General features: G+C 45.7%; 1 protein-coding gene across 2 annotated transcripts; it reads left to right on the top strand.

Annotated features, from left to right (window-relative positions):
• The first annotated feature begins 66,005 nt into the window (after positions 1 to 66,005).
• Positions 66,006 to 182,834, top strand: MTHFS (methenyltetrahydrofolate synthetase). 2 transcript variants are annotated; one of them, XM_069222984.1, is made up of 4 exons: positions 66,006 to 66,149; positions 68,071 to 68,116; positions 133,021 to 133,282; positions 182,334 to 182,834. In XM_069222984.1, exons 3-4 carry the CDS (start codon positions 133,075 to 133,077, stop codon positions 182,576 to 182,578), a joined length of 453 nt encoding a protein of 150 aa, XP_069079085.1. In that variant the 5' UTR covers positions 66,006 to 66,149; positions 68,071 to 68,116; positions 133,021 to 133,074; the 3' UTR covers positions 182,579 to 182,834. The 2 variants fall into 2 exon arrangements, with proteins under 2 accessions (XP_069079085.1, XP_069079084.1); XM_069222983.1 differs by lacking the exon at positions 68,071 to 68,116.
• Positions 182,835 to 288,358: the final 105,524 nt, after the last annotated feature.

The raw sequence follows: 288,358 nt of genomic DNA, 5'->3' as shown, positions 1-288,358 counted from the left end.
GGAGGATGATCCCCAAGCAGGGATCCACCCATTAGACACCAGGGATGGTGGAACAGCCCCTGGGCAAGGGCTTTTGCTCCCCCTTAATTTTGTGGGCGTAATCAGTCTTTGGGGGTTATTCTAACTTTGGAGGAGTGTTAATCCGTCCCAAAAGTGACGGATATACCACCAGCCGTATTACGAGTTCCATAGGATATAATGGACTCGTAATACGGCTGGTGGTAAATCCGTCACTTTTCCGTCACTTTTGGGACGGATTAACACCTCCTCCAAAGTTAGAATAACCCCCTTTATGTCCCCCTGTGGGGAAGATGGGACTATAGCCCCCGATCTGTGCTTCTGGGGGGCAGAAAACCCACTAGGCACCGGGATTTTTTTTTTTATGAAAGAGGGGTGGAAACATCCCACTATGGGCATGGCCATGCCCCCACCCCATATAAAGAGGGACCAAAGTCTTTCTCCCCCCTCAAGGGGGCAGACAGGGTAATTACTCCCCATCTGCCCCCCCTGGGGGGTAGAAAGCCCACTAGATGCCAGGGAATATGTGTTTTAAAAAAAAAGGAAAAAAAAAAAGAGGGGTGGGGTATGGCCATGTCCCTACCCCAAATAAATGGGTACACAATCTTTCTGCTGGGCACAAATGGAGGTAATAAACCCTGATCAGCCCCCCCAGGGGCAGACAACTCACTGGAAAAAATAGAGGAATGTTGGCTGCCCACCTCCATGGGCACGGTTATGTCCCCACCTCAACTGTAGGGGGCAACAGTCTTTCACCCCCACGGCCGAAAGCATCTCATCCCAATGGCAAGCAAGAGGACATTTGACTCTTTTGGGCTTTGATTTTACATATGGCCCAAGAGAGTTTGGCTAACTCCCAATTTCTGATGGATACAACTACCTGGGGATTCCGCACCTTATGAATTCTCCCGATGCGCCAGCATTAGATGGAAACGTTCTTCCCAGCTCTTCACGTCGAGGAGGACGTCACAATTGCACGGCTCTGCATGCGACTCCGTCTGACGTCATTGTGGCAATAAGAAGTCCTCGCCGGCGTGCTGACGTCAGTTCCCTTTTTTCCATGCCTTCGACGCTAACTGTTTTCTCCTAGCTCTCGAGAAGCTACTGTTTCGAAGGTGTCTTATTGTATCTGATACAATGTCTCCTCCTAAGAAGTCAGGGTTTAAACCTTGTCTTGAGTGCGGGTTCGTATGTCTGTCATGGACCCTCACGATGATTGCTTATGGTGTCTCAGTTCGGACCACAATGTAGAAGAGTGCGTGTCCTGCCAAAGGATCAATCCGAAGGCGCTGAAGGAAAGAGAGGCTAAAATCTTTTTAGCTAAGGCGAAGAAAGGACACAAAACTCATCGAAGGTCTAAGACTAGAGACGCTTCATCCCATAAGTCACTTAAGAAGCGGCGCCGACACAACTCTCGACATCGTTCTTATAGAGGTCGGTCTCGATCTCAGTCTCCATCTGGACAGCGTCATACGGCGTGGGAGGTTAGTCCCACTGTAACTCCCCAGCTTTAAAGTCCTCAGGCTTCGCCGGTGCCATCGCTCATCGAGGTGGTTGAGTCCCCAGCGAGTCCTCACTTTTTGTCTGAGGTTCAAGAGTCGGTGGCACAGGTTCCGAATCCGACCCAAGCGCCGCATGAAGATCCAAGGTTTCCTTCCTTCCCGACTCCGGGAGCGGATCCGGCGACATTTCTGAATGCCATGTTCAATATCTTTGATAAGGCCATGGCCCCTGCTGGTGCACCGGCTGGTCCCACGGGTCCTTTGGCATTCTCCTTGAGCCCTCCGGCTCCATACAAGTCAACTCCGTTCGTACCTTTTTATCAGGCTGAGGGGGCCGGTTCGGCGCTGATGACATTGCCTCATAGGCCTGCGGCACCGATTACATGGCCTCATAGGCAGATGGCACCGATGACAGCACCTCATATGTCGACAGCGCTGATGGAGTCAACTCCTGCACCAGATAGATCCCGATTGGCACGGAGTGCATCTCCTTCTTCTCCCTTTACGCGCCCATCTGTTTTGAAACCGGCGTCGTCGGCTAACTCCATGTCGAAGCCGAGGTTGGAGGCCAGATTGTTGTCGTGGAGAAGAGCGCTGAGGCTGTACCAGAGTACCAGAGAAAACTGTTGGAGCAAGGAGAGATTGCTGAGCCCTTGGGAGAGTTTCAGGACCTAGACTCAGTTAGTGGGCTGGACACTTCCCCTAAGTAGGATCTTTCATCCCCAGGGGAATTTACGGAAGAGGCAGCTTCCTTCCATTCTGTTATCACGAAGGCTGCAGATTTTTTGGACCTTCTATTGCTAGCTGCTGAGGTTAAAACAAACATTTTGACTGAAGTTTTACATCCTTCCTCAACTTCAGCGGAGCCCTTGTTCCCTTTTAATGAAGCTTTTACAGAGCCTATTTTAGAGGTCTGGAGAAAGCCTGTTACATCACCAGCTGTGTCCAGAACTGTTGCAAGAAGGTGCAGGGTTGCTCCGGGGGATCCTGGGTTTTTGTCACAGCATCCGACTCCGGAGAGTTTGGTGGTCCACACTTCTTGTTCGGCCCGTTCTGCACCAGGCTTCTTTCCTGTTACTCCATCGGACAGGGAGTCCAAGAGGATTGAGCAGACGGCAGAAGACTTTCTCATCTTGCAGTATGGCTCTAAAATCGGTCAATGCTACCTGTGTGTTGGGTAGATATGTGCACACCCTGTTGGACACGGCTAGAGCTGTAGTGCCTAACTTGCCGTAGGATATGCAGGGGCAGTTCAATGAGCTCCTGTCCAACACCCAAGCTGCGGCCAAACAGATCATCCAGTCTGGTCTGGATACTACAGACTCAGTGGCCAGGGCGACGGGTACTTCAGTCGCCACCAGGAGACATGCGTGGCTAAGGTCTTCTGGGTTTTCAACAGATGTCCAGGCAACTTTAATGGATCTTCCTTTCGATGGAGAAAAGTTGTTCGGGGAGTGGACTCTGCCTTAGAGCGCTTCAAAAATAGTAGGGCCACGACAAAGTCTTTGGGACTACAAGCTTCCACATCTACTACTTTCAGGTCCTTTTGGAGGTTTAACGGATTTGGCCGTGGAGCTGCTTATCGTGGAAGACTTTAATCCACAACTCAACAGCCTGCCAACATTCCATATAGGTCTGTTAGAGGGCGGGGAGGGTTAGGACACAAGGAGCCACCCAGCAGCACCCTGCCTCATCCTCTTCCTCTGGGGGAGCACAACAAGGAAAGCAGCCCTAGTTTTCCATCCATTTCAAGTCATGCTTCTCCCATGGGGGAAGGTTATTTTGTTTTCTCCACGAGCGGGAGTTAGTCACATCAGACTCCTGGGTACTGAATATTGTGGGGAAAGGGTATACCCTTCCCTTTCGGGAGTTTCCCTCCCACCCCTCCCCGTCCTTCATTTTGTTCAGAGGATCATCTCCTGTTGCTTCAGCAGGAGGTTCAAGTCCTTTTATCAAAAGATGCAGTGGAGTTGGTTCCAGAGCAGGAAAGGGGTCAGGGATGGTATTCGAGAAATTTCCTGATTCTCAAGAAGAGTGGTGGATTGAGGCCTATCTTGGATCTGAGGATTTTCAAATTGGTTCCTCAAACAGGAGAAATTCAAGATGCTGACTCTAGCGTTGAACAAAGGATGGTGTTTGTAGACTTGCAGGATGCTTACTTTCATATCCCCATTCTCAAGTCACACAGGAAGTATCTCTGGTCTGCGGTGGGGTCGCAACACTACCAGTTTGCGGTTCTTCCTTTTGGTCTTACTTCGCATCTTCACAAAGGTGATAGCGGTGGTTGCAGCAAATCTCAGAAGGAAGGGAATATCGGTATTTCCTTACCTGGACGATTGGCTGATCAAAGCCAAGACACCGTAGCTTGTGCTGCATCACCTCCAAATGACAATGCAGTTGTTGTTCAGTCTGGGCTTTACGGTAAACGGGTCCAAGTCTCACCTGGCGCCCTCTCAACTCCTCCTGTTCATAGGAGCAGTACTGAATACAACATTGAATTGGGCCTATCCACCGCCTAAGCAGATCCAGGACATTCAGTTGTTGATTCCAATGTTTCAAAATGGAGCAATGGTTCCAGTCCTTAAGGTCCTGCGTCTGCCCGGTCTGTTTGCTTCTTGCATTTTGTTGGTCGCTCATGCACGTTGGCACATGAGGGCTCTCTAATGGTGCCTCCGCAAGCAGTGGTTTCAACACAAAGGGGATCGCGAAGAGCCGATAACGATCTGTAGAGACGCTGCAAAGGATCTAAGATGGTGGGCTGCGGGTGGCAACCTTTCCCAAAGAAGGCCGTTTGCTCTACCACCGCCAGTGACCATTGTCATAACTGATGCTCCCACTCTAGGGTGGGGATGCTCCCACTCTAGGGTGGGGAGCTCATCTGGGGGACCTGGAGATCAAAGGTCATTGGTCTCCAGTGGAACAGATGTTTCACATCAATCTGTTAGAATTGCGGGCGATACGTCTGGCTCTCAAGGCCTTCCTCCTGTCACTTTGCAGTCAGTCAGTTCAGCTTTTGACGGACAACACTACTGCGATGTGGTACCTCAACTAGCAGGGAGGAGTAGGGTTGTACCTTCTCTGCAGAGAGGCTCTGCGGCTCTGGTCCTGGGCTCAGGACCATCGGATTTGCTTAGTAGCAAACCATCTGGCAGGCGTCCTCAAAGTTCGTGCGGACAGTCTCAGTCGGCATTTCTCAGCCGATCACGAGTGGCATCTCCATCCAGACCTGGTCCTTCACGTCTTCCTTATGTGGGGTTTTCCTCAGATAGACCTGTTTGCCACTCGGGAGAATGCACACTGCCTGCCGTTCTGCAGCCTCCAGTATCCGGTGCAAGGAGCTTTGGGAAACGCGTTTCAGATATCTTGGTGCAACCAGCTACTTTACACATTTCCCCCATACCCTTGATTCCTCGGGTTCTGAGGAAGATTCGCCAAGACCGGGCTCAAGTTATTTTAGTAGCTCCAGATTGGCCAAGAAGAGTGTGGTACTCAGACCTTCTCTAACTCTCACTGTGCCCTCCGCTCCATCTTCCTGACATGGCAGACCTCCTCTCGCAGTCGCAGGGGCAGGTTTTACGCCCCACCTCCAGAACCTGCACCTACATATTCCATAGGATATAATGGACTCGTAATACGGCGGGCGGGATATCCCTCACATTTGGGATGGATTAACCCCCTCCGCCAAAGTTGTAATCAGGCCCTAAGTGTTTCAAGTCTTTATATATTACCCAGTGGCAGTCGCCACTAGGTAGTTATATTTAGGACCATGTTTCCATAGAAGAAGTATTTTTTGACTTGTCTGTATCTTTGGCACCATTTGACGAATATTCATGACATTTCCCCCAAAAAGTGGCCCAGTGATTCTTGGTGCGCATGGAAAGTTTCAGGGTAATCCATCAAGCGGGGACTGAAAAAAAGGGGGTTTAAAAATTTTTGCGTTTTCCCATGTTAATTCCCATGGAATCTGTCAACTCGTTTATAGCCCGAACCGCTGGACGGAATTACTCTAAATTTGGCAGAAAGCTAGCTGTCGGTACGCAGATTGTGCTTTTTTGTTAATTGTTGTAAATCCGTTCAGTAGTTTTTGACAAATTTAGGTAAATTGAAATATATATATCTCTGGCCCCGAAGTATTCGCGAACAAAGACAAGCTCATGCAGGGAAATGCACAGCTCTGATTTGCTGCTAACACTTCAAACCAGGAAGTGTTGGCAGCCATCTTGGGACTCTGTTTGAGCCGAGACCCAGAAATAAGTAAAAAAAAAAAAAGAAAGGGGCCAGGATAGAGACACCCTGATTCCTTAGGATTGGAGGTGGGAGTCCCAGAAGGACACCCCCAGTGCAAAAAAAAACATTTTTCAAATTATTGTTTTGCCCTGAGTTTGCGATATTCGTGAATTTGTGTAATTTTTTTTTTTTTAAACCAAGCGCAGGCTCCTTTAATTGGCCCCAGGGTGGGCATTAAACATGTTGTGGGCCCCCCACAGCTCTGTGGACCACCACCTCCCCATAGTTTTTATTTTGGTATGGGGGGTGGGGGCACAGTCCCCCACTGCCCTGGGGACCGCCACCTCCCCAGGGCTTTCCTTTTCAAATATGCAGGGGGCCTGTGGACTCCCGCTGCCCTGGGGACCACCCCCCCAGGGCTGTGTCCTAGTTGGAGGAGGCCCGCGTGGCCCCCCTCGAGGAGCCTCTGATGGCCGTGGGGAACTGCACCCCCTAGGGCCGTCTCCTGCATAGCTGATTGCTATGGCTTGGCTGCAGCTCTGCAGCAGCAGCCAAGCCACAGCAAACACTTTGGGTTTTGACAGCGACACCTGTGAAGCAGGTCCAGCTGTCAAAATCCAAAGTTTTATCCCTGTCCCCTGCATGTGTGCAGGGTACAGGGATGAAATGCTTCAGCAGGCAGGGAGCTTCTGTCAAAGCAGCTCCCTGCTTTCTGAAGCAATGGCACTGCGTGGAGTTTCTCCTGCAGTGCCAGGTAGCCTGCAAACTGCGTTTTATTATTTTTTTCAAATAAATGAATTAAAATATATACATGGACAGCAGGGGAGCCTTCAGGGTTCGAGTCCAGCTGGACTCGTTTTTTTTTTTAAATTATTATATTTAAAAAAATACTTTTTATATTTTAAATTCGAAACAAATATCTCATTCTAAGTATATCAGACATCATGACTAAAAACACTTGATCTCTCCCTCACTTTCTTTCGCTCTCTCTGTCTCTCTTTCAAACGATGCTCCCACTCATACACCCACTCAGACACTTGGGCACCCACTCACAGACCCACTCACACTCATGAACCAACTCACAGACCCATCCGGACACTCACACACCCATAAACCCACTCAGACCTTCCTGCATTCACTAACAGCCCCAGTAAGACCCTCAAGAACCCACTCAGACCGTTATGCACCCACTGACACACCCACTCAGACTATCGCACACCCACTCACAGACCCACTGACACTCTGATGCACCCACACACAGAACCGCGCACATGCTGATGCACCCACTAAAACACTGATGCATGCACTCTCACACCCAGACACTCTGACAGCCACTCTTACCCCGATACAGCCTCTCACACCTATTCTCACACCCAGAGAGGCTGCAGACAACCTCCGCCGTGCATGCGCAAAGGTCCGTGCACAGCATCAGGTTGAGTGGTTCGGGGGTGTGGCACTGTCTACAGGCCAGCTCTTGTGGGCAACCTCTATTGTACACAAGAGAAGGCCATGTACGGTGCAAGGTTGGGTGCTTATAGGGGTTTGGCCTCAGTGCTGAGTGGAAGGAAGTTTATGGCTCCCCTCAGATTCCAGAACCTTCCATCATAAAAATGTGAGGTAAATGTTTTTTCGACAAATTGTGAGGTTTTCAAGGGATTCTGGGTAAAAGAACCTGGTGGGAGCCACACATGTCACCCCATCCTGGATTCCCATAGGTGTCTAGTTGTTATAAAATGTACATGTTTGCTTGGTTTCCGTAGCTGTTGGCTGAGCTAGAGCCCAAACTCCACAGCGAGGCGCATTGCAAAAAAAGGGTCAGTTTTCATTGGAAAAATGTGATGTGTCCACGTTGCATTTTAGGCCGTTTCCTGTTGAGGGCACTAGGCCTACACACACAAGTGAGGTACCATTTTTATTGGGAGACTTAGGGGAACACAGAATAGTAGAACAAGTGTTATTACCATTGTCTTTCTCTGCATTTGCAACTTCAAAATGTGAGACAGCATGTAATAAAGAAGTCATTTTGGGAAATGCCCTCTAATTCACATGCTAGTTTGAGCACCCACAAATTCAGAGATGTGCAAATAACCACTACTTCTGAACTCCCTGTCTTGTGCCCATTTCACAAATACATAGGTTTCCTTGATATCTATTTTTCACTCTTTATATTTTACTAAATTAATTTCTGTTCACCTGGGACACAATGAAAAACCATTGCAAGGTGCAGCTGAGTTACTGGCTTTGGATACCTAAGGTTCTTGGTGAACCTATACTGGTTATAATGATATATTGTTTTTGAAAATCTGCCATAGTTAGAAGTTACTGATGAAAATGTAGACACAAATGGCTGTTTTTTAAACTCAATTTCAATATTTTTTTATTTCAACTGTTACTTTCCACAGGAAAACCTTGAAGGATCACAAAAGGATGATGGACAAAATGCTGAAACCTTTCAAACAATCACCCCCAGTCACAGATCTGGGTTTAATCCATTGTTCTTTTGCTCACCATGCCACCCCAGTTTGGATCCAGCATATGCAAATCAGCACTCGGTCCATCATCCTTTTGTGTTGCTAAATTTGCCCTTAATGGGAAGGGTATGCCCAGACGTGGCTCACTTGCTCCCCATGCCACTGTAGTCAAGTTAGCCTGGCTGATGAAGGGTGGTACCCTGATACCATCCCAGGATCTTGTTTCCAGTCCAGGGAGGACCTAGCTTGGCAGTTCCCGCTGGACTGTTCCCATGGGGAACAGGGTCAAAACTGATTTGCATGTGGCTGGGTCCAAACTGGAAAGGCATGGTGAGCAAAAAAACAATGGATTTAGGCCCAGATCTCTGTACTGGGGTGAATGTTTGACATTGTTCAGCATTCCGTCCATCACTTGTTCTTTTTGCACAAATTCTTTACACATTGTCTCAAAGTTAAGCCTTACTGCTCTGTGCCAAAATACCAGAGGGTTGAGCACAGGGTAATTTGGGGGTTCCTTGTGGCCCACCTTGACAAGGATTGTTGTTCCTGCTTCAGTAGCATTTCACCCCCACAGCCAGTAACCCAGTTACAGGGGGGTTCTCCATTTCGCACAGGGGGGTACTCCAGTTAATGTGTACTAGAGTATAAACTCACAAAGACCCTTGTGCGCTGTAGCAGGTGCAACAGTTTTATCCAGGACAGGATTTGCTCCTGTTCAGACCCGTGAGGAAGTATCATTACTAACAACTTAATACATAAAGAAACTCCTACTAGCCATTGATCCATGTTACTCCTTGAATGTATACACAAAGGCCCTCATTATGACATTGGCTTTAAATCGCGCCACGCTGACGGCCGCCAACTTACCACCGCAGTGGATATCTGTTCACTATATTATGACACACACATACCAATCCGACAGAATTCAGCCACAGGCAAAAATCCGCCAAACCAAAGGTCAGTGATAAACTGGCAGTATCAAAACCCACACTGTTATGCCAACAGAACAACGCACACCACATTATGACCCAAGAATCACCATGGCGGACATTCAAGCGCGGTAAACCATTGGCAGTACATACCGCCACGCTCACAATGGACACCCACAGACAAAACAACACTACATTGGACAATTCAAACAACACACACCTGACACTCATGCACACATCACACCCACACCACTATAAAACACACATGCAAAGGACCCACAACCCTTTACGATTACAACTCATTGGCATGAGACCGACACCAAGACCACTTTGACAACAAGAACCGCACACCACTCACACCCATACATCACTCATGCACTCCGCATCACACACCACACCACATCACCCAACACACCCTCACAAACACACCTCACACAACACCCATGGCACCACAAAGACACCCCCGTTTCACAGAGGAGGAGTTAAGGGTCATGGTGGAGGAAATTGTCAGGGTAGAGCCACAGCTCTTTGGAGCACAGGTGCAGCAAATATCTATAGCTAGGAAAATTGAGCTATTGCAGAGAATTGTGGACAGCGTCAATGCCGTGGGACAACACCCCAGAACAAGGGACGACATCAGGAAGAAGTGGAACGACCTACGGGGGAAGGTACGTTCCATTGCAGCAAGACACCAACTTGCAATCCAGAGGACTGGCGGTGGACCCCCACCTCCTCCTCCACAACTCACAGCATGGGAGGAGCAAGTCTTTGCAATACTGCATCCTGAGGGCCTGGCCGGAGTCGTAGGAGGACTGGACTTTGGTAAGTCAACTCTCTACTATTATCATCCCCCTACCTGCATGCCATAACATACCCTCTCCCTCACTCCCATCACTCCACTACATCCCACACACTCCACCATCACATCTCACTAATCCCAATGCCAAACCTTGCATGCTGTACCAATTCAGGGACACCCCTCACAGCCCTGCATGGACACCCTTCACTAAAGCATGCACAGCATAGGGAACTAACAATCCCACCATACACCAACATACACAAATAAAAGCTGGCAGGGCAACACCAACCATAGAGGGGAAGCCAGGGATGTACATTATGTCATACACAGAAACCATAACACATCATTTACATCCCCACAGGTACCCCAGCCAATGTCACCGGAGAGGATGTGCCAGCACTATCCAGTCCCCCAACTGACGAGGCCCACAGTGATGACAGTAACTCTGGTCTTCAGGATCTGGACGATCTACCTGGCCCATCAGGGACCACTGGACAGCCGGTTACCAAAGCCCAGTCATACACCATCACAGAGCCTCTCCATCAGGAAACACCACCACAGCACCCACCCAGCGTACCAACACCTCTGTCCCCAGTACACGTCAATCAGCAGTGTGTCACCCTGTACAAGAACCCCAAGCCACACCTCGCACACAGAACAATCAGGGACCTGGGGTCAGTGGCAGTGGGCACACGGTTCAGGGGACAGAGGCACAGGCCAACAGAGAAACTGGGAGGAGTGCTGTGCGCCAGGGGGAGGACAGGCCTAGGGAACCGACTCTCTAGGAGGCACTCTCCAAGATCCTGGGAACCTACCAGCATTCCCAGGACACGATGGGCCAGATTCTGGACAACGTGCAGAACAGGCGGCTGCAGGAGGGACAGTACCAGGGGATCAGGGAGGACTTGAAGACCATCAACAACACCCTGATCTCCATAACAGGGGTGCTGGCAGACATGGCCAACATTATGAAGGAGGCAGTTTCACACCAGCGGGCCCCTGCCACTAGCCAGACATCTGAACAGCCTTCCACTTCCGCTTCCGCTAGTGGCCAGGAGGCCCCGCCACAGGACTTACAGGCCACCAGCACCCCTCCCCCTGCAGAAGGTGAACCACCCCGCAAACGTTCCCTGCGATCCAGACAGAAGCCAAAGACACATGCCAAGACCCTCGCCAGGGAATGAGACTCTCCTGATTGTCCCCCTTGTGTCCCACTCAGTCACCCTGTCTACCTTGAACTGCCATTGCACCCCTTCCTATGTCCCCTTGGACAATGCACCAGTGCTGCAAACAGACTGGAACAATACCCTGGACTTTCCTCCATCATCATCTTCTGCCTCCTCATCCTCACTGTCCACAGGGTCTACTGCAGCCACAGGGGCATCTCCAGTGTCCTCATCCTGCAGAAAAGGTACATATCGTCTGAGGGCCAGGTTGTGCAACATGCAGCATGCCACTACTATCTGGCAGACCTGCTTGGGTGAGTAGCACAAGGATCCACCTGTTAGGTGGAGGCACTGGAACCTGGCCGTCAGGAGGCCAAAGATTTTCTCAATTATCCTTCTGGTTCACCCATGTGCCTCTTTATAACGTTCTTCTGCCCTTGTCTTGGCATTCCGCACAGGAGTCAGCAGCCATGATAGGTTTGAGTCACCTGCAAATATTGAGGGACATTTATCCACACACTACCCTATATGGCCAACAGCATAGGCATACACCATCATCTACTGGGTGGGAACAAGGGCTCACCTATTAGCCACACCCTGTGCCTCTGTAGTTGGCCCATCACATTTGGGATGCTGCTATTCCATAGGACAAAGACATCATGCACCGACCCAGGATACTTAGCATTGACGTGGGAGATGTACTGGTCCGCCAAGCACACCATCTGCACATTCATAGAGTGGAAACTCTTACGATTCCTGAACACCTGTTTATTCTGGCCGGGGGTGGACAAATGCAATATGTCTTCCATCAATCGCCCCAATTATATTGGGGATATGTCCCATTGCATAAAACTCAGCCTTCACTGTGGCCAAATCCTCAACCTGGGGGAAAGCATTGTAGCTGCACATGTGTTTTATCAGGGCAGACAAAACTCTTGTCAGAACTATTGAGAACATTGGCTGTGACATTCTTGTTGCCAAGCCCACTGTCACTTGGGAAGAACCAGTTGCTACGAAATGGAGTACAGATAGCACTTGCACAAGACCAGGGATCCCAGTGGGCTGATGGATAGCAGATAGCGGTCAGGTTCCAATTGAGCACACAGCTCTGTGACTGTAGCCCTGTCCAGTCTATAGGTGAGTATTATGTGCCTGTCCTCCAGTGTAGCCAAGTCCACCAGGGGTCTGTACACGGGGGTATGTCTCTATCTCCAATTCATCCACAGCAGTAGGAATTTATGGGACAAAAGAGTGAGAAGGCTGTCACAAACCAAACAATGGAGCCACAACAGTAATTTGCATTCTGTAAACATTTAATGGGTCAGTGTGATTTTTCCAGTATGTTCCTATTTCTCTTGTGACGCAGCATTATTCTATAAGGCTACCCCCCCCCCCGAAATGGCATCCGCCTGTCATGTGTGAAGGGACAGGTGGAAGTGAGCTAATTCCGCTGATGTTGTGCGCCGTGGTGGGAGGGAACAGCCGTGCAATTCCTCATTGGTTAAAATTGGGCCCTATGGGGTACAGTGGATATGGTGATCTATGCTGGCGGTGACGGTATGCACCGCCGTGGATGTGACTGCCATTTTCTATCTGATTCCTCACTTATTACCTGACCTTCCATAAGAGAGGACCTACACTTCATGTGCTGCTGTGACCTGTGTCTGGAACCTACTGTGGCCTGTGTGACCGGGGAAAGGGCCCAGCCTTCACTTCGGAGGAGTTGGAGAGACTGGTGGATGGGGTCCTACCCCAGTATGGACTGCTGTATGGGCCTCCAGACCAACATGTGAGTACAATGTGAGCAAGATGCATGTGGCATGCATGTATGGAGGTGTGTGTGTGATGGCTCTGTGTAAGGGGGGAGGGATGTCCTCCTGGCTGGGTATACATTGAGTGCTGGTCTATGTGTGTTCCAATAGGTCTATAAACGGGTATGGTAGGCCATATGTGTTACTGGCTGGACTGTTTGTCTAATGGTGTTTTTCTGTGTGTATTGCGTCTACAGGTCAGCGCCCATCAAAAGAAGGGTATATGGCGTGCCATCGCCAAGGAGGTGAGGACCCTGGGGGTCTATGGCAGGCAGAACACCCACTGTCGCAAACGGTGGGAGGACCTGAGACGCTGGGCACAGAGGACGGCGGAGGCCCAGCTGGGGGATGGCCTCCCAACGAGTAAGGGGTGCCCGTTGAACCCTGACCCCCCCCGATGGCCTGCATACTGGGGTGGCCTATCCAGAGCTGGATGGGCTCTTGAGGGCATCAAAGCAGCCACAAGGGGGTGAGTACAGTGGCTATCATTACCACTTACGCCTGGTGGGTTGTGTGTCCTTGGGTGCCCCTAAGCCAGGCCAGACATAGCAGAGTAGGTCCTCTGGTGGCTAGGGGTCTGAAGGGATAATACTGCCTACCTAACTTGTTAGTATCCACAACTGGCCAGTACTGCGTGGGTCCCAGGTGTGCTGCAGTTGGCGGTGTGTGCCCCTCCTCATGCCTTGGTGGCTAGCAATATCAGTGGTGGTGCAATGCATCGTGCGTAGGCCTGTTCCCTGTGTGTGAGGGTGCTGTGTACGCCAACGGTGGTGTTGGTGCAGTCATTGACCCAGTGTATCCTTTGTCTCTCTCTCCCCTTTCTTGTTCTGTCATCCTGTCCTTATGTGCATTAGCATTATCTGGCGGAGGGGCAGAGGCACCGGCGACAGAGGGAGCTGCATCCCACAGGACCCTGGAGGCAGAGTCCACCGACGCTGAGGGAACCAGTGGGATGGAGGGCGAGGGGAGCACCACGGTGGAGACTGAAGGGGACAATGCTGACTCAGATACCTCCTCCGATGGAAGATCCCTGGTGGTGGCAGACACTTCTGTGACCACCCTAGCTACAGGTACAGCCACCACCCCCGTCCCAGCACGGCTCTCCCAGCAGCCCCTCAGCGAGTTTCCCGTGCCCACTCACCCAGGGGGGTGGGCATCTCCTTCGCCCCAGGCACCTCAGGTCCTGCCCCAGTGAGCCCTGCTGCCCTGAGTGAGAATGCTATTGACCTCCTGAGATCCACTTCTGTAAGGCAGTCAACCATTGTGAATGCCATCCAGGGGCTGGCAGCCCAGATGCAACAATCTAATGCATTCCTGGAGGGCATTCACACTGGATTGGCGGGCCAACAGAGATCAATCCAGGCTCTGGCCTCCTCTCTGATGGCAGCCATTGTCCCTGTTTCTACCGTCCCCCTCCAACTTCCAATTCCCAGTCCCAATCTCCTCAACCCCAACCCATCCCAAGCACACAGCCAGACGAGCATGCACACAGGACAACACCCAAGAGTGTCACAGGCCAACACAGGCACTACACTTCATCCCACAGGTACTCATACAAACATCATCCAGTTGCAGACACAGCAACATCCACTATTTCACTGTCTCCCCCTCTTCCTCCTCCACCTCCCATTTAGTTATAGCCACACTCACACCTGCATGCACTACATCTACATCCACTACGTGCATCATCACCACACCAAGCCTAACACACACCTCACTGGCAGACACCTCCACAACATCCATGCACACGTCCCCTGTGTTCTCTCCCACTGTGTCTGCCCTCCTCCTAAAGTACACAAACGCAAGCATTCAGACCCCCAACAGCCATCCACCTCACAACAGCATACAGCCCCATGCGCCTGCACCCAAATGCAGCAGACAGACACCTCCAACAACCACTCCCTCAACCTCCACTCCCATTACTTCTCCCTCTTCCCACCCCAATGTCCCTAAAAAGCTTTTCCTTTCCACCACTGACCTCTTCCCTACCCTTACCCCCCTCCGTCCTGCACATATGGCTAGGTTATCAAGAACCCAGCCAAGCACCTCAGCCACACAGTCCACGAGCTCAGTTCCATCCGCACCTACTTGTGGTGGAAAGGATTCCATGCCACAAATACTGAAGGGGAAGGAGCCTGCACCAGCATGCCGAAAGGGGAGGGAGCCTGCACCTGCCAGCAAGAAGGGGAAGGAGCCTGCACCTGCCGGCAAGAAAGGGAAGGAGCTTGCACCAGCATGCAAGAAGGGGAAGGAGCCTGCACCTGCCTGCAAGAAGGTGGAGGAGCCTGCACCTGCCATCCGAAAGGGGAAGGAGCCTGCATTAGCAGGCAAGGAGGGGAAGGAGCCTGCACCTGCCATCCGAAATGGGAAGGAGCATGCACCAGAAGGCAAGAAGGGGAAGAAGCCTGCACCAGCAGCTGTCACAGAGCCCCCACCACCAACCGTGGTTGTGCAGACATCACAGGGTGCAGGGGCTGTGCAGGAGCCTCCCACTACCACCAACACCACCACAGTGCAGCCATCGGCCTTCCACTACCACCACCACAGTGCAGCCATCGGAGGGTGCATGGGCGGTGCAGGAGCCTCCCACTACCACCACAGTGCAACCATCGGAGGGTGCAGGGGCTGTGCAGGAGCCTCCCACCACCACCACCACAGTGCAGCCATCGGAGGGTGCAGGGGCTGTGCAGGAGCCTCCCACTACCACCACCACCACAGTCCAACCATCGGAGGGTGCAGGGGCTGTGCAGGAGCCTCCCACTACCACCACCACCACAGTGCAGCCATCGGAGGGTGGAGGGGGTGAGCAGGAGCCTCCCACTACCACCACCACCACCTCCACAGTGCTGCCGTCACCGCCAGCTGACGCAATGTGAACCTGCCTCCATGAGCTGCTGTGCGCCTGTCCCCTCCAGGACCAGTGGGAAAGACACCCACTCGAGAGACTGTGGCCTGTCACTCCCCAGGACAAAGCACAGGGCATGTTGCCCCCTCCAGAACCAGTGGGGAAGACACCCACTCGAGAGACTGTGGCCTATCAATCCCCAGGACCAAGCACAGAGCATGTTGCCCCCTCCAGAACCAGTGGGGAAGATACCCACTCGAGAGACTATGGCCTTTTACTCCCCAGGACAAAGCACAGGGCATGTTGCCCCTTCCAGAACCAGTGGGGAAGACACCCACTCGAGAGACTGTGGCCTATCAATCCCCAGGACCAAGCACAGGACATGTTGCCCCCTCCAGGACCAGTGGTCTTATTTCCACATCCGGCTGAGTTGCCCACCTGAGGTGCCTGCCTATTTGCCAACTGATGCCCCTGCAGTGTTCTCTCCGTATTGATGCAGGTAGCAAGTGGGGCCTTGGACTTTGCCCTGTGGCAATGTGGCCCACGCCAACTGAGGACTGGGCAGTGTCCCTTTTTTGTACATTTGTACATATCTGTAGCATTGGCAACAGTATTATTTATACTGTGTTGATCTTATTACAATCACTTTAGTAAATTCCTGTTGTCCTTGCATTATTAAGCCGGTTTACGGGGATTAACTTGTTTTCTTGGGCAGCTGGTTGTGTGTATGGTGTGTGTGTGTCTGGGGTGTGTATGGTGTATATGTAGGCGGCTGTACTCACCGTCGTCGTCTTCGCCGGCGTTGGTGTTCGTGGTGGAGCAGAACATAGAATATCATTGTGAACAATTGCAGTTCTGGTTCCATGGCAGCATGGTTCTTCCCTGTGCCTCCAATGGTGAGTCCTTCCATTTCTGTGCAGTGTTTCCGCCAGGCTTTTGATGTTGTTGGTACCTCCCCAGAAAAGGTGGCGGATTGTGTAGTCATAATATGGTGGGCGGAACTTTGACTTCCGCCTGGCTGTAGGCGGCTACCGCCATTGTGCCTGTTGTTTCCAACCTGGCAGTCGGTGTGGTACATTGGCTGTCTTTCAGAGATCTTTCCGCCATGGTCATAATTTGGCGGTAGTTACCGCCAGCATGTTGGAGATATTACTGCCACTTTATCACCGACCGCAAGGGTCGTAATGATGGCCAAAGTCATTAGTCATTGTGCACAAAGATATAAGCATATATATTGAATCAAACTGCACTTTATTGGCTCGCCACAAGAAATAAAATAAAAACATATGAAAGTAGGTACTGGACACTTGTAAATGTTGCTTAACTTTTCATTTTCATTATTGTAGTGTTTTATGCGTTAATGTATTTCTTTAGATGTTTTCATTTCACATAAACATTTTAATTTCATTGAAAATATTTAAATTAATTAAATATTTAATCTAAAACTAAGTTAATTGTGCAAAGTTACTAATAGTAACTTTTCACTTGTAGGCAAAATGTATTGAACTTGAAAATAAATTAGTAAAACTATTTTAGATTAATTATTAATGTAAATTAGTGTTATTTTTCATTTTAAATGTAGAATAAAATTAAAAAGGGCAGCACCAATAACTTAAATTTGAATTACATACTTTATTCATTTAAATATATTAAATTACATTGACATTATTTTTTAACGATTTGTTCAGAAACAATCCCACCTAAAGTAAGTATTAAAAATTGCAAATTGTTATGTACAGAATTAACTTTTTTTTATTTAAAGCTACATTTATTTTTCAATTAGAAATGTAATACAATATTGTATCATAACATATTATTTGCATAGATATGCATATATATGTATATGTACCATTAATTTACAGTTATGTATATTTTTAAATAGTCAAAATAAATAAATGGTAATATTATTTATTCTGGGGTTCTATGTCCAGTGCATATCTCCTTTATTTTTTATGGGAGAGTGTTGCAGTACCCGTTGTGACCATGTGTAGTGTTAGATGTACTCCAGGTCTGAGCTAGAGTACATGTTCTCCTGTTTGTGGTGTTTTATGGTTGTAGTAACTTTAGAAGTGCAGTTTCTGAATAGCAATGGGTTTACTCTTCAGTGTGTGAGTCTGAACCTGCCTAAACCACTCCTTAGCCCTCTTTAATCTCCTCCTTACTCTTCGATAAACGCCTCCCGTCTAGGAGTAAGTATTCCCCTTTTTTTCAGTCACTCCTCCCAGTTGTTCCTGCTTATAGTACTAAGTAGAACTTTTACGTGTGTGTGTGAGAATGTCCCCATTGAAAAGATTGGAGGGGTGCAGGTGGAGATTTTCACTCGTAGGATTGTGAGTTACATTTTGTAGTAAGTAGGTAGCACTACCTTATGCACTACAAAATGCAGTTTGTGAATTGGACCCATTATGTTAAATCATAGTAGTATTGGGAATCTTAGGAGTAGAAAAGAAAAGGATACATGTGGATGTGCAGAGGTCTGCATATATGTATATTGATTTATAATGAAAAGTAATGTACAAATATGTAAGTAATGTACAAATATGTTGAACAATTTAATACTGCTATTGTGACTGGATTAATAAAATGTTTTATAGTGACATATAAAATAATACCTTATGTGTCAAAAATATTCTCTCCAGTGATTGCCACCGCAAATCTTGGTTCCTCACCATTTACCGGCCTCTTTACAGCTTCCTTCATCAAATGGAAGCACTGCACCTCTAGGATCCATTGCTTACCTCCACAACCTCCCTAAAGCACTTAGGCTATGCCTTCAACTCCTGGCACCCACTGCAGCTCCTGAGCTCAGTAGTCCATTTAGCTCTGACCCTCCATGCAGTTGCTGGGATGAGTGCTACCTTTAACTCCCAGTGTCCTCGCAACTTTTGACCCCACCAATTCACCTACCGTATGAGTGGTATTCCTGTCCTTTCTTCAATGCCATGGTTTCTGTAGCTTTTGTTCTCCTCATACTTCCTGGCTTGCACATCTTGGATTGCCTGAAGCTCCTAAACTAATGCCCCTTCTATCTTATCCATACAGGACCTGTCCTTTCTTCATCTTGACAACTCTCTATTACCCAGCAGTTTCTAGCTCCCACTACAATTGTTTGTCTCCTAGTAACTCCTTGCCTTTCTAGTTCTCCTGCCCTACTTTTAGCTCATGGCTTTGCCTTCAGCTCCTTGCTCTCCTGGAGGCCTCTAGTGCACCTTTCTGTTTCAAATCTCCCTGCAGCACAAGACCTTGCAGCAGCTCCTGTGGTGGGGCTCCCTACAACTCCTGTCCTTTATTCAGTTCCTGGATTAGGAGCTAGCGACAACTCCTCTGCATCACGTGGGTGACTTTCTGACCTATTTTACCACTGCAGATCATGGCCTTCTTACAGCTCCTGGCTGCCACTGAAGATTTTGATCTGACATTCCTAGACTTAGTGGGCCATTTGCACATGGCAAGTTCAAGATCCTCACCTACTACTCATTTGTTTTACATCTGCCTTTCATCACCTTCCTTCAGGCTTTGTTTTCCCACTCCAGCTGTTGGCATTCCATCTGTTTCTAGCTTTCCCTGCAGCACCTGGTTCGCGCCACAGCTCCTGGCTCTCCTGGCAGTTCCAAATATCTCATTAGCTTGGCCATCCCATTGTTCCTGCGGCCTCTGGGCCAAAGTCTCCCTCCCTCCAGCTCCTGTCCTCACTATGGGTCCTCTTCTTACCTCTCCTCCCACGTCAGAATCTAGCATTCCTGTCTCTCCTGTCCTTATTGCTGCATGAGTCTCCTTAATGTTCCTGGGACTTCCTATCCTCCGTCTTTTAGCTGCCTCTGCAGAACCTGGTTATTCAGCAGGTCCTGGACTTTTTGCAGCTTCTGAGCTAGTGTTTTCCTTTCAGGTGCTAGGTGGGGCTAGATATATAGTATGATCCTAATTGGGATGCAACAATGCTGAACAGCTGACGAGAGACCAGGAATATGATTCAGGAATGTTAACATACATGCAAGTAATTGATGATTTCCTATTGTGTGGGTTGGTAGTGTTCTTAAAAAGATATGTTTTAGCTCCTTTCTGAATCACAGAAGGGTTGGACCATATCTAATGGTGGAGGTGCTGTTCCCTTAAGATTCCGGCTGCCCTGTGTCCATTGCTCATCTATACTGTACCTACAGTTCCTGTCCTCCTTTTACCTCTTTGCCTTTCTGAATATTCTGGCCTCCCTCCAAATTATGGTTTGTGTGATCTGTGCAGGTCCTGTGCTCCCTGAGTCCTGCCTTAAAGACTTATTATGTCACCCTATTCCAAACACGAGCAGCTTGTGAAGTGCTGCTGTTTGCTGCACACTATAGTAACTCGAGATTCCTCCCCCCCGCATTGTGAATGTATAACTATCATGTAGAGGAATGCAAAGTTAAAACTAAAAACACAAATAGATGAGGTATTGATGCCTGACATGAAGAAACTTGAGAGCACATGTTTTTTCCTGAAGTATTCAAGTCTTATTCTATTTGAAGGTTTTGTAAAGTGCTCAAGATACAAGTTGCCATCCCAGAGAGCTATCAAGGGGGTACGAATAAAAACAGAGACAGCGAATACTATTGAATTCTTAGAAATGTACCATACTGGCATCAGAGAGCAAAAACCCTGAGAGTACATTTGCATTACATGAAAGTCAAAAGGTTTCCCGGGCTATAAAAAACCTTTAAGTAAGCAGTTGGCACAACAATGTGCCAGTTTTAGGTTTATGACTAGCCGACAGGTGCAGATAGTCACGTAGAAGGGAGTTCCAAAATAAGCAACCGTGTACATTACGAGGTCTACTGTGTGGGCCCTAGCAGCTCCTTCCTGGACTCCCAGCAGAATCTAGATTCTATGGTGCTATGTCTCTCCTAGCATATTATAAACATCACAGCCCATGGCAGTGCTTCCCACTGACTGAAACTGAGATCTGCCAGCTATGCTGATATTAGACATCCTAGTTGGCTTGAGGAATAGTTCTTCCACTGACTGACTGAGGGTTGTATAGTGTAGGCACACTACTGAGAGTGAGTAATATCTGAGCTAGCTGAGCTGACTCACCACACAATATACAAATGGAACAAGCAGGGGTGTGGAATTTAATAAAGTATCTACTTGTCTATGGGACAGGTTGCTTCTTAAATCTAGTTTTCCTGTAAAAAACTCTACTTGTCCCTTTAGTGCCATGAAGTGTGGCGATAACTTATGGCAGCAATCTCATTATGTGAGAGCGCTGATAATAGCCTCTCTGATTATGCCAGGGCTACTACTATAGTAGGGCTTGAATGCTTGCAATTTCAATCCCTAATATAGCAATTTTCCTTATTTTGTCATCTTTCCGCAGATCTACATACTGAGGCTGACGGAAGCAGTAAGCAATAGTTTCTGATGGATACAACTGCCTGTGGATTCGTCACCTTATGAATTCTCCCAGTGCGCCAGCATTCAATGGAAAACTTTCTTCCCAGCTGTCCACGTCAATGAGGACGTCACAATTTCACAGCTCTGCACGCGACTCCATCTGACGTCACCGTGACAATAAGAGGTCCTCGCCGGCGTATTGACGTCAGTTCCATGCCTTCGACGCTAATGGTTTTCTCTTAGCTCTCGAGAAGTTAGTGTTTCAAAGGTGTTTAATTGTACTCTGTTACAATGTCTTCTCCTAAAAAGTCAGGGTTTAAACCTTGTCGGGAGTGTGGGGGTCGAATGTCTGTCACGGACCCTCACGAAGACTGCTTATGGTGTCTCAGTTCGGACCACGATGTAGGGGAGTGCGTGTCCTGCCAAAGGAGGAATTTGAAGGTGCTAAAGGAAAGAGAGGCTAAACTCTTTTTAGCTAAGGCAAAGAAGGAGCACAGAAGACATTGGAAGTCTAAGACTAGAGACTCGTCATCCCATAAGTCTCATAAGAAGAGGCCTCGACACGTCTTTCAGCGTCGTTCTTCTGGAGGTCGATCTTGGTCTCCATCCAGATGGCGTCGTATGACGTGGGAAGTTAGTCCCTCTGTATCTACCCAGACTCAAAGTCCTAAGGCTTCGTCGGCGCCGTCGCTCATTGAAATGGTTGAGTCTCCAGCGGGTCCTCACTTTTCACCTGGACCTCATGAATCTGCGCTACAGGTTCTGGATCTGGTCCAGCCACCGCATGAAGATCCAAGGTTTCCTGCCTTCCCGACTCTGGGAGCGGATCCGGCGGCATTTCTGAATGCCATGTTCAATATATCCAATAAGGCTATGGCCCCTGCTGGTGCACCGGCTGGTCCCACGGGTCCTTTGGCATTCTCCTTGGGCTCTCCAGCTCCATACAAGTCAGCTCCGTTTGTGCCTTTTATCAGTCTGAGGATGCAGTTTTGGCACGCATGACTTCGCCTCGTAGGCCTCCGGCACTGATGCAATCGCCTCATAGGCCTCCAGCGCCGATGACATAGTCGCTTGGACAGACGCCACCGATGATAGTGCCTCATATGCCAACGGTGCCGATGGAGTCAGCTCCGGTACCGGATGGATCGCGATCGGGAGGGAGTGCATCTCCTTCTTCTCCTGGACCACGCTCATCGCTTTTTAAACCGGCGTCATCGTCGGAAAACTCCATGTCGACGCCTAGATTGGAGGCCAGGTTGAGGTCGCGGAGGAGGGCGTTGAGGCAGAGCCCTTGGGAGAATTTCAGGGCCTGGACTCATCTAGTGGGCTGGACACCTCCCCTGAGTGGGATTTTTCATCTCCAGGGGAGTTTACTGAGGAGGCGGCTTCCTTTCACTCAGTTATCAAGAAGGCTGCAAAATTTGTAGACCTTCCATTGCCAGCTGCTGAAGTAAAAACGAATATTTTAACTGAAGTATTACATCCTTCTTCTACTTCAGCGGAGCCCTTGCCCTCATTCAACAATGCTCTTACGGAGCCTATCTTAGGGATCTGAAGAAAACCTGTAACATCACCAGCTGTATCCAGAACTGTTGAGAGAAGATACAGAGTTGCACCGGGTGATCTGGAATTTTTGTCACAACATCCAACTCTGGAGAGTTTGGTAGTCCAGGCTTCGTGTTCGGCTCGCTCTGGCCAAGGTGCTTTTCCTGTTACTCCATCGGACAGGGAGTCCAAGAGAATGGAGCAGACGGCTAAGAAGACTTTTTCACCCTGCGGTATGGCTCTGAAGTCAGTTAATGCTACCTGTGTGTTGGGCAGATATGCGCATGCCTTTATGGACACAGCTAGAGCTGTGATGCCTAACTTGCTGCAGGATATGCAGGATATGCAGGAACAGTTCCATTAACTCCTGTCGAACACACAGGCTGCGGCCAAGCAGATTATCCAGTCTGGTCTGGATACTACAGACTAAGTGGCCAGAGCGATGGGTACTTCTGTTGCCACTAGGAGACATGCGTGGCTGAAGTCTTCTGGGTTTTCATCTGATGTCCAAACAACTTTATTAGACCTGTCTTTTGATAGAGAAAAGTTGTTTGGGAACCAAAGCGGACTCTGCCTTAAAGCACCTTAAGGACAGTAGAGCTACAGAGAAATCTTTGGGGTGCAGGCTTCCACATCAACTTCTTTCAGGTCCTTTAGGAGGTTTAGGGGGTTTGGCCGTTGAGCCGCTTTTTGTGGGAGACCTCAATCCACGTCTCAACAGTCTGCCAGCCTTTCCTATAGGTACATTAGAGGGCGGGGAGGGTTAGAACGCGAGAAGCCACCCAGCAACACCCTGCCTCATCTTCTTCCTCTGGGGGAGCACAACAAGCAAAGCAGCCTTAGTTGTCCATCCATTTTAAGTCATGCTTCTCCCATAGGGGGAAGGTTATTTCATTTTCTCCATGAGTGGGAGTTAGTCATATCGGACTCCTGGGTACTGAATATTGCGGGGAAAGGGTATGCCCTTCCCTTTCAGAAGTTTCCCCCTCCCATCCCTCCCTGTCCTTTATTTTGTTCAGAGGATCATCTCCTGTTGCTGCAGCAGAAGGTTCCGGTCCTTTTATCAAAAGGCGCAGTGGAGTTGGTTCGGGCAGGAAAGGGGTCAGGGTTGCTATTCAAGATATTTCCTGATTCCCAAGAAGGAAAGTCGATTGAGGCCTATCCGGGATCTGAGGATTTTGAATTGGTTCCTCAAACAGGAGAAATTCAAGATGCTGACCCTAGCGCAGGTGCTTCTGGAGTTGAACAAAGAGGATTGGATGGTGTCGTAGACTTCCAGGATGCTTACTCTCATATCGCCAAAGCCATCCCACAGGGCTACAAGATCTCCCGCAGAGACCGCACCAACGGAGTGGGAGGAGGAATCGCCATCATCCACAAAGACTCCATCAAAATCTCAACGAACACCGATGACACCCTCACCACCGCCGAGCACATGCACTTCCAGATCCACACCGACCCCAACACCACCCTCAGAGGAACTCTCATCTACAGACCTCCCGGACCCCGCCCACAGTTCAGTGACACCATCACCGACCTCATCAGCACCCACGCCCTCGCTTCCACGGACTACATCCTCCTCGGGGACCTGAACTTCCACCTCGAGAACAACAACAACGCCAACTCCACCGCCCTGATCGACAACCTCGCCAACCTCGGACTCAAACAGCTCGTAACGACACCCACTCACGCCGCTGGACACACGCTCGACCCCATCTTCTCCGCAAGCCCCCACGTCTCCTTCAACCACACCACCGAACCACACTGGACCGACCACAGATGCGTCCACTTCACCTTCAGAAAACCCACCACACACCACCGCACCCAACAGCTACCACGCCGCTGCTGGGGCAAGGTCACTGAGGACCAACTGACTACCGCCCTCGCCCTGAGACCACCCACCGACCCCACCGACCCAGACACTGCCGCGACCAACCTCACACAGTGGATCAACGACTGCGCCAACACCCTCGTCCCTCTTAAGACCTTTACAACCAACCACACCAACAAGAAAGCCGCCTGGTTCACCGAGGACCTCCGGATCTCCAAGCACACCTGTCGGAAGCTGGAGAAGAAATGGCTCCACGACCGAACACCAGACAACCACACAGCCCTCAAGAGCGCCACCCGCAGACATCACCAACTCATCAGGACCGCCAAGAAGACCGCCTTCAAGGACCACCTAGACAACAACGCACACAACACCAAAGAGCTCTTCAGCATCGTGAAAGAACTCTCCAACCCCAGCTCCATCACCAACGACATCCCGCCATCTCAAGACCTGTGCGACTCCCTGGCCACCTTCTTCCACCGCAAGATCACCGACATCCACAACAGCTTCAACCCCGACCCCCCTGCACCCACCACCGAGTCCACCACCCCTGCGACTACCACTCGCACCAGTCGCCTGACCGTCTGGTCCAGCGTCAGCGACGAAGACACCATCAAAACCATGAACTCCATCCACTCCGGATCCCCATCGGACCCCTGCCCTCACCACGTCTTCAGCAAAGCCAGCGCAGCCATCGCGCCCCACCTCCGGAAAACAATCAACTGTTCCTTCGAGACAGCAACCTTCCCAGAAAGCTGGAAGCACGCCGAGATCAACGCCCTTCTGAAGAAGCCCAAGGCGGACCTCAAGAACTTCCGTCCCATCTCCCTGCTCCCTTTCCTGGCAAAAGTGACTGAGAAGATTGTCAACAAACAGCTGACCCGCTACCTCGAAGTCAACAACATCCTGGACCCGTCCCAATCCGGTTTTCGCAGTAACCACAGCACGAGACCGCCCTCATCGCCGCCACTGACGACATCCGGACCCTGATGGACAAAGGAGAATCAGCCGCCCTCATCCTCCTGGACCTATCAGCAGCCTTTGACACGGTCTGCCACAGCACCCTATCTGCACGCCTCCATGACGCCGGTATCCAAGAGAAGGCCCTGGCCTGGACCACATCCTTCCTCTCCGGCAGAACCCAGAGCGTCCGCCTCCCACCCTTCCGCTCCAAAACCACCGAGATCATCTGCGGCGTCCCACAGGTATCCTCCCTCAGCCCGACACTGTTCAATATCTACATGGCCCCCCTCGCCCACCTCGCACGACAACACAACCTCAACATCATCTCCTACGCCGACGACACCCAGCTGATCATATCCCTCACCGAAGATCCCCACACCGCCAAAGCTAACCTCCACCGAGGAATGAAGGCCGTAGCCGACTGGATGAAGGACAGCAGACTGAAGCTGAACTCAGACAAGACGGAGGTCCTCATTCTCGGACCCACCCCATCAGCCTGGGACGACTCTTGGTGGCCCACGTCAATAGGCACAGCTCCGGAACCCACGGACCACGCACGCAACCTGGGGGTCATCCTCGACTCCACTCTCTCCATGACCAGGCAAGTCAACGCCGTCTCCGCGTCCTGCTTCAACACCCTCCGTATGCTCCGCAGGATCTTCAAATGGATCCCCCTCGACACGAGAAAAAACGTTACCCAGGCCCTCATCACCAACAGACTCGACTACGGAAAGCACTCTACTCAGGAACTACAAACAAGCTCCTGAGACGACTCCAACGCATCCAGAACGCCTCGGCCCGACTCATCCTCGATGTCCCCCACCGCAGCCACATCACACTCCACCTGAGAGGCCTGCACTGGCTCCCCGTCAACAAAAGGATCACCTTCAAGCTCCTGATCCACGCACACAAAGCACTGCACAACACCAGACCCACCTACCTCAACAACCGACTCAGCTTCCACACCCCCACCCGAAGCCTCCGCTCAGCCATCCTCGCCACAGTCCCACGCATCCGAAAAACCACCGCCGGCGGCAGATCCTTCTCCTATCTCGCCGCCAAGACCTGGAACACTCTCCCCACCATCCTATGACAGACCCAGGACCTGCTGGCCTTCAGAAGACTCCTCGAGACCTGGCTCTTCGACCAGTAGCACCCCCCCTCCCCAGCGCCTTGAGACCCTCGCGGGTATGTAGCGCGCTTTACAAATGCAGTGATTGATTGATCCCCATTCTCAAGTCACACAGGAAGTATCTCTGGTTAGTGGTGGGGTCGCAACACTACTAGTTTGCGGTCCTCCCTTTTGGTCTTCCTTCCGCACCTTGAGTCTTTACGAAGGTATTGGTGGTGGTTGCAGCGCATCTCAGAAGGAAGGGAGTATTGGTATTCCCTTACCTGGACGACTGGCTGTTTAAAGCCAAGTCCCCAGAGCTTGTGCTGCATCATCTCCAAATTACAGCACAGTTGTTCAGTCTGGGTTTTACGGTAAACGTGCCCCCGTCTCACCTGGAGCCCTCTCAACGCCTCCTTTTCATAGGGGCATTACTGGATACAACATTGAATCGGGCCTATCCTCCGCCTCAGCGGATCCAGGACATTCAGTTGTTGATTCCTATGTTTCTAGAAGGAGCAGTTATTCCAGTCCTCAAGGTCCTACGTCTGCTCAGTCTGTTCGCTTCTTGCTATCTGTTGGTCACTCATGCACGTTGGCACATGAGGGCTCTCCAACGGTGCCTCCGCAAGCAGTAGTTTTAACACAAAGGGAATCTTGAAGAGTCGATAACGATCTCCAGAGACGCTGCAGTGGATCTACGATGGTGGACGGCAATCTTTCCCAAGGAAGGCCGTTTGCTCTACCACCTCCAGTGGCCACGGTCATAACGGATGCGTCCACTTTAGGGTGGGGTGCTCATCTTGGGAACCTAGAGATCAAAGGTCTTTGGTCTATAGTGGAACAGACATTTCATATCAATCCGTTGGAATTGCGGGCAATATGTCTGGCTCTGTTTTGCTTTACTTCAGACTGAGCCAAGATATACACACTGAAAAGAATCTAAAAGATTCTCTAGAATGCACTTCTTAATCTGAAGAAGGCATTTATTATAGCTTTTTGCAAGGTTTGTGAAGGAAGGTTTGAATAGTAAAAAGTGTACTTTCAAAATGTGCAACAACAACGTGAGACCATGAATATAAAAAATCTTCAATCTTTAAACAGCTAATATATACATGCAAGGATACAAACACTTATATTGATATATATTCATACGCAATGCAAAGCAAATAATTAATAAAAATTCATCACCGTAATCCTGCCAGATGCTTCATCTTTCTCATGCCAGCCAGAAGACGACCCAGTTCAACTGCGAGAAAGAGATCCTCACGGGAACAATGTCAAGCATTTGACATCCAATCCTGACGGAGGTCTCGGAATTTATCGCTACTGAGCAGGACTGTCTTTTTATAGCTTAAACAACCACGAAAGAGCCTTCTAGAAGGCCCTCCCTCTGTGATGGAAATATAAAAAAATGCTGGCTAGTTTAGGTAAACCTTGAAAGGAATGCGTCTGGAGCTGGCCACCGTCCCAAGGCACGCCTCCCAAAGTCAAACTGTTCTCTTGCCTATGATAAACTCTAGCTTGTTACGGCCTTATCATACTAACTGCTCACCTCCTACATGTCGTGTACCAACCCTAACTCTTCGGTGAGAAGGAAAAATACGTAGAAGTAGAAAAACACATTGCATAACATGTTTTCACTGAAAAATACTTTAACGTGGCGGCAAAGCTAAGCTGAACACAAAATGGAATCTAGGCTGAATATAAAATGGAGGCTGTAACCAGTGACCACTAAAGTGACAAAAGGCAGCTAAGCCAGGTGCAAAGAGGTGTGACACGACATCAGTGGTCAATACTCAAATAACATTACATTCCACCCTTTGACCAATGTGTCGTGTAGCCTACAGGTTTAAAATCAACTTTTTCGGTCTAAACATTGTAAGCAAATTAGGAATACATTCTACACAGCAGCATAATGATATAATAAGAACTAATGCTACAAAAATTCCACCAAAAACGTTGCACAATTGTCCAAAATCAGGTAACCATTGAAATAACCAGTCCCACAATCCCTGATTTATATCCTGCTTTACCCCTTTCACTATTGTAAGTAGTGTATCAATGTGGGCCTGGATTGATTTAGAATGGTCAAAAAGATTGAAGCAACACATGCCTTCAAACGCACTGCAGCCATGATTGTGTTTTAGCAAAAGATAGTCAATAGCAGCTCTGTTTTGTAATGCAGCTTTCCTGGTACCATGCACATCTAGTAAAAATTCAGATAAAGCAATAGAAGTATGGTTAAAATGTTTAACTATTAGACACGCTAACATTGATTAGCCTGGTGTTATATACAGTTAAACCAGGCACGCCTACTATGGAAAGACTTAAGCTTAGATACTCTGATTGGGATAATAGTTGAATATCCGAATCGCACTGTTCATCTAATTGCATAACATCTCCAGGAGAGCAATATGTATTGAGTTAGATGGAAACATCATGAGTCCCAGGCGTGTAAAAGTACACGGCCCGTCCGTTATGTTAGCTGGAATGTAAGTGAAAGTCAGGTTTCCACACGAAAACAGCCAGCCAACTGGCAACTTGACATGTTTAATGTGACTGGCGGCAGTCATTAGATGAGGCCAAACCATGTGATTTGACATATTTTTGCAATGTCTGTCCGTTTGGTAAAAGCACAAACTCTGTGTTCACCACGGTACGCTTTGAGAGATGGATGTTTTCTTTTCTAAGCGCAATTGAATGCATTTTCCGATGTCACGAGAATTACAGGACATCTAGTAACACACGTCACCGGGAGTAATGTTGTAGGTGATTATATGAGTGAGATTATCCCACTTTTCATTGGTTGTTTTCTGACAGTCCCTGCAATACTCATAGGTACTGAAGTGGGTTTCAACATCATGTTCTTGCACATCTTTGTCACAGTTAGTAGCATTGAAAATTTCTAACAAGATGCATGTTGGCGTTGGTAAGCCGATCATACATGTTGACAAAACATCCACAGTGCTTCGCATGGTGCCCATGCAAAAATTGGATCTGTTGAGCACGGTCTGCGCCAGATGAATCCTGAAGTTCTCATTCAGATGCAGTAAAGGTGTACAATGTGGTCCATCAATCAAATTGAGATTGGGGGTGTTGGGTCCATCCCGACCCCACACGCACACACCCAAAAGGAGACCACACGGACCACTTGCGGCAAAAACAAACTGTAGTATGACCTGTAAAAGAAACAAGTATGATTATTCTCGCAAATAACATTTACCAGCTGGAATATGTTCCCTTTTTTCCTGTCCTGGTTTCATGATCTACAGAACATTATTGGGGCCCTTTGCTATAATTTCTGAACGTTCTGGAGGGCCATTTGGGGATTCAACCCACATTTTGGCACCAGGGTTTTTATCAGTGGAACCAGAGCCTCCCTACCCACGTACAGTAAGAAGGGCTGGGGCGGTCCCTTTCCTTACCAATCCTCCATACACTGGAATTATGACAAGTTGGGCAATTCTATCTCCAATTTGAATGAATAAGTCAACTTCTCCACTATTTAACAGAATAACTTTAATTTCGCCTTGGTAATCTGCATCAATCACTCCCCCTAAAACCTGAATACCTTTAAGAGCCAACCCAGATCTGGGAGCAATCAGTCCAAAATGCTCTGGGGGAATCTGTACTCCAACACCTGTTTCACACAATGCTATGTCTTGGGGTTTCAGTCTGTAAGCTTGTAAAGCATGTAAGTCAAGACCTGCAGATTCAGGTGTAGCTCTGTAAGGAGCTAACGCTCATGGTTTTATTTCCCAATATGTGATGGTATTGGTGGCCACATGTGGTTGTATTTTGCAAAGCTGGAGTTAACATCCGCATCAAAGGTGTTTCAGCATTTGTTAATAATCTATTGTTCAGAATCGGGAGGGCTTCATTTAATTGCTCTCTCCAGTTTTTCAAAGTTTCATCAGATAATTTTCGCAATTGAGTTTTCAGTAAACCATTCATTCTCTCAATCAGTCCTGCGGCATGTGGATAATAAGGAATATGATATATCCACTCAATATTGTGCTGAGAACAGTAGTCCTGTACCAATTTGCCTTTGAAGTGTGACCCATTGTCACTCTGGATCTGGAGTGGTACTCCATAATATAACATTAACAAGTCCAGAGTTCTAATGGCATTGTGTTGAGTAGCACGTTTGCAAGGGACAGCAATCAAGTATCCAGAATAAGTGTCCACTATGGTGCAGGCGTATTGACACCTGCGACTAATCGGTAGTGGTCCAATGTAATAAATTTGCCATATCTGTCCTGGTAACTTTCCTCTCCCCAACTGACCTTTAACTGTTTGCAGGACAGATCTCTGTTGTGTGTGCTGACAAATAGGACATTGCAAAATTACAGTTTTTATCAAGTCTAGGGGAATGTGCATCCCTCTAATCTCTGCCCACCTGTAAGTGGCTTTTTCTCCCAGGTGTCCACATTTTTGGTGTGCCCTTTTAGCCATCCCCACCAAGTCAGAATCCGGTATTGCAACTTCTGTTTCTGAAATTGTGGCTTTATTGTCTGTAATGGAATTGAACCATTGTTCCAATGAGTCAATGGGACAATGAGCATCCACATGATAAACTGTGACTTTACTTTGTTCTAACATTTCCCAAATTTCCTCCACAACTCTTTGCCCCACACCTCCTTTGAGTGAATGAACCAGTTATGTGCATGCCATGTGGGAGCCAGGTGGCTAACCCATTGGCAGTAGACCAAGAATTAGTGTAAATAGGACAAGTTCCAGGCAGCTCTTGGTTTAAAGCCTGATACACAGCATACAATTCTGCATATTGGCTACTTTTTCCTTCTCCTGTGGTAGTCAGCAACTTTTTGGTAACTGGATTGTATGACACTGCTTTCAATGTCCTTTAGTACCCACATATGTGGATGAACCATCAGTGAACCACACATGTTTCTTATCCTCAGGGGCCAAGGATTCAAATGGCGCACCCCATCTTACTGGTGACTCTTTTACCTGTGGTACCTCCTGCAACCTTTCCTCATCCTGTAAAGGGGCTTGTGACACCTGTTCATGTAGGGCTGCAGTGCCTGCCACTCCTACTCGAGCCCTGCCGTGTATATACCATTTCCAGCATATGATGCTAGCCGCTTCTGCATGTCCTATACGACGAGATTGAGGAGAACTCATTACCCACTGCATGATTGATATCTCAGGTCTCAGAATTACATTATGACCTAGAGTTATTTGCTTAGTATCCACCAGAGCCTAATAACAGGCCAAAAGCTGTTTTTCAAAAGGAGATTTAGCGCTCCCTGGAGTCAGGTAGTTTTCTGGTCCAAAACCCCCGGGGCACCCTCATCCTTCCCTGATTTTGCCACATATGCCAATTTGCATATTGTCCCTGAACAGTTACATGTAACTCAATGTCTCCATCCTGCACTGGCCACAAATCTAAGGCCTGTTGAATTGTTTCCTTTGCCAAATCAAACGCATGCTGCTGCTCTTCACCCCATTCAAACTCATGTTTCTTCCTTATAACTTGTACAGAGGGGCCAAAATCTGACTCTAATGAGGAATGTGCTGTCTCCAAAAACCAAACAACCCAATGAATTTCTGTGTCTCCTGTTTAGTGCGGGTTGTGGAAAACTCAAGAATCTTTTGCTTTGCTTGTGGTAACACCTCTCTGTGACCCTGGTTCCACTGAATACCTAGAAACTTCACATTTTGAGATGGTCCTTGTGTCTTATTTGTGTTAATCATCCACCCCTTACTCTTAAAGAGTTCCACTACTCTCTCCAACTGAATTTGCACTTGCTCTTATGTCTCTCCCTGAATCATCACATCGTCAATGTAATGGGTCAGTTGCACACCTGGAATGACAGACACTTCATCCAGTTGCTCTGCCACCAGCCGGTGACAGATAGTGGGACTATGTAAGTACCCCATAGGTAAAGATAACATTTTAAATTGTCTGCCACCATGGGAAAATGAAAATTGCTCTTGACATTCTGAAGCCACTGGTATTGAGATGAACTCATTGGTGATATCGATGGTAGCGTACCATGTCCCTGCATGTTTCTGTATCTGTTCAATCAAGGTGATGGTGTCTGGGACCGCGGTTGTCAAAGGAGGTGCATATTTATTCAGCTTGCGGTAATCAATTGTCATTCTGTACCACCTGTAAGGTTTGCGCACAGGCCATAGAGGATTGTTCCACTCAGTGGTAGTTGGAGCTATTACACCAGCCTCAAGCATGTCTTTTATGGTTTCACTTATTTCATCATGCCCTCTAGGAATGCAGTACTGTTTCAAATGAATTACCTTAGTTGCCAAGGGCACCTTCACTGGGGTGAATTTTTAAAGAACCCACTTTCGTGGCAGCTACTGAAATGTATGTTTTTACTCCAAACTGAAAGCAACCATCATCCAAATACAAAGTCATTCCTTTCAAAATGTCAATTCCAAGTATGCATTTTAAAAGAGGCACAATCAGCACAGTATATTCTCTTTTTGCTGTTCTCCCTATTTTCATTTGTACTGTGGTTTGTACAGCGGGGGTCTGCCTTCTCCCCAAGCCTGTGATGGTATAATGCGGTCTGTTAAACTTCTTAGGGTTCCCATAAATCAAAGAGGCCTCTGCTCCGGTGTCAACTAAGGCTCAAACTTTTTGCACATTTTTGTGCTTCCAGTGTATTTCTAAATCAACATGTGGTCTGTTATCTCAACGAGCCCAACGTTGTACCGGAGCTTGGCCAGTTTCCTAGTCTGATTTAAACCTGTCAACTTTTGCCTAAGTGAGATCTGGATATATGCTTTCATATTTGCGAGCAGCCTCGCCCCTGTCTCTGTTCTCAGAAGTTAACCAGTCACTGTCCAGGTTTTCCTGACTCTCTCGTGAGGAAATAATTTTCTCCCTTTCTTGTCCTTCCCTTGATATCTGTGACTGACTCTGCGTTTCACACTTGTTATCTTGCTTGCTTATCTTTTTGCTGCCTTCCTTTCGATCTAAGCCCCGTTTACAGTACATTTCCCACAAGCTTTTGGTATCTATCCCATCAATCTGTTCCTTTTTGACACCATCTTTAAGTAGCGCCGTAAACATGTCTTTTCTGGGCACTCTGTTGTTATCTGTGCGACCCTCAGACCTTGAAGATCTCTCAGGTTTATCCCAAATTCCTAATTCACCTAACTCTCTGATGGCTTCAAGCACATCTTTCAAAGCCTGCCCTGTCTGGTTGATTAATAAAGTCATAATTACTTGCTTACAGGCAGGTGGAGCAAGGCAAATTATTTTGCTTCTTATTGACACAGTAAGCTGTCCATCCAACAATTGGTGTGCAGTGCCCAGGAAAACAGCAGATTTCATTGCCTCTTCCTTAATTCTCTGCATTGCATCACGTAATGTATACCATGGTTTCTCATTAGGAGGCCACTTTGCATCAGTAGGGTATTTCAAATTACATCCCTCAACCACTATTTGTAACAAAGTAGTCTGGTAGTTTCCTTGAAAACACCTGAACTGTTCCTGTATCACTGGATCAGAACTTAGAGTACAGAACTTGCGAGAGTCCCCAATATCTAACATAACACCAGAAGCATCAGTTTCAAACAGCCTCACAACCCAAGCAAGTAGGGACTCCCCTGTTGTCTGTTTAAAACGATCCATAGTGTCATTTACTTCTTGCTGAGTGTAACAGTTTTCGTCTAAATATAGGTTGTGCACTCACCACATTGTGTTCATGTAGGTCCCCTTGTCCCCCACCTCTTTCACTCTCCTCTCCACTAGAGTTTGACGACTCACTGCCTGTCCAAACACTATCCGTCCAAGTCAGATCTGGGCACCAATCCAAACCAGCATTAGCAATGACTAAATGAACCTTTTTCTGATGTATCCTTCCTCTACGTTTACGATATCTGTGTTGAGCTATTTTGATTGCAGCTCGTTCTGCATTGGTTTGATATGTGTCTGCCTTATCTTCTAATAATTTATTTTGACAAGACAACATAGTAACACTATTCTTTGAATCCACAAGCTGGTTTTCCAGCTGCTCATTTACCTTTTCTAACTGTTTATATTTATCATGCATTTTTCTGTAGGCAGACAAAAGTATCCACACTCGTCTGCCAAGAACTGAAAGATCATTCCCTTCAATTGGTACTTTTCTTAAGCAGGTCAGAACATCAACTGGTTCCGCTTCATTCAAACATTTGTCCCAGCTTTCTGACAAACCAGCTGAATGTGAAAATTCACTAGCTAACTCATCATAAGGTGCACGGCACCATCCAGGAATTTGAGAAACATTCTTTTCACACACGTTTTTAGAAGCAGATGCTTTAGTCTTCCTGCCAAACATATTTTCGCTTTTAAATGTACACTTTTGACCTACAAACCCTTCCCTTGCCGAAATCACGCCAAAGTGTTTTGCTTTACTTCTGACTGAGTCATGATATACACACTGAAAAGATTCAAAAAGATTCTCTGGAATGTACTTCTTAATCTGAAGAAGACATTTATTATAGCTTTTTGCAAGATTCGTGAAGGAAGGTTTGAATAGTAAAAAGTGTTCTTTCAAAATGTGCAACAACAACGTGAGACCATGAATAGAAAATCTTCAATCTATAAACAGCGAATATATACATGCAAGGATACAAACACTTATATTGATATATATAGATATATATTCATACGCAATGCAAAGCAAATAATTAATAAAAATTCATCACCGTAGGGCCTGCCAGATGCTTCATCTTTCTCATGCCAGCCAGAAGACGACCTCGTTCAACTGCGAGAAAGAGATCCTCACCCTCACGGGAACAATGTCAGGCATTTGATGTCCAGTCCTGACCGAGGTCTCGGAATTCATCGCTACTGAGCAGGGCCATCTTTTTATAGCTTAAACAACCATGAAAGAGCCTTCTAGAAGGCCCTCCCTCTCAGATGGAAATATTAAAAAATGCTGGTTAGTTTAGGTAAACTTTGAAAGGAATGCGTCGGGAGCTGGCCATCGTCCCAAGGCATGCCTCCCAAAGTCAAACTGTTCTCTTGCCAATGATAAACACTAGCTTGGAACTGCCTTATCTACTAACTGCTCACCTCCTACATGTTGTGTACCAGTCCTAGCTCTTCGGTGAGAAGGAAAAACACATAGAAGTAGAAAAACACATTGCATAACATATTTGCACGGAAAAATACTTTAACGTGGCGGCGAAGCTAAGCTGAACACAAAATGGAATCTAGGCTGAATACAAAATGGAGTCTGTAACCAGTGACCACTAAAGTGACAATAGACAGCTAAGCCAGGCGCAAAGCGGTGTGACACGACATCAGTGGTCAATACTCAAATAACATTACAGGCTCTCAAGGCCTTCCTTCCATCCCTTCGTGGTTAGTCAGTGCAGGTCTTCACGGACAACACTACCGCAATTTGGTATATCAACAAAGGGGGAGGAGTAGGGTCGTATCTTCTCTGCAGAGAGGCTCTGAGGCTGTGGTCCTGGGCTCAGGACTATCGGATTTGCTTCGTAGCAAATCATCTGGCCGGAGTCCTCAACGTACGTGCGGACAGTCTCAGTCAGCATTTCTTGGCCGATCACAAGTGGCGTCTCCATCCAGACCTGGTCTTTCACATCTTTTGGATGTGGGGTTTTCCACAGATAGACCTGTTTGCCACTCAGGAGAACGCGCACTGCCCGTCGTTCTGCAGCCTCCAGTATCTGGTGCAAGGAGCTTTAGGGGGGCACGTTTCAGATGTCTTGGTGCTACCAGTTACTTTATGTGTTTCGCCACTTACCCTTGATTCCTCGGTTTCTGAGCAAGATTCACCAAGATCGGGCTCAAGTCATTTTAATAGCTCCGGATTGGCCGAGAAGGGTGTGGTACACGGACCTTCTCCAACTCTCACTTTGCCCTCTGCTCCATCTCCCTCTCAGGGCAGATCTCCTCTCACAGTCGCAGGGGCAGGTTCTACACCCCCACCTCCAAGCCTGCACCTACATGCATGGAGATTGAATGGGGCAATCTGAGTTCTTTCTCTCTCCCACCAGAAGTAGTGGCTTTTATTTTATCGGCCAGGTGACACTCCACTAAGACTGTTTATTCCGGTAGGTGGGCAAAATTTGTGGCTTGGTGTGGAGAGAAACAAATTGATCCCTTCAAAGCCCATTTGTCTGTTGTTCTGTTGTTTGCTTTAACTTTAGCACAGAAGGGTTGTGCAGTTGCGACTGTCAATGGCTATTTGTCGGCACTGTCAGCCTTTCTTTGCCTTCCGACTCAGCCTTCTTTGTTTAAATCACCTATAGTTGTTAGGTTCTTGAAAGGTCTAACAAATACATTTCCTCCAAGCTCCATTTCTTATGCCTCAGTGGGATTTACACCTGGTTTTGACTTTCTTAATGGGTTCACCGTTTAAACCGATGCATTCTTATTTTTAAGGTTGTTTGTCTTTAAGACAGTTTTCCTTATAGCTATTACGTCTGCTAGGCATGTGAGCTTCAGGCTCATAGTGTCAAACCTCCATTTACATCATTCTATGCTGACAAAGTGGTGCTGAAAACCAGGGCGGCTTTCCTTCCTAAGGTTGTCACTCCTTTCCATATGGGGCATTCTATTACTCTTTCATCTTCCTATCCTCCTCCTCATCCTTCAAAAGAGGAAGAAAGACTCCATTGCTTAGACCCGAGAAGGGCTCTCAGTTTCTCTGTTGAAAGAACAAAAGACTTTCGCTTGGATGACCAACTCTTCGTTGGATATGTGGGCAAGATGAAAGGCAGAGCTGTCCATAAAACAACCATATCCAGGTGGGTCATTCTTTGCATTAGGATCTGTTATTCATTAGCAAAAAAGATTCCGCCTGAGGGTATTACAGCTCATTCTGCCAGGGCTAAGTCTGCCACTTCAGCTTTGGCTAGAGGTGTTCCGGTGGTAGATATTTGTAAAGCGGCAACTTGGGCTTTCCTCCATACTTTTGCGAAGCACTACTGCTTGGATTCGGAAATCAGGAGGGACGGACATTTTGCACCTTCTGTGTTGTAGGATTTCTTGGTGTGACTAGTCAGGCACCCACCTCCCAGTGCGGTACTGTTTTGGGACTCTATTCATAAGGTGAGGAATCCACAGGTAGTTGTAGCCATCAGAAGATCAAGTTACCTTCGGTAAGGCGTTTTCTGGTGGATACACTAGAGCCTGTTGATTCCTCACAGTCCCACCCGCCTCCCCGTTGCCTATCTGGTCATACCAAGACTTTTTTATTATAAATGTATATATGTTTTGTTTCCTTTATTATATAAATAAATGTTGTGCTTGTACTGCATCCATATGGCTATATCTATGTCGATATGTGCTATTGTGAGGTCCGTTTTCACCTTTTCGCCTCAAAGGCACATAAAAAGGGTGAAACTGATGTCAATACGCCGGCGAGGACCTCTTACTGTCATGGTGACATCAGACAGAGTCACATGCGGAGCCATGCAATTGTGATGTCCCCGTCAACGTGGAGAGCTGGGAGGAAAGTTTTCCGTTGAATGCTGGCGAAATGGGAGAATTCATAAGGTGAGGAATCCACAGGTAGCTAGTGTGTCCACCAGAAAAAGCATTACCAAAGGTAAGTAACTTGTTCTTCAGCGATGGAATACCTTTGAATCTGCAAACCTATTAACTCGCATATTTTAAGGATTTTCACCAGCTCTTCTCTAATCTTTTCCCATAATGAGAAAGGTTAGAAATTTAGTCCTGATAATGCAGAAGTAGAAGTTCTTTCAGGGTTGGGAAAAAAGTGGTTGGAGGGAATGTGAACTTGTAAACACTCAATAGATTGTCACATGAGTCAATCTACACACTCATATTTGCTTGTGCTAAAATACAATTCACAAATATTTTCTAGAAATACGATTTCATGGTCTATTTCTGTAAGTTCTTGTGAATTCATGAGAGCCACAAATGCAAAGACATTTATCAAATTAGGTCTGGCATTAACAAAGACATTTTGGCCCTCATTACAACCCTGGCGTTCAGTGTTAAAGCGGCGGTAATACCACCAACAGGTCGGCGGTAAAAAAAAATGGGATCACGACCATGGCGGAAACCGCCAACAACGACAGCCACTTTAACACTCCGACCGCCACGGCGGTAGCAACAAACACCGCGGCAGTCACCGCCAACAGACAGGCGGAAGACAATGTACCGCCCACCCCAGCACAACCCGCCAATCCAACAGCTTTTCCTGGGTGGTACCAACACCATCAAAAGCACGGCAGAAACAGGACTTGGAAGGGAAACCACTCACCGCTCGACACAAACGAAGAACCAGGACGCCATGGAGCCCGAGTTGTAGGTCCTGCCTATGCTGGTCTACCTCCTCATCTACCAGGAATACGAAAGGCGGCGGCGGCGACAACCATGGTAAGTACGGCACAGAGTACACAGGGGATGGGTGGAGGAAAAAGAGAGTGACACACACACGCAACATGCAGCACCCCCACCCTCACCCACAACACCATACACACAAAAACATGCATCAACATTACATTTACACCCCGTAACCCTCTTGAAGAATGCAAGGACAAAAGGAATAGAGTCAAATCAGTGATATATTAGAAATAGGCAGATATACGTAATAAATAGAAAAACAGTATTTACAAAAATATACAATATGTACATAAGGCGGTACATTGTCCATTCAAAATGTCCTTGGGCCACAGGCCCAAAAATCATGGGCCAAGCCCACACTTGACTCCTGCCTCAATACGGAGAGAACACTGCAGGGGCATCAGGTCGAAAACACATTGGGAAGGGGGGCACCTCAGCCGGAAGATGGAATAACGCCACTGCTCCTTGAGGGGGCTCCATGGCCACTGCTTGGTCCTGGGGAGTGCAAGGCCACAGTCTCTCAGGTGGGTGGTTTGCCCACTGTTTGGTCCTGGGGAGTGCAAAGCCACAGTCTCTCAAGTGGGTGGTTTGCCCACTGCTTGGTCCTGGGGAGTGCAAAGCCACAGTCTCTCAAGTGGGTGGTTTGCACACTGCTTGCTCTCTCAAGTGGGTGGTTTACCCACTGCTTGGTCCTGGGGAGTGCAAAGCCACAGTCTCTCAAGTGAGTGGTTTGCCCACTGCTTGGTCCTGGGGAGTGCAAGGCCACAGTCTCTCTAGTGGGTGCCTTTCTCCACTGGTTCTGGAGGGGGCTTTGTGCCCAGTCTGCTTCATCCTGCCAAGGATTGGGTGAGTGGATGCCTTTCTCCACTGGTTCTGGAGGGGCCTTTGTGCCCAGTGATGCAACACTTGGGGTGTGGCAGTTCACAGTCCCTCACCTGGGTGACTGAGGCACAAGAGTTGCAGGGACCAGGTTGCATGAAAGTCCATGGAGGCAGGGCTAGACTCCATCCTGCGGCGGCTAAGGCTGCATACTGGTTGTAGTGCCGGTGCTGGTGGGGGTGCTGCCAGTGGTGGTGGGAGGATCTAGCCCTTCTCCTGCAGCCTTGGACAGCTGTCCACTGGGGCTGCTGCTGGTAGTGGTGCTACAGTCAGCAGTGCTTGTGGCAGTGCAGGTGGCGGTGCTGGCCGTGGTGCAGGTGCTGCCAGTGGTGGGTGGAGGCCCCAGCCCTTCTCCTGCAGCCTCAGACGGCTGCCCACTGGGACTGCTGCTGCTGACAGTAGTGGTGCTTGCGGTGGTGCAGGTGGCGGTGCATGTGGCGGTGCTAGCGGCATGGCTGCTGGCGGTGCTGGCCGCAGTGCAGGTGGCGGTGCTGGTGGTTGTGCTATTAGCCACCAGGCCTTCACCTGCAGCCTCCGACGGCTGAAGTGCCTTGCCTGGTTTTGTCTGCCCCTTCCTCACCTTGGCAGATGGTGGTGTCACCTTGGGTCTGGCAGTTGGAGTCTTTGAGGTGGCCTTCCTGGGTGGTTGGTGCTCCTTCCCCTTGCTGCATGCTTTCCCCCTGTTCACCTTGGCAGGTGGTGGAATGGTTTTGTCCTTGGTAGGTGTTGGTGGCACACTTGCTGGGCTGATGGGTGCCCCCTTTGCGCCTCTGTGAGCTGCAGGAACCACAGCGGACGTCGACTTGGTGGCTGAGGTGCTGGGCTGTGTTCTGGACTCCCTGGTACAAGGGGAAGGATGGGGGTAGGCGTAGGGAAGAGGTCAATGTTTGCCAGGGAAAGCTTCTTAGAGACATTGGGACGGAAGAGGGAGAGGGAGAGTGTTTGGGAGTGGAGGAAGAGGGAGTGGTTGTAGGAGTTGTCTGTCTGCTGTGTTTGGGTGCAGGTGCATAGGCTGGATGCTGTTGTGAGGTGGATGGCTGTTGGGTGGGTGGGTGCTTGCGTTTGTGTACTTTGGGAGGAGGGGTCACAGACACACTGGGAGAGGACACAGGGGACATGTGCATGGATGTGGGGATAGTCATTGCCAGTGAGAGGTGTGTTGTGATGGGCGTGCTAGTGATGGAGGTAGTAGATGAGGATGTAATGCATGCAGGTGTGAGTGGAGATGCTACTGGGAGGGAGGTGGATGACGAGGAGGAGGGGGACATAGTGGAGGCAGTGGATGTTGGTGTGTCTGCATGGGGATGGTGCTTGTGGGAGTGCCTGTGAGATGAAGTGTGGTGCTTGTGTTTGCCTGAGCCACTTTTGTGTGGTGATTTGGGTGAATGCCGGTCTGAAGGTGTGCTTGGGATAGGATGGGGTTGAGGGGATTGGGACTAGGTAGAGGAAGTTGGAGGGGGGAGGCTAGAGACAGGGACAAGGGCTGCCATCAGTGCTGACGCCAGAGCCTGAAATGCTCTCTGTTGGGCCGCCACGCCAGTGTGAATGCCCTCCAGGTATGTATTTGTTTGTTGCAAATGCCTCTCAACACCCTGGATGGCATTCAGAATGGTTGACTGCCCAACAGTGAGGGATCTCAGGAGGTCAATAGCCTCCTCACTGAGGGCAGCAAGGCTTGGGGTGCCTGGGGCGAAGGAGATGCCCACCTTCCTGGGTGAGTGGGCACGGGAAACATGCTGAGGGGCTGCTGGGAGGGCGGTGCTGGTATGGGGGGTGACGGCTGTACCTGTTGTTGGGGTGGGCACAGAGGTGTCCGCCACCGCCAGGGAGCAGCCCTCAGAGGAGGATTCCCTGTCTGTGCGGTCCCCTCCTGTCCCCGTTGTTGTGCTTCCCTCACCCTCTGTCGCACTGGTGCCCTCACCGTCAGTGGATTCGGCCTCCAGGCCCATGTGGGATGCAGCTCCCTCTGTCGACGGTGCCTCTGCTCCTCCGCCAGATGATGCTAATGCACACAAGGACAGGATGACAAAACAAAATGGAGGGGGGAGACAGAGGATACACTTGGTCAATGCCAGCAACACCACCACCGTTGGCGTACACAACACACAGGGAGAAGCCCTATGCACTAGGCCATGCACTACCAGTTACTAAGATAGTCACTAGCCCATGGGGTACAATGCCTACCGCCAATCAGCTGCACACCTGAAACCCACAGGACCATGCCCAGTAGTAGATGCCCACTAACACCATTGGGGTAGGAGTGCTCCAGAGCCTGCCCAACAAGGGACCTACCCTGCCTTTTTTGCCCTGGCCTAGGGGCACCCACAGCCCACATCCCCCGCCCAGGTAACCCTTAATGCGTGCAAAGTCTGTACTCACCCCCTTGTGGCTGCTGTGATGCCTTCAAGCGCCCATCCAATTCCGGATAGGCCACCGCCAGGATGTGGAACATCAGGGGGGTCATGGTGCGACGGGCACCCCTTCCTCGTTGGGAGGCCAGCCCCAGCTGGGCTTCCACCGTCTTCTTTGCCCAGCGGCGCAGGTCCTTCCACCGTTTGCGGCAGTGGGTGCTCCGCCTGTCAAAGACCCCCAGGGTCTGCTTGTCCTTGGCGATGGCACGCCAAATACCCTTTTTCTGATGGGTGCTGACCTGCATGGAAAAGACAGCAGAAAAGGGAATTAGTCAACCGTCCGGACCGTCACACTCATGGCTCACCAGATCCCTCCCATCCCCTGATGCACATACATTGACCATCATACATGCAGCACTCTAGCCAGGACGCCTCTGCCCCCCCCACATGTGGCTTACACATACAGCAATCCCTACATTCATGGCCCTAGCATCATGCTCACAGTCTACTTACCTGTTTGTCTGGAGGACCGTAGAGTAACGTGAACTGTGGTAGGACCCTATCCACCAGTTTCTCCAACTCCTCCGCAGTGAAGGCAGGGGCCCTTTTCCCAGACACATGAGCCATTGTCGCTTCCAGACATAGGTCACAGCAGCACTTGCAGTGTAGGTCTTCTCCTGTTGAAGGTCAGGTAGCAAGTGAGTGAACAGATAGAAAATGGCGGTCATGTCCACGGCGGTGCGTGCAGGCACCGCCAGCTTACATCGCCATTGGCTCCTGGAACCCATAGGGCCCAATGATAACCAATGTGAAGTTGCGCGGCGGTCTTTGACCGCCTTCCGCAACGGCGCACAACGCCAGCAGAATTACCTCATTTCCACTTGTCCCTCCTCACAGGTCAGGGAGCCGCCATTTACAAGGCATGGCACCTAACTGCGTCACAGCAGACATTTGCACAGCAACTGATTTTCGGATTCACATACTGGTTCTGTAAAGGAAAAAATGCATCATTAGTGCAATAGATGTATGAATATGACCCACTGACCAACGTTTTCTTCCATAGGCTTCAACCGCTGAGGCTGAATATGAGATGGCGACATCTTCCGGTGTACAGACCCCTGGTGGACCTTGCGACAATAGAGGACAGACACATTGGGGGTCATTACAACATTGGCGGTAAAAGCCGCTTACCGCCGTGCAGAAGACCGCCAACACACCGCTGCGGCCGCGGAATTCCGCCACAGCTATTACGACCCACATCTCGAAATCCGACAAAATTCAGACACCCACACAAGTCCGCCACACCAAAGGTCAGTGATAAACTGGCGAAAACAAAACCTCCACCGTCACGCCAACAGAAATACGCCCATGCTATCACGACCCACGAATCCACGCGGCGGTCTTTCAACCGCGGTATTCCATTGGCGGTACACACCGCCGCGCTCAAAATACACACACACATACAAAACACCGCCACATTGGACAATTCCAAATACACACACCTGATACACATACACACACCACTCCCACACACTCAATACAATATAAAACACACACCCACATCACCCACAAACCCCTACTACCAAAAATTCCGAAAGAAGGACAGAGAGAGACACCACCATCGACAAACTAGCAGCCACAAGCACTCAACACCATCACCCACACAACTTCCACGCACAAAACACCACACACCACTACATATCACCACACTTATCACCACACACACCACATCACCCACACCACCCCATGGTACGGCAAAGACACCCCAGGTTCTCGGAGGAGGAGCTCAGGGTCATGGTGGAGGAAATCGTCCGGGTAGAGCCACAGCTATTCGGATCACAGGTGCAGCACACCTCCATAGCTAGAAAGATGGAGCTATGGCGAAGAATAGTCGACAGGGTCAACGCAGTGGGACAGCACCCAAGAAATCGGGATGACATCAGGAAGAGGTGGAACGACCTACGGGGGAAGGTGCATTCCGTGGTCTCAAGACACCACCTGGCGGTACAGCGGACTGGCGGCAGACCCCCAACTCCTCACCCACAACTAACAACATGGGAGGAGCAGGTCTTGGCGATTCTGCATCCTGAGGGCCTCGCAGGAGTCGGTGGAGGAATGGACTCTGGTAAGTCAAACCTTTAACTATCATATCCCCCACCCTACCTGCATGCTATCACAGACCCCCACCCTCACCCCCTCCCCTATCACTCCAACTCCTCACAAATGTACTAATAACACAAACCACACATCCCAACACCAAGCCCTGCATGACACAACAAAACATGGACACCCATCACTAAAGCCCCCACACAGGAATGCTAGCACTGGGGTACACGGTCACCCACCCATTGCAGACCGTGACACACACAGATGCAATAATCATGCTTTTACACCCCTGCAGGACCTCTACCCAACGTCACAAGACAGGAGGGTCCAGACATCTCCACCCCACCCACAGAAGAGGCCCACAGTGATGACAGCAGCTCTGTCCAACTGGATCCAGATGACCTGCCCGGACCATCGTGGGCCTCGGGACAGTCGGTTCCCCTCACACAGGCACAGCCCTTCCACCCCCTGGTGACACCAGCACAGCACCCACCCAGCGGGCCCATACCTCCGTCCCCAGGACACGTCAATCAGCTGTGTGTCCACCACTACAGGGAACCCAGGATAACCCACCACCCCAACAACAGGGACCTGGGGGCAGTGGGCACACGGTCCAGGGGACGGAGGCACAGGAACACAGGGGAACTGGGAGGGCTGGCGTGCGACGGGGCGGACAGGCCAAGGGAACCCACTCTCCACGAGGCCCTCTCCTCCATTATGGGAGCATACCACCACTCCCAGGAGACGATGGCAACGGTCCTGGCCAAGTTTCAGGAGACCCAGCGCCTGCAGGAGGAACAGTATTTGGGGTTCAGGGAGGAACTCAGAACCATCATCTCCGCCCTGGGCACCATCGTAGGGGTGCTGAAGGAAATACTTAACACCAGGAGGGACACTGTGGAACTACAAGGGGCCCCTGACACTAGCATGGACGATGAACTGCCCACCACCTCCGCCGGCGCTAGTGGACAGGAGCCACCGCCACAGGACCACCACACCAGCACCCCCCCCGCAGATGGAGAACCACCTCGCAAGCGGTCCCTGAGATCCAGGAACAAGACAGAGCACGATGCCAAGACCCCGCCAAGAAATGAGACCACCCTGATTGTCAAACCACTGTCCCACTTTGTAACCCTGTCCATATTGGAACTGCCCCAGCTCCACTTCCTATGCCCATATGGGCAATGCGCCTGTGAGACTAATAGACTGGACTCTGCCATAGACATTCCTCCACCATCACCCCTCACCATTTTACAACCCCCACCAATATTGAGCACTTCAATAAACACCCTTGAAGCACAAAACAATCTGGAGTCAGTCTGTGATTTCAAAATTGTGTATTAGCAATGACAGTGACAAAATGCTTTTTCTAATTTAATGTCAACATACCTATGTCACACATCTCAAGTCCATGAGGAATCTAAGCAGATGACACACGTTGGAAACCACACTTGTGAAACCGTAAGGGAAATGTACAACTCAGTGACCATATACTGGTTGAAATCGACAGACAGGATAGAGGTAGAAGTGTTAAAGTACTTGTAGTAGGCAGGAATGTTTTCTCACCTGTGTGTCACTGGAAATATTGCTGGATGACTGAGTCCCTGTTGTCAATGTCTTCTTCCTCTGCTTCCTCCTCATCACTGTCCACAGGCTCCACAGCTGCCACAACACCGCCATCTGGACCATCCTCCTGCAGAAAAGGCACCTGTCATCTCAAAGCCAAGTTGTGAAGCATACAGCAGGCGACGATGATCTGGCACACCTTCTTTGGTGAGTAGAATAGGGAACCACCTGTCATACGGAGGCCCCTGAACCTGGCCTTCAGGAGGCCGAAGGTGCGTTCGATCACCCTCCTAGTCCGCCCATGGGCCTCATTGTAGCGTTCCTCTGCCCTGGTCCTGGGATTCCTCACTGGGGTCAGTAGCCATGACAGGTTGGGGTAACCAGAGTCCCCTAATAGCCACACCCGGTGCCTCTGGAGTTGAGCCATCACATAAGGGATGCTGCTATTCCGCAGGATGTATGCGTCATGCACAGAGCCAGGAAACATAGCATTTACCTGGGAGGTGTACTGGTCTGCCAAACATACCATCTGTACATTCATCCAATGATAACTCTTCCGGTTCCTGTACACCTGTTCACTCCTGTGGGGGGGGACCAGAGCTACATGGGTCCCATCAATGGCACCTATGATGTTGGGGATATGTCCAAGGGCATAGAAGTCACCTTTCACTGTAGGCAAGTCCTCCACCTGAGGGAAAACGATATAGCTCCGCATGTGTTTCAGAAGGGCAGACAACACTCTGGACAACACATTAGAAAACATAGGCTGGGACATCCCTGATGCCATGGCCACTGTTGTTTGAAATGACCCACTTGCCAGGAAATGGAGCACTGATAGCACCTGCACTTGAGGGGGGATTCCTGTGGGATGGCGGATTGCTGACATCAGGTCAGGCTCCAACTGGGTACACAGTTCCTGGATTGTGGCACAGTCAAACCTGTAGGTGATGATCAAACTTCTTTCCTTCATTGTCGACAGGTCCACCAGCGGTCGGTACACCGGAGGATTCCGCCATCTCCTCACATGTCCCAGCGGACGGTGCCTATGAAGGACAACAGCGACCACAGAGTCAAACAACTCTGAGGTATGTACCCACAGTCTACACAGAACACCATTCATACACAAATTGTGGCCTGTATTTGTGTTGTGAGACAAGGCCTAGGTATGTGTGACGCAGTTGGTAATTAGGCCATGTGGGCCCCTGAAATGGCGGCTGCCTGACCTCTAAACTGGGACAATGGGATGTGAGGTAATTGCGCTGGTGTTGTACACTGTCGCGGTAGGCGGTTGAAGACCGCGGCGCAATGCTGCATTGGTTAACATTGGACCCTATGGGTCCCAGGAGCCAATGACGATGTACGCCGGCGGTGATAGTACGCACCGCCGCGGGCTTCACCGCCGCGGACGTGACCGCCATTTTCTATCTGTTGAATCACTCGATACCTGATCTTCGACAGGAGAGGACCTACACTGCAAGTGCTGCTGTGACCTCGGTCTGGAAGAGACAATGGCTCGTGCGTCTGGGGAAAGGGCCCCTGCCTTCACTGCAGAGGAGTTGGAGAAGCTCGTCGACGGGGTCCTCCCCCAGTACACGCTACTCTACGGTCCTCCAGACCAACAGGTAAGTACACAGGGAGCATGTTGTATGGGCTATGCCTGTGTGGAGCGGGCTGGTTGTAAGAAGGAAGGGGGCACAGTTCTGCATGCATGAAGGACTGTGAATGCATGTGCCACATGGCAAGGGTAGGGATGTGGGCCACTCACTTTGACGGTGCAGTTGGTAATGACTTCTCTTCTTCCCCTGTACGTCATGTAGGTCAGCGCCCACCAGAAGAAGGATATTTGGCGTGCCATCGCCAAGGACGTCCGGACCCTGGGGGTCCACCACAGACGGAGCACCCACTGCCGGAAAAGATGGGAGGACATTCGCCGCTGGAGCAAGAAGACAGCGGAGGCTCAGCTGGGGATGGCCTCCCAACGTGGGAGGGGTGTCCGTCGAACCATGACCCCCCTGATGTTCCGGATCCTGGTGGTGGCCTACCCTGAGTTGGATGGGCGCTTGAGCGCATCACAGCAGACACAAGGGGGTGAGTGCACTCTCATTCAGCGGACTTTGCGAGCAGTGAAGGTGTCTGGGTGGGGGAGGAGGGCTGTGGGTTTCCCTAGGCCAGGGCAAGTTCCGTAGGCTAGGCCCCTCCGTAATGCAGGCCATGTGGCACCCCACCTCTGTAGAGTGCCAAGTACAGGTATTCATGCCCCTGTGTCATCTCTGTGTGCAGATGTCGGCCATAGCCATGTAGGCCATTTCCTAGGAATTGCATCTGTAGAGCCCAACAGCGCGACGTAGTGCAGGGGGCTGCTGTGTCTGTATTGTCCGCCAACGGTAGCGGTAAGCCATGCACTCAACCTGTCTTTCTTTTGTCGTCCCCCCCCTTTTTGTGGTCTTCCTGTTCTTGTGTGCATTAGCATCATCAGGCGGAGGTACAGTGGCACCGGAGCACGAGGGAGCTGCATCCCACATGGCCATCGAGGGCCACACCACGGACTCAGAATACACCAGTGGGACGGTGGGCGAGGGGAGCACCACGGCGGTCACAGGATCTGCAACCAGCGACACGGACTCGTCCTCCGATGGGAGCTCCCTTGTGGTGGCGGCAACATCTGTGCCCCCTACTTCTACAGGTACAGCAGCCACCCCCCCTACCAGCACCGCCCTCCCAGCAGCCCCTCAGCCTTCGCCCGTGCCCGCTCACCCAGGAGGGTGGGCATCACTTCGCCCCAGGCACCTCAGCCCCTGCCCCTGTCACCTCCGTTGCCCTCAGTGAGGAGGCCATTGACCTCCTCAGGTCCCTCACTGTTGGGCAGTCTACCATTTTGAATGCCATCCAGGGTGTAGAAAGGGAGTTGCAACACACAAATGCATTCCTGGAGGGCATTCATTCTGGTCAGGCTGCCCTTCATCGAACCCTGCAAACTCTGGCCTCAGCACAGATGGCAGCCATTGTCCCTGTGTCTAGCCTCCCCCCTCCAACTTCCTCCACCCAGACCCAATCCCCTGTACCCCAGCCTATCCCAAGCACACCATCAGACCATCCTGCACACACCTCACCACACAAGGGAAGCTCAGGCAAACATAAGCACCACACATCCCACAGGCACTCACGCAAGCATCACACACATACAGACACACCAACATCCACTGCCTCCACTGTGTCCCCCTCCTCCTCGTCTCCCTCCCAGTCTCGTCTACACTCACACCTGCATGCACTACCACTACAGCCACTACGTCCCTCTCCAGCACACCCACCACCACACCCAGCTCACGTGCAGTCACCACCCCCACTACAATTTCCACGTCCCCTGTGTCCTCTCCCAGTGTGTCTGTGACGCTCCCTCCGAAGATACACAAACGCAGGCACACACCCACCCAACAGCCATCCACCTCACGACAGCCTCCAGCCCATGCACCTGCACCCAAATCCACAAAAGTTACACCTCCTACAACCACCACCTCTTCCTCCACTCCCAAACCCCCTCCAGCTACCCGTCTCAGTGTCTCCCAAAAACTTTTCCTGTCCACCCTTAACCTATTTACCCCCTCGTCCAACTCATAGGTCTCGTACTAGCACCTCAGCCAAAAATCTCCGGGACCTGTGGTGCCTGTTGTTACAGGTATGTAGAGTGCACCGGCCACCAGGCCAGCCATTGTGGCACGGAGCCACAGCACAGCCAGTCCCCCCCCCCCTGTGAAGCACCAGAAGTTGGACAGTGCCCGGCGGGAGAGGGGGAAGACTCCAGCCAGCAAAGCCGCTCACAGGGGTTCCGGGGGGGAGTGTCGACTCAGCTGTGACTCCTCCCAAGGTGGGGAAGGGGCAGAAGAAATCTCCAAAGTCTGGGAGGAGCAGCACGGCGGAGAAGACCGCCTTCATCCCCGCTGCCCAGGAGGCCACCGCCAGCCCCATCGTCACTGGCCAGGAGGCCACTGCCAGCCCCAACGTCACTGCCCAGGAGGCCACCGCCAACCCCAGAGTCACTGGCCAGGATGCCACCACCAGCCCCATCGTCACTGCCCAGGAGGCCACCGCCAGCCCCATCGTCACTGGTCAGGAGGCCACCGCCAGCCCCATCGTCACTGGCCAGGAGGCCACCGCCAGAGTCACTGGCCAGGAGGCCACCGCCAGAGTCACTGCCCAGGAGGCCACCGCCAGCCACAGCCCAGCTGGCCAGGAGGGCCCCGCAAGCCACAGCCCAGCTGACCCATGAAGGACCGGCAGCCACAGCCCTGCTGGGCATTGAAGGACTGCCTTGGCAAGGACCGCTGAACAGGGCAAGGACTGCCATGGAAAGCACCGCTGAACAGGTCTGACACTGGCAACTCAAGCACCGCTGAACAGGGCAAAGACCGCCATGGAAAGCACTGTTAGCCCATTAGCGGCAGGGGCAGTAACGCAACTGGGACCGTCACGGGGTGTGTGCTGCACTCTGGGCACCAGTCCCCCTCCAGAACCAGTGGAGAACAGCATCCACTCCGTCTGTCCTTGGCAGGATGAAGCACTCTGGGCACCAGTCCCCCTCCAGAACCAGTGGAGAACAGCATCCATTCCGTCTGTCCTTGGCAGGATGAAGCACTCTGGGCACCAGTCCCCCTCCACAACCATTGGAGAACAGCGTCCACTCACGCTGTCCTTGGCAGGATGAAGCACTCTGGGCACCAGTCCCCCTCCAGAACCAGTGGAGAACAGCATCCACTCCGTCTGTCCTTGGCAGGATGAAGCACTCTGGGCACCAGTCCCCCTCCAGAACCAGTGGAGAACAGCATCCACTCCGTCTGTCCTTGGCAGGATGAAGCACTCTGGGCACCAGTCCCCCTCCAGAACCAGTGGAGAACAGCATCCACTTGAGAGACTGTGGCTTTGCACTCCCCAGGATGTTACAGTGGGCAAACCACCCACTGTATAGACTTGACAGACTGTGGCTTTGCACTCCCCAGGATATGGCAGTGGGCAACCCACCCACTGGTGAGATTTGAGAGACTGTGGCTTTGCACTCCCCAGGATATGGCAGTGGGCAAGCCACCCACTGTAGAGACTTGAGAGACTGTGGCTTTGCACTCCCCAGGATTGAACAGTGGGCAACCCACCCACTTGTGAGACTTGAGAGACTGTGGCTTTGCACTCCCCAGGATATGGCAGTGGGCAACCCACCCACTTGTGAGACTTGAGAGACTGTGGCTTTGCACTCCCCAGGATACATCTATGGGCATGGAGCCCCCTCGTGGATCTGGCGTGGTGCACTCATCTGGCTGAGGTGCCCCCCCTTCCCTTCCCCCTGAGGTGCCTGTTGTATTTCGATCTGATGCCCCTGCAGTGTTCTCTCCGTTTGGATCGGGTATCTTGTGTGGGGCTCGCCCATGTATTTTGGGCCCAGTGGTCCACGGACTATGAATGGTGCAATACCTGCACTACTAATCGTGGTGTATATTTTGTTTATTGTGTATATATATATATGTATATATTTGCTTACTGTATTTTGAGATATTACAATGGTTCCACTCATTTCCTTTTGTCTTTGCATTCTTCCAGGGGGGTTGGGGGTTGTTAATGTAATGTATAGATATGCATTGGTGTGTGTGTTGTAGTGGGTGAGGGTCGGGGTGGGGGTTGGGATGTTGGTTGTGTGTGTCCCTGTGTTTTTGCCTCCCCCCCTCCCCTATGTCGTAGGTGCAGTACTCACCGTGGTCTTCGCCGCCGGCGTTGATGATCCTCGTAGAGGAGCAGGAAGACTAGCGCTGGCAGAATATGGAGTTCCGGCTCCATGGTGCCCTCCTTCCTCGTGGAGTGTGTAGAGGTGAGTGTTTTCCCTTTGAAATGGCTGTTCTCGCCGTGTTTTTATCTGCGGTGAATCCGCCCCGGAAAAGGTGGCGGATTGGTAGGTTGTGATACTGTGGATGGTACATTGTCTTCCGCCTGTCTGTTGGCGGTGACCGCCATGCTGTTTGTTTGTACCGCCGTGGCGGTCGGAGTGTTAAAGTGGCTGTCTTTGTTGGCGGTTTCCCCCACAGTCATAATTCCAATTTCTTTACCGCCGGCCTGTTGGCGGTCTTACTGCCGCTTTAACACTGTCCGCCAGGGTTGTAATGACCACCATCATCATAACTTACAGACTTCATCGGGCCACAATCCAAGAACCGTGTGCCCAATTGGAGCCAGACCTGATGTCAGCTATCCGCCAGCCCAAGGGTATCCCCCCTCTAGTGCAGGTCCTGTCAGTGCTCCATTTCCTGGCAAGTGGTTCCTTCCAAACTATAGTGGCCATGGCATCAGGGATGTCTTAGCCAATGTTCTCAAACGTGTTGACCAGAGTATTATCAGCCCTGCTGAAACACATGCACAGCTACATCGTATTCCCCCAGGTAGAGGATTTGGCCACAGTGAAAGCTGACTTTTATGCCCTGGGACATATCCCCAACATCATTGGTGCCATTGATGGTACACATGTGGCATTTGTCCCCACCCGGAGAAATGAACAAGTTTTCAGGAATAGAAAAAGCTATCACTCTATGAATGTGCAGATGGTGTGTTTGGCTGACCAGTACTTCTCCCATGTGAATGCCAAGTATCCTGGCTCTGTGCATCACGCCTTTATCTTGAGGAATAGCAGCATCCCATATGTGATGGGCCAACTCCAGAGGCACCAGGTGTAGTTAATAGGTGAGCCCAAGGTCCCCACCCAGTATAAGTAGGTGTCTGGGGATGGGGTTGTCCCTAAGGATTAGTGTGTGTTTAACAGTTGTCCCTCAATATTTGCAGGTGACTCTGGTTACCCCAACCTCTCATGGCTACTGACCCCAGTGAGGAATGCAAGGACAAGGGCAGAGGAACGTTACAATGAGGCACATGGGCGAACAAGGTGGATAATAGAACGAACTTTCGGCTTCCTGAAGGCCATGTTCAGGTGCCTCCATCTGACAGTTGGATCCCTGTACTACTCACCCAAGAAGGTGTGCCAGATTATCGTTGCATGTTGCACAACCTGGCCTTGAGTCGCCAGGTCCTTTTCTGCAGGGGGATGAGCCATGAAATGGTCTTGTGGCAGTGGTGGAGCCTGTGGACAGTGAGGAAGAGGAGGCAGAGAAAGAAGAAGATGTGGACAACAGAAGTAATATAATAAAGCAGTACTTCCAGTGACACACAGGTAAGACACTGTAACTTCACTTTACAGTTTTCTGTTGGACATTGTACATGGCAGCCTGATTTCCCTATGCCTATGGCCACTTACTGTACCCTTCGACATCTCTATTTTCAGATCTCTGTGGCCCACTCTGGCTCCTGGTGTGTTCACTGCTGACCACTAAAGGTAATTCCAATGAAAATTTAACTGTATATATGACTTTCTGTGCTTTGATAATGTTGTACTAATACATATTTGAATCATTTGGCAGACTCCAGATTTGTATTTGTTCCAAGGGTGTTTATTTAAGTGCTCATGCGTAGAGGGGGATGTGCAACGGGCTGGGGTGATGGTGGAGGAATGTCCAGTTAGAGTCCAATCTCTTGGTATCACAGGTGCATTGTCCAATGGGGCATAGGAAGGGGAGTAATGGCAGTTCAAGGTGGACAGGGTGACAGAGTGGGACAGAAGGGTGACAATCAGGAGAGTCCTATTTCCTGGTAGGGGTCTTGGCAATGTTCTCTGGCTTCTGCCTGGATCGCAGGGACCGTTTGCGGGGTGGTTCTCCTTCTGCAGGGGGTGGGGTGCTGGTAGCCTGTTGGTCCTGTGGCGGGGCCTCCTGTCCACTAGCACCAGCGGAGGTGGAGGGCTGTTCTTCGGTGTAGCTAGTGTCAGAGGCCCATTGTTGTGCCACTGCCTCCCTCATGGTCTTGCCCATGTCAGCCAGCACCCCTGCAATGGTGACCAGGATGGTGTAGATGTTTTTGAGGTAATCCCTGATCCCCAGGTACTGTCCCTCCTGCAGCTGCTGGGTCTCCTGCAACTTGTACAGTATCTGGCCCATGGTCTCCTGGGAATGGTGGTATGCTCCCAGGATGTTGGTGAGTGCTTCCTGGAGAGTGGGTTCCCTGGGCCTGTCCTCCCCCTGTCGCACAGCAGTCCTCCCAGCTTACCTGTTGTCCTGTGCCTCTGTCCCCTGAACCGTGTGCCCTCTGCCACTGACCCCAGGCCCCTGATCGTCCTGTGTTTGTGGGGTTGCCTGGGGTCCCTGTAGTGGTGGACACACTGCTGATTGACGTGTCCTGGGGACAGTAGCATGGGCCCACTTGGTCGGTGCTGTGCTGGTGTTTCCTGAGGGGGGAGGCTCTGTGGTCGGTAGGGACTGTGGCAGGGTAACCGAGTGTCCGGAGGTCTCTGATGGGCCAGGTTGGTCATCCTGATCCAGGCGTGCAGAGCTGCTGGCATCACTGTGGGCCTCTTCTGGGGGGGGGGGGGCAGGATATTGGTGGCAGCTCCTCTCCAGTGACGTTAAGTAGGGGTCCTGTGGGGATGAAAATGCAGTGTTATTGTATCTGCCTGTGCCATCTTGTGCATGGGTGTTGTAATAACGCGCAACACGTATGTGGTAAATACAAGGTTTATTGTCAGACTCCTTGCATAGCACCTCATCTGCTGACCATTCATTGCCTACTCCTAGCTCTCTTCACCAACATTCTAAGGTTCACTCCCGGTTGTTCCATTCTCCAACATTCTGAAGGAGAGCCTTGGAGCGCACCACTCTTACAAGGAAATGTAGTACATATAATTATACAAGGTTATAGCCTTATATTAGTTACGATTATAATGCTGGTAGAGCGGAATACTCTATACACTTTGAATAACGTTCCTATGTGAGTTTATAGCAATATTATAACACTATTATAACACTCCCCCCCCCACCAATACATATTACTACTGTATTACATAGTCCTTGTGCCATGTCGGACGAATTTTCTTCCTTGGGGGATCAGTTGGGCTTCTCCATGTCGAGGTATTACTTAGTTCCTTGCCGTTCTCCTGTTCAACTTCTGACTCGCTGCCTTGGCTGTGAGTTATACGGTCCATACTCCATGTACGACCGACCTCCAGGGTCACCACATTCTTATGTACCTTTGCTATTCTCAAAGGTTTCAAGAATTTGCTGCCTTCCCTCCGAGTGGGTCCTGGAAGTTTTACTCTGACCCATTGCCCAATGTCCAATTGTTTATTCCTTGTGCCATATTTGTTATTGTACCAGTCCTGGTACTTCCTCTGGTTCTTCCGTACTTTCGTTACCACCTCCTCCCGTCGTACCCAATAGGGTTCCCCTCCTGTCAACCAATTAGGGTTTGATTTAGTCCCTGGGTGCCTTCCTTTGAGGGACAGGAAAGGAATATCCCTGTGACCAAATTGGGTGTGGTGTGATATGACCACAACATTTGTTTAAGCGCCATTTCTCCAGGTTCTCGTGACATGGTTGCCAACTGCAAGCACTCCTTGATCATCCTGTTAACTCTTTCCACAAGACCATTAGCTTTGGGGTTATACAATGCTGTTCTAAAGTGCAGGACCCCACTTTTCCTCAAGAACTCCTCCATGGCCCCTGAGGTGAATTGTACCCCATTGTCTGTCACAGTGGTACTTGGAATGCCTTCTCTAGTGAATGCTTCCTTCAAGAAATCCTTGACATCTTGTGTTGTTACATTATACACAACTTTAGTCATCACCCAATGTGAGTGATAATCGACTAAAACTAACAGGAATCTTCCTCGTGCTCCAAAGCACGTAAGGGGTCCTAGGATGTCCAGACCCAGCTTGTCCCATGGTTTGGTGGGGACTTCGACAGGAGATAAAGGAGATTTGTGCGTAATTTTAGTTTTGTCACTCATTGCGCAATTAACACACTCGCGCACAGTGTTTTCTACTAACTTGTCCATAGTGGGGAACCAGTAAGAAGCTCTAAGTTTACTTTTAGTTAAAGTCCTCCCTAGGTGTCCCTCATGTGCCAGACCTATAAGCTTGTCCCAAAGCTCACGTGGGGGAATGATTCTCTCCCCTCTCATCACTAAGTCCTTGGCTATATGCAGCTCTGATCGCACCTCCCAATACCCCCTTAAGTCTTCCTCTATCTGTCAGGATCTTTCTGGCCAACCATTCCTTATCTTATCTTTTAGAGCCTGTATTGTCTAATCGTTGTTTGTAGCCGCAACCCACTCCTCCTTGGTGATGCCTGACAATTCAACATAAAGCACTGGTTCAGGGGTCTCCTTTAGCCTGTCTTGCTCTCCTTTCCGGGATAATCTTGAAAGGCAACCCGCTAATATGTTTCTTTTACCCGGGACATATTGCATTTCAAAATTGAAGCCTTCCAGCCCCAAGATCCATTTGGCTATGCGTGGGGTAGCATGGTCTCTGCTTTTAGTGGTGAACAAAGAAATAAGGGATTTGTGGTCTGTTCTGACAAGGAAGGGTAAGCCCCATAGGAAGAACTTAAAGTGGTTAATAGCCCAAAAGCATGCTAAAGCCTCTCTCTCTATTGTGGAGTAATTGACCTCAGCCTCTCTTAGTGACTTGGATGCAAACGCCAAAATCCTTTCCTGCCCCTCTACACATTGGGATAAGGTGGCGCCTAGACCTTTCCCGCTGGCATCCGTAGTTAGCCATGTTTTCCTGGTGGGGTCAAAATTTCCTAAGCTGGGACAATGTACTATGGCATCCTTCACCTTCTCAAAAGCAGTTTGACAATCAGCATTCCACTCAAACTGCATGTTTTTCTTCAACAATGTTCTCATGGGGGCAGTGACCTCTGCAAAGTTGTGGACAAATTTTGACATAAATTCAGACAAACCCAAAAACGATCTCAGTTCTTCCTTACTAGTGGGTGCCGGGACCTCCTTTACCGCCACTACCAAGTCGCACTTAGGTTCTACTCCGTCCCTACTTATTTTATGCCCCAGATACTCCACTGACTCTACTCCCAGTTGGCACTTATCCCTCCTAATGGTCATGCCAGCATCGCCAAGGGCCTTGAAAACCTCCCTCAAACTGGAATTGTGCTCACATTCTGTGCTCCCATACACTAATATATCATGCTTTGCTTGATCCTTTGAAATACTGCAGCTGCCGAAGCGAGACCAAAGGGCATTCTGCGATATCTAAAGGCCCCGAATGGAGTGATAAAGGACGTGAGTGAACACGATGCTGGGTGCAATTCCACTTGGTGGTATGCGGATGATAAATCTATTACGCTGACCCTAACATGCTCACCATTTCATTTATTTTAGGTAAGGGGACCCTGTCTACCCATATATTGGCATTTAAGTCCCTCAAATCTACACATAGGCGTATGCCTCTGCCATTAGGTTTCCTAGTGACCACTATGGGAGCTAGCCACAAGGAACTTTCTATGGGTTCTATGACTCCTGATTTAACCAACTTATCTAATTCTTCCTTCAGGGGTTCCCTCATTAGGTACGGAATGGATCTGACTTTGTGTACTACTTGTATTGCGTTTTCCTTAACTTTAATTTTGTGTTGATAGTTTTTCAACAGGGCCAGCCTATCCTCAAACAGTTTAGGGAATTCTTCACATATGCTTTCACTCATTTTTTGCATGTCCACTAGCAATACTTGTTCTTTGTTGTTAGGATCCAGTTTAACCCCTAGTTCCTTTTGGTGTCTCCATCCTAACAAGTTGGACCCTTTATCAGTGACATATACCATTCCTTCAGTGTGCCGATCGTTGAATGATATGCCTAGTTCTAACATTCCCTTTAGAGGTATGGGATCATTGTTGTACCCCCCAGGCTTTATATTGGCAGGACGCAATTTGTACCCTTGGTTTTGGAATTTGTCTACAAAGGTTTGGTAATTCATGAGAGTAAATGGTGAGCATGAATCCGCGTACGCCCTCACACTAATTCCATCTAGTTTAATATTGCACGTGTGATATGAATTATTGGGGGGTTCCGTTCCTTGTTTTTCCTTGACTTGGAGGATAAACTTGTTGCCTAAATCAGTGATCTCTTCCACTCTGTTTACCAATTTCTTATTATTTCTATCATTTTTACATACACGAGCATAATGCCCTTTAGCTCCACATTTCCTGCACAGGCAGTTGCGAGCTGGACAAAGGTGTTTGTGGTTCCCGCATCTAAAACATTTCCCTTTCATTGTTTCTTCAGTCGGGTTTTTCCTTATTGAAGTGGCTAGTAGTACAGAGTCTTCCTCCTTGTTAGCCGCCCCCCTCTTCCTGTTTACTATGACTGTTTATCACCTTCACCCCTTCTGTTTCTGGTGTGTTTTTGATCTCCCTCATGCACTCAACTGTGTGCTCAATGCTCTTCGCAATATCAACAGCTTCCTTCAGAGAGGGGTTATGTGTAAGAAGCTTCTCTTGCACCCGTGGACTATTTGTACACCTCACCAACTGGTCATGAATCAATGAATCCTCTAATTCCTCTAATTCACACGTATGGGCCAGCCCTCGCAGAGAGGGAATATAGGTGGCTACCTTTTGATCCTTACCCTGTATTCTACTAAAGAACCTATGTCTTTCAAGGACTCTATTAACTTTGTGGCCGAAATGACTTTCCAATTTGTTGAGTGTTTGCTGGAAACCATCTACATTTTCCCCCTCTTCTTCTCCTTCGTCTTCTAAATCTGTCAGGTTCTCATAAACCTTCCTTCCCTGTATTCCTAAATTATGTAAGAGTATGTGTTGTTTCCTCAGTGCTGTGAACTTTCCCCCCCCTATAGCAATCAAATAAGATTCAAACAATTTGACCACTCTTTCCAGGGCAAATTGGGTTCACCTATTTCATTTAGGAATGGGGGAGGTTGGGACATTCCTGCTGCTGCCATGCTCCTTATAAATAAATGTTACGCTACAATAATATTGACCTTACACTTTTGTCCTTTAACGTACAGCTTCTGTAGATCACAACTCATGTATATACCAATCTACCAGCAATATGCCTATACATTCACCCATCAAACAGTATTATACAATTATCTCTCAATTGTTTGTTGAGGGAGGGATACAATACCTAAAGGTTGAGATATGTCTAATCATTCACCAACATACAATATTATGCAATTACTTTTCAATTGTGTATTAAGGAATATGATACATAAAGATTGTGGATAATCTGCTTCCTTATTACCAGACACGTTCTTGCTACTGTTTTTACCAGTCACTACGAAGTAAAAATGAAAAGCCTCCTTCCGCCTTACATAACCAGGATGTGTTCGCCTGAAGCACCTTTTATTTTGAAGAATTTACACAGTTCCACAAGGTTAAGCCTCTTATTTTGGAAGCCTGCGAGGTTGTAAAGTTCCGCCTCCCTAGCTCGTGGAAGTTAGATGCAATCACCCTTCGTGAGGAAGGGACTGTGAGGAATGGACCCAATCCGGACCCGGCGCCAATCACCGTAGTCCCCTTGCTGCTTTCAGCAGTTCGCTGACGCCCGCTGGGATCCCGGCGAACGCGCACCCAGGTGAGACCCTGGGACTCTGCTGGAGCACGTTCGGTGTTTCCGCTCCAGGGATCGCGCTGCCACAGCTCTTTAGGATGCTCCCACGCCACGCCTTCCTCTATCGGTCAGTGGAGCGCGGTGCTCATCGCCACTATCGACCCTTACTTGTCACTCCAGGCGCGCACTGCTTCCAGCGCCTCGATATGTCATACAGCTGCCAGAGCGCTACGCTTCCCGCAACAGCCTCACAGCCATCCTTGTCAGGGGCAGCTTAGACGGATAATTCACTAGTATCATCACCGCATAGCGCTCGCTTGATTTTCTAAATAAGAGGCAGACCAGGTGATATCCAACTCCTCGCCTCTCTACTTTAAGGATGCTTCTTATGCTTCTTCTAGTACTCACGCTAGAGGTTCACATATGTCGCGAGCGCCTTCCCAGCTGTGATCACACGACAGGTAGTCACTTAAGGTGCTTCCCTCAGCCCTACCTTCCCTTGTTGTACACTTACAGTTCTATAATGTCTCGCTGAGATGCTGAATTGATCAGGGGCAAGGAGTCTTCACTGCCCCTGCGCAGATCCCATCCTCGTCGCCAAAGTGCTCTGTAATAACGCGCAACACGCATGTGGTAAATACAAGGTTTATTGTCAGACTCCTTGCATAGCACCTCATCTGCTGACCATTCACTGCCTACTCCTAGCTCTCTTCACCAACATTCTAAGGTGCTCTCCCGGTTGTTCCATTCTCCAACATTCTGAAGGAGAGCCTTGGAGCGCACCACTCTTACAAGGAAATGTAGTACATATAATTATACAAGGTTATAGCCTTATATTAGTTAAGATTATAATGCTGGTAGAGTGGAATACTCTATACACTTTGAATAATGTACCTATGTGAGTTTATAACAATATTATAATAGGTGTGTTTCCCTGTATGGTTGTGATTGCCCTGTCAGCTTTGCCTTGTGTGCTTGGTGATTTTGTGGGCTAGGTGATTCTCTCTAATGGAAATAATGTGGTGATGGGTGTCCATGCAGGTCTGTGATGGGGGTCCATGGATTGGTGTTACATGCAGGGCTTTGTATTGGGATGCGTGGGTTGTGATAGTGGAGTATATGTGAGGTGGTGGAGTGATGGGGGTGAGGGTAGGGTTAGGAGTTTGTGATGGCATGCAGGTAGGGTGGGGGATATAGTAGTAAAGATTTGACTTACCAGAGTCCAGTCCTCCTCCTACTCCTGCAAGGCCCTCAGGATGCATTATTGCCAAGACTTGCTCCTCTCATGTTGTTAGTTGTGGGGGAGGAGGTGTGGGTCCACCGCCAGTCCTCTGTACTGCTACCTGGTGTCTTGCAACCACGGAACGGACCTTCCCCCGTAGGTTGTTCCACCTCTTCCTGATGTCATCCCTTCTTCTTGGATGCTGTCCCACGGCATTGACCCTGTCCACGATTCTCCGCCACAGCTCCATCTTCCTAGCAATGGACGCCTGCGGCACCTGTGATCCGAATAGCTGTGGCTCTACCCAGATGATTTCCTCCACCATGACCCTTAGCTCCTCCTCTGAAAACCTGGGGTGTCTTTGGGGTGCCATGGATGTGGTGTGAGTGATATGTGTGCGGGTGTGCGGGGTGCTGTGTTGGGGTGTGTGGTGTGAGGTACGTGGAAGGTGTATGGGTGAGGTTGTTTTGTGGCTCTGATTGAGTGGGTGCTCCTGGCTTCTATCTCTCTCACTTGCCAAAATGTTTGGGTGTAAAGGGTTGTGGGTAATGTGGGTGTGTGTTTTATAGTGGTGTGAGTGTTTGGGTGTGGTGTGTGTATGTGTGTCAGGAGTGTGTAGTTTGAATTGTCCAATGTGGTGTAGTTTTGTTAGTGTGTGTGTGTTTTGAGCGCGGCGGTGTGTACCGCCAATGGTTTACCGCAGTTGAAAGACCGCCGCGGTGAGTCGTGGGCCGTGATACTGTGGGCGTATTCCTGTTGGCGTAACGGTGTGGGTTTTGGTACCGCCAGTTTATCACTCACCTTTGTTGTGGCAGACTTGGGTGGGTGTCTGTATAGTGGCGGATTTCTCAGTGTGGGTCATAATACCCGTAGCGGAATACCGCCGCGGTCACGGTATGTTGGCGGCCGTCAGCACAGCGGTAGGCAGAATTTACCGCCAATGTTGTAATGAGGGCCTTTGTTTTTATTAAACTTCAATTTCGCTCTCTATCTATCGGCTTACTTTACTGTGAGTGATCACGTTCTGCTCTTCCACAGGGAGCATATTGGCACACAAAGTAATTTAGTTCAGTGGCAGGAAATACTGTCGCAATCAGTGGCGTAACGAAACTGGAGGGGTGCCCCCTGTAAAGAACATGGAGGGTACCTCCTCCGGACTCGCTCAGGGCAGAACTTCTATTTCACAAAACTTCTATTTTGCTGGTTTATTTTCATGCTACCATTGATCTTGTTGGAAATGGTTACAGTGATTTTCCCTTAGGATTATTTCTTGGAAATAATGAGAAAAGAGATGGCACCTACATTTTCACAGTAGCGAAAAGTTTTTTTTTCCTACTTGCATTTTTTGTGAAATTTGATTTTGAAAGCAAAGAATCTTCACTCCTGCTTACAACAAGCTTCTGCAAATATTTGCATCTAATCAGAGAGCATTCTAGGAGCCTTATACTTAGCCTCATATTGTTAAACTTTTCAAACGTGTATACACTTTTTTTTTCCTTTTTTTACTGGAACCACTGTCAGTAGTGCAGTGTGACCTTAAAACGCGTATTTACGGGGCTCACCCTAATAATGAAGGCTTTTCAATATTGAACCATAAATATGAGTTCAAACAACATTAACATTTGGAGACACATATTACCTCAACTGCAGACAGTTCCTCTCTCTGTAAACAGCTAGCCAAAGGGTTTGTGCTGCAGGAGGTTGGGCCTACTTGTCCCAAGGACAAAATATACATGAAAACTTGTTGCCCTTGACCCTAAACTATATGTCCCGAGTGTCGGGCGATAGGAATTCCACATCCCTGAACAAGATAGAAACAATAAAGCACAAGTATGGATTACCCTTGTGAGGTTTTCCTTGAGTGTGACTGGAGTTATTCCATCCCTTGGCTCGAATTGGACCAGCTATTAAAGTCACTGTCTCTCCGTCACACCAGGATCTCCTCTGAAGCCTAGCAACCCAGTGTGAAGTGTGTGAAATGGCTGCAGAAAGATGTGCGTCACTTACTGGACAGATGAAAGCACATATTGCTCCCTTAACCAAGGGTTTGTCTAAATTGCTAACTTCAGCCTAGTGTACTGCATCCTACCTTTGTGCCTGGGTACTCAAATAGAGCCCTGGGCAACCCCACTCAGGAGCCCTGGAATTGGTCATGCTTATTTAGCTCGCTCGCTGAACTCATTAAGTCTTACTGCTGGAGTGGGCTGCAAACAGTCAAAAAGTCATATCTGAAGTGTGAAATCAAGGAACTGAAAACTTTTCATCAGATGCAAAGTGAGCATGTCAGACATCACACTGCAATGGTTTGCTTCTAAGAGGCACATGGCTGGTCATCGCTGCATTTTTGCTCTAGAAAGTTTTAGAGGTGAAACATGAGGACCATTGCAGTGTTTTAGCTACCAAAAAACTATTATGGCAGAATGCATGGTTTCCTTTCCTGACTTAGCTTGTTAAGAATATTGTTGTCACGTGTCATGTATGCCAGAGCATGGGCAGTATCAACTACACTGCCTTTTTGCTCTCAAACTATAAATTCTCCTCTGTGCTTGAGATCTTTACTACTACCCATACCTCTTCATCACTTGGTTCCACGCTACCAGCAAAAGCCCCCAAAAGTCTCATCAAAGTCATGGAGAAATTGCCACAGGTTGCCAGCCAAGTATGGGCAATATATAGCATCTTCATCTAGTGCATTCCCATGCAGTGGTACTGAAGCTGCTGTTTCATGCCTAAGCCAGCACTGAGCCCATCACCACATCAGACGTGTGGGGCAGAGCTTACAGAGATAGAGAGGAACTGCAGAGAAGAGCAGACTTGTGATATAATGGCTTCAGTTTCAGACTATTTTGTTACAATAAGCATGCATCTTCAACCATTGGTGTCGCCTTACCATCCACCAAAGAATTTGAGAACAGTCAACAGATGCCAAAGAAAGTGACATTTGGATGAAAGTTATTAAAAGGCCTGGGACCACTTCTCTGGAATGTTCTGCCACACACTCTGAGAAAGCAAGAGGACTTTTGCCAATTCAGGAAAGAGTTGAAACCATCTTATTCACATATGGATTTTATATCCCCCCTGCTGAACCCCCCCACCCCAAATAAAACTATTTTAATTCACTGTCTTTGATCTGCTTTTACAGCCTTATGATCTGCTAAGCCCTACCTTTTCTGGTTGTTATGCTATCCAGCATCGATCCCCTTCCTTCTGACCCTCCTTTTTATGTCAAAGCCTACCAGACAGCAGAGCTGCCTGATTGTAAAGACATAGGGGGAACATGCTGAAACCTTCCGCAGGAATGCATTCTGCCCATTGCTTATCATTGGCTTTCTCTGTGTTTTGTACCTCACATTTTCTTTCTTTCTGTTTGCTGGTTTTATTTGTTTTAGGCTGTCCACCATGTCTTTGTCCATTCTGTGAAGCATAGCCTGTTTACTACCTCTTTGACTGGCTCCTTGTGTTCCTTTGTGAGTGCTCACTTTCAGATAACTCTGTTTCCTTTTTTGTGAGGCATTCCATGAGTGTACTTGTTTTCAGTTGCCTCCCTTGTCTACTTGACGAAGCAGTAAACGTGCTGTATTTCTTTGAAAAGGTTTCCTGACTCCTGTCTTTCTGCTTGACTGATTCTACGTATCTCTGCCGCTAGCAGTTCATCAGATTTGGAGGCATGTAATGACCAATATTCTGTCTACAAACTTGTTTATTTTGGTCAGTGTTCTTTACTAATAGCATAACTTAACTCTCTCTCTCTCTCAGTTTCATGCCCATGCAATAGGCACTAGTAGTAGGGAAGTGGAAGGTTGCTGAAGCACCCACAAAATAACCGTGAAGGAGTTCCGAAGTGAATGAGCAGTAAACAGACCTTACCACTTTGCTTTTATCTTGTCCAATTTGCTGCGTATTGAAAGACTGAGGTCAAATGTTAGGCTCTGTCTTCTGATGAAGTTTGGTGTTTACTTTTTTTCTTGGACTGCAAAGTGAGAGGATTTATGTGACAATCTTCTGGGCACTGGGGATGTGAAAGGAAAGACTGCAGGATGTTATTTTTTCTATCCAACCACACAATTTAAATGTCATAAAATGAACTCCACTCCACACCACTCTTCACCACTCCACTACTGCACTCTACTCCACTCTACACAACTCCACTCCACTCTATTCAACTCCACTCTATGACACACTACTCCACGCCACTCTATGCCATGCCACTCTACAACACTCTACTCCACTCCACTGTACGGCGCTCTGCTACACTCCGCCTTACAACACTCCACTCTAGGCCATTCCACTCTGTACCACTCCACACCACTTTACTCTATTCTAGGTCACTTCACTCTATGCTACTCCACTCTACACCGCTTCACTCAGTTCTACTCCACTCTGCGACACTCCACTCCACTCTATGCCAGTCCAGTCCACTCTATTCTACTCCACTCTCCTCCACACTACATCATTCCACTCCACTGTACACCACTTAACTCTATGCAACTCCACTCTACGCCAGTACACTACACGTCACTCCAGTCTATGCCCTCCACTCTACTCCATTCTACTCCACTCTATTCCACTTTACACCAATCTATGCTCCTCCACTCTACAACACTCCACTCTACGCCACTCCACACCATTTTACTTCACTCTACACCACTCCACTCTACTTAATTTTACTCCACTTCACTCTGTGACACTTTACTCAGCTCTGCACCACTCCACTCTATACTATTCCACTCCACACCACTCCGCTCTACGCCAATCTACTCTACTCCATTCCACTCTAAGACACTTTACTCTACTCCATGACACTCTATGATAGTTCACTCTATTCCACTTGATGGCAGTCCAGGCTATGCCACACCACTCCACTCTGCTATACTCCACTTCATGACACTCTACTTTACAACACTCTGCTCCACTCTACACCACTCTTCTCCACTTTCTTCCACTACTCCACTCCCATCTATGCCATTAACTTTTAGCCATGTTGGGTGTTCAACCTAGCAAACACACTAGCAAACCCAATATCTCTTGAATAGGCAAGACCTATTGGCTTTGTCAATGCTTGTCATTCCTTCCTTTTTATTATGCTTTTAGTGCTCTGAAGTGACAGTTTGGTGACATGCCTCTTAATAAAACTCCTTAAATAAAATACATAATATAAATGAATATAGATTCTGGTGAATTAATCTCTTTTATATTATGTCATTCAGAGTCAGACTGGACATCAAAATCGACCCTGGCAAAAATGTTCAAACTCGCCCCTTATAGGAGGCGATTAGAACGGGTGGTGAGACCATCGAACTTTGAAAGCAGCCTTTATCCTTATGCGAAGTTGCAGAATAGCTCGTTTTGCCCCGATGTCAAGCACCATGCGTAAAGCTTGTAGGTTCTGATAGAACCAGAACTGAAGTTAAGTGTTTGTGGCAGGTGATACCTCTGAAGCTGCAGACGATACTGGATCACTGACAGCTCAGCTTTTCGTGAACTTCTTTCTACGTCAGCGGGGGTGTGCGTGGCTCTAAGAAGCACGTGCTTTGTCGGAGGCGTGTACTATGGAACCAAACATGGCTGCTGTTGGACCTTTGAAACGGGCTCTTCGTGCGGAGCTGAAGCGGCGGCTCTCGCAAATGAGCCCTGAAGAGAAAGAACGGCAGTGCCGAGAACTAAGCCGCAGGGTGAGGCACTAAGAGAAGAACGCAAACTGTTGTGGGGCGATCCCAGGGAGCACGAGCAGGTTAAAGGGGACAACCAGGAGCAGCACTGACGAAGACAGGGAGGGAGCAACGGGTGGACTGCTGGTACAACGGTGGTGGGACAGGGGTTAGCAGTAAGTGGGTACCTAAGTAGCGATTGACAAAATGCAGTGTTTGAGTAAGAACGTTATTGTCTCCAGAAAGTTTTGCTTGAAGCAAAATGTAGAGTTTAATCCCACAAGTAGACTGTAACCACAGTTGTTTTTTGTTTTTAATGCGTGCCACGTGTTCTCAAAATGTTTCGAGTTTAATGTGTCTTTTCATTACCTATCTTAGGGCCTGCTTCAAATGGCCCATTGGAGAGTAGCTGGGAGTGGAGTAATGTTTATCGCTCGAATTTGCTAATTACCCGCTGTAGTAAACTTTGCATCCTTTTTTAAATTTCAACACGTCAACCCAGCTAGAATACAACATTTGGTAAAAGCCCATTACTTACACGTACGTGCGGGTTAGGACTTCCCAAAATCTGCATTGTATTTTCCTATTCTGCGGGTGAGCTGGTGGTTAAGACAATCACTGTTGAGAAAAATGTGTGTCCAGCAGTGTTGAGGTCCTCATTTGAAAATTATTAGGCATTTAACGGTTTTGTTAATCATACATGTTCAACACATTTGGAATTACATGGTCAATGTTTCCACTTTTTTCAGCACTTAATTGTGTGAAGCTAGCATCATATTCTTGCTGATGCACAAACATTTCCTGTGATGTAGTATTACCACAATCAACGTGACCACTTTCTCTTCAACTTTAAGTGGTGAGAGAAAGACTGACCCTGAAAACTCTGAGACTACTGTTATTTATTCACCGCGACTGCTGTTATTTATTCACCATCCTTAGCAATCTGACATTGAAGTTGAGAGCTCACAGCTTCCAGTAACCAGATCGGGTTGCGTAATCAAAGTGCCAAGAAGATTGATCACAGAGATATCGTTGTACATATTTATTTATATATATATATATATTGGCATGTGTGTGTATATATATATATATATATATATATATGTCTACTTATTTTATAAAAAATAAAATGTTTAGACGGAAAACTCTGTCTGCCAAACTCCCGACAGGTTGGCTGCTGCATATGCAGTGACCTCCCCGCTGGAGCTAGTATAGGTTTCCCGCTAGGTCAGCGGGCAGAAACCTAAGTTTCCACTGCTGGCCTAGAGGGAAACAGACTACAGCATTGTCTCCGGCTCGTAATTGCGCCGGCGGCAATGCGGTCGCCTGCAGGGTGCACCAGCACCCTCGCAATGTTCACTGTCTGCCAAGCAGACAATGAACACTGTAATTGTGCTGGCCAGGGGGCCCCCTGCACTTGTTCTATGCCAGCTGCCATGAAACCACTGGCAGAAAACGAGGTTGTAATCTCTACCACCTCTAGACCGCTGGGATCCAAGATCCTGGTGGAGCTGACGGTTCGGGGTCTATAAACCGCCACACTCGTAATGACTCGTAATGAGGTCTGTAGTGTTTTGTACACTTATAACGGAACTGTTTTGGTGTTGAACGGACTCTGTAGCAGTGTGATGTAATCACTAGAATAGAATGTAATAAAAGCTTGGTTTATAATGTTGGAGTTCACAGGTACACGCAGAGGAATAATGACGTGATTTACAGCTCTGTGTGTGGCATAATAATTGACAGATACCTAGGCTGGGGACAACTTTGCAACCAAGAACATAGAGTCATTGTCACTCTAATTTGCTTGCTTTTTATTTGTGTCCCAGCTTTTCAATCTTATGTTTGGCCCACCCATGGAGCATTGACTCTTTACAGCCTGTTTGATTGACTGGTATTGCTGCTTCCACTACACACCTTTCATGCACTACTTTTTTTTTTTTAGTGTGGAGCATTCCATTAGAGTGTGTGTTTTGAGCTGTCTCCCTTGGGTAAGTCCACCCCCTAAACTCGATGTTACTCTCAGTTGCCCGACTGCTTCTCCCTGCCCCTCCCTTTTGTACTCGCCCATGTTGCTTTTATGTCCCCTACCAGCCCTCCCATTGTTGCTTTCAGGTCCCCTCCTTTGCTGCTTTCATTTTCCACCCCCCATCCACTCCATTCTCAACTGTGGTGCTACACTGTATGCCCCTCCTGGATATTTCTTCATGGTACACAGTGTTGCTTCTGGTGCCCCCCTCCCCCATACGCACATTTTAGAAAAAAACACTTTTGTTCATTTTATTTTTGGTTACCAACCCAACTCGAATCGACAACCAAAAAAAAACCAAAACGGTGCGTATTTGTTTTTCATGCGTGCATGCCTAGTGCGCACGTCTACAAAAGAACGTGCATTTGCGTCAGGTGGATTTAATTTGTTGTTTTGTGTGTTCTTTTTCTAACTTTAGCCATACTGCACAGTATCCTGGATGCTGTGCAGCATGGCTATGAAACATTTGCAAATCCAGTAGGTCACAAAGGCGCGACCTATTGACTTTGCCAGTGTTTGTTTCTGATATCATCACATGCATTGCCTTTAAATTTTTTTTTTTTTTTTTTTTTTTTTTTTTAGAGAGTATTGTTGTAATTTAGTTGCCCTTGATGGCAGTCCAGTAACAGTTTTCGCTGACTCTTGCTCACCCTTTACAATCATAAATGAACTGGATTTTAAAGGTATTGGTAAAGAAATGTCTGCCAGATTGTCAAAACCAGACATTAATCCCAAGGGTTATAACAAAGACCCCATCCCTCTTAAAGGGATGTTCAAGGCTTTAATATAATTTAAGGGTCGTACCACTGTAGGGAACGTTTATGTAGTTGAAAAAGGATCCAGTTTACTGGGTTGGCAGCATCAGAAGGAGTTGGGAATCAAACTGGACCCTAATAATCCGGAACAAGTGCTGCTAATGGACAAAAATAACTCTAATGAGTTGATTTTCCAGGAATTTCCTGAGATTTTTACTGAAAAGTTAGGTCTACTGGCAGGCTTCCAACATAAAATTAAATTAAAACCTAAGGCTAAACCTATAGTACATAAAACTAGACAAATTCCACACTTACTTAGAGACCCTCTTAAAAAGGAACTTAAGAGACTAGAATCTCTAGGAATTATTCAACCAATTAAGAGTTCAGAATGGTTATCTCCCATCGTAATTGCCAAGAAACATAATTGTGACGACATTAGGGTGTGCATTGATTTGAGAGATTTGAACAGAAACATTTGGGTGGAAAGACATCCACTTCCTGTTATTCATGAAATATTAAGCACCATGGGGGAGGCAGCATGTTTTTCCGTGCTGGATCTCTCCAGCGCATACCACCAGGTTGAACTTCACCCAGATTCCAAATGGCTCACAGCTTTCACTACACCCCTAGGATCGTATATGTTCAATAGAATGCCATTCGGGCTTGCATCAGCTGCGGCCGTATTTCAAAAAATCATGCAACGTGTTTTGGAAGATACCCCTAAGACTCTATATTTTCAGGATGACATTTTAATATATGGAGCAAATGTAGAGGAACATGATACAAACTTAAAAAAGGTACTTAGTAAACTAAAAATGGCGGGTTTGACATTGAGAAAGGATAAGTGTCAAATTAGAGTAGATTCAGTTGATTATTTAGGGCACACTATTTCTAAAGATGGGTTCAAACCTAAAACTTCACTAGTGGAAGCTGTTAAGAAGGCAGAGGCACCAAAAAACAAGGAAGAATTAAAATCTTTTCTAGGCCTTACTGAGTATATGACAAAATATGTCAAGGGATTCTCAGAGATATCATATGACCTAAGAGAGTTACTAAAAAACCACACACCTTACAAATGGATAGAATGTCATGAATCTGCATTTCAAAGGATTAAACAAGCTATTGTAACAGCACCATTCCTGGGTACTTTCAATCATGAAAGGAAGACTATACTTACTACTGACGCGAGCAAAAAAGGTTTGGGAGCCACTTTATCCCAAGTGGTTGATGGTAAAGAGAGAATTGTAGCATTTGCTTCTAGGGCTTTAAATAAGGCAGAATCCAATTACTCAGTAATTGAAAGAGAAGCTCTGGCTTGTTTCTGGGCTATAAAACATTTAAAATTCTTCCTTTGGGGTACACAATTTACTTTACGTACAGACCACAAACCACTAGTTTATGTTTTCTCTACAAAAAGTTTCTACAACTGTACACCTAGAATTGCTAGATGGATTTTAGGCCTGGAGAGCTTTTGTTTTAAGATTGAGTACCTACCGGGTAATAATAATTGTGCTGCGGATTTTCTATCTAGAGTACCGTTGACTATAAATGAAGACTATGAGACCCCGGAATACCCAGTAATGGTTGTTTGTACTCTGGCTATCAGTGAAGAAGAATGGAAGTTGGCTGACCATAAGGATGAATCCCTATCCTTATTGAGAACATTAGCGAAGGAGGGATGGCCGGAATTTAGGAGGGATCTGGACGAAACACTAAAAAACTATTGGGAGGTTAGACATGAAATAAATGAAAACGGAAATTTTGTTTTAAGAAATGATAAGATAATACCACCGGCAGGATTGATACACAAAATTATCAATCTGGCTCATGAAGGTCATTTAGGCAGGAGCCTCACAAAAGCTCGTGTTAGAGAAAGATATTGGTTTCCTAATATGGACTCTATGATAGAAAATGAAGTTAAAAATTGCATTAAATGTGCGTGCAGTGACAAAACTAAAATTATTCGTAAAACTCCTATATATCCTGTGGCTGTACCAGACAAGCCTTGGACAAAATTGGCATTAGACATCATAGGGCCTATCAACATGAAAGGTGTTGTGAAACGTTTTGCTTTAGTACTGATTGATTATTACTCGCATTGGATTAATGTCAAAATGGTAAGCCAAATCACCACTGAATCAGTTATAAATTTCCTTAAAGATGCTTTTGTTATGGAAGGAATACCCGCCACCTTGATCACTGACAATGGAGTTCAATTAACTTCATCAAAAATGAAAGATTTTCTTAACTCTTTAAACATACACCACCTCACTACAGCACTATATTGTCCCAGGGCAAACGGTTTAGTCGAAAGGACCAACCGCATGATTAAAGAGTGCATCCAGTTAGCTAGTGTAAACCAAATAATCATTGAAAATGCTATTCGAGACATGTTATGGGCGTACCATTCTACTCCAAATTCAGTTACAAAAATGTCTCCATTTTCTGCTCTAAAGGGCAGGAAACCAAGTACCAAATTCTTCCCTTCATGGTTAGGTGGAGGAGGAAAAAGTGATGCCATAACTCCACAATTCAGAATTAGAAGAGAAAATCATCAAAACAATTACAAAAAAAGATACAATACTAAACATGGTACTAAACAACAACAGTGGAAAGTGGGGGATAAGGTTTATGTTAAAAATCCTGTAAGGGGTTTTTGTCCGAATATGCGAGGCACTAAATTTTCCGGTCCTTTTGATATTGCCAAAGTGAAAAACAATGTGGTTACGTTAACAAATGGTCAGTGTTGGAGTATGGACAGGATTGTCCAACAGCCATCATCCCTCGTGAGGAGTGAAGGAAATTCCATGGAGAATGGCGAGAGTGAGGAGATTCAGCAGAGACGTGACGTCGGTACAGAGAGTACCAATAGAACTTCTTTTAAAACATCGATGTAGTGTATGTCCAATTATCTATTGAATGTATATATTTAAGACATCAATGTAGGTATGTCAAATTATTATTGAATGTATATATTTTTGATCACTTTGCATATATTGTGTGTGGAAGGGAAGATGTGTTGTAATTTAGTTGTAATATTTTAAGGTAGCAACATGTAATTACATGTAGGCAGATTTTGTTAGATTAGAGGTTATGACATATTTAAATATAAGTGGTACGTTCCCCCCCCCACCTTCCCTTTAGAATGGAATGTTCTGACTGTTAGGTAGAGGAGTTCACAATAGAATGTTGGGAGAGAGAGCTGAGAGAAGAGGAGATGTGAAGAGCTGATGAGGAGAAGTGGAGATGAAAATAAAGCGTGATTCTAAAGAACCATTGATCTTTTTTCATTATAACAAGCATGTAAAAGTAGAACCCTTTAAAATTGGGTTGTACAATATCCAGCTTAAGAGCACTGTGTACTTTCCTCTCATTCAGCCTCCCTCCATTCACTGCAAGAGGGAAGGTGTGAGTTTTCAGCCATGTTGACTCTTCACAGCCACCCCGGACTAACACTTGACTAAAGGCTTTACTGGTTGCCCATCTAATTGCATCCAGTTGGAGTGACTTGTGTGCTCTTCTTTCTTGTGTTTTTTTATTGATTTGCAGTGAAGGTTGTTTGGCTAAAAGCCAGACCAAAGAGCTGTAATTCTGAGAACTGTAATTAACAAATTTAAACACGGACACTCCAGTAGAATCCAGATGGGTGGCAACTCTGTTTAGAAAGAGGTTTTAGTGGAGGTCTCAGCTAAAACAGCCGGGGTGAAAAGGAATGTCAGGATATATGCAAGTGTGTGTATGTTAGAAATTGGCTCTTAGTTGGAAGAGGTTTGCACTCTGTCCATGTAGGGACTATAATCATAGTCAGGGGAAGAAAGATATACACTAAAAGTTTACCTGTTCTCACCCTCTGGAGAGGTAATGTGTAAACTATCCATGCACACATACAGTAACACAGTGAAAACACCATAAAAGGACTCCAGATCAGTTTAGAAAAATAGCCAATATTTATCTGAGTCAAACAAGACAACAATGAAAAAAATCCAACATGCACAAGTCGAGTTTACATTTTGAAAGATTAAATCAAAATGCAGTGCTTACAAGACAATAGCTCCAAATAGGGCAATCTGGTTGTGCAGGACCTGGCCAAATCCAAAAGTTAAGTCTGACCGCGATGGAGCGCTAGGCCGGATACAGGAGTCCCGCAGGCCCACTGACAGTACCTTGGTTGTGTCAATCCTCTGTGACAGTGCATTGATCCAAGCCGGAGATGCGTTGCGTCTGAAGGTGTTGCATAATTTCCTGATTGGGCAATGTTGTTGATGTCCAGAAGCAATGTGTGCTGGTTCCGATGTGTTGGTGCTGCATCGGCCAAGTCAGGGCTGCGTTTAAAGTCGGGTTGTTGCGTCGCAGAGTCGGCGAGGGATGTCTGTCGCTTGGGCGCAGGCAGTGGCAAAGCCTTGTTTCTGCAGTGGGATGCGTCGGTTCCAAGTAATGCGCCAGTGTCTGTGTCATTTCTTGTGTTGCAGCGCCACACTCACCTTCAAGGGCTGAGGACTGGATTTGGCACCACTTGGAAGAACAGGACCCCAGCACAGGAGCTGGTAGCAAGATGCATATGGAGTCTTAGATATCCCTGAGACTTCAGAAACTGGAGGTAAGCTCAGTCAGGCCCTCGGAGGAAACTTTAGATTTCAGGATGTAGAGAGTTAAGTCCAGTCCTCTCACTCCCAGGTGACCAGCAGCAGGACAACACAGCAGAGCAAACAGCGGTTCCTCCTGATAGCACAACAGTCCTTCTTCCTGGTAGAATGTCTTCAGTCAAAAAGTGTTGAGTACATTGCATCAGAGGCCGTATACTTACACCCAAAAAGGCCTTTGATTTAGGGGTAATTTCAAAAGAATTTGCTGAAGTGCACAAGGATCCCTTTCAACCCAACCCTGGCTCCAGACTGCCAGTAGAGGGTAATGAGCTTTTTGTGTAAGGGCAGGACACAGCCTATTCAGATATGTGTTAACTGCCTCTCTCTGCCCAGGACGAGATGTCAGTATGGAGATGGATGCAGATGTGTCTCCTGTCACATCCAGCCCTTCCTGTTTGTGGCTGTCTAGAAATAATGCACAAATGTAGCTGTCACCTTAACCCAGACGTGTGTTCAGAGGCAAGCTAAGGCTCAGAATGGTTAAAGTAAGAAAATGGCAATTTTCTAAAAGTGGCATTTTCAGACCTGCAGTTTAAAATCCACCTTCACCGAAAGATGTATTTTTAAATTGCGAGCACAGAGACCCCACACTCCATATTTTCTATGTTTTCCCAATTGGAAATTACACTTAAAACATGCTTTAAGGCAACCCCAATGATAGCCTATGGGAGAGACACTCCTTGCAATAGTGAAAAACAAATGTAAGAGTTTTACGCTATCTGGGTATGTTAAATTTATAAGTACATGTCTAACTTTTTAATTACACTGTAGCCTGCTCTTAGGGCTAACTAGGGCCTACCTTAGGGGTGACTTGCATGTAATAAAAAGGAAGGTTTGGGCCTGGCTAACAGGTACACTTCCCAGGTCGAAATGGCAGTTTAAACTGCGCACACAGGCTCTGAGACGTGTGAAAGGCTATGCTAGTGGGTGGCACAATTAGTGCTGCAGCCCCACTAGCAGCATTTGATTTACAGGCCTTGGACACACCTAGTGCACTTTACTGGGGACCTATCAGTCATTCAAATATGCCAGTCATGGAGAAGCCAATGTTAGCATGTTTTAGACACAGGGCACGTGTACTTTAGCACTGGTGAGCTGTGAAAAAATGCACAGAGTCTTAATGCCACCAAAAACTAAGTTCAGCACATAGTCAAAACAGGAGGTCAGAAAGCAAAAAGTCAGGGGAAACCACACCAAAAGATGCCAGGTCTAACAGTGTATTATTATAGTATGTATATTTATTTCTAGCAAACAGTAACTTCGACCCCCATAAAGCATCTGGTCCCACGGCAGGGGCGGCGGAGAAGCCACAAAAAACTGCAGGAGCGTACAGTTGAACAAATAGTAAACCAAGAAGAAAAAAAGATGGGTCAAAGCATGCAAGAAGAATCAGAAGTTTATTTCATGCAACCTCTCCCATGTTTGGCTACAAACTGGCCTTGATCACACAGTGACTTCCACTTCCTTTAAAAACAGTTATAAACATAGAGAACAGACACAACCAAGCTAATTGTAACAGGCATCACCTTGGAATGGAGTTAAACTGACAATTAATACATGTTTTGCAAAACTAAAGATAAAATTAACATTACAGAAAAACATCCAATAAAGTAGATAGTTGCATGTAAATGAAAATAACGCCCTAGAGGACTAACTTATAAAATGAACCAAAAAAATCAATCAGTGTTAAAAGATTATGTGATAGGCATCCACACAGTTAAGTGTATACGAATCCACATGAGAAAAAATCATCATTGAGGATATGAACGTGATAAATCCAAATATGTCAGAATTGGATGACTTGTATATGAAAACAAAACTCAGAAGCAAAATACAGGAGTATATTGATTTCCAAAACCTAAATGTATATAGCTTTAGGACAAATAAACCAAATTGAATTTGTACAGGGAACAAATTCCTGCAGGTAGGCCAAAGAAAAAACCTGTTTCACAAGTATACTTCCTCTATCCCCAAGGAGTATAATACAAGATAAAAATCAAAAACTAAGATGGACCTACCCATTAAAGAGAAAGGTCACTATAAAGGGTAGTAATATAATAACGAACTATAATACTAAGTATACGCATGGCCTGAAGCAATAACATGAAATACAGCCCAAGTAGGGATATATAAGGACAGCAAAGGTAAAGAAAAGCAGTCTTATCTGTCTCCAAGTGTCAAACTTTACAGTGTAAAGAAGAAGAAAAATGTAGAGGGCTTCTGCCCAGCAGGGCAACACCACAACTCACAGGAGAGTCCCCTCCTTTCCTCCTAAAAAGAAAGAAGACAAAATGAAATGTAATCACCTGAAAGAATAAAAAGTTATTATTTACAATCCTACCAACATGACCAAAGCAGAGTAAAACGTTTTCAATTTTCTCCCATATGTACCTTGAGTTCCTCCTCTGTATTCCACCCATTTGGCATTTTAGGGCCAGATGTACAGAAAGTAGGAATTGTGACTTACAAATTCTGATTCTTACTAAATCACAATACGTTATGTAAGAAAACGTACAACTTCAAACTAATGATTCCTAATGGGTCACAAATCAACCTACCTCATTAATATTAGAGGTAGGTCACAATTCGCGGCCCACTAGGAATTGCAGACATCACAGGGATAGTGCCCTGATGAGGTCAGCTGACCACAGTGTCTGTAATTGCTTTTTAATAAGATTTTTTTTTTTTTTTTTTTTTTTTTTTTTTAAATGGAGCCCATTTTCCCCAAAGGAAAACAGTATGCATTTAAAACGAGAAAAACGTTGAAGTTTTTTTTTTTTTTAGGCAGTGCGACCACTGCCTCCTCTTCAAAAATATTTTCTCAATGATTCTGGAATGAGAAGGGGTCTAATGGTTACCATTCCTGTTTGTGAGTGGGTTACCAACATTTTTAAAATGGTGGTAAAGTATTACTGTTTTTCAACCGGAATTCAATTGCAAAACAGTAATACATACCATACCGATTCCGTATTTAGAAAGGACTCCCAAAACATGCTCCTTCCAAATACCGATCGCAAATGCAAATACACGATTTGGTTACAAGTTACTAAATCACATTTTGTACATTTGAAAAAGCACTGTTCCGTCCTCAAACAGCCTGATTCTGCAAATTGGCCATTTGCCACTAGAAAAATGCTTTGTACATCTGGCACTTATTTTCCGAATCAATAATACATTCAGATTTTTAAGTTGTAGTGTTCTGTTTTCTAGTATCGTGTGGGATGTGTTAGTTGGCAAAATATGAAAGTTTAAATATGTCACTAAAGCCTGCTTCCTGGAAATGTTGTGCCATAGGGAAATGTGGGTCCCCATGATCAGTGGCACGCAAGAGGTTAAAAGGAAGCATATATTTATAACTGCCGTTCCTTCTTGGAGTTATGAAATCTGTCATTCAAAGTTTCAAAAATAAAGGAATCTGATTGGACAAGACAATTGTTTTCCCTTGATCCAATTTGTATCTGCCTTATGCGGTTTCAACTGAAAATAACAATTTTGATGTGGTTTCTGTTACATTAAGTGATTCATGTAATTGAAAGGAAGTCATGGCATGTATGTGAATAAAGGTATACAGGTAGGATTCTCTGACCCTACAAAGCATGTAGAATTGGGGTCTTGGAGAGACAGATCTCCCCCCCCCACACACAGATCCCAAAAGCCTCCATTTTCTTTTGAATTCAAGTGTGTGGCGTCTTAGGAAAAAGTGAGCACTATAGAAATGAGGTGAGTTAAGGGCACAGCTTGGTTGGGTGCGACTCCTGAACATAAGTACCTTTGGTTTGGATGGAATTAAATCTGGTACAGTGCTTACAGATAGGAGTGCATGTCCAAAGGCTGTTCACATGGATGGTGTACTGGGGATCGGCACAAGGTCTGGGCTGGTCACAGTTCTTGGTCCACAACTACCCAGAGCCTAGCATGACACAGGCTGTGCACAGCTGGATTAGGAATGACAGGACCGGATGCACTATATCATAAAAAAAGCACTCGCACAAATTTACTAATGCCAAGTTATGGTTACCCTTGTTCACTCGCAACAGGTTACTGTTGATTAAGTCCTCGTTAATGTCCTTAAATACAGTTAAACTGATGTTATGGTTGCAATGCTTAATCCAATAACATCTGAATTAAGTGTCTTATGATAGGCCGAACTATAACTTTTTCTACTGTCATGCTCTATTCATGACACCACTGGTGACCTCTCAAATGACATAACTAATCAGATAACCTATGACATCAGCAGTGACCAGTGCATGGAAGAAACGGGGGCTGGCATAAGCCATGACGTAAAACCACTTCTGATTATCTCCCACAGTGTACAGCTGAAGGCTTGACACAGTGGGTATGTGGACTAACAATTATGGAGAATGTTGGGGTAAAAAAAAAAACCTAGGCAGTTGCATATGCCCAACTGCCCTATAATTGTGAACCTCCCAAACTTCTGGTCACTATTTGGGGAAACGTGGAGGCTGAGCTCAGGCACGGCTTGTGTGCAGTCCCACGTCCAGTAAGTTCTGTGGACTACCAGTTGTACATCAGTGGTCCCTCGAGCACTCTTCTCTTCCAGTCATCCAAAGACTCAAGTTATCAGTCTCTGAAGGTATTCTTAAAATCTTCTTTTATTATTTATCCATTCTAGCCAACACATGTTTTGTCATTGCTGACTTAATTAGGGCTTCTCTTTAAAGATATAGTCCAATTTGAAAGCAACACACTGTGTAATTACAGACTGTGTATATATGATATCGTACATTAGTATCTCAAATAACCAATATTCCATAGAATTGTGGTGAGCACGTATCATGCTGCCCTAGCACGCCACATACACACATTCTTACAGGAGGGTTGGACCATGAATATCCCAAAGATTTGTTTCTGGTTGCATCATAGTATGTGCTCACATAATCTCTGCTTTTCCGCTGTGCTTCCTAAATGTGGTCGTCTATTTCTCCAACAGGAGCCTTTAATGGCAAGCATATTACATCGAGAGACCTACTTTCTTGACTCCCAGCTCCTTCCTGCTTCCTACTAGGGTCTGGGCTGAAATGGAAAACATCTCAGAACAATGTCTCTCGCGCATGCCAGCATGTACATTGGCTGGAAAGGAGTGATGTCAGGACCATAATCTACAAGAAAAATAATGAAGATTACTAGTAATCCTGTTATGCATTACCTACATGTCCTAATCCCCACTAAAGCAGTTACATTAAATCTTTTGGAAGACAACCATTAAAGAGATAGCACGTGCTGGAGGGAACATACTACTTCTTGAAACAACCTGATGCCCCTCTCAAATCGAACGTCAAGGCTTTTAGTTTCTGTTCTGTTGACCTCTAATACATAAATGTATGTAGCGTTGACCAGGTAGCATCTCTGTGTGATTACCAGTGAAACACCCTTAATTTTTGACCGAAAGGCTTACTTTACCCTAGTACACATTCCTTAAATTCCCGCGCAGCTTTGCAATGTAATGATCTGAATCAATTTGCAGCTATTTTATGAAAGGCCAAATATCAGTTACAATGATGTAATTTGTGAAATGCCTGTCGTATCCATGTATGCCAGGACTGTGATCTAGACATCCAAGGATTATATCTTCTCTACTGTCGAGAAGGGATAAAAATCCTGTGAGACTGCTCTTTGACATGTGTGGAAGCTTTGAGCATAAAGACAGAATCTGAATGTTACATTAAAGTCTCTTCCAAAATAGGGGAGCAACCATTCTCTACATCCTCTTGCTCATCAAACATTACAGGCTCGCACTCTTTGACAGACCCAGTGGTTCTAATGGTGATCCTGTTCCACTTTAAACACCAGATGAAGATCCCACACTGTAACCAAACTGCCCTTTTGTGATGGTCAAGACTAAACGTTTTAGTGGCCAGAAAATTCTGCAAAACATCCTGGTGCTCCAAAGGTATTGAGTTCACTATAAATTCTCAGATACGAGATTGCATGATCTGTATACCACCACTGCTAGCACTCTAGACAGCCTGTCTTTGTAGGCTCTCTGTCTCAACCTTCAACCAAAATGTCAGCTCTCTGGTGTCTCCGTTTGATGCAGTCCAGCCCAACTGGCAAAGAGTAAAGAGAAAAATGCTATGTCATGGCCACTGGCATCTGCACCAAAAGTGGGAATGAACACCATCTTTGTCAACACAGAACTACATGCAGCTCTGGTGAAGCAGGTACTAAATCAAAGTGTAAGGAGAGGTGGCATGCAACCGGCATACAAAGGCATATTGGAAGTTATGACTATCTGGTGCAAAAGGGAAAGGGTTGAGCTTCCTCCCAGCTTGTTAGGAGAGTCAGAATATCTGGCTCAACTCATTTGCGTAGATATTATACATGTGTTGGATGTGAAATGATGTTAAGGATGACAGTTGTTCTTTTGTTCACCTCAATATGGTTAAAGCCAGAGGAGCCAGAGATCTGTGCCAGTTATTGCCCTGTTTATTTGTGTGTGTGTACTTGGGCCAGCATGCTGTGTGGTCTCTCCATTGTTTTTCAATGGGAAAACTTTTTGTCAAAAATACCTGGAAGGTTTAAAACATTTCTGCAATCAGTGTGACCTTGGGTAGTTGGATACCACCTACTGAATTTGACTAGGTTGTTCCCATTCTAATGTCACCATTGGGTCTTTGGGACCCTCCCCTGGAAATCCTGCAAGATGGGAACAGGGTGCGTGTTGAGGTTACCGATCTGTCACAGACCGGATGCTGTTAAGAACTGTTAAGAACTCGAATGTCCTTAATTGTCAGATGAATGAACAACTTAATCTGGTAGCTACGGTGGTATGCTACATGTAGTATAGTTGAAAGGTAGCAAGTGCCTCCTTAAGAGGGTCCCAGATAGGAGGAGAAAAAGCAAAAAGACTAGAAGAAAACACTTTGGCAATATGGATAATTATTGAATGACGAAGATGAATAATTATAAACAATGCACTAATAGCTCCCAGAAACAGGTTTTAGCAAAAGTCCAGTATAGATTCTGCAGTACTAGAATTTCCAGGCAAAAAATGAGCTTGAAGGCAGAGCACAAATCGGTGACCTACAAGTGGACAAAGAATGTGACTAAAACTAAGGGAACAAATGCGTTTTGAAAATTAGCATCATCTTGGTTTGGGAACTTAAGACAACAAACACTGGGAAGGATATCCATCTTGGGAAGGAGTATGTGTAAGGCTCCTTCCTCAGAGGAATGATGCCTTTCAAGTATGCAAATAGGAACCCCTTTAGGCATCATTCTTCTCCTCCATGTTGTCATGCCAGTCTTCAAACATTTTACACAAATGTGTACTCTTTAAAATGGGCAGGATACAGACACCAACATGCATAAAATGTAATATAGATGATGGCACCTTTTTACAGACTTGTTTGGGAATGTGGTGAGATACAGGCCTTCTGGCAAGAGTTGATACGGAATTGTCCTCTTTCGTAGAATTACTGATGATTCCCCAGTTTGTTACAGTAGGGTTACCAAATGATGTATACTTACCTGGGAGTAAATTATTGTTTTGTGCACTGGGATTTATCATAGGGGAAAGATATAGCTAGAGAGTAGGGGGATCAACAAAGAAAACATTGTAAGAGGGTATGGATATGTGTACATATTCAGGTGTAAGAAAACAATCACATGGGATCTTGACTAAGCAATTAGAAGAGAACAAATTGTCTAATGGACAATTAAGGTTGTTCTAGTAACAACAACAAATACTTTGAGAATAGGGGAGCAGATCACCTACACATGTGGTAAATGCAGACCCACCAAAATTCTGTGAGAGAAGGTATCTGTCTGTGCTTGAGTGCTGTTTTTGTACAGAAAAAAAAATGTTAAAGGTTAAAATAAAGTACAAGGACATTTCTACATTTTACCTTGATAATAGTACATCTCAATATGAGCCTTACCAGAGGCAGCAGTGCATTAGCTGGACTTAGAGCACCGGGAACATAAAGCAGCCAACCTTTGATCTTCATTGTTAGCACACAGTGAGATAACTTCTTCTGCACTGCTTCTATAGGGTCGGCATTTCCACAGTTCCGTTTAACCTCAGGAGTGTTTGTGGCTTGCTTAGATTGTTATCTGAGGAAGGAGGAGGGCAGGGCATGGGAGTATGGAGGAGAAGGGGGCCATCTAACAGGGGTTCTTATTTGCTTGTTTGAAAAACCTAATTCCTTGGAAACAGAGACCTTCAGCTTACTCATATTAAATATGGTAGCCTTCTGAGTTTTTGTTGCAACACCCACAGATCCGTCTGCCCAGGTGGGATATATAATTCGTTTTCTTACTAGACCTTTTAAGAAAATGTTTGAATGCCATGGTTTAGTGCCTTCTGCTTTTGGAGCACTATGATATCCAGTAAGATGGAATGGATATACTGACTTAACATGACACTCTTTTGTCAGTTGGCAGCAAAGACTACTTGTGTTTAGAGAACCCAAATGATATTCTTTTCACCGCGGGTTAAAAGAAGAGATTAAGGATGAGCTTCTTCCTTCTCTTCGTTCTACATTTTCTTCTGAACTGATTGATTTAGCTTTGATGATAGATTATATATCACAGAAGAGAATTGTTGAAAGACAAAATACGTGGGTAATACACTTCGATGCATCTGCACCAACCAGGAACAACTTAGGTCTTTTAACTGAGGATGAAAAGAAGCGCCAGTGTAGGTTGGTATGTTTCTACATTGTGGTGATTTTGGACATGATTCATGTCTGCTCTATACATCCTCAAAAAGACCTAAGTAATCTTCAAACATCTAAAAAAGAAAAGACGGAAATTGCACTCTGTGCCCCTTGTTTTTGATCTTCAATGAGTGGTTTGAATAGACAGATGTTTGCCTTGTCTATTGTTTTGAAGATTGAAGAGTGAAAGACTATTGATGTTTTAGCACTGTTGGCTCGTGGTGCAAATCGATTTTTTTTATAGATCATGAGTGGGCCCGAAAAAAGCAATTTTTCGAAAAAGGGCTAAAAGGAAGCTTAATATAGTTCAAACTACTGATGTTGCACCATTAACGTCACATCTAGTAAGAAAGGCTTCTTTACGTTTGTAGATTTCTTTTTAACATCATATTAAGTTGTTTTTATGAACTATCCTCTTCTATTTTATGCTATGGCTTTTGACATTCCCTAGCTAAGGAGGCCTAATCCACATGTCAGTTTGGCTACTATGCCCATCTGTCATGATCATTCTGGAGACTAAGAGCCAGATGTATCAAAGGTTTTTACCCATTCTGTGTCTATAGGGAAAAAGTGTTCGTACATATGGCCCTAAGTGAGGAGACTAAAGATTTCATGGTAACTTCTACTTTTATTGTGGCTAATCTCTCTTCTGTGTTACCTCAGTTCTGTGTATAGTCTTAGCTAAATCTGACAACTGCTTCAGTCTGCTACATAGGGAATATACTTGCAAGCTATCAATTGAGACTGTCACTGTTGAACCTTTTGGGTGCATCTATTGTGTGGCAGAACATGAGATAGAACATGAGAAAGAGAAAATCTGCAGAATGGTTAATTGTATACTCTTCCTCTAAAGCAAGAGCACCTCTATTCTTTCTTCAAAATTAACATAATATCTTCAAACCTGCACTGACTATAGAGTTTTAAATCAGATTACAATCATGAGTTGATACCCTTTGTCTCTGATTCAAGAGATTTTGGAAGCTGTTAAAGGAGCACAAATATTTACCAAACCTGATTTGCGAGGTGCTCATCTCTTGTCTATAAAGGAGGAGATTGAGCATCTTTGATTCATAATGAAACATTTTGGTCTTTCTGTGGAACCAAAGACAATATTTGCTATTCCTGAATGGCCTTCTCCTACCAGTTTTAATGGAACTCGACATTTTCTTGGATTTATAAGCTTATATCATCAATTTATCAAATATTATGCAAAGATTACTAATGCCATTGCCTGGGACTTCAGTAAAATAAACTATGAAAACATGGGTTTTGCTGAGTTGCTCAAGCTGAAAAGGCATTTAATGTACTAATGTGTTTAAAAGAATGTTCACTAAATGTCCAATTATGTGTCCTCAAATGCTTCAGAGAAGTTAATTGTAGAGTCTGATGCTTTTGAATGTGCAGTGGGAGCTGTGTTGTCATGGTTGCAAGAAAGTGATGGAAGGGAATATTTTTTTTTCTCTGTCTCATGTTTTGTCAGAGTGAACAGTTCCTGGGTTACTTGCTTTGAAGAAGCCTGCACTAAATGGATCCATATATTAATTGATACCAGGGAACATTCTGAAATTTGAATTTATAATCTGAATTTACAATGTTTACAGAATGTAGAAATAGTAGCCAAGCCATATGAGCATTTTTCTTTGCTCAGTATATTTTCACTATAAAGTATATCCCTGGTTCAAAGAATATTTTGGATGATTCATTAGCTCGTTGCCATCCAGAGTCTTCATCTAGTTATGAGCAATCTTTATTTTTTTCTCATTGTGTGGTTGTAATGGTTTAGCCTTTTCTGAATACAGTAAAGGAGGCTCAAGGGTAAATGGATGGACTGAACTGGATTTCAGTCAACAGTCTTTTATCTTATGCCTAGGAAGAACTTACAGTTTGATGCAATGTGATTTCAACCATTACTGGTTAGAGTGGAGTCAATCGGATATCAGATCTAGCTCTGTAATCTTTTTGGTAGGCCTATAGTTCATTCAGAATTACAAGGATATGCTCTTTCTTGTCCTATTTGTGCTAAAAAGAAAAAGTGGTCACATTCCAAACCATTCAGACATTTGCAGCCCTCAAGTAGTGGCTTCGGAACAATCGCATAGACTCACTACAGACATCATAACAGATCATCTACTTTTAGAGCCTCAGATGGGTTTCAAATGGGTTAAAGTGGATATTTTTTTCTCCTTTGTCCAAGTTACCAAAAAAAAGAGGAACTGGCTCGGTGTTGTCTGAGATATATGTTTTCTCTTGATGGTCTACCACATACAATTATTTTGAGCAGAGGAACTTAATATTGTTCAGGTTTCTTAAAAGCGGTTTGCTTTGGGTTTTGAACAAGCTCTCACTTCAGATTACCACTCTCCATCTAATGGTCAAAAAGAACTAATTAATCAAAGTCTGGAACAGTGCATCTGATGTTATTGTATTGCTACTCAAGATGACAGGGCATCCAATTTACATATTACATAATATACATAATAATGCAAATAACAGTGCTAAGGTGTTGGGGTGGAAAAGTCCCTCCCTTGTGACGGATGTATACCCCTGCCAAAAGTGTCCCATCTGCAAAGATATCTGAATCGCTGGTGCTAATTTTTGTTGCCCTACTTTAACATGGATCATGCATGTGTGCCATGACACAGGCCTGTCTCAAGGATTATGGTCTTGTTGGAGCAGGAGGGGCACTCAAAGCACTATCTTCTTAGTGGTGAAAGGCTACTGCTTAACCAGGAATCAAGCAGCACAAGCGCAGTAGTGGCAGCATACCGTGTAGTGATCAGTAGGAGTAAACCGGACTTTCTACCTGTGTCACTGGAGTGAGGTGTACAGGCTCACTCATGTAAAGTTTTGCTGCTATGTGCTTAATTTACCCTTGGCCTACATCAAGTTAGTATGAAGCGCTATGCAGCGCATGTGCGGTTGTATGCATGTGCAGGGTATAAGTGTGCCTGTGAGTAGTACAGCATATGGAAGGTCCTGGGTTCCATTTGGGAGACCCATGGCTGACGGGAAGAACATGAGGAGATAGAGGATTTCCCTTGCAGATTTGTGGATTGCAGCATTCTTGAGAACTGGGTGGGGCAGATGCTGGAGGAAGAGCCATGTTCTTCAGTATGCTTCAAAGGGTGCTTGCTCTGATTTGGAAAGAGGTCACTGGGAAGGGGCCTGGGCACATCTTGCAGCAGAGATGGGGCTGGTAAGGGAGTCATAAGGAGTAGGGTTGGAGCTGTTGAATAACCCTCTGATGTCCATATCACTGTGGTTGACATTCAGCTGTGAACCTCTAGGCAGTCCCATGCCCGTGTTTGGAGTTATCGTATTTGGAGTCAATCCTACTGTGACAGACTGCTTTCTGGAGAAAGAGCAGGGCAGAGGTATGGGCACTTTAAATGAAAGCAGACCCCGAACACAAATGTCAAAGACTCAGACACTAAATCACATTTTGTGTCTGGAAATGGACTATGAGAAGAGGAGCTTGAGGCCCCCAAAATGTTCAACTGCCAAGTAGTCAGTCTGGCAGAATGTTGAGAAGGAGAAGCTCTGCAAGACTTCTACCTGTGACTGGGACTGGGGGCAAAGGTCTGCCAATGTCCCAGCTGGGTGAAGGGACATCACCCAGAGAAATCCAAGAGCACCTCCCCTGGAGTTCCAGTGCCTGCCTGCTTGTGGAGACCAGTGTGCTCTGTGAAGAAGAGGTGAGGACTTCAATGGGGCAAGGTCCAGTGGGGGACCCTGGCATATGTGGCTCCCCATTGTGGGGTGTGAGGAAGTGGCTGCAGCACTAATCGGTCCGTTGCCCATTTGCATACTTAAGTCGGCGACCCCTGTATTCCAGAAGGGGGGCACTGTAAAGATAGCCATTGCTGCACCAATTGGACTTCACCCATATGCAGAGTAAAGTCTGCAACCCAGTTTGCCAGAGGGTGCTGTTGTGAAGAGGGCATTACTGTTGTGCTGATTGGACCATAGTCTTGTATGCAAAGTAAACTTGGTGACCCCGTATGCCAGAGGGAATGCCATGAAGAATGCAGTACAGTTTCACCTTTTTTCAGTTTGAAAGGTTTCCATCCAAGAATTGTCCTTAGTTCTTGTTGCTTTGGCCCTGTGGTTCCAGTGGCTTCTGAATAATTGTCTCATTTACAGAAGCAAAGGCAATAAGTGTTGGAAAGCGTTTACCATTCTAAAATCAAGGCGAAATAATATGCTGAAAATTCCAGATTAGCTGCTCTAATTTTGCTCCTGGTATTAAGTAGCGGTTGTATTCCTGTTTTCTTCCTGTCCAGTCTTTACCAGTTATGTTTCAGCCACAATAGTTTGGCCCCTTTCTTATCACTTGTTATATTAATCCTGCATCCTTTTATCTGAATTTGCCTTGCAATCTGGAAAATTCATACTGTTTCTCATTATTCAAAGCTGAACCATATGTATGAGATCCCTCCCATCGATTACCTTTGGAAACACCACCGACTATCATGCAAGGTCAATGGGAATGAGTTTAAAAAAGTCTGTGACTCCCAATACTTTTTGAAGTTACATTTTATTCATTAGAAGGTTTTGGGAGAATGTTTCTTTGCTGCATGTTTTTTTTGTTTTTCTTCCAGCAACACCTTCATAAACCAGGAGCTTCAGGAGGGGGTTATATTGTTACATCTGCACAGGAGACTTACAAGAGGCAGCAGCATTTTAGCAGGACTTCAGATCCCTGAAACCAAAGGCGGCACTTACCTGGGCTTTGTCTGGCAAGACCTATTGTCTACACTGCTCCTGTAGGCTCAGCAAGTTGATTGGGGATGTTTTCCGTACCTTGTCTGCTGGTTTACTTGTGTGCAGTATTTTGAGCTGTACCAATCATAGTCCTGCTGTCATTACCACTTCTTATGGGTGCATAAGCACTGCTTCCCAGTCTGTTATCTTCCAGTGGGCTAAATTATTTTTGGTTAAGACATATAGCCCCTTTTTATGTTTCGTATGCGCTGGGCTTGCAAAGTCTTTTGTAGGTAAAAAACAATAATAATCATCTTCAAAGGGACTTAGAACTCTCCCCTTACTTACCTAGACTTACCATTGGTTTAGTCCAATGTCGCTCTAAATTAACATGCTTCTTATTAGCCAGCATGTCCTCTGCACATCATCCACTTGAACTTCTGCTGTTGCTTTGCTGTCCTTGCTTGGCATGGATTGTGGACCAAGTACAGCTTCTGGGCACTGGTCATTGGTTACTGACCAGTGTCCTTCCACTGTCTACACAAACTGAAGTTTTTTATTTTTTACTTTACTATTGAGCACTCCATGTGAGTGAATCTGTAGGCTATCTTCTTTCCACCCCAGCGCTCTTGCCAGACCTGATGTCCTTGTCAATTAGTGTCTAAAAATGTGCATATATCAGAGCACAACCCTGCAATGACCTGTTGGACTACACTTTTCAGTGTGCCTTAAAGCTAATTCTGCACATTGTCTGTAAATGCTCCATCTGCGCTGAGTGGGAGAGACTGGTTTACATGAGGAAGGAACTCTTACGTAATAGTTAAGATTTGTTGTAAGAACTTTCACTACAGCTGTCTGGGGTGTGGTAATGAAGAAAGAGTGAAAGCTATTGAGATCTTAAATACTGCACACACCCGGCAAAAAATGCACTGGCCGGTTATAGAGTCCTCACGTCCCTTTAATCCCTTGTGATATTACTGTAGTGCCAATTCACAGGAACTCTTGTATTTTTTTTCGCTTGTGCTGTAATTGTGCTCCTATGCAGTTCACCCAGGGGGTTTAGGTCAGTTAGTCTGCAAAAAAATGTAAAGCGACTATATACGATCCTTAAACCAGTGTGTTGAAGTGTCTTGTGTTGTAGGCACTCTGACTCCCCCTTGATTGCCTGCAGCAAATGGCAATGTGCTACCCTTCCCCCTTTGCATTTGCCCTTTTCTCGCTGTCTGGAAACATGCGAGGACCTGCCTTCATTAATTAAATATTTATTGTTAACACTTCAGCGAAAGGGGAAGAAGGGTTTTTGTTCGTGTATTTCCTTGTCTTGGTGCGGTCATCTCTCTGTTTCTGTCTGATCAATGCTTGTGAAAGTCTGTACCCATTATATGACAGTGCGGAAGTGATGCTTGTGCTCTGGAAATTGCTGGGGCCGGGGACAACCTTTTTTGTGAGCAGTGTTTGTCAGGTGATGCATGTTGAGTGGCTCAGCAAGCTGAAATTCGCTGATGACTAATACAGTTAAATTAAGGCTGTTAATCCCAATCCCAGCAGGGCATGCTCAGCCCTCCATCTTCTGGAGATTAGTGAACTGAGTAGTACGCAGGGCATTCCGCTTTGAAAACACGTTGGGTGGCTCAATGAGCTGAACTTTGCCGCTGACTAATAGGGTTAAATTAAGGTCTCCAATCCCAGCAGGACATGCTCAGCCTTCCATCTTTTGGAGATTGGTAAACTCAGTAGCAAGCAGGGCATCCTACTTTCAAAACACTTTGGGTAGCTCAGTGAGCTGAACTTTGCTGCTGACTACTAGGGTTAAGGCAAGGTTGTAAATCCCAATCCTGGTAGGACATGCATAACCTTTCAACTTCTGGAGATTGGTTAACCGAGTACCATGCAGGGCATCCTGCTTTCAAAAAATCTTAGGTGGCTCAGTGAGTTGAACTTCACTGCTGACTAATAGGGTTAAGTTAAGGTCACAAATCCCAGTCCCAACAGGGTATGCACAACCTTCCATCTTCTGGAAACCGGTAAACTAAGTAGTATGCAGGGCACCCCGCTTGCACCGCTGCCCTGAGTGGTGTAGTGGAGAGGCCGGCGGTATGGCCGTGGCTATTGAGACCCATAGTCCATTGAACAGTTTTACTCTATTTTTATAGTTCTAGGGAAAGTCCAGAACTGTTCCAGCAGTGCAAAGGACTTGATAAAGCGCTGGTGTTTGAGAAAATTGGCAAAAGTCTGTGATTTCTTATCATGTCCAGAGAAATTTTCATTAGAATAAAGTGGCTATTATTCCGTCCTAATGCACCTAACACTATAAACGCAATCATCTCTAATAATAATACCAGTACTGGTCCAACAATACCAGAAGTTCGGTAAAGTGCAAATATTTGTTCAAACTAACAAAGGCAGATTACTCACAGTGTCCAAGAGAAGTTCCATTATAATACAGTAACTGTTGTTCAGGTCTAATACACCTATAAGAATGGACTCGATCAACAATTAATTTGTTGCTACAATACTATAGTGATTATTACAGGTTTCCAGTGTGTGTTTAACGAATGGCCAATCCTGGTAGGATGCTTTCCATAGATAATAGGTTACAGAATTAAAATGTACTTTGTCATATGAGAGAATACTATAACGCTTGTAGTTAATCTTATTCCTTAGGACCTAAACAAGGGCAAAAGCCATGTTTTGTGAGCGTTTAAAAATTCTGCGCAAAATACCAAAAAATCGATGAAATCTTTTTCCCCACAAGGGCAGTTTCAAAGTTCACTTCTCTTGGTGAACCATGCATATTTCACAAGATATTCACTGTTAGGGACGATCCCTATTCTAAACATAAGGTGTGTTTATGCTGATGTGGATCTGATCCAAGTAATACTTAGACCCCAGTTCCATCTCATTCTAAAGATAGTCTGCTGTCACCTTGACTGATCTTATCTTGGCAAGCTCTAATTTCCACTTTAGTGTCTGATAATGCTTTTTTTACCATCTCCAATGTGTCTGGCCGATGGTGCTTGGATCAGTCCAGAGAAACCCCAGTTTCAGGACAGTAGCCTTTATATATATATGCCAACCAGTTAGTGCCCCCCAGGCTGTCATAACTTTCCACTTCTATTAGTGATTGTAAATATATGGTAGCTTTTGTATTTCTAACCCTCCTAATCTATTACAACAAAAGTTTTATTTCAGCCAGGTCTGAAATTGTAGTGAGACAGAGTTCGGCATTCAACACTAGTAATGGACTGCCTTATCACACTCTTAACAAGGCTCTTAGGAAAATATTTTCAACCACTTGCAGCACAAGTAGTTTGTCACATCTCCAAAACTGAGCCCTTTCTGAGCAGCAGCTGTTGCTGCTTTTTGAAATGCATATGTGCTTCTCCTGTTTGAAGCTATCTAGTCTGCCTATTTTCTTCAAATGGTTTTCTTTCCACAATGCAGTCACTCAGTGATCTTGTCGGTCTATCCCACGTACTCATCACTGTTTGAGTTGATGTTGTGAGATTTGTTTGCCACAGTGCCACCCTGCATGTGTGAAAGGTGTCAAGGGCCTCCTTAAGGGAGTGCCAGATAGCAGGGTCTAGCTACAAGGGCACAAGAAACCTCCTTGACAGTTTTAGTAGTTCTCAATTAAAGATGAAGAAATAATACAAGCTTTTGAAAGCAAACAACCAAAACACCCCTGAACCAGTGTTGTGAAAGAGCCTAGCATATATCTTATAGAACAAGTATCCGGGTAGAAATCCAGCTACAAAGTAGAACAAATAATCCAGGACAAGAATGGTAACCAGTGGATGACAAACATGATAAAAAAAACTAAGGGAATCAGATGATTTTAAATGCGTCCATCTCTTATGGAATCCTTCTTTTGTGTGCTTTTAGAAATTGATTAACTCCAACCTGGATTGGGAATATCTGGTGACAATCAGTAGAAAAATCAAAACCTGTGGAAGGGGCATATATAAGCCTTGCCATATCTACGCATTCTCCTTCATCAGCCAACTTCTATAGCCTGACTGACACCCCTTAGGGTTGGTGCTTTGCGCAAGCCGAGGAACACTGCTCCGGCTGACTTCACGGAATAAATGCCATTGTGGTTTGAGCTGTGAAGGTAGCAATGCCTTCCTGTTCGTTGAGTATGAAGACCAAAGATCTGCTGCCTTATCACATTTTGAGCATGGATTCCTGTAACGTGCTGCCTTCTCTTATTTGTTCACCATTGCTTCTGATAGGTCCCTGACAGAGATGTAACAAGACATGGCATCCATATTTGCATGTGATCGTATGTGTCATGCCAGCTAGTCATCCTGAGAAGTCTGAGGATGGTCCTTTGAAAGGCTTCCATCTTGAAGAAAAATGTTATAATGTTAGGGTTCCTAGTCTTTAAATTGGAAACCATGTGATGTCTCACAGAAGTATTGGGAATTATTAAGATGATTGCCTGATTTATTGGCCCCTGTTCTTCTCCCATTACTTTTATGGATTAGATTTCTGGTAAAAAACAAATACCCAAGATCTCTTTCACAATTCTTTTTTTTGCAGTGTTGTGGAAACTGCTCCATTACTCAAGGGCAGACACACAAATCGAACGTGTGTTATCATTTTATTTGTAAGATTTTTTTTTAATGTTTATATAGTGTGGAAGTAGCCACCCGGACAGCACAGTGCTTTACATTTAACAGTCAAAAAGACATAAAGTATAATTAGTAAAGACTAGGTCTTGGTGTAATTTAATTAAGCCGGAGTAATTGGCATAATTTTTAGCAAATTTTGCATAATGAACGTATGCCACATCTCATAATTTTGTGGAGAAATCTGAGCATGAGATGTACTGTTCAGGTAATTTAAGAACATGAGCAGCATTTCAGGTAGAATTTTTACCTCCGGGGACCATTCAAGTAGTTTCCTAGTCCAAAACCAAAACTACAAATCCCAACGAAAGCAGCAGTGTTTTTGAACTTGAGTGACTGGAAATCAAATCAATTTAATTTTTACCTGAACACACCATTCGGGTACTTTTTTGAGCGCACTATACATTTTGCACAATTAAACATAATTTCCTGTAATGTTGCTTAATTACGCAACAGAAAATTACACGGGTTTCGCACACCCTTAGCAAAGACTTTGATGTTGGTTATGGCAAAAGCATCACAAATAAGAGACCAAGTTGGTCAAGGTGATACTAAAGTGAAGGGTCACTGATTGCGATTATAGTCTTTGGTCTTTTTAGATAGGTTTTGAATAGATGAGTCTTATTTTTTTTTTTTTTTATAAGTAGGGATTTGTGATAAGAGATCCAAGTAGATTAGTTTTTGCTACAGATGGTTCCTTTTATCCAGTTCGAATGCTTTGGTCCGAGCAACAAAGCAGGTGTATAATGCTATTTTTCTTCTTGTGTATTTTTCCGTGAGCATGGTTTGAGTGGAAAGGTCGTCTGTGGTATTTGATACTGTCCCTAAAGCCTGTTTGGTTTAAAGGACTAAGATTATTTTTCATTGCCCAGGATTCCAATTCAGCGAGTAGCAAACCTAAAAAAATATTTGCGTCATTCAACGAGTAGCACACTTAAATTGTATTCTGGCTTTAAGCAGGAGTCATTGAAGGTCTGTTTGACCTCTAAGTTGGAAATAGATATGGGACAAGCTTCCTGAAAGAACTGTAGCATGCCTCTGATTGTGTCTTGGTTGATGATTGATGTAGCTGTTCATTTGCTGAATTGGACCTTGAGGCAAGCTTATTATCTTAAATAAAATCCAGGTTCCGTGCTTGCTGAAAAGGTGGGAACTGTGAGCTTCCCTGAGCAAATTGTTTTGATGTCTGGCCCTCTCCCAAAACTTCAAGCCTACATTTAGGGGAGTGGGTGGGGCAGGGCTGATCAAGAGGAGGTTGGGCTTAGGAGGTCATTTCTGGGGTACTTTTTCTTTAGCTCATAATGTACACTAAAGTTTGGACACAAATTAACCAAAAACAGTGATCCTCATAAGTGGGGTGTTCTGAGCCCCTCACACTGGGGTCACAATGCAGCTTCACCTACTGGGCTAATAATAGCTGCAGCTGTGAGTAGCAGGCTGTCTCATCTGCCTCTTTCACCTCTTACCCTCCATGCCTGACCACCACTCCAACCCTGAAACAGACTTTGTCCCTTTTAGTAAAATAAAGAGTCTCCCATGTGTTGTCTGCCTCTGCAGCAAGGGTGCCCTCAGGCCTAATGCTAGTAGGGAAAATGAGCCCCCATGCCTCTTTTGCATAGTGAGAGAGTCATAATTGTGATGCAGTGGTCCCCTCACACTTCTGGACCCCAGTGCCACTGCACCTGCTTCACTAATGAGAAAATGCCCTTTTAATTAACTTAAAAATGTTTTCAACTATGTAGGCCATGCACTTTAAACCAAAGGAATGTATCAGTTCTGCCAAAGGCTGGACATACATTTTTAAGGGTGACTGGCCCAGGGCTGAGACCTGCATAACTCCTGTTGTGGAGAGGACAAAGTCTGACTTGAAAGGTGCTAAATATATTGCATGCAACCGGTTGCTTAAATTGTCTTTGATCCATGCCAAGGCCGAACCCCTGATACCAGTCGCCTCCAGGCAATCAATTAATCGTGAGTGGGAGATGGTGTGGATAGCGGCCAACAAGTCAAGCAGAACCAAGTTAGAGAATTTCCTTGTGTTTTACAATCTACTGAGATAGTCCAGGAACAGTTTCCATGATGTAGGAGGAGCAAAAGCCTGACTGAAAACTGTTCAGCAAAGCATTTATTTCTAAAAATTGGAAAGCTGAGTATTGACAAATATTTTAACAATTAGAGCAGAAAAGGGAGCAGGGACATAGGTCTGAAGGTCTCTGGGACCCTGGGATTAGCCAAAGGTGAAGGCAGTCAGTATGTCTGGTATGGCTGATGAGGGCCACATATTTGTTTTTAAAACTCATTTTGTTAACATCAGGGCATTCTCAGCATACATCAATGCATATCTAGTGAGGACTTTTGTATCAATACATAAGGTGTAGCAGGTATGGCAACAACTTACAGGCGGAAGCTCATTTTTACCCCCTACCCCGGAGACATGCAGCTGGTTAAACAGAGAGAGCTTCTCAGGTCAGCCATCATATACAATAGCGGGAGTGTCACATAGGTTTCCTCTATAGTTATTCCAGGACCCCCAAACTTTAGTCCATTTTTGTGGGCTTTGCCGGCCCTCGTACATCACCTTATCTGCTGGCATGCCCCAATCCACAAATCCATGTTTTTATCTTATTCTTGCAATAGGGGTGGTTGTGGGGCACCCCAAAGTCTTACAATGTTTCTTTTGACGACTACCATCCTAAGGGTCATCCATAGTATCTCAGTACTTCGGAGGTCTGAGTTGTCCCAAATGTTTAGCATGCACCGTTTCGCTGAGACCTCCATCGCACTGCTATATACCCCATTCACACTTGCCATTATGGAGTTTCAATAAGCTTGAATCACTGGGCCATCCTATATTATGTGTAGAAAGGTGCCCTCCAGTCCGCATCCCTGAGACAGCAGCCGTCGGAATACCTACCTATCTTATCCTTGACTGTACATGTGAGGTACGAATGGTGGAGAATTCTCAATTGAATTAAATAAAATCTGGACCTAATTCCCACTTCCCGTGGGGAAGCTAGGACTTTGCACCATTCATCTTCTTCAAAAATAGGATGAACCAGTTCCTATTGTGCCTTTAGGTGTTTTAACAGGTCTGAGGAGTTATTGCTCAGTTTCTGACAGGTTAGGCAGATAGGTTTTTTGGGTAAATACTCTGCAAGCAGTCTGCCCTCTCTAGGGGGGGAGGCTTTGGGAAGAACTGTCCCCTTGGGAATCACGGACGGAAGGGCATGTTATATTTGCAGGTAACAGTGGTATTCAGAGGGAGCCAATGCAAATTCTTTCTGTAGGTGCGGGAAGGGGAGGACTTGACCTTGTGCCCATAGTTCCCCCACTTTTGAAATGTAGATAAGGTCCCACTTATCAAATCCGGGAAGGGTCCCAAGGGTGCCCAGTCTAATGGAGTCCCAAAGAGGAATGGCCTGGGTTATCTTTTTTTCCCCACCCTAATGAGCAAAGTGCAGTGTGCTAGAGACTAATCGTCACTGCTGTGGGTCCGCAAACCTGCTGCTGTCTAGGGGGAGCACATAAATAGCTCTCAGACAGCTTACCTTTTGCATTTGACGTCTGTCCATGTGGTAAGCTGGCTCATCTGGTAGGGTGTGCATCCAGTAGTTTATGGTGGTGAGTTGTGATGCCCAGTGGTATTTGTGGACGTCTGGTAGGGCAATCCCCCTATCGTACTAACCCCTAGTTAGTTTGGTCAATGCTATTATCACCGAGCCCCCCTGCCATAGTAGAGTCCTGAGCTTGCTGTCTGTGGCTTGGTAGTAGCTTGGGGGGGACGGGGTAGGGTGTATAGCAGGACATATAAAAGTGCAGGAGGGTCATCATCTTGAAAAGAGCAGCTCTCCCCAGTAGAGACAATGGGAGAGTCCTCCAGTGTTGAATGCCTAGCTTAAATTGGGCCAAGAGAGGGAGCAGGTTACTAGAATAAAAACGTGCCTGGTCGGTGGTTATGAATATGCCTAGGTACATGAAGCAGTCAGTCACTATTTGTGCCCCACAATCACAAGGCAGTTGGGGCACTTTTCACCTGAGGACATAGATGGTGGATTTTGGCCCTTTTATTTTGTACCCAAAATATTGCCCGAATTGGTTCAGTAGATGTATCATTCGGTCGAGTATATGGGGGTGGTCCGCCATGTATAGTAAGATGTCGTCAGCTCATAGCGATATTCTGTCCTCCCACTGTGGTGTCCGATGAAGACCCTGTACAGGGGGTCCAGTCTCACTCAAGATGCCAGAGGCTCCAGAACTAGGGCAAATTGGGAGGGGGGAGAGAGTGGACATCCCTGTACCCCTTCAAAGGGTGATTGATCGGGATCTATTATCATTCACCACTATTTGAGCCAGTGAAGATGAGTAGAGGAGGCGTACCCAAGCTATAAATTGTGGACTGAAACTCATCCTTTCCAGTACTGCAATAGATATGGCTATTTCACAGTGACGAAAGCCATGCCAGCATCAAGTGATTTTAGACCACTGCTGAGGACAGACGCAGGTCTAGCGGGAGTACCCCTTGCTTTTGCCTTTCATATACATCTGTTGTAGGTGGGGGGCTAACCTTGTGGGATCCCATTGGGGCCTATTGCTTTGCCAGACCTCAAATCCTTGATCGCTCCAACTATCTCCTCTGTAATCTCCCGCTCTGGGGATTCCATGTCTTCTGTTGGTAGGGTCAGAATGGGGACATCTGCCAGAAGGTCGGCTGAGTCGCCTTCAGTTGCAGCGACCCGTGGGGAGTAGTCTTGCGTAATGTTGTGCAAAGGCCTCTGAAATTCCTGCTGTGTCACTGATGGATTCCCCTGATTCAATCTGGATAGCCTCCACCCATCTCTTTGCTACATCCCTTCTGTCCAGCCAGGCCAGGAGCTTCTCAATTTTGTCGCCTGTTTCATAAAGGTGATGTTGAACTACCCTATGGTGGGCTTTGACAGCCTCCTGTGCTACATCATGGTATTTTTGTTGCTTAAGGGCTAGGGCATGAGTGGTGCCTGAATCTTTCTACTCTACTACTTCGGCCTCTAGTGTTTGTATTTCTCTTTCGAGTGTCTCCAGCCTGGCTTTTTTTTTTTTTTGCCTCACTGTCTGGGAGAATCCCACCCCTGTGACCACTGCTTTGTAGTCTACACATAGAGTTAGCGCGCAGTCCACTGTGGAAGTATTTTCCTTAAAATACTGCTCCGTAGCTTCTATCATGGCCTCCTGGACCTTAGGTATCTTATGATCCATAGACCATCCACACAGGGAAATTATCTGAAATGCCCCTGGCCAGATGGCAAATTTCTTGCATTTGTGAGTGTTGTTGGGTAGGGATAATAAAATAGTCAATGCAGGAGATACTACCATGTACACCAGAATGAAATGTATAGTTGCATAAGGTCGGATTGAGGGCACGCAACATGTCTTTGCGCCCGGGAGCTGAGAGGAATTCGGCAAAAGGCCTGCGGGATGGGTTGGCATGTTTGGGGGTGTTGAGATCTATGTTTGTCATTTAGGATCGCGTCAAAGTCTTACCCAATAATTAGGTCTCCTTGTGGGAGTCTGTATAATTGGGAGGTCAAAGACGGGAGTGTGGAGTCATGCAGTCAAGGTGGAATATATATTGAGAATATGTTGATGGGTGTCCCTTCCCAGCGCCCCGAGAGAGCCACATAGTGTCCCTGCTTGTCTAGTTCTATCTGTTGGACAGACAACGGGAGGGATTTTCTCCCCAGGATGCCCACTCCCCTGGAGGTTGTGGTAAACCCTGCATGTTCAATCATTTTGTACCCCCATCGATGGAGAGCTCGGCTTGAGTTGCCAAGGAGGTGTCTCCTGAGGGAGGACCATGTCTGGGGAGAGTCTCTTTATGTATTGAAGAGTCATACCTCGTTTAATTCTATTTCCTAGACCATTAACGTTCCCGGAGAGTATGCGTAGTGTTGCAGCATTTACTTGGGCAGGCGTAGAGAGATACGGACTTTCCGCGTTACGTCGGGAGGGGATCACGTGTAACTGCCTGCAGGAGGGGCCCACTTGGCTGTGATGCAAAAGCTTTGTGCCTGTGCATTTACTTGAAGTGGAATGTGTCCTGCCTTGGGATAAATTGTAGTACAACACAAATAACAGTCCCTAATAAAAAAATCCCCCCCATCCTGCATCGTGGCTTTAAAACTACCCACCGCCCCAACTGTGCAGAGTGCCTGTCACCCAAACAAAACATTAAACTAATAGAGAAGCGTGACAGTGCCGAAGGCCCCAATCTGACCTCCAAAACAAGAGTGATTTTACCAAGTTACTTTGCCCAGTATATGCCGTCACAGAGAACCTGTGCTGGTGTGAGTGAAGCAGTCAATCAGGTTAATCTGGAATTCTACAAGCTGGAATGCCACTGGGGCTACAACATGCTTAGGTTTTCAGTCAATGGGTTCAAACCAGTCCTGCCATGTCTAGTTTCATTACTGGTGGGGAAGGCTGTGGTCTGGACTTGGTGAAGCTTTCTTCATTCTGTGTTTGATCCTCTGGAGTCATGTGGGCCCTCCCCTCAGGGTTTCTTAAGTCGGGCATGACGTTACGTGTCATCAACTTTCCGCTAGCCTTCCAGCTGGCCGCAGACTGCTTCTGGAGTGGAAAAGAAGTGTGCTTTGCCACTGGCCACTACTCGGAGTTGTGCCGGAAACAGCATCAAATATTTAAAGTCTCTTTCTCTGAGGGCTTTCTTAACCTCGAGAAAACTGCGTTTTAGTCTTTGTGTACACAGATTGAAATCCGGAAAGACATTCTTCTCAATGCGGAGTGGCGTAGCACTACAGGCTGCCTGAAGAACAACATTGCAGTCTGTAAAGTTGAAGATTCTCGCTATTGTGTGCTGGGGTAGAGCATCTGGTTTCGTCGGGGTGCCTGGTATACATTGTGCTTGCTCCACTGAGAAATATTTAGAGAGTACACGCGGTTGTAGCTGCTTTAAGATCAGGTCTGCTACGAACAGAACAACCACCGGTCCCTCTATTTTTTTGCGGAATGCCAAGAATGCGGATGTTATTCCTTCTAGAGCGTCCCTCTAGGTCTTCAAGTTACTCCCCCAGAGTTTCTGCGGTGGCTTTGAACACTTTAACCTGCTCCTTGAGAGTGGCATATTCTTCCTTCAGTGTTGTCAAGGTAGACTCTGCCTCTTTGACTCTGTCCCCCAAAATACAGAGGTCCGTTCTCATGAGGGTTACTTCTGTCGCAACTCTGATTTTCGTTTCAAAGACATTTTGCATAGCTGCAAGTATGTCTTTTAGAGTGAGATTTTCACCATCTGAGAGTGCTGGCAGGCACTTCTGTTACTGCAGGGTACCCCACGTTGTCTTTGGCCTGGGTGAACCTGTCCAATTTTGTCTGGTGCCGAACTTTTGCACTTTTAGCTCCTGTCATGGCTGCTTTTTAGAGAGTTTGTTTGCTGGTGGCACAAGAAGAGGACAGGAGGGTACTCCCTGCTGGGTGGCTTTTGATGAGGGTCTCCGGAGTGTGTTGTTGGTAGTGAATATTGTCTTCTGTGCTGGCAGCATATACTGTGCGTGGCCCCGTGGCAGGCTCGAGGAATACTGGAGGCGATCCCATTGGTGAAGGGGGGTGGACAGCTTCCCCCAGCTCCATAGTCTTTTGTGGTGCATCTTGCCCCGGCTCCCTAGTCCTTTGTGGTACCTTTTATTCAGAGAGAGGTTCCCCCAGCTGGGTGGAGAAGGACAAGACCAGCTACCTCCTCTCTCACCACACGCTCCCTAGAGTATCTGGTAAATCACACATGCATCTGTCCCCTTCGCTGGCCCTAATGAAGTTGAGCAGGCTTCATGGGAGATGCAGAGGCCTCTAGGCAGCAGAAATCTTGCAGCTGGAGGTAGTTTTGTGGTATGGCTAGCCCTCTTATGGCCATGGAGCAGCTGGAACCTGGTCTTGCTTGCACTTCTGATGGCCCAAGGATGGCAGCCTCACTCCTCTCCCAGGCCTCGTTGTTAGGTTCTTTTTGTGCCCTCCCCCTGAGTGCATCACGCCTGTTATCGGGAAACATCCTGAACAACTAGGTCTAAACCACTACTTGCCTGAACCACTACTGCTAAACAACTAAAAAGTCTCTACAACTAAGTACTGAACAACTACTGTCTAAACAACAATTGTGCCTGAATAACAATTGCCTGAACAACTCATTTTAAGGTAAGGTTTTCTTTTTGGTTTTTATGGTTTATTAGTTGTTTAGAATATATATATATATATATATATATATATATATATATATATATATATATATTAGTTGTTCAATACTTAGTTGTAGAGACTTTTTAGTTGTTTAGCAGTAGTGGTTTAGGCTATAGTTGTTTAGGACCTAGTTGTTCTGTCACATATTCCTGTTATCTCCTACCTTAGGGGAGGGGTGGTAACTGAGCCTCCAGCTTCAGCCCTCCCTGGCTGACGAGTGCACAGATGGGGGGCACCCTCCGATGGTTTTGCGGCACCACCTTCTGCACCGAGAATACCGCTGGCCAGGGCGGGTGGGGGGAACCAACCAGCAACTCCCCAGTCCGGGAGTCACCCTGCACCCCACAAGCTCGGCAGAACCGATCAGTGCTTTGTCACTGAGCAGGAGACAGACGCATCAGCCAAGGTCGGTCGGGCAAGGCCCTGGCAGGCCTCGCCACGCCGTGCGGCCAGTGAAACGTTGTCCGGCAGGACATTTTTGCAACTTGGTGTCCCCGTTGTCTGTCGTCATATAGGGATGCTGTGCCTAGCTGCGGGGCAGATTATGAGGTGGATGTAGGGGGGATTCAGTCAGGTGGCCGCCAAAGCTCGTTTCTTAGGCGGCTATTACACTCTGCAGCTATCCACGCCCCCCCCCGAGTGACACATAATTGAGAAACATCAGACACTTGTATACACAAATTACGGAAGTATCTCCTTCAACCATGGCTCCAAGAAGGGGTCCAAGAAGAAATCCCTTGGTTTCCACCATAGTCTCCATTCCCTTAACCAACAGAGACAGGAGAAGGATGCAGCTGAGAATCCTGGGATCAGGCGCTGTGTGAGTTCACCTTCAAGTTCCTGTTTTGAAGAGACAAAACATTATCCAGGAAATTTATTGGGGCAGAAGTCTTTTTAAGCCCAGTGCCATAGGTGGAGTGTTGAAAAAGACAAATGTACTTCTGCAGGAGATTATCTGATTGGGGAGGTGGGCCATCTCATTTCATAATGAATGTGAAGAAGAAAATGCACATAAAGGTAATGGACCCTGTCAGGAACAAAATGTGGTTCATGTGGTAGTGCTTTTTGAGGGGAGCTGAAATTTAGAGATGGCTGTCTTTCAGTAGTGAACACCAATATAACTGTGGTGCAGTCAATAAGTGAGTTCTGGAAAGTTGATGTGGCTCGAATCACTATGGTGCACAGTCATCATAGCCAGAACCATGTTTCTGCATTCTTATAGAGGCATGCTGATGCACTCTGGGCGTGCAGAAATATCAGCATGCTTGCTGCTTGTGCCAACATCGGGGTGCTCCTCAGAGGATCTGCTAGTATTGTTGAGAGTTGACTTGAACCTCCATGTCGATAAAATGGATTGTTTGGCGGCAGCCACTTTGGTAGCTGATTTGTAAGCACTTCAATTGGTGCAACTGGTTCACGCCCCAACTCATAGGATGGGTTTTCCAATCTTGACTCTCCTATACCGCTTCCATGGACAGATCATTTTTTGGTATCTTTTTGGATGTCTTTATGCTTACTGTTGCTATTAGCTGCTTCTGGTAAGGTAATTATGGCTTGAAGATGGGTTGATGTGACCTAGGATGCATTTACCCTAGCTTTGAAAGATAGCTGTCCACTTTTAAAGCACTGTATTGATACAGCTGATTCCCAAGTTGCAGAGTGGATTGCACTGGATCAGGATGCACCAGTTGTTGAGCGTATTGTCAAGAGAATGAAGCCTTAGTGGAATGGTTTAGTGAAGAATTGCACATCTTGAAGAAACGTTGTAATCATCTAAAACATATCTGGTGCAAAAACGTTGATCCTACTGATAAGATAAATTATCGCATAGCCCTGAAGGACTATGATAGACAAATTAAGATTGCCCAGCACAATTTGTGTGCAGGCAAAATAGAGACAGTGCAGAAATTGTCCCATGAGCTATTCTCAATAGTTAAGTCTCTCTCTTCTCTTGATCACCTTCTTGCCAGCTATTCCTCCATCCGAAGGCCGCTGCCCAGTATTATTTTATTTTTTTACAAGGTTGCCTCTATTTATTCCACCTTGCCTGAGGCTGTCAGAACTGCTCCTTGTCTTCAAGCTTGGTTTGAGCCCCTAGAGGATAAGGAAGCTCTTTCGAGATTTAAATCTATAACAACTGAGGATTTAATTCTGGTTATGGCATCTGAGAAGTCAGGGGCCCCTTCTGATCCTGTATCCCGGCCATTCTGGAATGTGGTGCAACTTGCATAGCTCCAGTGCTATATAATCTCTTTAATAGCTCCTTTAGGAATGGACAGGTACCTCAATTCTGGAAACATGGCACAATAGTGCCTTTGTTGAAGAAGTCTCTGCTCGTTGCTACTAAGCATTTTTACCCATCTCGTTGCTCCCCTTTGTTGAAGGTAGTGGAAAAATACATAATCAGCAACTCGCATTATTCATCGAAACTAGAGATCTCTTACTTAACTCAGTCGGGCTTTCGCCCTCAGTACAACACAAATTCAGCTTTACTGCATGCCACTGGATCCATCCGACAAGCTAGGGACAGAGGAGACACTACTTAGCTGCCCCTGTTGGATCTCAGTGCAGCATTTGACACTGTGTCCCATATTCTGCTTCTTGAATGGTTGGGTAACCTTGGAATCTGGGACCTGGCCCTACGGTGGCTGGCCTCCCTTTTACAGAACCATACTTTTCAGGTGAGTGAAAGACCTTTTGCTTCGAAGGGTTTTCCTCTGCAGCAGGGAGTGCCTCAGGACTCCTTCTTTTTTTTGTTTTTTTTGTTTTTAATTTTTTTTTTAGCTCAACATTGTTCAGTCTGCATATGCGCCCTCTGACTTATATCGTCGAGCGTTACGACTTTAACGTCGTGTCTTACACTGACGATACGCTTTCTTAAAATTCACCCAGCACAGCGGTGCTGCTTCACTCCTGCTTGGCAGAGGTGGTGGAATGCATGAGCCTCAGTTGTCTCAAGCTAAATGCTGGAAAGACTGAGGTTCTCATTCTGGGCAAGCGGCCCTCAATCTGGTTAGCTGCTTGATGGCCTGACTATATCAGCTATTTACCTGTACCTAACCCCAGACTCAAAACGTTAGGCGTCTGGTTTGAAGCAAAGCTGTCATTTGAGAGTCACATTACGAGCCTAGTGGGGCAATGTTTTGGGATCTTAAAATCCCAGAAAAAAATCCTCAATTTCCTGCCAGAGGCAGCTAAGAAGACAGTGGTCCAGTCTCTGATTATGTCTAGATTGGACGCCTACAATGTACCTTTATCTGGGGGTATCCCAGTGGTGACTAATGAGACTCCAACGGGTGCAGAAGAAAGCAGCTCGGCTTCTACTAAATCTGCCTAGATGTTTACCTTCAGTACCCCTCTCTTACAGAGCTGCATTGGCTCTCTTTGAAGCAGTGGGTTTCCTTTAAAGCTTTGTGCTACTGTCACAATATTCTAAAGAGCAAAGGCCCTAGGTATTTACATCCGCTGATTGCTGCCTACTCACCTAAGAGAAACTTGAGATCAGCAGTTGCTGCCTTAGCGAGTATCCGTAGCTTTAAAAGAGCTTGCATCAGAGGATGCGTTTTTTAGCTTTCTGGCAGCCAAGCTGTGGAACTCACTGTCTCTGTTGCTTAGGCAGGAAAAACCAGAGTTATCTTTTCTTAAGAAACTAAAAACTTGTCTCTTTAGATCTATAGAAGATTAGCCATTCTGACATCTTATGCTATGGACCACGGAAAGGAAACTCCTGCGTTGGGGCACATCAGCCGACGTAACTACGTGCTTTGGTGCTGTCCTTTAATATAGGTGTGCTGCTCAGTTTGTCTCCCATTAACATGAGGATCTGCTCATTTGGATCACCTCTGCTGGAGGATATTGCTGGAAATTTGAGGCTGAGGTATTGGCTAAGAGTTTGTTGATCGATGAGAGGAGGGGTGCAAGGAAGAGAGTTGTGTATGCTAACAGGAGTAAAGATGGGAATGACTTAAAAGACCCAGTGGAAAAGTGAGCTGAGTGTCATGAGGCACAGGTGAAGATGTGGTATAATGAGTGATGGACATAACAAGGTTTGGCATATGTGAAAAATTAGGTTACTGGTTGAGGGAGGATGAAACTCTACTCAAGCAGCAACCACAATCCTTTTCATGGTGAGGCACACGCAAACCCCAAATTAATCTGCACTCAACCTCTGGTAGCTTGGCACAGAGAAGGCAGGCTTAACTTGGAGGCTGTGTGTAAAGTATCTGTGCAGCACTTCAAACAGTAATAAAGTGAAAACGCAACAGTAAAGATCCCACACCAATTTAGAAAAATAGAGTACATTTTAACAAATTGAGACCAAAATGACAAAAATCCAATACGTCGAACCAGAGTAATGCTGTTTTACACATTTCAGAGAAAATAGTGCCAAAAAGCACAAAGCGCCAACTGTGAATAGCTGATCGCACTGGACTGGGACAAAATCATAAGGGTCTGCTACCGGGATAAAATTTGGCCTGCTATACAAGAGTCACTTAAGTCCAGGTAGCGTAGCATTATCAGGTCCTATGCCAAGGATGTGTTGCCAGCCGAAGCAGTACATTGGATCCGAGGAGCTGTGAGGCTGCAGTGCAAGTTACTGCATCGTCGATGATGATCCCATCAACAAGAGCTTGCAATGCGAAGTCTGACATCAAGGATGCCCCGTGCAAGCGAGGAGATGCATCTGTTCTGAAAAGCTGCAATGCAAGATCCTGTGTCTTCGTCAAATTGCCATCGATGAGAGATTTGAAATGTGAGGACCTGCGTCACTGAAGCTTCGCACAGAGGTAGTTCCACCGCAGGCTGCGAGGTCCATGAGGAGCTCTTACGATGAGAAAATCCTCTCAGCAGAGGTGATGCATTGATTCTTCTCGGGTTTGCATGGCACAGCAGAAGAGATGCATCAGTTCTGCTGGATAAACAGATGGACTGATAGAGCACCTTCAGACCCATCTCCAAGGGTCCAGGACTGGGGTGGCACCACTTGACAGGGCGGGACTCACAGACGGCAGAGTCCAGGTGCTGTGCTCAAAGTTGTTGAAGCCTTGTGTGAGACTCTAGTCAGGAGGCCAGCCAACTGGCCCTTGGAGTCACACTGGTGACCTGGGTTCAACAGTTGCAGGTCCAGTCCTTCTCACCCAGGTAAGAGGGCAGCAGTCAACACAGCAGGGCAGCAGTTTTTCAGAGCAGCAGTGGTAGTCCTTCTTCCTGGTACGGTATCCACAGGACCAGAAGTGTACTGATGAGTTGGTGTCTGGGTCCAATATTTATAGCTGAGCCTTCATTTGAAGTGGGGGAAGTGTCCAGAGATTTCCCTTTGCAGTCCACAGGCATCCTGCCTTCCTTGTCCTGGCTTCCGATAACTGCATGGAGGTATGGAGCCCTTGTGTGGCAGCAAGACACAGCTTATTCAAGTGTAAGTAGAGCTGTGCCCAGCTCTGTCCTCCCAGTCTGCCAGTGACGGCCCATCCAGGCACACCTAAGCTTTCTGTTGTGTGGCTGTGTAGGAAGCCCAACTGTCAGCTACACCCAGTCATGTGACCCAGAGACAGGCTGTAGGCATTAAATAACTAAGGCAGGAAAATGCCAACTTTCTAAAAGTGGCATTCTCAAAATTGTAATTTAAAACCCGACTTTACCATGAGAGTGTTTTTCATTACAATTAAAAAAACACCAAACATGAACTGGTTTCCTGCTCCCATTTGGAAATTATCACTCATTAAAGGTAATAATGCAACTCCAATGTTATCCTATGGGAGAGGCAGGCCTTGCAGTGCTGAAAATTTAATTTGAGTTTTTCACTACCAGGACATGTAAAACTAAAATGTACATGTCTAGCTTTTTAAATGCCCTGCTCCCTGGCCTCTGGGCTGTCCATGGCCTACACTAGGGGCGGCATATATGGATTAAAACAGAAGGTTTGGGCCTGGCAAAAGGCTTACGTGATAGTTGCCCTGCCACACACTTAAAGCTTGTATTTTAGTGAATGAGTACCTAACAAGTTCCTTCCCAAACTGGCAGGGTACAAATGTTTGAGGAAAGTGATCACAATGAGGTTGCTCAATTGTTTTCCCAGGTCTGGTCTACCGGGATCAGCGTTGTTTCATCACAGGATGGAACATGTAAATGATCATCAGATGACGTTTACTATGACCATTTGTGATACCAGTAGATTTAGAAAAGGCATTTGACATGCTCAGTTGGTTTTATTTATCTGCAGTTTTAAAACACCTAGGCATGGCACAGTAGTTATGAGCTAGAAAGCAATGTTGTACACACAGCCAATGTCAAGGATCTGAAATGTAATTCAACATGGACAGTGGGCAGAATTAAGACATGCCCAGGTTTGGCTAGAGACACCATCACAGCCTCTGTGGTTGAGTGGGGTAGTTTGCTCTTGAGCTTTGCAGCTGGGTCTGTATGCCAATTTCAGGCTAGTAATTTCCTGCATCTTGTGTAAAACTTGACTAGAAGTTTGGCTGGTCTGGGAGACTTGAACACCATTTCTTTTGTAGTCCTTTTAATCTATTGGGTTGTTAATGGGGCCTAAGGTTTCTCTCTCTTCTGTCAAGATCATCACCTCATTTTGCTTTATGTAGTTTATCATCCTGTTGTCCCTTAAGTTTTTTTTTTTTCTTTTTTTTTTGTATTGCATATACTTAGGAGTAGTATCTGGTGGAAAGCAGATGGTCTTCCTGTGAATGTACTGCTTTCCTGTTCCATCCTGTATACTTCCTTACGAGAGAGCCTGTCACAGGTGCCATGAAAAAAATGCATCTGTCTTGGTTGTTGGATGGTACCATCCGGTTGGTTAGTCTGTTTGCGGAAGTAGCATGGACCGACTCTCCGTAGTACCCACTCCGTCTTCACCAAAATTTCTGTGCAGTGAGATTGGTATAAACACAAGGGGAAGGGGTCTGGAACAAACAAACTAAAATAATAAGTTAAAACCAATAGATAAAACAGTGAGCTAGAAAAACAAACGTTTTGTGACTGCTAAGAAGAGCAGTCCTTGCAACAATCCTCAGGTTGCCCCTCAGTCTGACGGTCAAGAAATGGGGTTGTTGTTACATCACAAATAATCCCTACTGTCATTGTTTAACATCCTACCATGATTTTGGTTCCGCTAAAAATGAGAGCCTTTGTAACCAGGAATCCAGGCAGCAGGTTACACCACCATGATCCAGTACATGCAAATAAGGGTACAACAGCACAATGTTTTTTAGGAGGGGAGTAAGGGGCCTCTGCCAACCCGCCACATCCCCACTTGTACCACCAGGGCAGTCGGACCCACTGAGCCGGAGATGAGCATCTCCGACCCGGCGGTCAACAGAAGACCACTGGTGTTATTATGAGCCACCTTTCCACCAGGGTTTCCGTGGCGGTAGCACTGCCACAAAAAGACTGCCGGAAAGGCTACTGGTGACAGGGAATTACTTCCCTGTCACCGTTAGACAACCGCCTCCCGCCCCCCCAGCAAGCACAATCACCCCCCACTAGGTACAGCACCACCCATCCCGCGCATACATGCACACAGACACCCACACGCACCGCGCATACACTCATTTACCAACACTGACATACACGTATTCACTCTCACGCATCCATACACACATTCACTTCGGTACTCATACTCGCATTCAACACACCATACACCACAGCACTCATACTCGCATTCACCACACCATACACACATGCATACACCACAACACTCATACTCTCATTCACCACACCATACACACACGCATACACCACAACACTAATACTCACATTCACCACAACATACACATACGCATACACACTTACACTCATACATGCATTCAACCACGCATACCCACATTCATGCACACACGCAGACAACATCCACTCACACATGCACACACAACACCCACCACCCTCCTACCCACCTAACCCCCCCTCCCCTGTCGGACGGTCGACTTACCTGATCTAGTGAGGAGGTCATCCAGCAGGGAACAGGAAGGGGCGCTTCCACCACTGGGAGCGCCCCGCCATCAGGACACTGCCACACCATATTACTACATATAATACGGCGGGCGGTGTCCTACTGGCAGGGCGGTGCCGGTGGTAGAACCGCCCCAGTGTCTCTGCCCGCCAACACGACTAATGCTGGTTTTCTGCCCAAAATGTGGCAGAAATCCTGCAGTACCCGTAATATGGTGGGCGGAAGACTGCCAGCACTGGCGGTCTTCTGGCACCCATGGCTTTGGCGATCATTGAAAAAACTGCCAAAGTCATGATGAGGGCCGGAATCTCAATCTTGTGCAGTTTGCTAAACTGGTGACCTAGTCAACAGAGTATGCAACCTGCCCAAATCAACGTCAAGTACACATTTGAAATCTCCCCCTGTGTAATGCTCTTTGTATTAACCACCAGCTCCATCTTGACCACTGACTCTATTTTGTGCTTAGCTTACCTTCACACATCGTCACATTGGTGGCGCAGGTATTTTTCTGCGAACAGCTTGTGCCACGTGTTTTTGCTCTTTCTCACAGAAGGATGGGTTCAGAACACGGGGGAGTGAGGAGCAGCAAGGATGATAAGATGTACTAGGCTGAGAATGTTTATGTTAAGGCAGGGAACAGCTCAGTCTTGGAAAAACACAGTGAGGTTTGGCTTGACTCTAGCATGTTCTTTTCAACGCTGACCTCGTACTGCCAGCGTTTGAACAACAACTTATGGATGGGAGGGGGAGTTTCTAGAATTTCCCTCTCCAGTTTGTTTAAAGTATTTAAGGTAGTGGGAGCTTGACAGCTGGATAGACAGAGCTCCTGGATAGACAGAGCTCATCTGAGGAGGTATGCCTTGCTCAGAACCTAATCCCATTGCCGGTAGTTCTCTCTTTCTGGTCATCTGAGTTCCACGGCCTGATGCTGGCGAACAAAGGGATGATGTTGATGTCCAGCCCCATGGTGGTGCATTTTTAATTCTTATTTATAGCTTTGTGTTGAGCATGCGTGAATACGTAATATATAATAACAATGGTTGAATTCTGTGATCAGTACTATTTCACTGCTGTGATCATTTTCAGAGTTGCACGTTTCTGCATCTGAAATAAAAGCTCATGTTATTTTTGTCTGTGCATGAGACTCCGAAAGTGCCTTAATAAATTAATTACTCAGACTGAGTGCTACATTCTTGGCATTCCTTTTATTTTGTCTCCTCTCAGTCTGAAGCGGAGCAATCAGGCATAGTCGGTTAGTACGAGGGAATAGTTGAAAAGTGTAAGTTTAAAAGTGAAAAATGTTTGGCAAGAAGTCAAAAGCAGCTTCACAAGCCGTTTCTCAAGTCTCATGAGATTCCAGGGTGGATCAAAGAGCCTTATGTCTTGGCGAATGAATGGTCTTGTTGTTTGGGACTTTTAGAGTCACGGTGAAGCTGAACCCCAGAATGTGCTTTTATGTTTTAAAAATGTACCTCTTGAGCGGGTCGGTGATTTATCTATTTTAGGTCAAAGGGGATGGATTTGTTTGTCTGCTTATAGAAAAATGTAAGCAATTGGAACTTGAAAACCAGCAATTAGAGAGGCAGCTTGCTGAAACTAATAATACTGTAACCATGCAATCTTGTCAGAATAAGTTATTGCAAGATAAGGCCGATACCTATCAGTCTGTTGCAGGAAAGACAGCTGTCAAAGTTGCTCAGAACAGATTTCGAAAACACAGAGGTAAAATAAATCAAAAGAAAGTTAATTGAGCAGTTGCCAAAGCAGGATTAGATTGATATCCTGAAGAATGGGATATGAATATTTGGGACAGCACTGATTTTTCAAATTCGAGTGATGAGGAGGTTAAAAAAGGTGGGAGCCAGTTTGTGACAGATGAGCCACAATTGGTTCGTGCACAGCCAATACTTAGACGTAAAATACAGGGCATCACATAAAACTCGTGAAGAGTTCAAATGCATTCTCTAGAAGATTACACTCAGCGAGATGTTAATGATGATATGGGCAGATTTAACCCTGTCGCTGCCAGGCCTTTTCCTCCTCGGGTGCCAGGCCTTTTTTTGGCTATTTGGGGCAGTTCGTGCTTAGGCCCTCATAACTTTTTGTCCACATAGCTACCCACGCGAAATTTGTGTAATTTTTGCCCAACATCCTAGGGATTCTAGAGGTACCCAGAGTTTGTGGGTTCCCTTGGAGGAGACCAAGATATTAGGCAAAATACAGTGAAAATTTTGTTTTTAAAAAAAGAAACGGGGAAAAAAGAGATGCAGAAGAAAGCTTGTGGTTTTTTCCCTAACTATGGCATCAACAAAGGGTTTGCAGTGCTAAAATCACCATCTTCCCAGCTTCCAGGAACAGGCAGACTTGAATCAGAAAACTACATTTATCAACACAATTTTGGCATTTTACATATGCCCCATTTTTACTATTTTTTGTGTGCTTGCAGCCTCCTTCCAGTTAGTGACAGAAATAAGTGTGGAACCAATGCTGGATCCTGGACAGCTGAACATTTCTGGACTGTGGACAAAATTCTGAATTCAGCAAGGGGTAATTTGTGTAGATCCTACAAGGTTTTCCTACAAGAGTAACAGCTAAAATAAAATAAATTGAAATTGAGGTAAAAAAAAAAAAAGCCATTTCTGTCCACGTTTTCTTCTATAACTTTTTCCAGCTTTGGCAAATTTTTCTAAGCAATATACTGTTATGTCTGGTGGACGATTCTAGTTGCGGGGATCTATAGGGCTTGTAGGTTCATCAAGAACCGTAGGTCCCCAGAGCCAATAAAGGAGCTGCACCTTGCAATGGGTTTTCATTGTATACCAGGTGTACAGCAATTCATTTGATGAAATATAAAGAGTGAAAAATAGGTACCAGGGAAACCTTAGTATTTCCAAAATGGGCACAAGATAAGGTGTTGAGAAGAAGTGTTATTTGCACATCTCTGAATTCCGGCATCCCCATACTAGCATGTGAATTACAGGGCATTTCTCAAATAGCTGTTTTTTTTACACACTGTCTTACATTTGGAAGGACAAAATGTAGAGAAAGACAAGGGGGCAACAACACTTGTTCTGCTATTATGTTTTCCCCCAAGTCTCGCGATAAAAATGGTACCTCACTTGTGTGGGTAGGCCTAGTGCCTGCAACAGGAAAGGCAACATGGACACATCACATTTCCCAAAGAAAACTGACGTGTTTTTTGCAAAGTGCCTAGCTGTGCATTTTGGCCTCTAGCTCAGCCGGCACCTAGGGAAACCTAGCAAACCTATACATTTTTGAAAAATAGACACCTAGGGGAATTCAGAATGAGGTGACTTGTGGGGCTCTCACCCGGTTCTGTTACCCAGAATCCTTTGCAAATCCAAAAATTTGGCAAAAAAACACTTTTTTCCTCACATTTCGGTGACAGAAGGTTCTGGAATCTGAGAGGAGACACTAATTTCCTCCCTCCCCCCCCCCCCCCCCCCCCAAGTCTCCCGATAAAAATGGTACCACACTTGTGTGGGTAGGCCTAGTGCCCACGACAGGCAACGCCCCAAAACAAAACATGGGCACATCACATTTTTACATTGACAACTGCTGTGTTTTTGGGAAAGTGCCTAGCTGTGGATTTTGGCCTCTAGCTCATCCGGGAACTTGAAAAACCCAGCAAACCTGGATATTTCCCTGCGTTTTTGATTCTTGGCTCAGCAGCCATATTGGGAAACCTACCAAACCCAGACATTTCTAAAAACTAGACACTCGAGGGAGTCCAGGGAGGTGTGACTTGTGAGGATCCCCCAGTGTTTTTCCACCCAGAATCCTCAGCAAACCTCAAATTTAGCTTTAAAAAAAAATCACGTTTCCCACATTTCTGTGTGGGATCACTGCACCAGCACAAATTTCCTACCACCCAATGTTCCGCTCAGTCTCCCGATAAAAATGATACCTCACTTGTGTAGGTGGGCCAAGTGCCTGTGACAGGGAAGAGCCAAAATATTTCTAAATTGACTGGGAACCGAAGTGGGTCCGAAAGGGCAGTTTGAAAGAAAAAAAGAAGTACATTTTAGGCTTACAAGTGGGGCAGAATTTCTATTGGTATAGATGCGACAATGCTGGGTGGTAGGAATTTTGTGGATTCATGCAGATTCTGCAAGGTTCCATCACAAAAAAATGTGGGGAAAATGTGTGATTTCAAGCAAAGTTGGAGGTTTGCAGGGCTCGTAGATTTTTCTACACGGCAGTGCCCCAAAGTCCAAAAAGTGCAGCCCTCACCATTCCAAGTGGGACGATTTTGAGAGTTGTCCTCTTGCTTGCCGTGGGATAAGATGTTTTAGTGTGCGGGGAGAGCTGAAAGACTGTTACCCCTGTGAGTTGGGGTGGGGGCATAACCATGACCATACTGGTTGGTAACCATCACCCCACTTTTTATTTTATTTTTATTCCCTGGCATCTTGTAGGCTTTCTGCGCCCCCCCCCCCTCCTCAAACAGGTAGTGGATCGAGGGTAATTGCCCCATCTGCCCACCGGTGGGCAGATAAACTTTGTCCCCATTTATTTGGGGTGGGGGTATGGCCATAATCCCACTCTTTAAAAAAAAAAAAAAAAAAAAAAATCTTCCCTGGTCTGTGCTAGGCTTTCTGCTCCCCTTGGGGGCAGATGCTCCTTACAAAAATAGGACAATCTGCCCCCAAAGGGGGCAAAAATGGCCAACAGTAATGTGCCCCCATTGAGTGTCCCTTGCCCAAGGGGCTGCCCTCCAACCCAAACAAAACACACATACACACCAATCCATGGTGCCTAAATGGTTTCTGACCCCCCCCCCCGGGCAGTTAGGCCTAGTAGAAATAGGCCATTGTGCCCCAAAGGGCCTAAAATAAAATTGCCCCCCAGGGGAGCGACCCTTGCCTAAGGGGTTGCCCCCCTTACATGAAATTGTAGTGTCTAGTGGCTTCTTCCCCCCCTTGGGGGGCAGATTGGCCTAAGAAAAATAGGCTGATCTGCCCCCAAGGATGGCAGAACTGGTTTAAAATAAACTTCCCCCCCCCCCCGCCAGGAGAGCGACTCTTGCCTAATGGGTTGCTCCCCTCACGTAACATTAGCAGGGGAAAAAAACCCTGGTCCCTAGTGGTTTCTGCCCCCTTTGGGGCAGATCGGCCTAATTAAAATAGGCTGATCTGCCCCCAAGGGAGGCAGAAATGACCTAAAAAAAATGCCCCCAGGGGAGCGACCCTTGCTCACGGGGTCGCTCCCCTTCATCATATATTAAAAAATAACAAACTCCCTGGTGTGTAGTGGGCATATCTGCAGCCCGATCGCTTCACGCTTTCATGCCTCTGCCTGCCTGCATTTTTAATGCTTATTAAAAGCATTGCGTTGGTTGTGCATGCACGGCCGTGAGCAAGACTTGTTAGAAGTCAAAACGCATTGGTGGTTGCTTGAACAATAAACTAGTGTTCAAAAACGTCCTGGAGTGCGGTGAATAATTTCGATATATATATATATATATCTCAATTGTTGAATTCTGTGATCAGTCTGATTTCACTGACGTGATCGTCAGAGTTGCACATGTGTTTTTGCATCTGAAATGAAAGCTCACGTTATTTTTGTCTGTGCGTGAGACTTGAGAAGTGCCTTAATAAATTAATTTCTAAGAGTACTGCATTCTTGGCATTACTTTTATTTCGTCTACTCTTAGTCTGATGTAAAGCAGAACACCCTGTAATCATAGGATGGGTTGCTAGGAGAACCATCTATACAGAAACCCTTGCTGATGTGCATTTGATGAATAAACACTTAGCAAAAATACTTTTGTCCTGTCTAAGCGGTGCTCTGCCAGCACAAATCTTCCTTCATGAGTTACAAGCACCTTGCCCGGTCTCATCCAGATCAATGCTCCTCTAGCATATGATGAAACACTCAAAGCAAATATCTGACCCTCCAATGTTTCTTCAGTCTGTTCCCCTTTTACCTTGTAAGATAAGGGTCTTGTAAAAAAGTTATCAGGAATCCTGTTCCTTTCAAATAAGCATGTGCATTGTATCACTTAGTGACTTAGGGAAATTAACAATCATTCACAGTAAGAGACGTGAATACACAGAACATAGTCAATCCCCTGTTTGGTGACTCGTTCACACCCAGCATTGTGTTGTCCCACAGCCCATCCATTGTAGATATCATAGTGGCTGCCGACTTACACCTAAGTGCATCTAATCTTGTATGTAAGATGAAGGCAGCCCATCTGTAACATCCCCTTCTGTCAAGTGTTCCCCTAAAACCACCCCAGACAGATAGGCAACTACCTCTCTCCAGAAACAAAACCACTTCATCCATCTCACTATGTTTCTCCCTATCTTGGTGGAAGGAACATTGGGAGTGTGTGAATAGCTAACTGCTCCTGTCGACCATTCCCTCTTTCATCGAACTGCCCTTGGTATTTGGAAACATTGTACATCATGTGATGAAAATTCTTCATATTTGATACCTTATCCAGGTCTTACCTTGTGATCAGTCACTGTGGTTAGGCATCAGATAAGGTCTGACGACTGTGGGGTGACCCTCGGGCGTTGTTATCTCTCTGGATGTTGAGCTAGCATTCAACTTTTCTTCTATTGAGTCTCGAAATATCCCAGTGCCATCTTTGATTGTTGTTGTGTTGGTCTCTTGGAAAGCCAAGTCTCCTGTATACTCTTCTGACTTTTCCAGTGGCTATTTGGTGTGTCCTTTGGGCTATTATAGTGTTGATTCACCTACTCCAAAGCTTCTTTAGAATCTGTGAAGAATAGAACTATATGCTTGGTGGTCACTTTGCATTTTTCGGTAACAGCAGCATATATTACACACCCGTGTCTCTCAGCTATCTCTTCAACCTCATGAATGATAACACTTGTTGCTGAATGTGTAGTCTTTGGACACCATAACTTTGCTACGGTCACCTGTGAAGTGGCTGACTTTGGGGCCCTCAGCAGGCACATATTACAATCCCGGGAATTTAAGTTTTGAATGGACGAGGACGAGGCAGGCAACTGTGGAGGAGAAGCCTCATCTGTACCCTCTGTACTCTTTCGACTACAAAGAATATCGAGAATCTATGTGGTGCCACAGTGTGAGAGGTCATTTTTCCGTTCTATGGAACCACATGGACAGGGAGGGGGTTATATTTTTCGGGGAGGGCAACTACACGTACGTTACTCCTCCTCTACATGCCATCCATATCTTCGGTCCTGTAGTTGAGGAAGCATATTTTTTGCAGGAGGTTTTTGACATTTCCTTGTTGGTGGTGTGAAGTTCATTCAGTGCATTCTTTTTTTCTCTTGATCCTGTAAGCCTGTTGTTTTTCTGATTGTGTCGTCCAAGGCTTACATTGATTGTCACAGAATCTATTTTGTTTTCCAGCTCGTCTCATACTTTTTTTTTGTCCAGTTTGTCAGGTGCATGGTTTCCCCCACTTTCCCCTGTCATCATTGATAGGCCTGTGTTTGCTCCTTCTGGAAGGCTCATCCTCTTGGTCTTTTGGTTTAGGTGCTGTTGGTGCGTTTTGGTTATGATCCCCCTCTATAGTCTCATGGCTCAGACTGCAGCTAGAGGCTGCCATCTTAGTTCCTGCCAGGACCCTTGACCTGACACTGTCACGTGCTGTGCCGCTCTTCCAGATCTTTCTGTGCACCTACCAGTCCATATACCATGATCATCACAACACACTCTGACACCAACTGTGGTGGGTGTAGTAATGATTCCAGTACCACTCTTTTGTGGGACAGCCAGTGAAGTGCATCATTCAATGCGTCTTACTAGAATGCACTCATGTCACACAGCCGACTCCACTCCATATCATGTATCAACACAACCAAATCCTTACATTCTGATGGATGGTTTGAACCACATATTCCTCCCCCTCAGAATATCTACTGAGGCCTAGATCTGGGGAACTTTACTGCAGTGCTTCTGCGTGCCAATAGGTGGTGCTGTGTCTTCGTAGTGGTTCCTCATTACCATATAATTGATGGAGCAGAGCCTCAGATGAGTGCCATCTCTGCACAGATGATCGGTTCTATCTTTTCACCAACTTAGATTTGGATCTGGAGCAATTCTCCCAACTTTATTGGTTTAACGACAACTTCAGAATTTACGTTGAGCAGTGTGCTAGGGATAATGTCTATTCTTAGTCTATGGTGCAGAAAGTGCACCCAGGAACTGGACGTTAAATGTCATTAGTGGATTGCGGCACCTTTTGTGTTTATCCACTACAGCGGCTGGGCAAAAGTGAATTCTGACCAACCCTTGTAGTGTGACTGCTGCAGTGCGCGAACCCTGCAGTATGACTTATCGAAATAAACCTTTTTGACAGGAGAAAACCTTCCTTTTAAATATTAATCACCCATATGTAACCCCTGTGCCTGCAAGGTAGGGTGCATTGTATTTAAAAAGTGACATGTAGGAAATTAATTATTTACCTACAATGACAAGACCCAAAAAACATTTTCACTGTGGCAGGCCTAGCTCTTCTATGTAGAAAACCAGAGTACAGACTAGAATACTAATACTGTATTTAGTTAATGGGACCAATTAGAAGAACATTTGTAGGAGGCTGGCCTGGCTTATAGTGGGTACCTAATGGTACTTACACCTTGTGCCAGGTCCAGTTATCCCTTTTTAGTACATTAGTAGTGTTCTAGCAGCTTAGGCTGATAGAGGTAGCTACAGGAGAGCAGCTTAGGCTGAACTAGTAGGCATGCAAAGCTCCTACTATACCACTTACATCATATAGCACTATAGCATAAGAATCACAATACTCAGAGTTACTAAAAAATAAAGGTACTTGATTTTAGTGACAATGTGGCAAAAATATCTCAGAGGATATATGCCCTTAGGAGGTAAGTAAAATACAGAAAATATACACACAAACCAAAATCAGGTAAGTAAACAGTTAGAAAAGTAGTGCAAAAACATACAATAGGATGCAATTGGCCTAGGGGCAACACAAACCATATACTAAGAAAGTGGAATGCGAACCACTTAGGGACCCCAGGCTTAGTGTAGTGTGTAGATGGTCGCTGGGAGTGTAATAAAACACAAAGGGCCAGATGTAGGTAGGTGGCAAATTGCAACTCGCAATTCGTGATGCAGAAATGTGTCTCAGTTTGCGACCCCATAGCGAGTCTAAGCACTCACAGGGATGGTGGCCTGCTGGAGACAGCAGACCACCATGTCCGTGACTGCTCTTAAATAAAGCCGTTTTTTTTTTTCTATTTGCAGCCCATTTTCCTTAAAAGAAAACGAGCTGCAAATAGAAAAAATACCGAAACCTTTTTGTTTCGTTTTTTTTTCAGAGCAGTCAGTGGTCCATAGGACCACTGCCTGCTCTGAAAAAATAATTTTGTGAGCATTCACAAAGGGGAAGGGGTCTCATGGGGACCCCTTCCTGTTTGCGAATGAGTTACCATCCACTTCAAGTGCTTTTGCGGTCACAAATCAACTGTACATCGCAGTGCAAATCGCAAATAGAAAGGGAACACCCCTTCCTATTTGCGAGTCTGAAACACATTTTGCGAGTCGGTACCGACTCGCAATATGTGTTTCTGCATCACGTGAGGTCATTAGCGCCTCGGGAACTGCGTTTTTTGCCGTTTGCGAGGCGCTAATGCCTTTCTACATCTGGCCCTAAGGGTGTCCAGGATACCCCACCCCAAGACCCTGAAAAGTAGGAGTAAAGTTACCCTACTTCCCCAGAAACACACCAAAGTCGTGATTGGAGATTCTGCAAAGCCAACAACTGACTGCAAAGCACTGAAGACGGATTCCTGGACCTGAGGACCTGCAAAGGAAGGGGACCCAAGTCCAAGAGTCACAAAAGTGTCCGGGGGGAGGGTGGGGGGGGACAAGAGCCCACTAAACCCCGGATGAAGGTGCAAAATGGCTGCCTCTGGTTGGAAGAAGCTGAAGTTTCTGCAACAACAGAAGATACCAGGAAATTCTCCTTTGTACAGAAGATGTCCCACGGCGTCCTGGAGGATGCAGAGTTGTTTCCACGCAGAAAGACCGCAAACAAGCCTTGCTAGCTGCAAAGGTCGCGGTTGAAGAAAATGGGTGCTGCCCGGGCCCAGGAAGGACCAGGAGGTTGCCCCTTGGAGGAGGAGACAGAGGGGGCGCTCAGCAACACAGAGAGTCCACGCAGAGCAGGCAGTACCCGCTGAAGCACTTGAACAGGGGTTCAAGAAATCTGAGCACGGCGGTCGTCTCAACACTACAAAGGAGGGTCCCACTAAGCCGGTGGTCAACTCAGCGAGTTGAGCAATGCAGGACGGAGTGCTGGGGATCTGGGCTATTCTGTGCACGAAGGATTCCTTGCAAAAGTGCACAGAAGCCCTAGCAGCTGCAGTTCATGCAGTTCACAGGATTACTGTCTGGCGTGAGGAGGCAAGGACTTACCTCCACCAAATTTGGACAGATGGACCACTGGACTGTCGGGGTCACTTGGATCCAGCTCCTGTGTTCCAAGGACCATGCTAGTCAAGATGAGAGGTGACCCAGAGGACCAGTGATGTAGAAGTTTGTTTCCTGCGTTAGCAGGGGGAAGATTCCGTCGACCCACTGGATATTTCTTCTTGGCGTCCAGTGCAGGGTGAAGGCAGACAGCCCTCCGAGCATGCACCACCAGGAAACAGTCGAGAAAGCTGACAGGATTAGGCGCTACAATGTTGCTGGTAGTCTTCTTGCTACTTTGTTGCGGTCTTGCAGGCGTCCTGGAGCAGTCCGCAGTCGATCCTTGGCAGAAGTCGAAGAGGGAGATACAGAGAAACTCGGCCGAGCTCTTGCATTCGTTATCTGACAAGAAACCCACAGGAGAGACCCTAAATAGACCTCAGAGGAGGATTGGCCACCTAACCAGGTAAGCACCTATCAGTAGTGGTCTCTGACGTCACCTGCTGGCACTGACCACTCGGAGGCCTCCACTGTGCCCTCACACCTCTGCATTCAAGATAGCAGAGGTCTGGGACACACTGGAAGAGCTCCGGGCACCACCCCTGGGGTTGTGATGGACAGGGGAGTGGTCACTCCCCTTTCCTTTGTCCAGTATCGCGCCAGAGCAGGGTCTGGGAGATCCCTGAACCGGTGTAGACTGGCTTATGCAAGGAGGGCACCATCTGTGCCCTTCAAAGCATTCCCAGAGGCCAGGAGAGGCTACTCTTCTCAGGCCCTTAACACCTATTTCCAAAGGGAGAGGGTGTAACACCCTCTCACAGAGGAAATCCTTTGTTCTGCCTTCCTGGGACTGGGCTGCCCAGACCCCATGAGGGCAGAATCCTGTCTGTGGGTTGGCAGCAGCGGTAGCTGCAATGAAAACCCCAGAGAGCTAGTTTGGCAGTACTCGGGGTCCATGCAGGAGCCCCAGGGATTCATGGGATTGGCACCCCAATACCAGATTTGGCATGGAGGGACAATTCCATGATCTTAGACATGTTACATGGCCATATTCGGAGTTACCATTGTGACGCTACATATAGATATTGACCTATATGTAGTGCACACGTCTAATGGTGTCCCCGCACTCACAAAGTCCGGGGAAATTGCCCTGAACTATGTGGGGGCACCTTGGCTAGTGCCAGGGTGCCCTCACACTTAGTAACTTTGCACCTAAACTTCACTAGGTAAGGGTTATACATATAGGTGACTTATAAGTTACTTAAGTGCAGTGTAAAACGGCTGTGAAATAACGTGGAAATTATTTCACTCAGGCTGCAGTGGCAGTCCTGTGTAAGAGTTGTCTGAGCTCCCTATGGGTCGCAAAAGAAATGCTGCAGCCCATAGGGATCTCCTGAACCCCAATACCCTGGGTACCTAGGTACCATATACTAGGGAATTATAAGGGTGTTCCAGTGTGCCAATCAGAATTGGTAAAAATGGTCACTAGCCTGCAGTGACAATTTTAAAGACAGAGAGAGCATAAGCAATGAGGTTCTGGTTAGCAGAGCCTCAGTGACACAGTTAGGCACCACACAGGGAACACATTCAGGCCACAAAATATGAGCACTGGGGTCCTGGCTAGCAGGATCCTAGTGAGACAGGCAAAAACAAACTGACACACAAGTAAAAATGGGGGTAACATGTCAGGCAAGATGGTACTTTCCTACAACATTCAACTGTTTTTAATAGTTATTAAAAATCCAGGTCGGTGGTGAAGTAGTATTTTTAATGAATATTAAGGAAGTGTAATGCCTAGAAAATTTACATTTTATGTGCCTGAACTATCAGAAGGCTAATTACCATGAGCCATTACTAGCTCTCAGCCTTCATTAGGCATGATACTGGTGTTAAATGCCTCCCAGGAGCAAACAGTAGGCTGACCAAATTGGACACAGATGATACCTCAGAATTTTCAAAGTGGTGGCTGTGAGTATCTTGTGACATCACACTGTCAAATGCTGCTTGACAGGTCTGTTGAACCAAATGTAATACTTGGGGCCCACTAGAAATGGAGAGAACAGGATGCCAAGACAGTTGTTATGGATACCCTATCTGACTGCTGAAGGACCCTGCTTTGGTCTTACCAGGCTTCTGTCTGCGAGTTTGGTGTGGGTACAGTACCTGCTTCAAACTTGATTTTAATGTTAGATGCGGGAGGACACTGAGATTACCATAGTACACTCTACAAACATACCCCCAGCTCCCAAAACCCAGGGATAGTTTTTCCAAAATCTTGGATTTGCATCTTGGATTTGCCCTGATACATTGTATTTTGGACTTGTTTTCAGTGAGGCAAATAGGAACTACTGCAAAAGTAGGCAGTCCTGCCTGGGAATTTTTACCCCATTGGTTATGGAGGGACTAGGAGTCACTAGCATCCACTAGCTCCTGCCAGACATAAATGTGTCATCCCCAGACACCCTCTTAAGAACCCATTCTGCCTGTGGGAGAACAGAAAAGATCTGGACCTGCTGTCCGTGACCTGAGAGGAGCCCTGCAGGACTGGACCTGCATCCTCTTGTACCCGGTACAAAGAAATGGATTCCAAGCGTCAGCCACTCCTAGTAGGTTTCCAACCAGTCCTCAGATAGATAATGGAAATGTAGTGATGTCTTCGGAAAGAGAATGTTCTCTTCAGCTACTTCTGTCTGAAGATCTTGAAATGCAGTGTGCCTCCTTGACAGGTCACCCACGCTTTTTGGGACATGGCCAGCGAGATCTACCTGGAAGATCTCACTGGCTCATATGATACATAATGGCCAGGGCGCTGTAAAGTATATCCTGCCTTCTGGCTTGGACACCACAGACTCTGATGGCAGAAGCAGCGGCACCAGTGTGATGCTTTAAAGGCATTCCTTCATGAGACCAACTGGGTCATTCCCTGATGAGACCAACTGGGTTTTCTGAACATGCTCAAGCATCCTTGATAGGTATGCCTTTTGAAGGGTCCAGATTGCTCAAAGGCGAGATTGATTCAGCACTTAAATAATTTAAAGGACAATCAAGCCAGATCCTTGGGACTCTGGTCTCCTGTCAAGCACTTTTACCAGCAGTAGAGGATGGTTAGAGGTTTTGTTTTGGGGATGGCTGGTGACTTACAGCACCAGCCATCCCAACCTGTGCAGTAACCACAAACCTAGCCCTTTCTTAGCCGCTGACAAGACCATTTGCACCAGCAGGGGCAACTCTCTTCTCTGTGGCTGTCGGACTGCTTCAGCTTGCCCTCACAGTTCCATTCTCAGCCTGCAGAGGGTAGAATATGACTTTTCCTCTCCGAATAGAGCTCTGTCATATTGGACAGATGGTCTTGCAAATCATTCACACAGGCAATGTTCTGCCGTTCATTTCCTCCTCACCTTTTTTCCCCAGTCTCGGAGCAAATCATTGCACAATCTTGCTGCAAGAAGTCAACATTCTGCTGACCGAAGTGCTGGATTGTTGGGGAGGGGTGGTGTTCATGTTACTTTTTCTTACTGAAGACGGTAGAAGCCTCAGGCCTATACGGGACATCTGCCTACTAATTGCCTTTTTGAGGAAAGACAAATTCAAATTCCTTATTCTGTCTCAATTTTTTTCTGCTGTCAACAGAGGAGACTGAAAGGTATAACTGAACTTTCAAAGATGTTCATCATTTCCCAATGAGGCTTGAACTTGGTGTTGACGTTTGTTTTGTGTATATCTTTTGAGTCAATTGCACAGCTACTCACTGTGGCTACTGCTGTTTAAACCATGAATACACAAACGTTGTGGGGTGTAGCTGGAGGGAAGTGGACTATTAGGCCCTGTTCAGGAAGCGCTAGTTGGACGTGTATTCTCCAGGTAGGGAATGGGTGTGGAGAGTGGCTGTGCCTTAGAGGGAGTTCCCTTTACGGACTAGGTGGTCTCACACACATTATAGTGTCATGCTTCATCATTTGACCACCTAGCACCACCCAGGTAAGATGATACTACCTTGCCGGACTCAACATCATTGTTACAAGAACTGCTGAGGGAGTGCTGAAATTAGGTCTAGCTGGATAGTACAAGGGATCCAGATAAAGAATTGGTGAATAATAATAAGATTACCTTACAAATCACCTGTTCCACTTGGGGATTTTTTAATGTAGGTGTTCGTAGGTAAGAATAAAAACCAGGGTAGGGACTCTGTTGAGAATGATGACTCAAGGAGTCTAAAAGTAAGGGACCAACATGTTCCTGCCTGCGCTAAGAGCTGGAAGGTCTGGGGCATACATCAGGGTCGGGATCCCTATAGGACAAGGAGCATGGTTACATGCTCGATAATATGGAAAGTGCTCAAATTGAATAAATATATGTAGGGCCTACCTGAATATATTGTTTTGGGAGAGGCCTAAAGGAAAAATAAGGTAAACAGTGGTGAAATTAAAGTGCCACTTCAATCAAAAACACAGCACACAGGGGTGTCAGACACATGCAGTGGATGTCACACTCAAACACATGCAGGAGAAACTGGGGACCAAAAGGCAGGGGAGCCTAAAGAATTGGACTTACCCTGCGAGAAAAGGCGGTTAGCCTCTGATCTGGAATATAACGGAGGGGGGTTGCCCCTTATAGTCCCACTCTGTGGGAAAGACGGAGCATTAAACCTAAAAGGGCGAAGAGCTAAAGGAAGGCCATAGCAGGTAAGTGAATATTAAAGAAGGAACCAGTATCAGTAGAGCAGTTAAGTCTCTTTGCGTAATGCTGGGATGATGCAGATAATAAATATTCAATAAAAACGATTAGAAAACAGATAAGCTTGTTGTGGAGCTAATCTCCAGTCAGAGAATGCTGTTCTAGGGTAAGAAAAACAATTCTGTAATGTGAAAGTCAAAGGGGGCAACTTCAAAGGATGCAACCGGTAGAAGCACTTACGGTCTGTATTCCAGCCTCTTGAATATTGCATTGAGGGAGCGCTGGGTATTTAAGGACCTGGTAGGTGCCAATTAGTCAAATTCATACCAGCTGATAGGGTTTTCAGGTGCACATCCACTCGCCACTGAGGGCCGAGGCACCGGAAATGACTACGAGACGCCGTGCGTCTAGTCTGGCCTCGGAGTGCCGGGAAACATAGTCCCTGCCCTCCGAGGATCGTTTGTATTGGCAGTTGCCATAGCAACCGGGCCGATTGTGCGCTCTGCTTCGATTCAGCGGAGTCGCACGGTCTGGCACACGTTTGAGCTCCGTGAAACGGAGCGAGCAGAGGGGGTGGAGGGGGGCAAGAAAAAAGGGGGTGTGGTTTGATGTGGGAGGAAAAGACAAAGAAGACCCATCACAGGAGAGCAACGGGATTGGGGTGGGGAGGTAAATTAAAAGGGGGAGTGAGAGGGAAAAGTTTCTAAAAGCCAGAATGAAGATGGCGGGGGAGGGGGGGTTCAGTTGAGGGGGGTTTGTTGGAGGTTGCTTTGGGGGAAGAGGGGAAGGAAGAAGGGGGAGAAAAAAAGAGAGAGGAGAGGGAAAAAGAGAAGAAGAGGAAAAATGAAAGAACAGAAGGAACAAAAGATAAGATGGGATAAAAGGAAATGGGGGCAAAACAAAGGGGGGTTACTTGGGACGAAGGGTGGTAGGAGAAGGAGAGAGTAGGGAAAAGAAACTGGTGGAGAATGGGGGAATAGAAAAAGAAAGGGAAGAAAGACGAGGGGGGAGGGAAAGAGGGAGAAGGGAAAGGAGAGTCTAGGTGATGGTGGAGGTGATGTTGTTTTTACAAAGCTGACCATTGGATATTGTCGTTCAGTCCCAGTCGCTTCTTTCTTTGTGCCTTTCCAAATCAGGAGGATGTCGTCGATGTAACGCTTCCATATCCTGATTTGGTCATAGTATGGGTTTTCTTCAGTTAAAACGAATTCTCTCTCGAAATGATCTACATACAAACAAGCTGGACACGGGGCAAAGGTACTGCCCATCGAGGTCCCATGTACCTGGAGGTAGAAACTTTTGTTGAATTCAAAAAGGTTTCTTGTGAGTGCTGTATGTGCAAGATCTAAGACAAACTCTGGGATTGTCATATAGTCCCACGTGCTGTTATTCAAAAGATTGCAAATGACTTCAAGAGTAGCTTCCTGCGGAATGTTCTTGTTCAAGGACTCGACATCTAGAGTTATCAAATATTCATTTTCTTTGTCAAATTCTAGACCGTCTAGTAAAACAAGAACGTCTTTGGTATCTTTTAGGTATTTTGGTATTTGTTTTACGTATGGTTGCAGAAACAAATCGCAGAATTGTGAGAGAGGTTCGAGGATAGATCTGATCCCGGATACTATAGGCCTCCCTGGAGGCGGGTGCTTCTTCTTATGTATTTTCGGTAGAATATCGAAATATGGTATTTTAGGATTCTCTTGGTTAAGGAAGGCTGCCTCATGCTTAGTGATCCATCCATTGTCTAAGCCTTTAGTTATTAAGAAGGCTATTTCTTCTTTGATCTCCGGTGTTGGGTCTCTAGACAGTTTTTTGTAGTGCAGTGTTCCCTAGTAGACGTAGGCACTCTTCATTATACGTGACCGTTGGGATTATTACTGTGGCACCTCCCTTGTCTGCTGGTTTGACTGTTATCGAGGTGTCATTAGTAAGTTCTCGCAGGGCTACTGTTTCCTGGGTACTTATATTATGGAATACCTCAGTGGGATTCTGTCGTAAGTTGTCTATTTTTCGACTCTCTGATTTCTCAAAGGCAAGCACCTCCAGCGGCATTTGGTGACTCTGAGGAGTAAATCTCGATTTTGGTCGTAGCCCAGTATTCCTGTCTTGTCCTGTGTTCGTATCAGGACAGTCCAGGAAGAAGGTCTTAAGTCTTATTTTTCAAAAGAATTCCGCTATTTCGATTCTCAGCTTAAAGATATCTAGTTTTGGTGTAGGAACAAAACCAAGGCCCTTCTCCAGGGCTTTTAGTTCAGTGTCTTTTGACTAAGGTTGATCACCGTGGTTGATCTAACTGCTATATTTTGCTTGTGCTCGGTATCTTGCTGTCTGATTGTTCCTCTCTTGGTTTCCAGCTTACTTCCTTCTTCTTCTTCCTCCCTCTTCCTGTAACTCTTCCTAAAAAAGGGGCATTAGGGTAGGCCCAGGGTACGGGTGGTGCCGGGTATAGTGGGGGTTGGAATTGGGTGGGAGGCTCATAGTGGGGAGGCCATCCCCATGATTGCATATTTAATGGGGGAAACTGGGAAACTACGTGTGGATGATTCCATCCATTCCTAAGGGTGCCCCGTCGTCCTCGTCTGGGGTCTGTGTCTGAATCAGAACTCGTGTACCCTCCTAAGGAGGTATCGGACAGTAGGGAAGATTTGGCGACATAATCCTCCTTCGAGTATGGGTATACTTTCTTTAAAGCACATTTTTGCATGTCTTTCTGTAATTTTGTGATTTTTCGTTGGGTTAGATAATCTTTAAATTCGTTGATGGTCTTATTAGTTTCTTCGAACTTATTTTTGAAGGATGCTGTTGCCAAACCAGTTTTTAGATTGTTTTCCGCTGTCTTTATTTGTATTACTAGAGCTTCAGATAGTCTGGTTGCTGTTTTTATAATCAAGGTAAGCCAATCTCGTGTACACTTCCAGGCTATCAAGGAACAATCTTTTCTGAATTCCCTATCTTCTAAGAAGATTCAGGGCTCAGTGGTCACGAGTAGTCCATTCGGTGCCGCATTGTTATGCAGGTATTCCGTCAGGACAGCACCGTGGAGAATAGTTTTTATCTGTGTCCTCTTCAATTCTATTAAGGTGTCTCAGTCTCCCATTTGTGCTATTTTAGTTAGTGAGGAGTCCCCTAGTAAAGATGGTGCAGAGAGGATGGCCTGGAGTTCCTCCTCATCGTAAACTATTCCTTCTGCCATGGCTTGAAGCCTGTATAACTGATGCTCTTATTGGTTGCAATAATTATTGATTTAAATGTTATCTCGGTCTTTTCACAAAGGTATTATTGGTACAGATTATAAAGTCTCACAGCTAGCCGCTGTACTATACTGTTGAAACACAAGAGGAGAGAGTCAGGAGTGACTCAACCCCACACATGCTCCCGTTTTAACTAGAAAACCGTAAATACACAAAAGGTGTGGGGTGTAGCTGGAGGGAACTGGACTATTAGGCCCTGTTCAGGAAGTGCTAGTTGGACACGTATTCTCCAGGTAGGGAATGGGTGTGGAGAGTGGCTGTGCCTTAGAGGGAGTTCCCTTTATGGACTAGGTGGTCCCACACCTATTATAGTGTCATGCTTCATCATTTGACCACCTAGCCCCACCCAGGTAAGATGATGCTACCTGGCCGGACTCAACCTCGTTGTTAAAAGAACTGCCAAGGGAGTGCTGAAATTAGGTCTAGCTGGATAGTACAAGGGATCCAGATAAAGAATTGGTGAATAATAATAAGATTACTTTACAAATCACCTGTTTCGCTTGGGGATTTTTTAATATAGGTGTTCGTAGGTAAGAATAAAAACCAGGGTAGGGACTCTGTTGAGAATGATGACTCAAGGAGACTAAAAGTAAGGGACCAACATGTTTCTGCCAGCGCTAAGAGCTGGAAGGTCTGGGGCATTCATCAGGGTCGGGGATCCCTATAGGACAAGGAGCATGGTTACATGCTCGATAATATGCAAAGTGCTCAAATTGACTATATATATATGTAGGGCCTACCTGAATATATTGTTTTGAGGGAGGCCTAAAGGGAAAATAAGGTAAACAGTGGTAAATTGAAAGCGCCACTTCAATCAAAAACACAGCACACAGGGGTGTCGGAAACATGCTGTGGATGTCACATACAAACACATGCAGGAGAAACTGGGGACCAAAAGGCAGGGGAGCCTAAAGAATTGGACTGACCCTGCGAGAAAAGGCGGTTAGCCTCTAGTCTGGAATATAATGGAGGGGGGTTGCCCCTTATAGTCACACTCTGTGGGAAAGACGGAGCCTTTACCTTATTTTCCCTTTAGCCCCCTCCCCCCAAAAAAAAATATATATTCAGGTAGGCCCTACATATATTTATTCAATTTGAGCACTTTCCATATTATCAAGCATGTAACCATGCTCCTTGTCCTATAGGGATCCCCGACCCTGATGAAGGCCCCAGTCCTTCCAGCTCTTAGCGCTGGCAGAAACATGTTGGTCCCTTACTTTTAGGCTCCTTGAGCCATCATTCTCAACAGAGTCCCTACCCTGGTTTTTATTCTTACCTACGAACACCTATATTGAAAAATCCCAAAGCGAAACGGGTGACTTGTAAGGTAATCTTATTATTATTCACCAATACTTTATCTGGATCCCTTGTACTATCCAGCTAGATCTAATTTCAGCACTCCCTCTGCAGTTCTTTTAACAACGAGGTTGAGTCCGCCCAGGTAGTATCATCTTAACCTGGGTGGGGCTAGGTGGTCAAATGATGAAGCATGACACTATAATGTGTGTGAGACCACCTAGTCTGTAAAGGGAACTCCCTCTAAGGCACAGCCACTCTCCACACCCATTCCCTACCTGGAGAATACGCGCCCAACTAGCGCTTCCTGAACAGGGCCTAATAGTCCAGTTCCCTCCAGCTACACCCCACACCTTTTGTGTATTTACGGTTTTCTAGTTAAAACGGGAGCATGTGTGGGGTTGAGTCACTCCTGACACTCTCCTCTTGTGTTTCAATACTGCTGTTTAAAACCATTTTCCTGGTCGCCATCACCTCTGCACTCTGAGAGTGAAGTGTAAGCACTCTCGGGTCAGCTGCCCTACACCACTTTCTTCCCAGACAAATCAGTGCTGCACACCCGGGCTGCGCCTTACCCAAAGTTGACTCATTTTCACTTCAGCTAATCTGTCAGCATGCCAATGTTTTTTTATTTTATTTTGCCGCCTCACCCTTGTAGGGATGAAGAGAATCTCTATAGGCTGGACTTAAGATGGCTGTGAGTTTCTACACTGTCCGCACCAAGGACCGTTTGTTGGAAGATCAGCTCTTTGTGGGATTCTCTGGAGCAAAGAAAGGGATAGTGGTGCAGAAATGGATCCTGGCAAGATGGATAGTCCTCTGCATCCAAATCTGCTATACACTGTCCAAGAAGCAAACTCGTGGGGGCCTGCAGACTCATTCCCACAAGGCCAAGGCTGCTACGGTGTCAATAGAGGTTCCTGTTATAGATATCTGCATGTTGTGGCGTGGGTGTTGCTGCATATGTTCATGAAACACTACTGTCTTGACAGTTGGACTAAGCGGGAAGGCCATTTTGCCCACTCAGTCCTGCAAGACTTTCTGATCTGAGAACTCTTTGCAGACTCTTTCCTCCTGTAGTATGTATTCTAAAGGTGAGGATTCTGTGGTTAGAAGTATCCATCAAAACAAGTTACTTACCTTTGGTACTCTTGCTATTGGATAATTGTAGATTTCTCAATGCCCTCTCAACTCCCTATTCTGTGGAGTAGATTCCCAAACATCATCAAAAGATTTCAAGTTAGAATATGGTACACTGCCACCTTCAATTTTTTCAAAGTGCTTCCCTTTCGAGGGCTGAAAGGAGAAAGATTAAGAAACTGGCTTAAGTGTGCAGTAGTAGCTTTCATATGCGGCTCTGCTTTGTCACTTCTGGGACCGTACGGAATCACTACAGAGCCACGTGGCACCACTTATTGCAGTAGGGGTTAATCGTGGTAAAAAGTCTCCAGGTCCAGTCTAACGCCAGGGGAGATTCAGTATCCACCAAAAGGAGTGTTACTGAAAGCAAGTAGCTTACTAGTTTTGGAGATCCGACCAGATCTGACCAACTATTTAGTCACACTGCAGTATAGCCCTCTTGCAAATTTATCACGCTAGGCATTGTCACAGTGCAACACCTGCCACAAGTGCACAACCACATGCTTGATATGTTGTGTGAGAGTGATACCATTGCTTATTTTATGAAAAACCAGCGGCACAGAATCTTCTTTAGGAGGCCGCAGCTGGCATCGCATGAGCCATCTTCACTTTTACAGCGGTCTCTGCCACGTCACAGCGGGGCTGGCCTACAGCCTCCAATGGCAGCTTTAGAGCATAATAACAAACAAACTAAAGGGCCATCCAGTACATTATGTTAACAAAATTTACAGTTGATATGACCCAATAATGCAGAGTTTTTGGCAGTTATTTTAGTATTTCTGACCTCCACAAAGTTTAGGCGAGCAGTTAATTATACAGAAATATTTAGGCGGCCCTGTGGGTTAAACATCTATTCAGTTGAAGAGCGCATCGTATCTTGGAAGCTGGCAGGAATACAGAAGTCTCATTCCTGAATTTTGTTCCCTCTTTCAAAGAGCAACGTGCAAACCAAAAACACTAGCTGCCATACGACCATGAACAACAGTGTGAACGTGTCCTTGAGCCATGACATAGAGGTAACTGAATCTATTACATCTGATATTCAATGTACGTCGGTAGAATGAGCATTCAATTAAAGCCTGCAGGTTTTGGGCCCCATGGATTTCAGATTATATTCTGCATGAAAGTGCTGCGCAAGAAAGAGTCCCCCATGATTGGCAAGCAAAATTGCACCTTTGCATGCATTGAATGCAGCACAGGAAATCGGAGATACAAGGTGGCTGGAAGGAGCAGATCATAATCCAGCTGTAAATGAATCAAATAGTTTGTGCCGTGGAAACATTGCCTAGCAACATATCAGACACAGTACTGCAGTTATAATCTCTTCTGTGGTTACAAGCAAAAGAGCAGAATGGTGTCAAACCAAAGTGATACTTGCAAAATGGACTGTCAGCCTAAACGAAATCACAGAATTGTTTAGACTTTATTGGGTTCTGTGCAGTACAGAAGCAAGCGAAATACAGCTGACCAGGGATGTGGTGCAGAATGAGGATGCATGTGGGACGGCTCCATTAATTAGAAGGATTTATGGTCTATTTAGGCAGCGAAGCTACCACTAGAGAATGTGTCTCCTTGGACACATATTGCCTGAATGCCAGAGACGCCCTAACCATTAAATTAAAACAAGCCTAGCACTGAGGTGTGGACGAAACAATGGAATGAGGTGGGGGACAGAGGTACGAAGACGCAAGTAGCCCACTGAGAGAGTGCAAACAACAAATTTACTCTAATAGAGTGCTAAAAGCAAAAGAAAAACAAGCACTTGCAATGAAATGGGTCTCACATTTGTTTGAGTTAGAGCTATTGGCGTTGTAAATTCATAAGTGAACTTTTCTTGCAACATAAACAAAGTAATGGCAAGTAACTAACAGTTACTTGTCATTGTTTGTTTTTCAGTACTGGGGTGCTTTATGTAAATCGCCCCAATACTGTTGATCCAGAGAAGGTCGACCTAACTACAAAAAAGTAGTCCAGAAACCATCCATAAAACATGGATGCTGTGAATGTTCGCAGTAGTTGGCCGGTGCGCTCGAGGAGGGCTAAACCCTGGAAAAAGCATGACGTATACATGCCTTTGACAAATTAAATCGAGGGAATTTTTAAAGGCAAGCCTACGAATGAATGAAAGTAATTGGCGTGAGATGGGCGTGGTTACAGCCCACAGAATCGATGACAATAGGTCTGAAGCACTTGTGTGCTCGACTTAAAAATAGTGTCTTTAATGTAAGCAGTGAAAGGATACAAGTTAGGCAATCAAAGCTATGCTCCAAGGGAGTAACAAGTACAAGAAGAGGAAGGGAAGTTACTGAATAAGAAGCAAACAAATTAGCTTGACAAGAAAGCCAACCACTATTGAGCGATGGACTTACCCAAAGCCCACTGTAAGATGCTGTTGGCCCCCATACGTCTTTTGGAAACAGCAGTGAGACCTAAAATGTTTCTTAAGCGAGTTGTTAAGCACACCTTCTGTGCCATACCGCTCTTTCACAGGCACTATTCAGTGAAACGCTGGTTCCTCACTTGCAGCTCTGGACACCTCATGTTCACAGTATGCATGGGGGTACATTCTGTTTGGCTTCTCTAAGTGTCCCAGTGTGCCACTGAGCAATGCATTGCATTCTTGCTGTTCTTTTCGCCACCAGCATGAAACTTGCCCTTAATAGCATCTCAACATCACTGCAGGAACATCCACAGATGCAAATCACTTAATCACACAGCAAGCTCTGAAGCAGAACACAGGGCTAGCATCGCATAGAGCAGAAAATCATCGGAATGGGCCCGGTGAGGAGAAGGCACATGGAAGTGTGTCTGGTATTGCAGGACAGTGAGTTGCTGTTCCACAGCCCGTGGCGCCTGCACCCACAAGCCCCACACCATGCTGACTGCACTGTTTGGGTCAGAGAACCTTTCTCTTGCCTCTGTTGCTGGGATTGCTGAACAGGGGCATGTTACTTTGGAAGATGTAGACTTTGTCAGTGTTCATTGATTTCGGATGGTTATGAGGTGTGAGAAGGAGCTAAATAATGTTTGAGGATGTAAGTACATGGAACAAATCGGTGTCTAAAATTGGTGAGCTGGTTTGCATTGCGAAAGTACTCTATTGCTTACTTTATTTGGTTTTAGTGTTTTTATAAGGGGGCTAATGTAATGGATGTTGAGTTTAGTTAGGTGTGGACATGGGTATAGATGCTTCCTTCATGTGCTACAGATTGGTGGAACCTTTCCAACTGTTGGTGTAGATTCATTTTGCTGCAAGACTCAATGGCTTTGATGCCCAAAAATTTAGGTGGCGGTCCGTAGTTTGAGGAGCACCCAATTACAGATAAATAGAAATTGGAGCAAGTGTTTTAATCATTTTATACATAAAGCAAGATCATTTTAAATATCTAAAAACTGAAACACATCTTTGCGTAGTTTTCTTTATGTGTAGTTTTCTTCACTGAACTTACAAGACTGGCTCACTGACTCTTTGTTCCTGTTGGCATCCCCATACCTGCATCAGACTCGGCTCAAATCTGTTTTCTCCCCCGTTTTGCTAGACCACTCTCTCCCTTTCCTCCTTGCTCAGCCACATACTGACGTAAGGTCCAAGTGCTTTTAATACCTATCCACAATTTTTTTTACTCCATTCTCACTATTAATCCCCCGTTTCTTTTACCCACCGTGTATCCTCTAACCTCCAACTACTCAACATCTACACTTGCCCGCTCTGTTGCTCTGCATTGACTCGCATGCTTTCCGTTCTCCCATTTTCACTAATCTCACTATCAAAAGAAAGAGTCCATCAATTTTCTTTAAATTAAACAACAATATTAAGCTTTAAGGATCGAATCATTTTAGAATTGCTAAATTTCTTTGCATTTGTCTTGTTGTTCAGTTACATCAAAGCAGTTAAATAAGATTTAAAAAACCCATGCTTCCGATTTGGAGACGGTTTCTTCTCATTCCAGCTGTCTCTATGGGACAGCTTTACAGGTGCCTTTCATGCAGCCTGAGATCACTGCGCTTCGTGTGCTGATTGTATGATATAGACAAAGTTTGATTATTGGTGCAAAATAAGTACTCCCAATCTGAATTTGACAGCAAAAATAAATTTCTATTGTATGCAGATTGTTTTAAATTAAGTACACAAAAATGAGTTCCCTTTTAAAAAGTTTGGACGCTAGGTTGCTAGGTCCCTATTCTAGGTCCCTATTTTCTGGCACCTGTTCACTTCATCTTTCTTCAGAACAGTAAGCAATCTCCTACCCACGGTCGCCTTGCAGCACAGTCGAGGACTGTTGGCTCTCTAGATGCTATCTTCCTCTTCCTTGAATGCTTTGCTAGAGGGATCTCTGTCATTGACAATCCCATTCCCTCCATGCAGCTATGCTGTCCTCCCTTCGAGCTGTCTTGCTCAAAGCATGAACTTTCCTTAACGACCGTCCTTTTCTGCTTTGTCTAGCTGAACTCCCTTGCTGACCAGTTGATGATCTGTAACGCTGCACTTCTTTTTCCCTTGCAGCTCCTTTCACATAGTAGGTACAGAGAGTCTCAACGTGTTGCCATCTATCTCAGTATGCCCGATGAAGTGCAGACAGGAGAGATTATCCGTGACTTGTTCAGGTGCGGTAAGGAGTGCTTCATCCCAAGGTATCGTCCACGAAGCAATCACATGGACATGGTGAAGCTGATGTCAGTGGAGGAGATTACCAGACTTCCCGTCACCTCTTGGAATATTGCTCAGCCGGCCGATGATGAGACACGAGAAGAAGCCTTGTCAACTAGTGAGTGTATCCGCCTTTTCTATATGTTCTCACACTGTGAACTACCTCTTTATTCACCCAGGGAAAGCACATGCTAGCTTGAGTGTCTGTGTGGTATTGTTTGTGTGCCAACATGGACTCATGTTTTCGGAGTGTGTCAGCACATAAACTTTATTGTTATCCAAAATGCACATGTTGTCTATGTTTTCAAACTGTACATTGCGTTTATGTAGTGATTATAGCGTGTCTACCTTCTTTTTTCAGTCATGGTGTATATTTTGTTTGGCTTAATTGGATGTCCTATTTGTAGGCATTCAACTTGTGGAAATACTTTCCAAGCATAACCTGCTGCCACTTTATGTTCACATGTCAGGGATGTTCTTTTGGTGGTACTAAAGAAATTTAAGACAGTCTGATTATGAAACTCGACACGTTCAGGACTACAAAATGTTTCCCAGTGGGTCTTGTTTAATCCAGTGACAATTGTAATTCCAAGTGAAGTAGACAGCAAGTAGCCTGTTGGCCCATGATTTGGGAACACTTACTAGAGTTGCTCCGACAATTCATTCACCTGCTTAAAGTGTTTCTTTTTTCCGTTATTGTGTGTATATTGGCGCTGCCTTTTGTCTGCAGGAGCAGCTTAAGGGAACTATAAACCTAGGACATCTGAATTTTTTTTATAGAAATATATTACCTAATGGCAGTAGCCAGGTTGTAGTTTTAGTTTGGACCAAATTCCCATAGACAAATCGTTCTTTGTTTTGCCAGTAACTTTGGCAGCACCATTTGATGAATCTTCCCGATATTTTCAAAACTCATACGCTGATTACTTCAGCTGCTGTCTTGAAAGTTTTGGGGGTGACAAGCCAGGGCTCGAGAAAAAAGGGTAGTCCGAAAACACTTTTCCCCCAAGCAGTTTCCCATAGGGATTTTGATTATGATTACAACCCAGACCGCTGAATGAAATGATACCGAATTTGGCAGAAAGCTAGATCTTGGTCCAGAAAGATCTCTTTTCGTGATTTGTTGTAAATTCATTCAGTAGATTTTGTGTTTTTAGAGAAAAAATAAATCTATCTATGGACGTGGATCGGAAAGTTGTCATGCTGAGGTCTGATTGACTGTCAACACTTCAACCAGGAAGTGTTGGCAGCTGTCTTGGGACTCTGACTCAGCTGAGTCCCAAACAAAAAGTAAAGTAAAAAGAGAAGGGGGCAGGGTAGAAATACTCTGACCACCTAGGATGTGGTGGTGGGGTCCCCCATGGACCTCTCTGGGGCCAAAAAGCATTTTTAAAATGTTTCCTGTGAAAATCAGAGGATCCGCAAATCTTTGCAAAAAAAAAAAAAAGAAAAAGTACGCCCACCCGCACTTGTTTAAACTTTAGCCACTTGGTGGGCCAGGTCCTGGGGGCATATCAATATTCATATATTAGAGAGGGGGCCGTGCAACCCCATTCCCCCCTCCCAAGGCTGTTTACTGCCCCTGGGACCACCACCTCCCCGAGGCACGGTGTATCTTTACAAGGGGGGGGGAGGGTCACGCAAGGTGGTGGTCTTGGGCCCTTTTCGGCCCTGGGACCACCACCTACCTGGGGCCACGCTGATTTTTGCGAGGGGGAGGCAGGTCAACCCCGCCACAAAAGTCAGATGGCCAACCCCTCCTGTGCACCACTCAAGGCCATGTTTGGTGCAGGGTTGGGTGCCTACGGGGGGTTGGCCACTGCAGCCAGGACCTACAGCAAAACACTGTTGCGCACAGCCAAAGGGTGTGTGTGGTGTGGGGTTGGGTGCCTATAGGGGGGTTGACCGCACACGTCCAAAGTCCAACCCCCCCATTGTGCACAGCCGTAGGGTGTGTGTGGGGTGGGGTTGAGTGCCTTCAGGGTGTTGGCCACAGGGCCTGCAGCTAACCCCCGCCATGACGGTTGGGTGCCTATAGGGGTTTGCCGCAGGTTTGGATTAACATTAGGTAATTAAATATTTAATTAGAGATTTACTGACAAAAACAAAGGTTATAGGGACTTTATAGATAGGAAATATAATTTTTTTTAAACTTAGAAATTCACCCCAAAAAAACCCAAAGTTTACAGGGACGTTATAGTTAATTTCAGATTTTACACACACAAAACAATAGAAATTAAACAGTTATCGTTTCTTGAGACAAGTATAACTATAACTCGTGCCCTAAGGTAACTATAACTTGCACCCTCGCCTTGCACTGCTACTTACCCTCACATATTACAGCAGTAATGACTTCTATAATGACATCATTTATAACATAACTGCAACATTTGCATTAAAATATTGATGAGAAAACTGCATGACGGGGGAGTGAGTTATCTTAGGGCATGAGTTAAAGTTTCTTGGGATGAATATAACTAACTGTTGAATTTCTATGGTTTTGTAAAATGTGAACCTAACTAGAACATCCCTTTAACCTTTTTTTTTTTTTTGTGTGAATTGATAAGGTTTTTTTTAAATTCTATTTCCTAACTATAAGGTCCCTGTAACCTTTGGTTTTATATATATATATATATATATATATATATATATATATATATATAATATATATACTATTTTTTTGAGTTAGGATCGTGTTTCCGTTAGGAAATGCATTTTTTGTGTTGCTAATAAGTTTCAGGGTGGTCTGTCAAGCAGGGATTGGGGAAAAAAGGGGGTCCCAAAACAAGCTTTACCCATTCATTTTTCTATAGGAACTTTAGACACAGCTACAGTCTAAACCTCTGAACGGGTTTACACCAAATTTGGCAGAAAGCTGGATCTTGGTCCAGAAAGAGTGCTTTTTGTGATTTGGTGTGATTCCATTCTGTAGTTTTTGAGCAATTAATCCTCAAAATCTTTATATATCTAGGGACATGGAGCCTCCACTGATCCCAACTGATTTCCTGTTGAGATCTCGTTGGCCTCTACCACTCAACCAGTAAGTGGTGGCATGCATCTTGGGACTTGGTACTCAGTCTCAAGTCCTTAAAAAAAAAAGTCTGTTCCTGGAGCCGAAACTTTTTTTTTTTCCCTTTTAATTTTGCTGCAAATTTGCAGAGGATTTGCAAATCTGCAGCACAATTCAAATCATAAACTAGCGGGGCTGCCATGACTGATTATTAAAAATAATACCCTGGAGGCTGACATCTTTGTTAGTGGGAAGGGGCTTCCGGCCCCTCTCCAAGCTGTTTTTGGCCCAGGGGACCCCATTCCCAGGGCCCGAATTATGTTCTGTGGGGGGTGGTGGGAATGTGTCCCCTCTCCCTAAGCCTCATGCAGCCCAGGGGTGTGTTGCCCTTCTCCCCAGACCTCCTTAGGCCATGGGGACCCCATCACCCAGGGCCCACTGTATTTTAAAGAGGAGGAGAGTTGCATAGCCTCCCTTCCCGAGCCTTTAAAGGCTACGGGGACCCCATCTCCCAGGCTGGCTGATTAGCTGTTGTTCTGCTTTACTTCAGATTGAGACGAAATGGAAGGAATACCAAGAATGCAGCACTCTTTGTCTGAATAATGAATTTATTAAGATGCTTCTTAAGTGTCATGCACAGACAAAAATAATGTGAGCTTTTATTTCAAAGGCAGTAATGTAAGTGCAATTCTGAAAATAATCACGGCAGTGAAATAATAATGATCATAGAACTCAACATTGGTTATTACATGTATAAATATATATACTACGTATTCACATGCATTTTTAGTTCTTATTCTTAGCTTTGCGTTGTGCATCACCATGGGGCTTGACAGTGACATCATCCTTTTTGCCAGCATCAAGCTGTTGAACCCAAACGACTGGAAAGAGATAACTACCCACAGTAGGATCTGGTTCTGAGCAAGGCGTCCCTCCTCAGATGAGCTCCGTCTATCCAGCCGTCAAGCTCCCACTACCTTATATACTCTAAACAAACTGGAGAGAGAATTCTAGAAACTCTCCCTCCCATTCGGTAAGTTTTTGTTCAAACGTTGGCCGTACCAGGTCATTCTTGAAAAGAACAATCTAGAGACAGGCCAAATCTCACTGTGTTTTTCCAAGACAGAGCTGTTCCCTGCCTTACCATAAACATTCTCAGCCTGGTACATATTATCGTCCATGCTCTTCACTCCTCCCATGTTATGTATCCATCCTTCAGTGAGAAAGAGCAAAAACACATTGCACAAGCTGTGTGTGTGGAAAAATACCTGTCGGTGTGTGAAGCTAGGCTAAGCACAAAATGAAGTCAGTGGTCAAGATGGAGCTGGTGGCTAAGTACTAATAGCATTACAGCCATTTCCCAGGGAGCCCACCACCCTGGAAATAGCAGTTTCACTGCCAAAATCAGGGTGGCTATGGAAACCTGTGTTTGCTTCCGCTTGGTGGGAGCATTTTCAAAACGCCTGCCACAAGGGAGCAAAAACAGTCTACTTCCAAGGAGGAGTGAGCTTCGAAAATGGCCCTGTGGCCAACCACCCATTGCATAGAGCCAAAGGCTGTGTGCAGTATGGCGTTGGTTGCATGCGTGTGGTTTGGATTTATGTATAATTAAATATTACTTTCTGATGAAAAAATCCTTGAAGTTCACTGAAAAAACACAAAGGTTAAAATAGCAATATAGTTGGATAAAATGTTCAGTAACAACATAACTTTTCACTCTACTCTAAAAGTACTGAAATTCATCAGTTATAGTTCTCAAGTAACTATAACTCGTGCCCTAAGGTAACTATAACTCGCGCCCTTGCCATGCACTTCTAATTTCCCCACGTTTTGCATCACTCATTACATCATCTCTGACATCATTGATAATATCACTGAAACATTTGCAGTAAAATCTTTGACGAGAAAACTGGGCATGCGGGTGCGCAAGTTATAGTTACCTTAGGGCACAAGTTATAGTTACTTGAGATAACTGGAAGTGATGAATTTCAGTAGTTTTCAGAGTTTAAAACGTTACTGAACATTTCATCTAACCTACAATGTTACTTTCTTTGTTGTTTTCAGTGTATATATATCTATATCTTCATGCTTTGGCTTTGAACAGGCTATTCCACAACACACTTAACTGTTTGTGAACCTTAAGTGCTTTGCTATCAATGCCCTATACTCCTTGTCATTTCTGAAGATTTCATGTTCAGACCCATCCTTAAATATCTACATGGCCAAAGTCTTGACCCACTGGAAATCTGCTTTTTTGTGGATCCATGTTTGTGCCTGTATATCCTTCGAGTTTGAGCTTTAGTAATGCCTGTACTTGATGGCTAGCAGAATAATGGATGGTACTTTTTCCCAAAATTCAGTTGTTTCTCACCTTATGACTTTGAGGTGCCGTTGCAGATCCTGGGTACATAAATGGAGAAGGTGTTCTTGTGTGCTGAGAACAATTAGAGCTTGTGAGCTTGTCAGCCATATAGACTGATGGCTTTGTAGAGTATACGGGCAGGCAAGGGAAGCCATTGGGTACCATCAGGGAGGGGGTTGATTTGTCATATTCCTTCAGACCCTTGATAAGTTGTGCTACAGTGTGTAGAATGCCCGAGGAGGGCGCGCTAATGTGCAAAGACGAATTAAAACAAATGAATTGCCACCATTCAGATACAAGAGTATGACAGCTTGAATAGAAGTGCTAAAGTCACTTTCTGATAGGGATGAGTTCACTTTCTCCATTAGAAATAATTGGCACCAGGCTTTTTTGGTTTTCTTAGAAATATGTTTGTGAGGGTGAGTATGGGGTCTCACCTCTAGGTGAGGCGAGATCCACCAAGCTTCATGTCATTAAGCCAGGCTTGGACTATGTTATTCTTGGTAAATATTAGGAATTTTATCCTACTTAATTTTGTTGGTGAGGTTGAGCTTCATTAAGTTACCATGAAAAGTGTAGCTGGAACACTTAAAAAAGAAATAAATGAGAAAATCAAGAAATGAATCGAGATCATACGACCTTGATGCAAAACAAACAACAGGGGCAAACAGGTGGATCACAATAAAGCCCAAAAATGTCTACAAAAAAATTATAAAAAATAAATTGGATTTGGAATGGAATTGCTTGTCATTTATTACTATTAAGAGTTGTATAAAAAGAGATAAATGTGTTCAACCTGAAGATAAACCATTTTTGTTTGAATCATTTAGTGAGAAATTTAATGTAAAGAGTTAAATATAAACCATACAATACGCCAATTTAGTTTACATCATCCATTTGCCTCTAACATCCTCAGCTAACTTCCTCAAATGGGTCATTCTTTTAATAGGCAGTGTCCAAAAATCTTTTAACATTAGTATAATAATATACGACTTTGCTAAGGGCCAGATGTAGCAATTTCTGATTTTGCGATTTGGAAATTGCGAGTCGGTGCGACTCGCAATTTCCGAATCGCAAAATCTGATGCAGAACGGTGTCTCAGACACCGTCTGCAAATCGCAATGGGGTCGCAAAGACCCACCTCATTCATATGAATGAGGTGGGTCGCATTTTGCTACCCTATTGCGATTTCCTGCACTCCCAGGGATGGTGGCCTGCTGGAGACAGCAGACCTCTATGTCTGTGACTGCTTTTTAAATAAAGCAGTTTTTTTTTTTTTGGTATTGCAGCCCGTTTTCCTTTAAAGGAAAACGAGTTGCAATACAAAAAAATAACGAAACCATTTGGTTTCGTTTTTTCAGAGTAGGCAGTGGTCCATTGGACCACTGCTTGCTCTGAAAAAACATTTCTGGCAACATTCACAAAGGGGAAGGGATCCGATGGGGACCCCTTCCCTTTTGCGAATGGGTTACCACCAGTGTGACACTGGTGGTAACTGCGAATTGCTTTGCGACCGCGTTCGCGGTTACAAAGCAATTTAGCATTGCAGTGCGAGTCGCAAATAGGAAGGGGACACCACTTCCTATTTGCGAGTCGCATTTCCATTTTGCGAGTCGGTACCGACTCGCAAAATGGGAATGAGCATCGCGATGCGCGATTCGCATGGCGCAAACTGCCATTTTCGCTGTTTGCGCCATGCAAAACGCTACCTACATCTGGCCCTAAGTTACTAGGTTTTCAGAATCTGTTCAGCAATGGTGTGCATGCCTGTAGTTGGAGTGCACATACTCCTGGTGTGCTTAACGGGCCCTAACTCCTTACCCATATATTCTAAAATGACCACCAAGTCCAGTTGAACCCGGCAGCAAATAGGTCATGTGTTCCAAAGGGAACATATTCCATAGTTTCTGTCCACTTCATTTTTGTGGTTTCTTTTTGCCCCACATGTTCGTCACACAAATTTGATTGAGGTAATTAGTTGACTACACAGTTTCAAATAACTCATGTGGGGCCCCTCACTCCCTCTTTCCCCTAGAATCCTGTGAAAGAATAACAAAGTGATCTTGGGTGTGGCTTGAGTAGTTTCTTGCTTCTTCCCTCAGATGGGGATCAACTTAGGACAGCCACACCTTTTGTCACACAGCTCCTCCAGTACTCTTGAGGGGAATTGAGAAAAGTTTATTTTGTACATGTATCATTTGTATATTTAAGCTTCATCTCCCTAAAGTGGACACGTTCAACATACAGTCCAAGTTGAGCATGCTTTCCCTCGCTCTCTCGCAGAGATTTCTCCCATTAATCTTCTGCCTAAACTTTCCCATTTCCATGTGGTATGGTGACTAAGAGCAGTTGTCTGTAGATGACAGACATGATGCCCTGGAACCACGTCAGTTGTCTCCTAAACTGTGATAACCCTGGTTGTCCTTTTCCAGGCATGTGTTTTTTTAAATCAAAATCTTAGCTGCTAGTATTGTATTCTGTAAGCTATGATAGGTGAAAGCACTTCATCCTTCCTATTTCGAACAAATCTTCAGTTAGTCTACTGACTCCAGGCCTTGATTCTTGTTCCGTCTGTTGCTGATGTGAACAATGAATTCATAGGAATGGGCTGGAAAAAATGCAGGATAGTCTTTCAAGGATTTTGTGGTCACTTTATTTGCCCCTTGTGTTATTTAACACTTGGGGCCACATGTACGAACCTTTGGAACTGTGATTTCCTAAATGCGATTCCATGTGAATCGCAGTTAGGAAAACGCAATTCCAAATGTATAAAACTCCATTGAGTTTTTTTTTCCGATTCCCAGTGAGTCGCAAATAGACCAACCTCATTAATAATAATGAAGTAGGTCACGATTTGCGACCCATTGGGAATCACAAAAGTCACAGGGATGGTGGCCTGCTGGTGTCATCACACCAACGTGTCTGTGAATGCTTTTGAATAAAGCATTTTTTTTAACTCACTCCGTTTTCCTCCGAGGAAAACGGGATGTGTTTAAAAAGCACAAAATGAAAGTTTCAGTCTCATTTTTAAGAGTGGGCAGTGGTACACGGGACCACTGCCTGCCCCTAAAAAACGTTTTCACATTCATTCTCAAAGGGGAAAGGGTCCCTTAGGGACTCCTTCTCGTTTGCAAATGGGTTAAAACCAGTTTGAACTTGTTGTTAACTGCAATTGTTTTGCGACCGCATTTACGGTCACAAAACAGTCATACATATCACTGCAACTCGCAATTAGGAAGGGACGCCTTTGACACACCCGTTCCTAATTGCGACTCGCAGACCTATTTTGCAATTCGGTAAATAGATCACTGAATTGCAAAATAGCATTTGTAGATACCAAAATGCTTTTTTCAGTGCACAAACGGCCCGATGCTGCAAATTGGGCCGTTTGCTCACAGGAAAAAAGCTTTGTACGTCTGGCCCTTGCTTTGTAAAGTTAATGTTGAAAAGATTTTGTCTATAATGCTTGGGTAACTAGCGCTGGCCTTACTAATAGCCTCTTACATAAATGTACAATATTTTTCTAAGGATCACTCCACCAAATTGTCCTGGGCAGCATTACATTCACTACAACGCCTCCAACACATCCTCTCAAACTACGATTTCAGATCAGCCATACAGGGAGTGCAGAATTATTAGGCAAGTTGTATTTTTGAGGATTAATTTTATTATTGAACAACAACCATGTTCTCAATGAACCCAAAAAACTCATTAATATCAAAGCTGAATATTTTTGGAAGTAGTTTTTAGTTTGTTTTTAGTTTTAGCTATGTTAGGGGGATATCTGTGTGTGCAGGTGACTATTACTGTGCATAATTATTAGGCAACTTAACAAACAAAAAATATATACCCATTTCAATTATTTATTATTACCAGTGAAACCAATATAACATCTCAACATTCACAAATATACATTTCTGACATTCAAAAACAAAACAAAAACAAATCAGTGACCAATATAGCCACCTTTCTTTGCAAGGACACTCAAAAGCCTGCCATCCATGGATTCGGTCAGTGTTTTGATCTGTTCACCATCAACATTGCGTGCAGCAGCAACCACAGCCTCCCAGACACTGTTCAGAGAGGTGTACTGTTTTCCCTCCTTGTAAACCTCACATTTGATGATGGACCACAGGTTCTCAATGGGGTTCAGATCAGGTGAACAAGGAGGCCATGTCATTAGATTTCCTTCTTTTATACCCTTTCTTGCCAGCCACGCTGTGGAGTACTTGGACGTGTGTGATGGAGCATTGTCCTGCATGAAAATCATGTTTTTCTTGAAGGATGCAGACTTCTTCCTGTACCACTGCTTGAAGAAGGTGTCTTCCAGGAACTGGCAGTAGGACTGGGAGTTGAGCTTGACTCCATCCTCAACCCGAAAAGGCCCCACAAGCTCATCTTTGATGATACCAGCCCAAACCAGTACTCCACCTCCACCTTGCTGGCGTCTGAGTCGGACTGGAGCTCTCTGCCCTTTACCAATCCAGCCACGGGCCCATCCATCTGGCCCATCAAGACTCACTCTCATTTCATCAGTCCATAAAACCTTAGAAAAATCAGTCTTGAGATATTTCTTGGCCCAGTCTTGACGTTTCAGCTTGTGTGTCTTGTTCAGTGGTGGTCGTCTTTCAGCCTTTCTTACCTTGGCCATGTCTCTGAGTATTGCACACCTTGTGCTTTTGGGCACTCCAGTGATGTTGCAGCTCTGAAATATGGCCAAACTGGTGGCAAGTGGCATCGTGGCAGCTGCACGCTTGACTTTTCTCAGTTCATGGGCAGTTATTTTGCGCCTTGGTTTTTCCACACGCTTCTTGCGACCCTGTTGACTATTTTGAATGAAACGCTTGATTGTTCGATGATCACGCTTCAGAAGCTTTGCAATTTTAAGAGTGCTGCATCCCTCTGCAAGATATCTCACTATTTTTGACTTTTCTGAGCCTGTCAAGTCCTTCTTTTGACCCATTTTGCCAAAGGAAAGGAAGTTGCCTAATAATTATGCACACCTGATATAGGGTGTTGATGTCATTAGACCACACCCCTTCTCATTACAGAGATGCACATCACCTAATATGCTTAATTGGTAGTAGGCTTTCGAGCCTATACAGCTTGGAGTAAGACAACATGCATAAAGAGGATGATGTGGTCAAAATACTAATTTGCCTAAAAATTCTGCACTCCCTGTACAAGACACTGTCATGTTCAAGACTGACTAAGGAGATGCCCCTTAGAAGAGCTGCAAAGTCGTCATCAAAACCCCTAAAAGATATCTCTCATTCTTCAGCTGCTCACCTAGCAATGTACTCCAAGAAATGTGACCCTTAGCTTGAGAGAGCTGTATTGACTACCCCTGGAGACTAGGGTAAAACATTTTCAAAGCCATCAAGTTAGGTCTTCCATCCTACCTACATTCCTTACTACATTACTCTGGTGAAAGAGAACGAAGAAGCAAAAGATCTATCTGGCCTGAAAGAAAGACATTTAAATCAAACCAAGCTGCACAAAAATTATTTGCAGATTCCGCTCCCTCTCTTTCGAACTCTGTACCAGAAGACATCAGATGTAAAGAAAGTCTGACCATTTTCAGGAACAAAAATTAAAATATTTCTTTTTTGAGCAACACCTAAGTGCATAGATTCTACTATTTGGACCTCTTTTTTCTGAATGATTAGTTCTTCATCTCTCTTTAACTCTCCATACTCCCTACCTGACATGTTTTGCCGTAGGATAACATACTTTGGGGGTTATTCTAACTTTGGAGGAGGTGTTAATCCGTCCCAAAAGTGACGGAAAAGTGACGGATTTAGCACCAGCGTATTACGAGTCCATTATATCCTATGGAACTCGTAATACGGCTGGTGGTATATCCGTCACTTTACCGTCACTTTTGAGACGGATTAACACTCCTCCAAAGTTAGAATAACCCCCTTTGTTTTGATGTGTATTTCTTGATTCATTCTGCTAATTGTACATCTGATTCTTCTGGTAATGTTATCTGTAAAGTACTCCAGCACCCATTGTGTGTAAAGTAGTGCTGTAAAATAACTGCAGTAAATAATAATAATATATTCTCAAGGAAAGACCATACTACTCGATCAAAGTACATTTCGTCATCCAGTGAAACCAGTGAGGCAGCCTCCTCAAGTGACAAACTTTATCTATATGGTGTGAGATCCGTATGGTGTTGCCTCAACCTTGTCTATTTTGGATAATATCTAGTCGGTCTGGGCCTGCTACATAATAGAGTACTGCTTCTGAATGCATTGTTACAACATTAGTAATGATGTTTGTGTCCATGTTGATTAATGCTACCAGCCTGTAAGAGGAGCACAACTCAGGAACCCTGTCTAGTGTGTAGATTATCTTGATAATCATTCTAGATCAAATGGCCCAATTCCTAAACCCTTTCAAAGAGACAGGCTATACAGTCTCTCCAAGGAGCCCAGCAGTACCAGTGCAATTGTTTTGTAGACGAGGGCCGAAAGGCAGTCTGGTCGAAACCACCTTATTTACCTTCATGGCCATATTTCCTTTCTATATTTTCTCTTTAGTAATAGACCTTAGGCATTCAGCCCTTTACTGGGGTGTAACCTTTGGCACCCAGACATACCCAGGGATTTGCATCGTTCTGCAGCTATGGGCGTGTCATAATTATACAACTTATAAATATCCTGAGAGCATCCAAGCTTCCTGCCTTCCGTGTATTCCTTAATTTCCCCCCGTTCAGTAGGCCGCCGCATACACCAACCACAGCTGTTTGTCTATAACTTTGGAGGCCAGAATTCAGCTGGTCCTGTTACTCTTTTCAGAGAAAGTTTGCTTGGCTCCTAACAGGGTGTCTTTTAACCATGTTTTTGAAAAGGAACAAGTGTACTCTGATTGCTCTCAAACTGATAAATTATAAGTGACATTAATTCATTGTACGTGGTCTCCAGCCTCTTCAATTCCCCTTTTTAGGTCCCACACTCCTCACATAAACGTTCAACTACCTTCAAAGCTAGCAGTGTGGATAGGATTCTCCCCTTACGTACCACCTTTAAAGCATATAACCCCCCCTCTTTGTAGCTACTTCTCTAAATCATTTGCCTCCAATTATTAAGGTATACATTCTTGTGTTTTCGTGAAATTCACTGATTCCTTAGGAAGTGACGTTAAAGCAACATCCACCGTGGATTCTTTCACACATCTAGAGCAGCAGTAGCAATAACCAGTGCATATTGTTATCCTTCCCTTGCCAGCATCCTGCATGCCTGCTGCAAAGACAACTGTTAAGTGACCCATTTAACTACTTGACTTAAGTAAATACTCCCCTTACTTTGGCTTGCGTCAGAGATTCAGTGTCCTAAAAGTGCTTTGTTATCCGAATTGGGCTGAATCTTCCTCCCTGCCTGCTTCTTGCTACCCGACACCCAGGCTAGCTGCAATGCTTTCTTCCCAGAGGTACCTCCATTCAGGTCTCCTCATATTATTTTTTATTTTTTTCATAGAGGCCTGAAGTAACTCTAGCAAAGTCTCTTGTTACTTATGGTGACCCGTCTCCAGGTGGACTAGCTTTTATGTCCCTAAATTAATGCTAACTCATCATTTTTATTTTGAGCGTGTCCTTTAAAAGATGCAGTAAAGGCAAAAGCTATTTTGACTTTCAACTCCTAGTTCCACTCCATTTATGTAAAATGACCACCTTAGGTGCTTCACATATTGATTGTAAACATGGAGTAGATGTTTACTTAAGGTGAGGTGTTCTTTTCCTGCCAAGCGGAATAGTATTTTTTGAGCAAGCCTGTGGTGTATTATTTTACTTTTTCTCTCACTCTTCCTGTAGGATAGAACATCTTTTGTTGAGGCTGGAGGAAGGGAACTCGATGCAGGTGTAGGTAGAATACTCCTTCATCTGATCTGCGATATTCAGAAACCGTGGAAAATCTCAGTGCATGTGCAGGATTCCACCATGAATTTAATATACATAAATTTTCCTGTCTGGACATAATTTGTTAAATAAAACAAGTTCCTAGATGCCAACATTCTGTCTTTATTTTTAATCCATTTGTAAATACGCCTGTCCTCTGTAAAGTGCATTTGGCTGAAACGCCACTATAATTCTTAAAGATAAATTGAGGAACAGTGTTCTTTTCTGTGAGAGCTCACTTTTTCATATTAGAAATCTTACGCTGCCTCTTTAGGATTTCCAGAAGCTGCACTATCCAAGCATGTATAACCAGAGAAGCAAGCACCACTGAACAGTGCTCCCCTTTTCTAGGTGTAGCTATGGATGTAATGCGATTGCCTCCTCCAGGAAGAAGGAAAATGTCAGTCTTCAAGACTCTCTCATAATAGTGGAGTGTATGGCACATACCATAGATTAAAGCATAGAATGGGAATTAACCTTGTGGCCAAACTAGAGAGCTTGGGAAGTGAAAGCACATAGTGTTGCAGAGTCCGAGTGTAAGGTTCAGGAAAGAAGACTCCTTTGATGCAAGCAAACATCACTGCTGCTACCGGGAGTGTTGAGACATTTGTTGCATCCTTCAGAGTCTTTGGTAACTGTCAATTTTTGTACACATTCACCTATTCCTCATCTTTTAGTACAACTACACCTTGAGTGTTGGAACATGTGAGCGTTGTCTGTAGTGGAGCACTGGATGAAGAAAACTCCGGTTTGTTACCAGCAAGTATCTCTCCTTGGGATATTTTGCTGATTTATTCCTAAGAAGATAAACCTCTAGGTTTGCTTTAAGCACAGCTAGGGTTTGTCCCACCGTTGGATCCACAACTAGTGCTCAAGGCAAGTCTCTTTCCTGAAGAAACTTCAAGTGAAGAAAGGTCCAGGGCATAAGAACAGTCCAGTATAAGCAAAGAGAAGAGAGGCTAGGAGAAGTCAGACCTAGAGAATCACACCTTGGAAAACATGTCATTGCATACAGCTTCTCCGATTTTGCATTAGGGTCCATATTCTCTTTCTTTATCGTAAACTTTACTACTTGTATATCTCAAATCTATGATATTGTTTAGTTCCATGAGATGATCATCAGCAATGCTCAAAGGCTGAATACTGATACAACTACATTTCGAGTTAACTTAAGAGAGGCAACACCTGATGGCCTGTTATTAGTCCGAGTTGTACTTAATTTGTCTTTTAAAAAAACAGACCGACCTTGAGGCCTGTCAACTATTCTATTGAGACAACCAAAACTGGCGATATCTACTGGCTCTGCTAGCATTGCCCACTGCATCACACCTGTTTGTATATATATATATTTTTTATTTAATAACAATATATGCACTGTTTAGGTCCTAGGGTGGTAAAGAAAATGTGCACTCGCTTGTGTGCTTTTTAATTGGCTGGTCTTGAAGTTTTCGTCTCACAGCTTCCATATTGTAATTGAAAAATTGAGGTGACCAATTCCATGACATGCTCAGCATACAGTGTGAGACTCTTTTTATATTACTCAGAGACTTTAACTCTTAGACAGATTTGAAGAGCATCCAGAGAGCTAAGTTTCAAGTCTATTGCTCTCTGCTGTATCCCACTACCATCCTAAATCCATCTACTGCCCCAGTCCTCCTCCTCCCAGTAGCCATAACCATTCCCACCTCATGACTCGGTGGCCAGGGTGCCTTGCAGACTTTTTCCATGCCTCCCCTTACCATTACTGACTACAGTCCCAGAAGTCAGGAGTTCGGCATGGGTGCAGTGTCCAGCAGTTCCTGCTGCAGTTTGGATGACGGTCTGCCTGTCCTCAGAGGATAGGAGCCAGGAAGTGCAGGACATGGAGTAGATTTTTGGTGAATTCTAGAATTTGTCACCGGCAGAAAATCCCAAAATTCTATGCAAAACCCTTATTTGTGCTTCTCTATGTCGGAGAACTCCCACATTATTCCACCCGCACCCCCCTTATCACTTCTATTCAGGGTATTGAAATGAAAAGATATTTCTGATCTACAGGTCGTAGACTAGACATTTCTCGTTGCCTTCTGCCTTTATTCTGTCACTTCACTTTGACGTGAAACACATAATGATGGTCTACACTTTTAGAAGTTCCATGGAACGCTCCGCAAGCTTATCACCTTACAGCATCCTTCCTTTAGACCCTTGAAATTTTTTATAGTTGCCCCAAATTTCTCAGTGTGGATGTCTCCATTCCTGCCTCCCGCAACTTGCAGATCTTCCCTGACCTCTCGTTTTCACGACCATGTCCAGGCTTTTCACCGGAGGGCGCTTTGGACTTCTTCCTTTGCCCAGTCTGGTCCGAGTCTGTATTTATTCGTTTTGATATGTCTGGAAAGGGTGTGCTGCTTCTCATTCCAGACTGCTTTCCAGTGCCACTTCCCTGGTGTTTTAGAAAGCATATTTGGTACTATCAGGTCAGCTTCAAGTGCTCACAATCAGTGAATAGCCTGGTGCCATCCCTCACAGAGTTGCAGAGCTGCTGTTTCTCAGTTTTGCAGAAACACTGAGTTGTCACATCAATCTTGTATTGCATGTATGGTGTGGCTAGGGAAGTGGTGGTGGCAGTTTGTACCAGTGCCAGAGCAGTTCTTGCTCTGGATGCACCACGTTTGTGTTCCTGACAAGGCTTTGTGATGCATGAATGGGTTTGGTGTTGCATTACTTCTCTCTGACAGTAAGGTTTGCTTTTGTTTATGATGAATCAAGGTGAAGACGTTGCTGTAGTATATGCTAGACGAGTAGTAAGGCTTGGGACATTTAAAGGCATGAGGAGATGATGGTATTCTTCATTTTGGTAGTTCCACATCCTTCCTACGCAAATTTATATTCCTTCTTTCACTCTTGAAGGTGGTTCATGCGTCGTCCTCAGTGAAGCTTAGATTCATGCTGGTGGATTATTGGTTGGACTCTTTAACTATTCCTTTTGCAGCAGCAGGGAGAAAGAGAATAAGAGGTATAAGGACAACTGTACCAAGTGCTTCCCCATTCTCTCCTCTAGATCTTCCATTCCTGCTCACATTATTCAATAACCCGCCCATGTTGATCCATTAGCAAACCCCACAGTGCCTTGGTTCAATGCTGGTAGGAAGGGGTAGTCGTTTCCTACTGCTCCAGACCTTGAAGAGCTGCTTAGATTACCCAGCTGTAACTAGTTTTGGAGTCTGCTTTCAGTGCTATTATGGACAGACGTTTTGTTGATGAGTCCAAAAGTTCAACCACATGACTGTGCTAACTTTGGTAAGTGTGTTCTTGTCCAGAAGGAACTTCACCAGGAAAGAATTACTGGTGGTGGTGGTGCACATCCATGAGAAAATGGAGGCTGCCGGATACCACTTCACCTTGCCTGAGGATCCAAGAACTGTTATGTTTCAATGCTACTGGTATTTATATTCCGCCCTGCAGCACTTGTATCGGTACACTAGAGATTTCATCCTTCAGAAATTAAAGCATCCTGAGATTTCCCGCAAGTTTCACCAAAGACTTAAGACCGAGGCATTTTACTTCAACTTCTCTGATGTCTTAATGAGGCTTCCTCTTGGATGACTTTACAAGTTGGAAGAATGTAGCCTTTGAGGATGAATTACCCACTCATCAGAGGGACAAACAAGTTAAATAATCTGTCGAATTAACTTATGCCCTCCTTTTTGAGAACCATATTGCTTATACAGCTGCTTTCCTATGAGACATTACACTGCTCTTTTAGAACTCATGAAGGTTGAGAATTGACTGGTAACCTTCTCGGCCACAGTCGACAGTGAATACCTATATTTCAGGAATTGCATTTGATGGACAGAAGGCTACATCCATCGCATTTGTTTCAGCTGTGTATGCCACTTACCATGTTTCGATGGGGACCTCGACTGGAAAGTTTAAACAAAAATCCATGCTATGTGTCCGAAGTTGCTTATTCTTGGGTAGTAGTTGGTGTGTCCTGCCTTGGAAAACTAGTGAAGCAGACTACATAAGATGCCAAATTGTTATTTTTGGCGTCATGCTGCCTTTGCAACAGTGGTGACAGGCAGTTCCAGTTCCCTAGCTGAAACCACCTACATACCCAGGATCCAGACTAAATCAGCTTAGCGGTAGGGTCCTTTGGATAAACCAAAGTCTGATCTGCATCCCCCATCAAAACAGTCCTGACTCTGCTACTGCTTTCCTGTTTGTAGTCTCTTGTTATTTTATTCTGTTGCAGCAGATGATACCCCTTGGATACTTGGATGCAACATGTGGTGTGAATTGATGTCCAATCGAATTCCCTTGCCTTTCCTTACACTGGGATTCTCCATACACTGTAGCCAGATTAGCCCAGAAAGCCCTTGCTGGCCCCGCATTTGCTTCTTTTTGCCAGGTGGGGGATTGCCTCAGATCCACCACTGGAATGAGGGAAAGGAGTGTCCTTGATTCTGTATTTGCTGAAGATATATTGTAGATACTGGGTCCAATAATTGACCTAAAAAGGTAAGCCTGTTTGTGAAGGAAATTCTAGTCTGCATGAAAAACAGTCCATGGAATTCAGAGGGATATTTCTGACTTCAGATTCCTCTTTTTTCGAATATTTCCAGGCACCATACTAGATCCAGAAATTTTTCTGCAATAGCTCATGCATGCTAGCGCCACAGGACACCATGTTGGCTCTGTCCCACCTCCAGATGTGATGTTATTGAGCCACATATAGACGCCTTCCCTGCATGCTGATGCAGTTTCTCTTTTTCACACCATTCCATGTGGATCCGAAGTACTACTCCCAACTTTTTTGATTTTCTTTTACTGATTCACTAAAATGCAGGGATATCAGTCTTTAAAACAATGGTTAAAGCTGTGCTGCGCTTTTAGGGAACACGTCGGTCACAGACCTGCCTTAATCATGCATGCTTTTACCTCGCAGGTAAATTTTTGTGCCTTTACCACTGAAGTCTTTACCACAAGTGGAAAGTATTATTAAGGCAAGTGTTATGATGCATGTGTGTATGTATGCATAGGTTTAAGAGTGATTAGTGGTAAAGGGTGGTAAGGGTAATTTTGGAGTCTAGGGTGGGTACTGGTAAAGAGTGGTAAGTGTAATTTTAGGGATTGGGGTGAATAATGGTAAAGGATGATAAGGGTAATTTTCGGGGTTAGGAATAGGTAGTAAAGGAACAGTGCATCATGCACCCAATTATTTTTTCTCTGCCATATCCCTCTTAGGAAAGGGGAGGGCTACATCAGTTTGATCCAAGGCTGGCCCTTAGTTTTTACATTGACAGGACTAAGGAGTTGTGGGTAGGCAATCAGCTTTTTGTTGGGTTTGTTGATGCTAAGAAAGAAGGTTCAGAAACTGACTTCATCGAGGTGGATTGCCATGTGTATTAAGCTATTCTATGCTCTGTCCAAAAAGGATCCTCCGGAGGGCTGTTAAGCTTATTCCACCAGGGGGAAGCTACATATCAAACTCATGTCTGCAGGTCCTTTCACTCACCTGGTCTAGCAGGACTTCCTGTTGTAAAATCTAGTCCTCAGACCCACCCCCCCTTTCCATTGATCCCCAGCCAGCCCCCCCCCCCCAACCCCCCCACCCAAAATTGCCCAACCCTCCCTCCATCACAACACCTATACCTTTGGGAGTTAAATCTTTGCTCCGTATTCAAAATGTGAGGAATCTGTGGTTGGACATATCTGTCAGAAAAACAAGTTAACTTCGGTAACAATCTTTCTGGTGGATACTGTGTCTAACTACTTAGAAGCCCCATTATCCCAAGGTCTGTGTATGCCAGAGGAAACTGCCTGCTACTCTAATTGGAGGGAAAGCTTTTTATAGAGCAGTGATCAGGGCCAAGGACTGTCCTTGTAAGGACAAGTAGCCTGGTGTCTGTGGCTTATGATAGCTGCTTGTGGGTAACAATGTTTAGGGCCCAGGACAATGTCACTGTGCCATAGGTACACTGGCAGAGAACAATTTGCATTCACTTGTGCCTCCCGTCTGATCTGCCAGAGTAATAAGGCCTCATACATGGTCCTCTTTGAATCTTGTACTGATGCCCTTTTACCTATGTATGGCTTCAGGAATGCAGACCAGGAGGCGTAGGGGGTAGCTGTTGTGTCCTTATCATTGCTAGTGGGCCATCTGTTTGAGTGTCTAACCTTTCCATGAAGCAGAGGGTTTAGCTACCAAATTAAGAGAGGGGGATTCAAGTGATTGGGATTGTTCTTTGGCTGACTTAGTAGACTTTTTATAGTAGCTGGCAATTTTCTTAGAATTATTTCTACCACTAGAATCCTCACAGTAGTCCTGCTGGTCATTGCTGCTGATGTAGTTCATAGCCTGGCTTCTAAACTGTTTTGGTTGTAGAGTCCTAGAATTTTTTTTTAATTATCTTTTTATGACATCCCCCCCACCCCCCCCCAAGACTTCAGGCTGGCTGCATTATTGACTGCAGCTACTTTGCTTCAAAGCTTGGAATTGTCTAGCTGTGTGTCTGGTGGGTCCCAGCTTGGGCTCACCCATTTGTTCTAAGGCCCATCTATCAGTCTCCCTCCAAGCCTCTTTGGAGTGTGTCCATGAATCTCCTTTCCTTCAATGTTCTTTGTGAGGTAGTGATCACCTTCCCACACCACTTGTGTGAACATAGAGGTGATTCTGGCTGCATCTGGCCCTAAATCTCTGGTCCATCACACTGATTTCCATACCCTTCTTCATAGTTGATCAGTCAGGCTTTATCTGTTATGCACTACTTAATTCATATCTGGTGATGCTGTGTCATGTTTGGGATGGCAGGCAGGTGTAAGAAGCCATCCACCACTATTTAATGAGTATGTGAAATCATTTCCACGGCTTACTCTCATGCAGCTGTCCCTTAACGTACCTCAAGATGAGGGTAGATTAATAGGAGGGATAATGGCGCCTTAGCAGTGTCCTTGACTGACCCTTGCCAGGAGTACACTTGGGCCTCTACTGACCTTTTCATTTCCTTTGATAAGCTAGAGGGGGTCTTTCTGATGATTGCGTTGGTCAAACTGTGATAAATGTATAAATAATATGTATAAGAGCATATTGTTTGGGTGCAATAAATTCTACGTATAAGGACTGTGAAGAAAGATGAAAAGTGATTAGGCACAATACCTGGCTTGCTCATCATAATCCTCATCAAACAGACCAATTTTTGCTCTGCTTTACTTTTGCATGTTAAAATTCTGTTTCCACCCTGTCTGTGTTTTCTCGCAATCTTTGATCCAGAACCAGTGTTCCAGAACTGTGCTGCAGAAGGATAGAGCAAAGCAATGAAGCTTCCTGGGAAGTAATCAGAATGTTCAGTGTTGGCTCAAAAGGTATTTGCAGTCCCTTTAGTAGAGGTAGGCAGGTTAATGAAGGATAGAGTGGGTGGAATGTAAGCCAGAATTCTGGATTTTTTCATGGGAAAAGCCAAGGTGTTATGTACGGAGTGGTACAAATGTTACAGACTAATAGAGAGACCGGTCTGGCGTCCTTAATTTATCAATTGCCTCCTTGCAAGGTGTTAAAAACTTGTTGCATTTTACACTGAGGTGGCCACATGATCAATCTGAACATTGCCATACTTCCATCTTTACAGACGTTTAGCTTACTGTCTGGGCCATTGCATACAAGGCTTCTTTGTAATTATTGGTCCCTTCTCACACTTCCCAGAGGGCAGATGCTCACAATATAATCATTTTTATTTGTGTAAGATATGTTCAGTTTTTGGCATCGCATTCAGCCGAATTTTTTTCATGGTCTGGCTTGACAGTGCAGCTGTCACAACAATTATGTGAGCATCAATATAGAGGGACTGTGGCTTCGCCCCACATGTTGAGAGTCAGGAGTACATGTTTTGATTGGGCAGATGTTGTGTGCCTCCACAAAAAAGTGCTTGTTCTCCAGTCAGCTGCAACCATTTTGTTTATGTATCCAGTTGCTAATCTTTAGCTTTTAGGGGCACACACAAAATCAGAATCCTATTAATTTGTCTCAGATATGGCAGCAGCACAGATGGAAGAAGGGTAGTAATTAACTTACATGGATTTTTAGGTTTGGGTTGACCATTCAACTGTTTCCTGACCTTTTAAACTACACTGATATTACTCTACAGTTTACTTCCACACAAATACATATATATTCCCATGCTGTTTACTTATAATATGTTGCATTATCATACAACATCCCTTTTAATCCAGACCTATTGGCATTGCCAGTGCTTGTTTTTCCTGGCACTGACTCATTTCTGCACCCGTATTGTAAACCTTTGACTTGGGATAGGCATAATGGGGGTTGTCCTAGGGAGTCTGGGCACTTTCTGTAGCCATTCATCCTTTAGTCCAGTTTCTCTCCAACTTAAATTCTAATAGAGAGTCGGACAGCATTTAAAATGTGAGCCCCCAGTTGAATATCTACATTGCATATCCTCTCATCTCAGGCCAGAGTTGCTCAAGGCAAGTGGGAACCTCCCATTATGCAGCTGTCACCAGACGTAATGTGATCACCCTAAAAAAGAGCTTTCCGGAGTACTACAGAGGGGTGTTTAACTCTACATACATGTTGGCAGCCAGGAGTACATATTTTGATTGGGCAGAAGTGTGTGCTTCCACCCAAAAAAATGTGCTTCACCTCTACGCAGCTGTGATTATTTTACTTACATATTTGGTTTGTTTTGGCAGTTGCCTGAGCCAGTAGCAGTATGGCTGCCTGAGCCTTACCTTTCAGGGTAACTCAAAGCTGTAATGTTGTTAAAGTGCTTTATATAACTAGATAATTTATGGCGCTTGTATTTTCCCTGGAAGCAGACCAGTAGGAAGGAGGGCAGCCATGAGGAATATATTGCAGTCCCAGCACCCTCATCTTCCATCATTAACTTTAGACTTCAGAGTGCAGTTTTGTGTTTGATGGAACTGGTGGATGCACTAGGATTGGATTTGACAATGCAACTGTTGCCTGACCTTAACTGATGAACAACAAAGCGCTTTCAGAGCACTATTGAGAGAGGGCTTAGGCTCCACCCATGTTAGTTCTCCTGAATACTGGATTTGTTTGAAGCATATTTGTGTGCTTCCTGTAAGGAGCCTGGTTGTATTGCACTTTTTGGCTTGTGGCAAAGCTTTACTTGATACACGCAGGATTGAGTTAGTTATGGTGATCATTGTTATCGGACTGATCTGTTAATTATGAAGTGCTATAAAAAAAAGATCAAGGCCTAACATATTTATTGTAAGAATCATATGTTAAAGTCAAGAAATATTTAGTTTGTATTGTTATTGCACTGTATTAAAGCCTACAGATAGGGATTTGTTACATCTCAAATTACCATAGTAGGTAAAGTTTTTGGTGTTTGTGGTCTAGTGTGAAAAATCGTGGATGTAGAAGATTCGCTCTCTAAGAATCCTTGTTAGGTGCTCTTAGGAGGAATATTATTTGCGTTGCCAACTGATTTTATGTTCCTTTCTAATGAGTTTCACTTTTAATCAACTCAGAACTGTAGGCCTGAGTTGGTTATGGTGGCAAGTTATAGGCCTGATTGGTGCACTAGGAAACATTAATTCTGATGCTGTATGTCTAATCTGCTTATAATGAAATGTTGTGGCAAAGGCAGTTGGTCTAGCATATCAATTCAGAAAATAACTTGTTAAAGCCAGTAAGTCTTTAACAGTTAGTTGGTTATTAAATTTTTATTGGAGATTATAGACGGGTATTTTGGTACATGTAATCTCACAGATTACCGTAGTAAGCGAAGGTTTTGGCATTGGCCAACCACTCTGGCAAACCCTGGGAGGTTTTCACTGTGATTAATTTTGTTAGACCCTGTTGAGAGGGGTTGTATATTGTTTTTCAAGTTGAATGTTTCAACATAGTTGTAAAGTAATATCTGTATGCACGATGGTTGTCAGTTTATGTGCACTTCAATAGGCCGGGGTTGGGTAAGGTGTAAGGCCAATGGTAAAGGCTTCACCAGTTCTTTGGGAAAAGTCATGGCAGATTTCATGGGTTTGATCTGTTTATTATGAACTATGCCAAAGCCAGTAGACCATACCTACTTTTTATTAAAAGTATGTGTTAAAGACAGCAGGCTTTTAAGGATGGATTTTCATACCACTGTGCTAAAGCCTGTAAGCAGGCATTTTGTTACATGTAATTTAACAGGTTTCCGAAGTAGGTAAGGATTTTGGTGTTGGTGACCTCCCTAAGATATGCACTTTAGTAATCCTTGTTTGGCTGTGTTAAGGAGGGATGCTATTTTCCTTTGCAAAATGTAAGTTTATGTATACTTGTACGTTTATGACTTTATGCCAAATGGTTGCCCTGTGGAAAGCTTACGCTCAGTACAATAGGCTTGAGGTGTTATGGTGACTAGTCAGTGATCAGTTATAAGCCTGATTGTTTATAATAACAGTTATGATAAAAGCAGTAGGCCTGACATATTGATTGTGAAAAGCATATGCTAAATGCAATAGGCATTTAAGGGTTGATTGTTACTACTCTATGTAAGCCTACGGATAGGTATTCTGGTAAATCTCACAGGGTACCGCGGTAGGCAGGGGTTTTGGTGCTGACTGCCCCCTTTGACCAATCATGGTTATAAAAGATAAGCACATCAGAATCTTTGTTAGACCCTGTTAGGAAAGATAGTATTATGTCTTGCCAACTGTAATTTTGTACACTATGTATTTTATGATAGTGTGGTCAATAGCTCTGCCTTGTGGGAAAGCTTAAGTTCAGTACAGGAGGTCTCAGTTGGTTAAGGTGACAAGTCAATGAAAACAGCTAGGGCCTAATTGATTCACGAGGAACAGAATAGCTCTCCAGGCAGTGCTAATGGGTTACTTGTTTGCCGCTATCTGCAGTAAGCTGTGTCCCTCAAGGCCACTTCCTCTAAACCAGGAGACCATTATGGAATGCTGTTTTCGATATCGTGTCATTGTTGTACCATTCCGAGACAGCAAAAATGCTGGTTCAAAAAAATGTCCGCCATGCTGGAACTTTAAAACAACAATAGAGTATTTAAAGTATCTCTGCAAGACTTGACACCTGCTGCTATGTTGTTTTGCTCTTGCAAGCACGTTTTTTATACTTGTGTTCTTTTAATGTATCCCACATATGTTGAGTTTGTTGAGGATGAAAGGAAGAATGACTCAATGGATGGATGAATAGATGCCTGTACGGAAAGATCAGTGATGGTGCATGCATGATGAGGTATAGAGTGAAGAAACCCATCTGTGACACAAAAGGCACTTTCATTCATAAGCCAGACCTGTTGGCATTGCCAATGCTTGTAGTTTCTCTGAACGTGCCAGACCTCCCTCTGTACATACTTGTTGGTGAGGCTGGACAACAAACACTGCAGATCTGATAAGAACTCTGCATTTTCAGTGTGCAAAACTCCTTACCACTATCATAAATCTGACACTGAAGATGTTAATGGGGGGGGGGGGGGGAAATACAATCGGCCTGAGACATTTTAAATAATTTAATTGAGCAAGACGGCTCTGAGCTTGGCCTGTGTAAAAGGCTGCTTTAATGAAACAGATCTTACTTGCATACTGCCGTAACACCTTACAGACTCACAAACCCAGCCTCCGAAAAATATCAAACTAACTTCAAACTGTCCTTAGAGCCCCCCACCATGGGACACAACTTAATGTTAAGTGTGTAATGTGCAGCTTCCATAAGATCGGTCCACGCTATATATATTTGCATAAACAAGTTTAAATCCTTACTGCCTATGAGCCCAGAATTCTCTAGTACATCAGAGAAACGCCTAATGGCCTAATAAAATCTTAAAGACCTTTCTGCCTCTACCCTCTCCCCCAGGTTTCTCACAGCCTTCTGTCATTACTACTAGAACACCCTATTCACTTTTGGATCCCCATGAAGCTGTTCCACCTCCCTCTCCCATGCATCCACATAGAGCCCAGGAAACACTTCTCTCTTCCTCTGCCTGGACGAAAGTTTGCTCTTAGACGTCTTCAAACATTTTAAGGCCGGGACCCCCTCCCTAAAACTTTTTAGGTGTAAGGACCCCCCTCCTGAAAAAAACTTCTAGAACCTGGTACTCCTCTTCATCGACAATCCTAAATGTCCCCAATTCCCACTGCAAACCATTTGTGCGGTGAAGAAATAATATTAAACAGTGTTTAGCAAACCAAAGGTCAGTGAATGTGGTGGAGTGGTCAAAGGTGTGGCTAAAAACAAAGGTCCTCATTTATGATAAATTAGCATTGGGCAGCACCGCAAGTCTTCTTGCTACACCGCCCTACGCCAATATAAAAGGGCAGGAATGGACCTTATTTATGAAATACACTGCATTCCTGTCCTTTCCCCCTGTGCTAGCTCACAGATTGCTGCCTAGCTCCAATGTAGGTAGGATTGTTTTTGTGCAGGAAGGGGGACCTTATCTGCACAGAAAACAGGCCCGAGAGGCATTTTTCTCTTTCTGTTTGTGCTGCAGAATACACACATGCACAGCATTCAATGTTTGTATGGGCAACCATACTTCCGAGCGTACTCCTGCAACACTGCACGCTATTTTCTACATGCAGTACCAGCTCACGGACCCACATATGGCCCTGTGCGTACACATAACCACACATGCAATTTCCTGTTACACTATACTTTCTAAGAGGCACATATTTATCCCAACACACACAACTATGCTATATTTCTTGAATCACTGTACCTTCTCGCAGACACACATGTAATCATGCTTGTTATCGTCTGATGCACTATATCCTCCCATAGGCACATCTACACCTCAATGCTTCACATAATCCAATGTAGCCCAAGGGTGAGTTAAGCACAAAGCAGCGTAACTTTACTAGAGTGGTCGAGGAGAAGCCTCTCTTGTGACACATGTAAAAAGGCCTGTTTACCAAGGATCCAGTTATCACCGTAGCTGTGGCACTTAAGGCAGGGGTACAAGCCTTTCCCCATTCAAGAGACATTTCCATCCCAACAGTGCAATATTTGTTTGGTTCGTAGACTTTAAAAAAAAAAAATAGAACTTCATTTTTGCATTATGATAAATGCTGGAAACAACTTATTCTAGGCCCTGATCCCACCTTCTTAAACATCTAGACACTACATCGGTGGAAGACAAGCTCAGTAAAAAAACAGGTTCAAAACTTTAGGAAGCCATCAAAATGGTTGTTTGGACTAAAAAGAAAAGATGGAATACACAGGGTAGAATGAGAGGGACAATGAGAAGGAAAGGAAGTAGAGAGAAAAGGGAGCATGTGTTTCGAGAGAAGCGATTGAATATGACGTAAGACGTACAAATAGAGCATAGAAGGAAAGGGAGAAAAGTGAAAGGCAACGTGAAGGGATGGAAAGAGGAGTCCAGTGAGAGAAGGGACGTTAAGGAAGGAGGGGTAAGCAGAGGTAGAGGTATGGTGCATATAAACTAAAGAGTAGTGAGGGAAGACATGGAGACAGAAGAGCTAGACGTGGGCAGAAAGTGACAGACATAAGTTATATAATAAAGGAGCCAGTCTGGTTCCTAGAAAGCTGTGGCTGTTTGGTACATTGAGTATTATATTTCAGCAGCACTTCAGAATATTTGAGCAGCCTGCTAGAACAGTGGTTCCCAACCTTTTGACTTCTGTGGACCCCCAATTTATCATTACTGGAACCCAGGGACCCCCACTGAATCGTCACTGCATCTGAGGACCTCCACTGAGTCATTACAGGAAGCTTGGGACCCTGGCCTTAACATTGTTGATGATTTGAGCTATAAAACAATACACAAAAAATGCAGAACCAAGCATTCCGTGAAACACATACATTTTATTTAATTTGCAAACAGGTAAAATAAAAATAAACACTTTAATAGGAAGTTTGGAGCTTTTCTAAATTCAACTGAAGCCCATACTATGTTTTATGCTCTTGCATTGCTTCCACAAAGCAGTCTGAGGATACTCATTTAATTTTTAGCCTCCAGTTTCAAATTCCTTGACATTTAGCCACTTCATTTATATGCACTTTATTATTCTGTTAATATTAGTTAATTTTTCAAGCAGTCACGGACCCCCTGAGGAGGCTTCCGGACCCCCAGGGGTCCCTGGACCACAGGTTGGGAACCACTATGCTAGAATATTCGTGTTCCATGCACATGAAGTGGAGGTACTCTGATGCGTGACAGCTGCAACATTTTATGCAATAAAATAGAAAAATCAGATTTGCTACTTTTATATCTGTGAGGATGGCTCAATGAAGAGTACAATTGTGGATAAATACAATGGTCTGAGCATCAAAAGTTTAAATTCTGGCAAGGGAGGCTCAACCGTCTTTCCTTACAACGTCATTGGTGTTAATAAATTGGGTAACAATAACATCTATAGTACAGTTTTCCAAACTGTGAGTCCCGACCCACTGGTGGGTCGAAAGCCGATTTTTGATGGTAGCAAAAGTCAAAGCAGTATAAAAAGAAGACTTTCATATCTGTTTTTATCTTTTCACATTTGCTGGACATCAAAGACAGAGGTCAAATGTCTGGGTATGTATTCTGCTGCCTATGTTTTTTAACATGGGGACTGGTGTTTACAAACTCCTCTCACTTTGCAGTCAGAGAAAGGAAGGTAAAGTGCATTATGTGACAATGTTGCTGAAGTACATGAAGTGTGAAAGGAAAGGCTGGAGGATGTCATTTTTCGTGATGCAACAAAAAGTAAGTCTCTGTAAGTGAACTGGTCACATTCAACAGTTAGGAAAGCAAAAATTGAGCACATCCTTTTTGCAATTCGGAAGTGTGATGGAAACAAACATTTTAATAGGCTCAAAAGAAATCAAGGCACTTGGATCAGTGTAACTGCATGTCTCTGCAAATTTAGTGATCATTTCAATTGACAATATGATGTCTGTAAATCACAATGCGCTACCACATGATGCTCTTGTTACATTAGAAAATCGCCCGTATCAGGTCCATTAAAACTAGGTGGTTTGAGAAAGTTTGTTTCACTAAAAAGTGGGTTGTGGTTCTAAAATGTCTAAAAAGCACTGATATAACATTTAGAAATGGCAGAACTGCTATATAAAATAACATTTATTATGGGACTAAATGATCAACTTCTGATATTTAATATTATAACCCCTACTTTTTAATGGCCTAATAACTTGTAAGGGGACGGTAATGGGCACAGTAACAGTCACTGCATTTCCTGCTGCACAAAGATTCGTCTTTTGTACATCAAGTGCATAGGCAGCACAGTGTTCTAAAAGTTACATGCAAGATTTTTTGGCATATCCTCAAGTATTGGAATGTTCCATAGGTTCCCCTTCTGCAACCAGGTAAAAGCTAATTACTAGGCAATTGCTATGTAAGATGTGGCACATCTGCTCTACGTTCTCTAGAAAGAGTTTGACTTGACATTCATTGCAATATATGTGTAGTATTTATGCCTAACAGCAAACTGAATTACCTCTAGGAATACTCACTTCTGGCAGATAAGGAAAACAAGGTACAGGGGGTTTGATAACTAGCTTACGATCACACGGTTTAGTGAATAACTGCAAATGGATTCAAAAAGAGTTCTCCTGAGTGTTATGGCCACTAGGCAATCCATCATCCAACTGAAGCAGTCTATTCAATGAATGTGTTTCTGTAAATACACATGCTCTGCATAATCCTGTCATCTTGTGTTGGGCTTGAACGCTTGCAAGTTATTTTTCTAAGAAAAGGCTTTTGAGTCACAGATTATTATGACTCCACCCTTAATGGGCAATGCTCATGAGCACCAACTCTATGATAAATTGTTATTCCACCATCTTGCTCAAATGTGGCTTGGCTGGACTCTGAGACTCGATGTGTTCGTGTTTTTTCATGCCCGTATGGTGAACCCTCAACATCCAGAGTAGAAAAAAACTTCAACATCCGTGTTTCTCTCAATAATACACCATCCACAGACTGATGGTCACCCATAGAGTCCCCGAACGCCAGGGCCGTTGTGCCCTTCCTGGGCACATATTACATTTTCCATTGACCTAAGATAATGGAAAATTAAGATACTCAAATTGTAATGGAACAGTAACCTAGTACTACCCCTGGTACCACTGCATGTACCCATGGTCAGATCGTAATGAGGTTTGTAAACTTTGCCTCTTCCCAGACCAACAAGACACCTCATGAGAAGCTTCCCTTATCTTTCTGACAAAGAAAACCCATGCCCTACTGAAGGTAGAGGCATTGACACACTACAAGCTACATCAGCAGTCTGTAGTTGACACACCTGACATCTTTGTTAAACAATACCCCCTTTTTTGTGTTTTTTTTTATAGCGGGAACTCGACCCAAAGGTATTGGAGCTCGTGAGCACCAGTTACGTTACACAAGGGGACACCCATTTTTGATAGGTACTGGCCTAAATCAGATTGGCCAGAATCACAGGATGTTGAGCAGACGCCAAGACTCAAACCTGGTTCTCCAGCTTCAAAGTCAGCATCTCTGGATGTTACGCCACATCCTCTCCCTTTTGGCGCTAATAAAGGTGGCAGTGCCTGCCCTTCCGGCATTGCGCAACACCAGGCTACTCCTAGACGCGAGGCCATATTCCTCAGCGCTTCTGAAGCTGAGGAAGAATAGGAAGCTACATTGACCTCCGGGACTAGTGGCCCTCGATTCAAGACCTTACACAGCGTCATAAGTACAGTTGGCTCCAATACTCATGCCAAGCCTTCCATGAGGCCTAATGGAAAAACAAAGTACCGCTCCTGAGGGAGTCATGCATTGAGTTCCATACACGAGAGATTGTTGCCTTCCGTGTCCTTAATCGCCTTCAAGCTCCTGACCTCATCTGAAGACGGATCCATCCAACAGAGCCAACCCCTCTCTGCACTCAAGGCCCACGGCCACTGAGAAGCCTTGACCGCACACTAAGCCAAGGTTTCCAGAGATACTGCTGCGTAAGTCCTCATTGACTTCAAAGCTAGTGCTGAGATGAGAGCACCTTCAACCAGCTCAGAGAATTCAGAGCAGCCAATTCTCTAAAGATTCCAGCAGGATTTTAATACACAGCAGAAGCACCTTTTTATCTATCTCCCTCAAAGGGAAGATTTCAGCTAAGACTCTGCCTTTGAAGAGAAGGCTTGTATTTGAGGAGACCTGTGCATTGCAAGCCCTTTCGTGTCCCATGCCAAAAAAGCACAGAGATGGGGGCCCCTGGGCTCCTCCACCACCTGGCTCCATATTTTGGGGTTTAAGCTGGAGGTTCCACAGCATCTCCTTAACCTACGCTTCGATGGAGAACACCTATGAAGGCCACAGGTTGATGAGATGATGGAGAAAGGCACTACAGAATCAATGGGTGCCCCTCAAACCCTGGCTTCCAAGGGCTCCTTTTGCAGCCAACAACTTCAATGAAGGGCCAAGGGTACTTCCCCTGAACCCTTGCTGTCTTATCAGAGACAACAGCTTTCCCCGAGCAGGCAGGCAGAGGGATAACATCAGCGGTACCTGCTCGGGCAACAACCACAAAAGTAGGGGAGGAGCACCACCCGCAAAGGGACCTCCGTCTCTAAATACTGGCATACCCCACTTCCCCACCAATCACATGTCACCTGTCGGGGGAGAATGCATGATTTCCTCTCTCTGGAACAAAATCACATCTGATCAGTGCATTCTTGTGGTGGTTTACCACCGCTACTGCCTACTCGCAACCACTCACAACCTTTTACCCCTCTCACATACTCTCAGAAGGAAAAATATCAGCCTTCTAGAGGGAAGGTCCAGTTGCTCCTTCACATAGGAGCCACAGAAAGTGACCCCTCACCCTGGGACTATGGTCACCTACTCTTTAGTTCCTCATCTCCAAGAAGGACTGCTCCCTCATTTCAGCCCTGGACCTTAAGCCCCTCAATCAATATATCCTATCAGCAGGATGTCATCCCTCTGCTCCGATAAGGTGGCTATATGACAGCATTATTGTAAAGGACACCTACTTTGACATCCCAGTTCATCCCTCCGGCATTACCTCCGCTTTTTGATAAGTGATCCCCTTTGGGGGTTACCACTTTTCCAAAGGGCTTCATAAAGTGCCTAGCAGTGTTAGTTGCTTATTTGGAGGTGGAGGCAGACACTTTTGATTGGCTGATCAAAAGCGTAGACAAGCAACAATGCCTAGCTCACACTCAAGTTGTGATCGCCTCACTCCACTACCTGGGTTGCACTGTAAATTACGCTAAATCTCGCCCACAACCCCTACAAATAGAACCCTTCCTGGGCTCCTTACTTCTGGCACAATTTTAAAACATTGGCGGTCGGGCTGTCTTCTGCCAGAGTGACTAAGTAAATTACTCCATCTCCCGGTGTGCCTTGCTCTCAAGGCCTTCCTTCAGGTAATTCAGGGCAAATTAGTCCTTATTAAGAAGCCATCTTCACTGCCATGTACGTTCAGCCTGTACAGGGAGTGCAGAATTATTAGGCAAATGAGTATTTTGACCACATCATCCTCTTTATGCATGTTGTCTTACTCCAAGCTGTATAGGCTCGAAAGCCTACTACCAATTAAGCATATTAGGTGATGTGCATCTCTGTAATGAGAAGGGGTGTGGTCTAATGACATCAACACCCTATACCAGGTGTGCATAATTATTAGGCAACTTCCTTTCCTTTGGCAAAATGGGTCAAAAGAAGGACTTGACAGGCTCCGAAAAGTCAAAAATAGTGAGATATCTTGCAGAGGGATGCAGCACTCTTAAAATTGCAAAGCTTCTGAAGCGTGATCATCGAACAATCAAGCGTTTCATTCAAAATAGTCAACAGGGTCGCAAGAAGCGTGTGGAAAAACCAAGGCGCAAAATAACTGCCCATGAACTGAGAAAAGTCAAGCGTGCAGCTGCCACGATGCCACTTGCCACCAGTTTGGCCATATTTCAGAGCTGCAACATCACTGGAGTGCCCAAGAGCACAAGGTGTGCAATACTCAGAGACATGGCCAAGGTAAGAAAGGCTGAAAGACGACCACCACTGAACAAGACACACAAGCTGAAACGTCAAGACTGGGCCAAGAAATATCTCAAGACTGATTTTTCTAAGGTTTTATGGACTGATGAAATGAGAGTGAGTCTTGATGGGCCAGATGGATGGGCCCGTGGCTGGATTGGTAAAGGGCAGAGAGCTCCAGTCCGACTCAGACGCCAGCAAGGTGGAGGTGGAGTACTGGTTTGGGCTGGTATCATCAAAGATGAGCTTGTGGGGCCTTTTCGGGTTGAGGATGGAGTCAAGCTCAACTCCCAGTCCTACTGCCAGTTCCTGGAAGACACCTTCTTCAAGCAGTGGTACAGGAAGAAGTCTGCATCCTTCAAGAAAAACATGATTTTCATGCAGGACAATGCTCCATCACACGCGTCCAAGTACTCCACAGCGTGGCTGGCAAGAAAGGGTATAAAAGAAGGAAATCTAATGACATGGCCTCCTTGTTCACCTGATCTGAACCCCATTGAGAACCTGTGGTCCATCATCAAATGTGAGATTTACAAGGAGGGAAAACAGTACACCTCTCTGAACAGTGTCTTGGAGGCTGTGGTTGCTGCTGCACGCAATGTTGATGGTGAACAGATCAAAACACTGACCGAATCCATGGATGGCAGGCTTTTGAGTGTCCTTGCAAAGAAAGGTGGCTATATTGGTCACTGATTTGTTTTTTTTTTGTTTTTGAATGTCAGAAATGTATATTTGTGAATGTTGAGATGTTATATTGGTTTCACTGGTAATAATAAATAATTGAAATGGGTATATATTTTTTTTTGTTAAGTTGCCTAATAATTATGCACAGTAATAGTCACCTGCACACACAGATATCCCCCTAACATAGCTAAAACTAAAAACAAACTAAAAACTACTTCCAAAAATATTCAGCTTTGATATTAATGAGTTTTTTGGGTTCATTGAGAACATGGTTGTTGTTCAATAATAAAATTAATCCTCAAAAATACAACTTGCCTAATAATTCTGCACTCCCTGTATTCTTGTCTTCAGCTTAAGCTGCAACAACCAAGATGAGAGGCGCATTCTTAAGAGAAAGGGGCAGGTTCAGCTACATGTTACAAAACTGAAAGCACATACAGTGCAGAAGAGGAAATGAAGAGAGCAGCGAGCTGCACTGATCCTTCAGGCTACCCTCCTCGTGATGAGCATTAAATTGTTGCCACCCACTACCTCATTCTTGCTATCGACTTGCCCCACCTCCAGCCTTTGAAATGAATGAACCTCTATGAACTCCTCCCAGGGCCAGTGTGAAAGCACCCGAAAAGCAACCTTTGTTCGTGGTTTCACAATTTGGCACACCCTCTTATTGTGATGTCACAGCAGTAGCCTGTGCCTACTGGGGAAGAGAACCTCTGGCTGGCAGTGGCACATGCGCAGCAGGATATCTGATAAGTTAATCACAGTTGCCTCGTTAAAAAAATAAAAGAAATTCAGCACATTTATTATCAGCGATTATCAAGTATAATTTCTTTGCAGCTGCTCGATGTTTTTTTTTCCGTCCACTTAGCTCTCCACTCAGACTTGTAGGGCAATGTCCATTTCGACCATTTTTCTAAACATTTGTATTGCTTTTAGTCACATGTGATGAAATAATAAAACATCCCACGTTGGTTTAACCAATATTACATATCTATAAGCAGTAGTCCAAAATAAAGAGTGTCATGTCCATTTCGACCATGAACGCCACCCGTCCCGGGTGCACCATGCTATGTTCACTCACCACTCCATACATACTCTCTCCCACTGAGCAGAAACATAGCCTGTCATGGTGTCGGCCACTGAGGGTGGAGTCAAAGTGCGTCCAGTGAATCCAAAGCCCTCTTCAAAGAAAAACAACTTGCAAACGCGCAAGACCAGTACTAGATGCCAGGAGTATGCAGATTATGTCAATCTGCAGCCATAAACGCTGTGAATAGATGTTTACGGGGTAAGTAACATTTTCCATGGGTAGGACACCAGGTGAACTATTCTGTATTTTAATTGAAGGATGAAGTAGTGATGGCAACAGTTCGGTCTTCGTGTCTTCTTCAATGGATTTCATTTCCAGCTACATGTCCCTTACAAAGTTATTCTACGAAAACCCTTTTCAAGTTGTGTGAGGTCAAATACAGACACGTCCTCTCGATCCCTACTTTGTGAATTCAATTTTGGTCTTAGCTGCTGTCACAACAGCATATTTTTTAAGCTAATTATATCACTGAAACATGAAACGCCTGCTGCCTGGCTGCAGGGTGGGCGGGTCTACCCTCGCTTTACCTTGCATGGGAAGCTCCTAACGTTTTCTATTGCCACTGCCCTCCAGCCTTCCATTTACACGAAGTGCAGGCGATTACATATAGTAAGGTGAACTGTAGTCTAATGTGGAAGAAATACTACACCAATGCGCAGTCCAAGAAAGAATTAGCACCAACTAGTTTGTGCACTGGCGCTCCCAGAAGCACCAGGGAGGGAGCAGACCTTGCACTGCGCTTAAATGGACCTGACCGAGAAATGATCCACAGTAATAATCCAAGTAAAACGCGTCGTGATAGGTTTCTGCCAGCAGAGGGCAGCTTGAGACAAAAGAACAGTTGTACAGCGGCATTAGCATGCATGGAAAGTCCAAATTGAGAAAAATGAAGCGTACACACAGGCATTCAGAAAGCAGGGGTTCACAGTTATTTATCATCGCAGATAGGCAAGCGGGCGCCTGAACACATACTACGCACAGGCAGGCACACAGGGAATGAATCAAAAATAGACGTGTAAAGAGGATTAAGACAGCGTAGTCAGCAGTGGCGTAAGGAAGGTAACATGAGCCTTGTGCAAGGAAAATGGCACGTTTTCTACGCTTGGAGAAAAGAAGGCTATCTGTGGTCTTTGGTGCAGAAGGCCGCACATACCTGGCCCTGGTGCCACTGCACATGCTGCACTAGCGTGGGATACACTTCACACATGGCCACAACCTCTTGCACGGGCATCTAGAAGAACATAAGCAGACGGGCTGTAGAAGTAAGTTACACACAAACACACTGCAGTTTGCCAATTAACATACACTGGGCACATACACTGGTTGGCAGGCACTCAAATTAACATGGCGGCAGTGAGATGGTGTTCATTTTCTCCTCTCAAAGGATGTCGGAATTTCGATGGTCCCAACTGTGCCTGGGCTGTTGACCTTGTGGCCTGGAAGTCATTGGCATTATTTTATGTGGGGTTTTCCGGGGATTGCATTTTTTTCGGCGAGCAATCTTTGTCTGACTTGTGTACTCCTTCCCGCTTCTTAATTTGGACTCTGGTGTATATAAAGTAGTGCACTGCTCTTCCTAATTCTTATTTGGTCATTTGTAACCAAGAGACCACCTGATTGTGCAGATCCTTGTCCCTATGGTAATGTGGTTAAATGATAGTCAAGCATTTACACGGGGAGGTCGGTGTCGAGTTAGAAGAGTCTAAGGCAGTGATATTGGTTAATCAATATTTTTCTTTTCTTTAAAAGACCGAGCATTTTAGTGACTCTAAAAACAACACATAGTTATAAGGTGGGTGAAAAAATCCGCTCCGCCGGCAGAGTATTGTCTGATCCGCTTCTGGCCTGGAGGGCAGACTTCTGGCAAAACGCCAACCACCATGTGGCAGAGTTTTTTCTCACGAGCAGCTCCTCAATGTTAAGCTGGGGAGCGAGAATCTGCATTCTCTAGGTAATCCTCGGTGCTAGAACGCCTTCTGGTGAGATTCCTCAATGTGCCCGTCGCGGTAGGTCACGACTGTTTGCGTTGAGAAAGCTGCCACTGGAGTAGAAGATCTACTCGAGGCAGAAAGAAGCATCTCCTTCTGGCACGCTACATGCTGCAGTTCACGCTGATTTTACAGCTCAGAAGAAGCTCCCAGCGCTAAAAATCAGCACAACATGTCTGAATTCCACCCGCTCGTGGACCTCCACTTAATCTCACCAGGTTTTTATGCAACTCCTTGGAATTCCACTGAGTGAAACTCTGCAAGTTCTGCCCACCCCTGGTTAACAAATGTAAAGGGCGGATACCATGTTATCTTTCACCTCACCTTTCTTAAGGTGTGGCCTCTTACCGAAAATACATTATTCAAAAGTGTGGGCTTTCTCAATACACAGAAAACACAATACCAATGCTATCCTAGGCAGTAATGTGGTTGGATTGGATTTCAACATCTGAACACTTAATGTACTGCCAGGAAATGAAAATGTTTTGAGTGAAGATTAAGTAGTTAGATGTGTCGACCTCAAACAGTTGATAAACACAACCCCCTTCAGCTTCCACTTTTGTTGCAACAGCAACACTGGAAGCAGCATAGCATCCTCCTCCGCAGGACCTACAGAGTCCTCAAGGAATTTTTGCGTGAGAAGCAGTTAGTGCTCACGGTTTCAAGGTGTCCATTAACTGGCATCTTCGCACTACCGTATGTGATTGAGCTACCCCGGAAAATAGAAACTTAAAGCTGGGTTATTGCAGATTCTTTGTCCAGAACCAGAAGTAATGGATGATGTTGGAGGTGAACTCAGTGCAACCAGATAGGCAGCTTAGTAACGCTCTGCAAAGCAAAACGTTTAAAAAGAGTTGTTGGCAAAGTAAAGACTTCTGACACAAATGCGTCTGACTTGCACTAAATGAAAGTTACCAGAGGGGAGTTGCTTTGCTTTCAGCGGTAGAAGGCTGGGGAATTGCAGGCAGCAGGGCAGCGAACCTCTAGTGTTATACCCTCCTGTACTGTAGAAGCTTCTTCTTCTGCTGATGGATTTGCACTGGCTATTTTTGCAGTCATGCACTATTTTGCTGCATAGCAATAGCCATAATGTAAAGTCAGTGACACTTTGTGACCCTCTGCAGAATAATGTGGTCCTGTATTGACCACATGAGTGTTTCAAGAGACAGTTAAAGTTATCTGCAGGCAGTAGCTAATAAATGGAAAGCGTTCACTCAAGCAGCCACCTAGGCAGTAGAGCAATTTTCAGGGACAGGTTGGCCACTTGTCTCCGTCAAGATACTGTTAGCGCATCAGACCTTAATATGTAAACTTACAAGGGTACGCGAATAGGTCGATGAACCTTTTGACTCGGATTTAAGATGTTCCACCATAGCTCCAGTACGTGCAGATCAATAATCAAAAACGTCACCAATCAGTGATAATCAATAGCATTAGTAATCAATTGGAGTCAGTAATTGTCACACACCATGATCTTTCAGTCATGAATAACCACACCTTTAGTAAACGTTAGAATATTTATTTCCTTATATTAACAATGCTAATGTCATGTAAGATAATCTCAAAAGCAAATAATATACATACAGAAACATCACTGGCTGTCCAAAGCAGCGAAAGAAGCGTAATCTAATCAAAGCTTGAGCCACTTCACATTCTAAAGTTACAGTGCAAGTTAATAACAAGAACTGTTGTGCAAAAGATATCACATATATTTGAATTCAGCAAAGAAAGAACATCAAACTTTACTCCATATAGTGAACTTCATTGGTAAGTGTTAGAAATGGGGTCCTTGGTTGACAGTCAGGTTACCCCCTGTTCAAGCAAAGACCCTCACTCTAGTCAGGGTAAAAGAGAATCACCCTCAGCTAACCCCTGCTTACCCCCTTGGTAGCTTGGCAGAGCAGTAGGCTTAACCTCAGAGTGCTAGGCGTAAAGTATTTGTACCAACACACACAGTAACTCAATGAAAACACTACAAAATGACACAACACAGGTTTAGAAAAATAGGAAATATTTATCTAAACAAAACAAGACCAAAACAACAAAAATCCACCATACACAAGTCAAGTTATTAATTAAAAATCAAAAAGAGTCTTTAAGTAGTTTTAAAAACACACTAGCGCTGCTAGAGTGAAAATGTACCTGGTGTGCGTCAAAAATAACCCCGCACGGGCGGGCGTGCGTCGAAAATAACTCCGCACGGCGGTACTCGAGTCAAAAATCCAGCCGCACGATGAGTTGACGATCCAGCCGCGCAGGTTGCGATCTCCCAGCCTCCGTCAGCGATGCTGCGCGTCGTTTCTCCTGCTCCGTGCGTCGATTCTTCGGTCGCGTTTCCTGCGAGCGTCGTTTCTCAGCCGCGGAGCTGGCGGCGCGTCGTTTTTCAGCCGCCGATCGGATTCGCGTCTATCTTTTCCCCGCACGGTGCTCTGTGCGTGGATTTTCTTGTCTTTAGGCTGCCAGCTTCTCCTTTCAGGGTCCCAGGAACTGGATGGGCACCACAGGGCAGAGTAGGAGTCTCTCCAGAGGCTCCAGGTGCTGGCAGAGAGAAGTCTTTGCTGTCCCTGAGACTTCAAACAACAGGAGGCAAGCTCTAGATCAAGCCCTTGGAGATTTCTTCTCAAGATGGAAGGCACACAAAGTCCAGTCTTTGCCCTCTTACTCTGGCAGAAGCAGCACTGCAGGAAAGCTCCACAAAGCACAGTCACAGGCAGGGCAGCACTTCCTCCTCAGCTAACAGCTCTTCTCCAGGCAGAGGTTCCTCTTGATTCCAGAAGTGTTTCTGAAGTCTGTAGATTTGGGTGCCCTTCTTATACCCATTTTAGTCTTTGAAGTCACCTTTCTTCAAAGGGGACTCTCACCTACTTGTGAAATCCTGCCTTGCCCAGGCAAGGCCTCAGACACACACCAGGGGGTTGGAGCCGGCATTGTTAGAGGCAGGCACAGTCCTTTCAGATGAGAGTGACCACTCCACCCCTCCCTCCTAGCAGAGATGGCTAATCAGGAAATGCAGGTTACACCCCAGCTCCCTTTGTGTCACTGTCTGGTGTGAGGTGAAAAACAACCCAACTGTCAAACTGACCCAGACAGGGAATCCACAAACAAGGCAGAGTCACAGAATGGTTTAAGCAAGAAAATGCTCACTTTCTAAAAGTGGCATTTTCAAACGCACAATCTTAAAATCAACTTTACTAAAAGATGTATTTTTAAATTGTGAGTTCAGGGACCCCAAACTCCACATGTCCATCTACTCTCTAGGGGAATCTACGCTTTAATCATATTTAAAGGTAGCCCCCATATTATCCTATGAGAGAGACAGTCCTTGCAACAGTGAAAAACGAATTTAGCAGTATTTCACTGTCAGGACATATAAACCACATTACTATATGTCCTACCTTATCCATACACTGCACCCTGCCCTTGGGGCTACCTAGGGCCTACCTTAGGGGTGCCTTACATGTAAGAAAAGGGAAGGTTTAGGCCTGGCAAGTGGGTACACTTGCCAAGTCGAATTTACAGTGTAAAAATACACACACAGACACTGCAGTGGTAGGTCTGAGACATGATTACAGAGCTACTTATGTGGGTGGCACAACCAGTGCTGCAGGCCCACTAGTAGCATTTGATTTACAGGCCCTGGGCACCTCTAGTGCACTTTACTAGGGGCTTAACAGTAAAACAAATATGCCAATCATGGAGAACCAATTACGTACACATTTTAAACAGGAGCACTTGCACTTTAGCACTGGTTAGCAGTGGTAAAGTGCCCAGAGTAACAAACACAATAAAATCAGAGTCCAGCACACATCAACAACCTGGGGAACAGAGGCAAAAAGTTAAGGGAGACCACGCCAAGGATAAAAAGTCTAACACGTGTCCCCCCCAGCTAAAAGTGGGGAGCAACTACCCAACCTCATGGGAGTTCTCATCACTAAGGCGGAAGAACCTGGACAGACCATCAGCATTGGCGTGCTCTGTACCAGGACGATGTTCCACCGTAAAGTCCATCCCCTGTAGGGAAATGGACCACCTCAACAGTTTTGGATTCTCACCCCTCATCTGCATTAACCATCTGAGGGGCCTGTGGTCGGTCTGAACTCGGAAGTGAGTCCCAAACAAGTAGGGTCTTAGCTTCTTCAGTGCCCAGACCACAGCAAACGCTTCGCGTTCTATGGCACTCCACCTACGTTCCCTGGGTAGTAACCTCCTGCTAATGAAGGCTACGGGTTGATCTAGGCCCTCTTCATTAAGCTGTGAGAGTACTGCTCCAATACCATGCTCTGAGGCGTCTGTTTGCACAACAAACTCCTTGGAGTAGTCAGGTGCCTGCAGCACAGGTGCTGTGCACATGGCAGCCTTCAGGGCATCAAAAGCGTTCTGGCAAGCCTCTGTCCAGATCACTTTCTTGGGTTGCTTCTTGGAAGTCAACTCAGTTAAGGGGGTAACAATGGTACCATATCCCTTAACAAACCTTCGGTAATATCCTGTGAGACCTAAAAAGACTCTCACTTCAGTCTGGGTCTTGGGAGGCTCCCAAGCCAGAATCGTATCAATTTTAGGCTGTAGGGGTGCCACCTGGCCACTCCCCACCTGGTGTCCTAAGTACACCACAGAACCCTGCCCTATTTGGCACTTGCTCGCCTTAATAGTGAGGCCTGCCTTCTGCAGGGCCTCTAACACTCTCCAGAGGTGTTGCAGGTGTTCCTCCCATGTGGAACTAAACACAGCAATGTCATCCAGGTAGGCGGCACTGAACTCATCCAGTCCTGCCAACACCTGGTTGACCAACCTCTGAAAGGTGGCAGGGGCGTTCTTCATCCCAAAGGGCATCACATTGAAGTGGAAGTGCCCATCTGGGGTAGAGAATGCTGACCTCTCCTTTGCCCCCTCAGTTAAGGCAATCTGCCAGTACCCAGATGTTAAATCAAACGTACTGAGGTACTTGGCAGCTCCTAACCGATCAATGAGCTCATCAGCTCGGGGGATGGGGTGTGCGTCAGTCTTGCTGACCGCATTGAGACCCCGGTAGTCCACACAGAACCTAAGTTCTGGAGTGGCACCAGGAGCAGCAGCCTTTGGGACCAAGACCACTGGGCTGGCCCAAGGACTGCTGGAGCGCTCAATAACCCCTAGGGTTAACATTTTGGAGACTTCCTCCTTAATGCAAGCCCTGACCCTGTCAGTCACCCTGTAAACCTTATGTTTAACAGGTGTACTGTCCCCAGTGTCCACATCATGTGTGCACAGGTGTGTGACTCCTGGGATCAGGGAAAACAGCGAGGCGAACTGTCCCAGCACGTGGCAACAGTCCCTCTGCTGTTCCTCAGTCAGGGAGGGGGAGAGGATCACTCCCTCCACAGACCCATCTTTCTCTCCTGCAGACAGGAGGTCAGGAAGAGGCTCACTCTCTTCCTCCACCCCGTCATCTGTCGCTAGGAGCATGGATAGCTCAGTTCGCTCAAAGTGTGGTTTGAGGCGGTTGACATGTAGGACCCTCAAAGGGTTCCTGGGGGATTGTAAGTCTACCAGATAGGTGACCTCGCTCTTTCTTTCCACCACCTCAAAAGGCCCAGTCCACTTATCTTGGAGAGCCCTAGGCTCCACTGGTGCCATGACCCACACTTTTTGTCCAGGCTGAAACTCAACCAGAGTGGCATTCTGGTCGTACCACCGTTTCATATCCTCCTGGCTTGCTTCCAGGTTCTCCTGAGCGAGACTCCTGAAGCGGGCAGTCTGGTTTCTTAGTGCCAGCATGTAGCTAAATACATCCTGGGGTGGTTTACTAGGAGCTTTCTCCAAAGCCTCCTTCACCAGACTAAGCGGTCCCCTCACAGGGTGGCCATAGATGAGCTCAAAGGGGCTAAAGCCAAGTCCCTTTTGAGGCACCTCCCTGTAAGCGAACAGAAGGCATGGCAAGAGGACGTCCCACTTACGCCTCAAGGGCTCTGACAGGCCCTGAATCATGCCTTTCAAGGTGCGGTTGAATCTCTCAACCAGACCATTACTTTGGGGGTGGTAAGGGGTGGTGAACTTGTAGGTTACCCCACACACCTTCCAAAGAGACTTCATATAAGTGGATATGAAGTTTGGACCTCTATCAGATACCACCTCTTTGGGGAACCCCATGCGGGTAAAAACCCCCATCAAGGCACGTCCCACCACGGGGGCAGTGACCGTCCTTAGAGGAATGACTTCTGGGTACCGCGTGGCATGGTCCACCAAGACCAGGATGAACCTGTTGCCCATGGCTGTCTTGGGATCCAGAGGCCCCACAATGTCAATTCCTACCCTTTCAAAGGGAGTACTGACTACAGGTAAAGGTTGGAGGGGAGCTTTGCATTTCCCCCCACTCTTGCCACTTGCCTGACAAGTCTGACAAGACCTACAATAAGCAGCTGACTGCTTGTGCATCAAGGGCCAGTAAAAGTGGGAGACAAGCCTCTTATAGGTCTTGTCCTGCCCTAGATGTCCTGCCAAAGGCACATCATGAGCCAAACCCAGTAGGAAGGCCCTGAAGCACTGGGGTACCACCAGCATGCGAGCTGACCCAGGCTCAGGAACCTTAGGCTCACTATACAGGAGGCCATCCTCCCAGTAAATCAGGTGAGTACCTGGCGCCTCGCCAGCCGCCTGGGCTGCAGCCTGCTGCCGCAGCCCCTCAAGAGTAGGGCACTCCTGCGCTGTGCAGAATGCTTCCCTGGTGGGTCCCCCTTCCTGCTGCCACTGTGACAGCTCAGGGACCTCCCCCAGTTCAGCCACCTGTTCCCCTGTAGGCTCCGGGGCATCACCCTCAGGCTCTGCCTCCTCCCGGACCGTGGGAACTTCTGGGGCCGGTTTCCCGTGCCCCCTGCCCTTCCTCTTCTTGGCGGTCCCCTGGGCCACTGTTTCAGGCTCCAGGGGCTCTTGACTACCCTGATTGGCTGCCATAGACCGGGTGGATACGCATACCCACCCAGGCAGACCCAACATCTCCAAGTGAGACCTGTGTTCCACCTCCTGCCAAGGGGAATCCTCCAGGTCGTTACCTAGCAAGCAATCAACAGGCATGGTTGGACTCTCAGCTACTTTCCAGGAACCTGAGACCCCCCCCCATTCAAAGGGAACCTGCGCCACTCTGCAGAGGCGCTCAGAGTTGTCTACCGCAACTACTTGGTGAAGTACCCGGGGATCAATCTGCTCTTCAGACACCAGGTGACTCCTCACTGTAGTCACACTGGCTCCTGTGTCTCTCAGAGCCTCCACCCTCTGTCCATTGATGGTCACCCATTGCCTGTACTTCTTAGTGTTATCAGGCAGTAGGTTTCTCTGGACCATCTCACTGTCCCCTAGTGAGACAAGGGTCATTTCTGCTGGTTCCCACCCACCTGAAACCAACTCCTCCCCAAGTGCTACACTGGCCAAACCCTGGGACGGTGCACCAGTGGGTGCCGGTGTACTTCTGGGGCATTTGGGGTCCCCCCTCACATGACCCACCTGGTCACATGCATAGCACTTACGTGGGGGACCACCTGCCACTGGCTTCCCTTTGGACAACCATGGCTTCTTTTCACTGGGGGGTTGGGAATCCTTGCCCTGGGGATCAGTTTGGGGCCCTTTAGAGAACTCCCCCTGTTTGCCCTTACCCCCCCCCCTTTCTTCTGAGAGGGACCCTGCCCACCCTTGGCGTGGTCTCCCCCATACCTCTTTTGGACCCTGGTGCTCTCCCAGCAGTCCGCTTCCTGTGCAAGCTTCCTGGGGTCAGTCAGCTTGCTGTCAATGAGGTGCTGGCGCAGCTCTGGAAAACATAAACTGTACAAGTGCTCCCAAGCAATTAAATTGTAAAGCCCCTCATACGTGTTTACCTTACTGCCCTTCACCCAACCATCCAGTGACCTGCAAAAAGAATCAACACATTCCAACCATGTTTGGGATTCCTTTCTCTTGTAGGATCTAAACTTCTCCTTGTACTGCTCAGGGGTGAGACCATACCTGGTAAGTAAGGCCTCCTTCATGACAGGGTAGGTGAGATCCTGAGCATCCCCTAAGGCTGTCAGTGTGTCCCTCCCCTCTGCCTCAAAATGCTTCCACAGGGCTGCCCCCCAATGAGCTTCAGGGACCAGGTTCATGTGGAGAGCTGACTCATAACCCTTGAACCACAAGCAGATATCATCATCCCTCTTATAATCCCTCACAAGGTCTTTTGGGATGTGTACCCTTCTCTCAGGCTGCACTGTAGGATTGCTGCCACCATCTCTACTGGACTGACTCCTCTGATCTATCTCTTTTAAACTGAGCTCATGAGCCATGGCTAACTTCCTTTCCTCAATGGCCAGCTTTCTCTGTTCCACCTCTAGACTGAGCTTTTTCAACTCCAATTGGTACTCCCTCTGTGCCTGTCTGTCCTGTAACTCTTCAGGTGTCAGACCCTTGGAGGATACACTGCTACTTGCCCTAGAGACTCCTTCCCTGGGAATAACAGGCCCCCCCAATATACCATTCTGTACTGATTGCTCTCTCTCCTCATCCTCATCCTCAGTGTGCCCTCCAGTGCTTCTGGTTGTCACCCAGGCCCTCAGCGCCTTTTTCAGCTCATCCTTCTTGGAAGAGCTCTTAATGGGACAACCAAAATTTTTACAAAACTGCTTTAGCTGAGCCTTGTTATAACTATCCAATTGCTTCAGGTCAAAAACAGCTTCAACTGGTGCATCTCCAAGTAGAGACATGATAAAAGGTTAAAAGAGTGCAAAGTTCCAAATGCAGAAAAGCAAGTTCTCAAATGAAGTTCCAGAAAAGTCAATCACCGGATCAGCGTAAAAAGAAACTGAATGCAGAGCAAAAACAGTCCAAATAGAAAAAAACTAAAATCACAAGACTAGTAGTATGTGGTCACGTAGTGGTCTGAACTCAAACAGTAGTGTACACTTAATCACTGTATGTCAGGCACAAATACAAGTCCAAATCCCGACCGCTGATCACCAATGTTAGAAATGGGGTCCTTGGTTGACAGTCAGGTTACCCCCTGTTCAAGCAAAGACCCTCACTCTAGTCAGGGTAAAAGAGAATCACCCTCAGCTAACCCCTGCTTATCCCCTTGGTAGCTTGGCAGAGCAGTAGGCTTAACCTCAGAGTGCTAGGCGTAAAGTATTTGTACCAACACACACAGTAACTCAATGAAAACACTACAAAATGACACAACACAGGTTTAGAAAAATAGGAAATATTTATCTAAACAAAACAAGACCAAAACGACAAAAATCCACCATACACAAGTCAAGTTATTAATTAAAAATCAAAAAGAGTCTTTAAGTAGTTTTAAAAACACACTAGCGCTGCTAGAGTGAAAATGTACCTGGTGTGCGTCAAAAATAACCCCGCACGGGCGGGCGTGCGTCGAAAATAACTCCGCACGGCGGTACTCGAGTCAAAAATCCAGCCGCACGATGAGTTGACGATCCAGCCGCGCAGGTTGCGATCTCCCAGCCTCCGTCAGCGATGCTGCGCGTCGTTTCTCCTGCTCCGTGCGTCGATTCTTCGGTCGCGTTTCCTGCGAGCGTCGTTTCTCAGCTGCGGAGCTGGCGGCGCGTCGTTTTTCAGCCGCCGATCGGATTCGCGTCGATCTTTTCCCCGCACGGCGCTCTGTGCGTGGATTTTCTTGTCTTTAGGCTGCCAGCTTCTCCTTTCAGGGTCCCAGGAACTGGATGGGCACCACAGGGCAGAGTAGGAGTCTCTCCAGAGGCTCCAGGTGCTGGCAGAGAGAAGTCTTTGCTGTCCCTGAGACTTCAAACAACAGGAGGCAAGCTCTAGATCAAGCCCTTGGAGATTTCTTCTCAAGATGGAAGGCACACAAAGTCCAGTCTTTGCCCTCTTACTCTGGCAGAAGCAGCACTGCAGGAAAGCTCCACAAAGCACAGTCACAGGCAGGGCAGCACTTCCTCCTCAGCTAACAGCTCTTCTCCAGGCAGAGGTTCCTCTTGATTCCAGAAGTGTTTCTGAAGTCTGTAGATTTGGGTGCCCTTCTTATACCCATTTTAGTCTTTGAAGTCACCTTTCTTCAAAGGGGACTCACACCTACTTGTGAAATCCTGCCTTGCCCAGGCAAGGCCTCAGACACACACCAGGGGGTTGGAGCCGGCATTGTTAGAGGCAGGCACAGTCCTTTCAGATGAGAGTGACCACTCCACCCCTCCCTCCTAGCAGAGATGGCTAATCAGGAAATGCAGGTTACACCCCAGCTCCCTTTGTGTCACTGTCTGGTGTGAGGTGAAAAACAACCCAACTGTCAAACTGACCCAGACAGGGAATCCACAAACAAGGCAGAGTCACAGAATGGTTCAAGCAAGAAAATGCTCACTTTCTAAAAGTGGCATTTTCAAACGCACAATCTTAAAATCAACTTTACTTAAAGATGTATTTTTAAATTGTGAGTTCAGGGACCCCAAACTCCACATGTCCATCTACTCTCTAGGGGAATCTACGCTTTAATCATATTTAAAGGTAGCCCCCATATTATCCTATGAGAGAGACAGTCCTTGCAACAGTGAAAAACGAATTTAGCAGTATTTCACTGTCAGGACATATAAACCACATTACTATATGTCCTACCTTATCCATACACTGCACCCTGCCCTTGGGGCTACCTAGGGCCTACCTTAGGGGTGCCTTACATGTAAGAAAAGGGAAGGTTTAGGCCTGGCAAGTGGGTACACTTGCCAAGTCGAATTTACAGTGTAAAAATACACACACAGACACTGCAGTGGCAGGTCTGAGACATGATTACAGAGCTACTTATGTGGGTGGCACAACCAGTGCTGCAGGCCCACTAGTAGCATTTGATTTACAGGCCCTGGGCACCTCTAGTGCACTTTACTAGGGGCTTAACAGTAAAACAAATATGCCAATCATGGAGAACCAATTACGTACACATTTTAAACAGGAGCACTTGCACTTTAGCACTGGTTAGCAGTGGTAAAGTGCCCAGAGTAACAAACACAATAAAATCAAAGTCCAGCACACATCAACAACCTGGGGAACAGAGGCAAAAAGTTAAGGGAGACCACGCCAAGGATAAAAAGTCTGACAGTAAGGAATCCTTATCTAACACCAGATTAGCATCAGCATGTTGAGCTTCATGCAAAATTAATTAGTAAACACAAATTTAGAAAACATCTAACTCAGGCTCTATCAAAATAGTGCGGTTGGTACCAGAAAGAAAAAGCAAATAGTGTTAAGAAACACATCAGTAGTAATATACCTCTCCCCAAATGGATTGGCAAGCTAAGATAATCTTCATCATCAGGACATCAGTTCAGTCAGCAAGACATCAGGATTCAGCATCAAAGTTCAGAAAGCGCAAAGCCTTTAAGGAATTCGAAAGAATAGAGGTAAACCCTCAAGAAGAATGGGGAGAATGGAGCATCTCCTCTTGTTGCAGTTCGGCTAAGTTAGATTTCCTAAAACTACTTTCCAAGTCCCTATTGCTCAGGGGCTCGCATGTTCACACTTTGTCCAGTAAAACTAAAACATCAAATCCATACTTTCTACTAGTACTCTGTTCACATGTCGCTGATTGGCTCCTCTTGTAATGTCCTCGTCATCCGGCTTGTCAGGTAACAATATTGTTGCAGTTTATACTCCAGTCAGTGTCTCCATTGTTCTTCTCCTGAGAAAGTCAGTCTTACACATATTACACTCATAATGTTACATTTTGCAAGAACAGCATCTTAAAGCAATCGATTCTCATGAGAAAAGACTTTTAGCTACGAATATATTTGATCAGCACAGTGGACTATAACAATTTAATTTTCTAAGAAAACGTTTTATTAATCAGATTAGAAATACAGCTTGACATGAGGCCGTGCAACTAGGCTAAGACTTCCTGCTAAATTAAAGCCTACAATTAATAAAGCTAATACATAATGCATAACCCTTAATATGATGTATTACTACATTAATCAAACATAAGCTCCATGTTTCATATTGATAAGTCATTAATAAGAATACTTTGTGAACATTGGCGGCCACTCACGTGGACACATTTTCAAATGCGTGCATTATTTTTCTCTGTATTACATTTTCTACTCAAATCCATTACTCAGAATACATGAATACTCATCAATCAATATTTTTATTAAAACACCTGCTTTAGCAATACCGACACTGAAAGACACAAGTACTCAAATTCTTATGTCTCTAAGGATGTAGGTCCATATGGCCCACAGAATGGATTCAAATACTGGCTATAAACCAGGGAAATTCATATCTACCAAGGGAGCATTCAAAGATATACATGTCGCAAAATAAAACTGTTATCAATCCTCCTTTGCCTGTAGCGATAGAGTGCAAAACTGTAACTGAAGAGCATAATGGTTGGTGACTGTAGTCCGGAATGAATGACCATGACATACCGTACTTTTCCCACTCCCAGCCACCCATTATTGCAACTTTACTTTCAAACTCGTATATATGTGGAAAGTATGAAATGCTGGCAGTCTGCATGAAGGCATCAATCCTCATCACTATACCACCAAGACATGCAAGTCATCTGCACAGTGTGAGTACAATACTGTAGTGGGAGTATGATTAAATGTGCTTTGTCTTAGCTGTGTAAATATTATGTGATCCCTTCTCATGTGGTAGACTCAAGTAGTCGATGCCGCTCAATTTGCGTCCTGTTCTACAGGAATCTTAGGAGTATTTAATAGTCTCTGGCATAATCATTACTTATAACAACCTGATACAGAAAAACACACTCCTACTTGTAGAGGATGCGAGCAGTACAGACAGTCGGTGGAGTGTCAGTGGTAGGACATACAGTTAAAGGGCTCGTCTTGTGGTACAATTCATTTGTACACTTCATCTCGCTGCAAGCCTCCTAAACATTGTATTTATTAAACAGAATGTTCTGGGGAGCCAAAACATACCTTTCAACGGTGTAAAATCACACAAGAGGATTTCACTCTCTGGTGTAGGAATTGCCTGGTAATGAAAGTGAGAAAAGGCTTTAATGTTGCATCCCTCTTATTTTCCTGTTGACGCCTTCAGTATGTTAATATGATTCCCAGCATGACACTATTAATAGGCAATTTATACAAATCACAGGTGGGAATAGGTGCAGTCACATACACACTCTGAAACAATAAAAGGGATGTAGATTCATGGTGTATTTGTTTTTCATTGACTTGCTTTCTGCTATTGTTGCAGATGGTCTGGATCTCATTCTGATGCCGGGGCTCGGATTTGACAGGAAGGGTCGGCGCTTGGGAAGAGGCAAGGGGTACTATGACACATACCTACAACGCTGCTTATCCCACCCCAGAGGAAAGCCTTACACCATCGCACTGGCCTTCAAGGAGCAGATATGCGACAATGTGCCAGTGTCAGACCATGATATTCCAGTGGATGAAATTCTTTATGAATGTGAGGATGGTGCTTCAGAGGGCAGGTGACTGTCCTGCTGGAGCAAAATGGAGCGTCTGCTGTGGCTGCATCACAGTGATACCTGTGCTGATGGTCTCTCCTGGTGTACTCCTATAAGAAAACCCCTACTGCGACTTTCAATATGTTTGCATCCTTCATCTGCTGTGGACCATCCAAATGTGCTGAGGATGGTGCTTCATCTAACTGAGATCTTTTCATCTTGTACTGAAATTAGTGTAAATTTGCACGTTGACCAATGTTTGGTAAATAAAATGGCAGTAATAACTTTTTTGTGCATTATAGTAAGAAGAAGCACCTATGGTCTTTCCTTTAAATATAAGATGAGGTTTATCTGAGCTCTTTATGTTAACTGGTGATAGATGGCAGTGAAGATCTGCAGACATTTTTATATATTTTGTGTCATGGCTATGTTTTAGAAATCCCAGTACGAGATAATTTCTCAGGTTCTGGCATGCCTACTTTTACCTTTTCTTTATCAAAGCCACATTTAACATCATTGTGGGTTGGTGCTTTTTTAAGACAAGTTCCTGAGGGTAGGTTAAATGTACATTGCCAGTTGCAGAGGGCCCCTGACTGTTGGCCAACTCTACCCCCTTTGAAGTGTTAGTTTTTCCCCACCAAAGAGTGTCGGAGACCATTTCCACTTCAGCGTGACGTGTCCCGCCCACCTTGAATGTTAGTCATACCTCCTGACTGTCTCGTGATATCCTGAATGTATAAGTCCCCTTCTGAGTAATGGAAGTCACCCTCTTCTACAAGTGTGATAAACCATTGAATTTTCATATTTGTTTCCTAGATGTTGGCATTCGGTCCCTCCTTCAACAAAGTATCGTACTTCTGGGCTTCCGAGTCCTCCCGTATCTCGCAGGGTGTCAGAATCGTGCTACTCTTTCCCTACCCTCTTTCCAAGTGTCACAATCCTCCATGTACCTCACACTTGCTGAGTGTCAGAAGCGCCCATGTACCACCACCCCTGTGGCAGGACAACACAAACCCAAGAAGCACAGGGGGTGTATGTGGAAAAGGCTGCATGAGATGGGTGTGCATCACAATCTGCCAATCCACGGCCAAATCTTACAGACTAAATACAACCTCACTAAACACATAATGTGCCTATCCACACTAAAATATCCCATGAACCTTTAAGTTTACCTTTTCCCATCTTGAACCCACTCCCCCCCCCATTTCAAAAACTGCTCCCAGTACCTTTGTGTCCTGCCCCCTGTCATTACCTCTTTTGCCAACCTTATTTCTTTCAAGTTCTGATTCCTTCCATCTCGGATTACTCAGACTTGTCACCATGTGACTCCGCGAGCTAGTCCGCCCGAGCTGTGGCGAGACCGAACGTCACTTCAGCCTGTTCAGCACCAAAAACCTGCCAACACAATGTACAAAAGCACACGTGTGCGTCAGAGACAGAAGTACCCTTATACCCCAACCTTGCACATCTGTCCACTGAGCAGACCCTTTTCCCGCTTGCCCTACTACTAAGGACCTGACAAGGCCTCGGCCATGAAACTGAGGCTCTTCAAAAGAAGAAAATGTGACTCTTTAAATACCAAAAATTACGGTGACGGTTAGGAAAATATCCTGCCGAGCTGAAGTGACATATGCTGGCAGCTAAAACAAATTTAATGAGACATCTGCTAGTCACAAACTACATAGTCTTGCAGACTAAATACAACTCACCAAATTAATAATATGCCTAACCGTGGCCTGTCATCAATCTTAAAGATCCCATGAAACTGATAGTTTGAAATGTCCTGTTTTGAACCGCCAATCCACAACATAAAAAACGGCCCGCCTCTACCTATCCAGGCTCCCCCACCACTAGCCCTTGTACTAATCCTGTTCTTTCAAGTTTTTATTCCTTCCAACTCATATTTCTCATTCTCCACCTCGTATCGCCTCTTCCTACCTATGAGCTGGCCCACCCGAACAGTAGTGAAACCTACTGCCACTGCAGCCTAACGAGCCCCAAACACTTGCAACCCAGGAAAACACTTCCTTCAAGCAAATTTTCCACCTGCTTTCTATGAAAAGGTGAAGTCCCTGCACCTAACACCAAATCCTTTTTCGCAGCGTGTCTTGTCTCTCCCTCGATTCCAAAAGATAAAGCTCCGTCCCCATAAAACACAGAGACACTCCGTTCTCTCGAAAATAGTGGTACTCTGCAAAATGAAGCTTACCGTGCCTATTCCTCTCAGACCCCCCTGCAATAATATTGCATCTCTCTATTGAATGTCCTGATATATGCCCAGGTCCCAGACTGAATTAGGAGAATTTTCCAGTAATGCTCCAGTACTCTGGTAGTTTGCGTCCTGCAGTTTTTTTCTGCCGCCATACTCAACTGGAAGTGACAGAGAAGAGCCGCTTATCAGTACTACTGCTCACTGAGCATCCACGCTGTTGGACAGTTTCTTTCTTTCCCCACGTTCCATGGTGGATCCTGACCTCCACACCCAACTTTCAGTCCTCTGATGATCCTAGAAAATTCTTCACATTGAGCTAGGGAACAATGTCCTTACTGAATACAACAGGATTCATGGCGTGCCGAGACTGCAGGAAGCAGTTGTCTGTCACGGACGCACATAAGGTGTGACTTTGGAGTCTGGGCTCTGCCCACAACTAAAGTCGTGTGACTGAAGCGCTCTAATGCACCCAAAGGCAAATCAAGACCAGGAAGTGAAGCTTCAAATCGTTAAGCATAAGAATTTGCAGTTTTCACACGTCCCGCTTCCACCCCAAGTCATGGGCCTGATCCGCAAACACTACACTTCCTGTGCTCAATTTTAGGACAAGTAGAAATCAAATTCCAAATGCAAGCACAAAAAACAGCCCTAACCCGCAACTGTGGCTCCAAAGAGGAGTTATGATGGCATTAAGGTTTAAGTCCCGCTCCTTTTAGGTCAGTGGCTCCAAAACTGTTAATGCAGCTGTTAGCATGTAGCCCAAGTTTCCCATGTTCCCACTGTCACCACAGTAAATTGCAGTCTTCAGAGTGGCCATGCTGCAGATGGTTAGCGTGTTTCTGGCACACTTGGAATCATTTTTGGCCACATGGAACTCCAGGGGTATGTATCCAGTCGGTTGGTTACTGCCAGTGGCCCTCCACCAATGCTGACTTTTCACACAGTGCCCAAGACTGTAGGGCAGCTGAGGTACTAAATATCCCCTCAGAGGGTAGCTGGGGTACTAAATATGCCTTTGCCTATGATTGCGACTAAGGCAAATGTTCTGACAGAGAATCTCCAAACTAAGCCAGCAACACTGGAGCCCTTGCTCCCATTCAGTGATGCCCTCATGGATGCTTTGATGGCTACATGTTCAAAAGCATGTTCTTGTCCACCTGTTAGTCAACAAATAGCCAGATAACACAGGCCTGCTCCTGGTGATCAATATTTCCTCACCAAGCACCCCTACTGTGGAGAATCTCATTGTACAGGCTTCAACCAGTAAGGTTAACCCTAACTCCTTACCGATCAATCCCCGGGGAGAGAATTCAAGAAGATTGATGCTTTTTGCAAGCATATGTCTTTGTCAGCCAGTTTGGCAATTCGGTACATAAACGCATTTTGTCTTTTGGGTGCTATACACATGCCTTATGGAGCTTGGCCAGCAAGATCTTATCTGTGATCCTGGAGGAACTTAGGGCCTCCTTGGCTCTGACAATTGATGATAAGCAGGATGCAGCAAAATATGTAATCCGCAGAGGCTTAGACACCACAGATTGCATTGGCGGAGCCGTTGGTACCAGTATTATACTTCCAGGGTCACCTGAATGTGGTCGACCAGATTTTCTGGCGATGTCCCTCTCCTCCCACCAACCACATTCCTCATCCAGCACATAGTATTTCTTTGTATCATCTGTCTATCCTGCAGGAGGTATTCCTCTTAATTTCCAAGGGTGCCATCAAACAAGTATCAGACTTGTTACTTCCCTTTCCCTTAAAAGGACAAAGGCAGCATGCCTTTCCTAGAACTTCGATCCCTGAATGCCGTCCTCCTGATGAACAAATTAAAAATGCTCTGATCCTATCTGCTTTGGACCTGGGTGACTGGATGGGGTCATTGGACTTTCAGGATACATATTTTCATTTACCTGTTCTGCAGTCCCCCAGACAATACCTGAAGTTCAATGTGGGCCAGGAAAATTTTCAATTTTCCATGCTCGTCTACGCCATTACCTCTGGCCCTTGGGTGTTCAAGAGTTCCTGTAGTGCTGTTTTTCAATAACTGACTGACTGAAAGTGGCTTACTGCAGTCATTCATAGACAACCTTAGTATGCAGTAGAATTAACATCGCTGAGGTTCACCATCAATGAACCAAAGTCCCACCTACTTAATCACAGAGGCTTCTATTCATTTGGGTGCTTCTGGATACAGCAAGGATCGAGGCTTTTCTAGACTACAGTGAGTCCTGAGACATTCGGCTATCCTGATATTTCACACTCAATCCCGGATCCCTGTGGGGGTAACTCTGAAGCTTCTTGGCGTATTAACCTGTGCATCTTCCTTGTTAACTATGCTAGGTGGCACGTGCAAGCCCTACAGTGAAACCTGTAATTCCAGTGGGCCCAGCATCAGATCTACCATCTTGAGGGCGACGGACCAACATCTGCAGTGGTGGCTGACCAATTACAACTCATTCTGTGGCAGACCAATCTCCCCTCCCTAACCAGAGCTGGCAGTAGTGATTGATGCGCTCCAGCAGAGAACCAGCTCCACATCAACCTACTGAAGCTATGGGCCATTCATTTGGTTCCATAGGCTGTCCTCCCTTACATTGGAGGTATGGGAAGGGGTGCTGGACCAGGTTCTCACAGAGAGCTGTACTACCATCTGGTACTACAACAAGCAAGGCAGAATGGAGCCTTGGAACCTGTGTCAAGAGGCTTTGCATCCCTGGAGAAGACTGGAGTAGAAGAAGATCTTTCAGGTTGCCAACCACCTGGGGGGGATCCCTGAATGCCTGAGCAGAACAATTGAGCAGACATTGCTTGGCAGATCAAAAGTGGTGTCTGCATCCTGTGGTGGCTTGGGCATATTTGATCAGAGGGGAGAATCCTGGCTAGATTTATTCACCACTGCTGAACGTGCAGTGTCAGCGGTTTTGTGCTGTGCAGTTTGTGAGAACGCTTGCTAAGAGACACATTCTGGCTGAAATGGAAAAAGGGACTCCTGTATCCCTTCCTGCCACTTCCTTTTCTTGCCCAGAGTTCTGAAGAAGATAAAGAACGATTGGGAGCAAGTCATCCTAATGGCCCAAATGGGGCCAGGAGAGTGTGGTACCTGAAAGTCCTGATCTTGAGCATCTGTCCTCCAATCAGACAATCACTGTCGTATGGCTTCCTGTCTTTAGCAACATAGTAAGTCTGCACAACAACAGGGGAACCCTATAACTCTACCCTGCCCTGTGGATGTTAGCAACATAGTAAGGTCCTTTTTCTGAACCTTTGCAACTTAATCTTCTGTATGTGGCGATGGAGTGGCAGCTCACACAAGCAGGCTGTATGTTGCCTCTTTTGGAAAGGCTGTGCAGAAGAGGTCCTGCTGAGGTGATTAGTTCTCTGCATCAAGATCTGCTATACACTGGCCAGGAACAGGGCCCTAGGAGTCTGAGAGCCCATTCTACCACGGCAAAGGCTGCTAAAATGGTATTGATACAAGAGGGGTCTCTCTGTTTATCTGCCAGGTAGCGACATAGGCATTGGTGAATACATTCACAAAGCACTACTGCCTTGACAAGCAGAAGGTCACTTTGTTTGCTCAGTCTTGCTGGTTCATTCCACAGAACTTCCAACTTTTGGAGATAATGCTTTGGTATATTATAAAGAGGAGGAATGTACAATTAAAAGTATCCATCAGAAGATACCGTTACTTACATTAGGTAACACTCTTTCTGGAGGATGTTCTCCCCACCACCCTTTCTGTGGAATGGTTCCTTTTGACATCTAAATAGGTCCTAAAATAGAGGTCATCCTGTTTTCACCAAAATATTTTGAGCTCCGCTTCTGAAGGTTTGCAAAGGGAAAAGATAAGAAACTGATATCAGCATGCAACGATGGTGCTTTTATCTGTCTCCACTCTGACACTTCTAAGAGTATGGAGTCAGCAAAGAGCTGCATGATGCTACCTAATGGCACATAGAAGCATTCCTTGAAAATTCTTCAGATCCAGTCTGGTGCCTGAGGGATATTTTAAAGGTGAGGAATCCATCAACAAAGGATTACCAAAGGTAAGTAACTTGTTCATCAAGCTTTATGAATGGCAGACGGATTAATCACCCCACGCTGTTAGTACCTGCCCGCAATTGTTTTAACCTCATGTCCCTTTTTGTTCCTTACAACAAAACAATATCCACTCAGCAAACCAAATAATTTTCTCCCAAGTGAAACACTAATACATCAGGATATTCCCTCCCTCAAAATAAATATGCTAGTGTTGGAAAAAGCTGGCTCCGCTGCACCCCCACCACACCATTTAATCTGAAAAAGAGCCTCTGCAAAAGCCAGCTGCTTCCAAAAAATGCATTGTCCTGACTGCTTGGAAGCCTATTTCACAAACAAGTGGCCGCATACCTACACTGTAATAAACTCCTCTGCAGGATCAAGAGCACAACCAACAAATAACCAGCAATAAAACAAGTCAGTGAAAACATTCTTCAACATCCAACTCCCACTAGGGTGCTCTAAATGACCTCCGTGTTCCCAATCTAGTAATCTGCACTTCCAGCACCCCACTCGTGTCTGCCTCCGTCACTGCCCAAGTCCTAAAGGAGTGAGTTCCAAATTCCTTCTCAACCCCACAAGCAAGATCAGTTTATTCACAAATTGATATAAAATCCTCAAAACCTGAAAGCTGGACACTGGGATACTATTGGCATGTATAAAAACACATGTATCGTGCCCTAAACCTGCCTCTTGAAAATGGTGCCACATCTCGGACAAATCAATCCTACCAGTTATCTCGTAACTATACAACATTCTCCTTTTCTCACCAATATTTCTGATTTTGTTTTCAACCACACTTAAATAACCTCCCCTTTATTCACAGCATACTGCAACTGAAACCAACTCGCCCCTTATTGAATAGTAAATTAAAAATCCTGAAGGACCCAAAGTACAGGTCTGTAGGCAAAACGTGCCTGGTCCTCAGTGCTGAAACATCACCTTGTGCCTCGCCTGTTGCCTGTAAACTTTCATTTTCCAGTCCAATCTTTCAGAGTCCTGCACCCCCATCTCCCCGCTGAAGTTTCATAACCCTAAAATAACATAAAATGCTATGACAGGCATCTTGCATGCTCATTGATGACAACCCTTGTCCATCAATTACATTATAAAAGCTAGAGGCTCTTCCCTTCTCCTTTCAACTGCCCCAGGCTTCCCATCCTTCTCTTTGCTAGGCATGAATTCCAGCCATGAATGTCTATAATAGCATCTAATAGATGGTGTAAAAAAAATCTCAGCTGCAACTCTCTCATATGCATATCTCTCACAGTTCCAGTGGCATCCCCATCTTGCAAAGACACACTCATGATGCCAGCACAGGGAATCTCCTCCACTAACCAAGACAACACAACTGTAATGTCGTTAAGTCCCGGTAGATGGCACACCTGAAGCACAGTAATGTAATGCAGGAAGACGAACACAAAAAAACCTCAGTAACTGCAAATCCCCGAGGTCTTCTTCACAGGCTCTCTGTTCACAAAATTCACCACTACTGTACTCCGCATTTAAAGGTAACACTCCAATTCCTTAAATTAATTCCCCAGCTACACAGGAAAGTCCTCCATAAATGCAGTGCTACTTCCATCATCCAAGCCTTTGGACAATGTTCTGTGCTCAATTTTTCCATGAGAAAACAAACAAAAACCACATCCTCCAGCAGCATTCGAACAGATGTGTACCATCTTTTCTGCCTTGTCTCCATGGTTCCACAAAGTAACACCACCGAAATTCTACACAAAGGCTACATATATATGTAAATCCCACTCTCACCCCAACAGCCTTACCCTATGATGGGGTAGCTTTGTCCCCGATGGAAACAAACCAAGCCTCCTACAGCTCTATAACTGCTCAGTGCATGGTTAAGATACCCCCCAAAAAACCTGTATGGCCTTGCTTCTATCGTGTTGTGTGCCAACGTGCCCTCAGTCAGTGTACTACAAGCTCTAACTTCTTTTGTGGCAATTTGACCTTCATCACCAATCCAACTCACCCCATAAAAGGTAAGTGATGTAGATGGAACACATGCTTGAAATTTCTCCAGTCAACCTGCAGCAGAAGTTATAATAAGAGCCAAGTCCAGAGAAGGTAAGAGTCCGCATTGAACATTGTATTGAACCTGTCAGACAGAATGTAGACATACATTGAAATGAAAATATTGAATTAAGATTTATCTTTTTGTCCAGGTCTCTTTGATTCCTTATCCGGTTTATTAAATCATTGAGAAAACTCAAACTTAAAGAAATCTTTGAAGTTACTTCCATTAAATCTAGGTCAACCCAGTGGGAAAGTGGCGGCAGCTTTGTCGCCGGCTTGTAATAGAGCTGGCTGCAGTGCTGCCGCACGCAGGGGGCCCCAGCACCCTCAAAATGCAAGGGTGCTGGGCAGGGGGCAGGGCCCCGTGGCCCCCTGCTCTTGTTCTCAGCCTACCTTTTCATGGCAGTGAAATCGTCATGAAAAGGCTGGCGGACAACAAGATTGTAATCAGCAGGGTGGCGCTGAGTTCAGTGCCACCCTGGCTGATTGCAACCTGCACCGCCGTCTGCCCGTCTGGATCTAGGATCCTGCGGGGACGACAGTAGGCTGGTGGGTCTGCCCGCAAACCACGTAATGTGGTGGTCAGACCGCCACAACCTCAGTGCTCCGACATCCACCACAGCATTGGCCGTCTGTTGTAATCTGTCCCTAAATGTTTTTGATGCTAGAGAAAATGGAATAGTCTGGAAATTATATCTGATGAGGAGTATATATTTTGAAATAGATCATCCAGTAATATCTCTGATTTATTTTCTACTCAAGCAACATGACAATAAGATGCCTCCCCGTAAGACCTATTGTGGCAGGGACAGTTTTTTGTTTGTTTTTTAACTGAACATCTTTCTGAGTTAATCGGTGTCTTTTGGAAACCATTAAAAAGAGCATTCAATTCCTAATGACAGGGTGGAAATACTGTTCATCACCCTTGATATAAAATAGGTTGGAAGGAAAATGATTAATTTCAGGAGCAAGAGCCCTTACCCACCTAACTAGGTGGCATGCTTCATCATTGGGCAGTTCCTGGTTAGGCTGGCGCCGCAATGCCAAACGGGCACCCACAAGGGGGTTCTTTGCCAGATATCTTTTGTGAAGAGTGCTGTATGAAGGATCATGGAAAAAAAAGGCTAGATATGTAGATAAGAAAAAATCAGAGTTAGAAATGGCTAAGGGACACTTAAATGCTATTTATTCTACAGGTGGGCCTCGTCATGGTTAAAAACAAAGATCAAACAATAAGGGAAAATAATATTCCTTCGTGTTTGTGCTAAATCAAGGTCGACGTGTTTCTTGCCTAAATGTCACTAAGAACAGTGGCAATTCGTCAGAACCAAACCACAAAATCCTAATCTACTACGGTAATGGGCCAATTTAATGTGAAGAAAGGGGCCCAGACTAAAATCTTACCAGCTAGGTGCTCTAAAACAAATAATATATACCCAGAATTGGGCGAAGACCATCCTACCTCAAGAAGTCGGTACCATGCCCTTAGGTCTTACAGATGCATCCACGAAGTAAAGAGGTCCACAAAGAGGAGTACCGGCGATCTACCCCCATCAGTGATATAACTGAGAGGAACTGCAGCCTCGTTAAGGAGCACGCATGCTGGACCTTGAACGCTCCTAGTCACCCCTGTCTGTGAGTTTTTTTTAGACCATTAGTCTGTACATTGCCATCATATATTGGAAACACCAATAATAATCTGAATAGAATTTGACTTTCCACAGGAGCCAAACTACATCTTGGTCTCCACAGACGGAATATCGATGAGGTTTTTGTTGAGGGGTTACATTGAGAACACAATAAATAAGGCACTAAATAGGGTGCATATACAAAAAAATGGGTGCGCCAATGAAATCTAAATTGATAAAGGATACCCGTAGTGAGGATAAAGTGTATTTTATCTTGAAGTATACTGCTGAGAATGTCAATTTTTGTGGTATTATCAGGAGACATACTACAAAGGGATTCCCGTGTGTTAAAATACACAAGTAGAATGCCTCTAATAACATTCAAACTAAATGTGACATAAAGACGTGTTACCCCAAGTGATACACTTGCATATACAAAACCAAAGCCTCGCATTGGAATTTTATCCACAGAAAAAAGTTTCTTTAAATGTCGGCAATGTGGCTGCTGCCCTTTCCCTAATGAAAGGCAAACAGATTTTCCAGCTACCACAGGAAGCCATCCATGTGAAATACATGACTTTATAAACTGTAACACTACATTCCAAACACATGTACATGATTACATGTGTTTGGCGTTATAAATGTCACCTGTACATCTAGAATTTAAAGGTCGGGGGCTTCCTTCAATTGACTTGTGTGTGCATCAAACTAGCCCTGTTTTGTGTGGGGGTGCTAGAGTGTCTGGGGAAGGTGTTGGTGTTGATGCTGCCCCGGGACCCCGAATTGATTCTCCACACAACAGAAGAACTAGAGGCTGCCAGATATTAAAATGCTCTGTTGGGGTTGAGACTGGTAATAGCAAAATGGGTCATAGCTAGGGCCTGGAAGGATAGAGAACCAGCCCACCCCCACTAGAACGGTAGAAACAAACTACATCGCAGCATGAGTTCGGAAATTGCTATGTATAAGGCCAGAGTTTGCCCCCCTAAACACTATAAAATATGGGCATCATATTACCAGAATCTGAGCATCAAACTGGAGACCAAAGAAACCTGGCTGCTCTCAGGAGGAGGAAATTTTGTCATCTTGTGGAGGTAGCTGAAGGAGAATTTCAAAGATCAGGATTGAGGACAATGGGGCCATCGCTTCTGCTGCTAGGAGGGTAAAAGGAGGGGTGGAACGTGTGCTTGCCTTTATGCATATTTTTGCTACCATGCTCAGCTTATCATCGATGTTCAGTGTGGTCTCTGGTGTGCAATGGTGGAAGATTAACGTAAAGATGAATAAATTCTGTCATACAAAAGAATTAAAGGTTAGATTGCAGGAACATATAAGGAAGATGAAGAATAATGATGTTAGGTATCCGATGTGGTGCATTTTGAAAATGTACATAAGAAAACGGATATTGCAGAGATTAGATTTTGTGGAACTCTTTAACAGTCTGTCCGCAGAGAGGTGGTGGTGATAAAGCTGAAACTAAGGACACTGGAAACCTTCTGGCTTTACACATTGAAATCAGTAGGAACAGGACTAAACACAGATGATGTTCTAAAATGTTTACTGGAGTATAATTAACTTTTTAAAGTTGTACCTAGACTAGAAGTCAGTCACTGTAATAACAGTGAACAGTGATATAATTAAGTGTACTTTTTAGAAGGTTTTGAGATGCAAATTTAGTGGGTGCTAAAACGACTATTTAAACTATATCACTATATAAATCTAAACAGAACTGAAGAAAATAGATTGAGCCATAAGATATATTGCATCCATTTACTTTGCTGTAGTAAAGTGGGGAAACGCCCTTAACCACAATTTGTAAACAACACGGACAGTTACCAAGCAAGCGTGACAACGGCTGCCTTTTTCTGTGCCTTAACCACGCATGCCCGAAACTACGCATATGCTTGGATAAGGCACAGAAAAAGGCAGACAGCTCCTGAGAGGACACAGTGAGGTAAGTGGGGCTGGGGCAGGGTTGGTGGGTATTTTTTAGGGGTTGGGGAGGCTTAAAGTCTTGGGGTGGGTGGGGGGGTTTGGGGAAATTTAGTTTTTAGGGCTTGGAGTGGGTGGGGGACTGAGTAGTTTATTTTTTAGGGGCAGGTAGTTTTTTTTTTTTTCAGGACTTAAGCTGGGGGCGGAGTAGTTTATTAGGGGTGGGGAAGGTTTAAGGAAAGGAGAGAGGAGAAAGGATCAGGAGTGGACGTGGTGAGGTAAGTGGGGTTGGATTTAGTGCTTAGGGTTGGTGGGGGTCAGATAGTTTATTTTTTTTTAGGGTTAGAGCCTAGAGTGGGTGGGGTTGTCGGAGTAATTTAGTTATTAGGGGTGGGGAAGCGGGGTAGTTTATTTTTTAGGGGCAGGGGTGGGGGTAGTTTTATTTTTTTTAGGGGTTATGGTGGGTGGTTGGGTCGGGATAGTTTACTTATTAGGGGTGGGGGAAGGATTTAGGGCTCAGGGTGGGTGGGGGGTGTCTGGGTAGTTTAGTTTTTAGGGATGGTGGGGTGTCAGTGGTTTTGTTTGGGGCTTACGGTGGGTGGGATGTCAGGGTAGGTTAGCTATTAGGGGTGGGGGTAGTTTTAAACTGTAAACTTAAAAACTGTAAACTTTGTACTTGTATAGCGCACTACTCACCCGTTAGAGTCTCAAGGCGCTGTACGCATACCGCTATGGAACCCCTCCCAGCTTTTCCCTGTGAAGTGCCCACTCCTGGGCACACCCAGGGTGAAACCAGGCATCCAAGCACTGTCGGGCCGTTGTGGAGATTAAGCAAGCTATTGCCCAGAGTTAGAGTAGGACCCATTAATTAGATTAGGCACCGAGGCGAGAATGATCTGGTCCAAGGGAATTGAGCCCAAGACCTGCTGAGGTTGGACTTGAACCCTGGTCCTGGGCCAGATCTCTGCATCAGGGTCTGCTGCTCTAACCATTGTGCCACACTTCTCCAGTTTTGGGCCTCTGAGAGGGTGGCAGGGCTTTTATATGACAGAACCACGCATGCCGTTTCCACATGTGCCTTTACTAGGCATGCTTTTACAATGAAATTTGTTGTAAAGGCATGCATGGTAAAGGCATGCATGGAAATGGTGTAGTCGTGGTTCCGAATGTGGTGTTAAGGCATGCGTTGTTCCGGCATGCGTGGTTCTGTCATACAATTAGTAAATTGTTTTTTAGAGATTTGAGACTTTGAGAAATTGACAGGGTAGACAGTATATTCAGAGGTTTAAAATATAATGTGATTTTCCTAATGGTTTAAATACATTGTTTTTGTAGTTTTTTCTGGAATTAGGGAATATATAGCACTTTGTGTCTTTCATTCTAATGCATTCATAGCTTGCAACCCAGGGATAACTATGAAACATGTAAGATGAAACCAAATAACATGCCAATAGAGTGTTCAATGTTTTGATTGTCATGTTTGTGTAATTTTCTTTCTCAAAAATAATTTCATTTCTAAGTATCAAAACTTAAAAATACTTTAGAATTAAATTTAAAGTTTTGAAAAGATACTTGGGATAAGCTGCTCAGTAACTCCCACTTTAATGCGGGCAGATCTGATAGCTCAGCAGTAAACAAGTAGAATGTAGTTAAATAACACGCTTTTTGGGTGTTTGACACTACATTGTGTGATGCAAATTTATATATATATATATATATATATTTTTTTTTTTTAAAAACATTTTTTAGTTAGCAAGAGGTATTTCTACAATACAAATGAGGGCGGTCAGTAAACCTCAAGAGGTGCAATGCAGCTGTTGTAAACAAACAAGCCAAGGAATGTACAGTCAGTGAGCCATGAATAACAGTACCAGATGGGAACAGCTGCCACTTATAGGGGCAGTCTGAATTTTTGGCAAGAATGGCAGAAACATACAGCTTGTAAACATGATCCCAGTGGCACACTGTGTACCAATCACTATACCGTCCCAGGAGTAGGGAGTAGGGAGGTGTTTTCTTTTCTTATTCTAAAGACTTATTAATTTACCTATAGAGAGGATCTCTTAAAATTATTTAAGTGTGACAATTAAAAAAAAAAAAAACGAAGAATTGTGAAAGTCTGTGGAGGTTATTTTAATTATGACGAGCTAAGGAGAATTGTTACCATTTTAATAAATCAACGGCGCTTCAATGGTGAATATGCACATAGGGCATTGCCTGTGACTAGCAAATTAAGGTTGTATGGTAATGAAGTAGGAAAACAGACTTTTGAAAAGACAAAAGATATGCATTCTACACAATGGCAGGCATTTTAGAATGAAAATGACAATCGTGAGTTAAAAAGGCAAAGGATCATTGAGACTTTGATCAAGTCTTCCGCATGGCAGCTGCCAGCTTAGAATTGCAAATTAAATATGGTGGTGATTTTCATGCAAATTTGTGCCTGTACCAGAAAATGGATAGAGAGGCTGATGCACTATGCCACATACCTTCAGGGTAAGAAATGGATGTACATTTTCTTCCTTTTAGCCCGTTTAGACTAGTCCTTTTAGACCCAATCAATAGGTAGTTGCTGCCATTCTAATATATTTTCGTTCATTTCTAATTACTCTAGTGACTTTCCTGGAGTGAATGAAGTGTGCTAAAGTGATAGAATATGGAAGTTATAATATGCTTTACAATTTATCAAAGTAGGAGCAAGACAGATTGAGGTAAAACAATTTCTTCTGTGGGGATAGCCAAATAATGAAGTATGGGAATCAACATTAGGATTCTGTGCATGGGATTGCTTTATGATTGAATTCAAAAGGTTCTGTCGTGGATACTTATAGGATGGCTAGTGCAGGAGCTTAGCATATGCAGATGTAAGTTAAAACTTAGGGTGCATGCAGGCAACATTAGTTAAACCTAGGACTCCTAGACTGTGTTTGTAATAAAAAAAACTGAAGTTAATGCAGAGACATGTATTTCAACTACCTCAGGATCCTGTATGTGGTAGCTTCTATGCCTTACCTTCAGGTTTATCATCAGCTTGATCTTTCCCATCCCCAGTCTCTTCCTTGGTTTACCTCTTCTACCACATATTTTTTCTTATCCCCGTGTTTCATTGATAAAAGCTCGGTCCCAACACAGGTCATGCTTACCACCCTTCAAATGCCCTTTCTCCTCCACACACACATTGATGGACCTTCAAGACCCCACTTTCAAACATGTTCATTTTTTGTCTCAATTGTTCTTGTCCTTTTTCCCATATCTGGCTTGAATGTAGACAGGCCTTTATTCAGTGGCCCTCTTTACAGCAGTAATTGTCCTGCCCACATTACAACTTCTCTCCATAGTGGGTTCTTTTTTCCATCTGTACCCTGTTGGACAGTAGACCCCTTCCTGTTATCAGTTCATGTCCCTTTTCGCCACATCAGATTCGCCTCCCATCATTGTCTTTCATCCTTCCTTCCTTTGCTTGCACCTACTGGTGCCTCTACAATCTCCCCATCCTCAACCCTATCTTCATCTGTGGTGTCATGATCTAGCAATATATCCTCCTCTATCTCTGTCATACAATCCCTTCTCAAACCGCTCATACTTTGCCTCTGACTATCACCTACGCTACTCCCAGAGAAATAAGGAAAATGATAACATCCTGAATCCTTCATGAGGACATCTCTGCACCAACCTGCATATGCTCTGCGATAAATTGTGACATTGACCGAGTGCATTGTGGTAGTTTGTGCATGTGGAATATTGTGGCATCATGAATTATAGTGCGTGAGCTTTTTGGTTATGCAATTTTCAATTTCAGCTTACTAGGAGTCTAATTTATTGTGAGTTTGATGATTTTGTCAGGACTGTGAGTTAGATTGATGGTGTTCACTACTGTGAAATTCTTTGGGAATTTTAGGGATTAAATTAATCAAAAATATTGAATTTTTGTGATGATGTTGTTGGAGTTTCGTTTGGTTGAAATCCAAAATCTCAAGATAAAGTCATATGTTAAAATTGTCTGCTAGATGGAGGTGTGCATTGTGAGGCTCCCCATTCAAACCACAATAGGATATATTTTCCTTAGTTACTAAAGGTCCATTTGTCAATGTGTTCAAATGTAGATTGATGATTATTTATTCTTTGGTATATAAGAGTAAATGTGCTGATGAAGGGTGGGTCACTGCTGGCTGAGAACCTGCCTTAGTGTGATTATTTGTGCTGTAAAAGTATAATTGTCTTCCTGTAGTAAGATTTGAAATTGACCTCCCTTTTCTTTCTTTAAAGTAAATCAGGCAAGAAATGTTATATTTAAGGTTGTTTGCTCATTTTGTTTCAGTTCTGAAGGCATTACGCCACAGTGAGCTTGCTGTGATTGGTAAATTGTCATATTGAACTGCACTGCAATTGTTTGGTTATTTGTGTGGGTCATGCCCGCATTGTGATTGGTTGGTCTTCACCATTGCTGCGTTATGACTGGTTATTGATCATTGTTTACAGTGCAATACGCAGACGACCTAATGGTCGCATCTAAAACAAAGGAAAATTGCAAGTTGGCTGCTTTTAAACCATCTTGCAAAAAATGGACATACAGTATCACGCACAAAAATGCAGTTTTGTGTGAAAGAAGGTGTCTATTTGTGACACCATATTGAAAAAGTGGCAAGGAAAGAAAGTGTTGCTGCAGTTCTGAGACTGAATCCACCAAATACGCCAAGAGAAGTAAGAATGTTTCTGGGAATGGTTGGCTACCATTCACAGTGGATTCCAAATATTTCCTTGATTGCAAAACCTTTACTTATTCTAACTCCGTGATGAAGGGGGCCAAAATGGCGGCCGAGTCGGACGCCTAAAAGTGAGCTCCGATCCAGGCCCACGGAAATCATCCTGAAGGGCGCTCCCGGAGAGGGGCTTGGTGCCTGAAAACACAGTAAATCAGCCCAGGAGGCCGTCCTCCCGCCGCGGAGCCGAGCAGCATTGTGAGAGGGGCTGCGGCGATCGGGACTCGGCGAGGGCCGTGGGGGTGCCGGCGACCGCGGCCTCTAGTGTTCCCCGGCGGCTGCGGAGGCTGGGACGGCGTTGGGCTGGCTGCTTGCCCAACCGAGAGGTGGCGACGCAAGGTGAGGGGGACGAATTGAAGGGGGGCCAGATCTGGACTCTGCTTCTCCGCTTCCTCCCTTTTCCCCCCTCACCCTCCCTCTTATCTCATTAAGCAGCGGCGGCCGCCGCGTTTCCACCGTTCTCAGCCGGCGATCAGGGCGCCCTTGAGGCCAGGGAAGAGGCGCGGAGGTGTTCGCATGCTGAGGCCGGGGTCCGCGCGCTGCTCCTCTCTGCGGACCCGCTGCCTGAGGTAATAATCGCACGCAGAGAGGAAGGACGAGGTGGCTGCGGCGCGGGTGAGAGAGAGCCGCTCCGAGTCTGTGAAGACACACCCGGGCCCGGCGGTGATGCCCATGGGTCTGAGGGAATGTTCCCTTAACACTGCCTGCAGCTGATCTCCTTCCCCCTTCTTTAACGGGGGCAACAGTCTTACAGGACCGACGAGGAGGTCGGGCTGGCGGGAGAGACCGGAGTCACCCCCACACCCCCACCATCTTTTCTCCTTCATCTTTGCCTTCTGGCCCCCTCCCCCTCCGTTCCCTGCCAGCGGTCATATTCCTATGCATGAACAATGTTTGTGGCGGGCCGCCTGGAGAGACTCAGGCTGCCCAGAACGCTGCCCTACTAGTGGTAACTGGGCAAGCCGGTGGAGGGGGCGTGCTCCGGACCCTGTACATTTAATTATCAGCGGCAGTGTTGAATAATCATTTGCTCGCGACCTGCACTGTTGGTGGCCGGCCCGCCCAAGGGGAATCGCAGGTGGACTCGGCTGCACCTCGGCAAGGAACCACATACCGAAGGGCGGATACGCACCAACAGTATAATCAGACGCCCAAGCAGCGCATAGCTACGCTGCTATACACCACGAAAGTTAACCAACAGAGACGTAACATGGCCGGGAAATCCAAATCCGCGAAAAGCCAAGATCGAAATACACCTGGACCGGCACCGTGTGATCAACAGCTAATACCAACCCTACAGTCGCTGGAAAGCACACTCCAAGCCCACTCTACACAATTTGAAAAAGTATTGCAGGCGATCATGGATACTAAATCCTCTCTGGAGCTTAGAATAGACACAGTATCACAAGATTTAAATCTGCTTAGAGTGGATCACCGCAACCTGGCAGAGAGAGTGAAGTCAACTGAAGATGTGTTAAAAGTGGTGAATCCCACGGTCTCGGACAATCAAAAACAAATTCAACGACTGAATGCAGAGGTGAAGACACTATGGCGACGCGCTGAAGAAGTAGAAGGCAGATCCCAGCGCAATAATGTACGTTTCCTAGGGTTCCCTGAGAAACTACCAGAACAGAGTACGGAATTATTTTTAGAGCAATGGCTCATTAAAGAAGTGCTAAATGGGGCCTCATCTAAGTTCTTCTCTGTGGAAAGGGCGCACAGAGTTCTGGGGAGGACGCCGGCCCCGGGCCAACCACCCAGACCGCTAAAAGCAAGATTCTTAAATTATAGAGACCGCAATTTAATACTACAGCAGTTCCGCAGCAAAGGCCCATTCCGTCACAAAGCCTCGGTTGTCAATGCCTACACAGACTTTACACAAGAGGTACAGAAACAACATAACTCTTACGCAAAAATCAAACAATGCCTTCGCGAGCACAATATTAAATATGCCTTACTCTTCCTGGCTAAACTGAGAGTGATATCAGAGGATCGCACCCATATATTCACCTCTCCTGAAGATGCCTGGACGTGGTTGCATGCCAAAGGCTTCGCATAATCCCAAAAGGGAATGAACGAGGGAGAGGAATGGCTTACCTCTCCATCGCGGAAGCGCACCAAGAAACGATCCAAGGGACAACCCACGGAAAAACAGGCAGCAGAAGAAAGGGCAAAAGTATTGAAAGAAACTCCTTGCACACGCAGAATTCCTTTGAGGCTCTTCGGTTGGTCCCGGCAGCCAGCTCGGACTCCGACTCGGCTGGCTCAGACTCTACGATAACAGAAGTGTTCAAGGGCCCGAAACTCACCCCCAGATCCGCGGACACACTTTGAAATGCAAGCTTCCAGACCGCTTCTCCACCTGAACGAAGGGACAAGCCGAATGGCGGCGAAGGATAACTGTATGGGAATCAAGGTGGAGGACGCAGTTGCCACCTATGAGTATCTTTTGAACAATTTATTCCTCTTCATTGTGAACATTGATAATGTCATTACACATGTGTTCCGGGAGGGACTAACTCTCCGGGAGCGCCCATACGTATGTGCAGACCAGGTCTGTGGAAGGATGTGCGCCCCATATAAGAGCCACATCCAGTTGCCAAAATAGCTCCCCTCCAGGTATTCAGATGGATACAGGTTTTCTTAAGCAGTAGTGTGTTGTGTAGTTTAGCACAAGTTCATAGTTGTGTGAGGGAATTAGTTGTGGTGGGTGGAGGGGGGGGAGATAGTTAAGTTGAACACAATAGGTCAACGCGGTACACAGAAAACATTGCTGCGGCTGCTAGCCTTAATTACATATTCGGTGAGGGTGGTTGGGGCCCGGACTGGTACTGTAACCTGGTGTGTGCCATATGCAGGTTCATCATATAATGTAACATGGCCCAAAATGTAAATCACATCACACATAAATATGAAATAGTCACGTGGAATGTGAGAGGACTGGGGGCACCAAGCAAAAGAGCTTGAGTATATGCACACCTCAGATGCCAGCAAGTATAGATCACCATTCTACAAGAAACACACCTACGGGAGCCTGATTTACAGGAGATCTGTGGGAAATGGGGCAGACAGATTATAGGCACAGCATACTCAGTCTATGCTAGAGGAATATTGATATGGATAGCGGGTGGCGTCCCGTTTGCCCAAACCTCGCATAGGATAGATTATGGGGGCAGATACGTGGCAGTAGAAGGGCAATTAGACGGGAAACAATTATCACTAATCGGGGTCTATGCTCCCAACATTGCGATAGCGGAATTCCTGGGCACACTTACTCCAGCATTATTGGTAAGCCCTGCTGCCCCGGCCATCTGGGGTGGTGACTTTAACAGCACACCGAACGCAGTGCTAGACAGGTCAAAACCCCCCCCCCCCCCCCAAGGGATCAATAAATAGAAATGCCAGGTACCCCCTGCTGACGTGGGCGGGTGACATGAGACTATATGACTTATGGCGCATGAAACATCCACAACAGAGGGAATACTCATTCTACTCAATACCCCACAAAGTGCACATCAGAATAGATATAATATGGGGGACCATGGACATATGCGCACTGATTAATAGGACAGAATACCTGGCCAAGACACTGTTGGGCCATTCGCCGCTCAGATTAATACTGAATTGGGGCAGGAGATGCTCAGCAGTCCCTACCTGGCGATTGCAAGTGGAAGCTCTCCAGGACCAGCCATTCCTAGATGGATTGAACACAACACTGAAACAGTATTGGGAAATTAACAAAAACTCCACAGACACAAGAGCAGTAGAGTGGGAGGCACACATGGCGGTAGTCAGAGTACATTGTATCTCGTCCACTTGGGGAGTGAGACGGACTCTCCATGTGGAGATCAGTAAATTGGAAAAGGACCTGAGAGAAATGGAAATTGCAGTGGCACGAAATGAGATACCCTACACAGCTCTAAAAGAGGCGCGCACAAAATATAATGAAGCAGATTCTCATCTCTGCCGACACAACCATAAATATTATCTAATGCGCCTACAAACGGAGGGAGACAGATCGGGCAGGCTGCTGGCATGGCTTCTTCGCGAAAACCGTCAGCAGTCCCCCATAGGGACCATAAAGTTAGATGGAGGCAAAATGGCCACCACGCAAGAAGATATCATTGGGGCGTTTAGGCAATACTACACGAACCTCTATATCAAACGCACAGTGTGCACGGCCGAAAAACTTGAATTCTTTCTTGCAGGATCACCTTTGGCGCACTATCGCAGGCAGATAGGGAAGTGCTGGAGGCTCCTTTGAGAATGGAGGAATTGGACTTAGCTCTAGCACAGATGCCAAGGAACAAGGCACCAGGTATAGATGCCTCCCAATAGAATACTACTCTACTTACTCGAAACACTTAAAGCCTCACTTGCTGAAAGTGTTCGAGGAGGCTTGGAACTGTAAGATATTGCCTCCAACACTGAGAGAAGCAATGATAGTGGTTCTCCCTAAGCAAGGTCGTGATCCTACAGACGTTCAATCTTATAGACCACTCTCACTCCTAAACCTCGATTGTAAAATCTTAGGTAAAATACTGGCTAACAGGTTAGCTCCCATCATACACACTTTCATACATGTCGACCAAAATGGATTTATCCCAAAACGCAATACCTTTTTAAACATCCGTAGATTGCTGAGTGTCATGGGAGATACCCCCCCGGATGCACATGACGAGATGGTTCTCTCATTAGATATCGAGAAAGCATTCGATACACTAGGGTGGGACTATCTGTTTGCCACTATGCGGAGTATGGGAATTGGCCCTAACTATATACAATGGGTACAGACATTATACGCCAACCCTCAAGCTAGGGTGAAAATGGGAGGGGTCATATCTGATAGCTTCCCGATCATCAGAGGCACCAGACAGGGATGTCCCCTCTCTCCCTTGTTGTTTGCTATAGCGATGGAACCATTAGCGACTCGAATACGAGCAATGGAAAACAGATTGAGAATAATCAGGAGTGGGCTACACCACGTCATATCATTATATGCAGACGACGCCCTAATATATATACGGAAGGAAACGAGGTGATTCCGTTAGTAATTTCACTATTGACTGAATATGGGGAGATATCGGGCTTGGTGGTAAATTGGGAAAAATTGTGTGTGTTCCCACTAACTATTTGGTCCACGGCAAGAAAAGAAGAAGCCCCAGCAGGCCACCTGAAGTGGTGCTTTGATACGTTCAAATATTTGGGAGTCCATATATACCATAGAACTGAGGATCTCAGACATGGGAACCTGGGGAGAGCACTGGCTTCTATGAAGGGGTCGCTGCGCTTCTGAAGTAAATTGCCATTGTCACCTCTGGGCAGAGTGGCGGTGGCAAACATGCTGTTGCTGCCCCAGCTGCTATATTACTTCGCGGCATTGCCGCTCAGGGTCCACAAGAGCTCCTTCCGAGATTTGAACGCAGTCTTACTGCAGCTTATATGGGGTGGAGTCAGAGTGCGTGTCGCACTCGCCACACTGCAGCGCCCACTCAGCACTGGAGGCCTGGGTGCCCCCAACTTCGAACTCTATTATGCTGCCGCACAGTTACAGTGGATACTGTCCTGGATACACAGACCCACATTGGCGGAATCCACATGGGTGTTGGCGCGACTACACGTAGAACCTCTGGTCACATGGCTAACAAATAAAGCACCGAAAGGTGCAGCTGATAACCCGTTAATGGTAGTGGCACATTCATGTTGGAAGAGATACATACAAAAAGGTCACAGAGGGCTCCCCTACTCGCTGCTCATTCCCCTGGGATTGATCCCTGGCTGGGCCAGCGCAGCTAGGACGCACTCACTCACTCCCTGGACGGAGGCGGGCATATCGCAGATAGGAGACTGTTTTGAAGAGGGGAAACTGATGACATTTGAATCCATACAAGCCCTCACAGCAGTGAACCCAGGGCAATTTATAGCTTATTACGCAATTTGTCACTTAATTAAAAAGACATGGGCGGCTGGAGACCAAGAACCAGCGGTCTCCCCCACACTGCACCATATGTTGCAATATGAGAATCAAATAAAAGTAGTGTCGAACTTATATAAAACTCGGAATAAATTCCCCGAACCTAATCTGGAGAATGTAAGGGATAGATGGAATACAGTTCTGCCCGACCCGATAACACAAGAGGATTGGCCGAAAGCTTTATACCATACTCGGGAGGGTATCGAGGAATCCCAGATTCCGCTACACACAATTCAACTATACACACCAAACGTACCTATCACCAGCTCGGATTAAACGCATGTTCCCGGGTCTGGACCCAGCCTGTCCTAGATGTAATGCCCCGATGTAACATTTCTATCATATGGTCTGGGAATGTGCCCAGGTGCACAGGGAGTGGAGTGGTGGAAGAGGTCTCAGAAATGACTGGTCTTGTATTTGTGGTCAACCCCAAGTCCTGCCTGTTAGGGCTGAGAACGAGAGAAAAGAAACATAGGCATCTACATAAGTTTGCGGACCTAGTGTACGTCATGTACAAAAGATTGATAGCCATGAATTGGAAAGCGTCCAAAGCTCCAGATTTGAAAGCCTGGCATACCCTGACATTGCGCTGGGCCCGCACAGAACATCAGGTACTACGAAAACTAGCAGGGGAGGGCCAACAACACACAGGATGTGAATCCTGGGAAACTTTAGTCAATAAATTAGAGGCTAAGAATGATGAGAGACCACCATGAATCTGACAAGGTTCCAGCTTTAGAGATAAGTAAGCAAGAACTTGACCACCTCTACCACAACAAGCAACTCTGGCGGGACATACTATGTGGGCTGTGTGAGCACTCACTCCCATACCCTCAAGCCGCAGCTATCCACGGCGACCAATAGGTGATGAGTGAGTAAATAAATAATTAGAATATGAACAACAAACACCACTAAAGCACAAGCCACAATAGACATCAGAACGGCACCCCTCACCACCACAAACAAAGCACGAACCAGCAGGGAATAGTGCATCCAAGCAGCTAAATGGGAGGCAATTAATACCACACTGATAAACCCACCGGCCAGATACAGTAGACAAATATTTTGAGAATTAAAATAAGACCTAAGTTATGTTCTTTTTTTGTTTGTTTGAATGTAAATCTTATATCAGATCAACTAAACCCTGCCAATGTAAACACAAATTACACTACTCAGATCTGTATTGAAAATCCATAAAATATATATTTTTTTAAATTCTAACTCAGTGATGAAAGTGATCTGGAGCTATTTGACAGCCAATGCATGAATGTCTTCCTAGAGCTCAAAGATAAGCTATGTAGTACACATGCTTTAGAAATGCCAAATTATGGAAAATATTTTTTATTTGTTCTGTCGTGAAAAAGAAGAATGTGCATGGTCAGTTCTCACACAAAAATATGGTGAAGTGAAGCAGCCTGTGGCACATTTCGCCACCACATTAGATCCAGTAGCTGCTACACTTCCTGGGTGTTTAAAGTCAGTGGCAGCAGTTTGTCTTGCAAACAAGAAAAGCGAAGGTATTGTGATGGATTATACACATATTGTATTAGTCCCTCATACAGTGGAGATGTTGCTGATTCATACTAAAGTGCAGCATAGGGACAAATTGCAGACTAAGTATGACCAAATAATCTTAGCGATTGACAGCATTTCATTCAGAAGATGTAGTACCCTGGATCCCTCAACACTTTTGCCAATCGCAAACAAATACAATGGTGATGAGGAGGAATGTGACCATTATTTTAACTATATTCCCGAGTTATATACCAAATTAAGACCAAACAAACAGGATATGCACTTAAATTGGCTGAGCTCATTTCTTGAAGGTGCTTGTGCGAGAGACACCATCAGGGAACATTGAAAATAGCATCTGCAGTCTGTGCCACATCACCAAATTTAATGCAAGTATCATGCTTGTGTAAATATATAATTTCAGCACAAGTACTAGAGCTGATTGCTTTAGCAAGAGTCAGTGGATTTAATGTTACAATCTACATCGACAGCCAATATGGTTTTGGAATAATCCATCATTTTGAACAATTATGGTGATCAAGGAGTTTCATGAGATGTACTGGGACTACAATTAGAAATGCAACACACAATTTAAGCCTGGTAAAGTGGGCAGCAGTGGAGGAAGAGCACATGAAACTGCACAGACAGGATGACAAACTTCAGGACGACTTTGAGGTTTGGGTTGGTTGTTAGAAACGCTTCAGCAGGACCTGGGCAAGGATGGTGACATTAGAACAAAGTCACGGGGGACTGAGAATGCAACCTCACAGAGGTGAACAATGGAGGAGAAAGGGGAGGTGATGAATCACACTGGAGGCTTTACAGAATAGCAATGAGGGGGAGCCGAGGAGAGCGTGGGATGGGGCCAATAGTGATAAGGGACTGACTGCACCCAGGCCAAAGGACTATTATCATTCTGCATGCTTCGGAACACAGGAGCTGGTCTGGGGGTTCTGCCAGGGTTTAGATTGAATGGACAGGATTGCACTCAGAATCCTTTTCAACTTCACAGATGTGATTAACAGGCACACTAAACGTATGTACCTTATGGGGTTCATGTTTCTGTTATTGTTATGTGAGAAAAGTTGTTTGGCTTATTTAGGAAATGATCAATAGACATTGTGGAGGTTCATTTAATTATGTTTGACCATGGTGCCACAGCAGTGGGATAACTGTACCAAAATTACTAATAAAATATTTATTAAAAAAGGCCTGTTGGAAGCACTGCAGCTACCCACAATGATTACATTTGTTAAGTGTGCTGCTCATAAACACGGAAACAACATGGTCACTTCAAGAAATAAGTATGCAGACGAAGTTGCAAAGTACTTTACTTTTGAATCTGCTACATTTAATTGAAAAAAATCAATATAAAATTGAAAATGAGAATGTAAGAAGTTGTTTCATATCAAGTTCAGTATCAGAAGAGGCAAGAAGGAGTGGGAAGCAGCGGGTTGCACAAAAGATCAGCAGGAGGTCTTGGTTGACGGCTGAAAACCAGTATGTTCTATCAGATTTGATGTTGTCGCCAGTGTCCAGCTTAATACTTGGCACTACACGTTAGACGTGATGTAGCTGAAAGCATTTGTCAACATTGTGTTACTTGCCAGCAGTTTAAAAAAAAATATTCTGAGATATAGCAGCAAACAAATCAATCAAAAATGCAGTTAATTATCACAACGATCTTTGGACATTTGCTCATTTGTTCTTTCACCCTTCAAAGAAAAACAAAATAGTTTGTGTAAAAGATGATTAAAAACCTAACCATTTATAAATCTTAGTGTTCTTAATCACGCCTTCCTTACATGCTTGTACCTGGAATCTATTTAGTCTGTGCATTAAAAAAAATAGGTTTTCATCTGGCACTCCTCTTTCCTTTTCCCCATTGTTCCATATTTACACAAACTAAAGACCCCACTCTTAGCTTACAAAACTTCACAACTGCAAAATGTTTTCATCTTTAAAATCCACTTGGAAACTGAGGGAACCACACCTGACTTTCACTTGGCCAGAACTAATGATCTTACCACCAGTGTTGAGATAAATACCAATTGGCGCTGCCCTATTGTCAACTCGATAGGGAAAGCCACAATGTCAAACATTGCTGTATACGTATCTGGAGCGATGGCTAACTTCAACAAATATGCCCTGGCAGAAATCCTTGAGACAACTGCATGTGAACATCATATTTAGCCAATCCCCATTGGCCTGCTTACATCTAAAGCACTTTTTATCCACCCGAGTAATTTTTTTTCAATTTTGGCAGACGTAGAGTACAAAATCCATCTGCTAAAGAAAGCCATCCTTCTTAAATTGCCAGCACATACCGACTTATGGCTTATTTGATGAAAAAACTTCCATTGTGAGCTATCTAGCAGTTACCCCATCGAGGATTTTGTAGACTGTAGCAAATCCACAACATCATACTATATTTTGGGTGGAATTGTCTATACCAGTTCCCTATACCCCGTAGTTTGGGGATAAAGTAAGCTTTTCTTAGACCACCTAGAAAGGATCCTTCCTCCATACTATATCCCAAACAAAAGTGTTTAATTTGAACGAAGTTATAAAACAGAGATATAGTGATATTTGCATCAACCAGAATATGCCATTGGGAAAATTCTCCATTATAGTAAAAGTCCTGCTCCCTCTTGTACCTCAAATTAGGCCAGTGATTGTATGTGTGGATTGATAAATGTAGCCCTAATGAAATACAGTCTACTAGCTTTAGCTGGTGGTGAAGCCAGCGGATTTCATATACCCCCCACCAACCCACCCAAATCCTATTGAAACGCTCCATTATCATTCGCAGGGTCTTGTACCTGGATTTCTTTGGCACCCTTGGAATTTTCAAAAACTGGGAAAGGACAAACTCCGATGCCTTTAGCATAAGTTCTAAATAAAAAAATTCCTTCACTTGAGCTAGCAGTAGAGGACCCAATCAACCATTCCAGGAATTCCTCTTGGTAGTAGCTCTTTATGTTGGGGTGCGCCAAATCCCTCTCTTCAGGATCTAGCTGCAATGCCTGGTTCTTCAATCAGGGTTTCTTACTTTGCCGCACAAACTTCCTAATTTCTGAATTTACTGATTCGGAGAAGGGCTGGGGAACTTTTAACATAATATTTGCAACCAGAAAATAAGAATAACCGGAGAACATTCATTTTAACTAAAGAAACCCGTCCAATAATGGATATAAGAAGGATATGCCATGACTTTAGTAATTTAGAACCCTTGTTCGATGTTGCCCTATATTAAGCACATATAAATCGTCCAACTTAGAGGTTAAATAGATTCCAAGATATCTCATAGGTGTAGTCGCCGGGCAGTTAGACTGCATTGCTACTGGAAATATTTTGGAACAGCAGTTGAATAAAATTGCTTCTGATTTCCCCTGATTTATCCTATAGCCCCCAATTCTTGTAAATTCATTATTTTAGAGAAAGGATGTACTAGGTTAGCATTATTGGCTGCTAGGTACAAACCCATATCATCAGTGAATGGCTTCAGCTTCGATGCCCCTGCCACGGGCAGTTGTATAGATTGGTCCTTTCCCATGGCACAAACTAGAGGCTCAATAAAAAGGGCAACTAATATAGGGGACAGAGGACAGCCTTGACGTGTCCCGTGGCTTATTGTAATCTTACCCGCCAATTTCCCAGTTATAACTATAGCCACCTTGGCATTAAAGTACATATTTTGTTTCAAACTTTTATGAATCTGGAAGGAAAGGCAAAATTTGCTAAAACTGAGAAAAGAACATTGCATTGCTGCTTACTCTTTTGTGTGGAAAAAAGGTAGATTGCTCGAGTCAGATAGTGAGAAACCCTTTCTGATCATTATGAATCACTGAAGGAGCTGCAATGGCTAGACAATTTGCCAAGATTTTCATGAACAACTTGTAGTCACAGTTAAGTAAGCTAATGAGCCAGTATGAGTTCATATCCTTATCTGACTTCTCCTTCAAGAAGCTCACAACCACCAACTCCGTAAAAGAGTCGGGGACTTCAGTCTCTTGAAAGATATATTAAATAGCCTAACTAGGAATTTCTTTAGCTGTGGTAGAAATAGCTTGTATACTTCTGCTTGTATACTTCTGCTGGAATTCTGTCAGTGCCACAGGCTTATGCATTGAGGGTGGAATTAACCGCCTGCAATACATCAGTCAAAGTGATGGGGCACACAAATTCTTCCCCCTGGTCTATCATTATCGAAGGGATACTTGACCTTTTGAGCCATTTTTCAATCATCTCAAGTGCTATATTCTGGGGATTGGAATAGAGTTTTGTGTAATGTTTAAGAAATACATTGAGTATATTTTGAGGCTGGGTTACCAGTCTTTTCGGATCTGGATCCTGGATCTGCTTAATAATGTTGGAGCTGGATCTACACTTGGCTGACCACACCAGACGTCAACCTATGTGTTCATTTTCTTCGTACCTCTTCTGGATTATTGTGTTGTGATTTAGTGTCTCCTTGGAGACAAGGTGCTCCTAAAGATTAAGCTTGCCTTGAGCCACCGCAGATTTTAACTCCCTGGTAGGGGACTTCAAATGTGACATTATTGTCTGATTCAGAGTTATTTGAAGAGACTGAAACCTACATTTCTCACTTTTCTTTAGTTCTGCCTAGAATGCTATTACTTCTCCCCTAAAAAGGCTTTCAGGGCACAACAGACCGCAAAATCAGAAGCTGAGTCTAAATTACGTTCTAAAAAAGTCTCCAAAGCCTGACACATTTGGGTTACCCATTGATAGTTTGCTAACAGTAATCTATTGAAAACCCATCTAGGGTTCTTGTGTTGATGGTCTGTCCAAACAAGATTCAAAGAAATTGCTGAGTGGTCTGAGAATGGATTGGATATTATCTCTGACTGAGCCCCTGTTTTCCATTTAGTCATTTGAGCCAGAGATAAAGCTTGACAAACCTTCTCCAAGAAGCAGTCTAATTGTATTACATTTATTATTTGTTCTGGTGAAATCGTGGGAGGAGCATTACAGAATTCTCTCGGGCTGAGAATCTTGCCTAGATAAAGCACCAGCTTTATTGTTAGCACTGCGAGGGTGGAATGTTATGATGGAGTCCAATTCAACTGTCTTGGTGTTAGTGCCCTTGCACAGTGTAAAAACTCAAGATTTCTGTGGTCAGTTTAGAATGTAATAGGATGTTTTGTGCCTAATAAATACTGCTGCCACTCTTTAAATGGTGACAGGATGGCCAGCAACTCTTTCTCGGCAACAGTGTAATGCTGCTCAGCAGGCAGCATTTTTTTTTAAACTAAGTTACTGGATGAAATTGACTTGTTTGAGTATCTCGTTGTGACAATATTGCTCTAAAAGCTGTTTCTGAGGCATCCGTTTCCATGAGGAAGGGTTGTGTGGTGTCTGGGTGCTTGAGAATAGGAGCAGTTACAAAGCCCCATTTAAGGGTTTGAAAGGCTTGTTCAGTTTCAGTGTTCCAAATAAATTAGGCTCCCTTTTTTAACAATTTAGTTAAGGGCAAAGCGTTCGCAGAAAAGTGATCAATAAACCACTTAGAGAAATTGGCAAAGCCAAGAAACCTTTGTTAATCTTTCATGGTTGTAGGTGTGGGCCTATCAGTGATGGCTAGGATGTTTCTTCCTGCCTTTGAGATTCCTTGTGGTGTTACAAGGAATCCCAGGAATTCCATTTTTGTGGTGTGAAACTCACATTTTGTTAATTTAGCGTAGAGACCATGAGTACGTAAGGTGCTCAGAATGGTTTTCACATGATTAATATGATTAGTCAGTGAGTCCGAATTAATCAAAATATTATCAATATAAACAATGGCAAACCAGTCCAGATACTCATGAAGTATATCATTTACGAAAAACTGAAATGCCACTAGTGCCTTACATAAGGCAAATGGCATTAGGCAATATTCAAATAAGCCATGTGTGGTTCTAATGGCAGTTTCCCACCCATCACCTTTCCCGATGTGCACTAGATGATATGCACCTTGGAGATCCAGTTTGTATAAATGGTAGCATTGCACACTTGATCTAATAGTACTGGGATGAGTGGAAGTGGATAATGGTTCTTGACTGTGATGTTGTTCAAGGCCTTATAGTAAATATATGGCCTTAGTTCACCATTGGCCTTTGAGACAAAAAAGGGAGGAGATGCCACTTGTTACTTACATGATCTGCTAAAGCCATTCTTTAGATATTAGTCTACCTGGCAGTCATAAGTTCTGTGTGGAGGCAGGGTTTCAGTACTCTTAGCACTAAACACATACTGAAAAGCATTACACTCTTTGGGCAATTCCACATCTTGTTCTGCAGCTGTGGCAATAAGGTGACAACAGTTACTCGTGATTTGATTTCTTAGAACTTTAGGTTTTGGATCACAAAAACTAGTCTTTTGGCACTAATCTGAATTGAACATGATGCTTCTTATGAGTGGGTTGGGTTCTGTTAATTATAGCATTCCAACGATGATGCCAAACTAAGGAGCTGCAATCACATCAAAGTGGATTCTTTCTTTGTGTGTTAGTCTTATTTGCACCACAGCTCAATCTCGGTTGTTTGAGTAATAAGTCCTGAAGTCAACAAAGAGCCATCTACTGCTCTGTTTCTGATCTTGTTCCCTTCATTATTGGTATATATAATTGCGAGCAGTATGTTGCTTTGATAAAATATCCGGTTGCTCCAGAATCTACCACATGTTATTGCTTTGTTCTCATCATTCACAAGCAGTTTTGCGTTCAAAGTAAAATGTGGTGCCGAGGTCTGCAGAGTATTGGCTATGGCTTCATCAGGAGATAAGATCCAAAAGCTTTCCAAACCCTCCTAAACATTTCCTGAGCAACTTAGTTTTCTGACTTCTTGATTTTGAGTGCCTGTATACTTGAGCACTGCTAGACTTGGTTGTGTAGGGGCATTCTGTGACAAAATGCCCCTTCTATCCACAGTAAAGGCACCGTCCAGTGTGACAACGTTGATCCTTTTCCTCAGAGGTGAGTGCTTTCTGGAGTCCACCAATTTCCATAGGTTTTCCACTATCAATGGAACTTTGATTTATTTGTTCTTTTGGATGGACAAAAGGATGGCTTTCACATCTTTTCTGATCTCCTTTACGCTCATGTATACAATGTTCCAGACAAAAATAGAAAGCAATTAGATCTTCACATGATGTTGGTTGTGGATCTATTTGGGCAATTAGGTCTTTGATGTCATTTTTTTAACACTTGGTAAAAACAAGACAGACCTCTTTTCCTCAGGCCATCCTGCCTCAGACACGAGTCGATTAAATTGTGTTATATAAGATTCTAGATCCTTGTACCTTGCTGGAGTTCCAGCAATTCTCTATCAGCGGAACCAGTTATAGTTCTCCGATCAAAGATTCATTCAAATTCTGTTTTACAATTATGCCAATGGTATAAAAGAGGGTCATCTGAATTTACCAACGGAACAGCCCACATGGCTGCATCACCACTTACACACAGTATCATGAAAGCAATCAAGACTGTGCACTGGGAAAAGCGGATGGACGCACCATAAAGTGGAATTGCACTTGAGTCAAAAAGGTTTGTATTTCCATGGGATCACCGGAATAACCCTCAGGAGATGCTAAAAGAACTGATGTTGGCACAGTGACTGAGACCACAAGCTGGTGAACCTGCATACTGGCAGTAGATGGAACAGGTCCAACACATGTAGGTGCCACCTGATTTTGTAACTGAGTCACTTAAGTGGCTAATGTGGCTGTCTCAGAACGAGAAGCCAGCACTTCCTTTTAGAGGTTCATTTCACAGAGATCGTCTAGAGTGGACATTTTGATGATACTGCACAGGAGGAACAAAATACTGTTGGGCTTGCAATTCTGACAGATAAATTCATGGTTCCTCAGGAGCAGTACCCTTAAGCCCCACCTTCAAGCAGCACTGACTCTTCGTCTAAACATCAACCAGAGGTTCCGAGTGGGTAGACGAGCAGAAGGGTTGTAAAGTAGGCGAGAGCAAATATCTGTCCATAAAAGTAATAATGCTCCAGGACACGTATATCCGCTTTTCAAGTGGAGTAGGTTTATTGGTATAAAATGGGACCCATGACAGCGAGAGCACAGCCATCCATGTTGAGAGGGAATCACCAACTGAAAGCCAAGGTGGAACACTCGACACAGACTGCTAAGCCTCGCTACAGTAGTTCCAGAACACAGAATCAAAAGAAAACAGTACACGCGATAATAACAAGGGGAAAGGGGAAAACAATAAAAGAAAGGACATTTGAAAGCACAGCATATTACATCACCTCCCTTTCTTAACCCCTTCTGTGCCGCGGACGTAGTGGTTACGTCCCGCGGCACAGTGCTGCTGTGCCGAGGACGTAACCACTACGTCCTCGGCACACAGCCCAGAGGGAGCGCTCTCGCTCCCTCTGTGTGCTTCCCCCCACCCCCCCAAAGTCAGGGATGGAAGGGGAAGCCCTTCCCCTTCCACCCCCGACCCCCCCACCCCCCCATAATGACGTCAGCGCGCGATCGCGCGCTGACTTCATTATGGGGATTTCGCCGCACAGGAAGCCATTTGCTTCCTGTGCGGCGACGAGGAAAGAGGTGAGTTCCTCTTCCCGGTGGGTGGGGGGTTTGGGCTAAAGAGGCACCGGGGGAAAGGAAAGGCTTTTCCTTTCCCCCGGTGTCTCTTTGAGCATTCCTGCTGCCCGATCGCATTGCGATCGGGCAGCAGGAATGCCCACTAGACACCAGGGATTTGTTTTTTTTGTTGTTTGCTCGTGTTTCTTGCTGGCGGGGAGCGGCCCCTTGGGCAAGGGTCGCTCCCCTTGTGGGGGCAATTAGTTACGGCCATTTCTGCCCCCCTTGGGGGCAGATTGGCCTACTTTTTAGGCGGATCTGCCCCCAAGGGGGGCAGAAACCACTGCATCACCAGGGATTTATATTTTCTGTGCAGGTATGTTGGGAGGGGGTGCCCCCTTGGGCAAGGGGCGCCCCCCCCAAGGGGGCAGAGAACTGTTGGCCATTTCTGCCCCCCTTGGGGGCAGATCGGCCTATTTTTTTTAGGTCCATCTGCCCCCAAGGGGGGCAGAAGCCACTTAGGCACCAGGGATTGTGTGTGTAGTGGATGGGGGGGCGCCCCCTTGGGCAAGGGTCGCTCCCCTTTGGGGGGCATGTCTTTTAGGGCCATTTCTGCCCCCCTTGAGGGCAGATCAGCCTATTATTTTTAGGTTGATCTGCCCCAAGGGGGGCAGAAACCACTAGAACGCCAGGGATGTTTTTTTATGTGTTTATTTTTGTGGGGGGGCGTCCCCTTGGGCACGGGGCGCCCCCCCAAGGGGGGCATTGACCTGTTGGCCATTTCTGCCCCCCCTGGGGGCAGATGGGCCTATTTTTCTAGACCCACCTGCCCCCAAGGGGGGCAGAAGCCACGTAGACACCAGGGATAGTGTGTGTGTGTGTGTGTGTGTGTGTGTTAGTGGATGGGGGGGGGGGCTTGGGCAAGGGTCGCCCCCCACTTTGGGGGCACATGTACCCAGGCCATTTCTGCACCCCTTGGAGACAGATCAGCCTATTATTTTTAGGCTGATCTGCCCCCAAGGGGGGCAGAAACCACTAGAACGCCAGTTTTTTTTTTTTATGTGTTTATTTTTGTGGGGGGGCGTCCCCTTGGGCACGGGGCGCCCCCCCAAGGGGGGCATTGACCTGTTGGCCATTTCTGCCCCCCCTGGGGGCAGATGGGCCTATTTTTCTAGACCCACCTGCCCCCAAGGGGGGCAGAAGCCACGTAGACACCAGGGATAGTGTGTGTGTGTGTGTTAGTGGATGGGGGGGGGCTTGGGCAAGGGTCGCCCCCCACTTTGGGGGCACATGTACCCAGGCCATTTCTGCACCCCTTGGAGACAGATCAGCCTATTATTTTTAGGCTGATCTGCCCCCAAGGGGGGCAGAAACCACTAGAACGCCAGGGATTTTTTTTTATGTGTTTATTTTTGTGGGGGGGTGTCCCCTGGGGCACGGGGCGCCCCCCCAAGGGGGGCATTGACCTGTTGGCCATTTCTGCCCCCCCTGGGGGCAGATGGGCCTATTTTTCTAGACCCACCTGCCCCCAAGGGGGGCAGAAGCCACGTAGACACCAGGGATAGTGTGTGTGTGTGTGTGTGTGTTAGTGGATGGGGGGGGGGGCTTGGGCAAGGGTCGCCCCCCACTTTGGGGGCACATGTACCCAGGCCATTTCTGCACCCCTTGGAGACAGATCAGCCTATTATTTTTAGGCTGATCTGCCCCCAAGGGGGGCAGAAACCACTAGAACGCTAGGGATTTTTTTTTATGTGTTTATTTTTGTGGGGGGGCGTCCCCTCGGGCACGGGGCGCCCCCCCAAGGGGGGCATTGACCTGTTGGCCATTTCTGCCCCCCCTGGGGGCAGATGGGCCTATTTTTCTAGACCCACCTGCCCCCAAGGGGGGCAGAAGCCACGTAGACACCAGGGATAGTGTGTGTGTGTGTGTTAGTGGATGGGGGGGGGCTTGGGCAAGGGTCGCCCCCCACTTTGGGGGCACATGTACCCAGGCCATTTCTGCACCCCTTGGAGACAGATCAGCCTATTATTTTTAGGCTGATCTGCCCCCAAGGGGGGCAGAAACCACTAGAACGCCAGGGATTTTTTTTTATGTGTTTATTTTTGTGGGGGGGTGTCCCCTTGGGCACGGGGCGCCCCCCCAAGGGGGGCATTGACCTGTTGGCCATTTCTGCCCCCCCTGGGGGCAGATGGGCCTATTTTTCTAGACCCACCTGCCCCCAAGGGGGGCAGAAGCCACGTAGACACCAGGGATAGTGTGTGTGTGTGTGTGTGTGTGTGTTAGTGGATGGGGGGGGGCTTGGGCAAGGGTCGCCCCCCACTTTGGGGGCACATGTACCCAGGCCATTTCTGCACCCCTTGGAGACAGATCAGCCTATTATTTTTAGGCTGATCTGCCCCCAAGGGGGGGCAGAAACCACTAGAACGCCAGGGATTTTTTTTTATGTGTTTATTTTTGTGGGGGGGCGTCCCCTTGGGCACGGGGCGCCCCCCCAAGGGGGGCATTGACCTGTTGGCCATTTCTGCCCCCCCTGGGGGCAGATGGGCCTATTTTTCTAGACCCACCTGCCCCCAATGGGGGCAGAAGCCACGTAGACACCAGGGATAGTGTGTGTGTGTGTTAGTGGATGGGGGGGGGGCTTGGGCAAGGGTCGCCCCCCACTTTGGGGGCACATGTACCCAGGCCATTTCTGCACCCCTTGGAGACAGATCAGCCTATTATTTTTAGGCTGATCTGCCCTCAAGGGGGGCAGAAACCACTAGAACGCCAGGGATTTTTTTTTATTTGTTTATTTTTGTGGGGGGGCGTCCCCTTGGTCACGGGGCGCCCCCCCAAGGGGGGCATTGACCTGTTGGCCATTTCTACACCCCCTGGGGCAGATGGGCCTATTTTCTTAGGACCACCTGCCCCCAAGGGGGCAGAAGCCACTTAGGCACCAGGGATAGTGTTGTGTGTGTTTTTTTTGTTTTTTTTTGTTTGAGGGCTGTCCCCTTTGGCAAGGGTCGCTCTCCATGGGGACACAGTACTAAAGGTATTTTCTGGCTTCCTTGGGGCAGACAGGCCTATTTTTTTAGTAGGCCCATCTGCCCCTATGACAGAATCCACTTAGGCACCAATTTCTAAAATGTTTGATGGTGGGGTGTTTGTCAACTGAAGAAGTCTTTGCATTTGTGATAAAAAAAAAATTCCTCCTTTTTGTTCTAGTTCAAAGCTTTTGCTTTATTTGCTGTGGCTCCTTGCGGTTTTGGCGGTGGTTGACCTGCAGTTTGCACAGTTGCATGTTTTAGGTAAGTAAAAACAATTTACTCCAAAGGAGTATTGTTGCCATGCATAAATGACATGTTTGTAGGGGGTGTACTAAATGCAGGATTGTGTGTGAAATTGTCCTTAGGTTTGTGCACAATGATATTTGTTTTGTCTTATTTCTAATTTGCCTTTCTTTCTTTCTTTTTAGTGGGATATCATTGGTGATTGCTGTGTAGTTGCTGGTGAATCAAGCTTTTTCAGGCAAGTGAGCGGTATAGTTTTTGAGTTTGTAACTCTTACTAACAAAGCTACACTTTGTTACTTGTCTTACACAGTGCTGGTTGTTGGTGGTGAATTTGTCCAGTTAATTTTAGCAGGAGAGATCATGGCTAGCCGCAGGATGACCGCTCAGCAGGTGGTTGGTATGCTTTTTGAGTCACAGTCTGATCATGACTATGAGACGGACTCTGCATCTGAGGCAGAGGAGGAAGTCAGAGATTCTGGCAGTGATGTTTCTGTTGGAGGGGAATCTTCTGATGATGAAGCCACACTCAGTGCAGATGAAGGTTCTGTTTTAGAGGAGGACATTGATGTGCCAATAGTGCAGCAACCTGGGGCTGAAAGGTTTCCCGTTAGAAGACCTGATGTCTGGGTGACCCCAAACATGGAGCAGCCAGAGTTGCCTGCCTTTACTGGTCTCCCGGGGTGTAACACCAATACAGAGAACTTTATGCCTATCAATTTCTTTGAGTTATTCATGGATGATGTGTTTTTGGAAGAGATTGTTGAGCAGACTAATTTGTATGCGGAGCAGCATTTGAGGGACAACGCTGCTAGACTTAGGCCACACTCTAGAGCTGCCCAGTGGATTCCCACAAATTTGGAGGAGCTAAAAAAGTTTTTGGGTTTGACTTTTTTGATGGGGTTGATAAGGAAGCCGTCACTGGCTTCTTATTGGTCTACTAGTCCCTTGATGGCAACAGCTATATTTCCAGCTACCATGAGTCGTAATCGGTATTTGCTTCTTCTTAGGATGCTGCATTTTGTTGACAATGCATTAGCCTTGCCACGAGATCACCCAGATTCTGACCGTCTTTTTAAGATTAGGCCTGTCCTTGATCATTTTGTAGATCGGTTTTCGGAGGTCTATGTTCCAGGCAAAGAGATAAGTGTGGACGAGTCTTTGGTCCTCTTCAAGGGTCGTTTGGTTTTTAGGCAGTACATTCCTAGCAAAAGGGCACGATATGGAATTAAATTGTATATGCTGTCTGAAAGTAGGACAGGATATGTGTATAGTTTCCGTGTGTACACTGGTAGGGATTCCAATATTGACCCCCCTGGTTGTCCTCCCACTTTTGGAGTTACTGAGAAAATAGTGTGGGATCTTGGTAGACGACTGTTCAACAAAGGTCACCATTTGTATGTAGATAACTTCTACACTGGTGTGCAGTTGTTCAAGGAATTGTTTAGAGTGGACACAGTTGCTTGTGGCACAATCCGTTCTAACCGGAAAGGCTATCCAAGGGAGCTTGTCTGTAAAAAACTTGAGAGGGGACAGTGCTGTGCCTTGCGGAACGAGGAGCTGCTAGCTTTGAAATTTTCAGACAAGAGGGATGTCTACATGCTAAGTACCATCCATGATGAGAGTACTTCCCCTGTGACTGTTTGGGGCCAGGTTGCTGAAGTGCGCAAACCTGTGTGCATTTTAGATTATAATAAGCACATGGGAGGTGTAGATAGAGTTGACCAGAGGTTGGAACCTTATACTGCTATTCGTAAGTCTTATGTTTGGTATAAGAAGTTAGCACTTCACCTCTTCCACTTAGCAACCTTCAATGCTTTTATTGTGTTTAGGGATAGGTCTCCAGACTCAAAGATGACATTTGTGAAATTTCAGGAGTCAGTGATAGAGAGCCTTATTGTGGTGGAACAGGCCAGAGTTCCTAGAGAAGCAGTGGTGGAGGATGTGGCTAGATTGAAAGATCGCCACTTTGCTGAGCACATTCCTCCCACACCCAAAAAAGACTTTCCAGCTAAGAAATGTAGAGTGTGTTTTCGAAGAGGTATCCGGAGGGAGACTCGAATGTACTGCCCAGATTGTCCTTCAAAGCCTGGGCTGTGTGTCGGTGCTTGTTTTAAGAATTACCACACCCAGAAGAATTTCTGGGAACAACCATGAGTGTAAACTCATGTCTGTTTTGTATTTTCATGTGTTTAGTTTCATGGTTAGCATTTCTGTCATGTTGTTAGTTAGAGCTTTTGTGTTTGTTGTTTTGTAATTCTTTCTACTTAGTTAGGGGTTCCTCTGTTAAAAAAAAAAAAAAATATGATGCCATTGTGTGTGGAGTGGGGCTTGGCTGAGACTGTACATATTGACTTGATGTTGGCTACTGCAACACACTGCAAGCCAAACACCAGTCCACACACTCCCATCAGCTGGTGTGATTGTTGTATCAGGCATGTGGGCGTATGTAAGTGATGGGCCCTTGAGTGGCGCTGTCTGTCGATGTGAGTGTTGTAATGTGCTGGGCCCGTGGCTGGCGGTGTGAATGGCCTTGTGTGTGTCATGTATGAAAGTTGTGTGAATGGACTGTAAAGCGGTTGGTGCCTTGTCGCGGCTTTACAGCTCACGAGCTGTGAGTCATTGGTTCAGTTTTTTGCCTTTCAGTTACTAACAGTGCTTTTCATTTTTGTGAAAGCTCTTGTTAGTAAAATTTGATCCACTGAACCATCACTCACCCTCGTGCCAAATCCAACCAGTATGTGTGGTAAAAATGACCAAACCTGCTCCGCTGTAATCAGGCGTCGCAGCACACCTATGACACGCTAGGTGCCTCAGGTGGGACCCCGATGATGAAGCATGCCACCAACTTGGTTGGTGGGTGAGGGGTCTTTTTCACATAACCTAAGTGTGTTTCTTTTCAAAATTTTAGTGTTTGGCACATCACGGACGTATGTGGGCACATCAAAACGATATATTACAAAACTACCTGTGTTTGGGGGGGGAGAGGGCACCTATGTTTTTGGTCCTGTGTGCGGCCTTCATCTAGGGAAACCTACCAAACCCAGACATTTTTTAAAACTAGACACCCCAAGGAGTCTAGGGAGGAGTGGCTTGCGTGGATCCCCCAACATTTTCTTACCCAGACTCCTCTGTAAACCTCAAAATGTGCTTAAAAAAAGCATATTTTCCTGACTTTTCTTCGTACGATCACCACTCCAGCACAAAATTCCTACTCCCCAGTGTTCCCCTCAGTCTCCCAAATAAAATGACACCTCACGTATGTGGGTCCCCAAAGCAGAGTCAGTCTAAAGATGTATAAAAGAATATGTCCTTATAAACTCGCAGTACTATCCCCTGTATCTCTACAAGTTTTGGGCCTTATTCTGTTGGAGGCACCTGGCCCACCCACACAACTGAGGTATCATTTTTATCGGGAGACTTGGGGGAATGCTGGGTGGAAGGAAATTTGTGGCTCCACTCAGATTCCAGAACTTTCTGTCACCGAAATGTGTGAAAAATGCGTTTTTTTAGCCAATATTTGAGGTTTGGAAAGGATTCTGGGTAACAGAACCTGGTCAGAGCCCCTCAAGTCACCCCATCTTGGATTCCCCTAGGTCTCTAGTTTTCAGAAATGCACAGGTTTGGTAGGTTTCCCTAGGTGCTGGCTGAGCTACAGGCCAAAAACTACAGGTAGGCACTGTTTTCAATGAAAAAATGTGATGTGTCCACGCTGCGCTTTGGGGCGTTTCCTGTCGCGGGCGCTAGGCCTACCCACACAAGTGAGGTATCATTTTTATCGGGAGACGTGGGGGAACGCTGGGTGGAAGGAAATTTGTGGCCCCTCTCAGATTCCAGAACTTTCTGCCACAGAAATGTGAGGAACATGTGTTTTTTTAGCCAAATTTTGAGGTTTGCAAAGGATTCTGGGTAACAGAACCTGGTCCGAGCCACACAAATCACCCCATCTTGGATTCCCCTAGGTCTCTAGTTTTCAGAAATGCACAGGTTTGGTAGGTTTCCCTAGGTGGCGGCTGAGCTACAGGCCAAAATCTACAGGTAGGTACTTTGCTAAAAACAGGTCTGTTTTCTGTGATGTGTCCACGTTGCGCTTTGGGGCGTTTCCTGTCGCGGGCGCTAGGCCTACCCACACAAGAGAGGTATCATTTTTATCGGGAGACGTGGGGGAACGCTGGGTGGAAGGAAATTTGTGGCTCCTCTCAGATTCCAGAACTTTCTGCCACACAAATATGAGGAACATGTGTTTTTTTTAGCCAATTTTTGAGCTTTGCAAAGGATTCTGGGTAACAGAACCTGGTCCGAGCCCCGCCAGTCACCCCTCCTTGGATTCCCCTAGGTCTCTAGTTTTCAGAAATGTACAGGTTTGGTAGGTTTCCCTAGGTGCCGGCTGAGCTAGAGGCCAAAATCTACAGGTAGTCACTTCGCAAAAAACACCTCTGTTTTCTTCCAAAATTTTGGTGGTGTCCACGTTGCGCTTTGGGGCGTTTCCTGTCGCGGGCGCTAGGCCTACCCACGCAAGTGAGGTATCATTTTTATCGGGAGACTTGGGGGAACGCTGGGTGGAAGGAAATTTGTGGCTCCTCCCAGATTCCAGAACTTTCTGCCACAGAAATGTGAGGAACATGTGTTTTTTTAGCCAATTTTTGAGCTTTGCAAAGGATTCTGGGTAACAGAACCTGGTCCGAGCCCCGCCAGTCACCCCTCCTTGGATTCCCCTAGGTCTCTAGTTTTCAGAAATGCACAGGTTTGGTAGGTTTCCCTAGGTGGCGGCTGAGCTACAGGCCAAAATCTACAGGTAGGCACTTTGCTAAAAACAGGTCTGTTTTCTGTGATGTGTCCACGTTGCGCTTTGGGGCGTTTCCTGTCGCGGGCGCTAGGCCTACCCACACAAGTGAGGTATCATTTTTATCGGGAGACGTGGGGGAACGCTGGGTGGAAGGAAATTTGTGGCTCCTCCCAGATTCCAGAACTTTCTGCCACAGAAATGTGAGGAACATGTGTTTTTTTAGCCAATTTTTGAGCTTTGCAAAGGATTCTGGGTAACAGAACCTGGTCCGAGCCCCGCCAGTCACCCCTCCTTGGATTCCCCTAGGTCTCTAGTTTTCAGAAATGCACAGGTTTGGTAGGTTTCCCTAGGTGGCGGCTGAGCTACAGGCCAAAATCTACAGGTAGGCACTTTGCTAAAAACAGGTCTGTTTTCTGTGATGTGTCCACGTTGCGCTTTGGGGCGTTTCCTGTCGCGGGCGCTAGGCCTACCCACACAAGTGAGGTATCATTTTTATCGGGAGACGTGGGGGAACGCTGGGTGGAAGGAAATTTGTGGCTCCTCTCAGATTCCAGAACTTTCTGCCACAGAAATGTGAGGAACATGTGTTTTTTTAGCCAATTTTTGAGCTTTGCAAAGGATTCTGGGTAACAGAACCTGGTCCGAGCCCCGCCAGTCACCCCTCCTTGGATTCCCCTAGGTCTCTAGTTTTCAGAAATGCACAGGTTTGGTAGGTTTCCCTAGGTGGCGGCTGAGCTACAGGCCAAAATCTACAGGTAGGCACTTCGCTAAAAACAGGTCTGTTTTCTTCCAAAATTTTGGTGGTGTCCACGTTGCGCTTTGGGGCGTTTCCTGTCGCGGGCGCTAGGCCTACCCACGCAAGTGAGGTATCATTTTTATCGGGAGACTTGGGGGAACGCTGGGTGGAAGGAAATTTGTGGCTCCTCTCGGATTCCAGAACTTTCTGCCACAGAAATGTGAGGAACATGTGTTTTTTTAGCCAATTTTTGAGCTTTGCAAAGGATTCTGGGTAACAGAACCTGGTCCGAGCCCCGCCAGTCACCCCTCCTTGGATTCCCCTAGGTCTCTAGTTTTCAGAAATGCACAGGTTTGGTAGGTTTCCCTAGGTGGCGGCTGAGCTACAGGCCAAAATCTACAGGTAGGCACTTTGCTAAAAACAGGTCTGTTTTCTGTGATGTGTCCACGTTGCGCTTTGGGGCGTTTCCTGTCGCGGGCGCTAGGCCTACCCACACAAGTGAGGTATCATTTTTATCGGGAGACGTGGGGGAACGCTGGGTGGAAGGAAATTTGTGGCTCCTCTCAGATTCCAGAACTTTCTGCCACAGAAATGTGAGGAACATGTGTTTTTTTAGCCAATTTTTGAGCTTTGCAAAGGATTCTGGGTAACAGAACCTGGTCCGAGCCCCGCCAGTCACCCCTCCTTGGATTCCCCTAGGTCTCTAGTTTTCAGAAATGCACAGGTTTGGTAGGTTTCCCTAGGTGGCGGCTGAGCTACAGGCCAAAATCTACAGGTAGGCACTTCGCTAAAAACAGGTCTGTTTTCTTCCAAAATTTTGGTGGTGTCCACGTTGCGCTTTGGGGCGTTTCCTGTCGCGGGCGCTAGGCCTACCCACGCAAGTGAGGTATCATTTTTATCGGGAGACTTGGGGGAACGCTGGGTGGAAGGAAATTTGTGGCTCCTCTCGGATTCCAGAACTTTCTGCCACAGAAATGTGAGGAACATGTGTTTTTTTAGCCAATTTTTGAGCTTTGCAAAGGATTCTGGGTAACAGAACCTGGTCCGAGCCCCGCCAGTCACCCCTCCTTGGATTCCCCTAGGTCTCTAGTTTTCAGAAATGCACAGGTTTGGTAGGTTTCCCTAGGTGGCGGCTGAGCTAGAGGCCAAAATCTACAGGTAGGCACTTTGCTAAAAACAGGTCTGTTTTCTGTGATGTGTCCACGTTGCGCTTTGGGGCGTTTCCTGTCGCGGGCGCTAGGCCTACCCACACAAGTGAGGTATCATTTTTATCGGGAGACGTGGGGGAACGCTGGGTGGAAGGAAATTTGTGGCTCCTCTCAGATTCCAGAACTTTCTGCCACAGAAATGTGAGGAACATGTGTTTTTTTAGCCAATTTTTGAGCTTTGCAAAGGATTCTGGGTAACAGAACCTGGTCCGAGCCCCGCCAGTCACCCCTCCTTGGATTCCCCTAGGTCTCTAGTTTTCAGAAATGTACAGGTTTGGTAGGTTTCCCTAGGTGCCGGCTGAGCTAGAGGCCAAAATCTACAGGTAGTCACTTCGCAAAAAACACCTCTGTTTTCTTCCAAAATTTTGGTGGTGTCCACGTTGCGCTTTGGGGCGTTTCCTGTCGCGGGTGCTAGGCCTACCCACGCAAGTGAGGTATCATTTTTATCGGGAGACTTGGGGGAACGCTGGGTGGAAGGAAATTTGTGGCTCCTCTCAGATTCCAGAACTTTCTGTCACTCAAATGTGAGGAAAATGCGTTTTTTTAGCCAAAATATGAGGTTTGCAAAGGATTCTGGGTAACAGAACCTGGTCCGAGCCCCGCCAGTCACCCCTCCTTGGATTCCCCTAGGTCTCTAGTTTTCAGAAATGCACAGGTTTGGTAGGTTTCCCTAGGTGGCGGCTGAGCTAGAGGCCAAAATCTACAGGTAGGCACTTTGCTAAAAACAGGTCTGTTTTCTGTGATGTGTCCACGTTGCGCTTTGGGGCGTTTCCTGTCGCGGGCGCTAGGCCTACCCACACAAGTGAGGTATCATTTTTATCGGGAGACGTGGGGGAACGCTGGGTGGAAGGAAATTTGTGGCTCCTCTCAGATTCCAGAACTTTCTGCCACAGAAATGAGGAACATGTGTTTTTTTAGCCAATTTTTGAGCTTTGCAAAGGATTCTGGGTAACAGAACCTGGTCCGAGCCCCGCCAGTCACCCCTCCTTGGATTCCCCTAGGTCTCTAGTTTTCAGAAATGTACAGGTTTGGTAGGTTTCCCTAGGTGCCGGCTGAGCTAGAGGCCAAAATCTACAGGTAGTCACTTCGCAAAAAACACCTCTGTTTTCTTCCAAAATTTTGGTGGTGTCCACGTTGCGCTTTGGGGCGTTTCCTGTCGCGGGCGCTAGGCCTACCCACGCAAGTGAGGTATCATTTTTATCGGGAGACTTGGGGAAACGCTGGGTGGAAGGAAATTTGTGGCTCCTCTCAGATTCCAGAACTTTCTGTCACTCAAATGTGAGGAAAATGCGTTTTTTTAGCCAAAATATGAGGTTTGCAAAGGATTCTGGGTAACAGAGCCTGGTCCGAGCCCCGCCAATCACCCCTCCTTGGATTCCCCTAGGTCTCTAGTTTTCAGAAATGCACAGGTTTGGTAGGTTTCCCTAGGTGGCGGCTGAGCTAGAGGCCAAAATCTACAGGTAGGCACTTTGCTAAAAACAGGTCTGTTTTCTGTGATGTGTCCACGTTGCGCTTTGGGGCGTTTCCTGTCGCGGGCGCTAGGCCTACCCACACAAGTGAGGTATCATTTTTATCGGGAGACGTGGGGGAACGCTGGGTGGAAGGAAATTTGTGGCTCCTCTCGGATTCCAGAACTTTCTGCCACAGAAATGTGAGGAACATGTGTTTTTTTAGCCAATTTTTGAGCTTTGCAAAGGATTCTGGGTAACAGAACCTGGTCCGAGCCCCGCCAGTCACCCCTCCTTGGATTCCCCTAGGTCTCTAGTTTTCAGAAATGCACAGGTTTGGTAGGTTTCCCTAGGTGGCGGCTGAGCTAGAGGCCAAAATCTACAGGTAGGCACTTTGCTAAAAACAGGTCTGTTTTCTGTGATGTGTCCACATTGCGCTTTGGGGCGTTTCCTGTCGCGAGCGCTAGGCCTACCCACACAAGTGAGGTATCATTTTTATCGGGAGACGTGGGGGAACGCTGGGTGGAAGGAAATTTGTGGCTCCTCTCGGATTCCAGAACTTTCTGCCACAGAAATGTGAGGAACATGTGTTTTTTTAGCCAATTTTTGAGCTTTGCAAAGGATTCTGGGTAACAGAACCTGGTCCGAGCCCCGCCAGTCACCCCTCCTTGGATTCCCCTAGGTCTCTAGTTTTCAGAAATGTACAGGTTTGGTAGGTTTCCCTAGGTGCCGGCTGAGCTAGAGGCCAAAATCTACAGGTAGTCACTTCGCAAAAAACACCTCTGTTTTCTTCCAAAATTTTGGTGGTGTCCACGTTGCGCTTTGGGGCGTTTCCTGTCGCGGGCGCTAGGCCTACCCACGCAAGTGAGGTATCATTTTTATCGGGAGACTTGGGGGAACGCTGGGTGGAAGGAAATTTGTGGCTCCTCCCAGATTCCAGAACTTTCTGCCACAGAAATGTGAGGAACATGTGTTTTTTTAGCCAATTTTTGAGCTTTGCAAAGGATTCTGGGTAACAGAACCTGGTCCGAGCCCCGCCAGTCACCCCTCCTTGGATTCCCCTAGGTCTCTAGTTTTCAGAAATGTACAGGTTTGGTAGGTTTCCCTAGGTGGCGGCTGAGCTAGAGGCCAAAATCTACAGGTAGTCACTTCGCAAAAAACACCTCTGTTTTCTTCCAAAATTTTGGTGGTGTCCACGTTGCGCTTTGGGGCGTTTCCTGTCGCGGGCGCTAGGCCTGCCCACACAAGTGAGGTATCATTTTTATCGGGAGACGTGGGGGAACGCTGGGTGGAAGGAAATTTGTGGCTCCTCTCAGATTCCAGAACTTTCTGCCACAGAAATGTGACGAACATGTGTTTTTTTAGCCAATTTTTTAGCTTTGCAAAGGATTCTGGGTAACAGAACCTGGTCCGAGCCACACAAATCACCCCATCTTGGATTCCCCTAGGTCTCTAGTTTTCAGAAATGCACAGGTTTGGTAGGTTTCCCTAGGTGGCGGCTGAGCTAGAGGCCAAAATCTACAGGTAGGCACTTTGCTAAAAACAGGTCTGTTTTCTGTGATGTGTCCACATTGCGCTTTGGGGTGTTTCCTGTCGCGGGCGCTAGGCCTACCCACACAAGTGAGGTATCATTTTTATCGGGAGACGTGGGGGAACGCTGGGTGGAAGGAAATTTGTGGCTCCTCTCAGATTCCAGAACTTTCTGCCACAGAAATGTGAGGAACATGTGTTTTTTTAGCCAAATTTTGAGGTTTGCAAAGGATTCTGGGTAACAGAACCTGGTCCGAGCCACACAAATCACCCCATCTTGGATTCCCCTAGGTCTCTAGTTTTCAGAAATGCACAGGTTTGGTAGGTTTCCCTAGGTGGCGGCTGAGCTAGAGGCCAAAATCTACAGGTAGGCACTTTGCTAAAAACAGGTCTGTTTTCTGTGATGTGTCCACGTTGCGCTTTGGGGCGTTTCCTGTCGCGGGCGCTAGGCCTACCCACACAAGTGAGGTATCATTTTTATCGGGAGACGTGGGGGAACGCTGGGTGGAAGGACATTTGTGGCTCCTCTCAGATTCCAGCACTTTCTGCCACAGAAATGTGAGGAACATGTGTTTTTTTAGCCAATTTTTGAGCTTTGCAAAGGATTCTGGGTAACAGAACCTGGTCCGAGCCACACAAATCACCCCATCTTGGATTCCCCTAGGTCTCTAGTTTTCAGAAATGCACAGGTTTGGTAGGTTTCCCTAGGTGGCGGCTGAGCTAGAGGCCAAAATCTACAGGTAGGCACTTTGCTAAAAACAGGTCTGTTTTCTGTGATGTGTCCACATTGCGCTTTGGGGTGTTTCCTGTCGCGAGCGCTAGGCCTACCCACACAAGTGAGGTATCATTTTTATCGGGAGACGTGGGGGAACACTGGGTGGAAGGAAATTTGTGGCTCCTCTCAGATTCCAGAACTTTCTGCCACAGAAATGTGAGGAACATGTATTTTTTTAGCCAAATTTTGAGGTTTGCAAAGGATTCTGGGTAACAGAACCTGGTCCGAGCCACACAAATCACCCCATCTTGGATTCCCCTAGGTCTCTAGTTTTCAGAAATGCACAGGTTTGGTAGGTTTCCCTAGGTGGCGGCTGAGCTAGAGGCCAAAATCTACAGGTAGGCACTTTGCTAAAAACAGGTCTGTTTTCTGTGATGTGTCCACGTTGCGCTTTGGTGCGTTTCCTGTCGCGGGCGCTAGGCCTACCCACACAAGTGAGGTATCATTTTTATCGGGAAACTTGGGGGAACATAGAATAGCAAAACAAGTGTTATTGCCCCTTGTCTTTCTCTACATTTTTCCCTTCCAAATGTAAGACAGTGTGTAAAAAAGACGTCTATTTGAGAAATGCCCTGTAATTCACATGCTAGTATGGGCACCCCGGAATTCAGAGATGTGCAAATAACCACTGCTTCTCAACACCTTATCTTGTGCCCATTTTGGAAATACAAAGGTTTTCTTGATAGCTATTTTTTACTCTTTATATTTCAGCAAATGAATTGCTGTATACCCGGCATAGAATGAAAACCCACTGCAGGGTGCAGGTCATTTATTGGCTCTGGGTACTTAGAGTTCTTGATGAACCTACAAGCCCTATATATCCCCGCAACCAGAAGAGTCCAGCAGACGTAACGGTATATTGCTTTCGAAAATCTGACATTGCAGGAAAAAGTTACAGAGTAAAACTTAGAGAAAAATTGATGTTTTTTTCACCTCAATTTCAATATTTTTCTTTTTCAGTTGCTATTTTCTGTAGGAAACCCTTGTAGGATCTACACAAATTACCCCTTGCTGAATTCAGAATTTTGTCTACTTTTCAGAAATGTTGCGGTTTATGGGATCCAGCGTTGGTTTCATGCCCATTTCTGTCACTGACTGGAAGGAGGCTGAAAGCACAAAAAATCGTAAAAATGGGGTATGTCCCAGTAAAATGCCAAAATTGGGTTGGAAAATTGGGTTTTCTGATTCAAGTCTGCCTGTTCCTGAAAGCTGGGAAGCTGGTGATTTTATCACCGCAAACCCTTTGTTGATGCCCTTTTCAGGGAAAAAACCACAAGCCTTCTTCTGCAGCCCATTTTTCCAAATTTTTTAAAAAAAATGAAATTTTCACTGTTTTTTGGCTAATTTCTTGGCCTCCGTCTGGGGAACCCACAAAGTCTGGGTACCTCTAGAATCCCTAGGATGTTGGAAAAAAAGGACGCAAATTTGGCATGGGTAGCTTATGTGAACAAAAAGTTATGAGGGCCTAAGCGCGAACTGCTCCAAATAGCCAAAAAAAGGCTCGGCACAGGAGGGGGAAAAGGCCTGGCAGCGAAGGGGTTAATAAAACAAAAAACAAAAACAAAATTTAACAAGTAATCACTAAATCTTGAAGGCATCTTGATAGTACGTTTGTATCTTGTGTTATGTTTTGTTTTGGGAGGAATGCTTTCAGTATGCATAGAAGCATTTGACGCAGTTTCTAAAGAAAACTGTGCCGAAGTAGATGATGTAGGGTCTGCCATTGTGAGGGAAGCACTAGACAAATCATGTACATCACTTTCACTGAAATGAAAATCTGAGGCATCTAAACATGCAGAAGTACATGACTCAGGCTCTGAGTAAACTTTACTAAATATCTCGGATTGTTGTTTAGATACCGGAACAACGCTGTTCCTATTCCACCATCCCTTTCCCTCTAATAAAAGAGTTTTTATTAGCTTTAATGACTTTAACAGGTAAAGAGAACTTGGACTCCCCCTTCATTACTTTATTGGGTTTTTTGATTCGAACAAAGTCCTGAACGTCTATGTTGATATCCTTGACTTTGTTCCTGAGGTCATAGTTTTCTTTCTGTACTAATTGCTTCTTTTCCACTGTAGATCTTAATTTATCCAAGTTTATCAAACCTTCTTTTTTAAATTTCCTGTTCTGTAGAAGCCATGCGGGAGTCAAGTTGGTGGTGGCTTCCCTTCCTCTAAGAAGTAAGAAAGGAGTTAGTTCTGTGGTAGAATGAGGCGTAGTATGGTATGCCCAAATCTTTTCCTGGAGAAAACGAGCAACATCAATTTTCATGGCAATAGCTGTCTGAATACCCTCTCTCAAAATGCGATTGGCCCTCTCTACCAAGCCACTCGAAGAGAGACTATAGAGTGCTACTTGTGAGTGCTTAACACCAAACTTCTTGAAAAAGGATTCCATTTTGTGAGACGAAAAATGCACCCCATTGTCAGAAACTATGGTAGAAGGAGCACCCTCTAAATGAAAAAGTCTCTCCAGAAATTTTATAACAGACTCAGAGTCAGCAGTTTCAACAAAGGAATAATAAATCCATTTTGAGTAATAGTCCACAAGTACAATAAGAAATTTCATTTCTCTTGGTAAAACATGAAAAGGACAGGAAAAGTCAATGGCTAAGCTATCCCATGCTTTCGTTGGAAAAGGTACAGGATGCATGGGTTCTGAAACAACACAATGATCACAATTATCAATAAAATGTGTAACTTGTTCATGTAAACCAGGCCACCAATATGATGTTTTCAATTTTTTTTCCGTAGCAGAGATTCCTAAGTGACCTAGATGGGCCATTTTAATAATCTTATGGCGGAGATCATTTGGCGGGATAAAAAGGTTTCCCCTCATGCAAACTTCATTATTAAACGACAATTCCCCCGATACCTGTTTGAATGTTCTCATGACTCTATCAAGGGATTTCTCTGTAGGCCAACCATAGTTGATGAAATGAGCCACGCGAGACAATACATTGTCTGTGGACATGGCTGTTCTCCACTCATCTATTGTAATATTGCCATCACAAGCTGAGACAGCTTCGACCAAGCTAACCACACATTCATGCTCCTGACAATCCGTTTCATTACCAGAGGCTTTCAGTGGCATACGAGACATACAGTCAGCACGAACATTCATACCACTTTGAATATACTTGACAATCAAGTTATATTCTTGCAATTTGGATAGAATACGTACTAGACGAGCGGAAGCCTTTCCCAAGCCATTACCACTAAGAAGATAAACTAAAGGTTTATGATCAGTAAATACGTCACATTTCCTGCCCCCTATGTACGTTTTAAACTTTTCTACTGACCAGGCACAAGCAAGTGCCTCCCTTTCTATTGTGCTATAGTTTTTCTCTGATTCAGAAAGGGACCGAGAAGCAAACGCTACTGTATTCTCTCTTCCGTTAACAATTTGCCCCAAAACAGCTCCTAGACCTTTCAAACTGGCATCTACCGCTATAAAAGATTCACCCTCAGGTACGAAAGATTTAAGAGAGGGTGCAGACAACACCAGTTCCTTAATCTTTTGGAAAGTAGTATTCATAATTGTGTCCCAGATGAACTTCTGACCTTTCTTAAGTAAAGACCTCAATGGTTGCACAATCAGAGCATACCCAGGAACAAAACGGGCATAGTATTCACACAGCCCCAAGAAAGAACGCAAAGTATCCTTGTCAGAAGGAGCAGGGGCATTTTTGATGGCTTCTAAATTACAAAGTTTAGGTTTTATTCCTTCCACAGAAATAATATGACCAAGATACTGTACTTGTTCAGTTAGAATCTTACACTTATTTGCCTTAATAGTCATGCCATGTGACTGTAGTATGTCAAAGACTTTGTCCAAAAGGACAATATGCTCCTCCGTGGTAACACTGTGAAACAACATGTCATCTTGGTAAGCTACCACATTGTTTATCTCTTTGAACAAGGAATCCATCATTTTTTGAAAAACAGAGGCTGCAGACGCCAAGCCGAATGGAAGCCTACGATATTTGTACACCCCAAAAGGGGTTACAAAAGTGGTGAGAGATTGAGATTCTTCGCTCAAGGTTATCTGATGGTATGCTGAGTGTAGATCAATGGTGGAGAAATACTTAGAGTTCCCAATGCTAGTAATAAGTTCCTGTATGTGGGGCAGGGGATGGCAATCAACTAGTATGTTTTTATTGAGAGACCTCAAGTCCACGCATAATCTCAAGTCACCAGATCTTTTTTTTGTAAGAACAATGGGTGAAACCCACTCAGAGGAATCTGTAGTGGTAATTATACCTTCTTGGATTAATTTGTCTAGTAGTTCTTTCAAATTTTCCCTGATACTTAAAGGCACTGGTCTAACTTTGTGAATTACAGGCGATGCTCCCTGCTTTATTTTAATATTGTGTTCGAAACTTCTTACGTTTCCAACTCTGTCCTGAAATACTTTAGGAAACTTAAGTTTGAGATTGCAGAAAACTGACTCTGAAGACAGAACTGATAAGATAGGAGTACTACCTACCGGCAAATCAGCTAAGATAATGGGTGTGCAATGTCCAGGATGTAGAATAATACAGAGTTTGGCCAAATCTCTCCAACCCACAATATCTCTACCATTGACAGCCACATAGACTTTGGTATGTACTACTCTTCCCAAAATAGACAAATCTTACCAAAAACACCCTAACAAATCTATATCTTGATCACCAAAAGCTTTAGGATTGATGTCAGGACACTGCAACTTAGATGAATCAGGCATAACGAAAAATATGTCCTATCGGCAATTATAGTCACTGGGGCTCCAGAATCTGCTATGACCATTAAATGCTTCCCACCTATGCTCGCTTCACATGGAGGTCCTTTGATTTTTGCCTCATCAAGGCTCAAATCTTTGTGCATGCCCACAGTCAGTACAACATTAGAAAGTCTACTCGTGCATTCAGAAACGTCATTTTCAGGGTCTGCGGTGTATACATTACTAATATGCATTTTGGATACATTGGTACCTGAACTTGGCTTAAGTCTACCAATCCTACAAACCTTCTGGGAATTACCAATTTTGTGACATTTCAAACATTTCTTGTTTAAAGCAGGACAAGATGGGGAATTTCCTAAGTGACTATAAGAGCCACACCTAAAACAAACAGACATACTGACATTCTGACTGAGATTTCTCCTACTTTTTTTAGATTTGTTGATGACAGCACAAACAGAATCAGAATCTTCCTCTACCACAGAGCTAACTCCCATTTGATGATTAAGACTGGGTAAAACTTTGGAAGATACAGTGGACCTTTCAATGCTTTTTGCAATGTCAATGGTCTCCGCTAAGGTCGGGTTGCGACAGGCTAAAAGACGCTCCTGATTTTTTTTTTAGAAAAACATTAAAACACAAATTGATCTCTAATATGTAGATCAACATGGGCACCAAAATCACATTTGGCTGCAAGCACACGCAACGTGGCCACATACTCTTCTACTGACTCATCAGCAGCCTGTTTACACATTGCGAAATTGAATCTTTCCAACAAAACACTCGATTCATCCGCATACTGTCATCATTCTAGCTTTCGCTTCTTCATACTCATATCACAAAATATTATCGGAAAGGGGATCAGGCACTGGTGGCAAATTGTCAAAAACACGTTGCCCTGCTACACCCAAGTGATTAAACAGCAAAGCCCTTTTCCTAGCAGGCGAAAACACATGGGCATCAATGGCTACAAGATAATTTTCAAATATCCTCAACCATTCAGTCCATTTTAAATCAGGCTTCCCATTCTTTGGTAAGAAAGAAGGAGGTTGAACAACATTTTGATATGAGGCCATGATATGACAGTGCTTAACCCAAAATACTAAGGAATAAAATCTACATGTAACGCAGTTAAGCAACCGGTCAACGAACAGTAAAAATTGAATTTTGCAAGAATTTCCCCCAAAGTTAAAAGTCAAACTTAAGAATTAACTGCTGATGCCAAAAGACCCCTTTCCTTTATGAGTTCAAACAATAAAATTACAGTCTAGTCTTGAAATTGAATAATAAATAGCTTTCTGTATGCCAGCAGTGGAAGCACGCTTCGTAATGATCGTTGTGCCTAGAAAAGAAAATTTGGGAAAACAAGTGAAAGAGAAAGCAACTCCTTATTATACGCAACACGACAGTAACACGCGTTCTCTCTTTGCGCGCTGATCGCGATGCGTGTCACTGACGTTGGAATCAAACGTCATTGTTACGACGCGTCTTGTTCCTGCCGTCCTGTAGTTGCTATACACGTAGTTGCGTGTGACGTTGCCAATTGTCACGTAGCTGCAGACCTATTGCGTACACAGCCTCGCGCACTTCCTGGTTTTCACGCGCTCATGCTGGCTTCCTCGTTGCCATGGCGTGTGTCCTGTTAAATGGAGGCCGTAACGTGCCGAGGTGAAGTACCTCAACCCGAGCTTGACGAAGGTGAAGAGAAGTTCACCTCTAGGCTCTGGACCCAGGTTTGCCGAAGATGACGTGAAGTTCACCTGTACAGTGATTCGTGCAGCAGGTAGGCGTTAGGTCACACGGCTCGTGAAGCAGGTAAGCGTTAGGGCACGCGGACTTCCTCCCAACAGTCCGCACAAAACAGTGGAAAGGCGCAAAAAAAAAAACAACACTAAAAAAAAAATATCTATGATCTCGCAACTTGTCTTACATATCTTTGCTTTGGTTCTCCTTAGTCCTGTGCTGAAATGGGCTTCTCGCATCTAACCTCTGGTTTGACGGTTAGTTGGGTCGGTGGGTCCCAGATGCGGCGAAGTTAAAAAATGTACCCCACTCCTGGTACCAAAAGATGTAAAGTAGGCAAGAGCAAATATCTGTCCATAAAAGTAATAATGCTCCAGGACACGTAAATCCGCTTTTCAAGTGGAGTAGGTTTATTGGTATAAAATGGGACCCACGACAGCGAGAGCACAACCATCCATGTCGAGAGGGAATCACCAACTGAAAGCCAAGGTGGAACACTCATCACGGACTGCTAAGCCTCGCCACAGTAGTTCTAGAACACAGAATCAAAAGAAAACAGTACACGCGATAATACCAAGGGTAAAGGGGAAAACAATAAAAGAAAGGACATTTGAAAGCACAGCATATTACAAGGGTACTGCGGGGAGGGAGACTTAGAACAGATGAAGTGCACAATTAGCTGAAGATTCTTGAAGCCAGGGAACTATCATGTAAATACAGTTTGCATAGTTTGTCTTTCAATTTTGGCTTAAGTGAAATAAGTCTTTAGGTTCTACATCACTCTAAACAGATCAGAATTTTTATTCCAGATTGAGGACTATGGTAACTTCAGTGACTATAAACTTCAACTATCTATGATTTCAATTGCACCAATAACTCTGTACTAGTACATTTCAAGTGCAGCCAGTTACTCAATATCTGTGCAGCGCAAATATTACAACAGTCTGGTACACGTTATTATTCACAATATTTATAATGAGAGATATGCGCTTGCTATGAATGTTTCTATTGAGAGATATGCGAATTAGCACTTCAATACTCGTTCTTTGCTTTTCAGCACCTTTCACTGGAATAATGTTCTAACTGTGATATGTGCATTTATCTTTCCACAATATGTTACGTTCACTTCAAGTGACTCTGATTTAGTGCAAACATCATCCACACTCCTTAGCGCTTAGTAACATACACTGTATGATCGTTTGTATAGTGCGTTTCAGGACTAATGCGTAATATGTATGCCCAAATCCAACATGAGACTTCAAACCTTAGGAAACTTTGAATCATTAAATACTTTGTTAAAACAGAAGAAAAGATCATCGGTCCGACACGCCTTATCGTGTTTGCCAGTTCTCCATCTCCGTTTCCTCGATCTCCATCTGCTCACGAGGAATTCTTCACTGCAAGTGCCTGCAGTTGGGAGGGGTGGCTATTTATCCCAGGCTCCGTTGTCATGGAAATCATGACGTCAACAATGGCACTTATGTGTGCCTATACCATGCTGTGCGCGTGTCTACATTTGTGCTATAAACAGAAAGGAAGGACAACATAGCCAATAACGCCTTAAAGGCCACATACTGGTTTACAGTGTGAGGTGGTCAAAACCTTCGTATTCAGCATTCATTATCCTGCAGTATAATTCTGTGCAACATACCTAGGGTACGCAATAGTCTTATAACTACAGTTTGATTCATATCATGGTAAACATATGGTTATAGCCTTCCACTGAGCAGTAACACAAAGGCACCAGTCTGTGCCAACAAACAGATCCATGTATGTATGCATCCTCATCAGAGACCAGGGAAGGCATGACAGAGGCTCAAGAGAAATTCAGGTATTTGAAAATATATTCTAGGTTGAAAGTTGAGCTACAGAAGAGAGGAATGATGTGTATGGTGCTGAAAAATCAAAGAATGGCGAGCCAATATAAACTGTTGGAAAGAGTGAGTGAGACCAGAGTTATCTGGTTGATAATGAGTTCTTGACTGGTGAAGAACCAATAGAGGAATTTATCATGCTTGTGGCAGAACTGCTTGTTTTAACCTCCTGCTTAACTAGGTGGGAAACTGCTATCTTGCTTTAGTATTTCCTTGTGTCGTCCATATGAATGAAATGAGTGACAGGTGTGGTACTGTTTTTAGAAGATTGAAACAGTTTGCACAAGAATTAATAGATATGTTTGGTGTGTTGATACTTCTTCCTGGTGTGGTTTTAAGTGATGTGAAAATAAGAAAGCTTTATACTTTGGTCGATCGGTTAGCTACTAACACTGCTTGTGCATTAACCCACAATAATGAAAACTAATGGCTATGGTGATGCGAAATCTCTTTACTTTGGACATTTATGCGAAAGGGGACAGAGTCTGTGGTGTATTGAGGGTCCAACAGTGCTGCACATTCATACCTGATAATAAGCTATTTAATAATTATATTAGTAACATTACTAATATTTCATGTGATTCAAGGTTTCTTGAAGATTACGGTTTTTGGGAGACAACTTGTGAATTAGTGACATTGAGAAAGGGATTACACATGTTGATTAATGGTTCAGTGATGTAGGTGGCAGCATGTTTCAGAAAATCTTAACCCCAATATTAATTCTCCTTCTAATTCTTTTCCTTAAATTTTAATGATAGTTTTGTTTTAAGAAGGGTCTAAATTGTGGGTGTGAAAGGAAGGTGTTGCTCACAAGGTGTTGCTCACAAGAAAGAGAAATTAAGTTACACTGAAGAATAATAAAGCTTGAGCCTATGAAGAAATCAAGATACTGGAAGTATCAAGATGTAGAAGTTGAAGATGATGGAAACTGTGTTATAAATTGATTTAGTTGGAGGCACCAGAGAGCAGGGAATGAAGATAGTGGCTTGATAGTTGAGTTTTGACGACCCGCCAGTAAATGAATGCAATCCTAGCTGCTTCGGCTCTTCGGTGCTTAAAATTTCCTGTGTGCGGAGCCCACAGCATGTGCTGGTGCCAGTCGTACCTTTACATAGCACTTTCTGTCACCCATTGTTGGAATGGCTGTCAGGGTTCTGTGCAGGCTGTGGGGCAGCTGGGATTTCTGGCACTCTGTCTCCAGGCTGGGACCGGAGGACTACCATCAGGTGGCCGGCTCAGAGGCAGCCGCGTTGTTTCCGCATCGACTTGCTGACCCCTGGCTGTGCATGGGGGCTGTGACAGGGGCCGATACCACCAAGGCGCCTGCCATATTCATTTCATACATGGTATGGAGCTGCTACAAAATGGCCCAGTGAGTGAACGACTTCCTTGCACCCTCTGCACCCCCATGTGTTGGAACCACTCACCTGAAAAGCAGGTGCCTGTAACACCTCTCGGCACTCCCATACAGCTATGGGGTCCCTGCTAGGGAGCGGGTGTCTCAAAAGGGAAGGGTGATGAGATGAGAGAAAAAGAAACACTGCCACATTAGCCACCTGGAAACAATTGTGATGCACTCATTAATAATCACTTATAAATCAATCACATATAGCCGTCTTAATGTAATCTCATAGGTAATACTACAGTAGATCTAAAAATCATCACAAATACAGTCCATTAATTGTATCCAGTCCTTTAAAGTTTAATCATGGATACTCCCGATTCCACTGGGCAGTACACTTTACTCCGTGGTGTGTATACAGAAGAACAGCTCAATGCGTTTTCAGTACTCTGTTGTTAAGGTTAGTAGATGTACAACCGTCAATATGATTAAATAGATATACAGCCAACATGTGTTTCGTCTTCAGGCATTGACCCAAACGACTTCTTCATGGCTGAAATTTCATCAGAACAGAGCAATTAAAACAAATATGAGGACTTGTTGTATACAAAAGATATACCACAATGCCTCCTTAAAATTGAGCCCATGAAATAGAAAGAAAGTGAAGTGCCAAAAAAAATCAACAAAGTGAAAAAAGAACAGCATGCCACCAGAAAATACAAAAGACACCTAGACACCAAGCTGTAAAAAAATCCTAATGAAGTAAGCCATAGCTACAGAACTCCGCAATAAAATGAGCAATCATATTTGCATCGTGGCAACTCCAGTGAAAAAGCCCCTGTGCAATAATAGTGTGCAAACGTTCCACTAACAAACCACCTTGTCCAACATACAATAATATCATACCAGAAAACCTAATGACATGTCAGTGTTGATACGACTTCCAACCACACATGTAGTCTACTGACAAAAAACAGTAAGAATCAAAATAAAACCTTGAATCAAGTGGCAAACCACATGTAAATAATAGTACTCCGACAGAAAACGCAATATCAGATAATGTCCGAATCCAAGAGGATTCCACACCTGTAGGCATGAACAAGATACATCATCAAATTAGCTGATCCAGTGAAGGATATGATTTATACAACTGAATAGTCAATCGTCCGGTAACTAAAAACCCTGTGACAAACTTACCAGGTTATGAAGAAATATCTCGATTCCAAACAGACCGCGAGTACGCTAATATCATCATCATGTGGGAGTACCCAGAAGAGCTTTGCGCTACCGTCACGTAAAGACGGAAGCACCTAAATAGAATAGCTGACATCACCGATGGACTACAATGGGTTCAAAGAAAAGAAACCAAGAACAAACTACATTCTACATTTCACACGCAACTGAGCTACCGTCACGTAAATATGGAAGTACCTAAATAGAATGGCTGACATCAGTGATGGACTACAATGGGTTTGAAGTGAAGAAACAAAGAACAGACTATATTCCACAATTCGCATGTAACTGACAGGTGCCTAAGTATTAAAACTGTACACTGCCCTCACATGTGGAAAAAAGTGCCTAAATAAGTTGCACAACAATGATAATCGAATACTACATTTAAAATTAAAAAACGAATAACGGCCTCCAACCTATAATTAATTCAAATCCTTAGTATTCCAAACTGTACTAAATAGACCAAACAAAATATAAAAATCAAGCTATCTGTAACCCAGCAATCATCTCATTTTACCAAAATGTTGAAGAGGGTACCAATTACTATCCCTCAAGTATTGAAGCAAATAACAATAAATCTAACCGCAACCCCGACAAAAACCACTCATAACTCAATATACTAAACTACAATCGATATAGAAAATCCAAAAAATGTGTCATCAATAACAATAAACGAATTACAACCACCCAAAAATTAAACCACCAAAAAAAGTTAAGAAAAAATAAAAAAAAATACAACCCCAAAAGAAAGGGTATTAAATATCTAAATACCACACCAATTCCTGATATTCAATTTTTCAAGTGCACTGTGATGAAAAATCATCGCATATTAGTTATGAACAGGAACAAAAATGGCAGTCACCACCAGAAAACTATTATTTAAACAATTGAATGCAACACTTGAGTCCATGTGAAACAATTGCAGTAAATGTGATAATGAAACAATAGCATAATTAAGTTTCTACGTTGACATTAAATCAGTAAGAGCATTAGCAATATCAAAACAAATGCTTACAGACATTGTAAATGATGCACATATTAAACAACGTCCAAACTTTCATTCTCCCAAAAAATATTCAAGCTCTCTATCACTATTGAGGCCTAATTCAACCGCTTTTAATCTCATTATCCATGTTACTTCCTTCTTGTCAGTTCCCTATTGCCCCCTTGGGGGTTTCTCGAAACATGTTCAAACCCCAAAAATTCAAAATTCTTATGATTGTCCTGCGAATCACAGGGCATAATGTGTGCCACTATAGGGTATCTAGCATCACCATTTTTTAATGCCATTACATGCTCACTAATTCTAATTTTGAGAGGGCGAATCGTACTCCCAATATATATACGAGTACATTTGCACCGTATCATATAGATGACAAAGGAAGTATTGCAATTAATGGCTGTCTTAATCTTGTATATATGGTTCATTGTAGCGGAGAACTCATTAATACCATGGCACGCCCAACGGCATACCCCGCAACCCCCACATCTAAAAAAAAAAACTACCCTGCGTGTGGATAACCCGGTATTAGGGGGGTATTCATCGTGAAACTGGGACTGAGAATACTTTTCAGGGACCTACCCCTACGAAATGTAAATGCTGCCTTATCAGATATAAAATTCCTCAAGACCTCATCTTGATACAAAATATCCCAATGCCTGTTGACAATTTTTCTGAGAACCAGGGATGTGCTAGTGTAATCAGTGACAAATCTAACCTTGTCAATCTCTTTCTTGGGTTTACCCTGATTTTTGGATTTCAATGTGTCACTTCCAGAGATATGTTTAATTCTTTGTTGTGCTTTTTTGAGTAAACGTTTTGAATAGCCCCGTGCCTCGAACCTCATACTCATCTTGTTCATACAATCAATGAAATCATCCTCTTTACTACAATTGCGTCTTGCTCTTACCAATTCTCCATATGGTATCGACCCAATCTGATGTTTCGGATGTGCACTCGCAGCATGTAGAATAGAAGTGATTTCAGTGCCTGACGTTCTTCAACACTCTGGTTGAAATTACGGCATTTATTCTTGGATAATACATATCAAAGTCTTTACAAACCAAATCAAAAAACATGTCTAAATTGGTTTTATTGATTGACTTTGGTGTTCAATGAGATTTCCTTCTTAAGCCTCCACTAATGCTTATATTAGATGTAATATCTAAGTCCTCTAAGACCTGTGACAGAGTGATAGGATCTTCATCACGATCCGCAATGGACAGTAGTGTTGCTGTGTCATGGATATCTTTGATGGATAAGGCACCTAATTCTAACCCCTGTGTGGAAGAGCCAGGTGATTGCAGACCAGCTGGGTACAACAAAAAATGTTTCTTTAATTTTAGTTTCCGAAAAAATTTGAACAAATCCACTTTGGATCTGCAGGAATCCCCATAACTGGTAGGGCAAAAATTCAAACCTTTCTCCAAGAGGCACTTGGCCCCTGGAGAGAGCTCCAATTTAGACAAATTAACTATGTTTATTGACGATGAATCGCTGAAGTTTAAAATCTCCTGACCCGGGACCTTGTTGTCTTTCTTTCCTGTTCTGTTATTTTTGTAGTTGTTTCTTCTCCCTCCCCTTCTAGTCTTCCTATATTTGCTCTATTCCTGATCGTATTTGCGTTGTTTGATCCTCAACAGTTCTTGTAACAAAACATTCCACATAGTCCTGGGACCCTGCTGGGCAGAAGTACTTGGCCACCTAGTCCAGCCGGGTGAGCGTATAGGACAGGATTCCTTTCTTTAGTGTTATTGTCTACAAAGAGAGATATGAAACAGAGATGTGAAACATTAGGCATCAATGCCATATTCTCAGAAGAGCGTTATACTGTTATGTATAGATACTTGGTTCACTTATTTTCATTGTACATCACCTTAGGGTCTTCTCTTCCACACAATGTTTGTATAAACAGAACTGCTGTTCTCACAGTTCATAGATGCAATTATATAGTCTGTTTTCCTGCTGTACACCTAATTGCTATTGGTTGTGGAATACTGTTCCATTCCATTGGAAAAGCGCTGGGGTCAAGGTCAACAAAACAAAGCAAAGCTCTGGTGCTAAAGTCAACTAAATAAAGTAAACATTATTGGGCCGAGCGGAGGTCCCAAAATCATACGTGAATCACTTACCTTTACCATGAGGCAATGCAGGCGCGCTAATATGGTGAAGTTAACTTAGCTTTCTTTTCCGTCTTTACAGAGTTGGTTCGGGATGATGATGAGTGAGGCGTCGCCATTTTAATGTTGCGCCCCGTGACGTAACTGGAGCGCCAGCATTACCATTAGTGGAGAGGGCAGAGGGGAGGTTTTTACCCTCGGCCCTAAGACTCCTTCACCCTGGGCAAGTTGGTGTAAGCCCAGTGTGTGACCAGGGAAACAAATAAAGGGGAGTGTCGCAAGTAAGGCTGGGCAAATGATACAGAGATGGAGTGTGCGCAAAGCCTTACTCATAGCCTCCGAAAATGATAATTCATCAAGCCACACCATAAACGAAAGGGCATCGCACACTCAGCAGCTAGCAGCCCTACCTCTTCCAGAGGGGGCTGAGGACAAGAGGGTTTATTTCTCAGCGATAATAACTGATTGTCCCTCATGTTAGCCGTAACACCTGTTCTTTCTGCCCCACTTGGGTACCATTGTGTTCTTTTCTAGTTCTTAGCTCTGTTCATGTGGCAGTCTGGTGTTAAGCTAAGATAAGCTATATCCATCAGCCCTGTTGTGGGTTTCAGCTAGAGTCGGTCTGTGTCTATGGTGACCTCCAATGTGTTGATTGCATACACGGCATCGATGAGTGACGCTGTAGAGGGTTTTCTTTTTGTTGTTTATTTTTTTGCGACGATAGATGATGTTTGGAGAAGGCTTGGGCGAGGGGAGAGGAGGTGAGGGTGTTGGGAATATTCTATTTTTTTTATTTTCACACTTGTAGTGACATTAACTGTCATTTTTTAGACTATCATTGTCACGCTGTTTCAAAGGTGTAGTGCTGCCTGGCCCCCCGTCTTGATCCCGCAGATTCAGAGTGCCTCAGTTGTCTGTTCCCTTAGTAGGAACATCCAAGGGGTGAATAACCCCCTCAAACCTTGGCAGATACTGGCCTACTTGGGAAGTAATCGATATCACTTTGCTCCAGGTGATCCATCTTTCACCGGGGGGCGCTCCCACATTTGCATTCACATAGGGCCCCATTGATATTTCTCTTTCTATTCTACCTTCTTGCAGATGGTGGTTGCACTTAACAATAAGTCCCTGGTGTTCACACACACTGAACATTTTCTTTATGTGTATGGTCGGTTGGTGGTTGTGGCAGGGATGCTTGATGGGCAGTTGCTCATACTGATTAACGTATATGGACCAAATCTCAACAATCCTGAGTTCTTTGATGAATAATGCTTACCTGTGCCAAATATAAAGATCGGCGCATTCAACGGGGATGGGTATTTTAATGCCGTATTGTATCAGGATGTGGGTGAGAAGTCTGACTCCAGTAAGCATACCTACGAAAGCATAAATGGTTTTGCAACATGCAGTGCAATTATAAAGATTACTTGGTGCATGGCGCACCCCTCATCCGCTGGAAAGGGAATACATATTTTACTCATCTGTCCATGATACGTATTCCCACATAAATTTGTGGCTGGTGAAGGGAACTCGTTTTAATAAGGTGCAGGAGGTTCACATCTTGCCCAGAACCCTGTCTGATCTCCCCCCAGTTCTGCTAACCCTGCTTGACCCCACACCCCCTCCAGATTTCTTTATTGGCTACTGAAGGATTCCGAGTTCCGTGATCTGGTCTTTTGTTCCGTGGTTAAAGCAGCTATCTTGGAGTACTTTTGTCTCAATGAGACATACTGCCATTCGACTACTGTTGAAATCCTGTGAGAAGCCTTTAAGTCTTATATCTGCGGAGTCGGCATCTCTAAGGAGGTAGGTATCCTCAAGTCCACACAGGGTACCCTTGATCATTTAGAAAGATAACTTAATCACGTAGAAAATGAATATGCCGCCACACAATGGAAATCTACTCTGGCTAGATCCCACAAAATACTGACAGAGTTCCGGGAAGAGGCTGGTCGGGAAATCCTGTATTTAGGGAACCATGCACACTCAGTGAAGGGGACAAGCCAGGCAGAATTATTACATGGGTTATTAAATCCTCCATAGACAGTTCCCATATGCCAAGCATTGCAACAATCAGTGGTGTTGTCTCTTTGGTGACAGTGGACATTCTGAGTGCTTTCTCTCAGTAATATACAGAGCTATATGCAACACAATCCTGTTGCTGGCCAGCAGAGTTCGTGGAGTATCTCGATGTTGTAGCCCTGGCCTTGGTGGAGGGAAAGACATGTGAACTACTCTATTCCTCACTGACGACAGATGAGGTTTAAGCTTTAATTAGGAACCTCATGATTGGTGTCGACCCTGGAAGAGGCAGTCTACTTGTTGAGTTTTACAATACATTTTCTGATATTTTAGCCCCCAGGGTAACGGCTGTGTATACTGCAACTGTGTAAAAGGGAAGGTTCCCCCCCTACAATGATGGAAGCCCTGATTGCAGTGCTTCTTAAACCAGACAAAGATCCAACGGCTTGCGCCTCTCTTTGGCGATTGTCTCTGTCAACACTGATAATAAAATCTTGACGGAATTTCTAGCACAAAGGCTGACGTCTCTCATGCAATTGTCAGTGTTGCTGGATCGTGCTGGATTTATTCCCCAGAGGTCAACTTCTTTCAATCTTTGCACTTCAATGACAATTTTTCACTAGGTGGACCTACACCTTTCAGCCATAGCAGTGCTCCCTGAGGCCGAAAAGGCATTTGATGCTCTGGCATGGCTATTTATGTGTGAGTTGCTACACTACCTTGGACTTGGCACTCTCTTTCTACAAATGGTTACTCTGTTATACACCACCCCTTGAGGCAGGGCAGGGCTAATAGACATTATGCTGGAGTTAAAACTATTGAAAGAGGCACAAGAGAAGAGTGCTGCTATCGCTTTTAATTTTTGCACTAGCAAATGAACCCCTGACCTGTTTCCGATCGGTGTTCCACTAGCATCGTTGGCTATGGATTGGCAACAGAGTGTTGGTGTTATAGTTCTATGCAGGCAATATTAACCCTTTAGCTCCAGTACCCAGATACAAATCTATCCCCAGCCATCAGGGAGGTTACTAGATTTGGTGTCCTGTCTGGGCTTCAAACCAGTTGGAAGACATCCAAAATATTCCCCTTGACAGATGTGACCACGGCACCAGTGGCAGATTATTCCTTGAGGTGGAGTAGGGACACAGTGAAATACCTAGTCATACATGTCACCAGGGATGTCCCCGAACTGTTGTGGAGCAATTTTGATGTGCCCTTGGATCACTTCAAGATTTGTGTGGAGTGCTGGATGTGATTCTCTATCTTTGTGTGGCCATATTTCTCTAATAATAACGGTAATCTTACCAAAATTGTTATACTTGTTTACGAATATTGCGTGCTTATCTCAATGGAATTTTTCAGAGAGTTAAGAAAACTACTCACCAGATTGGCATGGGGAGGTAGACAGTAACAAGTTCATTGGTCTACAATCACCTGACCTATGGAAAATGGAAGGCTGTCTGTCGTGACTCTTACATCCACTACTTGGTGGCACAGGCTCATTACATAAAGTACTGGTTGCTGTCCTGGCCTTCGTTCATGCACAAATGCATGGCATACACTCTGACACGTCCAGTCTCCCTGCTTCCTCCTATATTCATGAAGCCTCTGCCCCTCTCGGATGATGTTGATACCTTCAGCATGACCTAAAGGACCTGGTGGGACAAAGAAAGCTTTTTCAATTGTGATATCCCTATTTGCCACTGCTGCTAGTGCTTCAGAATCTGATACTACACCTGACAATGAACTCCGGAGCGGAGAAGTACCTGACTGGGTATGAGAGTACTAGGTGTTTTTCCCCAATGTGACCTTCATGGCATTTCAGGAATATGGTGGAAGTGGGTGGTAATACACCCCTGACCACTCTACTACCATCAGCTACGGTCCGTGGCAAGGGCTGTTGTCCTGACTTTTCCTAAACCCCAAACCTATTGGGCAGATGCTGGTAAATCTCTTTCTTTCCTACATTCCAAACTCATGACCCATAGACCGTACATCCCACTGATTGCTAGACGGGAGTGCAAGAGAGACCTAGAATCTCCAATTAAGATTAAACCATTGGCCTTTTGTTGTGCCCAAATTAGGCATATGCCAGTTAGCTGCAAGCATACGTTTATACACATTTAGTTTCTGCACCAACGTTATCATACCCCACAACATATAGCTACATTCTTCTCTCATACCGGTATTGCATGTAGTAAGTGTGGGCAAATGGGAGTGGGTACAGATGGCACGGTCTTATAAATTATCAACCCATTTGGCTTTCCGTTATTACAATTCTGATAGATGTTCCCCTCGATCTGGACTCTGGACTGTCTCTTCTTGAGGTGGTGGCCAAAAATCCCTTGTAGTGTGAGGTGCTTTGTCAGTATGGAGCTATTGATAGTCAAACATTGGGTAGGTCTCACTTGGATGAATAAGCAGATGGCAGCAAAATTTCAATGGATACAGGACTTGATATATTGCGCAAACCAACTGGAACTCTTTGCTGTGGGGCTACACCCCCAAGACATGCCCTACAGACTGTTGGCACCCTTGACACTGTTATCTTTCACAGGATTTACTGGCTTCAATGTGAGGGAATGCACAAGTTGTATGACATGACATTCTCTTGGGTGTCTGGACATCAAAAGGTCACAGAAATGTGTACTGTGACCTTTTGATGGCATTGCATTGTCTGTACTTTGGAAGCCTACAATGTAAATCATACACCGCTTTACTTCATGTACATGGCCGTCATTGCAACCTTTGATGTATTTGCACTAATACCTAATAAAATGTTTAAAAAATGATTTAGGTAGAGAAGTGTGAATTGTAGTGATCTGTTTATCATCAATTGGGGGATCTGTAAGATTAAATGTCTAATGAATAAATAAGGACTATTTAGTGGCATGAATAATTTGCATTTGAAACAAATTTGCTACATTGAATAGAACTATGTTTTTGAGTTGGCCAGACTTGGCCCTAACTCCATCTTGAAGTTCAAAGTGTCATCATGTTTCCCTTCTTACTTTCTCCATGTGCAGGAAATGTGCACTGAAACATTATTGAATTTAATATGTAATGTGATTTCTGTCATTTCTTTTCATAATAAGATGTTGTTCTTTGCAAGCTCTATAGGAAGCTTTCTTCTAAAAAAAAATTGCTATTTAAGGATCTTCCTGCTTGAAACTCAGCGAGCTTATTAATTCCCCATATCTGTCATTGTTATACTTGTAACAAGATTTGTGCTGTCACATCCAATTGGGACAAATACATATTCATTTAGGGGATGGTATTAGGTGTTATCATTTTTAGGGTTGAGCGTGCAAAGTGCTCTGTCCCTGTTGTTATCTCTTTACAGGCTTGTAACCACACCCATCAGTTTGGTTGGTTGGTTGGTGGGCTTGCCTTTTAAAATTCACTTGACTTGATTAGTGAAAGGCATGCATACGTCATGCCTTTTCCGGTGTTTAGCCCTCCTCGAATGCACCAGCCAACTACTGAAAACATACCATGCTCTATGTTTTCCTTTTGGTTTTTGGACTACTTTTATTTTTATTTTGTAGGCAGCACAATCTCGCTGGGCAGTAGTCGAGCGCTTTGCATGACATCGACCCTGTTACATAGATATTTTTTTTTGCCTTTACATGGATAATTGTTTTTTTGCGTAACATGGATAATTGCACTTTTGCCAGTACGTTACACTGCAAGCGAACTTCTGTTTCCTTTTCCGTGTCTCCTTCACGCTAATGGCGACCTTGGGCTCGCATATGTGAAACTGTTTTACTTTTCATTTTCAGTTTATGTGGCAAGAAAAGTCCAGTTAGGAGTTTACAACGCTAATAGCTCTAACTCGAGCAAACGCGAGACCCCTTGCATTGCAAATGATTGTTATTCTATGTAGTGATTTGCCGAGGCTATGCATCTTTTTTCTCACTGCAGTGCTGTCTTTTGCGATACAAATGGGCTCATTTTGGAGGTGGGTCATTGCACAATGGGGTGATTTACAATTCTTAAAGAGCAGACCCATGCCACTGCGTCTCATGCTTAGGACTTAAAATAATTTCATTGAGGCAAGACTTTGTAGGACTTTCTGCTGCATATGTTATGCCATGTCTGGTTCTGTCCATTGCTTTCTGCATTTAACTGAGCTTTATTCTAACACCCTGCGTATAAGATTATTTTAATTTTTACTGATTAACCATAGTTTGCCTTCTGTGTAATCCTAATCTTCAATAAACCTTCATGGTTTCTATTTTATATTCTGTCTCAAGAAGACTTATTTAACTGATTATGGTATTTGATTTATCGACGATCCTAATATATTGAGGAGTGCATTTCCTTATATATTCTTGAGGTCAACACTGCCCCCAGTTCTGCATAGACACTTTGGCGGTCATTCTGACCGCGGCGGTCGGCGGTCGCCGCCCGCCAAGCGGTTCCCGCCGAAAGACCGCTCCGCAGTCAAAAGACCGCGGCGGCCATTCTGGCTTTCCCGCGGGGCTGGCGGGCGACCGCCAGAAGACCGCCGGCCGGCCCAGCGGGAAAGCCCCTTCAACAATGAAGCCGGCTCGGAATGGAGCCGGCGGACAGTGAAAATCTTTGTGGGGCCCTGTTAGGGGGCCCCTGCACTGCCCATGCCAATGGCATGGGCGGTGCAGGGGCCCCCAGGGGCCCCACGGCACCCGTTCCCGCCATCCTGGTTCTGGCGGTGGACACCACCAGAAACAGGCTGGCGGGAAGGCGGTCGGAATCCCCATGGCGGTGCTGCAAGCAGCGCCGCCATGGCGGATACCATGGGCCAGCGGGAAACCGGCGGGAAACCGCCGGCTCCCCTTTTCTGACCGCGGCTTTACTGCCGCGGTCAGAATCGCCCAGGAAGCACCGCCAGCCTGTTGGCGGTGCTTCCGCCGCCCTCTGCCATGGCGGTCATGGACCGCCAGGGTCAGAATGACCCCCTTTATCTTTAAATTATCTGAGAAGATTCCATCAACAAAGACAACGCTATATCTATTGGTATTGCTACTGCTTTTTACTTTATGTGCAGACGCAAATATAATTTGGAAATAATCATGGAATTGGAAGTTTAGTTTGTATATTAGATTGATTGTACAGTATTATTTCACTCTTGTATATTTGTAATTGGTGGTGTAACACAGTTATGGTTAAACAAATAAAAGTAAGATTTGTCTGCACATGTGCATTTGTATGTTTGAAGGACTCGCACTCTGAATATTATAACTTTACCCATTTTACAGGTGATGCTTTAGAGGCTATCCATACGTAGATATCCACTCCCATTTTAGTCTGTGCAACTGTACCCTTTCTCAGTGGTGTTCTAATTAATGTGCTAGCAGCAGTCTTTTTTGTTGGCAGCAAGTTTGGTGGCTCTCTTATCAGTGTCCCAAGAAGGCACGTGAACTAAGAAGGAATCTGCCAAAGTTTCTAGGGTAAATGAGTCACATACTGAACCCAAAGACTGAGTTACAGATCAGAGTCCAGCGGAATATTAACTCGGATATACTGGATCCAAATGCATTAACCATAATAAATGATAATGATGTGTTTCCCTTGTCACTAGTCAACAGTGGCCGTGTTTTTAAACCAACCACAGCTCAGAATCAAAGTCCGTATACATCCTTGTGAGCTACTCTGCCACACACTGACATAGGAGCTACATCTCATTCTGGTTGTGACACATGGCACCAGATCATTTCTCACACAGGCCACTCCACAAACTCACAACTTTCCACCCAGGCAAAACCAGTGTAACAGCATGGTACCTGTCTACCTGCAGTGCCTCGGAGCTTAGCTAAGGAAAAGAAGTGCTATGCATATGAGATAAAGTACGTTTGCAATATCCTTTTAACATACAGGAGAGGATATTTTATTCCTTTATACATAGTCACAGCGTCATCCATCCACAAACCTCTTAAATCCTTGGTGTCTTCCTCCCTCATATGAAAGAGAAATAATATGATTAAAGGCATGAAGAATAAAAGCGGAATCTATAGTGCGAAATTAAACACATCAAGAAGGAGTTATTAATTTGAAGCAAAAACATATTATGATCAGTTTAATATAATAAGAATAAAAACACTACAATGAGTAGTAACATGCAGACAGATCCTTTGTTTCCTGCAATGAACTATAGCATGTAAAAAGCTAAATAGATTGCCATAAATCCCACCTTTGTGCTGATTAGTTGGAAAAACAAATCAGAAGAATGGAAAGCCAGTCCTCCTTTTCCATCGTTTAAACTGCAGTTGTGAAAATGCTCTTTGACCTGCCTTTCATCTTGGCGGCTGGCTCAGGCAGCTGGTACATCACACCTGGACTGTAATACGAAATTAAATTGAGCAGCTTTTTCTTATTGCAGGGTACTGGAAATGTCATGTCAACTGTAATAAGTTCAATAGAGACAGATTTTCATACAGAGACTGCAGGCTTCCTTATATTCTAAATTCAATTGCAAGAAGTGCATGCGTCACTTGATGTATTATTTAGTTTATGTTTTTGTGACGCTGCGTTGTTCCTTCTGGAAAAGAGTACGATATTCAGAGTATGGCGAACTTAGACACGACGGTAAACTTGTTTCTAGGAGACACGATAGGTCAGATTTGTCCAATAAGCAGTTACAATGCGAAGACGATCTTGAAAGCCGTGTGTTCGCCTTTCTGCTGGGATTTACTGTCTTCTGTATTTGCTTCGGCCAGAGCTACCTTTCCTGAAAGGATTTGAACGGAATCAGTTTCACTGGTTTCAGCTACCAGGTGCAAGATGGCTCTGTTTCCTGTGAAATGGGAACAGCCTTTCTTTCAAATGCCCAGTATATACACAAGATGTACAACTCCACATTCCTGTCTGCCTTGTTCTCCAAAGAAAAGCTCCACCAGCGCAAGATCCAACCTATCGGCGTCGTCTAATGTGGGTAATGTCCATCACTGTTCTAGCCCCGGGGCTTGTCTCTCTGCAGTATGGGAAGGGTGACTTTAGGAATCAGGAAGAGTCTGTATATTTATCCTTTCACTGGGGTCCAGTTCCCATTCCTTTGTATTTGAAGGGGGTGCTCGTTCTGAGAGCTAAGGCGACCCAAACCGCTTTTGCTTGGCATAACATTCATCCATTTAGATTCTGTCCGATCGCAGTGTCCTCGGCCCCTTTATCTGGTGGAGTTTATGGCTCTTGCATCAACTGTCTGCTGCCTTTTGTGTTTATCGGGTAACCTTGGTGCCTTTTTTGCTAGTGTGTTTTTCGTCGTCTTATTGTTATTTGCTTTGTTGCTGGACTCGTTCTTATTCCATGTGTAGTTCTGAAATGTGTGCACTGCGATTACGTTTTCTGTGTCTGCCGAGTTTGGAGCACACCTTTCAAAGTGCACCTTGTCTCAATAGGATTTCTTTTCAAGCGTCTTTGGTGTCTGCCACCTGCCGTCGTGGGAGTTGTAGGACTTTTGCAAGAAAATGTAAGGCGAGTAAGTAAGCCACTTTCTTCCCAAAAGACAGTCATTCTGTTCCCACTGACTTGTTTTCTTGCACAAGCCACGTTGGATAGGCAGAGGTGCTGTCTGTGATAGCTCTGAAGTGCAACGCTCCACAGTACTTCGGATTTATTATTCTGAGTTGTTTTACCTCTAATTTTCTGCTTTTATTTAATTCTTTTTAATAAGAATGATTTTGCCATATGTCCTTCATTTTTCTCTCCCCTTTTTTGGTCTTGTTTTTTCTCCACATTTTTCCTTAGAAGAGAAAAAAAACAGTGGCTGTAGTTCTTTTTACGCTCCCTTTATCTTCTGCAACATTTTGATCATTTTCTTTTCTCCCTTTTTATCAAACACACTCATTGTGCCATACACTAAAAATCAATGTAAACACGTCTTCAGGACTGCTCTTGCAGTCTGAGTGTGTAGTTTTAAACTACCATTTCAAGCTGGCAAAGTCAACCTTTTGCTAGGCCTAAATCTTCTTTTTTAATACTTGTAAGAAAGCCCTAAGATATATAGGTGGTCATTCCAACCTTGGCGGTAAAAGGCGCTTACTGCCGTGCAGAAGACCGCCAGAACACCGCCGCGGTAAACCGCCACGGTCATTCTGACCCACAACAGGCAAACCGCCAAAATACAGACATCCACAAAAGTCCATATCATCACTAAAGGTGTGGGGTAGTGGGAACTAGGAGTGGGCCTAGGCCGATTAACCCAGTGCACCGTGTTGGAGTCGCTTAGGACTCTGAAGTGGGGAAGTCATGGTGGGAACGTATCCACGTAGGGGGGTGCTATGTAGTTCTACAAGTGGAAGGGGGAGTTCCCTTACGGACTAGGTGGTCTCACACACATAATAGTGTCTTGCTTCATCATTTGACCACCTAGCCCCACCCAAGTAAGATGATACTACGTGGGCGGACTCAACCTCTTGGTTAAAAGAACCAGAGGGAGTGCTGAAATTAGACTTACTGGATAATTACAGAGATCCAGATGGGGTGAGAAATAAAAGTTCGATGGCATCTGTCGCTGTAGATACGCATGTTTTGCATAGCTCGCCATCTGGTGTTGGGCCGGAGTGTTACAAGTTGTTTTTCTTCGAAGAAGTCTTTCGAGTCACGGGACCGAGTGACTCCTCCTTTTGTCTCCATTGCGCATGGGCGTCGACTCCATCTTCGATTGTTTTTTTTCCGCCATCGGGTTCGGACGTGTTCCTTTCGCTCCGAGTTTCGGAACGGAAAGATAGCTAATTTCGGAAGATTTTCGTCGGTATTGTTGCGTTCGGGATCGGCGTAGTTAGATTCAACACCGCGTCGAAAGATCGAAGAGCTCCGGTGCCCTTCGGGGTAGTTTTTCGATCCCCGTCGGGGCCTGGTCGGCCCGACCGCGTGCAGAAGAACGCCGATGGAACGGACCCCGTTCCGTTTCTGTCCCAAATGCCACAATAAATACCCCTATACAGACCAACACTTGGTCTGCAACCTGTGCCTGTCACCTGAGCACAGTGAAGACACCTGCGAGGCCTGTCGTGCGTTCCGGTCCCGAAAAACACTCTGAGACCGTCGAGCCAGGAGACTTCAGATGGCGTCCGCGCCGACAGCCCACCGAGAGTTCGAGGAACAAGAAGAGGAAGGTACCTTCTCGATCCAAGAATCGGACTCCGAAGGATTCGACGATACACAAACCGTGAGTAAGATGTCGAAAACCACTCAGAAGAAGATTTACAAGGCCCAGGGGACGCCACTGCCACCAGGCCATGGCTCGACCCATAAATTCGGTGACCGACCGTCGGCACCGAAAAAGGCCCAAACAGTGCCGAGATCGTCTGACTCCGGTCGAGACACCGGCACGCAGCCTTCTCGGGACCGAGAAAGTGCTGGACACAAGCATCGACACCGAGATACCGGTGTAGACACGGCTCGACGCCGAGACAGCGGCCCGAAGAAGATCGACGCCGAGAGGTTTCGGCCCCGAAAAAGAAAAAAGTCACCTCGGAGCCGAAAAAAAGATGCAGACAGGGTTTCGGTGCCAAAACAAACTGCAACCGACCCAGCTTCAGGCTCTTATACAGAAGAGCACTCGCTAACCTCCCAAATGCAAAAGCATAGGTTTGAGGAAGAGCTACAATCAACTGATGTGGACCATACGCAAAAGCGTATTTTCATACAGCAGGGGACAGGAAAAATAAGCACCCTTCCCCCTATTAGAAGAAAGAGAAGGTTGGAGTTCCAAACTGAACAAACACCACAACCAAAAGTGGTGAAAAAAGTTACCCCACCACCCTCTCCTCCGCCTGTGATTAACGTCTCACCAGCACAAACTCCATCACATTCCCCAGCTCACACCACCATGAGCCAAGGTGACCAAGATCAAGACGCATGGGACCTATACGACGCCCCAGTGTCAGATAACAGTCCGGAGGCATACCCTACGAAGCCATCTCCACCAGAGGACAGCACTGCGTATTCTCAAGTGGTGGCTAGAGCAGCACAATTTCACAATGTAAGCCTCCACTCAGAACAGGTCGAGGATGATTTTTTATTCAACACACTCTCCTCCACCCACAGCTCATACCAAAGCCTGCCTATGCTCCCTGGTCTGCTCCGGCACGCAAAAGAAATCTTTAAGGAGCCGGTCAAAAGTAGGGCAATCACACCAATGGTGGAAAAAAAGTATAAGGCGCCTCCTACAGACCCGGTTTTCATCACTACACAGCTGCCACCAGACTCTGTCGTTGTAGGAGCAGCTAGGAAAAGGGCCAACTCCCACACATCTGGAGATGCACCACCCCCAGATAAAGAAAGCCGCAAGTTCGATGCAGCTGGTAAGAGAGTTGCAGCACAAGCTGCAAACCAGTGGCGCATCGCTAACTCCCAGGCACTACTTGCGCGCTATGACAGAGCCCATTGGGATGAGATGCAACATCTCATTGAACATCTGCCCAAGGACCTACAAAATAGGGCAAAACAAGTGGTTGAGGAGGGACAGACCATTTCCAACAACCAAATCCGCTCCTCCATGGACGCTGCAGATACAGCTGCACGGACAATTAATACATCTGTAACTATCAGAAGGCATGCATGGCTCCGAACGTCTGGATTTAAACCAGAGATTCAGCAAGCAGTTCTCAATATGCCTTTTAACGAAAAAGAACTGTTCGGTCCACAAGTGGACACAGCGATTGAGAAACTCAAAAAAGACACGGACACTGCCAAAGCCATGGGCGCACTCTACTCCCCGCAGAGCAGAGGGAATTACAGCACATTCCGTAAAACACCCTTTAGAGGGGGGTTTCGGGGTCAGAGCACACAAGCCAGCACCTCACAGGCAACACCGTCCAGTTACCAGGGACAGTATAGAGGAGGTTTTCGGGGACAATATAGAGGAGCGCAATTCCCTAGGAATAGAGGAAAATTTCAAAGCCCCAAAACCCCTACTACTAAACAGTGACTCACATGTCACTCACCCCCTCCACACAACACCAGTGGGGGGAAGAATAAGTCATTATTACAAAGCATGGGAGGAAATCACTACAGACACTTGGGTTCTAGCAATTATCCAACATGGTTATTGCATAGAATTTCTACAATTCCCTCCAAACATACCACCAAAAGCACAAAATTTGACAAAACATCATTCCAATCTCCTGGAGATAGAAGTGCAGGCACTATTGCAAAAGAATGCAATCGAATTAGTGCCAAACACACAAATAAACACAGGAGTTTACTCACTGTACTTTCTGATACCAAAGAAGGACAAAACGCTGAGACCAATCCTAGACCTCAGAGTAGTGAACACATTCATCAAATCAGACCACTTTCACATGGTCACACTACAAGAAGTATTACCATTGCTAAAACTACACGACTACATGTCAACTTTAGACCTCAAGGATGCGTATTTCCATATACCAATACACCCATCGCACAGGAAATACCTAAGGTTTGTATTCAAAGGAATACATTACCAATTCAAGGTACTGCCTTTCGGATTAACAACCGCACCAAGAGTCTTTACCAAATGTCTAGCGGTAGTCGCTGCACACATCAGAAGGCAGCAAATACATGTGTTCCCATATTTAGACGACTGGCTAATCAAGGCCCATTCGTTAATAGAGTGCTCAAATCACACAAATCAGATCATACAAACCCTCTTCAAACTAGGGTTCACCGTCAACTTCACAAAATCCAACATTCTGCCGCGCAAGGTACAACAATACCTAGGAGCCATAATAGACACATCAAAAGGAGTAGCCACTCCAAGTCCCCAAAGAATTCAAAATTTCAACACCATCATACAACGAATGTATCCAACACAAAAGATACAAGCAAAGATGGTATTACAACTCCTAGGCATGATGTCTTCATGCATAGCCATTGTCCCAAACGCAAGACTGCACATGAGGCCCTTACAACAGTGCCTAGCATCACAGTGGTCTCAAGCACAGGGTCATCTTCTAGATCTGGTGTTAATAGACCGCCAAACTTACCTCTCGCTTCTGTGGTGGAACAACATAAATTTAAACAAAGGGCGGCCTTTCCAAGACCCAGTGCCACAATACGTAATAACAACAGATGCTTCCATGACAGGGTGGGGAGCACACCTCGATCAACACAGCATACAAGGACAATGGAACGTACATCAAACAAAACTGCATATAAATCACCTAGAACTTCTAGCAGTTTTTCAAGCACTAAAAGCTTTCCAACCAATAATAGTTCACAAATACATTCTCGTCAAAACAGACAACATGACAACAATGTATTATCTAAACAAGCAAGGAGGGACGCACTCCACGCAGTTAAGCCTGCTAGCACAAAAAATTTGGCGTTGGGCAATTCACAACCAAATTCGCCTAATAGCACAATTTATACCAGGGATCCAAAATCAACTCGCAGACAATCTCTCTCGAGATCACCAACAGGTCCACGAATGGGAAATTCACCCCCAAATTCTGAACACTTATTTCAAACTCTGGGGAACACCTCAGATAGACTTGTTTGCGACGAAGGAGAACGCAAAATGCCAAAACTTCGCATCCAGATACCCACACAAACAGTCCCAAGGCAATGCCCTATGGATGAACTGGTCAGGGATATTTGCTTACGCTTTTCCTCCTCTCCCTCTCCTTCCTTACCTGGTAAACAAACTCAGTCAAAACAAACTCAAACTCATATTAATAGCACCAACTTGGGCAAGGCAACCCTGGTACACAACGCTGCTAGACCTATCAGTAGTACCCTGCATCAAATTGCCCAACAGGCCAGATCTGTTGACACAACACAACCAAAAGATCAGACACCCAGATCCAGCATCGCTGAATCTAGCAATCTGGCTCCTGAAATCCTAGAATTCGGGCACTTACAACTTACCCAAGAATGTATGGAAGTCATAAAGCAAGCCAGAAGGCCATCCACCAGGCACTGCTATGCAAGTAAATGGAAGAGGTTTGTTTGCTACTGCCATATTAATCAAATACAACCATTACACACAACTCCAGAACATGTAGTGGGTTACTTGCTTCACCTACAAAAATCTAACCTGTCTTTCTCTTCCATTAAAATACACCTTGCAGCAATATCTGCATACCTGCAGACTACCTATTCAACTTCCCTATATAAGATACCAGTCATTAAAGCATTCATGGAGGGCCTTAGGAGAATTATACCACTAAGAACACCACCTGTTCCTTCATGGAACCTAAATGTTGTCCTAACTAGACTTATGGGTCCACCTTTTGAACCCATGCACTCCTGCGAAATACAGTTCCTAACCTGGAAGGTTGCATTCCTCATCGCCATTACTTCCCTAAGAAGAGTAAGCGAGATTCAGGCGTTTACAATACAAGAACCTTTTATACAACTACACAAGAATAAGGTCGTCCTAAGGACTAATCCTAGATTTTTGCCAAAGGTTATTTCACCGTTCCATCTAAATCAAACAGTGGAACTTCCAGTGTTCTTTCCACAGCCAGATACCGTAGCTGAAAGGGCACTACATACATTAGATGTCAAGAGAGCATTAATGTATTACATTGACAGAACAAAGAACATCAGAAAGACTAAACAACTATTTATTGCATTTCAAAAACCTCATGCAGGAAACCCAATATCAAAACAAGGTATAGCCAGATGGATAGTTAAATGCATCCAAATCTGCTACCTTAAAGCTAAACGGCAGCTGCCCATTACACCAAGGGCACACTCAACCAGAAAGAAGGGTGCTACCATGGCCTTTCTAGGAAACATCCCAATGCAAGAAATATGTAAGGCAGCCACATGGTCTACGCCTCACACATTCACCAAGCACTACTGTGTAGACGTGTTATCCGCACAACAAGCCACAGTAGGTCAAGCCGTATTAAGAACATTATTTCAAACTACTTCCACTCCTACAGGCTGAGCCACCGCTTTTGGGGAGATAACTGCTTACTAGCCTATGCAAAACATGCGTATCTACAGCGACAGATGCCATCGAACTGAAAATGTCACTTACCCAGTGTACATCTGTTCGTGGCATCAGTCGCTGTAGATTCGCATGTGCCCACCCGCCTCCCCGGGAGCCTGTAGCAGTTTGGAAGTTACCTTCAACTATTTGTATATGTATCATCTCAACCTTAAATAGGTACATACTTAGTCACTCCATTGCATGGGCACTATTACTACAATTCAACTCCTACCTCACCCTCTGTGGGGAAAAACAATCGAAGATGGAGTCGACGCCCATGCGCAATGGAGACAAAAGGAGGAGTCACTCGGTCCCGTGACTCGAAAGACTTCTTCGAAGAAAAACAACTTGTAACACTCCGGCCCAACACCAGATGGCGAGCTATGCAAAACATGCGAATCTACAGCGACTGATGCCACGAACAGATGTACACTGGGTAAGTGACATTTTCATTACCAAGCAAGTCACCAATTACTACTGCTAGTTTTAATGGGGGTGTATGCTGGTAAGGTTAAGAATATAGGGGAACAGACGGCTCATTAGAGGATAATGTCTCTTAGAGTCTAAAAAGAAATACGTATGACCAACATGTTTCTGCCCTCACTAAGTGCTGGTTGGTCAGGGGCATTCGTCAGGGTCGGAGCACCCGTAATAAGTGAGGTGCTCGAAGTGAAGATATATAAAGGGCCTACCTGAACGGATAGTTCACGGTGGGGTAGGTCTAAAATAGCTAATAAATAAACCACAGATTATTAACAGTGAAAAAGTGGCACACCACTGCACACAACACAGCACAAGTGGAAGTGTATGGAGGAAATTCACACACACCTTTATTTCTTTTCTCCTTCTTTCTTTTCTTCTCTCTATTTCTTCTCGTTTTTTTCTCCCTACTGCTCTTTGCTCCCACTTGGCTTCCCCTTCTCTTTTCTCTATTTATAGTACACCTTTTTTTCCCCCGGTGTTCTGGTTTCCCTTCTTGTTTCTTCTCTCCTACCAGGTTCTACCTCTTTCTGTTGCTTTACTTTCTTGTCCTCTGCGTTCCACTCCTAATCTCCTTAGAGTGTGACTACAAGGGAAAACCCCCCCCGGCATTAGCCAGACCAGAGGCGAATCGCCCCCAACTACGGGGTAAGTCACGCTTGCATGTGTGTGTGAATTTCCTCCATACACTTCCACTTGTGCTGTGTTGTGTGCAGTGGTGTGCCACTTTTTCACTGTTAATAATCTGTGGTTTATTTATTAGCTATTTTAAACCTACCCCACCGTGAACTATCCGTTCAGGTAGGCCCTTTATATATCTTCACTTCGAGCACCTCACTTATTACGGGTGCTCCGACCCTGACGAATGCCCCTGCCAACCAGCACTTAGTGAGGGCAGAAACATGTTGGTCATACGTATTTCTTTTTAGACTCTAAGAGACATTATCCTCTAATGAGCCGTCTGTTCCCCTATATTCTTAACCTTACCAGCATACACCCCCATTAAAACTAGCAGTAGTAATTGGTGACTTGCTTGGTAATTTTATTTCTCACCCCACCTGGATCTCTGTAATTATCCAGTAAGTCTAATTTCAGCACTCCCTCTGGTTCTTTTAACCAAGAGGTTGAGTCCGCCCAAGTAGTATCATCTTACTTGGGTGGGGCTAGGTGGTCAAATGATGAAGCAAGACACTATTATGTGTGTGAGACCACCTAGTCCGTAAGGGAACTCCCCCTTCCACTTGTAGAACTACATAGCACCCCCCTACGTGGATACGTTCTCACCATGACTTCCCCACTTCAGAGTCCTAAGCGACTCCAACACGGTGCACTGGGTTAATCGGCCTAGGCCCACCCCTAGTTCCCACTACCCCACACCTTTAGTGATGATATAGTTTCCTTTGGAAGTCAGTGTGGGTTAGCAACACTCCCAGTGCTCTCCTTTTGTGTGTTATCCACAAAAGTCCGCCACACCAAAGGCCAGCGAGAAACTGGCGATGACCAAACCTCCACCGTCACGCCAACAGAAATACGCCCACACTATCACGACGCACGAATCCTCGTGGTGGTCTTTCAACCGCGGTATTCTATTGGCGGTACACACCGCCGCGTTCAAAATACACACACTTCAACAAAACACCGCCACATTGGACAATTACAAATACACACACCTGATACACATACACACACCACTCCCACACACCCACTACAATATAAAACACACACCCACATCACCCACAAACCTCCACTCCTAGAGAATAGGGACCACGCACAGAGAAAAGACATCCGAGCACCCAGACGCGCATTTTACTGTCACCCAGCAATATTAGCACGCACTTCACACAACACAACAATACACATCACCACACTTAGCACCACACAATCCACCCCACACATCACCCACACCACCCCATGGCACCGCAAAGACACCCCAGGTTTTCTGACGATGAACTCAGGGTCATGGTGGAGGAAATTGTACGGGTAGAGCCACAGCTCTTCGGGACACAGGTGCAGCACACCACCATTGCCAGGAAGATGGAGCTATGGAGCAGAATAGTCGACAGGGTCAACGATGTGGGACAGCACCCAAGAAATAGGGACGACATCAGGAAGAGGTGGAACGACCTACGGGGGAAGGTGCGTTCAATGGTATCCAGGCACATCGCCGCGGTGCAGCGGACTGGCGGCGGACCCCCACCTCCTCCCCCAGAATTTACAACATGGGAGGAGCAAGTCTTGGCGATCCTGCATCCTGAGGGCCTTGCAGGAGTATCTGGAGGAATGGACTCCGGTAAGTCTCATCTTCACTACTTCATCCCCACCACCCCACCAGCATGCCAACTCATACCCCCACCCTCACCCTCACCCCCATCACATCCTGCTCCTTGCAAATGTCTCACCATCACAAGCCACCCATCCCAACACCAATCCCTGCATGCGACCACAAAGCATGGACACCCATCATCAAAGCATGCCCACTGCCCATAACCCCCCCCCCCCCCCAAATCACCATCACTAAAGCTCCCACACGGGAATGCCAGCACTGGGCTACAAGGGCACCCACCCATTACACGCTATGGCACACACAAATGCAATAACCATACTTTTATACCCCTGCAGGGCCCGAACGCCATGTCACCGCGCAGGAGGGTCCACAAATGTCCACTCCACCCCCAGAAGAGGCCCACAGTGAGGACAGCACCTCTGTCGACCTGGATCTAGATGACCAGCCCGGCCCATCCGGGACCTCGGGACAGTCGGTTCCCCTCAGACAGCCACATGCCATAGCAGACCTTCCCCCCTCTGGGAACACCAGCACAGCACCCACCCAGCGGGCCCATCCCTCAGTCCCAAGGACACGTCAATCAGCGGTGTGTCCACCACTACAGGGAACCCAGGTTAACCCACCACCCCAACAACAACAGGGACCTGGGGGCAGTGGTAGTGGGCACGCGGTCCAGGGGACAGAGGCCCCGGGAAACCAGGGAACTGGGAGGGCTGCTGTGCAACAGGGGGGGGACAGGCCCAGGGAACCCACTCTCCACGAGGCCCTCTCCTCCATCATGGGAGCATACCACCACTCCCAGGAGACGATGGCGACGGTCCTGGCCAGGTTTCAGGAGATCCAGCTTCTGCAGGAGGAACAGTATGTGGGGTTCAGGGAGGAACTTCGAAAGATCAGTTCCGCCCTGGCCACCATTGTAGGGGCTCTGAATCAGGTAGTCACCACATTGCGGGACACTGTGGCAGGACAAAGGGCCCCTGACACTAGCATGGACCAAGAACTGCCTACCACCTCTGCCGGCGCTAGTGGACATGAGGCCCCGCCACAGGACCAACAGGCCACCAGCACCCCACCCCCTGCAGAAGGAGAACCACCCCGCAAGCGGGCCCTGAGATCCAGGAAGAAGACAGAGTAAGATGCCAAGACCCCCGCCAGGAAAGGATACCTCCCTGATTGTCATCCCACTGTCCCACATTGCCACCCTGTCCATCCTTATACTGCCCATGCTCCACTTTCCACAGGCATTTGGACATTGCACCTGTGAAACTAATAGTCTGGACTCTGCCATGGACAATCCTCCACCATCCCCCCTCACCGATTTGCAACCACCCACCAATATGTAGCACTGAAATAAACACAGTTATTGCACAAAACAATCAGGAGTCTGGCTGTGAGTTTGTACCAATGTATTAGACATTACCGTCCCAAAATGCATATTTACATTGTGATGCCAACATACCACTGTCACACAGCTGTAGTCCATGGGGAAACAAAGCAGATGTCACGCAGTATGGCCCACATCTCTGAAATTGGAATGGAAAGTCACAACTCAGTTACCATACACAGGGGGAAAAGGTCAGACAGTAGAGAGGTAGTAGGGGTTAAGTATATGTAATATGCCGGGTTGGAATCTTACCTGTGTGTCATTGAAAATACTGCTGTATTACTGTGTTCCTGTTGTCTATGTCGTCCTCTTCCTCGTCTTCACTCTCCACAGGCTCCACAGCTGCTACAACACCACCATCTGGACCATCCTCCTGCAGAAAAGGCACCTGGCGTCGCAAAGCCAGGTTGTGAAGCATACAGCAGGCCACGATGATCTGGCACACCTTCTTTGGTGAGTACAATAGGGATCCACCTGTCATATGGAGGCACCTGAGCCTGGCCTTCAGAAGGCCGAAGGTCCGCTCGATCACCCTCCTAGTTCTCCCATGGGCCTCATTGTACCGTTCCTCTGCCCTTGTCCGGGGATTCCTCACTGGGGTCAGTAGCCATGACAGGTTGGGATAACCAGAGTCCCCTAATAGCCACACCCGGTGCCTCTGGAGTTGACCCATCACGTAAGGGATGCTGCTATTCCGCAGGATGTAGGCGTCATGCACTGAGCCAGGGAACTTGGCATTCACATGGGAGATGTACTGGTCAGCCAAACACACCATCTGTACATTCATGGAATGATAACTCTTCCTGTTCCTGTACACCTGTTCACTCCTGCTGGGGGGGACCAAAGCAACATGTGTCCCATCAATGGCACCTCTGATGTTGGGGATATGTCCAAGGGCATAGAAATCACCCTTCACTGTAGGCAAATCCCCCACCTCAGGGAAAATGATGTAGCTGCGCATGTGTTTCAGCAGGGCAGACAACACTCTGGACAACACCTTGGAAAACATAGGTTGAGACATCCCTGATGATATGGCCACTGTTGTTTGAAATGACCCACTTGCAAAGAAATGGAGTACTGACAGCACCTGCACTAGAGGGGGGGATCCCTGTGGGTTGGCGGATTGGTGACATCAGGTCTGCCTCCAGCTGGGCACACAGTTCATGACTAGTGGCTCGGTCAAGCCTGTATGTCAGTATGACATGTCTTTCCTCCATTGTCGACAGGTCCACCAGCGGTCTGTACACGGGAAGATTTCTCCATCTCCTCGCATGTCCCAGCGGACGGTGCCTATGAAGGACAACAGCGAGCACAGAGTCAATCAACCCACAGGTACGTTCCCACAGCTTGCACATAACACGATTCCCAATGCATTGAATGGCTTGTATGAGTGTCGATGCAAGGCCTAGGTATGTGTGACACAGTAGAAAGTAAGCCATGTGGGCCCTTGAAATGGCGGCTGCCTGACCTGTGAAGTGCGACAATGGAATGTGAGGTCAATGCGCTGGCGTGGCACACCGTGGCGGTAGGCGGTCGAAGACCGCGGCGCAAAGCAGCATTGGTTAACATTGAACCCTATGGGTCTCAGGAGCCAATGACGATGTGCGCCGGCGGTCGCGGTACGCACCGCCGCGGTACGCACCGCCGCGGGCGTGACCGCCATTTTCTATCTGCTTAATCACTCGATACCTGATCTTCCACAGGAGAGGACCTACACTGCAAGTGCTGCTGTGACCTCGGTCTGGAAGAGATAATGGCTCATGTGACTGGGGAAAGGGTCCCTGCCTTCACTGCTCAGGAATTGGAGAAACTTGTGGATGGGGTCCTCCCCCAGTATGCGCTACTCTACGGTCCTCCAGACCAACAGGTAAGTACACTGGGACCATGCTTTGTGGGCAATGCCTGTGTTGAGTGGGGTGGATGAAAGATGGTGGAGAGGGGAGCGATTGAGGCATGCATCAAACGACAGATGAGAGCATGTGCCACATGGCAAGGGTGGGGATGGGGGGCCACTCACATCGAGCATGCAGAAGGTGATGAATATTTTTCTCTCCCTGTACATGTCACATAGTTCAGCGCCCACCAGAAAATCGAAATTTGGCATGCCATCGCCAAGGACGTCCGGACCCTGGGGGTCCACCACAGACGGGGCACCCACTGTCGGAAGAGATGAGAGGACATCCGACGCTGGAGCAGGAAGACGGCGGAGGCTCAGCTGGGGATGGCCTCCCAACGTGGGAGGGGTGCCAGTCGGACTTTGACCCCCCTGATGTCCCGGATCCTGGCTGTGGCCTACCCCGATTTGGATGGGCGCGTGAGGACATCACAGCAGACACAAGGGGTGAGTACATTCTCATTCTGCTGACTTTGCGCGCAGTGGAGGTATCTGGGTGGGGGAGGAGGGCTGTGGGTATCCCTAGGCCAGGGCGATTTCTGTAGGCTAGGCCCCTCCGTAAGGCATGGCCCTGTGCCCCCGCCTCCCACCTCTGTAGGGTGCCAAGTACAGCTATTCATTGCCCTGTGTCATCTATGTGCGCAGATGTCGCTCATAGGCTTGTAGGCCATGTCCCACGGATTGCGTAGTCGACCCCAAGTGCGCGGTGTAGTGCAGGGGGCTTCTGTGTCTGTCCTGTCCGCCAACGGTGTTGCCAATGCATGCACTCAACATGTCTTTATTTTCTCCCCCCCCCCTTTTTTGTGGTCTTCCTGTTCATGTGTGCATTAGCATCATCAGGCGGAGGAGAAGTGGCATCGGAGCACGAGGGAGCTGCATCTCACATGGCCATGGCGGGCCATGCAACGGATTCGTAATTCACCAGTGAGACGGAGGGCGAGGGGAGCTCCACAGCGGGGACTCGTGCTGATGTCAGTGACAGCGACTCGTCCTCTGAAGGGAGCTCCCTTGTGGTGGCGGCAACATCTGTGCCCCCCGCAACAACAGGTACAGCCGCCACCCAGCGCACCAGCACCGCCCTCCCAGCAGCCCCTCAGCGTTTGCCCCGTGCCCGCTCACCCAGGAAGGTGGGCATCTCCTTCGCCCCAGGCACCTCAGGCCCTGCCCCTGTCACCCCTGCTGCCCTCAGTGAGGAGGTCATTGACCTCCTGAGGAAGCTCACTGTTGGGCAGTCTACCATTTTGAATGCCATCCAGGGTGTAGAAAGGGAGGTGCACCAGAGTAATGCATACCTGGAGGGCATTCATTCTGGTCAGGCTGCCCTTCAGCGATCGTTCAACACTCTGGCCTCAGCACTGATGGCAGCCATTGTCCCTGTCTCTAGCCTCCCCCCTCCAACTTCCTCCACCCATACCCAATCCCCTGTACCTCTGCCTATCCCAGACACACCATCAGACCAGCCTGCACTTACCTCAACACCCAAGGGAAGCTCAGGCAAACATAAGCACCACACATCCCACAGGCATTCACACAAGCAACATCCACATGCAGATATACCAACACCCACTGCCTCCACTATGTCCCCCTCCTCCTCGTCTCCCTCCTCCCTCCCTGTCACGTCTCCACTCACACCTGCATGCACAACATCTTCAGCCACTACGTCCATCACCAGCACACCCACCAGAACCCCCCGCACACGTGCAGTCACCACCCCCACTACCATCTACACGTCCCCTGTGTCCTCTCCCACTGTGTCTGTGACCCCCTCTTCGAAGCTACACAAACGCAGGCAGCCACCCACCCAACAGCCATCCACCTCACGACAGCCTCCAGCCCAAGCACCTGCACCCAAAGACACCAGACTGAAAACTCCTACAACCACAACCTCTTCCTCCACTCCCATACCCACTACACCTACCCGTCCCTCTGTTCCTAAAATGCTTTTCCTTTCCAAACTTGACCTCTTTCCAACAACTCCCCCACCCCGTCCATCTCATAGGACTCCAGTCAGCACCTCAGCCACCACAAAAGCGGGACCTGTAATGACAGTCTGCCATGGACTGTAGAGTCCCCCACCCTCAAGGGCAGCCAGTTCAGTAAGGAGCCAAGGCACGGCCAGCCCACCCCCGGTAAAACATCCGAAGATTGTCAGTGGCCGGCGCGAGAGGCCGAAGACACCAGGGACCAAAATCCCTACCATGGCTCCGGCAGGAAGTGTGGTGCCACCAGGCAAACCACCAAAGGTGGGGAAGGGCCACAGGCGAACAGGGAAGGCTGGGAAGGGCAGCACGCCCGACAAGACAGCCAGCAGCCCAGCTGGCCAGGAGGGCCCCGCCAGCCCCATCCCAGGTGGGCAGGAGGACACCAACAGGCCCGGTACTGCAGCCCAGGACGGCCACGCAAGCCCCATCCCAGGTGGGCAGGAGGACACCAACAGGCCCGGTACTGCAGCCCAGGAGGGCCCCGCAAGCCACACGACAGATGGGCAGGAAGGCACCGCCAGCCACAGGTCAGGTGGCGAATGACCTCCACGCCATGGCCGGATCCGCTGAGCTGGACACTCATCCGATGCACCGCTGCACTGGGCACCGCCGTCTCAAGCACCGCTGCACTGGGCACCGCCGTCTCAAGCACCGCTGAACTGGGCACCGGCGTGTCAAGCACCGCTGAACTGGGCCCTTCATCTCAAGCACCGCTGAACAGGGCACCGCCGTCTCAAGCACCGCTGCACTGGGCACCGCCGTCTCAAGCACCGCTGAACTGGGCACCGCCGTCTCAAGCACCGCTGAACTGGGCCCTTCATCTCAAGCACCGCTGCACTGGGCACCGCCGTCTCAAGCACCGCTGCACTGGGCACCGCCGTCTCAAGCACCGATGCACTGGGCACCGCCGTCTCAAGCACCGCTGAACTGGGCACCGCCGTCTCAAGCACTGCTGAACTGGGCCCTTCATCTCAAGCACCGCTGCACTGGGCACCGCCGTCTCAAGCACCGCTGAACTGGGCACCGCCGTGTCAAGCACCGCTGAACTGGGCACCGCCGTCTCAAGCACCGCTGCACTGGGCACCGCCGTCTCAAGCACCGCTGCACTGGGCACCGCCGTCTCAAGCACCGCTGCACTGGGCACCGCCGTCTCAAGCACCGCTTGGGCACCGCCGTCTCAAGCACCGCTGAACTGGGCACCGCCGTCTGAAGCACCGCTGAACTGGGCCCTTCATCTCAAGCAACGCTGCACTGGGCACCGCTGTCTCAAGCACCGCTGCACTGGGCACCGCCGTCTCAAGCACCGCTGAACTGGGCACCGCCGTCTCAAGCACCGCTGAACTGGGCCCTTCATCTCAAGCACCGCTGAACAGGGCCCTTCATCTCAAGCACCGCTGAACTGGGCACCGCCGTCTCAAGCACCGCTGAACTGGGCCCTTCATCTCAAGCACCGCTGAACAGGGCACCGCCGTCTCAAGCACCGCTGCACTGGGCACCGCCGTCTCAAGCACCGCTGCACTGGGCACCACCGTCTCAAGCACCGCTGCACTGGGCACCGCCGTCTCAAGCACTGCTGAACTGGGCACCGCCGTCTCAAGCACCGCTGCACTGGGCACCGCCGTCTCCAGCACCGCTGAACAGGGCACCGCCGTCTCCAGCACCGCTGAACAGGGCACCGCCGTCTCAAGCACCGCTGCACTGGGCACCGCGTCTCAAGCACCGCTGAACTGGGCACCGCCGTCTCAAGCACCGCTGAACTGGGCCCTTCATCTCAAGCACCGCTGAACAGGGCCCTTCATCTCAAGCACCGCTGAACTGGGCACCGCCGTCTCAAGCACCGCTGAACTGGGCCCTTCATCTCAAGCACCGCTGAACAGGGCACCGCCGTCTCAAGCACCGCTGCACTGGGCACCGCCGTCTCAAGCACCGCTGAACTGGGCACCGCCGTCTCAAGCACCGCTGAACTGGGCCCTTCATCTCAAGCACCGCTGAACTGGGCACCGCCGTCTCAAGCACCGCTGAACAGGGCACCGCCGTCTCAAGCACCGCTGAACAGGGCACCGCCGTCTCAAGCACCGCTGAACTGGGCCCTTCATCTCAAGCACCGCTGAACTGGGCCCTTCATCTCAAGCACCGCTGAACAGGGCCCTTCATCTCAAGCACCGCTGAACAGGGCACCGCCGTCTCAAGCACCGCTGAACAGGGCCCTTCATCTCAAGCACCGCTGAACAGGGCACCGCCGTCTCAAGCACCGCTGCACTGGGCACCGCCGTCTCAAGCACCGCTGAACTGGGCCCTTCATCTCAAGCACCGCTGAACTGGGCACCGCCATCTCAAGCACTGATGGCCCATTGACGGAAGGGGCAGGCCCACATCTGTGTCGGGCAGGGCTGCACAAAGCACTCTGGGCACCAGTCCCCCTCCAGAACCAGTGGAGACTGTTATCCACTCGTGAGACTGTGACTTTGCACTCCCCAGGATGTAACAGTGGGCAAGCCACCCACTGTAGAGACTTGAGAGACTGTGGCTTTGCACTCCCCAGGATGTAACAGTGGGCAAGCCACCCACTGTAGAGACTTGAGAGACTGTGGCTTTGCACTCCCCAGGATGGAACAGTGGCCATGGAGGCCCCTCGTGGATCTGGCGTTGTGGACTCATCTGGCTGAGGTGCCCACCCCTTCCCTTCCCCCTGAGGAGCCTGTAGTTTTGCTATCTGATGCCCCTGCAGTGTTCTCTCCGTTGGAGTCAGGTATCCTGTGTGGGCTTTGCCCATGTGATTTGGGCCCAGTGGTCCACGGACAATGCCTGCTACAATGATCGGACTTTAAAATGTATGTATATAAAGGTTTTAGATGTGTGATATATCTTTAAGCCAGTGATACAATATATTCCAATGTTTAGAATCATTTCCTTTTGTCTTTGCATTCTTCCGGGGGGGTTGGGGGGGTGTAACTCTGAGTTGTTGCTATGCATTGATGTGTGTGTTGTAGTGGGTGAGGGTGGGGGTGGGTGTGTCGCGTATGTGTGTCCCCGTAATTTTTTTCCTCCCCCCTCCCCTGTGTCGTAGGTGCAGTACTCACCGTTGTCTTCTACGCCGGCGTTCGTGCTCCTGGTAGAGGAGCAGGAAGACAATCGCTGGGAGGATGTGGAGTTCGGGTTCCATGCTGTCCAGATTCCTCGTGGGGTGTATGGAGGTGAGAGTTTTCCGTTCGAAATGGCTGTTTCCGCCGTGTTTTTATCGGCGGGGCTACCGCCCCGGAAAAGGTGGCGGATTGGTAGGTTGTGATAGGGTGGGCGGTACATTGACTCTCACCTGTCTGTTGGCGGTGACCGCTGCGCTGTTTGTTTGTCCCGCCGTGGCGGGCGGTGTGTTGAAGTGGCGGTCTCTGTTGGCAGTTTCCACCAGGGTCGGAATTCAATTTCTTTTACCGCTAGACTGTTGGCGGTTTAGCCGCCGCTTTAACACCGACCGCCAGGGTTGGAATGACCCCCATGGTCTTTAAAAAGTAGGGCCTGCATATTTAATGTTTTACATGCCCTGACAGTGAAAAATCCCCATAGTCTCTTTTTACTGTAGCAAAGATAGCTCTCCTATAAGAAAACACTGTGGTAGATTATAATAGTATAACAACTTATAATGCATAACTGCAGTCTTGGAGTAGTGGAACCATAATTCAAGGACTCATTCTAATAGTAATTCAAAATCCATCTCAATAGTTAAATCAGATGTTTATGGCACTATTTTATAAATGGCAATTTTAAAAAATTGCAATTTTTGCTTAAATCAAAAGGGCTTTTTTGCCACTATCTATTGTACCCATGGTTGTGAATGGCTCCCGTGGGGTGAGATGTGTTTTGCCCCCAGTCAGTAGCCAAAGGGCCTTATTTGTAGGTAGTATTCCCCTTCTGAGCAGGATGGCCTGGGGGGCTGTACCCAACCCTGTTTGAGCTTCAGAGGTTAGCCTGGGACTGAACCCAGCCCCTTCCTGACTTCCAAAAGTTCTTCCGCCGTCACTGGCCGGTGCACTGTACACCTAGCCCTGCTTCTCCTTTGTCTCTCTAGACAGAGTTTCACCAAACCCAGAGGGAGTGGAAGAACTGACCAGAACTAGGGTATAAAAGTGACAACCCCAGAACCTCTCATCAGGACACTCTGGGCCTGTGAGGAGCAGAAGAAGGACTGCTTTGCTGCCTGTGACCTCTGAAGAACCCTGAAAACTGGACCTATTCTCTCCCTTTTGTACCCAGTGTAAAGAAGTGGACTCCAAGGGTCATAAGGCTGCCTGCCTGTTAAAGCTACAGGGCCATAGCGGAGGAGCCACCCCTGGTGTAGAATAGTATATTTCTAACTCAATCCACAGCAAGAAAAAACAGTCAAAATAGGTGACAAATTCTTGCCATATTCTCCAGGTGCAAGATGTGAATAGCCTAGAGTAATGGTCAACAAATTCTGCCAGAATGCTATCAGCATCATATAAAATATTGCCACCATCACCCACAATGTGCTGTATCTTCTCCATTTATCATGTCTGATGGGTCAGCAAAGAGAGGGTTCTACCTGACTTGTCAGCGTCTCCATATGTCTCAGCCCTGGCAGATTTGGGGATGTGTTTGATGTCCTGTTCTGTATCTTCTGCAAACTCCAATGTCTTGGCCCTTATCACCACCAAATTTTGAGGGTTATGGTCTCACATGCATTGATTTTCCAGTTCTAAATGTCCTGTTGAAGTCTATTTACCCTATCACATAAGGTTTTATGGATCCCATGCTGCTTGGCTCTGCAGATCCCATCCATAAATGCTTTAAATGCGTTAGCAACACAAAAGGATGATGGATGGAGTGCTGAAACCTTTCACTCACTCACCCCAGTCACAGATCTGGGTTAAATCAATTGTTCTTTTGCTCACCATGCCACCCAGCCATATGCAAATCAGCCTTGACCCTTCTCCCCATGAGAACAGTCTAGCCCGAACTGCCAGGCTAGGTCCTGCCTGGACCGCTAACAAGCATCATGGGACTGGTTTTGGGGTATCACCCCTCATCAGCCAGGCTAGCTTGAATCCAGTGGCACAGTGAGCAAAGGACCCACATCTGGACATACCCTAGCCACTTATGGTGATTTACACCCACAATTGCAGTATCTCCTGTAGTTGTCATGTCTGATGGGTCTGGAGAGTGAGGCTTTTACCTGACTTGTCAGCCTCGCCATGTGCCCCAGCTCTTTCAGATTTGTGTATGTCTTTGACCTCCTGTTCTGAATCTTCTGCAAACTCCAGTGTCTTGGCCCTTATTGCCACCAAAGTGTGGGGGTTATGGTCTCACATGTATTGCTTTTTCAGCGCCTAAATGTCCTGCTCAAGTCTATTTACCCTGTCACTTAAAGTTTTACTGATCCCATGCTGCTTGGCTCTGCAGATCCCAACCATGTATGTTTTACATGCTTCTCAGAGGGTGCAAGTAGACTACACAGAGTTCTCATTAGAGTAAAAGTGATTTCTGCTCTTCGATTGCACCTCTTCTCTAAAGGCCCCATCTGAGAGTGTAAGGGGAGAAACACCCCAGGTAAATGCCTGATGTTTGGATGAGGGTGTTTCAATAGAAAGTTTGATAGGAGAGTGGTCCAAGAGTGTGTATGGCAAATGTTCAGTATGTTTCTAGGTCACCATATGTCAAAAAGTCAGTGGATGTCCATGATGTGTGCCAGTGCAGTGTTAGCTGCTTGATGTGTACGTGTTTCAGCATTAGAGTAATCAAGGAGTATGCCAAGAACTCAGTTAAAGTTCCCACCCCACAGTACTGGGCGATAGCGCAAGACATTTATTCCAGATCTCACAGATGAAGTCCGGATCACCTGTGTCACGGTCATATATATATTGGTAAGTGTTAACTATTTCCCACCTTTAATGGCTTGGACTAAATTATACCAGGCTAGTGGGTCGTTTTCTTTGTGTAGCAGTGTGAAGGGGAGTCCACATTAAATTATCATAGTTGTGCTGTGATATAGGAGGAATAAAAAACTATGGCCCGCCCTATACAGAGGAAAAGCAGAGTTGGTATATGCCCCTAAGTGTGCATCTTGTAGGATAGAAACATCAATTTTATGACGGTCTACATATTAGAGAATATGGCAAGTTTTTCAAGTGTTATTTAACTCTCTCAATTTCCATGTCAGTATATTAAGGCAACTCCACTGGCTCCCCGTACAGAAGAGATGCCAATCCAAGCTGCTGACCCATGCACACAAGGCTCTACACAATTAAGGACCTGCGTACATTAACCACCTTCTGAACTTCCACCAACCGATGAGAAGACTATGCTCTGCCTCCCTTTCACTTGCCTCTATTCTCTGCCTCTACCGAAGCAGGAGTAGAGGAAGTTCCTTCTCTTACATTGCAGCAAAAACCTGGAACAGCCTCTCCATGCACCTCTGGACCAGCACCTCACTTTTGGAATTCCAAATGGCCCTCAAGATCTAGCTGTTTGAATAAGCCTCCAGGACCTGCAGACACCTGGATACCCTATCAGGTGATTAGCCGTGCTTTATACATCCTGATTGATTGACTGACTAACCTTGGCCATGGATGGGCAAGCACATGCGCATCATTATGTGTCAAGAATGTGAGCATGGGCAGTACAGCAAATTGTGCAATGGGAGCAAAGTGGCTAGGATTGCCGCCACCTGCATTAATCACAGTAAACCTACGTCATCCATCTACCATCCACACCAGCCACCCAAACCTGCTGGTAGATGTCATCCAATCAACTAATTCAGAAGAATTAAAACTCAATGTTGTAAAGTACCAGAACATCAATTACCTACCAACCAACAAAATTGGGTTTACTCGAGGGTGAGTCTAAAGAGCTGGCAGTTCAACACTTCCTATAGGGTCATGGCCTGTTGTGCATAGTGGTCAACCTAGTCAACATGATAGTTGGCTTCCAAGGGACAGCCACAGTATGGACCAACCCAACCAGAAGACCATATGTCTGGCTGAAACCCAAAATAGGGTACATAACCCATCCACAGCAAGTTTTATCTGTGGGTGTGCTGGACAGAGGAAAGCTGACTGAAAGACCTCCAGTTTGTCTACTCAGGCAGCATCCTTTGCAGGCTGTGTGTACAGCCGGGTTCAAAGGGAGGTACCAAGCTGAGTTAGTCAGCACAGCAGTCTCTTCAGCATCACTCAGCCCTAGATCCGTCTCCTCCGAGCCATGAGGTGATCTCCCAACACTCTCCACTATGACATTTCTTGAAGAAGGGCAAGGCATTCTGTGGAGTGGGAAACACATGCGATTTGGTTTAGTGGGTAAATTTGAGGCACGCCAGGTACAACATAGCATATCGAATGCCTTCCTGATGCAGCTTCTATTTGTATGGTAGGTTCTCATGGCGAACATCCTGCACAAACAAGGTAAAGTTGGTATAGAGAGAGTGGAGCCCTTGCACATTATTAGTTACTGCTCCTGCGCTTCCATTGCCCAAGTCAGACCAGTCTGGCTTTCTCTACCTCAGCTGCACCACAGCATTCTGATGCGGTTAGCTGTATATCATTCAAGTAATCTTTCCAAAAGTTTACTCTCAGACACCAATCACTGCAGCTACCTTCTGAGGACCTTGTGTTTTCCACCCTTAATACCTTCAAGAAGTCTTGCTTTATGGGATCATTTATGCAGTTATTATCTGAACAAGCAGTGGCCAAACCAATATGACTTGTCTTTGTGACCTGATCACTTTTCCAATGTTTTAGTCACTCTACAATGCATCCACAATGCTGTGCTGCATAGCTAAAATAAAAAAAAGTATTTGAAGCACTCATTTTGTAGATGTGCATGCCTGCAAAACGACACGTGCTTTTTTTCTTTTTAGTTACCAATCCGAGTTGGATCGATAACTAAAAAGAAAGTAAAATGTGCAAAAGTGTTTTTTTTTTCAACAAAGCAGGCAGATGGACACAAGAGGGTTGGGGAACAGAGAAGGAACACGGGGTGGGTACAGGAACATCGAAGCAACCCTGGGAAGGGTGGAGGGCGCATAGCAGAGCAAACTGGGAGTGGGAAGGCTGAAAGACACAGGAAGGGAAGTCAAAACAATAGGGTGAGGGAGGGCATTAGTGGTCGGAAGCTTTGGAGAGAAACAGTCGAGTGACAGAGAGTAAAACTGAGTACAGCTTGAGAGAAGTACACAAAGAAAACAGCAAATTAGTGTTTGAAAAACAAGCAGTGGAAGCAGCAATGCCAGTCAATCAAAGAGATGGTAAAGAGGCAATGCTCCTTTGGAGGGTCAAGCACAAGAATGACAAGCTTGGACACAAGTAAGAAGCTGGCAAATGAGAGTGACAAGGAAAGCTGACCAATGCTAAGCAATAGGTGGGCTCCAAGCCCCTCTATGTCCATGGTAAGTCACAATATGCTCGACCTAAAAATACATTTACTGTCTTCAGCTCTGGTAAGTACATCTTCTGCTGTGCTTTTCAACCTCCAGGTGAACTACTCTGTTCACTTAATTTGATTTATTTACTTTTGCCCTCATCCTTAACTTGCAATTTTGGTCTGCCAAAATAGGAATCCTGTCTCTATTGCCGCTTGGGGTGAAGATTGATGAACAAAGTTATAGATTACTCTACAGCATGGGAGAAAGTGAAGTCACCTGGGTATGCACCCCCAAATATGGATCCTATAATACCGGATTGGACAGAATATGAAGGACAATATTATTAAAAAAAATCAACAGGTAAGTAAATCTAGATTTTCTATTCCTAACTTCGCATATGAGTACCTACGTGGTACATATTTCTTCATTGTATGTAGATGCTAGAAGTTAATAAAGTAAATCTATATTTCCCTCCGTGCACTTACCTTTCGATATTTAGGGCCTGATTACAACTTTGGAGGAGGTGTTAATCCGTCCCAAATGTGACGGATATACCACCAACCGTATTACGAGTTCCATAGGATATAATGGACTCGTAATAAAACTGGTGGTATATCCGTCACTTTACCGTCACTTTTGGGACGGATTAACACCTCCTCCAAAGTTGTAATCAGGCCCTTAGTCCTTTGATATTCTGTCCTTAATTATTTTGATGTCACAATATTGTTGGTGTCGATCTTCAGTAGTACAATAGTCACCTGTCATTCTCCCTTGAAGCAGATGGCTCTGGTGCACGTTTAAAGAGATGGTCAGAAGCCGTTTTAGTTCCAAAAAAGATGAATAATTAATTCACGCTTCCCGCTGATGATGATGCGGTGGTGTGGATATCTTCTTCAGTATAGTCCCTCAGTGGTTCTACTCAAACTAGCAGAGGTGAATGTCTCTCTTTTCTTCCTCGCAAAGGTAAAAGCTGAACAGACTCCCGAAACTGGAAAAATATTTACCAGACTACCGGATTGAATTTGTGACGAGCATATGCTGATGCAGTCCTATTTGGCAATAATCTAAGCATAGAGAAACAACATTTATAAAACGCCATTCCTTTACTTTAACAGATGCAATATGGGACTAGCCTCTGGCATGCCATACAAAGATTTATTAACCTGTTTGTTCTGCACTTTAGAATGTTATTCCATCAGCCACAGTTATGAAAAGAGCAGGCATCCTTTGCTCCATTCTCAGGCCCACTTTCAAAGCCCAACAATGTCATATCACTTTGCTTTGACAGCAAGATATTTTTTTCACTGGCGCTGATGATCTATTTATCCAATGTGAAGTAGGAACTACTATGGCATAATATGGCATAGCCCCTAGCTGCCTTTTCTAGGAAGTCATGTTATCGACAGTGGTGTGCTGGAACCACTCCCACTCAGACCAGATTTTTATAAACAGTGAGGCAATGCAGGATAATGGTAATAATGGTGAACAGAGGAACAGAGACTTCAATGAGTGGAGCATACTGCACCCACAACACTTCTTTTGCCTGAGTTCAAAATCGCTGGTTCTCTTAAGGATTGTGTTCTGTCCGAGATGGGAAAGGGTTGCAGAACAACTCCCACCTGTTTACCTGTATGTGGTCTTCAGAAATATTGGTTGAAATCAAGAAATTGCTACAAGTAGCCACTTTAAGCCTAGCATTGCAAAGGGAGAGTTGGCTGGGCTTTTACTCCTACATCTTTGCAGAGAAGCTATTGATGGGGTGTGTGTGTGTGTTTGTTTGACATCTGGGTACCACTTTAGGCATCGACCAGTTCAATAATTTATTTTCCAAAAAACAATAGAATCCTCCAAGATGCCCACCCTAGCACAGATGACATGCTGCTGGCCTCTCTCAACCTACTCCAGACTTAATCTGAGAGAATTACATTTTGGAGCTGGCTGGTGTCCTGAACTGTAGAAGACCCATTTACCTTTGGATTTAATCCAGTTGGGATGGTTCGTGTGCCTCTTTACTGAGAGTAATGTTATGGTCACAGCACATCTGCAAAGATTTCTGGGATTAGTCAGTCATCTGGCCATAACTTTGTGCTGAATCTTTATCGTTGATTGCTATCGATTGCGTTTGTCTACAGCATTCCTGCCTGAAAAACAAATGGTGAGAAACCCTTTCTCCCCGGATGTCAGCCTCTCAAATCATCATTTGATACAACATCTTTTCAGATTGTGACCCCTTTTTTAAACTAATTGTAGTTGGCTCTTCACTGGCTCACTGAATCATCTGGGCAATAGAGGGCATGGTGGTAGTGGAAATGTTATCAGTCAGTAGCACTTTAGATAGCTTTTTGTTATTTCTGTTCTGTCACTGCCACACTTACAGGGAATGCTGCCTGGGGACTTCGCCATTCTATGATCTTCAGGGTAACCTTAGCGTGATAAATTCCCTGCAATGGATACCTGTCCTGCCTTTATTTGGTGGACTCTTTATTGCATCGTTGGCCCTGGTTACAGCCACAACCTCATCACTCCCATCAGATTTTCGTTGTCTCTCCAGCTGTAATTGACAGCAAGGGTAGCCAAAGCACACAGACCACAGCATTCATCATAACATTTTCTCAGCACCCCAACTTAACATAGCTGACCTTCCCTACTCAGCACATGCATACATATGAATACACAGACATCCAGATACAACTTTATGCCCTTTTCTTGTTTACAGGCCAACCTGGTCATACCGCAAAGGGTTTTCCTTTGCTCTCTCCCTGGGTGCAAGACTCCTTTCTCCCCCCGTTTTTGCTAGCCTGCCCAGCACCTTTGGTGATCCCCCTTTTCCCTACAGGCAATTTCCTAACTCAGCTGCACTTCAGGAAAGTCACACGTCTTGAGTCTAACCCTTTGTGTTGAATGAATGCCAGTGTTCTTGTATGAATGTCAACATTTCGACCCCTAAAATGTTATTTTCTTGGGGCCTTATTCAGAACTAGATAGTCACTGTAGGGAAGTACCCTCTTGTTGCCATGATTGCCCCCATTTTCTGCCTGATGTCAGTGTGCTTGACTGTTTTCACTGGGATCCTGCTAACCAGGACCCCAGTGATTATGCTCTCTCGCCTCTAAATTTGGTTGCTGCATACTGGTAACCAAGTATTTCACCCACAATTGGCATACTGGTGCCCCCTTATAAGTCCCTAGTATATGATACTTAGGTACCCAGGGCATTGGGGCATATCTTTTGCCACTCATAGGGAGCCTATGCAAAGGCTTCTGCAGGACTGCCATTGCAGCCTGCATGAAATGGTGCATGCACCCTTTCACTGCCATTTACACTGCACCAGGTCCCTTATGTCACCCCTGTAGCAGGCCCTCCAGCCCTGAGTGCAGGGTGCAAAGTACCTGTGTGTGAGGGCACCTATGCACTAGCAGAGGTGCCCCCAGGACCTCCAGGACCATTTTCCCGGACTTCGTGAGTGCGGGGACACCATTTTACATGTGAGGTCACTATCTATGTCCAGCTACATAATGGTATCTCCAAACATAGGTATGTTTGGCATCAAACATGTTGGAATCATACCCCAAGGCTTTTGCAAGCATTGGTTGTATGATTCTATGCACTCTGGGTGCTCCATTGCAGCCTTCTGAGGTTTTCCAGGCAGCCCCAGCTGCTGCCACCTCACCGACAGTTTTCTACCCTCCTGTTGCTTGAAATGCTTGAGCCCAGGAAGGGAGAACAAATTATTTCTTTTGGGAAAGGGGTGTTACACCCTCTCCCTTTGGAAATAGATATTACAGGCTTGGGAGGGCTGGGTGGTAAGTATTCAATCTTGAAGTTAAACTCCAACACACTCTCCAACCATCTTTTAACTCTGGGAGTAGCTCTATCTGACCCCTTATATGTGAAGATTTGTACCAATGGTTTTTGATCAGACCTTAATGTAAAAGGTAAGCCCCACAAGAAAAACTTGAAATGATGGATAGCTCATACACAAGCAAGTGCCTTTCGTTCAATGACAGATTATTTTTCTTCCGCTCCCTTCGGAGAACGAGAGGCAAATTCTATCACCTTCTCTTCTCCATTATCCACTTGACTCAAAACTGCACCTAGCCCCTTAAGACTGGTATCAATGGTAAGAATGGTCTTCTTAGTCACATCAAAATGGTTCAAATTAGGCATATTGCCTATTACATTCTTGACACACACAAACGCCTCCTCACATTCATCAGACCAAATAAATTTGCTCCCTTTCTTAAGCAACATCCTTAGCGGCATAACCATACTGGCAAAACCTTGAACAAACTTTGAATAATATTCAGCTAAACCTAAAAAGGATCGAACACCATCCTTGTCAACGGGAGCATGTGCCTTGACAATGGATTCAGTCAGACTCATCTTGGGAACGATACCCTCTCCAGAAATGGCATGTCCCAGATAAGTCCATTATCTCTTATTCTCACTAAAACTTCTTTTAAAGTTATATCATGAGCTGCTTCATTGACACCATAAATGAGGATATCATCCTGGAAAAATAACATATTCTGAACCACTTCCATGACTTTCTTCATTAACCTCTGGAAACAAGCTGCTGCTGATGCTAATCCAAACGGTAACCTCTTGAACCTGAATGCCCCCAATGGTGTTACAAAAAATGTGAGGTGTCGGGAATCCCCATGCAGCATCACCTGATGGTAAGCTGCTGACAGATCCGTCACGCTGAATATTTTCGCACCCTTAAGCATGGACAATGTCTCGGCTATGTTGGGTAAAGGTTGTCGATCCACCCATATGCGTTGATTCAAATCCCTCAAGTCAACACACATCATGATCTTAGTGCCATTATTTTTTGGTACTAACACCACTGGGGCCAACCTTTCAGATGATTCAATTTCCTCAATGACATAAATTTTTGTGAGCTTGTCTAATTCCTGCTCCAAGAGGTGCAACATGAGATTCGGCACCTTCCTTACTTTGTGAACAACAGGCGTTGCATTATTCTTGAGGATTATTTTGTGTTAAAAATTCTTGAGAGCTCCAAGTCGATCTGTAAACACATCAGGAAACTCTTTGATTACATCCTCTCCATCGCATACATTTTCCACTAACATGACTTGATCAGTGGCATTAGGATTTAATATGATACCCAAATCCTTCTGATGACGCCAACCTAACAAGTTGTAACCTCTTTTAGCCACATAGACTTTCCCTAATCTCTCTCGTCCCTTGAAATGAATTCTCATAACAGTGTAGCCAATGAGGTCAATTTTGATTCCTCCATAACCTACCGGATTGATATCAGGTTTCTTTAATTGTATGTCAAGTTTTCCAAAAATTCACTCCCAGTTCTTATCTCCAACCAACGTATATTGTGATCCTGAGTCTGCCATAACTGTGACCTCCTTGCCATAGATAGTAATTTAACATTCCAGCATTTTTATACGACCAGCATCCACATCATCCTCGTGGATTTCGTTAGAAGCATCCTGCGATATGCATAATACAGCGTGTTGATGCATATCCTGTAACTCAATATTATTGATCTTGAGACTCCTGCCTGGAAACTCCTATGATGTGTCCCCTTTTTCCACAACCCTTACATGTCAAGTTTCTAGCAAAACAAGCGGGACTATTCAAAAAATGGTTTGGATTGCCGCATCAGTAACATTTAGTTTTGGAACTGTCTTTAGAATCTTTCACTGACCTCCCTTTCATTTTGTCCTTGCTCTGTGTATTCTTGACACTCAGCATTTCCACTTGGTTGGTTAGATCATAATCATCTTCATCTTTTCCAGATGCATTCACTTGAGATATATTAGCACTAAGGGGTTTTTCACGCATTTCTCGAACCTAACCTGTTGTGTGTTCCATCCCTTCTACAATGTCCAACGCTTCTTTCAAAGTTGGATTCTTTGCTAACAGTTTTTCTTGCACACGTGGATTGTTGGTGCAACGTACCAATTGATCTCTGATCAATGAGTCAGTGAGATCTCCAAAGTCACGTGTACGTGCTAAACTCTTAAGTGATGCTATGCAATTTCCTACTTTTTCTGTCTTCCCTTGAATTCTTGAGAAAAATTTGTGTTGTTCCATAACTATGTTTATTTTCGGTCCAAAGTATCTTTCCAACATTAACATAGACATCTCAAAAATATCCAGAGTTTCTTCTTCAGCTGTTCCTATAGTGATTTCATCAAGACTTTCATATATGTTACAGCCTTCAATTTCTATATTGTGTAGAAGTACACCTTGTTTCCTCGCTGGAGAGAATTTCTCTCCACCTATTGCTATAATATAATAGTCTAGCATTTTTCTCCATCTTTTCCAGAGTAAAATTGGTTCCCCTGCATCAGACAGAAATTGTGGAGGTGGTAACATGCTCCCTGCTGCCATTTCCAAAATTTAAGTGAATTGAAATGAGCACGTAAACAGTAAATTACTTTATTCTGTTGTGGTGGCTGTGTATCGTTATTCCCTTTTTTTTTTTTTTTTAAAGAAAAGTAATATAATTAAAGTATTTTTAATTGTCTTGTTTCTTTAATCACTGTTAACATCTGTCTCTTTTCCCTGTTGTAAATAAATGTTGCTCCATGTCATTGCCAATAGTTTGCTATAAGCAATGTTGTCCACTTTTTATTTCTACCGTTTCTGAAGTTTACACTGTTTCCCTCCAGTCCTCTCTCTATTTCCACTGTTTCACCGATGCCTCTAGAAGCAGTGTTGTCAAAAATCCTTTGGCATGCCATAATGGATCGCAAAGATGAATGGAGTATAGTGGAGAAGTTCAATAGGTAAGTTTAGTGGTTGATGTGCTTAGTACTGCCAACACACAAGCCTGTAAATACACACATGCGTGTTTTGTTTGTTAAATAAGCACACGCGCCGGTAATGGCACACTCGTGCTGCTTCAACAACAGAGCTTGTGCACTTGTTAAAGAAAAATAGTGCACGGGCTACGCTTCCTCTTACCGCATATAGCCACAGGGACAAAACCGTTCCAAGGAAACAAGGATCACAAATGTTGAATTTGGAGGGAAAATCTGAAAGGTGCGAGGAATTAATTAAGAACTCACCGTCCTAGTGAGCGAGATGTCGTTCAAACAGCAGTTTGCCAGTATCCATAGTCATGATACAGCTGGTTTCCACTTGTCACCAAAATGTTGAGATCAAGCTGTACACAGCCTGTGTTTCCAAGTTACAAATGTATATAATACAGCCACCACAACAGAGCTTGCTCTTCCTGACGTTCTCCTCCAACTCCCACTGTTGCCTGGTTGTATTTGTTCTCTGTGATGTACCCAAGAATCTATTAGGTACATTACAGTTAAAGATACACCACAGCACTCCTCAAGCCACTGGAAGGGCTACAGAGGATCTCTCCTTTGGGTGGTTCTTCAGATTCGGATTACAAGACTCCAGCAGGAATTCTCTGCATCCTCCACTTTAACTTCTCACCGAAGAAACTGCATCTGAACCCTCTGTTAACTCTTCAACCTGCAACAAAGAATCAAAGACGACGTCTGCAACATTGTATCTTCTGCTCCTGCCAGCATCTGCAACTGTTTACTGGCCGTGCATCTTCAGAGGACAGCCTGTCTTTAGCTTGCACCAGAAGAGTGAAGGAATCTCCCTTGGGGTGAAGGAGTCACTCCCCTGCTTCAGCAGACACCTACTGCAACGACGACCGGCTGGTGGATGCCCTATCCTGCTGAGCTGCATGGATCCTGCATCACAGGTGGTGGACTGAAGTGGTCCCGACGATCCTGATGTCCTCCTGTCCAACTTTGGTGGAGGTAAGAGCTTGCCTCCCCATGCAAGACAGCACCCCGTGCATTGCATGTTTTGCAGTTGCCAAGGCTTGTTGGCATCATTCCATGAAGTTCTTCACGCATCTTGCAGCACCGGTCCCCAGCACTCTATCCTGCAACGCACATCTTCGTGAGTCGTTCTCCTGCGGCATGGGAGCATTTGTTGTAGTGCTGCATGGCCCTCTTCTTGCACCTCCTTTGTCCCTGTGTTGTGGGACTCCTGTGCAAGCTGCCTGTTCTTCTGTGGACTCCGTCTTCTTGGGTGTAGTACTGACTGTTCTTCTTCACCAGTGGTTCTTCTTTTCCACCTTCATCCAGGTTAGCAGGGGTTCCTGTTCTCCCTGGACTTTTCTGTGCTTCTTGGACTTGGTCCCCTTTTTCCACAGGTCCTCAGGTCTAGGAATCCACTGATGGTGTCTTGCAGTCTCTTCTGGTTTTTGCATAATCTTCATTCTCATATTTCTGTGTGTTCTGGGAAAGGCCCTGTGTTTCACTCCTGCTTTCCTGGGCACTGTGGTGGGTTCTAATACTGCCCTTTGGTGTTTTCTAGTACTCCCAGCGACCCTCTACACAGTACACTTGCCTAGGTGGGAAACCAACATTCGCTTTCCACTTTTTTAGTATATGGTTTGTGTTCCCCCTACGCCCATTTCTAACTATTGTGATTTTTACTAATTACACTGTTTTCTAACTGTTTTTATGCACATTTCTGCATACTAGTGCATATCATTTATGTATTACTTAAGGGAGTATAGCCTCTATGGTAATTTTCAAGTTTGTGTCACCAAAATAAAGTACCTTTATTTTTGTAACACTGAGGCCCTGATTTTAACCTTGGCGGACGGCGGAGGCCGTCCGCCAAGGTTCCGCCGCCAAATGACCGCACCGCGGTCACAAGACCGCGGCGGCCATTCTAACATTTCCTCTGGGCCGGCGGGCGCTCTCCAAAAGAGCGCCCGCCGGCCCAGAGGAAATGCCCCTGCAACGAGGACGCCGGCTCAGAATTGAGCCGGCGTAGTTGCAGGGGTGCGACGGGTGCAGTTGCACCCGTCGCGTATTTCAGTGTCTGCAAGGCAGACACTGAAATACTTTGCGGGGCCCTCTTACGGGGGCCCCTGCCGTGCCCATGCCATTGGCATGGGCACGGCAGGGGCCCCCAGGGGCCCCGCGGCACCCCCTACCGCCATCCTGTTCATGGCGGGTTTCCCGCCATGAACAGGATGGCGGTAGGGGCTGTCAGAATCCTCATGGCGGCGGAGCGCGCTCCGCCGACATGAGGGATTCCCCCGAGCAGCGGTAAGTCGGCGGGAGCCCGCCGACTTGCCGCTTCTGACCGCGGCTGAACCGCCGCGGTCAGAATGCTCGTGGGAGCACCGCCAGCCTGTTGGCGGTGCTCCCGTGGTCGGTGGCCCTGGCGGCCACCGGCCGCCAGGGTCAGAATGACCCCCTGAGTGTTATCTTTCATATGTGTGAGTACTGTGTGACTACAGTGGTATTGCATGAGCTTTGCATGTCTCCTAGATAAGCCTTGGCTGCTCAGCTACAGCTACCTCTAGAGGGCCTGGCTTCTAGACACTGCTTACATCTCACTAATAAGGGATAACTGGACCATGTATAAAGTGTAAGTACCATAGGTACCCACTACAAACCAGGCCAGCCTCCTACAGTCCCACCTACAAAATGAATTAAGGAAACATATTTTATCCCACTGTTGTCAATATACACACCACGCTTAAGGAATGGGTATATGTTAGACTTACCATAGAGGCAAGTCAACCAAAATGTGAGTTTCCTTAAAGTAGCCCCCACTCTGTGTCAGGACTCAGAAATATACCTAGGGAAATGAAGAAACTCTGAGAATAGAGAGTGGATAGTGTCAGGAACATCAAGTATCAAGCAGGTTTTCTTAGACAATGATGAACTCAATCATTCATAACAGAAAAATGCACTGCTAATCATACATAGTAGCCATGTTTCACTATCATTAGTGAACCTGCCAGCAGGTATATCTGGTCCAGTAGAATTCTCACCCAGCCGTAATAGTAGGTGATCACATGGAATGTTCCTTATAAATCATTCAACTTGTTAAATGAAATGGTCCCTGCAATCCATTAAGGTAGCGGGTATGCCTGGTCACTCATCCATTGGAAAGATCATTATAATAACCAAAATGATTTGAATATGATGAAGCCCCCCGCATTAGTCCTTGTGATTGCATGCACTGTGACAATAGGTCCCTGGATTAGGAGCTATACACAAATGCAGATTAATTCTGTTGGGTTGATTATTCAACTGGCAGCGGTTATGCCTAGTCATAGCCGAATTATTTATTGTTGATATTGTATACCGTAAGCTACAGGTCATGAAATCAGGAACTTAGCCAAAGTACAGATTGACTAAGAAGGTCATGTCTGTTCGAGAATCATCACCACAACGCCATATCATTGCCCATCTATTATTACGACTGACTTTGGAAGAATACATAAGCGTGAGAACCCAGTAGAGACCTCAACAATACTAAATTAATTTTAATTTTAAATCAAACAGATAAAATATGTTCCATCTGAGAAGATACCAAAAGGGGGTTCTCATTTGTACCAAAGGGAAATAGACTCATCCTTTTCTGGGGTTGTACCTAATTCTAGGCGTAAATCAAAGAGTCCTCTAGCATGTACTGTCAATAGATCAATTTGAATCTGTCAGAAACTACTTTAGTTTGTGCTTCAAGTAATTCAGGCAGCAGATGACTTATAAGTGATGAGCTTCTGCCATCAATTGAAAGCCGGTTGAACTTACTCTGGCCCAAACTCTGGATAGATTGAATGCGGTCACTCAGAGTATGCTTGGCGGCTCTAATTATAGAGTTACTGTTATGCAATGTGTATGCTGTTCAATGTCTGCTTTTACCAAGGAAAGACAATAAAAATAAACAAAATAGGGTTTGGCACTTCCTTGGCATAAGTTGATAGGGGAAAATGTGTTTATGAATTTAACACACCTGCTTTGAAAAGTTGTAGTTGTATTGGGTAGAGGACTACAACACACAAGGAAGCAGGAGTATCTGTGTCTGGAGTCAACTATCTAAAACAATCCTGCTTGCCACAGTAGTGCACCACTGACATTACCAACTCAGTAAACTTCTGGACCTGTGATTACTCTGCCAGGAAGAAGGACTGCTGTAGTGCTGAAGAACTGTCATTCTGCTGGACTGCTGCTTCGTTGGTCTCATGCCTTGCTGTACTGCCCTACTGGCTGCTGTTCTCTTGCCTGGATGAGAGAGACTGGACCTGCATCACTTGAACCCAGAGTGACTCCAAGGACTAGCTAGCTGGCCTTCTGGTCTGAAGTCTCAGGGACAGAATAGACTTCCAACTACTCTGCTCCTACACCTGGACTCTGCCATCTGTGAGTCTGCAATGCCAAGTGCTGCCACCCCAGTCCAGGACCCCTGGAAGTGGGCCTAAGGAGTTTGCTCCAGGGGAACCGATGCATCCTCTGCTGCAAGAGAAGAACTGATACATTGTTCCTGCTGTGTGGGACGGAACTGACACAGCAGACTTGCATTGCCATATCTTGTGACCAGTGCATCACCTTCAGAACCTCGCATTCCTCATTGATAGCAGCCTCAACAATTATGCTACAGCTCTCTACTGCAGGCTCAGTGCTCACTTGAACCAGCCATTTGCCTCAGCTGAGCAACACATCCCTGACACTGACCTTCACATTGCAAGCCCTGTCGATGGGAACTGGACCTTGCACCACAGCCTCGTTGCATCTCGGAACGTATACATCATCTCAGCTGTGCAGCCCATCTTTGTTTCGGTTCCACCCAACGCTCTGCAACCAGGATATAAGGGACTTTGTTTTAGTAGGCCTAACATGGTACCTACAGCCAGCAGATCTCTGTTGCGGTTGGCCTGAACTTTTGACTTTGTCCTGGGCCGGCGCAACCAGATATTCGTAGTGCTACTTTACAGTTTATTCTTTAGGAATTCAAAACTAATGTTCTACTTATTGAATTTTTGTAGTTTTGGTCTTGTTTTATGTATTAAATTCAGTTTTATTTGTCTTCCCTGGTGTGGAATTCCCTTGTGTGGTGTTTTCACTGTTATACTGTTTGAAGTGTTGCCCAAATACTTTACACATGGCTTCTAAGTTTACCCGGACTGCTCTGTGCCAAACTACAAGAGTGTGAGCAAAGGTTAATTTAGGGTTTGCCTGGCACTTACCCTGACTAGGATTGTGGTTGCTGCTTGACCATGGTTCATTCCCCAGTCAACCAGCAACCCAATTTCTAATACTTTACATATGGTTCATACCCCAGTCAACCAACCACTCAATTTCTAACACTTTAGATATGATGACATGTTGAAACCAGACTTCATTTTTATCTACTTTTTTTGGTTGTTTCTTGGGATATGGATGTCTTTGTTCCCTATCACTGTGTTGATTTGAGTGTAATGTTGTGTAGGTTTACAATGCATGTACTTTGTAGGACACTTGTAGTTTATGTTGTTTGTTTCAGTCTTGCATGGCGCAGGGGACATTTGTTCTGTTTTCCCATGTTACTGGCTTGTATTTATCTGAGTTGTGTACTGTGCAAATGTGGAAAGGTGGCTACATTTGTTGCTCTGTGCTTCTACTATTTGAGAGTAACTCAAGTTGCTTTTTGTTGCATAAAAAGGTAGAAGTGTTATGACAATGTGTGACAAATGTGGAATTTTAGTGTTGAGAATTTTACTGACGCCTGTTGAATGAGCTCATTATAGAGTGGGCTGAGCTACTGTCATCGTGCTTCTGGAGGAACATAGCCTGGAGTAGGCTTTAACATTCACTTTTAGGGTTACCTGTAGCCTGGCTTGGACTATGTAGAATAAACTAATCTCTTACACAAGTACTGCATTGTCTGTGCAACTTAAAAGAAATGTTGGTATAGACTGAATGCCTTTTTAGAAGAAAAGGTCTCCCTGTGAGCTACATTCCTCATCTGAGATCATTAGTTTATGTATGCTCTGTCCCTCACTTCTGCCCTTTGCCATTATGAAAGAGATAATCCTAAAGGATCAGTTTCTTGGCTCCTAAATGCCCAGCTGACTTTATTTTTCTGCCCTTAGAAGAACCTACAGTGTTCTACCTTTGTTTTACTGTTATACTCAATGGTGTCTGAACCACCATCTATTTATTTCTGAAAGAATTAGACATGTTTAAAGTGACTAAAAAGCAATTTACAAAGCACTGGTATATAGTTGTTTTAGACTCCATTA

Source organism: Pleurodeles waltl, chromosome 3_1 (assembly GCF_031143425.1).
Source record: "Pleurodeles waltl isolate 20211129_DDA chromosome 3_1, aPleWal1.hap1.20221129, whole genome shotgun sequence".
Taxonomy (NCBI): domain Eukaryota; kingdom Metazoa; phylum Chordata; class Amphibia; order Caudata; family Salamandridae; genus Pleurodeles; species Pleurodeles waltl.
The sequence above is the reverse complement of the archived record's forward strand: the minus strand, read 5'-3'. Positions and strand labels throughout refer to the sequence as shown.

Coding starts and splice junctions, on each gene's coding strand:
- MTHFS (XM_069222983.1), top strand. CDS start 66,027: ATGGAACCAAACATGGCTGCTGTTGGACCTTTGAAACGGGCTCTTCGT. Junction 66,150..133,020: donor GCCGAGAACTAAGCCGCAGG/GTGAGGCACTAA, acceptor TTTCCCTTGCAG/CTCCTTTCACATAGTAGGTA. Junction 133,283..182,333: donor AGAAGAAGCCTTGTCAACTA/GTGAGTGTATCC, acceptor CTATTGTTGCAG/ATGGTCTGGATCTCATTCTG.